Source organism: Budorcas taxicolor, chromosome 7 (genome assembly GCF_023091745.1).
Source record: "Budorcas taxicolor isolate Tak-1 chromosome 7, Takin1.1, whole genome shotgun sequence".
Classification (NCBI taxonomy): Eukaryota; Metazoa; Chordata; class Mammalia; order Artiodactyla; family Bovidae; genus Budorcas; species Budorcas taxicolor.
This window is the reverse complement of record NC_068916.1, coordinates 60,648,822-60,879,970: the sequence shown is the minus strand read 5'-3', so window position 1 is coordinate 60,879,970 and position 231,149 is coordinate 60,648,822. Positions and strand designations below refer to the sequence as shown.

Below are 231,149 nucleotides of genomic sequence, written 5' to 3'. Positions count from 1 at the left end.
GACCCAGCAGTTCCACTCCTGTATATATACCTAAGAACCAAAAACACTTGTCCACACAAAGACTTGCATAGCTAAAAAGTGAGAACAACCTACATGTCCACCAACTAATAAATGGGAAAATGAAATGTGGTATCTCTATCCATCATAATAGAACATTATTCAGTCAGAAAAAAGAATGAAGCTCTGTTACATGCTGCAGTATGGATGAACCTTGAAAATATGCTAAATGAGAATGGTCACGTTGCAGGAAGGGGGACCCCTTCCAGGGCCCGAAACTGGGCTCTTGTCTAACACTCGGAAATGAATTGTCAGAGGAGACGTGCTGACAAAGCAAGAGACTTTATTGGGAAAGGGCACCCGGGTGGAGAGCAGTAGGGTAAGGGAACCCAGGAGAACAGCTCTGCCGCGTGGCTCGAAGTCTCGGGTTTTATGGTGATGGGATTAGTTTCTGGGTGGTCTTTGGCCAGTCATTCTAATTCAGTCTTTCCTGGTGGTGCACGCATCGCTCAGCCAAGATGGATGCTAGCAAGAGGGATTCTGGGAAGTGGACGGACACACAATGTCTCCTTTCGACCTTTCCTGAACTCTTCTGGTTGGTGGTGGCTTATTAGTTCCGTATTCCTTATCAGGATCTCCTGTCATAAAACAACGCATGCAAATGGTTACTATGGTGCCTGGCCAGGGTGGGCGGTTTCAATCACTGTGCTTCCCCTAACAGTCAGACACAAAGGCCACACACATATCGTAGAATTCTATTTATATGAAATGTCCAGAATAGATAAATCCATAGAGAAAGTAGATTAGTAGTTACCAGAGGATGAGAAAATAGATTAATGGGGGCACAACATATGAAATACACTAAAAACCACAGAATTATACCCTTTAAAAAGATGTTTTTATGTAATGTGAATTTTATCTCAATAAACACAAATTTTAAAATCACCTATGATTTGAGTCACCTAAATTTTCAAAGCTTTTCAATTTTCTTTTCAGTGAAATATAGATCTTGGGGTAGAGATTATGTTAAACAAATAGTTCCAGCTTTTCTTCCAGGAGGATCCTTTGGCAAGGCTTGTGGTCAGAAACAGACAGGTCAACCATCTGGTCAGTCTTCCCTCACTCCAGCCCGTTCGGAGTCCTGGAACCAGGAGTGCTAGAGATGATGTTATTCAACTCTTCTGTTTTGTTCTTAGGAAAATCAACAGAGCCTTGAGGGAAGACAGAACCTTTCCAAGGTCATAGAATGAGTCAGTGGCATTGCTGGGCCTACAGTCCTGTTTTCTCCTTTCAAGTAGAACATGTTCGTGTTTAGACTGGACAGAAAACATTCTCTCCTATGCGTACTGGTAGCCCCTGTTTCCAATGAAAGAAGCTTCAAATTTCCTTCACTGACATCTGAAATCAGGCCCATTGAACAGGCTTATAGGAGGTGACCTAATACAAATACTAGCTTATCCCTACCTAGCCAACAATTAGCACTGAAGTTTGTTAGCAGATTTGACTGTCTCATTCTGGCATATTGAAAAATAAGGTAAAAATAGATTTCTTGCAAAAGAGTTGCTTATATTCCCAACCAGAACTAAGCCCGGTGGGCATATGATAGGAAAGGACCTGGGCTGGGCTGTTTTAGAGACTTTTTAAAATGGGTAAAGCTTTACTTCTATCCTCAAAGGCTTTGAGTTTGATGAGAGTACAAATGTATAGAAATAACACAGACTAGATTGTAGAAACTCCTATTGACATGGAAGCAAACCAATAGTTTGGAGTTCAAAGTAGAAAAAGTCTAACTGCAGCATAAAGAATCCATGGTGGGAACAGCATTTGGACTGGGTGGTATGGGACAGGTCAAGGGCTCAGCAAGAATCAAGAGGCAAAGTCAGAGAGAATGAAAAACACTAGGGTGGAGCTTAGAGGATGTGCAGAGAAACTGTGCAAAATAAAATAAGAAGGAATATTGGGGTCAAATTTCGGAGTGCTATTTATGTCAGGATTAAGAAAGATTGCTCAATTTTTTGAGGGGCTCAGTAGGGGTAAGAACAGCCTCACACACTCTGATAGAGCCTCTTAGAGCAAATTTTGCATTATGTATTCAAACCCTTAGATAGCTGCAAGCTCTTTGGGCCTGGGGTTTCACTTCTAGATATTTCCACTAAGAAATGTAAGTGTTCATTACAGCATAATTTATACTACTAGAAAATTAGAAACAGCAGAGCAGTGGAGCAGTTGTTCTCAATAGGAATAATTTGATCTCAGGGGACGTTTGGAAATGTCTGGAAATGTTTTTTATTTCCACAACTTAAAGGGGAGGGAGTGCTACTGGCATCTAGTGGGTAGAGGCCAGGAATGTTGCTAAACATCTTTATAGTATACAAGACAGCTTCCCACAACAAAGAATTACTGAGCCCAAAATGTCAAGGTTGACAATATATATATAGATATAGATAGGTATGGAAAGGTTTAAAAATATACAGAGAATATTGGCGATGATAATATCTGGGATTATGTTTTATTTCAATTTTTTCCTCTGTGACTTCCTGAACTTTCTAAATTTTAATCAAGAATATATAGGACTTTGTGGGACTTCCCTGGTGGTCCAGTAGTTAGTTAGGAATCTGTCTTTCAATGCAGGGGATAAGGGTTCAATCCCTGATTGGGGAACTAAGATTCCAAATGCTGCAGGACAACTAAGCCCACATGCCACTACTAGAGAGAAGACCATAAACCTCAGGGAAGACCCGGTGCAGCCAAAAAAAGAAATACAGGACTTTGTGTTAGTCAAGAGTAATATAATTCAGTTTGAGTCCAGGGGTCGAAGGTTTATGTCCTGGTCTGAGTCCAGGAATCAGGAGTGCCAACATCTACGGGCAGGAGAAGATATATGTCCCCGCTCAAGCAGAGGGCCAATTCACCCTCCCCTCACCTTTTTTTTTTTTTTTTTTTTCCTATTCAATCTCCTGATGTATTGGGGAATGCTCACCTGTGCTGGGGAGGGTAAAATTTTTGTCTACTGACTAAACTAATCTCTTCTGAAACACCCTTAATGACAAACCCAGAAGTAATGTTTTACTAGCTACCTCGGCTTCCTTTAGCCCAACTAACACATAAAATGAACCACCACGAACATCATTTAAAAACAACATTACTGAGCATCAAGGATTATGCAAAGCCTCAGGAATCAGTCCTGACAGGTGCCTGCCCTCACTGGAGCGAGCTCACAGTAAAAAGAAGAAGACACAGAGTAGACAAACATAAAACAAGGAAACACGTTTTATTAGTAATAAAGGAAATAAATGGATGATATGACAGGCAGGAATTGGGGAGAGAGTGACTGGGGCTCCTTGAGATAAGACAATTAAGGGTGACTAGCATGAGCTGAGACCTTGAGGCTGAGGAGCTGGCGAGCCAGGGATTCACATTCTAGACAGAGGGCTCACGTTAGTTATGGAAAAGTTATTGCGAGGTCCACCAGACCAAGGGTCATCTGTATACACAGTATTGAATAGGCACAGTATCCTGGGAATTAATTACACTCTGCAATAAAGGGAGTGATCTATTAATACTTTCCATTAAAGTTCACTACACAGTTCAAAGTGCCAACCACAGTCTATGATCCTACATTCCACAGTATTTACAACACAGGTGTGCCAGGCTCTCATATATATATATCCATAGTCACTGCAGTATATTTCATCCAGAAAGAATGCTCTCCTCTCTTCCTGCCCTGGTGGGTTCAGAGACACAACCTAATGAGGATTCTGGTATTTTGAGCCTCACTGGAGCTGATAAAATCCACACTATTGTGTGCGTTTCTGACTGACAACCCAAGAAGATACTGACTGAAGCCAGCAAAAGCACCCTAAAATGCCAAAACAAAGATCAGGGACTGAAGGACAATAGAAAGTTAAGCCTCTACGGAAAGGGCAGAAACAAAAATGTTAACTAAAGGTTACCTCTGAATGGCAGGATTATGGGTGATTTTAAGGGTCTTCTGTGTGTATTCTCTGCAGTAAACATGTGTATTGTAATAGAAAAAAAACTCTGAAAGGTGTTGTTTTTATAAAGTGAAAAGTGAAAGTCCCTCAGTCGTGTCCGACTCTTTGCGACCCCATGGACTATACAGTCCATGGAATTCTCCAGGCGAGAATACTGGAGTGGGTAGCCTTTCCCTTCTCCAGGGGATCTTCCCAACCCAGGGATCTTCCCAACCCAGGGATCAAACCCAGGTCCCCCTCATTGCAGGTGGATTCTTTCCCAGCTGAGCCACCAGGGAAGCCCTGTTTTTATAAAGGTCCTTCAAATTCAGAGATGTAATGTGGAGATTTGGCCCATAATGTACACAAGGGAAGCAGGTTCAGTGGTGAGCATGCAGAGGGAAACCGTGTGCTAGGGAGATCCTGGGGATGGGGTGAAGAAGAGTGGGGTGAGGGGCCAGGGGCAGGAGGTGAATGCCCAGTTCCTCTCGGCTCTAGCCATTTCTGCCACAGAGAAACTGGATATAGAGTTGTTAGATCTTCTGATTCTCTGAGAGAAGCTAAACGAACCTGTTAAACAGTAAACATGGGCTTTCATGTCAAATGTAGAAGAGAAATACCATAGAGGGCAAAGAAAGCATCTTTATAACAGTATATGTCATGTGTTACCAGTTTGCAGCCTCTGTTTTCGGTGTTTTCTTTTACTTCATCTCAGTGCCAGCTCTGTGCCAAATTTTCTTCTCCTATTAGCAGACCAAGGTGAAAAGAGAACTCTCACCTCTCCCATCTGGGGCCCAGGAGCATCCGGAACACCCTGATCCTCATAATCCTTGTTCTGGGGAAATATTAATGATTTAATCTCCCAAGCTCACTCATTCTGCTCTGCAGCCACACCAACGAGGTTCACAGACAAGACTCAGAGAAGTCTAGGCCAGCCTCAGCCCCATCCACAGAAATAGACAGTGCAATTCCCAGCCATGGGCGAGGTGACGGCAGAGGAAGTAGAGAAGTTTCTGGACTCGAATGTCAGCTTTGCCAAACAGTACTACAACCTGCGCTACCGGGCCAAGGTCATCTCAGACCTCCTGGGACCCAGGGAGGCGGCCGTGGACTTCAGCAACTACCACCCTCTGAGCAGCGTGGAAGAGAGTGAAATTATCTTCGACCTCCTGCGGGACTTTCAGGACAACCTGCAGGCCGAGAAGTGCATCTTCAACGTCATGAAGAAGCTGTGCTTCCTGCTGCAGGCCGACCGCATGAGCCTATTCATGTACAGGGCCCGGAACGGCATCGCGGAGCTGGCCACCCGGCTCTTCAACGTCCACAAGGATGCTGTGCTCGAGGAGTGCCTGGTGGCGCCTGACTCGGAGATCGTCTTCCCCCTGGACATGGGAGTGGTGGGCCATGTTGCGCTCTCTAAAAAGATCGTCAACGTCCCCAACACAGAGGAGGTATCCTCTTCCCCATGGGAGTCAGGGACAGGGAGGCATTATTCCATGGGGTTTGGAGGGGAGGGTATATGGGACGAGGAGCTGTCAGCCACCAAGACTGGGCTGGTGACCACTTGGCACTTTTCTTTCTTTTTTTACTTGTCTATTTTTTTTTATTAATTTATTTTTCGCTGTTCTGGGTCTTCGTTGCTCTGTGAGGGCTTTCTCTAGTTGCCGTGAGCGAGGGGCTACTCTTCCTTGTGGCGTGTGGTGGCTTCTCTTGTTGGCAGAGCTTGAGCTCTAGGTCCTCGGGCTCAGTAGTTGTGGCGCACAGGCTTAGTTACCCTGTGGCATGTGGGATCCTCTTGGACCAGGGATGGAACCTGTGTCCCCTGCATTGCCAGGTACATTCTTGACCACTAGATCACCAGGGAAGTCTCTCTATTTGTTTATTGATAACTTTTTATTTTGAAAAAAAAAATCAGAAGAGTTTAAAATACAGTACCAAGAACTGTATATTGTTCATTCCAGTTCATCAACTGTTTACCCCTTATCCGGCTTCCCTAGTGGCTCAGCTGGGAAACAATCCACCTGCAACATGAGAGACCTGGGTTCGATCCCTGGGTTGGGAAGATCCCCTGGAGAAGGGAATGACTACCCACGCCAGTATTCTGGCCTGGAGAATTCCATGGACTGTATAGTCCATGGGGTCTCAAAGAGTTGGACACGACTGAGCAACTTTCACTTACACCTTACCACATTTGCTTTATGTCTCTATTTTTTCTGAGCCATTTGGGAGACAAACACAGACAACACATCCTTTTAACCCCAGGAATTTTTCTGTGTGTTTTCAGAACAAGGACATTTCTTACATAGCCAAAGTACAATGATCAAACTCAGGAAAAGTGACAGTGATTACAATACTATTATCTAATGAACAGTCCATATTCAGTCCATATTTGCAAATCGTCTCAATGATGCCCATTTAGCACTGTCTCTTTAGTTTCCAATCTGAAACAGTTTCTCAATCTATCTTTGTCTTCCATGACGCTGATGTTTTTGAAGCGTACAGGCCAACTTGTTCTGCAGAAATATCCCTCCATTTGGGCTTGTCTGATGTGTCTTCACATTTAGATTCAGGCTATGCATTTCTGGCAGGACTATCACAGAAGTGATGTTATTTGTACTTTGTGCCTTGCGTCAGGAGACATAGGCTGGCAGTCATTACGGAAATGCTAAGTTGACCACTTGGTTAAGCACTTGGCCCTGTCTTCTAAGAGGTTAGGGTTCTGTGGGATTCTCCTGGCAGCTCTGACAAAGACTTCTTTGATCACCTACAGCAAATCATTTAATGCAGTTCTCCCCATAACCATCTGCCAGAGTCCACTCCTACTCATCCTTCAGATCTTAGCTTAAAGTTCACTTCCTCAGGGAGACCCTCTCAGATCCTCTGTAAGTTTCCTCCCTAAAACCATTTACCACAGTAAGCCCTGGAGGCCAGGGACCATGCCTGCCTTATTGTCCAGTTTATACCAAATGTTTGTCCACTTTATAGCAAACGTTTGGCACAAAGCAGATGCTCAACAAACACTTAGAGAAAAGACTCACACTCCGGTAATTTTGCAATGATCCCTTTAACACCTGTCTCACCCCAATATTTGCCCTATGCTGTCAAGGCCAATGTGGGTCTCATTTATTGCTGCACTGGCCTAACCAGGAGCCTGTGTTCAGTCATTCCCAAGATCCAGCCTGGACATTTTGTGACTTTGTGTTCCCCTTACCTCTGACCTAATTTCAGATTAAAGGTCTTAAAATTAAAAGTTGGGGAGGTATGGGGCTTCAGAGATCGTCTCATCCAGCTGACTTGTTTAATGGATGAGAAGTCTGGAGTCAGATCTTGAGAAGGGGCTTGCCCAAAGTCACCAAGGCATCGGAGCAGAGCTTCCTGAACTTCACATGCACAGATGTGAGAATTCCAATGGATCATCTTTTTCACTTGGGTTCCTTTTTTGAAAAAAGTTAATTAATTCATTATTTGGCTTCACCAGGTCTTAGTGATGGCACGAAGGATCCTCTAGCTATGGCATGGGAAAATCGTTAGTTGGGGCTGGCAAACTCTTAGCTGCAGCACATGGGATTTAGTTTCCTGACCAGGGATCGCACCCTGGCCCCTTGCACTGGGAGGGCAGAGTCTTAGCTACTAGACCACTAGAAAGTCCCTTGAGTTACTTGGCAAGATGAAAGGCGCAGACTTGGGCCTTTGTAGAACCTGGTTTTCTTTGAAGTATGCTGGGCTAGATCTCCTATGGGGTTCCTCTCTCCTTGGCCCTCCTAGGGTAAGGGTAATTCTGCACCCAGGGAAATTTCCTGAAGACTCATTCAACTGGATTAGAATCTCTTCTCCCTTCAACTCTCTCTAGACTTCAACTGTAGCCAACATGGGTTGTCACAGTCTTATAACTGAGTATCCCTGTTTTACAGATGATGAAATTAAAATCTTTTCTCAGTCGCACAGAAAGTGGCAGAGCAGGGATTTGAATTCTGGCACTCTGACTGGTGCCACACCCTTCACTGCTCTGCTGTCCTCTACTTCCTCCTGGCCTATAAAATGAGTGCATTAAACTAAGTGCAGTCTTTTCAAATTACATGGCAGAAAATTGAGAAGTTAAGCTTTGAGGTCAGATCTGGGTGTGAATCAACACTCCCTTTCTAATAACATGGCCTTGGCAAACTCTTTAGCTTGTTTGGGCTCACTTCCTAATTTGTAAAATGGAGAAAACCTAGCTTCTCTATGTGTTGTTGTAGGATAAAATGAGATACTTCTTTCTCCTCTAGCAAAGTTCTTGGCGCATAGTTTAGGCTCTTACTGACAGCTTCTCCTCCTTGTTAATATCACTGCTACTTTGTTGTTGCTGTTAAGGAATTTATTCTATGGAATAGATGCTGGACCAGGGCTGTGTGGGGCTTGGAGAGGAATCCAGTCTTGCCTTTCTGGAGCTTTCAGTTTAGATTCTGTTTGTGGGAAAGACAGAACAGAGGTGCTGAAAGCTTCTGTGGACCCTGGTGTTAAGCGACTGAGGATTTAAGTAGACTCTCTGATCCTAAAATATCCCTAAGAGTTTGCTGAGCCCCTGCACTAAAGGACAGCCTGCTGTTTCTTTGTCAGCCCCAAAGTTCACCCTGGACAGGATGGCTGTGTTCCCAGGAAGCTTTCGGGCCAGGCAGCCCCCTTGGTGTGTGCCTCAGGCCTGGAGTGATGTCAGTTCAGGTCAGCAAGCCGGGTCCTTCAGTTGTACATATCTTCCTCCTTGAGATATCATACTTTATTGGGGTCTGTGGACAGACACTGGGAGCTGGATGGAGAAGAAGCAGGGATATGGCGTAGATTGGGGGGTGGGTGGTCCCTGGACCACTAATAAGTGATACTCTTACCCTTTAGCACACTTCCCACCAGCCCCCACCAAAACCTGAAAGTGGTTGTAATTACTGCATTGAAAAATGTGAAACCATGAATGGGGTTTCCCATGGTTGTAATGTGGCTCCCATGCTCTGACACATTCTTACTTATCCTTGGGACCCTCGCGGGGGCAACTTGTCATTAGGGCTGCCAGATATAATGTAAGCTGCCCAGTTGAATTTGAATCTTAGATAAACAAAGAGTACTTTTTTTTTTTTGGCTGAGCTGCATGGCATGTGGGATCTTAGTTCCCCAAGCAGGGATTGAATCCATGCCTCCTGTGATGGAAGTGTGAGTATTAAGCACTGGACCACCATGGAAGCCCCAGAGAACTAGTTTAGTATGTGTTTTGTGCTAATAACTGTTAAACTGTCAGTAATCAATGCTGTGACTGGACAAGCCCATGTGGTTCTTACGATGAATGCAAGATACCCTTTAGCACTAGTGATCAGGAAACTTTGAAAAAACAAAGGCTTATTACTTATAAGACCTAGAAATTACATTGCATACCTGGGGCCGCACAAGGAGGTCTCAGGTTAGAGAGGGAGAGAGTGGGCTCTGGCCTAGGACTTTCAGTGAGGGTTGAGGGTTTCACAGGTTTACTCTTTATTAGCAAATTTAAAACCTAAGAACAGAAATTGAAATCTTGGTAAGAGAAAATAGAAAGCAAAAAGTGGCTCCAAATGATCAGGTATCAAAATCAACCGAGATCTTTAAAACAAAGGAGCCTCAGTGTGAGGAGGTGGCATGGCTCTTTATCTAGTGTGTGGCTGACAGTGTGTCTGTTTGAGATGGCCAGACAGACATCTTTGAGATGGATGTCAGCAACCCAAGCCCAAGTCATACACTTACATTGCAAAAATGAAAGCAACTGCCAAGAGTGCCCAGCTCACACGATAGTATACCCTATGTAGTACATGACATACTAAGAAATCGTTTCCCTGGAATTCAAATCTAATTAATCCTGTGTTCATTTGCTAAATCTGGCAACCCTACTTGACAGTCAGTGTATGTCTGTGTATTTATTCTTTACCCTTTCTCCTTGGGAAAGCCCACAAAGCTTGTCTGTTCCTGCATATCTTATTCACCACTACTGGTCACCAGACCTAGCCCAGGGCCTGGGACAGAGTGGTTTCTCATTACAGTTTATTGAGTGAATTAATAAGTGATGGCCCTTTCCCAGTGGGCTGTGATATTGTGATTTATAAGAAGAAATATTTATTTGATCTTTGTCCTGGTTCCTGACACAGAACTGACCCTTGTAATTTCCTGAGTGATAGAACCATCTGACACAGAGCTCCTAAATCCCTTGGAGTTTCCTGGGTGGTAGGTGGTCTTTTGTTCTAATGAGAGGACTCTTGGTGGACTCTTGGATGGGGACCAGAAAGATCAAGCCTTGATTAGACACTTGAAACCTTCAGCCCATCCCCTATTCTCTTAAGGGGGTTTCCCAGGTGGCCCTAGTAGTAAAGAACTCGCCTGCCAATGCAGGAGGACATAAGAGATGCAGGTTCAATCTCCTGGAGGAGGGCATGGCAATCCACCCCAGTACCGTTGCCTGGAGAATCCCATGGACAGAGGAGCCTGGCACGCTATGGTCCATAGGGTTGCAAAGAGTCGGACATGACTGAAGAGACTTAGCATACACGCACCAGTGCGAGAGACTCAGGTTCGATCCCTGGGTCGGCAACTTCCCCTGGAGAAGGAAATGGCAACCTACTCCAGTATTCTTGCCTGGGAAATCCCATGGATAGAGGAGCCTGGAAGGCTACAGTCCAGGGGGTTGCAAAAGAGTTGGACACGACTTAGCAACTAAACAACATTCTCGTAAGAGGGGAGAGGGGCTGGAAATGGGGTTAATAATTGATTATGCCTTTGTGATTAAACTGTCATAAAAAACCTCAAAAGTACAGGGTTCAGAGAGCTTCTGGGCTGGTGAATACATGCATGTGCTGGGAGGGTAGTGTACACCCCAACTCCAGGGGACAGAATCTTTGGCACACAGGACCTTTCTGAATCTCACCTTATATATCTCTTTATCTGACAGTTCATCGGTACACTTATTCTAAGACTGTAAATGTAAACACTTTCCTGAGTTCTATGAGCTTTTCTGGCAAGTAATCAAACCCAAGGAGTGAGTCACTGGAACCTCGATTTACAGTCAGTTAGCAGAAGTACAGATGGCAACCTATGACTTGACATTGGCATCGGAGGCAGGGGCAGTCTTCAGGGACTGAACCCTTCAGTTGTACGTTCCTGTTCTCCAGGTAAACAGTGTCAAAACTGAACTGAATTGTTGGATACCCAGCTAGTGTCAGAGAACAGGTCAGTGTGGGGAAAAAAACATCTACATATCTGGTTTGCAAAGTGTTGTGAATATGGTAGTTATGTGAGAGTAAAGGAAAACAGTGAGTTTCTTCCAGACAGTGACAATCCCATTTCTGAAGACTGAAGCTGAAGCACTGTCATCTCCAGAGGCTCTTACACTGGTTGTCCTGCTCTCCTTCCCGCCCTATGACACCTGGAACCCAGCATGCCAGGCCAGAAAGAAACCTCAGAAAGGACCTGGTCTGACATGGTGATTTTACCAAAGAGGAAACTGAGGCTTGGAGAGGTTTCAACTACTGACAGGCTCATGAAGCCACTCGGAGAACAAGTCACTACCTCCTGGGGCCCCAGGATACCATCAATTCTCTGGGGGCTTTCTTCACGTTATGGCTTGAATTGTGAATTCATGCTTTACATGATGTCCCCACTGTACAGTGATAACCCACTGAGGACAATCTCACCTTTCTTACTGGTCTTGGCAGACCCAGTGCCTCTCACAGAGCCAGTGCTCAGTAAATATAAGTGGATGAATGAATCAATCCATCAATGAGCTGATCAGTGTATCAGTGAATGAATGAATGAATACAGAGGCTGTGCCATTTATGAGCAGGAGAATTGTCTATAAAACAGGGAAGGAGAGAGTTCTACGTGATAGGGAAGATGTGAGAGTTAATGAATTGTCTGGCTCTGGGCCCAGTACATCACTGAAAGTGAAAGTCGTTCAATAAATAGATTTCATCATGGGATACACTGGAGCTTGGCACAGAGGATATTTGAAAAGAGAAACTGGGTTTCCATGAATGAGAAGCAGTCTTGAATTACACTGGAATAAAATCAAAGCTCTTCCAGTGGCCTCCAAGGCCCTGTCACATAAGGCCTCTGCCCACCTTTCTGAGGGGCTTCCCTGGTGGCTCAGATGGTAAAGAATCTGCCTTCAATGTGGGAGACCTGAGTTTGATCCCTGAGTTGAGAAGATCCCCTGGAGAAGGAAATGGTTACCCACTCCAGTATTCTTGCCTGGAGAATCCCTTGGACAAAGGAGCCTGGCTGGCTATAGCCCATAGAATCACAAAGAGTCAGACACGCCTGAAGCAGCTTAGCATGCACATAGGCACGCATGCCACCTCTCTGACTTCCTTGCCCTCCAGTCTCCCTCACTAAGCAGGCCTTCTTCCTGTTTTTCAGATCAGTCAGTCCATTGCCCCCTGCTCCTTGGCGTCCTCCATGCCCTCTGCTTGGAATACACTACTGTCTGGCTGGCTCTTCTGAGCCTTCACTCTCCACATTACCTCTTAGAGAAGCCTCCCTACCTGCCAGGACTGACCAGAGCAGCATCAACCTACCCCCGCTTCCATCACTTTCTATTGCGTCATCCAGTTTCTCTTCTTCAAAGCAGCTGTTTACTTGCCTTTTGTCTGTCCACCCCATTTGAGTGGAAGCTTTACTAGGGAAAGATATTCACCTGTCTTGTTCACTGCCTAAACTGCCTCAGTTCATTTCAGTTCAGTTCAGTCGCGTCCGACTCTTTGTGACCCCATGAATCGCAGCACGCCAGGCCTCCCTGTCCATCACCAACTCCCAGAGTTCACTCAGACTCACATCCATCGAGTCAGTGATGCCAACCAGCCATCTCATCCTCTGTCGTCCCCTTCTCCTCCTGCCCCCAATCCCTCCCAGCATCAGAGTCTTTTCCAATGAGTCAACTCTTTGCATGAGGTGGCCAAAGTACTAGCATACATTAAAGGCTTTCTGTTAATGCCAACTGAATGAATGAATGACTTGGGCTTTCTTCCGCTCAACTTCTGATTCCTAGGCTTTAAAACAGATAGGTTAGCGACTTCCCTGGTGGTCTAACGGTTAAGACTGTGTTCCCAATGCAGGGGGCCCACATTCAGTCCTTGATCAGGGAACTAGATCCAACATGCTGCAACTAAGAGTTCAAATGCCACCACTAAAGAAAAAGATCCCTCATGCAGCAACTAAGACCAGGCACAGCCAAATAAAAAATAAATAAACAAAATAGTTTTAGCAGTTGGCCTTTAAGGTCCCTCTGCCACTGATAAGTTGAGGTTCTATGACACAGCTGAGAACACTGTATATGCTGAATATATAAGGATGCCAATGATTATACAGACACCAGTCAATTGGCAGCTGTGCTATTTGTGAGAAAGTTCTAGGGCTGAGAACTCAGTGGGATAGAAGGTACTTGTGGCTTTAGTAACATTTGCCTCAGATGCAGGTAAGGCCCAAGTACTGCTTTCCTTGACAGAAGTGAATACTGAAAGACTGAACTGACTTGGTGAAATGAATCTGGGCATGTCTCACTCAGGCTTGTATTCATCAGTTGTCCTTAGAGAGTGACATGGAAAACCCTTACAGTTAATACCTCTTTAGAGATTTTGCTTAATCCTCCAACACTAATTCAAGTTGAGCACTACAGTCTTCTCTTAATTCCTTTACCCTTCACCTGGTTTGAGACAGCTTCATCGACACCAGCGCCTGTTTATTTAATCCCATTCCAACTGGAAGAATCCACAGATGCACAACTTCTGCATTGTGGGAAAGTCCTAGTTCTAGCACAGCTCTGTGAACTGGCTCTGCAAAATACATTTCCTTCTCAGAACGTCATGAACTGTACACAACTCGGCTGGCTTGTGTTCCCAGCAACGCTGACTGTTGGGAAGCCTCACAGTGTGACCAAGAAACCAAAAGGTGGATTCTTTTGGATTTAAGACAACAATTCAGGCTCTGTCCCCACTTTCTGACCACCCAGACTGTACCGCCCTATACCGGCCTCCAAGTTTGCCTTCGGGGTGGGGTGTAGGAGGTGTGTGCTCTTCTGCACTCCGACTGCTTTGAGCCAACCTGTGTTAATTCTGTTAATTCTGTGTGATTCATCTGTGTGCTGGCCTGAATTTTAGTCTTCCCTCTGTCCCCAGTGTTTAGCATAAGGCCTGACACAGAGTGGGGCTTCCATTGAGATTTGTGGAATGGGGATAGCCATTGGATTGGCTGTGTGGTGCTAGAACTCAATCGCAAAAAAAGCTGAAAGTGGACTTCCCTGGTGGTGCAGCGGATAAAAACCTGCCTGCGAATGCAGGGGGTACAGGTTCAGGGCTGCTCTGTAAAGAGTCCACATTTCTCAGAGCAATTAAGCCTGTGAGCCAGAGCCACTGAGCCCAGACTCTAAAGCTCATGAACCACAACTCCCGAGACCATGTACTGTAACTGTTGAAGCCTGAATGCTTACAGCCTGCGCTTCATAAGAGAGACCACCACAATGAGGAGCCCATGAACCACAATGAAGAGTAACCCTGACTCGCCCCAACTAGAGAAAGCCTGCACGCAGCAACTGAGACCCATTGCAGCCAATAAATGAATAAATAAAAGCTGGAAGTAACAAATTCTTTGGTTCAAAGACCCAGAACCAGGTCTACCCTTATCCAGGCTTCCCTGAAATAAAGCTTCCCTGGATGAAGCAGCAGAGCTGAGGGCAGTTTCTCAAATCACATACACACACAAGTAATAAGTAATGTTAATCTTGAGGTTCAGTTTCCCCCTTTGTAAGATGAACTGCTAATGGTCCCATTTCTGGGGTTATTGGGAAGAATACAGTGAGCTGATGCAGGCAAAGCGCCACACACAACACCTGCTAGCAAATGCGACGATGATACTCATTAAGGTCTCTTCCTCACTCAAGTTTCTGATTTACACTTAACTGTCATCAAAGGAAGAGAGCCTTCTCAAAATCTTCCTCCACAGACAAAGCCAACCCTCCACCTCCATCCTTGGGTCCCTCCAGTGCTTTGCTCATGTCTCCATAACCCTTTGTAAGCTATATTTCAGAGTTTCTTCTACTGGATTTTGGAGACTTCCAGGGCAGAAATTATCTCTAATTGCCTTGTCCCTGATGAAGGGGAGTAGATGGAACTGGCTTCATTCTTTTGTCAACAAGAGAATGGGGAGCTTCTTTACCCCACCTCTGCAGCAAACTGTGGAAAATTCTTAAAGAGATGGGAATACCAGACCACCTTACCTGTCTCTCGGGAAACCTCTAGCAGGTCAAAAAGCAACAGTTAGAACTGGAAATGGAACAACAGACTCGTTCCAAATTGGGAAAGGAGTACATCAAGGCTGTATATTGTCATCCTGCTTATTCAACTTCTATGCAGAGTACGTCATGAGAAACGCTGGGCTGAATGAAGCACAAGCTGGAATCAAGATTGCCAGGAGAAATATCAGTAACCTCAGATATGCACATGACACCACCCTTATGGCAGAAAGCAAAGAGGAACTAAAGAGCCTCTTGATGAAAGTGAAAGAGGAGAGTGAAAAAGCTGGCTTAAAACTCAACATTCAAAAAATGATAATCATGGAATCTGGTCCCACAACATCATGGCAAATAGATGGGGAAACAATGGAAACAGTGAGACTTTATTTTCTTGGGCTCCAAAATCACTGCAAATGGAGACTGTAGCCATGAGATTAAAACATGCTTGCTCCTTGGAAGAAAAGCTAAGACCAACTTAGATAGCATATTAAAAAGCAGAGACATTACTTTGCTGACAAAGGTCCATCTAGTCAAATCTATGGTTTTTCCAGTAGTCATGTATGGATGGAGAAGGCAATGGAACCCCACTCCAGTACTCTTGCCTGGAAAATCCCATGGATGGAGGAGCCTGGAAGGCTGCAGTCCATGGGGTCGCTGAGGGTCGGACATGACTGAGCGACTTCACTTTCATGCATTGGAGAAGGAGATGGCAACCCACTCCAGTGTTCTTGCCTGGAGAATCCCAGGGATGGGGGAGACTGATGGGCTTTCATCTATGGGGTCGCACAGAGTCAGACACGACTGAAGTGACTTAGCAGCAGTAGCAGCAGCAGCATGTATGGATGTGAGAGTTGGACCATAAAGAAGGCTGAGTGCTGAAAAATTGATGCTTTTGAACTGTGGTGTGGGAGAAGACTCTTGAGAGTCCCTTGGCAAGGAGATCCAACCAGTCCATCCTAAAGGAAATCAACCCTCAATATTCATTGGAAGGACTGATGCTGCAGCTGAAACTCCAATATTTTGGCCACCTGATGTGAAGAGCCAGCTCATTAGAAAAGACCCTGATGCTGGGAAGGATTGAAAGGAGGAGGAGAAGAGCACAACAGAGGACAAGATGGTTGGATGGCATCACTGACTCAATGGACGTGAATTTGAGCAAGCTCCAGAAGACAGTGAAGGCCAGGGTTGCCTGGTGTGCTGCAGTCCATGGGGTTGCAAAGAGTCAGACATGACTGAGTGACTGGACAACAACAGCAACCATGGGCACCTGGGGCTCTGGGCTGTTTTCCTGTCTTTGCTCTTCCTCTGCCCACTCATGCTCTTCTTTGTCTACCTTCAGGATGAGCATTTCTGTGACTTCGTGGACACCCTCACAGAGTACCAGACTAAGAACATCTTGGCTTCTCCCATAATGAATGGGAAGGACGTGGTGGCCATAATCATGGCTGTGAATAAAGTGGATGGGCCCCACTTCACCAAGAATGATGAAGAGGTAAGAGTGCTGAGAAATTGCTGGGCTGGCCACGCCAGCACATTCTCCCAGCTCACAAATCCTCTGACCCTTGCTATTTGTCCTGATCTTGGCTTTCCGCTCTGTAAGATAAGGAAGTTAGCGGTCTGATGATCTGTGAGGGAGGCAGGACAGGATAATCATTAAGATGTTGGGCTTTGGAGATAAGAATGTAAGGATAATGATTCTGGTTCTGCTAATATCTGTTTGACTTGGGCACATTTTTCTGAACCTCAGATTACTTATTTGTAAAATGGGGATAATAGAGTATCTATAGTATCTCTTGAGGTCATTTGTGGCCATCAGGATAACATATATACATGACTTATCACGGGGCCTGCAAAGTCAATGAACACTAGCAACTTCTCATGAATACACTTCTAATAACATTGACGTTCTACATTCTGTGAGTTTTACCCTCACAGAATGCAACATTTTATGAGTCAGCTTTCCATGATCCATCTGCTCAAACTGTCTCAGATGAAGCTTTGAAAATGTTCAAACTTATTGGCTGATGGTAGAAATGGCCAGAAGAGGGATTTCTCCTTCTCATCTGTTTCTCCTCATGCTGTTTGATTTTCAGATTCTTCTCAAGTACCTCAACTTTGCAAATCTAATCATGAAGGTGTTCCACCTGAGTTACCTGCACAACTGTGAGACTCGGCGTGGCCAGGTAAAGGGCTTGACTTGAGGGAATGGACTGGACTGAAGGTGTCCTCTTCCTGAAGCACTGATGTGCTCAACTAGAAGGCAGTAGTGACAGAAGTGCCTGGGAAGTATCGAACAGTCTCTCCCAGCATCCCTGGGGTGCATGAGTCATGGATGTCTGTAAAGCTGTAACCCAGGGTGACTGCACGTATAAGCTTTCATGTCAGCCAGCTTGTATTTGAATCCCTGCTAAGCCGTTTACCAGTTCTAAGACCTTGAGCAAATCATTTAACCTCTCCCAGCTTCAGCCTCCTCTTTTGAAAAATGGGGCTAATTATGGGACAAAGTACATAGGATACTTGGGCTCTGTCAATGTTTGTTGTTATCATTGTTATTAACAACCTAGGAAATAAAAGAATTGGAAAGAGTTGGACCCAATAGAAGCTGCCCCATTATTCACCTCACGTCATTTTCTCCATCTACAAAACGGGGACAGTTATTCTTGGTTATTGTGAGCTGCTGTTCTGCGCCTCAGGAACACTAACTATGTTTTTGTATTTCTTCAGATACTGCTGTGGTCTGGGAGCAAAGTCTTTGAAGAGCTTACAGACATTGAGAGGCAGTTCCACAAAGCCCTGTACACAGTCCGCGCCTTCCTCAACTGTGACAGATACTCTGTGGGGCTCTTAGACATGACCAAACAGAAGGTGAGAACACTTAAGAGCAGACATTTCCAAGAACAGGTTAAATATATAGCAGCTATATACCAGGTGGGACCCAGCCTTGTGTCATGAATTCGGTTGCACAGGGAAATGGCTGGCAGGAGGAAGATGGTATGAAAGGTTTTTCATAGGTCTTTTACACTGAGGAGAGGAGTACCAGCCTTTACAGAGGACAAGGCATTCCAGGGCACAGGGGAGGAAAAATAACCTGTATCTTCCCTAGTCCTTAGGGAAAAAATGAGCATGTGAGAAGAAGGCATGATGAGGTGGTAAAGGTAAGTGATAAAGAAGTTTCCATGTAAGGTGAAAGTGCAGCAAGAAGAAAGCTGCCAACTTGAGAAACTGTCAGAAAATACACTCAAAGGTGGGCAGAAGCCTCTCCTATGGTGTGTGGAGACCAGAGCTCATCCAGGCCGTGAAAGTGGGGGTACATACTTAGATCTGGCCCCTCAGAATGCTCTGAGGCCATGTTGGCTAAGGAGGCAGAGAGACTCAAATGGCCTCCAGCCAGTTTCTTCAGCCAGGTTTCACCAAACTGACTCTCCCATTGTTCTTTCTCTGCCTGTCTTTGCAGCTAATCATTTTCTGCCTTGGCACAGAGTTCCAGAGTTACCTACATACATTTCCTCTCCAAAGTCCTAAGACTAAACTGTCGGTTTCATTTTGTGCCCTTTGTCATGTTGCATGCAGTACACAGCCCAGTAGAGATCCTCCAAATATTTGGTTGAATGAATAAATGAATTACAGAATCTGGGGTTGGAAAAGACCTTAGGTCTAGTCCAGAGGCTCCCAAATGTGACAGTAAATTAGAATCTTCTGAGGAACAGTTTCAAAATTGCCGAGCTAATCATCAAAAAGTCTACAAATTATAAATGCTGGAGAGGGTGTAGAGAAAAGAGAACCCTCCTACCCGGTTGGTGAGAATGTAAACTGGTACAGGCATTATGGAGAATAGTATAGAGGTTCCTCAGAAAACTAAAAATAGAATTATCATATGATCCAGTAATCTCATCCCTGGATATATATCCAGACAAAACGGTAATTCAAAAAGATACATGTATCCCTATGTTCATAGCAGCACTATTCACAATAGCCAAGACATGGAAAGAAGATGTCATGGAAAAACTCAAATGAACTTTTTGGCCAACCCAATATATATAGTGGAATATTATTCAGCTGGAAAAAGAATACAATAATGCCATTTGTGGCAACATGGAGGGACCTAAAGATTATCATCCTAAGTAAAGTAACTCAGACAGACAAAAGCAAATATCATATGATATCACTTATACATGGAATCTACAAAATTGATAAACTTGTACACAAAACAGAAACAGACTCACAGATTTTGAAAACAAACTTATGGTTACTCGAGGGGAAATGCAAAAGGGAGGGATAAATTAGGAGTTTGGGATTAACAGATACACACGAATAAATATATGAAATAATCTACAAGGACCTACTGTATAACAGAGAAATCTACTCAGGAAAAAGAATCTAAAAAAAGAATGGATAATGTATTTATATAACTGAATCACTTAGCCATATACCTGAAAATATTGTAACATTGTAAATCAACTATACTCCATTAGGAAATAAAATTTAGGACTTCCCTGGTTTTCCAGTGGTTAAGACTCTGTTCTTCTACTACAGGGGGCATGCGTTCAATCCCTGGTTGGGAAACTAAGAGCCCACGTGCTGCATGGTGCAGCCAAAGTAATAATTATTGTGAAAAAAGAAAAAATAAAATAAAAATTAAATTTAAAAGAGTAAATAGAAAATCTGACTAGACCTATAACAAATAAAGAGATAGAGCTAGTAATTAAAAAAAAAACTTCCTCCAAAGAAAAGCCCACAGTCAGATATTTTCACTGATAAATTCCACCAAGTGTTTAAAGAAAAAATAATACAAATACTTCACAAACTCTTACAAAAATAGAAGAAGATGGAACATTTCTCTACTCATTCTATGAGGCCAATATTACCCTGATACCAAACATATTACAAGAAAAAATCATACCGATCAATATATTATCTGAATACAGAGGCAAAATATCTTCAACAAAATACTAGCAAACCGCATATAAAAAATTGTGGTCACATATAAAAACCATGGTCAGTTGATTTTCAACTAGGGTGCCAAGACCATTCAAAGGCAAAAGAATAGTCCTTTTAACACATGGTGCTGAAACAACTGGATAGCCACACACAAAAGAATGAATTTGGGGCCCTACTTCACATCATATACAAAAATTAACTCAAAATGGACCACAGACCTTAAACTATAAAAACTCTTAAAAGAAAATATAGATGTAAAACAAGTGGGACCTAATTAAACTTAAAAGCTTTTGCATAGCAAAGGAAACTATAAACAAAGTGAAAAGACAACCCTCAGAATGGGAGAAAATTATAGCAAATGAAACAACTGACAAAGGATTAACTTCCAAAATATACAAGCTGCTCATATAAGTCAATACGAGAAAAACAAACAACACAATCAAAAAGTTGGGAAAAGACCTAAACAGACATTTCTCCAAAGAAGACATACAGATGGCTAACAAAAACATGAAAAGATGCTCAACATCGCTCATTATTATAGAAATACAAATCAAAACTCCAATGAGATACCACCTCACACTGATCAGAATGGCCATCATCAAGAGGTCTACAAACAATAAATGCTGGAGAGGGTGTGGAGAAATGGGAAGCCTCTTGCACTGTTGGTGGGAATGTAAATTGATACAACCACTATGGAAGATGGTATGAAGACTTCTTAAAAAGACTAGAAATAAAACCACCATATGACCCAGCAATCCCATTCCTAGGCATATACCCTGAGGAAACCCAAAATTGAAAAAGACACGTGTACCCCAATGTTCATTGCAACACTATTTGCAATAGCTAGAACATGGAAGCAACCTAGATGTCCACTGGCAGATGAGTGGATAAAGAAGCTGTGGTATATATATATATATATATATATATAAAATGTAATATAACTCAGCCATTAAAAGGAACACATTTGAGTCAGTTCTAATGAGGTGGACAAACTTAGAGCCTATTATACAGAGTGAAGTAAGTCAGAAAAAGAAAGATAAATATTGTGTACTATTGTAATATTGTCTATCCCTGGTGGTCCATTGGGTAGGACTTAACGCTTTCATTGCCCAGGGCCTAGGTTCAATCCCTGGTTGGGGAACTAAGAGCCTGAAAGCCATGTGATTCAGCCAAACAAATAAACAAGGAATCTAGAAATATGGTACCTGTGAATTTATCTGCAGGGCAGCAATGGAGAGGACACAGGGTGGGGCACGGGGAAGAGAGGGTGAGATGTATGGAGAGAGTAACATGGAAACTTATATTACTTTATGTAATATAGACAGCCAATGGGAATTTGCTCTATGACTCAGGGAACTCAAACAGGGGCTCTGTATCAACCTAGAGGGGTGGGGTGGAGAGGGAGATGGGAAGGAGGTTCACGACTGGGGAGACATAGGTATACCTATGGCTGATTCATGTTGATGCTTGACAGAAAACAAAATTCTGTAAAGCAATTATCCTTCAATTAAAAAATAAATTACTTTTAAAAAAAGAAAATATCGATGCAAATCTTTGTGGCCCTGGATAAGGCAATGGTTTCTCGGATATGACATCAAAAGCACAAGTAACAAAGGAAAAACAGATAAACTGAGCTTCATAAAAATTTAAAACTTTTGTGCTTGAAAGGACAGTAATGAAGAAAGCTTTTGAAAAGACAAGTATGTAAAATATGAAAAGAACTCTTAAAATTAGGAGTATAGGATTAACAGATACAAACTATTATATATAAAATAGACAGGCAACAAGAATTTACAGTATAGCACAGGGAATTATACTCAGTATCTTGTAATAACCTACAACAGAAGGTGGTCCACTGGCTAAGACTCTGTGGTCCCAATGCAGGGGGCCCAGGTTTGATCCTTGGTCGAGAACTAGATCCTATATACTGCAACTAAAAGTTTGCATACCACAGCAAAAGATCAAAGATCCTGTGAACTGCATTGAAGACCAGGTGCAGTCAAATAAATATTAAAAAATAAATGAATAAAATAGTCATGATACATTTGTTAGTTTAAAAAATAATGGAAAAAATATACAATAATCACTTTGCTGAAACTGTCACAATACTTTAAATCAACTATACTTCCATCTTTTTTTCAAGTTTGATGTTTGCTCATGAAGGGGAAAACAAAAATCTCTTAGTACTCAACAATAAAAAGATAACCCAATTTAAAAAATAAATTGCTGGGCAACACGATAATCTGCCTTTTTTTACATAATGCTCTACAAACATAATTCCATAGTAGTACATGTGGATTTTTAAATAATATATGTATATAAAACAAACACAGAGAGAAAAGCGCTATTACAGGAAAATAGTTCAGTGAATTATCACAAAGTGAACATTCCACATAACTACCACCAAGATTAAGGAATAGAACATTACTGGCCCCTCAGAAACCCCTTTCTTACCTCTCTCTAGTAACTCCCATTCCTTCCTCCCAAAAGGTAACCACTCTCTGACCTTTAAAGCCATGTTAGCTTTTCCTAATTTTGAAATTCATATATATGGAATTATACTCTTCTGTGTCTGACTTCTTTTGATCAAAATTTGGGTTGTAAGATTCATTCTTATTACTCATCATAGTCATCAATTTTCATTAATTAGTTCATTAATGTTCATTCTTGTAGAATATTCCATTATATGAGTAATCCACAAAGTATTTATTTATTCTACCACTGATAGACATTTGAATTTTCCAGTTTGGGCTTTTATGAATATTGCTATCATAAACACTCTAGTACATATTTTTTCGGTACACATATATATTCTATGGTTCCTCTTTCTATAATCTGCTTTATTTCTTGATTTTTCAGTTAATCCCTATTTTGTACATGCCCATTTATTTTTGTTTGAACACTAGAAATCTGTATAAAATGTTTTAGAGATGATTTGAAACTCTTGGCAATGCTGTATTCCTCCAAAGGCGATTTATGTTACTTCTGGTTATAAGTTGAGACAAAGGCAGAGTATCTGAATCTAATCGAGGACTGAGCCAATTTGAAGCTCAACTGAAAGCTCAACTGAAGCTGGTCTTCAGTTTTTGTGAGGGTTATTCTGTTTCTGATTCACTTTTACTCTTAGAGTATAAATCTTTAGGAAGGACCAGCTAAAAACCTGGGTTGTTTTCAAGGATGCCTCCTTTTTGGCAGGTCCCGAATTTCAACCTAGTCCTACTAGCCAAGTAGGTCTACTGAAAGCTTTGCACACCTTTCCAGTTGCTCCACAACATCTTTGGTGTCAGTAAGAGGAAAAGTTGAATCAGGCATCAGGCTCATATCTCTGGGCTTCCCTTCTCTGTGAGATCTTGGCCCATCAACTTATTGCTGCCTTGCTAGCGCTATGATTCCTTCACGTAAATGTTTATATACACATACACACATACATATACACAGTCCAGATTTCATGATAATTCTCAGTTGGAGGATTGGTTTGAAACAGACTGGCTACCACTGGTAGTAGTAGAAGTCCTCTTTCTTTGTTCTTTAGTCCACATAGATTTACCTCATTTTTAAAAATAGTATGGGTATACCATAATTGATTTATCCTTTCCCCTATTTCTGGGCATTTAAATCATTTCTGGATAGTCTTGCAATTAAAGGCAATGCTGTAATGAACAACCTTGGAGTTAAATTCCTGCCCACTTGACAGAGACTATCTATAGAACAAAGGTGTGGAAGTAGATTACTAAGAAAAAATTTTTATTTCGCTTTCCCCAAATTTTCCCTCTAAAGGCTAAATCATTTAATACTCCTACTTGCACTGCATGAGAGTTCCCTTTCTCCAAACTCCTGCCCCCAATTCTGTGTATCATAAATCTTTTCTATTTTTCCTACTTAAACCAGCAAAAAATGTTATTATTCTTTTTTTCTAATTGTTTTTTTCCCACTGATTATCATAGAAGGGTAAATACATTTTATATATTTATTTGTAATTAACTTTTCTTTTTACATATATTGCCCAAGTTTTTCTGTGCAATATAATGCCCATTTCTCCACCTTTAAAATTGAATTCTTTGTCTATTTCTTATTAAAACATATGAGTGCTTTATATTATATCTGGAGAAGGAAATGGCAATCCACTCCAGTACTCTTGCCTGGAAAATCCCATGGACAGAGGAGCTTGGTAGGCTACAGTCCATGGGGTCGCAAGAGTCAGACATGACTGAGCGACTTCACTTTCACTTATATGGCTTATGTATCTGTCACCTGTGGATTATATTTTAACTTTGTCTATGGCATCTTTCATCATACAGAAGATTTAAATTTTGTGGCTTCTGTGTTTTGAATTTTGTTTAAGAAAGACTTCCTCAACCTTAATATTATAGTCTGAAATAACCTGATGTGCTTTGATTAATACATTTTCATCTTTTACTCATCTTGAAATTATTAATACGTTATAAGGTAGGGGTAAATTTTGTGATGTCCTCATAATTTCCCATTTAAAGAATAGTCTACCCTTTCTCTACTGTTTTGAAATGCCACCATTTTGATATGCCATTTTACAATATATCAGATTTTCATATATTCGTGGGTTTATTATTCTGATTTTTGACTTTAAAATAGCTCCCTAAGTGACTCTGGCGCAGTTGAGTCATATACTGATTTCAGGGAACTTCTGGTTTTAGTGCAGCCGTCCCTTTGATTTTGTTAAATTCCTGAATCAAATATTTTGCCAAACATGGCTAAATCCAGCAATAACACTGATACTCCTTCAGAAAGCACTAAATGAATTCATAAAAATGAATGGTTCTTTTTTTTAATTAATTTATCTTTCATTGAAGGATAATTGCTTTACAGAATTTTGTTGTTTTCTGTCAAATCAGCCATAGGTACACATATATTCCCTCCCTTTTGAACCTCCCTCCCATCTCCTGTCCCATCCCACCCCTCTAGATTGATACAGAGCCCCTGTTTGAGTTTCCTGAGCCATACAGCAAATTCCCTTTGGCCATCTATTTTACACATGGTAATGTGAGTTCCGTGTTACTCCTTCCATACATCTCACCCTCCCCTCCCCTCTCCCCATGTCCATATGTCTCTTCTCTATGTCTGTTTCTCCACTTCTGCCCTGTAAATAAATTCTTCAGTACCATTTTTCCAGATTCCATATATATGTGTTAGAAAACGATATTTATCTTTCTCCTTCTGACTCACTTCACCCTGTATAATAGGTTCTAGGTTCATCCACTTCATCATAACTGACTCAAATGCATTCTTTTTATGGCTGAGTAATATTCCATCGTGTATATATACCACCAATTCTTTATCCATTCGTCTGTCGATGCACATCTAGGTTGCTTCCATGTTTTAGCTATGTAAATAGTGCTGCAGTGAACAATGGGATACATGTGTCTTTTTAAATTTTGGTTTCCTCAGGGTATATGCCTAGGAGTGGGATTGCTGGGTCATATGGTGGTTTTCTTCCTAGTTTTTTAAGGAATCTCCCTATATCTTCCATAGTGGGAATGGTTCTTTTCTAATCAGAAGAATTTCTGAGTAGTTGAATTCAAGAGTCCATTTTAAGGTGCTCAGTTTTTATTTTAAAAGATCAAAACACAGCTCTGAGCTGCAGCATTCTGCCCTCTGTTTCTTTTGAACTCTCCCTCAAAAGGGAAAGTCACATTTAAGTGAGAATATCCTGATTTAGTCATCCCCAATAGATGGAACAATCTAGCAATTAGAAGTGGGTTGGGTTGCCTATAATCACTCTAAGAACTGGTTCTCTTCCCCTCCCCTGCCACCTTGCCCTACCCTAGAGAGCTAAATTCTTAACTGAAGTATTGACTTTATGAAAAATGTCAATAAAGGCCATTGAATTGTACACTTAAGCTGGGCGAGTCACATGGTGTATGAATTATATCTCAGGAAGGCTGTTTAGAAATGAAAGAGAGACAGAGACAGAGGAAGGCAGGCACAAACATGCCCCACATTCCAGCCCACACTTTGTTGACATCTGCTTCTCCTCAGGACAGTCTTCAAAACCATGCAGTGTTTGACCTTGACAGTGTCAGCCTGATATCCTTCTTCTGGTCTCCTCTAACATTTGTGTTCTCTTTTTATTACTGTTTTGATTCTTACCCTGGCTACCTTACTAAAGTCACTCCAAGGCTTAGTTGTCTCCCCCATGAGATAGTAGTTTCCTCTGGGCATGAACCCTACCTTGTCTCTATCCAGCACGAAGCATGCTGTGGAGCTTAGGCAGGTCCCCAGCTCTCATTTTCACCCAGAACTGAATTGCTTCCTGTTGTCGATAGTCAAGAGGAAGAGTCCACCTGGGCAGAAGGGTGAGGATGTGAAATGTGAATTTCATGTGGACTTCATTTCCCATCTGCTTGCCCTCTGGATGGTATAAGAGCAGGCAAACCACCACAACAAGTATTTTCAAATGAGACAGAGAGAGTCCAAGAAGCAGAGCGGCTTGACATCCTGCCCATGGTAACCCAGAGTGAGTGGATCACTGTCTCTAAACACAGCAGGTAAGCGAACAGAGAGGCACTGGAGGACAGAGACCTCCTCCTCAGGCCCAGATCTGGCCCAACCCAAGTGTGCAGGAGCATGTGTTGTAGAAAAGCCAGAGGAGAAGCAGCAAAGAAGCCTGTGTGGCGTCCTGGTCAGTTTCTTCTCCTGGGGCTGCGTGACCATGCAGAGCCTTTGCTGACCCTTTTCTCTCCTCTCTCTGCCCCTGTCTTTGCCAGTTATCTTACATGTATCATCCTTTCCTGTTGAAGCTCAGATAAAGGTCTATCTGTCCATATTTGGCACCATTGTTTCTCTTTCCTTATTTGGAAAAAAAATTTTTTTATTATGAAAGCCATACATTTTATTAAGGAAGAATTGCTAAATAATCTCATTCCAATCCCCTCAAGGAAATCAATTGTTAATGCTTTGTTGTGAATTCTTTGAGAGCATTTTCTATATAGGGTTAAACCATTGGGGATCACATGATCTATGTATCTTTGTCACTTTACATTTTTTACTCATTGATGTATCATGGACATCTTTTTAATCAATACATACACATCTGTAATATGCTTGTTACTAGATGTCCCAAAATTGATTTAATAAGTCTCCTCCTTTCGAATACTTTGTCCTCAGTCACTAAGTCATATCCAACTCTTTGTGAACCTATGGAGTGTAGCCCTCCAGGCTCCTCTGTCCATGAGGCTCTCCAGGCAAGAATACTGGAGTGGGTTGCCATTTCCTGTCCCATGGGACTCTTCCTGACCTAGGGATCAAACCCATGTCTCCTGCATTGTAGGCAGATTCTTTACCATTGTGCCATCGTAGGTTTTTTCTAATTTTTCACCACTATAAATGATACTGTAAGCTATTGTTCTAGCTAAACATTTGATCACATGTTTAGCAGGTATGTAAGGTAAATTTCTTGGCCATAGAGTCCCCTTTCTCCTTCTCATGTCCCACAGCAGAGGAAGTATGCGGTTGCTCTTGCTCACCTCCCAATTCTTGGTTATTGATTAGACAGATCCAGTTCTGATGATACTGATATATTTCAAAGCACAGACATAATTGACTTTTTCCAAGTCTAGGGAATCTTGCAGCCCTGCCAAGCTTAGGTTCCACTGAGTTCTTCCCATCTTCCAAATTTCAGTGATAGATGACTCATCCAGGTGAGTCTGCTTTTCTTAATCTCCTTTTTTGATCTGCTTTCAAGACGCATAATTATTGTTTTTCTCAATCCTAGGAATTTTTTGACGTGTGGCCAGTCCTGATGGGTGAGGCTCCACCCTACGCTGGTCCCAGGACTCCGGATGGAAGGGTAGGTCTCCCTCTGGCCTGTTCAGTATGAACAAATGTTTAATGAAATATAATGTAAGACACTGTAGGCCCTGCTGAAGTTTCTCTACCGCTTAGGTATTTATCTCTTCTGGGTTGGGTCGTCACCTTTGAAATTATGGTAATTCCTCATGATTGCTCAAGCTCTGTATTTTGCAAGGTGTTTTAATATCTCCCTGGAGTTTCACAACAACCTGGTGGGACTGACAGAAGAGGAAAACTATTCTTATTCCATAGATGGGGAAAGAAGTCCAGAAAGATCAAGCAACCTGCTTAAGGATTCACTCAGCAGAACTGTAGACTATTAAAGCTATATGTAAATAATTCAGTGTATGTGAATAATCTCAAAATCTAATCTACATGTACACGTTGATAGCTGGAAGTTCATTTCCAGTCAATAGATAAATATGTTTAGCTATGAAAGTTTTTTAATTCTTTATTTCCAACAAATGTCTAGATTCTCAGATTCTTTTGAAAAGGTGGCAGATCATTCAAAACTGCACAGCTCCCCCACCCCCATCCCACAGGTTAAATTTGACTGGAGCTGAGTAGCAGCTGCCTCCTTGCAACCCGGGCTGAGCTCCCTAGTTTGCCACAGTCCCCCTGACTCCCTCTTGTGGACCCCTGGCTGCCTCCTCTCGTTTTGTTTCCATTAGGTCTCCCTTGGCATTTCAGTGTATGACCTCTGGCCTCCTACTATTGCTACATTTTAAAGATGAGACATAAACACTTTGGAGAAGCTGTAATGAAATATGTGGGGATGCAAAGATGAAGCAGGGTAAACAGACCTGGCACTCCAACGGCCTAGAGAACCTGTGGAATGACTTTAGCGGAGGCCACAGAGAATAAGTAAGCAGCATAGCTATATCCTGAACTGAGCTTTAGTCCAGTCATCTTCTCACAGAACCTTCCAGGCTGTCCGACATGGTACACCATTTCTGCTAGGAGGCCTGATTCCCCCTAGCCAACACTAACACTACCCAAAATAAAAGACAGTCTGCGTGTGTGTGTGTGTGAGACAGACTTTATTCAACCTTAATTCAAACTCTAGGTATTCAGAATTAACACCCTGCCTGTGAGCTTCATATACACACCAAAAAATATTTCAGCCTTGGAATAGACAATGTCTGCTGTGCTCTATCCAAAATGACCTTTATAATCTGCCGCTGTCCAGTTTCAGACTACTATTTTGCCCATACAGTTTCATGTTTTTATTTTGGAGGACTAAGTCTGCAAGTCTAACATCATGTGCTACTATCAGAAAACTGTTTGGGGACATTTTTCCTTTTTAAATACAGCTTGCTGTATTGGCATAGGTGAGATGTTACTACTGAGTTTTCATCAGATTCACATATGAGCTGGTTTTGTTTCTTCCAGAAATTTAGAATTTTAGGAACTAGGGTAGAGACCATTCTAGCTTTCAGACTCCACCAACCTCAATTAATTTCAGTTTCCTGGGCTGCTTTATGAGCTGAGCCCTGTGGTCAGAGGTCATCTCCAACTCCAGAAGGCCTAGAAAAATATCAGGCCCTATCTAACTTATCTGGTTCTTCACTCTTGAGGATCCCTATCTTCAAGATTGAACTGAAGATGGGGGAGAATACATATGTATATGTTTGACTGAGGCCATTTGCTGTCCAGTTGAAACTATCACATTGTTAATCGGCTATGCTGCTACTGCTGCTAAGTCGCTTCAGTCGTTTCCGACTCTGTGAGACCCCATAGATGGCAGCCCACCAGGCTCCCCCGTCCCTGGGATTCTCCAGGCAAGAACACTGGAGTGGGTTGCCATTTCCTTCTCCAATGCAGGAAAGTGAAAAGTGAAAGTGAAGTCGCTCAGTCATGTCCGACTCTTAGCGACCCCATGGACTGCAGCGCACCAGGCTCCTCCGTCCATGGGATTTTCCAGGCAAGAGTACTGGAGTGGGTAAATAAAAGGTTTTTGTGTTGTTGTTTTTTTTTTTAAAAAGATTGAACTGAAGAGGACATTTTCTCACTAAGCTCCAGCCTAAAAGGGATGCTCATCATCTGATCACTTCAGAAGCTTTAGTTTCACTGAGGTGACCAGCACATTCATGGGCAAAACTTTTCTTCCCCAAACCCTCCTCCACCTCATGCAGCAATGACTTAGTCCTTGCAAGAGTGTGAGATGTTAGGTTGCAATGGAAAAGGCCAGAAGACAAAGAACTTTGGTCTTAGTGGGTTGCTAGCCTGTAGGGTGAGCTTTGTCAAATAACCCCTTAGGGTCTCCACTTTCTCTTCTATGGAATGCTATCACCAAATTTATCTCCAAAGGCAGTCTGATGTTTAGGACACAGCTGGTGAGGAAAACACACAGAGGCCTGAGCCAGGGCCCAGACGCAGCAGGACAGGACTGGACAAAAGCAGATCTTCTGGAAAGAGCATAGGGTGAAGGGAAAAAGACTAAATTCAGGTCTCTGCTCCAGCAGCTGCCCGTGTAGCCTTGGGTACCTCTCTCAGCCTCCCCTTCCTCATCTGGAACACCCAGGTAATCAAGCTGACCTAATCAAGCTGACCTAGGCAGGCCATCGGAGAAGGCAATGGCACCCCACTCCAGTACTCTTGGCTGGAAACTCCCACGGACAGAGGAGCCTGGTAGGCCGCAGTCCATGGGGTCGCGAAGAGTCGGACACGACTGAGCGACTTTATTTTCACTTTTCACCTTCATGCACTGGAGAAGGAAATGGCAACCCACTCCAGTGTTCTTGCCTGAAGAATCCCAGGGACGGGGGACCCTGGTGGGCTGCCGTCTATGGGGTCACACAGAGTCGGACACGACTGAAGCGACTTAGCAGCTTAGCAGCAGGCAGGCCATGGTAGCTAAAGTGAATCACACTGACTTGGTAGGCATGGTAGGCACTCCGACAACCACAGCAATGTAAGTCTCACTCTCTGCCGGGCACTTCACCTGGAGTCTGTCATATACTCTTCTCATCAGCTTATGGAGGAGGTATCCAGGTAGCTCAGCGGTAAAGAGTCTGCCTGACAAGCAGGAGACATGAGTTCAATCCCTGGGTCAGGAAGATCCCCTGGAGAAGAAAATGGCAACCTACTCCAGTATTCTTGCCTGGGAAATCCCTTGGACAGAGGAGCCTGGCAGGCTACAGTCCGTGGGGCAAGAGTTGTATACGATTGAGCGACCAAACAACAACAACATTCTCTTTATGTCTATTGGATAGCAGAGGACATTAAAGGCTTAAAGGGGAAAAACCATTTACACAGTTTCAAACCCTGGATACTTTCATTTCAGGTAACTATCATTGCAATCATGCTCCTTAACATCCCCTGTTGCCTTCTAACATCACTCTCACAATTGATCTGCCATGTTCACGCTGGAAACACAGTTTCTGTCTGGATTTTGACCAAGTAACCTCCCTGAATCTTGGGTCTGAAGCTCTGCCGAAGCAGCTATACCTCACTTCATCTCCTTTTAAAAATAAAGCATTGTATGTGTGTGTGCTTTCATTATGAAAAACAGCTACATAGGCTTCATGAAAAAAACAAAAATGGCACTTCTTCTAAAACTGGTATATTTCCATGCATGATGATCTGGCTCTGGCTATATCTGGCTCTCTCAACGACCCTGTGTTACAGTGTCAGCTGCTTAGGTGCAAGGTGACAAAGGCCCTCATTGATGGCTTGGTTTTGATTTTCCAAAAGCGGGTGGACTCCTACATGAATATGGCCTTGAAAGTAACTTGGCTGAGCTACAGCGTGTGGAAAAAGTTTTATTTATCTAGAGAACACTGATTTTTCTGTTGCTGTCTGTGAAGGTAAAACTGAGTCTTACGTAAGTTTAAAAGAAAAAAGTCCGTCTCTCATCTTTCTGAAGGAACCTGGTAGAGACCTCTGGGTAGGGCAGTCTACCAGGCCCAGAGAGCCAGCAGGTTACCTGAGGAGCAGTGAACAGCCCAGGTCCAAGGACAGATGACCCTGAAGCAAGAAAGCCATCTCCCCAGCCAGAGGAAACAGCTCTGCCAAAGGCCCAACAGATTTCTAGAACTGCCCGTAGGATATGACTTCATAGTTTTAAAATGTTCTTAGCACAATTTGTTTATATTTACTGAAAAAGTAATACATGAGAACAGAGAAGAGCTCACACCGTACAAAAGGGCACAGTACAGAAATCTAGCCTGCCTTGAAGCAGCTAGGCAGCCACTATGAGTGGTCTATCTTTCTCAAATGTCTATGGATATTTCTGTATGCACATATACAAGCTGGGTTTGGAAAAGGCAGAGGAACCAGAGATCAAATTGCCAGCATTCATTGGATAATAGGGATTCCCAGGTGGCACTAGTGATAAAGAATCTGCTTGCCAATGCAGGAGACATAAGAGACAAGGGTTTGATCCCTGTATCGGGAAGATCCCCTGAGGGAGGGCATGGCAACCCACTCCAGTTATTCTTGCCTGGAGAATCCCATGGACAGACGAGCCTGAAGGGCTATAGTCCATAGGACTGCAAAGAGTTGGACATGACTGAGGCAACTTAGCACTGGATCATAGAGAAAGCAAGGGAATTCCAAAAAAAATCTACTTCTGCTTCATTGACTACACTTAAGCCTTTTTCTATATGGATCACAACAAACTGTGGAAAATTCTTAAAGAGATGGGAATACCAGACCACTTTACCTGCCTCCTAAGAAACCTGTATGCAGGTCAAGAAGCAACAGTTAGAAGTGGACATGGAACAATGGACTGGTTCAAAATTGGGAAAGGAGTACATCAAGGCTGTATACTGTTACCCTGCTTATTTAACTTTTAGGCAGAGTAATCCTGGGCTCAATGAATCACAAGCTGGAATCAAGACTGCCAGGAGAAATATCAACAACCTTAAATATGCAGATGATACCACTCTAATGGCAGAAAGTGATGAGGAACTGAAGAGCCTCTTGATAAGGGTAATAGAGAAGAGTGAAAAAGCTGGCTTAAAACTCAACATACAAAAAACTAAGATCATGGCATCCAGTCGCATCATTTCATGGTGAGTAGAAGGGGAAAAAGTAGAAGCAGTGACAAATTTTATTTTCTTGGGCTCCAAAATCACTTCAGATGGTGACTGCAGCCATGAAATTAAAAGATGCTTGCTCCTTGGAAAAAAAGCTATGACAAACCTAGACAGCATATTAAAAAGCAGAGGCATTACTTTGCTGACAAAGGTTCATATAGTCAAAGCTATGGTTTTTCTAGTAGTCAGGTATGGATGTGAGAGTTGGACCATAAAGAAAGTTGAACGCCAAAGAACTGACGCTTTCAAATTGTGGTGCTGGAGAAGACTTTTGACCGTCTCTTGGACTGCAAGATCATTCCAGTCAATCCTAAAGGAAATCAACCTTGAATATTCATTGTAAGGACTGATGCTAAAGCTGAAGCCCCAGTACTCTGGCCACCTGATACAAAAAGCCAACTCATTGGAAAGACCCTGATGCCTAGAAAGATTGAAGACAAAAAGAGAAGAGGGCAACAGTGGATGAGATGGTTAGATAGCATCACCGACTCAATGGTCATGAATGTGAGCAAAATCCAGGAGATAGTGAAGGACAGGAAAGCCTGGTGTGCTGCAGTCTGTGGGGTCTCAAAGAGCTGGACATAACTTAGTGACCGAACAACAACAAATGTATGTATTCCACCACCACCCCCCTTGACGAATGTGATGATTCTATTTTGTGCCTTACTTTTCCACCTGAGAATATTTGGCACCTTTCCCTATCAGCACAGATACAACTCTGGAGACAAGCACCCACTACGCACAGGCACTGTTTTTTAATCATCTCCAAGGGCTGGACATCAGCTATCTCTAGGCTTTTTAAAGCAGTCTGGCTGAGAGCCCTAGGTGGGGAAAACAATGCTTTTACCTACATTTGGGTATATATCTATAGGGTTTATTAGCATATGTAGAATTACTGAGTCAAAGAATATGTGCATTTTAATCTATAAGAGGCTATGCATGCTTACTATCCACCTACAGTCTCAGACTCAAAGCTGGAATGGGCTTTATGGATTCCCCAGTGCAGTGTTTTAAATTACCGGATTATCTTTAGAATTCTAGGTTTCCACAGTGGCTGCCTCAGCGAGGAGGGGTGAATGGGGCAATAGAGGACAGGCAGCGAGGGAGAACCCAGAGATGCAGGAGCTCGAGGTACCGGACTCTGCGCCCATCAGGGTGGCATTGCTTTCCTCTGCTTTCTAGGAGTAGGGCCTATGCTTTGTGAGGAGAAAGAGTTCTGCTACTTGATACCGACAATAAACAAGTACTACCCATCTTACAGCTGGGCCCAGAGAGGACATCAAGTGGAACCAAGACCAGAGCCTGAGTCTTTGCACTATAGATCTATTTCTGACTCCATTTCATCGTGCTGCAGGGGGCACCTGGCCTCCCCCTGCATGCTTCCCGCTGAAGGGAGTTCCTACCTACCCTGGAGCAGCCATGGGTGCCCTGAAAGGGCACAGTCACTGTAACTGCTTCCAATGCTGAGCATTGAGGGGCAGAGTGTCTCCTTCTCCCTCATGATCCTGCAGGTCACAATTGCCTATCAACTAGGTACCTTGACTAGATGAGGAATTTCTATTTGTGGAGGTTCTAGGTCAGGTGGCCTGAGTGGGCTCAGATATCTACATTTTAAATTCTAGGGCGATACTTCTCAAAATGCCTGGATTAAGGAATAATTTTTTAAAATTTCTAATTCATTTTGGACTAATACTTTTCAAGATATGATAAAGGTCTATATTTGAAAAAATTGTCTTCTAAAAATTTTAGAAGACATACAAAATGTTGTCTTTTAAAAAATTATTAGTTTCAGCAGACATAACATAACTCAGTCAAATTGCTGTAAAACTTTCTAAACGCTGACTGCCAATTTCTGCTTTTATCTCATCATGGAATAGTAATAAATAGTGTAGACACTGGTACCAATCCAGAGACCACACTTTGAGTAACCTTGTTCTAGGTGAGGGTGATATGGAGAGGAACACACTATTTAAGCCGATGACCCTTAAGTGACACAGCAGAAAGAGCTCTCGGCCTGGAGTCAAGGGCCTAGGTTCTAATCCTAGTTCACTGTCTTATAATAAATGTGTCCTCTCCCCTCTCTGGGTCTCAGCTTTTGAATTTGTAAAATGCTAACATGCCTACCACATGTAGGTGTTTAGACATTTTAATAAGGTAATGGATTTTTCCCCAATTACATTTTTCATGTAATTGAGCAGATCTACTGTAAGAGAATGGGGGTTTTAATGGTGCAAGGAGGCAGGAAGGAGGGAGGAGGTGGAAAGTGAGTGGGACGCATAGGGCATGATTGGGAAGGCAAGTCTGAAACAGCTGACGAAGTAGAGAGGAGCTGAGTGAAGGAGGAAGGGGCTGTGACCGTGAAGCTGACTCCGCATGGAGGATAGCGGGGTTAATGATGATGCTAATGGGATAGGAGCCCCCTTCCATCTTCTCTCACTAGACTCCAGCAGTAATCTTTTCTCCTTGTACTGAACCCCCAGGCCCCCTCGGAACACTTCCTACTCCTTTTTGAAGCCCCAGATCCCAGCCCCTGCCTGGCCACTGTGAGCTGGCTCCAGGGAAGAGCAGGATGAATCTTGAGACTCAGCTGACAGTGAACTCCAGGGGCACTGGGACACGGCCTCAGAGGGCCAGGCCAGTGCTTCTGGAAAACCACAGGGCACAGGGGAAAGAACAAAGCCTTTCTCAAGGACATACTCCTGCTGGAGTTCTGTCTCAGACTCTGAAAGTATATATTTCTCTCTCTTCTGCCTAGGAAATCAACTTTTACAAGGTAATTGACTACATCCTGCATGGCAAAGAAGACATCAAAGTCATCCCGTAAGTCTCTTCTCCAAACGTGCAGAATTGCAGGCGCATTAGTGTCCATAACACACTCATTCAAAAATCAACGCTAACCAAACCCAAGAAGGCCACACACTCAGGCAGAGCAACAAAGAGACAATGCGGAAGGGTGGGAAAGATCATGCAGGCTGGAAAATGAGGCTGGATTCTTAGTCAGCTGCTGTGAGTTCAAATCCCAAGTCCAGTTTAGTAAGTGGCCTCTCTGTGGAATGAGACCATGGATCTGATCAGTGCTTTTCAATGGTTTTCTGTGGAGGCACATCTGGGGCCTAAGGCAGAGGGTGAGGGAAAGGCAGGAAGTTAGCAAAGGAAGTGATTCAACCCCCAGGGAAGGCTTACTCTCTAGTGTCTGTTTTTTTTTTTTCTGGTTGTACCATGTGGGGTCTTAGTTCTCCAGAGACTGAATCTGCTCCCTCATCAGGGACAGCTCAGAGTCCTAACCACTAGACAACCAGCGAATTCCCCTCTAATGTCTTATGTGATCAAGGAGGATAATGAAAAGGCTGAAATCCCAGAGGGTGAGGCCTACCTACAGGTGGTGGGGCCTCAAAGTCCATTTTAAGATTCCAACAGTCAAGAAAGTTTTGCATGTAAGCTTGAACTTTTTGGCCAGGAGAGCACGCCCCAAAACTCAGTTGGCTTTTTACCTATTCGAATCCTCTGTGAGTGCCAGGAGCCATGCCCACAGTTCTATCTGAGGCTTGGCACTTTCCCAAGTGAACTTCAGACTCCTTGAGGCCAGAATCAGCCTCGGTGGAGAGCCTCACCTTTCCTCCCATTTCTGGTTCAAATGAAGAGATTTATTGCAAGTCACCTCAATCCTTAAACAGTGGGTGTGAGAGGTCTCAACTGTTGTCAAAGAATTTTGATAACGCTGTCACTCAGATAACCCAGTTCTCTGGTTTATCTTTTCCTGATGAGGGATGAGAGATTGCTTTAAGTTCCGGAGTTTCTGAGTTTTCTCTGTTCAGTCCTATTTACACAACAACTAAGTCTTTTCTAAATTCATTTCTTTTTGTTTTTTTTTTTTCTTGTCAACGGCATACTCTGCCCCCATCCTGTTTTCTGACCCCTTCTCTAGAGGTGCCGGTTTATCAGACTCATTGTCTGTGTTCAGAGTTATCACAGGTCCCAGCATTCCCCATCTCACCACTTCTCACCAAGCATCACATCCTCTAGTCTCTGATAACATCCACCTCGCTGCCTTCTACAGTGGGGCTGTATCCACACTGAATTTAATACAAATTCCCAGAAGTAACTTCAAGAGATTATACTATGATGCAACACCAAAACAAAAAGCAGCTTTGAATGGCACAAAGAGACAGGGGAAAGATGTGAGGTGTGATAAACCCTGAATCTAGATGCCAGGAGAGCTCTGTCGATATTCATGCAGAATTTCAAGTTCATAAAGCTTTGTATCACAGATTGACTGGCAGAATATTATCTTTCTCAGGTGCGTATAAGAAACGGTTCTTGGGAATTTCCTGGAAATCCAGGGGTTAGGACTCTGCACTTGCACTGCAGGGCTCAGGCAGTTTAGATCCCACAGGCTGGGTTCTTCTAAGAACGGATGAGTTCCAAGATATATTGATATATGAAGAAGTACCATATATCCTCTTTACAAGAGACCTATCTAAAAGATCATACAGAGAAAATGAAAGAATGAACAAAAGATATGCCTCGAAAATGATAATCAAAAGAAAACTGATGTAACTATGTTACTATCAGATTAAAATAGGTGTCAAGGTACACATTAGTGAAGATAGTCACTTCTTAATGATAAAGGGGTCAATTCAACTTGACTTTCTGGGAAGAATTTACAAATGTGTATATGCTTAATAACGTGGCCTCAAAAAGAAAGAAAAAACTGACAGAAACTTAAGAATTTATGGACAAATTCATGTTTGCTAATTGATACAGCAGACTAAAATAAACAGAATAGAGAATATTTAAATAATTACCAAACAATCTCATGGATATATACATTAATAAAACATGACATCTCACACCCGAACTATAGAACACTCAGTCTTTTCAAGAATACTTGTTTCTTTATGATAACTGGTGATATAACAGACCATAAAACAAACCTCAAATGATTGAAATCATACAGAAATGTCCTCTAGTCACAATGAAAATATGCTAGAAACTAATAACAAAGAGCTAATTAGGAAAAAAAATCTTCATATGCTTGGAAACTAGAAACTACTTTTATTAAAAAAAAAAAGGAATACACTTCCATATGATCCATGGGTAAAAGAAGAACTCAATGGAAATTATTATATTTTCTGAACTGAAAAGAACAACAATATCACATGATATGTTATAAAACCAATGTGATGCAGTGAAATCATACCTAAGGTGAAATTTACAGTATTACACTTTCATACTAGAAAATAAAAAATAAAGTAATAAACTGTGTACCAAAATTATATCAGCCAGGGTCCCAACAGATACTAGGTGTCACGTTTAAATCAGGGTATTTCGGGACTTCCCTGGTGGTCCAGTGGCTCAGACTCTACGCTCCCAATGCAGGGGGCCTGTGTTCGATCCTGGTCAGGGGACTAGATCCCACATGCCGCAACTAAAAGTTTGAATGCTGCAACTAAAGATTCTGTGTACCACCACTACGACCAAGCACAGTCAAAAAAATTTTTTAATCAGGGTAAATCAAGGAGGGTTTATTTACAAAGGGATGAATTACAGAGGTGTGTGTGTGTGGAATGAAGGAAACCAACCACTAGAGAATATTTTAGTAGTAAAGTTGTAAGCACTTCTGGGCCCCAAGGAAATTTCTAGAATGTGGTGAGGGGAAACCGTCATGTAGAGCAGGCCATCATTAGAGAAGTGCAGACAAAACAAACTCAGAGCAACGCTGTCGGGGGAACCCAAGGAAATAAATAGCCTGATCTTCCTGTTCTACCGCCCTGTAGTTTTGGCCAGGTCTCCCCTTCAGTTTAAACTCAGTCAGAAGCTAGAAGGCCAGACACCCTGTTGATGAAATCCACACAGACTGGCCTCCCGTGACAGGGAGGAGCAGGTTGGAAGTGGCTCTGGAAGGGCAGATAGGAGCTATCCATCACATGATCTCAAGAAACTAACAACAAACAAGCATACCCTTCCAAAATAATAAAGATAAGCTCAGAAATTAATTAAATGTTAACAAAATATTGAACAAATGCCAAAAGTTTTTTTCTTGGACAGATTAATAAAATTGGTGAATTTCTGGCAAGACTGAGCAAGAAAAATAGGAACTCGAATGAACTGTATTAGAAAGGAAAAGGGGAATAACCACAATCGTACAGACACTAACAGGATACCATAAAAGGATATTATGCCCAGAATATTTTAAATCTAGATGAAAGAGGCAAATTCCTATAAAAATAAAACCTACTAAATATAAATCACAAAAAAATAGAAAATCACAATAGTCTTATAACAGTAATTAAAACCCTTCCACAAAGACATTTCAGGCTCACATGCCTTCAGAGATGAGTTTTACTAAATATTTAAGGAAGAAATAACACAATTCTCATACAAATTATCCAAGAGAATAGAGAAAAAAGAAGTGACTAGTATAAACTTGACAACAAAACTCAACAAAGTCTGTATGAAAGAGGAAAATTCATACCAAGCTTACTTGTGAACCTAGATGCAAAGATCCTAAAAAAATTTTAGCAGATAATAACTAAAAAGGGTTATACATCATGACCCAATTGAGTTTATTCCAGGAATGCAAGGCTAACATTAGAACAATTAATCTATAAAATCTGTCACATTAACAGAAACATGTTATAATTATTTCCATAGAGAACTTTATTAACCTTAAAAAGTATATTTTTTTAATGTCTGAAAATACTAAAGCATTGACAGAGACATGGAGCAAAGGCAACTCTAATATACCACCAATGGTAGTGCAGATTGGATTTTAGAAAACAATTTGGCTTTCTCAAGTAAAGTTGAGATATGCACATCTTATGACCCAGTATTTCTACTCCAGAAATACCACGTGGAACTGAGAGCACGCATATACCAGAGAGTTGGAAGCAGCAATATTCATATTAGACTCACACTAAGGGGAATGTCCATCAACAGTTGAATGCATAAATTATATACAAGCTTACAAGGAAAAATCGTTTAAGTCTATCAAACAAATGAATTATAGCAACATGAAAAAGAAGTCCAACAAAATAATGCATGTACATTGCATGAGTCTACCTGAATGAAGTTGAAAAATATGTGAAACAGGGCACAGGAAACCAGGTGGTAAAGCTCCACAGAAAGCAAGAATCCTAAAGCTGGGACAACCATTCCCTTTGGGGTTCAGGAGAAGGTTGTGAGTGGGAGGGGCAGGTTAGGGATTTCCAAGATGCCGGCAGGTTGTTTGAGTTTCATAGGTATAGTTCCATAGGTGTTCACTTCCAAACAACTGAAGTTCTTAATACATTTTTCTATGTATTTTTAGCAATAAACAAGTAAAAATATGCCATATAAAATAAATATATAAGTCTAAATTGTGATATTGCTGTGTATGTTAGTCACTCAGTCGTGTCTGACTCTTTGCAATCCCATGGACTGTAGCCTGCCAGATTCCTCTGTCCATGGAATTTTCCAGGCAAGAATACTGGAATGGGTTGCCATTCCCTTCTTCATGGGATCTTTCTGATCCAGGAATCAAACCTGGGTCTCCTGCAATGCAGGCAGGAGAGTCACTGGGAATCTGAGTCACTTGGGAATGAGGGATAAATAAGTATGTAAAGCTCCTAGCTTAGTGCTTGGCATGTGGTAGCAGCTCATCGTAGGTGGGTTTCCCTCACTCTATACAGTATTGAGCAACTCACTCTACATAAGGACTGGTTGAGGGAAATGATGGCATCCGGTTTTTCTCAGCAGCCAATAACCATCTGTTGGATCAATTTGTCTCTTAGAGAGCATGAAATCCATAAAACTGATTTATGACTTTTTTTCAGTGTCTACATTTGGACATTAAGACGCTTAGCCAAGATTTGGGGCTTGATCTTGGTGGGGGTGGTACTTGGAGCCACCAGAGGGAAGAGGGAGGGTAAGATCCAGTTTCAAGTTTTTAGTCCATCTGTCCCCACCTCAAAAGTCACCACTGTCTTTGGTCTTGACAGGAATCCACCTCCAGACCACTGGGCTTTAGTGAGCGGTCTCCCCACTTATGTTGCCCAAAATGGCCTGGTAAGTAATATAATGTTGAAGGGGGAGGGTTTTGAATCAGTTTTTGAATCATTCTTCTTAATGTTGAAGAGTGAAGGGATTTCAGATCAAGAGAGTGGGAAAAACTATGGGAAGTATGGATCTCTCAAAGCCTGATTCTCTTGTTTCTCAACTCACCTAATGGCTGGGCCAAGGGGATGTGCAGAGAATTGACATTTAAAGAAACATGAGACACAGAAGTGTAAGTCTCCCTGACAACCAAAGATACTTATGCTAATATCAGGGATAATGTCATGACTGGCTGGTCCACGAGGCTCACCACAGAGCAAGACCCAGCCTCTTATCCCAGAGACCTGGTTGCCCCTCCCAAGGCCCCATTCCTGCCACATTTCTAACCACACAGCGGAGCTCAAATGCTCTGTCTCCCACATGCCCTACCCACAGGGTCCAGGGGAGAGTGACAGCATCCCCTGCCCTCGAGAGAAGGGCCATGGGTGTTAGCAGCACATCACCCCCAAATTTGAGGCTGCTCATCTCTGTATCCTTTCCCAGGCACACACTACACAGTGCTGTTCATGTATCAGGGTGTTTATTTATTGGGCATTCCTGTGTGCCAGGTGCTGCAGTTGGCTGTGGGGATACAAAGATAGATGAATCAAATAATTTCTGTCCTGAAGATCACCATCAAATGAGAGATATCTTTATGAACAGATGTTTATATTATAATGCAATAGGGTCACAATAGAGATATACATGATATATTCTAGGAACACAAAGGCGGGGGGCGGAGCATCTAAACCAGCCTTTACTTTCCAGGGTGTTTCGGTATGAGTTGAGTTTTAAAATAAATAGGGGTAAGGCAGGTAGGGACCAGGAAGCAACATAGTGGAGAAAACAACAAGGGCCAACAACTCTAGCTTGGAGATTGGGAGAAACATGGTGTGTGCAGTTTGGAGTAGCTGGAGTGTTAGGTTTGAGACAGGAAGATGGCAAGAGATGAGGCTTGAGAGGGACAAAGGGAGGGGCCAGATGACAGCAGCTTTGGATGCTAGATCAAGAGGGTGGAACTTTAATCCACAGGTGACAGGTTTTTAAGTAAGAGGTTGACACAATAAATTTCATTTTAGAAAGAAAATTCTGAAAGCTCCCTGGAAAATAGATCTGGAGAGACTTAAGATTGGAAGCAGAGAGAAAAGAATGTCGTCACAAACAAGAGCTGATGAACATCTCAACAAAGGCAGAGGCAGTAAAGAACAGTAAACAGCCACAGCGTGCTGATGATAAGCCAGGCAGTAAATACATTTGGTCATTTAATACTCACAACTCAAACAAAGATGAGGTGGAGAGAGGAAGATCAGAACTCAGATCTAACAGTGGAGGGCTTTGTGACTGATTGTGAGCAGAGAGACAGGGAGAGGAGAGTCAAAGCCAGCTTCAGATTTCTAGACTGGATGGATAATGCTGCCACCAGGTTGGGATGTTACCTGCTGAGATCAGTTTCAGGTAAGGTGTGACAGAGACTTTTTTCAAGAGTAGGTGTCCAGCAAGTAGCTAGAGAGATGACTCTGCTGCTGTGGAGCTAGATAAGGGATGAAGATGGAGATTTGTGTCAACAAAAGGTAGAGATTCATACTGACTACAATCCAGAAGATAATATGGTAGAGAAAATATTATAATCCTTGACCATTTTGCACCCAGTAGCAGATGGTACTTGAAACCATGAGTGTGGATAAAGTTACCAGGGAGAGTGAGAGGAACTCAATTCGGATATTGGAGGATGCCAACATTTAAAGACTGGGTGGCGGAAGAAGAGTGTGTGAAGGAAAATTGGTAGAAGGGTTCAGAAGTGTCTGGAGACCCAGGAGTGGGTACTGTCATGGAAACCAAGGGAGTGGAAAATTTCAATAGAGAGAGTACCAAATGCAACTAAAGTGATCCAGTGAGATAAGAGCTGAAAATCCCCATTGGGTTTGGCAATTAGGAGGTCATTGACATCCCTAATAAGAACAGGCTTGGTGGTAAGGTGGCGGGATAGGGGGGTGGGGACAGAAACCAGCAGGTGGTCTTCTGAGGTGTGGGTGGGTAATGAGAAAGTAGAGAATGCAAGAGAAGAAAGAGAAAACCTGGACGGTTACTACTGGATAGGCCAAAAAGTTCATTTAGGTTTTCTGCAACATCTTATGGAAAAATCTGAACAGTGGCCCCATGGGCAGGGCTCTGGAGGGATCAGATAAGTATCACTGGCGCAGTAGAGTAAACTGGCCTAGCTGTCAGGAGAGAAATTTTGCAACATGCAACCAGAGCTACAGCACTTTTTATTTCTTCATCTGCTGTGACATTTATACCACAAGGAAAAACTCTTGCCCAGCAAAACAAATATAATCATTTCAAAGATGTTTACAGTAGCATTATTTTCATTAATTAAAAACTGGACATAATCCAATCTGAACAAAAGGGGGAAAGAAAATGGGACACCTTACTATAAAGCTACAGTAACCAGAACAGTATGGTGTCAGTACAAAGACAGACTTATAGATCAATGGAACAGGATAAAAAGTCCAGAAATACACCCACAAGCTATGGCCAATTAATCTACAACAAAGAAGGCAAAAATATACAATGGAGAAAAGACAGCCTCTTCAGTAAGTGGTGCTGGGAAACTGGACAGCTATGTGTAAAAGAGTGAAATTAGAACATTCTCTGACACCATGTACAAAAATAAACTCAAAATGAATTAAAGACCTAAATGTAGGACCAGACTCTATAAAACTCCTAGAGGAAAACAGAGGCAGACCACTCTCTGACATAAATCACACCAATATCTTTTTAGATCCACCTCACAAAGAAAAGCAAATAGAAGCAAAAATAAATAAATGAGACCTAATTAAACTTAAAAGCTTTTGTGTAGCTAAGGTAACCACAAACAGAACAAAAAGAAAACTCACAGAATAGAGAAAATATTTGCAAAGTAACCAACAAAGGATTAATCTCCAAAACTTACAGAAAGTTCATACAGATCTATATCCAAAAGAAAGGACGACGCAATCAAAAACTCAGCAGAAGATTCTAAACAGGTATTTCTCCAAAGAAAGTATACAGATGGCCAAAAACATATGCTCAGCATGATTAATTATTAGATAAATGCAAATCAAAACTACAATGAGGTTATCACCTCACACTAGTCAATACGGCCATCATCAAAAAGTCTACAAACAATAAATTAGATTCCACATATAAGTGATTATATGTGATACTACAAAGCACATGCTATCAGGTATGTATGGAATCTAAAGAAAGAGACACAAATGAACTTATACACAAAGCAGAAACAGACTCATAGACTTAGAAAACAGACTTATTGTTACGTAAAGGGGAAAGGTAGTGGGCGGGGGGAGGGATAAATTCAGAGGTTCAGATTAATATATATACTCTACTATATATAAAATAGATAATCAACAGTGATTTACTGTATAGCAGAGGGAACTCTACACATACTCCGTAATAACCTATATGGGAAGAACATCTGAAAAAGAATAGGTCTATGGATATATAACTTAAAAATGAAATATGAAAAAAAAGCTAATGTAAAAAAAGAAAATGGGACACTATACAGCTTTTAAAAATGACAAACTGTAGCCTTAACTTTCTCAAAGCTTAGAAATGACTCAGAAGTAAGGCAAATGGTAAGAAGTCATGTTTATAAGGCAGCTTTCCTGTTCAGGAACCTCAGTTAATAATTCAAAACCATCATGAGAATGTCTACCTAATGAAAAGAATGTGAGTGCCGTGGGGCAGGGATGTGGTATTTTTGAAAATAGCATGCCCAGTGCCCTCGATGTGTACTCTATCAAGTCTAAGCAAAACTTCATTATTCCTCTTCACGGCTTTCAGATTTGCAACATCATGAACGCACCTGCAGAGGACTTTTTTGCATTCCAGGTAAGTCATTTTTCATTTGCTCTCTTAGTTATATGGTATTTTTCCCTGCAAGGAGGATTAGAATACATTAAAATCCATCTACTTTATTGGGAAGCAATCTCAATAAAGTGAAAATGTGAGTGGAAAAAAGTCATGTGACAATGGAAGTGGGGAGAGAATTAATTTGGTGAATGCCAAGGTTCCATTTGGTTTTAAGGTTTATAGCCTTTGCTTTCTGGCCTCGGGACCTTTGCTTATGCAGTTCTCTCTCTCACTACCATCTCTTGCCCAGATGCCCTCTGCCCTTCAATGACAGACTCAATGCTATGAAACTTTTATGAAGTTTTATTCTGCTTCCCCTGGCTGAGTATCATTTCTGTCTCCTTAAGATGATCACAGAATATTGTTTAGTATTCCATTTGATGTCATCTGTGTGTCTTTTTAAAAAACTGTTTGTGGAGGGCACGGTCTGGGCCAGGCATTGGCACAGTGCCACACTGGCTACAGAGGTGGACCAGACAGGTATGGTCTACGTTTGCCAGGAGCTCATGATCGCATGGGGAGAGAGACATGTGGCGTGCTGGCCAGGAGGAGGGTAGAGGGGGAATCTCAGGGGGGCCTGAGTTCATCCAGAAGGAATCAAGGAAAGCGTCCTTGAGAAAGCACATTTGGACAGTAAAAAATGAAGAGAGGACTGCAGGAAAGAGAAGGCTTGTGGAAGGAAGAGTAGACCGTGAGCCTGAGGGGAGAGTGGCAAGAGGAAATTCTAGAGAGGGAGACAGAGGCCAGGCCACCCAGGGCCCGGAAGGCCATGCCAAGGAGTTTGTCGTCGTCACTCCATTTCCCTTACCTCATATTTTATGCTCCTTCCTTGCCTTTTAGACTAATTCTTCTTGGCAAAATATTGGCTTCCTTAGGTCAAAGGTTGTGGCTTATCTTTCTTAACATCTTCAGCTGCAGGTGCCCCGTCAATATTTTGAGTTTAGCATGCTAGATACACAGAAAACAAATCATGAGCGGTCAGAAAATAATGAAGAAGGAAATAAAAGTGACTCAGATAAAAATTAGTGGCTTACGTGTTTACTCCTTAAAGAAGATTATGAAAAACCTTGGAGAGAATATCCCTCCAAGGTTAAAACTCTATGTCTTGTGTTGTGATGTTGACCATATCAGTATGACAAGGCTGATTGTTGCTGAGAGTTGCTACCATGATTATAACCAAAAGAGAACTTGGTCTTTACCCAAGTCACCTGATTACAGTTTACTCATATTCATAAATCAAATCTGATCCTGTTTTTAGATCATAGTCTTCTATCTCCACAAAGTAGCCCAAGTGATGTTTTTAAAAAACATAGGTTGTCTCAAATAACTTCTCTCCTTAAAAATCTTTAATGCTTTCCCATTTCACTCTTGATAAAATCTGCCTCCTTATCAGGGCCTTCAGAGGGAAAGGACTCCCCCAAGGTGAGGAAGAGAGTGGGGAGGAAGGCAGGCCTTAAACTCGTTTCCTGACTGACAGCCCTGCGCCCTTTGGACTCTGTTCTTCATCCCTCTGGAGTCACTCTCCTACCAGGTGCTAAGTGCCAGTGTTACAGAAATAATAACAACCGTCATCTTTCCACCTTCAAAACCTGTGAACACCTGAGCTGGAAGACCCTCCGACTCCAGGAAACCTTTCTTGACTTCCTTCCCTTCCCTGGCTCCCACAGTACCTGAGAGAACTTCCTGCGTGCCATCTGATGGCCTCCTTACCTTCCAGATGATGGGCAACTTGAGAACAACACCTGTGCCTTACTTGCCTTGGTCTCCTCAGATTCTAGCTCTTGCACGTTGTAAAACACTTGATAAATCTTTAATGAATCAGTGGGAAAAGAGCCTAGAAAGTATCTGGTCTAGTTATTTCCATTTCTATAGATGATGGCAGTGGGGGTGAAATAGGAAATGACTCACAAAGAGCACCTTCTAATTGACCAAGAAATTTCACCTCTATTTTCTCATTTGTCCCATGAGGCACATGCTCTTACTACTATCCCCATGTATAGATGAGAAAATTGAGGCCCATGGAGATAAAATGACATGCCAAAAGGAACACAGACAGGCAGATCGGCAGTCAAAAGGTGCAGGTTATATCTACTTGATGAGTTCAAAGTTACAAGTATCACCAGGGCCCCTGCTAAGCCAGTCCTCCACAGTCAGCTCCTGTATCTGAAAGGGAAACACTGCCTCCCTGTACTGGTTGTGGGCAACCTTAGAGCCAGCAACACACAACTCACTGCCTGGCACATAACAGCCCTGATATCTTAGGAATGAAAATGGTATTGCTATTTGGCTTATGGAACTCCCAACAGATGGGCAAAACTGCTCGTGGCGTTTGGTGACTAAAACCAGGCGTAATCCAATAAGGTCAAACCTCCTGCCACACCCTTGGCCAAGCAGGGTCACAACACGGCATGAAATCCGTCATGGATGTCTCTGTAGCCTGGTACCCGGGCAACTTATTCTGGCTCTTCTCTTGCAGAAAGAGCCTCTGGATGAGTCTGGATGGATGATTAAAAATGTTCTTTCTATGCCAATTGTGAACAAGAAGGAAGAAATTGTTGGGGTGGCCACGTTTTACAATCGCAAAGACGGGAAACCCTTTGATGAAATGGATGAGACCCTCATGGAGGTATGGTTTTTAAGGAGGCTTTTGGATGTGGGATTCTCAGAGGTGACTCTGGACGTGGGACTTCCAGAGCCACGTGGTGGGGACCTAGCATGCTGCCGTCCCAGCCCAGGATGGATGGGGGCTCACCTTGTAGATCCTTTCCTGATCCAGTGTTTTTGTTTGGCTGTCCTCCTGCATTTCCTTCTTTAAAAATTAGCAAACTTTACCTTTTAGAGAAGCTTTAAGTTCACAGTAAAGTTGGGCAGAAAGCACAGAGTTCATTTACATGCTCTGTCCCCACATAGGGACAACGCATTCCCTTTTTGTGAAGATGTTATGCATGAGGATGACACTTTGTACTAGAGCTTTACTCAAAGTGTATTCTCACCCATCATTTCATCTTATCCTCACAGCATCCCTTTGAGGAGGCCAGCGCACAGCTAACCACACCTGTTTTACAGCTGAGAAGACCGAGACTTAGAGAGTCTTGCCCCAAGTTACAGAGAAAGGGCCAGACCAGAGCGTTCTCCCTCTGACTCTTCCTTTCTCTCCTTTCAGTCTTTGGCTCAGTTCCTGGGCTGGTCTGTCTTAAATCCTGACACTTACGAGTCGATGAACAAACTTGAAAACAGGAAGGATATTTTCCAAGACATGGTGAAATACCACGTGAAGTGTGACAATGAAGAAATCCAGACAATCTTGGTGGGTAGTGGTTTTTCCCTGTTTCTCCTCAAGAAAAGGCTGTTCTGGGAACAGCTGTCCCTCCCAGGGTTCAGTTCAGTTCAGTCGCTCAGTCGTGTCTGACTCTTTGCAACCCCATGAACCGCAGCACGCCAGGCCTCCATGTCCATCACCAACTCCCGGAGTCCACCCAAACCCATGTCTGTTGAGTCAGTGATGCCATCCAACCATCTTATGCTCTGTTGTCCCCTTCTCCTCCTGCCCTCAATCTTTCCCAGCATCAGGGTCTTTTCAAATGAGTCAGCTCTTCACATCAGGTGGCCCAAGTATTGGAGTTTCAGCTTCAACATCAGTCCTTCCAATGAACACCCAGGACTGATCTCCTTTAGGATGGACTGGTTGGATCTCCTTGCAGACCAAAGGACTCTCAAGTTCAGTTCAGTTCAGTTCAGTTCAGTCACTCAGTCGTGTCCGACTCTTTGCGATCCCATGAATTGCAGCATGCCAGGCCTCCCTATCCATCACTAACTCCCGGCGTTCACTCAGACTCATGTCCATCGAGTCGGTGATGCCATCCAGCCATCTCATCCTCAGTCGTCCCCTTCTCCTCCTGCCCCCAATCCCTCCCAGCATCAGAGTCTTTTCCAATGAGTCAACTCTTCGCATGAGGTGACAAAAGTACTGGAGCTTCAGCTTTAGCATCATTCCTTCCAAAGAAATCCCAGAGCTGATCTCCTTCAGAATGGACTGGTTGGATCTCCTTGCAGTCCAAGGGACTCTCAAGAGTCTTCTCCAACACCACAGTTCAAAAGCATCAATTCTTCAGTGCTCAGCTTTCTTCATTACCTCAGTCTTAAAACCATGCCTTGGCTTAACAGCTCTAGAAACCCATTTTCCTCTGTGCTCAGGGCTGACATGGTTGGTACTAGAGATGGAGTCACCAACCACAATTCCCACTCTGAGAGGAAGCTCTATCTGACAGACCAATGGACAATGGTCAGTCACTCAGAGCCTCCCTCCATGAGGTCAGCTAACCACACCTATTTTATAGTTGAGAAGGTGGAGGCTCAGAGAGTCTTGCTCTAAATTACAGAGACAGGATCAGACCTGCCTTAGGAGGTCAAACTTTCTGAGCAAAGAAATAGTTGAGAGGGTAGGGTCAGATGTTGGCAGGAAGCCATCACATAGTTTCATCGCTATAGAGTATATCTGGTATTTCATACCTGTGATGCTTACAATAGCCCAGTAAGATGGGCACAGTAAGGATTTTCACCCTATTGTAGACATGAAGAAATTGAGGCCTAGAAGGGGGAAGGAAATTATCCCCAAATCACACAGCTCACTAAATAGTTCCCATTTAACATTTATCAGGATAATGAGCAAATTATCACTGTTATGAAAGGGCTTCCTTGGAAGGTAGCGAGCACCCTGTCATGGGAAATATTGCACCACAGGCTGGATGATCACATATCAAGGATGCTATAGAGGAGAATCCCATGTGGGTGGGAAATGGGATGACAGGCTTTCCAAGATATGTGAGAATCACTGATCCACCATTCCTGGAATTTGGGACTCAAAAAGATCAAGATTTTAGAAGCAAACTGAATTAACCAAAGAGCATTAGATATGATGCCCAGCTGAGTTCCAAGACTTGTTGGGTTTATGCACTGCACAAGTTGAAAAATATAAGCCAGTGTGTTCAGAGGGCATTTCTTCAGCTGGAAAGATATCACAACAAATTGGATCATTTTGATCCCAATAACAGAAATCCAGAGAAGAAAATATCTAGTGTGGATAAACTGGTTAATGGTTTGCTTGTCTCAGTCCACAATTTTAAGCCGCATGATGTATATGTAGACCCTATGGAGGCATAGTGAACACTTCAGTAGACTCTGCTCTAGATCAAGAAATCTGGAACAAGTTATTGGGTCCAGGTTCCTCTCCCACTGTAACACACGGGAAATAGGACCAGAGGGGAAGGAACTTGGCTCAAGTTACATAGTAAGAGGAAAAGCCAGGGCCATGAGCAAGAAGACCTCCAGGCTCCCAGTTAGTAATAGAAACAGTAAGAATATCACAGCATTCTTTAATCCTAGCACTCACTATATACTGAGCACTGCTCTCAGCGATTTACATGCATTATTTTAATTTCATATACATTTTTTAAATGACTTTGGATAACATAATTTTAATCTGCCAGTTAAGTACTTTTAGTATCCCCATTTTGCAGATGAGGAATGGGGGATCCAATTGGTAGAGTCTGAATTTGCACGCAGGACTCCATGACTCCAGATCCCATGACCTTGAATTTACTTGTCAGTAAACGCTGAATGGGAGACTCTCTGAGTTGGTAGCTCTGTTGCAAGAACTTTGGAGGAAGAAGAAAAAGGGAAATGGAAAAGTAAAGACATACTTTGACCTCAGATGTAGTAAACTAATGTTTTTCTCTGCTCTTTCGGGCCCTGGCAGAAAACCAGAGAGGTGTATGGGAAGGAGCCGTGGGAATGTGAGGAAGAAGAATTGGCTGAGATCCTGGTGAGCTGGGCAGCCGTGCCGTCCTGACCTGTTGCAAGCACAGGGCATGCATGCCCCAAGCATGTGTGGGGAGCATCTCTGCCAAGTGTGGCCCTTGCCACTCTGCTCTGATCCTTCCAGCAGATTCAGATCAGGGACAGGGCAGGTCGGGGGTGGGGTGACGGAGGGACCAAGGAATTCCTCATGTGCCCCAGTCACTTGACTCCACGTTTCATACAGCAAGGAGAGCTGCCAGATGCAGACAAATATGAAATCAATAAATTCCACTTCAGCGACCTGCCCCTGACGGAACTGGAGCTGGTGAAATGTGGAATACAGATGTACTATGAGCTCAAAGTGGTGGATAAATTTCACATTCCTCAAGAGGTGAGGTTGAAACAAACCTTTGGTTTCCCTTTTTTTCCTTTCCTTTCTTGCTTGCTTAAAACACACACACACACACACCTCAATCTGTAAACTACCTTAGAAAGAGGGTACTCTCAGTTTTTAAGATTTAAAGCATTAGTCACAACACACAGATGAGTCATTTACCAGAAAAGAGACACATGGTTCCTCTGAACTGTGATGTTTCTCAAGGTGGGTTCTGAGGCACTGAGTTCTGAAGGTTGTGGATAAAAGCAAGGCAAAAAAAAAAAAGTTCCTACAGTTCAACAGGGTGGGAACTGTGTGTTAAATTCCTTTAGACAGGGCTTTTCCCCTGCAGGATTCCTTAGGTGTGCTGTGCATCTAGAGGCATGGGGATGGACAGAAAGGTGGAGCTGAGGGTGTATTGTGTGCAGAATTTCCCAGACTTTTTTGATTAAAGCAGCAGTCCTAACTGTGCTTTGAACCACATCAGTATCACCTGAAAATGGATCAGTGCCAGCCCGGGTCCACCAGCACCCACACATACACTCTCTTTCTCCCCCTCCTCTCTACCCTGGCTGTGAGGAATCAGAAATTGTTTTAACAAGACCTTCCCACACCCCGTAGCGATGCAGACACGCACTCAAGTTTGAGAACCACTGATTTCGTCTCGCTTTTGCTTTTCTCTCCTACACTTCCTGCAAGCTTCTCCCAGGGCCTGGTTTCATAACCACGTCCATTGTCATAGTATCCAGCCGTTTCAAAGTGCTCTCACAGTCTTAGCACATCTATTGCGAGCTCCCACTTGTAGTCCAGTGCGGGGACTGGAACACTGAGAGGCTCAGCCCTGCAGGGCCCCCGCCTGCCCCAGTGCGGTGCTGCTGCCTGACAGTGTGCTGTGTGTTGGTTTGCAGGCCCTGGTGCGGTTCATGTACTCCCTGAGTAAGGGCTACCGCAGGATCACCTACCACAACTGGCGGCACGGCTTCAACGTGGGGCAGACCATGTTCTCGCTGCTGGTGGTACGAGAACAGGGGGACCCGGCGGCGTGGCGGGAGGGACCTCGGGCTGCTAGGGGCTCCCGCTACCCTGGACTTCTCAATGCAGCACCCCAGGCAGCAGCGGCATCATTCTTCTGTTTATTGCCTTTTTAAAAAATAGACAACAAGAGTACATGCTTAGCATAAATGAATTCCAAGAAGCAAGAAGTATGTAAAATAAAAAGTGAAAGAAAGGCAGCATTCTACTCCCACCCCGAAGCCAGTATTTGGAGAAAACCATGGCACAGCTCCTTCCAGATTTCCTTCTAGAAGCATTGAGATAGATTTGTTCACACACACATACACAAAATTTATTTTATTTATAACCAATTAAACAATATGATTCTATAATATGCTTTTTTATTTGAAAATATATAAATATATCAATCACATTTTTCTATGTATATAATTTATTGTGGTAAAACATATATAACCTAAAATTTACCATTTAAGCCATTTTTAGGTGCATAATTCAGTGGCATCAAGTACATTCACAGTATTGCACAACCACCACTACTCTCCATCTCTAGAACTTTTCCAACTTCCCAGACACCCTGTCTCCATTAAACAACAACATTAACACAACTCCCCACTTTCTCAGTCTCCAGCCCCTGGGGACCAGCATTCTGCTCTTTCAGACTCTATGAATTCCCTTTCTTATAGGTACCTCACCTAAGTATTTGTCCTTTTGTGTCTGATTAATTTCACTTAGCATAATGTCTTCAAGGCTTATCCATGATCTAATTTTATGACTTCATAGTATTTTGCATTGTTTAAGTAGACAACAATTTCTTTACCTAGCTCCTCTATTCGGAGAAGGCAATGGTACCCCACTCCAGTACTCTTGCCTGGACAACCCCATGGACAGAGGAGCCTGGTAGGCTGCGGTCCATGGGGTCGCTAAGAGTTGAACACGACTGAGCATCTTCACTTTCACTTTTTACTTTCATGCATTGGAGAAGGAAATGGCAACCCACTCCAGTGTTCTTGCCTGGAGAATCCCAGGGATGGGGGAGCCTGGTGGGCTGCCGTCTATGTGGTCGCACAGAGTCGGACACAACTGAAGCGACTTAGCAGCAGCAGCAGCAGCAGCTCCCCTATTGTTGACATGAGGATTGCTTTTGATCTTTCACTATTACAAACGACGCTATTATGTCCTTGGATGGACATACCAATATGTATATGTATGAGTCATTTTGTCTCAGAAGGTTTGGAGTTTTTATATTTCATTTAAAAGTGCTTTCCCATCCAGGTTATGAAACAAATCTCTGCCCTTGCCCAGTGTCCCCATCCTCATTCCTTTCCCTCGTGTCTGGAATGGTCAGGCCAGAGAAAGCACTGGGGCCTGGGGGCAGGAATTCTAGCCAGGCTGCCTCTGAAGGTGAAAAACATACCACTTATAAGTGATTTATTTCTTAGAGTCACAAGTCAGCAGCACCTCCTCAGGGCTCTTTCCACCCTTGACTCCAACACCCAGCACAAAGAGTTAAGTGAGGACACCCAGGGAAAAATTCTTCTGAGCTGTGTTTTAACCAGTAGACCAGGTTTGGAAGGTTTGTTTTACCAGTCTGGACATGTTCCAACACCCTCTAAATCCTCAAAGTCCAGGGTCGTCTGTTTCTCAGCAATCATCCAGTCTGACGCCCTCCACCTTAAGGCCCAGAGGGAGGTGGGACCAGCTAACGTGACTCGAAAGTAAAATGACCCACCATCACCTTTGCCTGGACTGTCCCAGTTCTAGCACTGTTGCTGCTGCTGCCGAGTCGCTTCAGTCGTGTCCAACTCTGTGCGACCCCATAGACGGCAGCCCACCAGGCTCCCCCGTCCCTGGGATTCTCCAGGCAAGAACACTGGAGTGGGTTGCCATTTCCTTCTCCAATACATGAAAGTGAAAAGTGAAAGTGAAGTCGCTTAGTCGTGTCTGACTCCTAGTGACCCCATGGACTGCAGCCCACCAGGCGCTTCCGTCCATGGGATTTTCCAGGCACAGAAAGTACCATATCCCACATCTCAGTCCTGGCAAATGTCTGGTCATCCTGTGGCACCAGGGGTCAAGCCAAGATCAGACCTGTGTTTCCAAGCGCCAGGCCCTCCTCCTTACTCCTGCTCTCTCAGTCCTGCTTCCAAGCCCCCCACAAAAGGAGTGAGCAGCATCTCTGACTGCCCTTCCAGACCGGAAAGCTGAAGCGATACTTCACAGACCTGGAGGCCTTGGCCATGGTTACTGCTGCCTTCTGCCACGACATTGACCACAGAGGCACTAACAATCTCTACCAGATGAAGTGAGTCAGCCCTTCCTGGCCCTGCTCTCTACCTCCTGCCTCTGGGATTGATTACCTAGATCTGAATGGGTCTTAGACAGACTCACTTGCCATGGGGAATTCCCACGGTCCACAGCTTCCCACTTCCTCCTACCCTTTGGTTCTGGGTAAACTCCTGTGATAGAATAATGAAGCTCAAATATGTCCTTACCCCAGTGCCTGGGGCCTGGGGATATGTTGCCTTACATTCAAAAGAAACTTCATAAACATGATTAAGGATGTTGAAATATAGGAATTATCTTGGGTTATCCAAGTGGGCCCCAAATAGTTAGAAGAGTCCTTGTAAGAAGGAGGTAGGAACTCAGGGAGGACAGAAGATGCTACACTGTTGGCTTTGAGGATGAAGGATGGGTCACAAGCCAAGGAATTAGGGGCCTCTAGAAGCTAGAAAAGGCAAGGAAACATTCTCCTCTAGAACCTCCAGAAGGAAAGCAGCTCTTCAGACCATTTTAGACTTCTAAACTCCAGAGCTGGAAGACACTAAATTTTTATTGTTTTAAGCCATTAAAGTTTGTGGTGATTTTTTTAGAGCAGCAACAGGAAACTAATATATTAAACTTTCTCACTCTGCTCCTTCCTCTCTTACCTGCTGAACTAATTTAAGCCAAGATGTTAGTAACTGCTAATGATTCATTTATTCACCTTGGGTTTATAATGTGCAAAAGGCCAGTGTGGTAGGCCCTATGTTAGGCAAAGGAGGTTCCACGGTGAACAAACCAGACCCAGTCCCTGACCTCACAGAGCTTATATTCTAGATAGTCTCTGAAGTAGGGGCCATGACCCATGATCTTGGGGGGCCCTCATGACCACCATGTGGACTGGCAGAGCAGGGACTAGTGTCATACCCAGGCTCTACCCAGGGCCCACAGACTGTGAGTCATGCTTCTGTGAGTTTTCTCGGTTTTTGCCTGCTGCTCCAAGGTTAGAGATTATGTTTACACTTTACCTTGTAGAAGGTGAAGTACTGATCTCAGTGCCTGGCACACAACAAGCGCTCAGCGAAAATTTATTAAATAAAGACGTGAATAGATACGTTGCTTGTGGGAATCCAGTGACTTCTCAGAATCAGGCTTGGAAGATCTGGGGCTTGGCGATCTTTAAAGTACTGGCCAGTGTCCGTGGACGGCTATGGGGTGGGTTTGTACAACTGCATGTGGTATTGTGTTTGTGTCTTTTTCTGGGGATAAGGGTCCACACTTCTAGGGAGGCCATGTCCCCAAAGAGGCCCAGAGTTAGTTATGGAGAAAGTTAGAGTATGAGAGCCAGGACACCTGCTATCTAGTCCTATTTCTCACCGTCGTACTGTGTGACGAGTCCCTTCTCATTCTTGCACTTCAACCTCTCTGCCTGCAGAATTAGGAGGTGACAGGAATGGATGACGTCTTTAACCTTCATCTCAGCCAGTCCATGTTAATCCTCTCTCTGTGTGTGTCTTCCTCTCCCATTCAGATCCCAGAACCCACTGGCCAAGCTCCATGGGTCCTCCATCCTGGAAAGACACCACTTGGAGTTTGGTAAAACACTGTTGAGAGATGAGGTAGGATGAGGGCCCTCTGCACTGGCTTTGGGGCCTGAGAAGGAGTCCCCATCTCACAAGAAGCCTGAGCGTAGCCAGGCGTTGATCTGGACCGTCTGTCTGGTCACCTGGGGCAGCCATTGGGAATTGAATGACTTTACCTCCAGCGTCACTTCTCCCTTCTCACATCACTTCTATCCCTCCATTTTCTCTTTAGAGCCTAAATATCTTTCAGAACCTCAATCGCAGGCAGCATGAGCATGCAATCCACATGATGGACATCGCAATCATTGCTACAGACCTTGCTTTGTATTTCAAGTTGGTATTTCTTCTCATTTTAAGAATAAAAATGATTAGGGAATTCCCTGCCAGTCCAGTGGTTAAGACTTGGGGGTTTTACTGCCATGGGCCCAGGTTCTGTCCCTAGCAGGGGAAATAAGATCCTGCAAGCTGCAAGGCATGGACAAACAAAAAAGAATACTGATTATTATAAAAATAATGAACACCACAGTTCTAACTGACTTAGTGAGTATTCTGTGCCAGGTACCACACTTGCACCATGGACGCATCCATTCCCACTACAGCTCTGACTCAAATAGTCTTACCCTGTTATACAGATGGGGAAACTGAGATCGGGGGAAGATTAGCTAAGATCAGATAATAAACCCATGGTAGAGTCTGAGTTAGAACCTAGGTCTTCACTCCCAGGCATTGGTTCTTTTCACCTCTCTTTTTAAAAATTACACTGCCATAATTAGCCTCTGAAACACCCAACATTAGAAGGCCAGGGGTTGCCGTATTCTAATATGAGCTCCTTTAACAAACTGCTGTTTTTTTGTAGGAAAAGGACGATGTTCCAAAAGATCGTGGATCAGTCTAAGACATACGAGACTCAACAGGAGTGGACGCAGTACATGATGCTGGATCAGACACGGAAGGAAATCGTTATGTGAGTTGAGACAAGACTTAAACCCTGATTCCCTTAAGCCCAGGGTCAAAAGGCAAGATGCTATACTGACAGGACTCTCTGTCTTCAAGAGAGCCCTGCAAAACTTTTCATTCTGGGGGCCTCTGACACACAAAACAAAGAAGTCATGCCAAAACAGCACTGCAGAAATGATATGTTTACTCTTCATTCTAGCACAAAAATACAAGACAGTACCTATGGCTCAGTAAGTAAAGAATCTGCCTCCAATACAGGAGACCACCTGTAATGCAGGAGACATGAGTTCAATCCCTGGGTGGGGAAGATACCTTTGAGAAGAAAACGGCAACCCACTCCAGTATTCTTGCCTGGAGAGTCCCATGGACAGGGGAGCCTGGTGGGCTACAGTCCATGGGGTTGCAAATGGTCAGACACGAGTGAGCGACTAAGAATGCATGCATGCATGCATATCTCTCTGTACACAAAAAGTACAAGATTTGAAGTACTTCTGTGCTAAAATGCAGAATTTTGGTGGTAAAGTGATACAAATTTTGGTGATAAAGTTTTTGATAAAACACAGAGCATTAAACCAATTATGGTTTGAGTGATAGCTAAGTGTTCCTCAGAATACATGGGCTTAATCTCTTTAGTGTTCCTTTATACATGGCAAAAGCAGGCATGCAATTCACAAGTTAGTTCCCTGGTTTGTGTGACATTCACAGGGCTTGGTTGGCACGAGGTCTGGTAATGCGACTCAAAGTTTGCTGGTTTAGTTTTTTTAGGTTCTCAGTATGCTTCCTTGATTCACCTCAGTTGATGACGGGGTGAGAAATGCAAATTTGAGTTCTTTCATGACTATGTGGCCCAAGCCAATGGGTCTCCTGGCTTCCCTGTGACAGGTCCTGGGTGATACTAAAGGAGACAATGCCCGAACCAGGACCCAGAGAACTGTTGTTTGTTTATCCCTAGATGCTTCTGCAGAGGTGAGGTTTAATCAAGTCATGAATTTTGCAAGTCCAGAGAAGAGAGAGCTGCTGGGACAGGCTCAGGGAAGATGGGGCCAGTTGTCTTTCTCTCAGCTGTGAAGTTGTCCAACCAAGCCCCCCCAAAGGTCCTCCCACCCTGGGGAGCAATGTGACCTGAGGCCACTGAACAATGAGGCATGCTCTAGCGATAGCTGCTCCCAGGCAGACCAGGAGCTGCTGCACGACATTTCAAAATGGTGCTGCAGAAGGACTGAACGAGTGGGAAGAACCCTAAGCTCTTGGACAGGGGCACTTATTATTACAAAGTTGTCTGTTCTCCCTATTTAGTTATTTATTTAAAGTGATTCCAAAGAAAATATCAACTTTATTTTGTGGAGAATTAGGAAGGCAATTCCAAAATCCTTATGAGAGTTAAGTATGCAAAAAGAGCCAGAAAATTCTGAGGAAAAAAGGAAATAATAGGGGCCAGCAGAACTGAAGATAGCTCGGTCCTAGGTATGAGCAGGAGAGGTCAGTAGACAGACTCAAAAGACAATGCCTGTGCTAAAAGTAGATTTTCTGCCAGTGGAGAAGGATAATTTCATAAATGGTGTTGGGACCATGAGGTGATCTGATGGATTTTTTTTTGCCCTCAAGACCACCAAGCTGTTCTCCAGTGCTCAGTGAACACTGACAGGCTGTCCTACAAATTTAACTCAAATCTCACACTATCTACCTGGAGATAGCAGCAGACCCCACAGACTAAGGGCTCAGCCTCACAAGACTGGCTTCCTTTCAGATGAAGCCAGTCCGGGTTGCCTGTGCTTCTGATTGCCCAGCTATAAACTGGAAGTTGCTGTGAACTTCTCCTTGGGTTTGATTAATTTGTTAGCATGGCCCACAGAGCTCAGAGAAGCATTTACTTACATTACTAGTTTAGTATAAGGATTGTTACAAAGAATACAGAAGAAGGGCCAAAGAGGTACATAAGGTAAGGCCAGAAGGGTGCTGAATGCAGGGGCTTCCATTACTGCAGAACTGGGGTGTGTTCATCCATGCTGATGCTTATTAAATCTTTGTTCAATAGTTTTTACAAAGCTTAATCTGCAGTTCCCCCCTACCCCATCCCTTTCCCAGAGGCCAGCAGGAAAGGGCTGAAAGTCCATCTCTCTATTCCCTTGGTCTTTCAGGTAGGCCTGACCCCATCTAAGGACCCTACCCTCAGTCACTCTAAGACACTTCATTAGCGTAAACCCAAAGGGGGCTTCTTGGGAAGGACAAGACACTGTATCACTAGGGAAATCCCAAGGGTTTTAGGAGCTCTGTGTGAGGAACCAGGGACAAAGAAGAAATATATTTCAGATTCTGCCATAGGTGGTCACAGAGGCAGACCCCTATTTCACTCCTATAACAAATAAATTCAAGATGAATCAAGGATTTTAAAATAACGCGAACATAAACTAATAATATGGAGAGAGGAAAAAAGCTTGGGAGAATTGAAAAGAGTAAGCTTTTCTAAGTGTGACATAAAATTCAAAAGTCACAAAGAGATTGATAAATTTGACTACATGAAACTTTAGAGATTTCTGGACAACACCCACAAGAACTTAGAGCTAAAGTCAGAATTTAAGTGATACACGGTGGGGAAATATGTGTAATGCTTCTGACAGAAAAAGAGCTAGTTTCCTCAGTAGTGTTAATATAATTCAAGAAAAAGACTAATCCCACAGGAAAATGAGCAAAAGGCGTGAGCAAACATTTCCCAGTAAAGGAATTACAGTGGGGTGTAAACATATGAAAAGATGATGACTTTAGCCATAGAGAGACAAATGAAAAATAAAACTACTTTGGGATATAACTATTCATCCCTCCTATTGGCTAAGGTGAAATGTTTGCTAACACGTGGTGTTGGGCAGAGAAGGGGGCAGCAGGCGATCCTGTTCACTGTGGTGGGAATGTAAATAGGTGCAGTTTTTGTTTCTTCGTTTTTCAATGTTGGCTTAACTTTTTTTGGCCGCAAGATCTCAGTACCCTGACCACCCAGGGCCATTGCAGTGAAAGCGCCAAGTCCTAACCCCCAGACAGCCAGGTAACTCTCCAATAGGTGCAGTTTTACGAAGGGCAATGCCTATCAAAATTGAAACCAGCCATACTCTTTGACCCAGGGAATCCCAGATCCAGGATTTACCCTACAGAATTTCTCCCACCTGTGCTACAAGAAGTATACATAGAGTTATTCATTGCAACATTACTTGTAATCATAAAAAATATTGAAAAAAACTTAAAAGACCATCATGGGGGACCAGGTTAAATACATTGTATTATTTTCACACAGTGCAGTATCATGCAATTTACAAAGATATGACATGAAAGGTTTCAAAAAAAAAATAAAGCCAGAAGCAAGACTTCTCGAATCATTGTAAAAGCCAACGTAGTCTTAAGCAGATGTCTTCAGACTGCACACATAGCCCTTGCAAAGCCTTCCAAGACAAACACAGGCTTGGATGGTCTCAAGGGAATCCGTATTTTCTCTCTTTACATTATCTTCCAGAGAAAGCACAGTAGGTGAGGCATGGTCAGTTCCTCACTCTTATCCCATGCGACAAAATAAAGACAAACTTGCCCTTTCTTGAAGTCTATAGTGTAAAGACCCCTGGGGCATCAAACAGAGGGACAATAAATATTGGTGTTTTCAAAGCTCCTTTTAATCACGGCGTTATAAACCCAAGGGAGGGCTTTGGACCTTCCCTGTCTTATATATTTATTTTGTTAGGGCGTTAGAAGCAGAGAGCTTTGTCCTTTGTACAGTGGGGCAGCAGGAGCTGAGCATCTCTTATTTAGCACTCTACTTCCTTCAGAGAATGAACCACGTTCTTTGCTGTTAGGGGTGTGGGATGGCCCCCTGCTATCAGGGCCATCAAAAAGGGAGCAGTACCTGATTTCATCCATGCTTCTGTCTGTCTATCCATCAATCTATCTAGTCTACCTACATACCTGTCCATCTATCTATTAGTACCTCTGCCTTTCTTAGAATTAAGAATAAAAAATAAGGTGGGGCTCAGCAGAATGTATTCTAATAACATGCTTATATGAAATGAAAAATAAAGTTCAGATTCTTTCTGAAACAAGTCTTCTTTGCAGGCTTTAGTTGACAATAAAAGACTGGCATTTCCAATTATGTTACATGGCAGACATTTCCAGAAATAAATGAGTCAAACTTGAAGGTTCAAAGTTTTGATGAAAATGTTGCTAAATGTTGTGATAAAATAAAAGCACTTTATAAAAAATACAGCACTGGGAGGGGGAGGGATAAATTGGGAGTTTGGGATGACATATATACACTACTATATTTAAACAAGGACATACTGCACAGCACAGGGAACTCTGCTCACTATTCTGTAATAACCTAAATGGGAAAAGAGTTTGAAAGGAGAATAGATACGTGTATAACTGAATCACTTGCTGTCCACTTGAAGCTAATGCAACATTGGTAATCAAATTGCTCCAATATAAAAAAAAGTCAAAGACATAAAACTGGAAGATATATTAAAATAAATAGTATTTTAATTGACCTAACATGTTCTGAGTATCTTGGGTTAACCAAAGTGCCACACAGAAAGTGTCTGGGGTACAAGTAATAGTCATATGAGGAATCCTAGTCAAATCTTTATGGCATATTTCCCAGAAACTAAAGAAGTAAATGACTCTAATGTTTGCTTTCGACAAACTTAAAGGAGAATCTGATTAAACTGTCAACTGATAATGTGGAAGAATTTAAAGAATGGAATGATGTTGTAACAAAACTTTTTCCATTCCCAGGGTTTCTAATTGTTCCATCTGATTAGTCTTGCAGTATGACATATTCACGAACTCATTTTTGGCCATGTCACATGGCTTATGGGATCTTAGGTCCCCAACTAGGGATTGAACGCTTGCCTTGGCAGTGAAAGCTCAGAGTTCTAACCACTGGACTGCCAGGGAATTCCCCATGCATTAACTGATTAAAAAAAAAAAATAGTCTCATCCTCTCTATCAATAGATGAACTTCTAAAAATATTTGAGCTTTTAATAATTTCTAAAAAATAGGTAATATATTTTATTGTATTGGTTAATCATGTAATAATAGTAATTCAATCCAGAAGGAAAGTTTTCTATACTTGGAGATCTATGATCAAAGACAACAATATTTAGTTACATATTTCAGTTAGTGGACATATTTGGCTAAAAATCAGTATGAAAAAGTGATCAACACATTTCATATATATATTTGAATATCTGTAATATATATACAGTTATACACATATATAGATACACATACACACACACACACAAATATAAAACCTTAGGATAAACTCTGTAGGGGAAGTTAACTGGAAATACATGTTTATGCAGAAAAAAAGAATGCAAAGTTCCAGACTTTTTAAAATTGAAGAATAGTTGATGTACAATATTATGTAACTTTTAGGTGTATAATATGGTGAGTCACAATTTTTAGAGGTTATACTCCATTTATAGTTATAAAATATTGGCTATATTCTGTGCTGTACAATACATCCATGTAGCTTATTTTATACATAGTAGTTTGTATCTCTTAATTTCTTCTACTGTTATTGCCCTCTTCCCTCTCCCTACTGGTAACCACTGCATCTCCAGTTTGTCCTTCATATCTGTGAGTCTGCTGCTGCTTCTTTCATCGTGTTCACTAGTTTGTTGTATTTTTTAGATTCCACGTTTAAAAGACATCATATAGTATTTGCCTTGCTCTGACTGATTTCTCTTAGCATAGTACCATCCAAGTCAATCTATGTTGCTGCAAATACAAAATTTCATTACTCCACTGGATGTATGTATGTGTGTGTGTATATATGTGTGCACATACATATACGTATATGTGTATGTACACACACATATACACATACACACCACATCTTTATCCCTTCATCTGTTGACAGACACTGAGGTTGCTTCAATATCTTGACAATTGTAAACAGTGCTGCCAAGAACATTGGGATGCATGTATCTTTTTGAATTAGTGGTTTTTTCCCAGATATATAACCAGGAGTGGAGTTTCTAGGTCATATGGTAGTTCTGTTTTTAGTTTTATGAGAAACCGTCATACTGTTTTCCACAATGGCTAAACCAATTTACATTCCCACCAACAGTGTATAAGAGTTCCCTTTTCTCCACACTCTCATCAGTATTTTTTTTTTTATGATGATGGTCTTTCTGACAAGTGTGAGGTGATCTCTCATTGTGATTTTGATTTGCATTTCCCTGATGATTAGCAATGTTAAACATCTTTCCATGTTCCTGTTGGTAATCTGCATTTCCTCTTTGGAAAAATGTCTATTCAGTTCTGCTCATTTTTTAATCAAATTGTTCGCTTTTTTGTTTTTTAGGCTGTTTTTTTGATATTGTAGCAATAGTTCATATTTTTGGATATTAAACTTATTAGACATATCAATTGCAAATATTTTTTCTCATTCTATGGGTTGAATCTTTGGTTTGTCAATGGTTTCCTTTGCTGTGAAAAAGCTTTTCAGTTTAATTAGGTCCCATTTGTTTACTTTTGCTTTTCCTTCCTTTGCTTCAGAAGACAGATTCAAAAAAATATCAGGACAATTTATGTCAAAGAGTGTTCTGCCCACCTTTTCCTCCAGGAGATTTATGGTTTCTGGTCTTAGGTTTGCGTGTGCATGCTAAGTCCCTTCAGTAGTGTCTGACTCTTTCTGACCCTGTGGATTGTAGCCCACCAGGCTCCCTTGTCCATGGGATTCTCTAGGCAAAGCCTTTTATCTCCTGCATTGGCAGGCAGGTTCTTTACCACTAGCACCACCTGGGAAGACTTTAAAACTCTAGAATCTTAAAGAAATGCTGGTTCATTTGTTTTTAAATGGATGGTACACTGATGGTTGATATAAAAATGCTATGCTATCTGGTTTCTTTATATTTAAAGAATAATGCAACCATTTGAACAGTCAAGATGTCAACTTAAAAATGTACAAGAAGGTAAACATTTTTCAGAATTCTTCTGGTAGGCACTCAGTGAAAAATGTTCAAAGATCTATAAAGTAGGGTTCTCAATCTTAACACTATTGACATTTGGGAGCAATAACTGTAATAGGGGCTGTCCTGTGCATTTAAAGATGTTTAACATAATCCCTTTCTACTCAGTAGACCCCAGTAGCAGCCCCTCCTCCCCAGCTGTGCCAAGAACTATATCCAGACATGGCCAAATATCCCCTGGAAGCAAAAGTGGCACCTGGTAGGAAAGCACTGTTGTGAAGCAGTCTTGGGGCTGGTCCATCTATTAGGCGATTCGACACACAATTAGAGCTACTACACACCTGGGTATAGTGTACCTGTTACACACTTAGGGCTTCACTCCAGAAGGTCTGGTCTCATCTCTCTCACGTATTGGTGATTGACCTTGAGCAGGTGACTTCACTTCTCTGTGCCTGTTTCCTCATCTGCTCAGAGAGTAACAGTAGTGTCTATCTTATGGATTATCACAGGGGCTGAGCCGGGGCACGTAGAGTGCTGTGTTGCATTGCTCGTGACAGGCACAGTGCCAGGCTTTCCCTGTGATATAAAGAGACCTATGTATTTTGGCCTTTGTCCCCATTTCCCAACACAGATTCTAAAACCCTTGATAGTGATGAATCACAGACTTGATTGGAGTGTCTTTGGTTCTAAGGGTTTCCCTGGTGGCTCAGCTGGTAAAGAATCTGCCTGTAATGCAGGAGACCTGGGTTCAATCCCTGGGTTGGGAAGATCACCTGGAGCAGGGAAAGGCTACCCACTCCAGTATTCTTGGGCTACCCTGGTGGCTCAGCTGGTAAAGAATCTGCCTGTAATGCGGGAGACCTGGGTTCAATCCCTGGGTTGGGAAGATCGCCTGGAGAAGGGAAAGGCTACCCACTCGAGTATTCTAGCCTGGAGAATTCCATGGACTATAAAGTCCATGGAGTCGCAAAGAGTCGGACACAACTGGGCCACTTTCACTTTCTTTTGGCTCTAATGAGGCAACTCTTGGTGGAACCCTAGAGGGCTTCGGGGTGGGTGCTGATCACTAGAAAGACAAAGATTAGAAGCTTGGAACTTTCAGCCCCAGCCCAACCTCTGGGGAGGGGAAGACGACTGAAGACTGAATCAGTCAGTGGCCAGTGATTTAATAAACCATGTTTATGGGGCAAAATCTCCATAAAAACCTATGAAAAACAGTTCGAAGAGCCACTAGGTCAGTGAACACATCGACATGCTGGAAAAGAGCATGGGAGCTCTGCAGGCACCCATGACCCCACACCTTGTCCTGTGCATCTCTTCCATTTGGCTATTCCTAAGTTATATCCTATACAGTAAACTGGCAAACAGAAGAGTTTTCCGAAGTTTTGTGGGCTGTCCTAACAAGCTTTTGAACCTGGGGTTCATGAGAACCCCTTGCCTCTGTAGTCAAGACAGAGGTGTTGTAGCCTGGGGCTCTGATACTTGCAACTGATTTCCAAGGTGAGGGAAGTCTTTTTGGACGGAGCCCTCCAACATGCAAAGTCTGACGCTAGTCAAGGGTTAAAAGTGAATTGTATTGAAATGAATTGAGTTGAATCAGAGGACACCCAGTTGGTGACAGCATTGGTTGTTTTGAGGGAAAAAACCCGACACTTGTCTCCTCCACTCTGATTACCTTGGAGCGCTCGGGTCAGTAAGCTTCATCTTATCTGAGGTCCACACCTCAATCCTTGAGGTATCTTTTTTTTTTTTTTTTTCTCCTCATCCTGAGGTATGTGGGATCTTAGTTCCCTGACCAGGGATCAAACCCATGCCCTCTGCAGTGGAAGTTCCTGCGGAGTCCTAGGCACTGGACCACTAGGGAAGTCCCAACCACATCTGTGAGTCTCCTGCTTTGCTATCTCTTGGGTCAGCCTAATTCACTGTGCTTACTGTAGGACCAGGATGTTACAGTACCTTCAGAATCAGGGCATGACTTCCACTTGTCATTAAATCCTTTCAGTCTACACCGAATTGAAGGTTTCAAACCTGGTAATATGACAGACGATGCCCTGGATGGCTTAGAGATCCTCCATGGCTAGAGCGTGAGGCCTGCCACCTGCCATGAGCTATGAATGGCAATTATCTTTTTAATGGTTGGGGGCGGGGAATAAAAAGAATAATCAGTTCAGTTCAGTCTCTCAGTCCTGTCCTACTCTTTGCGACCCCATGGACTGCAGCATGCCAGGCCTCCCTGTCCATCACCAACTCCTGGAGTTTACTTAGACTCATATCCATTGAGTCGGTGATGCCATCCAACCATCTCATCCTATGTCATCCCCTTCTCCTCCCATCTTCAATCTTTCCCAGCATCAGGGTCTTTTCAAATGAGTCAGCTCTCTGCACCAGGTGGCCAAAGTATTGGAGTTTCAGCTTCAGCATCAGTCCTTCCAATGAACACCCAGGACTGATCTCCTTTAGGATGGACTGGATGGATCTCCTTGCAGTCCAAGGGACTCTCAAGAGTCTTCTCAAACACCACAGTTCAAAAGCATCAATTCTTCAGAGCTCAGTTTTCTTTATAGTCCAACACTCACATCCATATATGACAAGTGGAAAAACAATAGCCTTAACTAGACAGAATTTTGTTGGCAAAGTAATGTTTCTGCTTTTTAATATGCTGTCTAGTTTTGTCATAACTTTCCTTCCAAGGAGTAAGCATCTTTTTATTTCATGGCTGCAATCACCATCGGCACTGATTTTGCAGCCCCCCAAAATAAACTCTGTCACTGTTTCCACTGTTTCCCCATCTGTTTGCCATGAAGTGATGGGACCAGATGCCATGATCTTAGTTTTCTGGATGTTGAGCTTTAAGCCAACTTTTTCACTCTCCTCTTTCACTTTCATCAAGAGACTCTTAAGTTCTTCACTTTCTGCCATAAGGGTGGTGTCATCTGCATATCTGAGATTATTCATATTTCTCCTGGCAATCTTGATTCCAGCTTGTGCTTCATCCAGCCCAGCATTTCTTATGATGTACTCTTTAAATAAGCAGGGTGAAAATATACAGCCTTGATGTACTCCTTTCCCGATCTGGAACCAGTCTCTTGTTCCATGTCCAGTTCTAACTATTGCTTCCTGACCTGCATACAGATTTCTCAGGAGGCAGGTCAGGTGGTCTGGTATTCCCTTCTCTTGAAGAATTTTCCACAATTTGTGATGATCCACACAAAGGCTTTGGCATAGTCAATAAAGCAGAAATAGATGTTTCTCTGGAACTCTCTTGCTTTTTCAATGATCCAGCGGACGTTGGTAATTTGATATCTGGTTCCTCTGCCTTTTCTAAAACAAGCTTGAACATCTGGAAGTTCATGGTTCACATACTGTTGAAGCTTGGCTTGGAGAATTTTGAGCGTTACTTTACTAGTGTGTGAGATGAGTGCAATTGTGTGGTAGTTTGAGCATTCTTTGGCATTGCCTTTCCTTGGGATTGGAATGAAAACTGACCTTTTCCAGTCCTGTGGCCACTGCTGAGTTTTCCAAATTTGCTGGCATATTGAGTGCAGCACTTTCACAGCATCATCTTTCAGGATTTGAAATAGCTCCACTGGAATTCCATCACCTCCACTAGCTTTGTTTGTAGTGATGCTTCCTAAGGCCCACTTGACTTCACATTCCAGGATGTCTGGCTCTAGGTGAGTGATCATACCATCGTGATTATCTGGGTCATGAAGATCTTTTTTGTACAGTTCTTCTGTGCATTCTTGCCACCTCTTCTTAATATCTTCTGCTTCTATTATACCATTTATGTCTTTTATCAAGCCCATCTTTGCATGAAATGTTCCCTTGGTATCTCTAATTTTCTTGAGATCTCTAGTCTTTCCCATTCTATTGTTTTCCTCTATTTCTTTGCACTGATCACTGAGGAAGGCTTTCTTATCTCTTCTTGTTATTCTTTGGAACTCTGCATTCAAATGGGTATATCTTTCCTTTCCTCTTTTGCTTTTCACTTTTCTTCTTTTACAGCTATTTGTAAGGCCTCCTCAGACAGCCATTTTGCCTATTTGCATTTCTTTTTCTTGGGGATGGTCTTTATCCCTGTCTCCTGTACAATGTCACAAACCTCCATCCATAGTTCATCAGGCACTCTATCAGATCCCTTGAATCTATTTCTCACTTCCACTGTATAATCATAAGGGATTTGATTTAGGTCATACCTGAATGGTCTAGTGGTTTTCCCTACCTTCTTCAATTTCAGTCTGAATTTGGCAATAAGGAGTTCATGATCTGAGCCACAGTCAGCTCCTGGTCTAGTTTTTGCTGACTGTATAGGGTTCCTCAATCTTTGGCTGCAAAGAATATAATCAATCTGATTTCGGTATTGACCATCTGGTGATGTCCATGTGTAGAGTCTTCTCTTGTGTTTTTGGAAGAGGGTGTTTGCTATGACCAGTGCGTTCTCTTGGCAAAACTCTTAGCCTTTGCCCTGCTTCATTCTGTACTCCAAGGCCAAATTTGCCTGTTACTCCAAGTGTTTCTTGACTTCCTACTTTGGCATCCAGTCCCCTATAATGAAAAGGACATCTTTTTGAGGTGTTAGTTCTAGAAGGTCTTGTAGGTCTTCATAGAACCATTCAACTTCAGCTTCTTCAGCATTACTGGTCGGGGCATAGACTTGGATTACCATGATAGTGAATGGTTTGCCTTGGAAATGAACAGAGATCATTCTGTCATTTTTGAGATGGCATCCAAGTACTGCATTTCACACTCTTTTGTTGACTATGACGGCTACTCCATTTCTTCTAAGGGATTCTTGCCCACAGTATAGATATAATGGTCATTCAAGTTAAATTCACCCGTTCCAGTCCATTTTAGTTCGCTCATTCCTAAAATGTCAATGTTCACTCTTGCCATCTCCTGTTTCAGTTCAGTTCAGTTGCTCAGCCGTGTCCGACTCTTTGCGACCCCATGAATCGCTGCACACCAGGCCTCCCTGTCCATCACCATCTCCCGGAGTTCACTCAGATTCACGTCCGTGGAGTCAGTGATGCCATCCAGGCATCTCCTCCTCGGTTGTCCCCTTCTCCTCCTGCCCCCAATCCCTCCCAGCATCTGAGTCTTTTCCAATGAGTCAACTCTTTGCATGAGGTGGCCAAAGTACTGGAGCTTCAGCTTTAGCATCATTCCTTCCAAAGAAATCCCAGGGTTGATCTCCTTCAGAATGGACTGGTTGGATCTCCTTGCAGTCCAAGGGACTCTCAAGAGTCTTCTCCAACACCACAGTTCAAAAGCATCAATTCTTCGGCGCACAGCCTTCTTAACAGTCCAACTCTCACATCCATACACGACCACTGGAAAAACCATAGCCTTGACTAGACGGACCTTAGTCGGCAAAGTAATGTCTCTGCTTTTGAATATACTATCTAGATTGGTCATAACTTTTCTTCCAAGGAGTAAGCGTCTTTTAATTTCATGGCTGCAGTCACCATCTGCAGTGGTTTTTTGGAGCCCCCCAGAATAAAGTCTGACACTGTTTCCACTGTTTCCCCATCTATTTCCCATGAAGTGATGGGACCAGATGCCATGATCTTTGTTCTCTGAATGTTGAGCTTGAAGCCAACTTTTTCACTCTCCTCTTTCACTTCCATCAAGAGGCTTTTTAGCTCCTCTTCACTTTCTCCCATAAGGGTGGTGTCATCTGCATGTCACGTTATTGATATTTCTCCTGGCAATCTTGATTCCAGCTTGTGTTTCTTCCAACCCAGTGTTTCTAATGATGTACTCTGCATATAAGTTAAATAAGCCGGGTGACAATATACAGCCTTGACGCACTCCTTTTCCTATTTGGAACCAGACCAGTTCCAATTTGCCTTGATTCATGGACCTAACATTCCATGTTCCTATGCAATATTGCTCTTTATAGCATCGGACCTTGCTTCCATCACCAGTCACATCTACAACTAGGTGTTGTTTTTGCTTTGGCCCTGTCTCTTCTTTCTTTGTAGAGTTATTTCTCCAATGATCTCCAGTAGCATATTGGGCACCTAACGACCTGAGGAGTTCATCTTTCATTGTCCTATCTTTTTGCCTTTTCATACTGTTCATGGAGTTCTCAAGGCAAGAATAATAAAGTGGTTTGCCATTCCTGTGTCCAGTGGACCACATTTTGTCATAACTCTCCACCATGACCTGTCCGTCTTGGGTGGCCCTATACGGCATGGCTCATAGTTTGACTGAGTTAGACAAGGCTGTGGTCCATGTGATCAGATTGGTTAGTTTTCTGTGATTATGGTTTTCATGCTGTCTGCCCTCTGATAGAGAAGGATAAGAGGCTTATGGAAGCTTCCTGATGGGAGAGACTGACAGGGGGAAACTGGGTCTTGTTCTGATGGGCGTGGCCATGCTCAGTAAATCTTTAATCCAATTTTCTGTTGATGGGTGGAGTTGTGTTCCCTCCCTGCTATTTACCTGGGTCCAAACTATGGTGGAATCAGGGCTTCGCTGGTGGCTCAGATGGTAAAGTGTCTGCATGCAGTGCGGGAGACCCAGGTTTGATCTCTGGGTTGGGAATATCCTCTGGAGAAGGAAATGGCAACCCACTCCAGTACTCTTGCCTGGAAAATTCCATGGAGTGAGGAGCCTGGTGGGCTACAGTCCATGGGGTTGCAAAGAGTCAGACACGACTGAACGACTTCACCTTCAAACTATGGTGGAGGGAATAAAGATAATAGCGAATAATATTTCCTGATAAATAGAAATTATAAAGGAGAAGGCAATGGCAACCCACTCCAGTACCCTTGCCTGGAGAATCCCATGGATGAAGGAGCATGGTAGGCTGCAGTTCATGGGGTCGCTAAGAGTCGGACATGACTGAGCAACTTTACTTTCACTTTTCACTTTCATGCATTGGAGAAGGAAATGGCAACCCACTCTAGTGTTATTGCCTGGAGAATCCTAGGGACAGAGGAGCCTGTTGGGTGCCGTCTATGGGGTCGCACAGAGTCGGACACGACTGATGTGACTTAGCAGCAGCAGCAGCAGATGATCTCTGACCCAGCTGCTATACCTGAAAATATAAATTGCATTTATTTTAATAAAGTTTGTAATTTTGTCCTTGAGCTATTAAAAAAAAAAAAACTACTACAAAACAAAAAAGAAATTATAAGAATTCCAATTTTAGTACCCATAGATTGATATCCTTTAATAGAGGGCCACATTATGACATTTGTGGATGGGTCATAGGTACTTTTGCCTTAATGGCGTCTTTCTCCATTTAAATAAATAAAAATCATATTTCATGACTGTTAATAGAAACGCGAATATAATCCAGGCTTAACTCATTATTCATATATTCAGTATTACTATGTTGTTGTTGTTTTTTTTTAAAGAAACTAAAATTTAAATATTTTCACAAGTGCCTAAAAGTAACCTGAACCTACTTAGGCACTGACTTAGAAATAAGTGACCCTGTCATTTTCTTTCTTTTTTTTTTTTACTCTGCAGCTCATCCTCCCCTTCCCCATCCATCCAACCATCTAGAAATGAATGTTAAGAATTTAGAATCTGCCCACACTCTGTCTGTGGAGTGTTTTTCTCCCAGGGCCACTCTTGCCTTTTGAGACAGACCACATTCTGTCAATGGAATGTGTACCTCTCTAAATAAATCCACTTCTTACCTATCACCTTGTCTCTCACCAAATTCTTTCTCCATGAGACATAAAGAAATTGAACTTCAGTAAGTCCTGCCACCGGGAACTAAGGCCCCCACCCAGGTAAGGGATGGAATGATAATGTGGACCCTCCTGACTTCAATCAAGTGAAACTTGGACTCAGTCTTTGCTCCAATTCTGTGCTGAATTCTCTACTCAAGCCCCCTCAGAAATACACATGTACCCATAGTTTCAAATGTCCCCAATTTTGCTAGTTCAGGGAGACACGGCTTTGGGAAAAGATGCCCTGGTGTTCCCCTTATTTGCTGCAAGTAATAAGTCCTTCCTTCTCCACCCTTTCCCCTACCCCATAAAAGAATTTAAAAACAGTATTTGCATTTGAATCCAAAGGCAACCACTGTGCTAAACATGTTCTTCTAATATACATCCTGCAAATAATGGAATAGTGGCCAAGACTTTGTATATAGCTGTTGTCAAGCAGCAATTAAGAGCCACTTAAAACCCAGTGAGCTCATCACCTCGGCTCCAGTGTCACCTGGTACCTGGTATAAGGTGCTCACTGTGTTCAAGAGAGTGGAACTTTGGGAAGGACCAGAGGAAAAGTATGAAAACCAGAAAGACACCAAAAACACCACAAACTGCACAATTCATGAACCCCAATGGTGTGGGGCCAGTCGATTAAGAGCTATTTTAATGGTAAATGCCTCCAGGGCTGCTCTCAGTCCTAAGTCCTCAGCAATCTCTCCAGGGCCTGGCATACAGTGAGCACTCAGCAAAGGTGTGCTGGGTGAGTTAACAACCTCCAACCCCCCTCAAGCCCCAGGCCACGAAGCCCAGGCCTCAGCAGCACCTTTCTGGTGGCCAAGCACCAACTGATCTTATCTGTGGCTGCTTTCCCATTGCGATGATGAAACTGAGTAATGCGATCGAGTGCACATGCTCTGCAAAACCTAAAATATTTGCTATCTGGCCCTTTACAGAAAAAGTTGGTGCCTCCTGGTCTCATGTTTTACAGATGAAAAAAATGAGGCTCAGAGAGACAAAGTGACTTACCTAGTGTCACATGGGCATTCGTGGAACATCAACCAGGTCACCCTATCCCCCTCCCATACACCCACAGCTTTCCTTGGCTCCCTTCAAACTTCCCCCACAGGCTATCCACTTCAGACCAAGGGTAATTCCAGGAAGAGTCTGAATGCCTCGCAAGGGTCCCTGGGATGCTTCCAGGGTCACGCTTCGAGCTAAGGGTCAAGGAGAAGCACTGCTGAGCCTCTCAGCTGAGCAGAAGTAATGTTTGCTTTGGGCCTGGTGCGCAGGAGCCCATCCTGGTGATTAATATGATGCAGGTGATAGTGATGAAGATAAGGACCATGGTAGCACTTATAAAATCATCTTATGTATTGGTCACAGTAACCCCTAGGACAGATATATTGCATTGAGCCCATGAAATTGCTGACTTTCAACTGTTTTATTTTTTTTTTAACTTTTTTATATATAGCTGACAAACAATGTTGTGATAATTTCAGGTGAACTACAAAGGGACTCAGCCATACATATCCATGTATCCACTCTCCCTCAAACTCCCATCCAGGCTGCCACATAACATTGAGCACGGTTTCATGTGGTATATATTAACAGTAGGTCCTTGTTGGTTATCCATTTTAAATTCAGCAGGATGTACATATCCACCGCAAACTCCTTCATCACCCTGTTCCCCATCCTTCCCCCTGGCAACCGTAAGTTCGCTAAGTCTACTAGTCTCTGGTTCGTAAGTACATTTGTATCATTCTTTAGATTACACATTTAAAATGCCATACGATATTTCTCCTTCTCTGACTTACTCCCCTCAGTATGACGATCTCTAGGTCATCCATGTTGCTGCAATCGACTGTTTGTGACCCACAAAATCAGAGTTTTGTACGACCCAACCTAATGTGATTATCTTGTTTCACCAAAGATCAGAGAGAGCCTCAAAGATATAAGTCACTTGTCCTGGATATGACAACTAAGGACAAGAGTGAGGATCTAATTGCTCGGTCTGACTCCAAAGCCTTGCACTCAATTTTATGCTGTTCAACTTCATCCGCCCCCACAATTGATGACTCTCACCCACCTTGAGGATGAGGTTCAAATTCCTCCACGTCTTCAAGACTTACTCTAGCTCTTTTCTGCATAATAACCGCGGTGTCCTCTTTCATCCTGACACTGCCGTCTGCCTCACTCTGCATGTCTAATCTATCCCCAAGTCATGCTGAGTTTACTTTTAAATGCCTTGTCTGTCTGGATGCTTCATTTTATTGCCACATCCATCTCTTGTCTGGACCCTTCAATGGCTTCCTAACTAGGCTCCTGGGACCTTACTACTGAAGCCATTGTGTTGTTCTCTGCAAAATGCAAATATGACCCCTCCCCCACTCTTCAGTGACTCTTCCTGTTGCTCTTAGTATGAAAATGTCCCCTCACCTGGGCTCTGGGTCTACCCTGTTCATCTCAGGTCCCCTCTCAACCCCTCTTCCATCTGCTCCCTGAGCCCCTCCTTGCTTCCAGGCTTTCTTCCAAGGCCTTTGCACTAGATGTTCTCTCTCTGCCTAGAATGTGTTTCCCCTCTGCTCCGTACGTGACTCCCCACAGGCCTCTCTGGGTCCCTAATGCCTAACATAGCATCTTGGTCAAAGAACACCTAAGGCCACAGTGCTGAAGGGAATATAATGCCTTGTCTTTAGGGCATGAAGCTTGGGACTGACTTTTCTGGTGTCCAAGTGTCCCCCACCCCCAGCCCCCATCCCATGCACATATCAAATATCTATCTATAAAACATTTAGGTGTTTCCCTAACTCCTGGGAGTAATTGTCACATGCTTTCTTCACCCAGGGAAAGTAGACATCCAGAGCTCTCCTGTGTCCACTCACAATGTGGACACTGACAGGTAACAAGGAACCAGTGACTCCTGGATGTGCAACCAAACATTCATTTGCTTAATGTGTTTGACAGTAAGTGTAGCAAGTTGACAACACTTAACAGTAAGCAACAGGCATGTGTTCTGATGCTATTACAAGGAATAATGTTTTCCTATGGGACGTCTCTGTGGCTCATATGGAAAGAATCTGCCTGTAATGCAGGAGACCCAGGTTCGATCACTGGGTCAGGAAGATCCCCTGGAGAACGGAACGGCAACCCACTCCAGCATTCTTGCCTGGAGAATCCCATGGACAGAGGAGCCTGGTGGGCTACAGTCCATGGGGTTGCAAAGAGTCGGATACGACTGCACGACTAACACTACTACTGAATGTGTTCCTAAGAAGATGTATGCATTCCTGGAAGCTTATTTACTTAAGGAATTTTTTGAGTTTTTGAGGTTAAAGATAGTTAAACTTGTTAACATTTCATAACTCTTAAGGCCTCCCAGACCAGCTTATGTAACCTATGCCAGATATATCTGGTTAATTATAAAATCATCCAAGTCCTAGTTAGGTTCAGAGCCCCAGGCTTCTCCAACTATCCCCCACAGTCTCTGCCCATCCTCTCACCAAGCGGGGTTGACTCTACCACATGGGGTTGATCCCATGCTCTCCCAGCCAGGGAGTTCAGGCCCTCTGCTGTCCTTCCTGAGCTGCTGCAGCATCTCCCCTTCCTTCCTCCCTGCCTCCCTCCCTCTCGCTGCTCTATCCCACAGGTGCCGCCAAGCAGCTCTGATGAGTCATGATCCAACCCTGAAACGTCAATGCGCTCCCTGCTTATTGGATACACCTGCACCCCCCAGCATGAGACTGACACCCACAGCACATGACCCTGGATTCCCATCCCAGACTTCATACCACTGTGCCCCATCTCTGAAATACCTTATCAAATTCCCTCCTCTTGCTCCAATTCTTTTCACATGGTCCTTCCCTTTCTGTCTTATGTCATACCTAACTATGTAACAATACCTGTCTTACCTTCCTATTACTGTGAAAGTCTTTTTAAGAGTATATCTTTTAATCCTTTCTTTCCTCAGTCCATTCCTCTACTTCTTAACATAAGGCTTCCTCACAATGACCAGGGTTGTCCTTCTCCTTTCATCATGCATTACCTGATGAGGCAAAAAGTAGTTCTCAGGAGAGGAGCAAAAAAAAAATCTTAGATAATACAGTGATCTGTGGCCCTCCAGAGGTACAGTATGTCTGTGTTATTAAAATTTCATGGTGAAGTGGTTATAGGAAAGATGTATAAAAAGGTTCTTTGACAATAGATCAGGGAGGATGAAGAGAAAAAGGTTGAGAAATACTGTTCCATTCTAGTCAGAAGGAACTCTGAGGATGTGATGAGATTTAAATGAAATTGATATTTATAAAATGCCTAGAACAGTGTGGGGCACCTAATGTATGGAAATCCAACATGTGTTCCTGATAATTGCCAGTTTACTGTGCACATGGGCTTCCCCGGTGCCTCAGACAGTAAAGAATCTGCCTGCACTGCAGGAGACCCCAGTTTGATCCCTGGATTGGGAAGACATCCTGGAGAAGGGAATGTCAACCCACTCCAGTATTCTTGCCTGGAAAATTCCATGGACAGAGGAGCCTGGCAGGCTACAGTCCATGGGGTCACAAACAGACATGACTGGCTAACACACACACACATTGTGCACATAGATTTTTACACACATTATCTCATTGAATCTTGCACTCACTCCGTGAAGAAAGTAGCAGTATTATTACAGACAAGAAAACTGCAGCACGGAGAATTTCATTTAATTGCCTAATGCCAAACTCCTAATAACTGACAAAGGCAGGATTTAAATCTGTTTGACTTCAAAACCTGACCTTCAGATGCAGTTGGGCATTGACACCTCTGTTCACAATGGGATGAGGCCACCTACCAGTAGGGGCAGAAAAAGAAGAGATAGATGGACTCAACCAGATATACAGCACTGCCTCCGGACTGATGGATGGTGTCCTTGTGTGCAGGGCCATGATGATGACCGCCTGTGATCTCTCAGCCATCACCAAGCCTTGGGAGGTGCAGAGCAAGGTATGCGCTCCTCCTGTCCTGAGAGGAGGAGAATCCCAGTCCTGGTGACAGCAGCTAATGCAGCTTGGATTCTCTAGCTGCTGAGGCAGCCCACTGCTCCATTATCCTCTGGCAAGACATGGGAATCCCTTGTGATGACATAGCGTGGGGTGGTAGGGCAGGAGTGGGGTGTTTTTTGCTGAGCTGGAAGCCCAAGTGGGATGGGAGCAGGGGTAGGACCGGGGCTGGGACCTGACTCTGTGGAGGGCGTCTGCCTGTTGCAGGTGGCTCTGCTGGTTGCTGCTGAATTCTGGGAACAAGGTGACCTGGAGCGCACGGTGCTGCAACAGAATCCCATTGTGAGTAGAAAAGGGACCTCAGCCTGATACTGGGCGTGTGATCTTGTTCTGGTGGAGAGCAGTGACCTGGCCATGATGGAGAGATGTGCCCCTTCATCCTTGACACACAGATGTGTGACCTTACCACAGAGATGACCTTCCCCTAATGCAGTGGTTCTCGAAGTGTGTTCCCTGGAGACCACCATCAACCTTGTTACCTGGGTACACATTAGAGATGCAAGTCCACAGACCACTCCACCTCCTCCCCCGCCATGCACACCCTGGACCTACCTGGACAGAAACTCTGGGGGTGGGCCCAGCAACATACTCCCTCCCAAAGTTTGGAGACCCTGCTCTAAGGTGTATCCTTGGCTCAGTCAGCTCAGTCGAGATAGACAAGTGGCCAAAACTTAGATTTCCCTTTCAGTTCCGACAGTCTAGGAGTCTACCTCCCATGGCTCTGTGCTAACAGCACAGACTATGCAAGGGGAAGACCTGTCCAGCTGTGAATCTATCGATGTTGAAAGTAAACTTGGCTGGAATGGTCCACTGGCTCCCCACCAGACTCAGGGAGACCAGTGAGAGGGTTTTTGTTTTGGAAGAATGCTTCACTTTATAGGTAGGATGGGTTCCCTGCTGCATCAGCCCAACAGGGGCCCAGTGCAATTAACTCTCTCTCCCCGACAGCCCATGATGGACAGAAACAAGGCAGATGAACTCCCTAAGCTTCAGGTCGGCTTCATCGACTTTGTTTGCACCTTTGTCTACAAGGTAGGTCCTTCGCTTTCTCAGGCCCAACAAAATGTCTCTGATGAGCCTGGGATTCCCAAATGATATCAGGAATAAAAAACCCTGGCAAGTGACCTGTGAGTGCTACTTTACAAAATGCATCTCACCTCCAGTGGCATTTGGTTGTCAGGACAGCCCCATAAGAGCTTCTGTGACTTTTCACCCAGGCCAGAGCCTGGAGCTTCATACATCCTAAGTAAAGGTTGCTCAGTCGTGTCCGACCCTTTGCGACCCCATGGACTGTATAGTCCATGAATTCTCCAGGCCAGAATATGCGAGTGGGTAGCCTTTCCCTTCTCCAGGGGATCTTACCAACCCAGGGATCTAACCTAGGTCTCCCACATTGCAGGCGGATTCTTTACCAGATGAGCCACAAGGGAAACCCAAGAATGCTGGAGTGGGTAGTCTATCCCTTCTCCCGGGGATCTTCCTGACCCAGGAATCAAACCGGGGTCTGCTGCATTGCAGGTGGATTCTTTACCAACTGAGCTATCAAGGAAGCCCAGAGTTGTTCAGTAAATAGTTGTGGGTCAAATGATGTATCATCTTTTCAGGCAGAGACATGGGGAGCATAGCAGATACATGTCCAGTTAACTTCCCCAGCTGGCGGGAATATGACAGGTCACAGTTACTCAACTGTCGAAAGATACTCTGAATTTTCTCTTTGAGCTTTGGCTCAACGTTAAAGTCTCCCTCTTGAGAACCCCGCCATGCCCCTATCCATATTATCTGTGCCACCATCCACCTCCCATTGGTTATTTTTATTTTGGCTACGTTACACGAGGAGACAGATGTCAGAGAGGAGAAATGACAGGGCCAGGACACAGCATCAGAGGGGGAGCCTGACCCTGTATTTGAGGGCTCTTTCTGCTGCGTGGGCGCTTTCCTGATAAACTCATTGTTAAGGAATCCACCTGCAATGCAGGAGACTCCAGTTCGGTTTCTGGGTCAGGAAGATCCACTGGAGAAGGGATAGGCTACCCACTCCAGTGTTCTTGGGCTTCCCTTGTGGCTCAGCAGGTAAAGAATCCGCCTGCAGTGCTCGAGACCTGGGTCTGATCTCTGGGTTGGGAAGATCCCCTGGAGAAGGGAAAGGCCACCCACTCGAGTATGCTAGCCTGGAGAATTCCATGGACTACATAGTCCATGTGGTCACAAAGAGTCAGACACGACTAAGCAACTTTCACTTTCACTTGAGCTGCAGCCCTTCTGCCCGCAGGGGGCGCACGAGTGCATCTCTGATACAACACAGACTAACCGGGATCCTCCAAGCAACAGGGCAGGGTAGCTGATGCTCTCTGTGATCATCAGTAATATACAAAACAACGGGGCCTGGGCTAAGAGCTTTACGTGCATTATCACAGCAACTCCATGAGGTACCGTCCCAATTTCATGGGGACCTGCCCAAGGTCACACGGCTGGTGGCAGAATTGATCTGAGCACAGCTAGCTCTGGCTGAACTCTGAAGTGAACCCTGGATGTGCCTTTCTCACCTTATGCAAATCTCTGCCAATCTGCATCTCCATTTCTTCACCCAAAAATCTAGAAGTGAGGAGTATCATTGTCCCACCTGGCAGGAGTTTTCTGAGGACCAAAGGAGACACAGAGCATCATAAACTGTCTCATGCTGTGCTTAAAGGCATTATTTTTATTCTAGGGCTAAGAGACCGTTAGAATCCTTGTCGCATCTTTGTGCCCCAGACCTTGTATTGGGCCAGGGTCACCCCAGTGAACAAGCAGAGATGTGCCTGCCTCCCCAGCGCACAGCTCCGGAGGCAGACTAGCAGAGGGGGTCACTGCAGTGAAATGTGAAGTGGGAATGTAAGGTTTGGGGAGCTGCTAATAGAGGATTCGACTTACCTTGGGGATCAGAAGAGGCTTCCCTGGGGAAGTGATGTCTGAGTAGAGCCCTCAAGGGAAAAGAGGGGGAAGTTAGAGAGTTCCAGCAAAGCGACGAGCTGGTCTGAGGCCCAGACAGAGATCTGGAATGTCTGGAGGGTTCCAGCTGGTGATGAGGAAGACCACCGGGTCTGGGAGCCTTGTGGAGTTTGTGATCCATCCTGAAAGCCAGGTGGTGCCCCAGGAGGGTATTACGCAAGCGAGGTATGGGACCTTGTGACGGAGGGCCCTGCAGCATCGTCTCCAACACCACTGGGTGATGGAAGCTGCCGCCCCCCTGGGGAAGCTCACTCCAGTGAGGACATAACACACTGTGCTCTGCCTGGAGCCGGATTCCAGGGCTCTGTGCCTGTGCCAGAGGCTCTGTCTCTTGCAGGAATTCTCCCGTTTCCACGAGGAGATCACTCCCATGCTGGATGGGATCACCAACAACCGCAAGGAGTGGAAAGCGCTCGCCGATGAGTACGAGACCAAGATGAAGGAGCTGGAGGGGGAGAAGCAGAAACAGCAGGCAGCCAACCAAGGTTTGCGGAAGCGGGAGGATGGGGGGCCCAACCCCACACACACTGGGCGCTCACGACCACAGAGCCTTACACACGTAGGCCCATTCAGGCCCCTCCACAACCCAATTGCCCCCATTCTACATAAGAGAGCACAGAGGCTCGCAGAGGTGAAGTGTCATGGTCAAATCACACCTCAGCAGTGGCACAGCTTGGTTCCCAAGACTGAGGCTCCCAGCAAAGGAGCCTCCCCTCTACTCCTCCCCAACTGCCCCTGACCAGAGTAGGACAAACTCCAATAGTGGTGGATGTAGGACCTCCAAAGCCCTTGAGTTTGCAACTCTTGGTCCAAACAAGGTCATAGGGAAAGCCCGCGGCAGCCTCCTCTCACCTGGTGTGTCGTCTTTCCTGATTGCAGCAGCCGCAGGAAGTCAGCCCGGCGGAAAGCAACCTGGGGGCGGGCCTGCATCCAAGTCTTGCTGTGTCCAATAGCAGAGCGAGGACCCAGGGCCCAGGCCGGCCCCACCCTTCATGAACGAGAGGACCCAGGCCGGTGGGAAACTACACTTCACCTGCTCGAGAAGTCAGAGTTGTGGGGCTTGAAAACTGAAAGAGAATTTAGTTTACATCTTTCCTAGTGGCTTTCAAGCCTCTTTTTCAGCTGTGAGAACTTTTTATTGAGTGACAACCGACGTTTTAGCTTTCACAGACCCAAACATTAGTGCGGGACTCACCTACTTACCTAGAATCTTTTGTGTTCTTATACTTTCATTTTATGGTACACAAATATGCAACCATTCACAGAAGTAGAGAATTACACAATGAATTGACTCCTACCCGTCAAGCAGACTCGAACAGCAGGATTTTTGCCGCATTCGCTTCATCTGTCCTTTTAGAGTTTTCTTTTTTTTTTTCCTTAGCTGAAATATTTAAAAGCAAATTCCAGGCATATCATTGACTCCTGCATTACGCATCTTTAAAGATGAATGGGTGTTTTCAAACATAATCACACCATGACCACACGCCACACCTGAACCCCTAATATCCAGGTGTGGCAGATACTGTGATGAGCTGCCCAGGCCCTTTACACAGTCTTTACTGAAGACTGTGGTCTCAGCAGTGATGAGCGCTGTCAACAAGCAGCCCTCAGACTCAGTCCCTTCGGGATCACCTCATCCCCAGGGAGACAGTTTGCCTGAGGGGGGTGGCCTGCAGCCAATGACAGATCCGTGCCAGGTGTTAAGGCCTAGCCGTATTGGCTCAACCCAGGGCAGCTTCGCAGCAACAACACACACATCCAAGATGAAAGGTCCTGGGAGACGCCACTCTTCACTGCTCTCACTGGGAGTAAGTAAGCAAAGGAAAATGTTTCAAGTTCACCCAAATATGGTACATAATTCAAGTCTCTTTTCCATAGTCTCTGTCCAGAGACTGTTTCACAGTTGTCAACTGGCAAGTGTCTGCCTGAAACCATAATGTCAAAATATCTCTTTTAGCACATATATGTAGTATGTGTGTGTGGAAAAGCAGATATACCAAAACAAGGGAGTCCTCGTTCAGAAGGTGGTATAGCTTTATAAGTCATACTGGCAATAAGTTGGTAATGGAACAATGTTATGGGAAGCAAGTCTGAATGGTTCCTTGTGATCCATGAAAAGTGCTATGAAGAAAGGACAAGCAAACTTGGAAAGTTTTGGAGAGGCACCCTGGGCTGAGGTCTTCTCTGAGAGATGACCCTGAAACTAGAAGCCTTTTCCTAGTTAGTAGCCGGAGCAACCCTCAACAAGCACATAGGACCCAATAAAGAAAGACACACCTGGGCAGAGCTGTGGGTGGTATTTTCTTTTTAATCTCCATAGTGTATTTGTTAAGTTTATTTATAAGCAGATCACTTCACTATTTACAGTACATGAGCATAGAGATTCTACAGTTTTTGTGATGTAAACAATAACTCCACAGTGGAGTTTGAGAAAAGAAGCCAGTTCTGAAGTATTTACAGACATTAAAATAGAACTTTATACTCACAGAATAATAATACATAGAGCAATTTGGTTAAATTATCTATGAAACTATAGAATCTGACAATGTACAAATACAGGAAAACATTTTCTCATTTAGAAGGTAAGACAGATAAATCACACCAGAAATAAAATAGGGACAATGACAACCACAATAATTAAAAGCAAAGAAGTTTTCTTCCTTGCCTCTCACAGATAAAGTATTTATATAAATAAGGACACAACCCAACAAAATGGAAAAAATATATAAAAAATCCTCTACCAATTAAAAAAAATAGCAAAACTAAAAACTCGATTCTCAATCATTAGCAGTGTCCTTTAAAAAATTAAAATTTAGCTTTCTATTATAAATAACAAAGCAGATGTGTCCCTCTGTGTAGGTGAAATTCTTGCACCTTTCTCAAGAAATGCATCAATGTAATTCCACACACACACACACACACACACATAAGCGTGCACACGTGCAGACACACACACACACACACACACAGCCTTGCACTCACGCACCCCAGGCTGTAGTTACCTTGTTGAGCTTCCTAATAAATAATGCCCCCTACGGTAGTACCCCTGGGGATACCCAAACCTCACAAGGTGAGCCATTCCCTGGTTTGACCCTGTTACAGAGCCGAGGAAAGCCCTGGCTTCCTATTGCTCAGAATTCTCTAGGCTCATGATCACACCAAGAGAAAAGGATTTGAGTCCAAGATTTGGAAATGCTGGAAGGGACCATAGGGACCACCTTGCCCAGTCAATTAAGGCTAGCTACAGACACCATCTCTTTAGAAACCTGGGGTGGGTGGGGTGAGAAATCTTGGGGTGGTTTCAACATTAGCAGCCAGCTCTGGAAGAAGTAGATGCTCCAAGCCAATGCTAATGCTAATATCGCAGCACAAGGAGGTGAAGGGGGTGGGTGGGTGTGAATTTCCGGAGCAGACTGCCCCACATCGCACTTCTGGATGGTCATCTTCCACTGAAACCATTTGGAAATCCAAGCAGTCCACTTCCCTGGTCCACTGACCACCCTGACCACACACCCCTTGAGATTTCCAACCTCTTTCTGTTGGAATCAGAACATTCCTCAAGAAACAAAGTTGGGAGTAGTTTATGACTTTTTATTCCTAACACAAAAACATTTGACAAGATTTTTAAATACAAAATACAAAACAAGCAAACAAAAGCTGTTTGGCTATTCAGTAGACCATATCAAAGGCCACGGCCAGGCTCCCCCCAAAATCCTCATGCACAACCTCTCTGCTTGTCCTGAGGGTCCAGTGGGGGCCACCTGGCAGAGGTTCACTTATAAGGTCAGCAGCTGGGCTGCCAGTATTGCAGTTACAGTAAACCCCTCCTGGGCACTTGGGCCGGGTCCACTCATGTTTCCGCTGCCCTCAGGAGAGCTAGTGTATTTTTCAGTCTGAGTGGTTGCTTCTGGGGCTTCTGACTGGTGTTACACTGGGCTCTAAACACACAGACAGTTCACTCATGTCCTTGCATTTCATTCCCAACATTGGTGTTGGACTGCAAGGTGGTCGAAAGGCTTTATTTGCCTTCTATCTGGGTAGCTGGTGGATACAGTCTTTGGCCACTAGATGGCGACTAGACATTGATAAGGCAAAGTGCTGAGGTGGAAGCTGACCAATCCCTTCAAAAGTCACCCATGAGCAAGGCCGGCAAAGTGGAGACCTGGAGGATCCTTTGACAAAACATACAGCACAGAGGGGGTCCTAGCTATAAAACACCTTTTGGAGGCGTTATTGAATAGCCCAGGGACTGACCACCTGCAAAACCCTATTCTTCGAGCCCCCAGTTTGGGCAGTTGGATTTCTGTGCTGCTTCTGAATGTGAAAGGCATTCTGATCAAACAGAGTTTTCTGAAAATCTGCCCCACAAAATCTCAGAGCCTCAGCTACCACTGCTATACCATTAAAGGAACAAAAAACAAAAGCTGCCCTAAACATATGCAGTGTGATCCATGCCTCCTGTTGCCCCGTATGTTTTACAATCATTTGAAACAAATGTGTGAAAAGTACCTAAGTTAAGCTGTTTTGCAAAAACAAGTGTATTGCTAGTATTGTCTGACAGCAAGAGAGAAACAGCCAAGAGGTCACAACATTCAGATTGAAAGCTGTTTGGTGGGGAGGAAGACAAAGCTAATATGAGATTTGACATCGCCACCCAGCCAAGCTGGGGTTTAACCTCTACCCATCCCCACCAGAAACTATGGCTTAGATCTGTCCTGGGGAGCTGGCCTCCTCATATAAGGTTACTCGGCCAGGACCATGTGGATTTGAATTCCCTGCTAGTTGGTAACCTTGCAGAGAACTCTCACCCTGAACATGAGTTGGGCGCAGCCAGAGAATGGAATTGGTTTCATGAGTTAATGATGGCTTCCTGGTGCTCCAGGATGGGAATCTTAGCCCATCAGAGGTGAAAGAGACTTCAGCGCTCAGCCCATCCAATACTCATTCCCATCTGTAAATGAGGAAACAGAGGCCCAAGATCACATAGCAAGTAAGAAACATTGGGTTTCTCACTTTAAGATGGCTTATAGGTAAGTGACTTGCTCTGCAAACCCATTTCAATTGGCTGCGCTGTCTTCATTTTTTTTTTTAACAAAAATAGGTACCAGATCAAAAAGCACTGCTCCATTTCTTTTAGGACTGGCCCTAGGATGGGCTCTCCCTCGGCTGATGTCTATGAAGGCATCTCTGCCTTCCTCCCTCACCGGCCCCTTTCCTGGCGCCCTGTCCCAGTGCCTAGGAGAGGACCTCACATCGCCCAGGGAGATCCATGTTTGCCAGTGGAGAAACATGGAGCCAGGCTTAGTGTCATGGGTTTCTCAAAGTGCTTTTATTGGTTTAATGCAAAGTCAGCCTCTGCCTGCTTCCTGGGCATTCCACAGCCGGCTCCCAGGGGCCCTCCACTCTATGTCTGTTTCGAGCCAAGGGCATCTCTATGCACGAAGGTTTCCCAGCTCCCGAGCTCTCCCTCCATTTACCCTGTACCCCTGGACTCAGCAGACAGTCCTGGAGCCCATCTATGTGTGCAAACGTCTCAGGGACTTGGGGCCCAGCTTAAACATATTGCACATAAGCACTAGCCAGGTTCCTTCTGCCCCAATGGGAAGGACCCCTCTTCTTTGGCCATTGAAACCGTTAGGTTCACTTTATTTGCTACTATACATTCAACTTCTTTCCTTGGTCATGTCTGAGGACAATTGCTAAATCACAAACGGTTTAAGAAAAGACTGCAGTTTCGACATGAGTGAGTCAGATCAACAAATCCTTTGGGGTTGATTCTGCGTCACAGCTGGGTCATCCCATTGCTCTAGCTGGGGGCTCGGCTGTCATTGCAACTGAACCCGAGGCCTGAGAGAGGGTTTCAAGCTGTCCATGCAGAAGGGCTGCACTGTCATGCCGTCCCTGTCCCCTCAGCGTGCATACTGCATACGCCTAGAAGAAATCGCTCTCCAAACATCAACACAGGCTTTCGGCGAGACAGATTTCTTATTGCATCTCTTCCCACATAAAGACCTGAGTACCGAGTCTTTGCAGTTCAGAGCATCCCCCACCCCTCCCTCTTCCCACCCTGGAGCTCCCAAAGCCCCGCCTCTCTCCTGAGCACATTCCACACACAGGGCTATGAGAGCTCACAGCAGCTGCAAACACCTGACTGGTGCTTTGTATTGATACCTCAAAGCAGTGTTCTGATTGGGGGTCAAGGTGTGATGGGGAGAAGAGGGTCAGGGCCTTAGCTGCACTCCATCCACTCATATTCTTTACCTCTTTGATGCATTTTCCTTCATTAACCAGAGCCCCCGAGAGTGAGGATTCTGATTCAGCCTTGTACCGACTGAGGAAGGAGATGGAAGAATTCCACTTAGCATTTAGATGGAACATATTTGGAAAACACCAGCACGGCACAGAGATGGACAGTACAACCTGCCTTGTGTGGGTGGCTACTAACACAGTCTACTGTAAGCGTGTATGGCAATCACATGTAAACATGACAGAGAGCAAACACGAGGACAGAGCTACAGTGAGATGCTTGCCAATGGCAGCTGCTCCCTCTGGGTGACTCCTTAATTTGGTGGGAAAGAGACCAAGGCTGACTGGTTTTCCTGGAGAGGCCTTGGAGTCTCCTTGGTAAATAGTACACAGCACCGAATGAGTCTTCGGATGGAGGTTGTCTGCAGGGTTGGTCAATTTTAGAACTTGTATCCTTTTACGTATGGGATGGTAAGAAGAAACTGCTTGATGCCCTCGGCAGGCACCCTCTCCCATCCACAGGCCCCAGCCCCCAACCTTAAGCATATCACGTCCCAGGACTAAACTCAAATCTCTGCTCAAGGGCTACTGTCTGACCACCTTCAAGTGCCTTGTATTAATCGGAAGTGAAAGGGCGGCTTCAGCTGACCCAGTAGAGGGAAGAAACTTGTCCTTCACTAAAAATCTGCATTTCTTCACCCTAAGGTACCACCTGCCCATGGTAGAACCCCTGGTCTAGTGCAATCAGGGAAGAAGCAAACAGGAGAGGCTCAGAGATCTTCTAGTCCAACCCCTCCTAGCACACTGAGACTGAGGGAGAGGAAGGGACTCTGACTTATTTAAGTCACAGAGTTAGTTCTTGGCAAAGCCAGTACTCAACGCAGCTCTCTCCACTCTGAATGCATAGTTCCTTTCTATTTTTTCCACAGGATGAAATTTCAGTTTACTCGTTGGTGCAAATCAGGAGTTAGGGGAGACATCAGGTGGATTTAAATTCTATTCCATTCCATTCTATCCCATAATGATTTACTGTGTGCCTACTGTGTGCTAGGCAGTGAACAGCTATAAAGGGAATTTATAACGTACAGACTCGTGCCATGGAAATTCTCCTTTTTGGTCTATCCTTATCAACCCTGCCTTCTTCAAACATATTCCTGTCCACTATTCCTCTTGGCCCCCACCTCCAAGCAGGATCGTGTCAGAGTGGTACTGGGAGTCCTGTGCCAAGGGACGGCTTAAGGGCAATCTTCTCTCATAGATCAGGACATGACGGACAGGGATGGGCCAGCATGAAACCTGGCCACCACAGGGTTCTGTATGACAGAAAACTTTCAAAGATTAGACCAGAATGTCAGATGGGTTAAACTCTGATCAACTAGTCATGACTGCTCAGAGCACTGTGATGAGGATTGTTGAGCATGATCAAGTTCAAAGAACATGAGTGCAGTGGTCAACTAGTCATGTCTGCAACTGCCCAAGGATGTGGGAATAGTGGCCCATGTGCCATGTACTTGCTAGATACCACCTTAGAAGCCACAGCTATCAGCTGGCAGGGACCTTAGAGATCAGCCTGACTAATTCTCCTCCTTGGTCCATTTCACATAAAAAGAAAACTGGGGTCTAGAGAGGTGAAGTGACTTGATACACAGGAACTCAGAGATTCCCTGTTTCTTCCAGTGCCATTGCTCTCCAACCATCTCTGTGGTCTTGAAGTATGCTCACCTTTCAGGAGAGGTTTACTGGCCCAGTTAACCTACTGAGGTATTTTATAATCTTAAGAACATAAATAGAAAACCCAAACCCCATAACTACCAATTGCCAAAGAACAAAGCTTGGCTTTAGTAATAGATTATATCACTTTGTTTAGTTACATGAGCCAAGTTCAAACTTTTTTAAGCAGCAGGATCTTTTTCTTTCAAATACAAAAACTCCCCAAGGAACTCTGATGTGTGAAAAAGACCAAGTTGGAGCCACTCTGTCTAAAGCTGTAGCAGTGCGCTCTCACCCTGCCTGGCCATGCTCCCCCTCACAAATGGCCCCAAAGGCACCTCCTGAACATCCAAGGTGGACATGGCTTTGATACCACTCAAGAACACAAACTTTAAAATAAAACCCAATGAGAATGTTTTCTAAGTTGGAAAGGAGCTTGGAGATTGTCTTATTTATCCCCATGCCTCACATCCCCTCCTGCTCCCTGTTACCCCTGCCACCTAAACAACTTCACAGGTGAAGAAAAAGGAAGTCAAGCTGAAGGAGGATGAGGTGGTAGCTGGCCCCAAAAGGGTGACTGCTCCCAGATCGTCTCTCCGCATCACTCCAGGTGTGTCCCTGAAGCTCTGATGGCATGTCCACAGGTGTAAGCACACCTCAGGACCCCTTGGATCAAGACTGGTGCCAAAGCCTGAACTTGCCCAATATTGACGAGAGAGCTGCCAACTTGCCCCCCAAAATGAGCCTGGAGGCGCCTAGCCTGTTGTACTTTTCAGTTGAACCCACTTCTACCAGTCCTTGCAACTTTGCCTCTTTACCCTAGCTAAGGCAGGAGGAGGGGCCTGGGCTGGGCCACTAAAGTCTCACAGGCTGTGAAATCCTGGGCAAGTCATTTTGCCTCCTGGGGCGCTGCTGGCCTCACCTGGAAAACAGGAATAATGCAGCTCACCCCACCTTCTTTCCAAGGTCCGCGGGGATCTGGGCACTCATGTCCAGGCACAAACTCTAAGTGTGAGCTGGGCACCGACTGTAAATGGACCCCAGCTTGCTCAATGAGAGACAAGGCAGCGCTCGGCAGAACAGGCCCAGAAACAGGCCCTCTCTCCATCGCTCCTGACGGTGGCTGCATGCCACTCCTCCCTGGTAACCAGGCTTCCGGCCGCCAGCACTTCTGGGGCCTTCCGGTAAAGGGAGCAGTGCAGGTCAGTGGCAAACACCTCGTGACAGTGCACAGTTAACAAAACCAAGGAAGCAATATAAGAATCCCAGGCACAGGACATCTGAGCCATAAATACATTATTTTAAGGATATACTTTTTTTTCTTCAATTAGAAATGAGTTTATAATCCTGATTCTATTCACGAGTAACAATTTCATCATCACACACTACAGACGAGAAATGGTATGGTGAACACAGCTGCACGTCTACGAGGGGACGTCGGTCGGGGAGGAAGGGGAGGTGGGTGCCAGACCAAGCATCTGGCGTGCACCCAGGACACCCGTCGGAAGCGAGGACACTAATGTGGCAGTGGAACATCAACACCATGGAAACTCACAGACAGAAGCAGCTTTGTTCAATGTAAACATTGATCTTTTTTTTGTTTTAAAAGGACAGCAGTTCTGAGTTTCTCTCTCTCTCTCACGCGCTCGCTCTCTCTCCTTCTCATATACTTAATTTCTTTGAAAACGTAAACATTTTGGAAGGGCCTTGTCTGAGGTATTGAGGTATTCCTCGAAGGTTAAGGCTGTTATCAGTGCAGGCTCTGCTGGGCCTCCTTCAGTAAGCTGTCAAAATCCATGGCTTCGTACTTGGTTTTCACTGACGCAGGCAGGGCCTCTTCTGAATTAGAATCTGGGCGGGGGTGGAGGAGTCAGTGAGAGGGGAAGGCAGAGCGATTCAGAAAGCCTGCCAATCAGAAAATCTGCCACCAGGGTCAGCCCCACGGAGCGGAGGTGGCCTGAGGTTTCAGACAGCAGTGGGCAGTGGCTCTGCGCTCCTCCGGGCCACCTCTGCCATGTGGGTGGTGTCTTGGGGGCTCGGCTGCCCTGGTTGCAGGCTGGGGATGCCTGAACCAGAGCCCTCCCTCCAGGGCTCCTTTCCCGCTCCAACAGCCTCTAATTCTCCTTCCCCTAATGGTTTCTTGCCCTTTAGGAAACCAGTGCAGAAGTCACATAAGGCAGACAACTACGATGTCCTCAGTGTGTGGCTGGGGAACAAGTCAGGAGCACTGCCTGGCCAGCTGCCTCCGGGGTCTCCTGACGCTCAGATCTGCACTGTGGAGGCTGCAGCAGACTCTGGCCTACCACGAACTCTCTCCCAAATTGTACTTGTCCTTCTTTACCAACTTGTCCCCAGATGCTAAGGGCATGGTGACAATATCGTTTCGCTGTGGCCCAGTAATGGTCAAGGCTGCTGCCTGTCAGGGCCACCATGGATGGCAGGGCGGCTACCGGCCCTGTGAGGTCACAGACACGGCAGCCGTAGTTCTGCCCCCTGGCTGCGAACACGAGGCTGGACCTTCCAAGGGACCATGAGAGGCTTCATCTCTTTGGTACCAGTCCTGGCATAGGGCAAGATGGGCCAGAGGCCAGAAGCAAAGCAAGAGGACAGCCTCCAGGCTGAGTGGCTGCCAAGTTATTCCCACCAGCATGGGGGAGCCTGGTCTTCCCCCATGGCTCAGGGGTAAAGAATCTGCCTGCCAATGCAGGAGACATGGGTTCAATCCCTGGGTCAGGACAATCCCCCGGAGAAGGAAACGGCAACCCACTCCAGGATTCCTGCCTGGGAAACCTCATGGACAGAGAGCCTGATGGGCTGTACTCCCTGGGGTCACAAAGCGTTGGACACGACTCAGCGACTAAGCAACAATCACAGGGCAGCCTGGGCATGGGAGCCATGTCCAGAGGGGGCTTTCGGTTCAATAAAGGAGGCCACTGCCCCCAGAGCTTTGGGTATGAGCGGGAGGCACAGGGCCTGCATACTCACCGTAGTCAGTATAGCGGGGCCAGCAGAAGTGCCGGAGCCCCCCGTAGCTCAGCTGGAAGGAGGGCTCGCTGCGCTTCCTCAGGGCGGCGCCATTCCTCAGGGACAGGGCTGCGTGCTCAGAACACCGGTAGGTGATGAGGCCATGCTTCTCACCTCTGGAAGGAGAGGAAACGGGCAGCGTGTCACTGGGCCAGCCTGGTGGGCACTGTCAGACCAGCTGCTACCAGGTGAGGAGCGGGAAACCACGAGTCATGAGTCAATGGCTCATGACTGTGCCGCATGGCTCCCCGAAAGACATGATGACGGTCACTGGGTTGGCAATAAAGCACTAGTAAGTGCTGGCCGCCACCCATCGCCTCACATGCTCTTCACACCCGTGACCAGGAACTCTGGGATGAGGAACAGGCTCTGAGTTCAGGATCTGCCCAAAGACAGGGGGCAGAGCAGGGACTCACACCCAGGCTTCCTGCCGTGAAATCTGAGGCTCTTCGTGGTCCTCTCTATTTCCTTCATGATCCCCATTTTTCAGGATCGGCCACACCTACGCTCCATCCTACCACCCCCGCACGCTTCAAAGTCAGCCTCAGCTGCCACTTCCTTTTCTTAATTAAACGTTCGTTCATTTCTTTGGCTGTGCTTGCAGCGCGTGGGCTTTCTCTAGCTGCGGCACTCGGGCTGCTCTTCTTGGAGCTCACGGGCTCCAGAGCACATGGGCTCAGTAGTTGTGGCAAGCGGATTCTCTAGCTGCACACAGGGTCTCTAGCGGTGGCACAAAGACTTAGCTGCCCCATGGCATATGGGATCTTAGTTCCCCGACCAGGGACTGAATGCACGTCCTCTGCCTTGGAGGTGGATTCTTAACCAGCGGACTACTGCGGAAGTCCCTCAGCCGCCACTTCTTTGGCTGTTAACCTGTCCTTCGCCTTCCCTAAGATCGCTGATTTTGCACATACGTCTCCTCCTTCACGCCTGCCTATTCAGCTTTCTCTCCCTGCCCTCTGACACCACCACCTGGTGCTCAGCTGGGCTCAGGGCACCAGGGAAAGGCACAAGACAGTGACCCTCCTTGGCTGTAGTGATTGTTCAAGCATGAACCTGTCACCCAAAACAGAACCCCGAAGATTCCATGCCATATCTTTGCTGGAACTCCTGCTTCCCTGGGTAGGAGATATGCATACTGCTGGAGATAACCACATTGCAAGCATGAGGGAAGCCTGCCTGAGAGAATGCCAACGTGAGGGGGACCTAAAGTCAGATCTACACTCATCAGTTCCACAATCAAATGAATCCTGATCTATTGGTCTGCTACTCAGACTCCTCAAGGACAGCACCATCCTACCACTCAGCACAGGCCTACAGACCTCGAGTGCCTCACAAACACTCGACTGAACTGCGTTTCCTGACACCTCTCTGAACCAGGCCAAGGCTGGAACCCTCTGACTCTAAATATCTGAGACTCCTGAGTACTCTTTAAATCTTAACAAACTGAACCGTCTCCTTAGAGATTAATTTGCTTGCTTTGTTTTTACATGGGATACCTTCATGGGATATCCTGAAGACTGCACAGAATGTACATAGTTTAATTTGCGTCATGACTTTTTAAAGCAAATTATGACAAAAATGCATATCATAAAATTTACCGCCTTTATTATTTTTCAGTGTATGGTTCAGTTGTGTTAAGTACATGCGTGCATGCTAAGTGGCTTCAGTCGTGTCCGGCTCTTAGTGACGCTATGGACTGGAGCCCACCAGGCTCCTCCACTCATGGGATTTTCCAGGCAAGAACACTGGACTGGGTTGTCATTCCCTACTCCAGGAGATCTTCCCAACCCAGGGTTTGAACCCATGTCTCTTACATCTCCTGCACTGGCAGGTGGATTCTTTACCACTAGAGCCACATTGTGTTAACTTACACTGTTGTAAGATGGATCTCTAGAAATTTTTCATCTCGCAAAACCGAAACTTTGAACCCATTAAACAGCAACGCCTTATATCCTCTTCTCCCAGCCCCTGGCCACCACCATTCTACTTTCCATGTCTGTGCGTTTAACTCCTTTAGATCCCTCATGTAAGCGGAATCACACAGTATGTGTCCTTTTGTGACTGGCTTATTTCACCCAGCATAATGTCCTCAAAGTTCACGCATGCTGTAGCACGTGACAGGATTGACTCTCATCCTTCTTAAGACTAATATTCCACGGCATGCATATACATCTTGCTTATCCATTCTTCTTGAGTTGTTGCCAACTCTTGGATATTGTGAATAATAGTGCTATGAACATGTATGTGCAAATACCTCTTCAAGATCTTGCTTTCAATTCTTCTGATTATATACCCAGAAGAGGAATGGCTGGGTCAAATGGTGATTTTATGTTTAATTTTATGAGGAATCCCCATACTATTTTCCATAGTGGTTGCACCTTTTATTGGCTTGTTTGGGTTTCCATAACATCGGTTGGAAAAACCCAAATGAACTTTTTGGCCAACCCACTACATTCCAACTCACAGCGCACGAGGATTCCAGTCTCTCCACATCCTCACTTGTTACTTTTCCATAGCCATCGTAAGGGTTGTGAGATGTGTAATGATTCTTATGTAGAAACTATTTTCTCACTGAAGTTTTTAAAAGTCATTATTAAATTAGAATTTTAAAACCTTAATAATTCAGTTTGCGAGTAGTAACAGGAGATACTTCAGAATTATTTCAAATCTGATGAAGTTTTGACACGTAAGTTGTGCATTTATATGCAGCCTATTCTTACAGATCTCCCGAGAGATGAAACACTGCTTCCCTGGGTGAGTGTGACACAGGGCTGCAGCTGCAGAGGAATGAGGGATGGAATAACATGGGGTTTGCAGCCAAGAGTGCAATGCAAGTGTGCCTTCAGCCACCACGGGCTTTTGGCAGCCCCATACCAGCTCTAGGATGGATAACCAGAAGCTGACACATGGGCTGCAGATCCTGCTCTGCCACTAACTAGCTACTCAGCTGACTTATCTGCGCCACCCAGAAAAGAAAGCAATGGAAAGAGTAAGGCTGCACGTGTCACACGCAAGTTGGAAAACTGAAGTAAGACAATGCGTCAAAGTTGCCTCGCACTTTAGCAGACATCAGTACATGTTTGCGGCGATTCCTGGGCTGCAGAGTTGTTACTGGTCCTCCCTTCTCCTGTACCTAATGGTAGGTTTGTCCTAGAAGTCTTCTTGGGCACCTTCAGGGTGGTGAGCCCTGAATTGGGACCTCTGCACACCCCTACTCCCCTCCTCTGTGAGAGCCTGACTCACCTCTTGCTTCTCGTGAGCACCTGGCACTCCACAATCTCGCCAAACACTTCAAAGCGCCTCTTCAGCTCACGTGAGCTCATGTCACTGGAGAGATTTCGGATGTACACCACGCGGCCTTCGCCCTGCCCAAGGAGGACACAGAGGGACCTGTCATTCGGGTTGCTTCCTAGAGCCCCCTAGATGGCGGGCTCCCACAGAGTCCTCATCCCCAGTCCATGCCACCCGGCTGAGCAAGCGACACCAGCTGGGACTGGAGTCAGAGACAGGATAATGACAGGCGCTATCGCAGACGACCTGCCTTATGGGAGGAGGGGGCTGTTAGGCATCGGATGGGAGGTGGCCCGGAAGGAAGCGATTGCGTACTTGAAGGGAATGAACAGAGACTGGGCGGAGACAGGAGAGGGAGTCACCGCTACTAATGTAGCTTCTGTATCTGTTTGGAGCCTGACTTCTTCTGGCACTGGGGGAGGTGCTGAGAATGCTAGAGGGCGAGCACTGGCGGCCGGGTCGCTACAGGGCAGAGGGGGTGGGGAGGACAACAGTGGGACCGGGGCCTAAGGATGTGGAGACATCGATAGCTTTGGTTTTGCCAGGATACTATGTAGACACTGGTCACCTTTAGGAGTCAGGCCCCTAGACCGGCCCAGCAGAGGCGGGGTGCATCAGGGAAGCCTGGTTGGGACCTCCCCGCACCCCCCACCATCATCTAGTGACTGGATCCAGTTAAAGGCATGGCCATCGGAAGAGTGGCTTTGATTTGCTGGAGAAACTCCAGCTGTGCTCCTGGTGGGCAAGACCACCAGGGTCTGGTCTAGACAGGCTTTCTCCGGAACAGGTTAAGGACAGCGATCCTCCAGCCATGCACCTCAGAGGGCAGCGGTCCAGAGAGAGCACTGCTGTACAGTCACAGGCGCTAGGTATGTTCCCCAGGGTGGCCCAGGTCAGCTCCGTGTAAGAGGGCAACCGCCCCCTGCCCACCCCCTCTCTCCTCCCCCCACCCGCCTCCTCCAGGACCTTGAACTCACAAGGCTCTCTCCAGCCTTTGCCCACTCTGTCCTCTTGAACCTTTGCTTGGATGGCTTCTTCCATCCCTAGGGGCCTAGCTCTCTGAAGATGCCCCTCCCAGACAACCATGGAAATAAATCCTCCCCACAAGTCATAACATGATTTGTTTCAGACATCTTAGTCGTGGCGTGATTAATTTCACAGTGCACCTCCCAATCTGTAATTACAGTGTTTACTGCTTTGCTTATGAGTCTGTCGTCTCTCTCTCCCTTCTGGCCCAACCATAGGAGTGGAGACCTTGTTTGTCTCATTCACTGTTGCCATCCAGCATCTAGAACAGGGCCAGGCATGCCACAACTACTGAATGGTCACACAAGGATCCCAAGAAGTTGCTCCATGTGGTTTTAAGTACCTGCTTGCAGACAGCTGCGAGGACACCTCTGGGGTATGCATACCTCGAGCGTGCCCTGCCCTGAAGTACCACGTTGTCAGGGGAGGGGGGGCACATGGGGGCAGGGTGTGGGGGTGGTGGGGTGGGGTATATGGAAATCCAGTGAGAGTCTTTCTGTGCTTCTGTCTTGCTTTCCCTTCCCTCCTTGCTAATGATATGAGGGCACTGACTCCAGCTTCCTAATGACTTTTCCCTGCATGGTGCTCTGCAACAGGTCCACCAGGCACAGCCTGGGCCTCTGGACTAACTCTGGGGGAGGACTAGAGAGTCAAGCAGGGAGGAAGAGACAGGATTTCTTGGTCCTTTAGCCCAGATCACACCAGGGGACCCTATATACAGATGAGTAAACTGAGGCTCAAGGAAGTTGCTCAAGGTCACACAGAAGTGGAAGCAGGGCTGGCTCTGCTCCCTCATCAGTGCTCACCCCCTGGGCCCTGTCGAGCCTCTGATACTGAGCCCTAAATCCTCACCAACAGCACACCACCCCACCCCACTCCCAGACAGTCCCTTGGCTGCATTTTGCACGCGCCACCTTTGATGCCCTTTGGTGACCCTTGTGCTTTTGTAAATGAGAGAAATACAACTATCTCCTGTAGTCCAGATGACCTCAGAGCACTTCATGTCTCTGAAGCCCCCACACTTCCTGACGCCCCTGCTTGTCCCCATTCACTCTGGGCTCTGGGGCCCCAAGTAACTTACAATGGCCTTTTCCCGCCGCTTCCTGGCATGCCGGACGCTTGGCGTTCCGTCTGAACACGACCCTCTGCTCTCACATCTGTCAGTGAACAAGCAAAGCAGACTCACTCACTCTTAGCAGGGACCACAGTGGGGCGGGAGGAGGACTTGCTCCAGGAGGCGAGCGATGTTTCTTCTGCTTTGTTAGGACTCATTCATTAGTGAAGGTAGGACTAGGGGAGGGAGCCCAGCTCTCCGCCTCAGCGGTGACCACCCAGGGCCGCATGTGGGTCTGAACATGTGACTGACACATGCCTTCTACATTGCTAACCATAAGCCCTGTGAACCTTTCTATGCTGTTGGGGGTGGGAAAGGCCCTTTCGCTTCATTATGGTATTTGACCTGATGAAGAAATATCCTCTGAGGTCTCATGCTTCCCCATTTTTAAGATGAAAATCTTAAGGCTCAGGTTCAAGATGAAATTTTCCCCAAAGCTAAGAAGTGGGGAAGCCAGAGCTAGTCGGAGGTCTGCTGATTCTAGACCCATGGCTCCCCCTCCATTTGTGCTGTCTGGCCAGGCAGCAACCTCGGCCATCACAGCCCCCACACCCCAGGCAGCCAGTGGGCTACTCAGCTGGAGAAGCTCCTGGGTGCTGCAGGCCTGCGCCCTCCCAGGCACCTGTCTGCACAATGCTCTCTCTTCCCAGTGGCCCAGCTGCTGGAGGGGAAGGAGCTCCGCATGTAAGGGGGGTCGAGTGCTGACTCTGCCACACACCGTCTGCATCCTTGGGAACACAGCAGAGAATGAGAGCAGGGGCTCCAGAGTCAGCTAGTATTCCGATGCTGATTCTACTACCTCTCTGCTTGTGACCCAGGACTGGCTACTTAAGCCAGTTCTTCATCTGTAAACTAAGAAGAATCAATTATATTTGCCTCCTCAGCCATTTGGGAGGATCAAATCAGAACATACCTGTACATGCTTAGCCCAGGAATGGCTCAGTACTTGCTGGCTATATTTTCCTATTGAACCTTTTTGAGCCTCAGTTTCCTCATCTATAAAATGGGGGTGAAAAGCACTTGAGATTCCCTCAAGTAACTCTGTGAAGCTCAAAGAGGGTAATAGAAAGGGATGTGACTTGCAAACTTTAAAGCGCTATATAATGAGAGTACCGTTATCTACTTGCAGCAGCATTAAGTCTTCCCCCATGAAGAGCTGAGAGGGACTTGAAGGTGCTGCAAAGTGAAGTAAGTGAAGTTGCTCAGTCATGTCCGACTCTTTGTGATCCCATGCACTATAGCCTACCAGGCTCTGAGGAGCTTCTCAGTCCACTGAATTTTCCAGGCGAGAGTACTGGAGTGGGCTGCCATTTCCTTCTCCAGGGGATCTTCCCAACCCAGGGATCGAACCTGGGTCTCCCGCACTGCAGGCAGACGCTTTACCGTCTGAGCCGCCAGGGAAGCCCTGAAGGTGCTGTAGGGCTTGTTAAACCAGCTCAAAGCCTTCCTGTTGATTGATGTTTGGTAGCAGAAGCAAAAGTAGAGAAATGCTGGTCTGGAGAAGGCTGATGACTAGTTTATCCAACTGACTAGCTAGCCATCAAGCTCTGCTAGGCAGCTGAGTAGGAACCAAGTTAACAATTAACTTTCTCCAGCGAAAGCCAGCCTGAACTTAGCCCAAAAGTGAGAAAGAGGAAAAGGAGAATCCATGGTGATTGAGAGAGGCCCCTGACTCTTGTGCCAAGCCCATGGGTAAAGGGCCGAACAGGCCAGGAGGGGAAGGAAGCCAAGAAGCTCCAGCTCTGGCCTTGGGGGATGTGCTTCAACAGGAGAAGAACCTTAGTAGCTCCTGAACAGACGCTGCAGAAGAAACCAGCTAACATGAACACAGACAGACTAGCTCAAAGCAACCCGCTGGGGAAAGGAGAACAGAGCTGAAAGGGGGGCTCAGAGAGGTCTGACAGAAGATGGCTCTGACTAACTGTTCTGGCTTATTACATAGACAGGCTTTTACAGAAATTGCTCAAAACGAGTTTATTTTAAATAACAGATAGTCCAGGGCTTCAGCATATTAGTGTCTGGGGTTGGGGGGTGAGGGTGGTGTCCAGAAGTCCCCTAAAATCCAATGCCCAATTAGTTGTCTGCGTACATTTTAATGGGGAAAGGAAGCTTTGTTTTCATCAGATTTTCAATTAAGAGCCACCAGTGTGTGTGTGTGTGTTAGTTGCTCAGTCATGTCCGACTCTCTGCAACCCCATAGACCATAGCCCACCAGGCCCCTCCGCCCATGGGACTCTCCAGGCAAGAACACGAGTCGGTTGCCATTTCCTTCTCCAAAAGGAACTATAGCTAGAAAGAAAGTGAAGTCGCTCAGTAGTGTCTGACTCTTTGCAATCCCATGGACTGTATGTAGCCTACCAGGCTCCTCCATCCATGGAATTCTCCAGGCAAGAGTACTGGAGTGGGTTGCCATTTCCTTCTCCAAGAGCCACCAGTAGAGATAAGAAAATATAAACAGGAATTTTTCTAAGGTTATCTTTCTACTACCTGAATTCTGTTTCTCAGAGTCTAGCGCTCTAGCAATGTCATCATTACCCCGGAACTTGTTAGAAATTCTCCACCCCACACCGGACCTACAAAACCTGAGGCTCAGGGGGCGGGGCCCAGCCAACAGCTTGGCAAGGAGGCCTGCCGGGGATCCTGCTTGCTGCACTGCTCTGAACCCAGGAGCGCCATCTGGTGGTCACTCAGGTGCATCCCGAGCAGAGGGTTTGGGACCTGCACCCACGCTTCTAAAGCCTCCCCATCCAAAGAGCCGGATCCTGCTGTCATCAGGGAAGAGAAGCAACCTGTCTCCACCAAAAGACGCCAGACTTCCATTCTTTCTGCCCAGCTGCCCACAGAATTCTGGAACGGCTCCTTCTACAGTCCGGTTCAGTGAGCCAAGATGGGATAAGCAAATGCTTATGACACGTCATCCTGGTGCGAAGGAAAAAGAGCTCTCCCACTGGGTGGCTGACTGCTGGAAGACTGCACAACTCCGCAGCACCAAGAAATGAGAATAAACCTTACCACTGCTTTAAAGACGGGTTTTTGCTGTTTTTTTAGAACACAAGTTAGAATTCTGCTAATCTTTGTTTTACAAGTAAATGTCACATAGGTATTACACTGTATAGATGTGTTGACCCCTGAACAACACAGGTTTGAACTCTGAGGGTCCACCAACACGGGTTTTTTTTCAGTAGTAAATACCACACCGTCAGAAGTTGCTGAATCTGCAGATACGGAGTTACCTTGGATGAGGAGAGTAGACTATAAGTTATACACAATTTTTGACTGTGTGGAGGATTGGGGTCCCTAATCCTTACATTATTCAAAGGTCAAGTGTATATGTTTACACAAAAACCTACCTATTTTACAAATATAAAAGCAGAAACAGATGAGTAAGGTCACAAAAGGCCAGAAAGTACGTTTTCTTCCTCCCCTGAGGCCAGGCTATCCGGACCACTCCTCACTGAACCACTGGACTACACCGCAGGCTTTGCTTGGCTTCAGGACTTGCCCATAACTCCCCAAGGAGTCCACCTCCAGGGCCTCTGACCAGGACACAGGCCACACAGGAAGCTGGGGTCCTGGTCTCACGGCTCCTCTCTCTCCTGACACCTCAGAACTGGGGGTCCTCAGCTGCCCACCATCCATCCTGAGGCCACCCACCCATCCATACCTGAAGGTCCTCCGTGTGGCTGGTGACCGGGAGCGGCAGGATGAGGAGCCAGAGCTGGAGCGGCTGCGGGGACAGAGCCGCCGACTAACCTTGCTGGGTGGGCTCTGGTAGGGGCAGTGGTCAGAGCGAGGGGGGCTGACCCCCGAGTCTTCTTCTTCATCGTCGTCCTCCTCCTCGTCCTCCTCCTCCAGGAGGAAGGTGCTCTCGCCACTGCTGCTGCTGCTGTCTTCAAAGACAGTGTCATACTCGGGGCTCTTGCAGGAGGCCAGGTCTTCATCCTCCAAGGCTGTCTCTAGGAGCCCAAAGTGCTTAGTGAGGCTGGCACGGATCTCGTGGTCTCTCAGCAGCATGCTGTCCTTGGTGGGGGCACCAACATCACAGCTTCCGTCTTCTTCCCTGCCAGCGGCCTGGCCCTCAGCCCGTGGGGGCCCTGGCTGGGGCCAGTCCTTCAGGTGGGCCCCAGACGGCTCCCAGGACCTCAGCACCTTCCTCTGCAGGGCACCATCTGGCTTCAGCACCTGGCAGTAGTCATGGTCGCCGAAGGAACAGGAGAAGGGTCGCTTCTGGCCAGCCTGGGAGGCTGGCTGGGCTGGGGCATGCCGCAGGTGGGACAGGAGCTCGCTCCGCTCTGGGCACTTCTTTGGCAGCTTGTGGGCAGCCTCGGCGGTGGCCCCGAGCTGGGGACCCTCTGGGGTGGGAGCTCTGTCTTTGCCAGGGCTGTGCTTGATGTCTGGCTTGAAGGGGTCTTCCTCTGTGGGCTTATACGGAGGCGTGGTAGGCGGAGTGAGTCCTACCCAGGCAAGAGGAAAAATGTGAGACAGATCATTTCTCCAAGGAGCACTGAAACCCTCCTTTGGGAGGGCAGAGAAATAGCATGCGTCTCACCACTCTCCAGACCCAGTGGATGGCAGGCATCGCTAATCGATCACTGCGCTGCTGACTGAGCTGGGACGTGGCCTGGGACTCCATCTCATACAGTCCGTCAACAGTTTTTTGGAGCTGGCATGTGATGAAATCCATTTGCCATCCCTTCTGTAGCCTTGCAGAAGCCTCCAGGTTATCTGAGATCTCTCTTCCTGCTCCACATTGCATCATTCCACAAGCCCTCCCAAATGGTCATCCCAAATACCTCTGAAGTCTCCCAGGGTACAGAGGTGGCAGATACCACAGGCCAAAACCTCCCATCTGGATTTGACCACCACAGTGACCTTAGGTGGTCCTGCAACTGACCTGAGCCTTCATCCTCCCCCAGGTACCAGAAGGAACTTGCCAAAATGCCAGCGATCTCTTCCTTTCTGGGGCTCCTTGGAGCCTTGAGGATCTACGTGAACCCCTTCAGCCCGACATTCCTCTCAGCCTTTGATGTTTGCTCTTGCCTGGTCCCCTAGCACTACCATGGCCGGTCTCCTCCGATGCACCTGTACCTCTGCTTTTCTGTGCCTTTTTGCTCATGCCAATTCTGCTGCCAAGAACACCCTTCTGTTGTGTTTTTGTCTCCTCCACCTCTACCACCCTGCAAACGCAGCTAAAATGCCTGCTGTTCTGGGTACACTTGCATCTTCTCAGGCCACACCCTGCCCCTCCCCATGCTGTCCCTTCCCCTATGCTCCCAGAGCTCTTGCAAGGTCTTTGGAACAAGCCCATATCAAACAATACTTGTCATGGTGCGAGTCTGTTTCCCACATAGGACTGCGGGCTGCTTCAGGGGAAGACACAGGTCTCATGCATCTCTCTCCTTTTTTTTTTTTTTTTTTTACATCAGGTCATGTGCTAACTGTTGGCAGCCAAACAGCTGAGCCTCGGTCCTGACTCTCCTTATAACTCTCTCAATGGGAATCTCAAGATCCAACGTAGCCTGTGCAGTGGTGGCAAGGAGGGCTTGTTGGGGTACCCCCTTACTCCCTGAGGTGCTTCTTCCCCAAGGGCACCTCCCCGTTGAGCCCCTAGCTTACCTGCCGTGCCACAGAGCTCTACCGTCAAGGTCTGCTCGAAGCTCTTCTTGCCAAAAGGAGGGTCACCAGTGGGGCTGGAGGACGGGAAGGAAAGACGCCAGTCAGTAGCAGGTTCCACCTCCCCGAGCACGCCAGGAGGGCAAGGGCACACTGTGACAGATCCTGCTTCTGTAGCCCACAAAAATGAGGCCTGGGGAGAATTTGCAGGAGAATCCCCATCTTGGCTGTCAGGGGAATTAAAAGCTATACAGCTTTTAGGAGACACGGGAGATATCTGAGGGAGGTGGAGACAGGACAATCATTGTCAGCCTTATTTTACAATGGAACAGCTGAGGCCCAGAGAGGAGGCACTTGCCCAAAGCCACAGCACTGTCAGCTTCTCCCCATGAAATTCTCCATCTCCTTGGCCTGCAGAGACCAGCTTCTAAAACCAAACTGCCTATCAAGGAAACCCAGCTCCTGAGAACCCCACATGGTAATGAGGGCAGGGGTATGTGGGGACAGGATCAGGCTCAGGGGCCAATGAGCCACCCTACACCCAACCAGAAAAGGTCTCATGGAATAATAAGTCAGCAATTTCCAGAAATCTACCTTTGCGACAAGGCCAGCATGAGGCACCTGGGAGAATCTGAAAAGAAGAGGAAACAGAAATATTCTTCAACATGGCATTTCTAGAGAGGATGTTTCCCTCTGAACTGCATCGGTACCAAGCACAGCTTCTTTCAGGCATGTGACCCAAAATCCTCTGCCATTTTTAGGGACAAGCAGGAACAGCTCAAAACGTTCATTCCCCCAGACACAGCAGACATTCACAGTGGGCGGGGCTACTGCTTTTGCAGCGTTGATGGGTACTAGGGCGACCCCTTATGGCCAATCAGTATAGCGCGCGTGGTGAAGCATTCCAGCTTCCAAGGCCAGTATCTGTGGGCTCAGCCCCAAAGAGATGCAGGACTAACTAGTTGACTAACCATTAGACACCTCTGTGCCTTTGTTCCATGTCTTAAAACAGGAATTACAACAGCACCCACCACACAGTTTTCCTATGAGGATCAATGGGGATAATCTGTATTAAATCACAGACCAAGCCTGGCAGAGCAAGTGTAAAATAGATGACTGCTGTATTATTATCCTCACTCTTGTTACAATTTAAAATTCACCCTCATTGTGGAGCTGAATTTAGAGACTCACACCGTCCATCACATTGTTACCCAGGAAGTCTTCTTTAGAGGATTTATCACAATTTGTAATTAGTTTCCTTTCTTGCTCACTTTATGACTGCCCATCTTCCCCACTGATACACAAGCCCCAAGAACGCGGGCATCTTGCTCCTTGTTCATTAAGGACGCCTGGCCCACGCATGATGAAAAACTCAGAGATGCTCAGGTAACTCCTGAAGGTCTGCCCAGCTAAGCCCATTATACAGGAAGGAAAGCTGAGAGCCAGAGAGGGAGAGGGGTTTGCCCAACCCGGGGCTCCTGGCTCCAGTGCAGTGGGGTCAGCCACACCTCAGCCCCGCCCCCTCTCTTGGACCACCGACTCCAACTACCTCTGGAAGAGAGCCGAGGGCAACTGGGGTCCTCGTCTGTGTCCCCACACCCGCTCTCACAGGGGCTCTCCAGAGCTGGGATCTGGGGTCCCCGCAGGAGCAGCTGGTCTTGGCCACTGTCCTCATCCGTGGGACTGCCAGGCTCCCCCTCCACGTCATAGGCTTCGGGGGCCAAGCGCGAGGGCAGAGGCCCCTGGGGCTCTGCAGGGACCATGGGCTCATCGGTGAACGTCAACCAGGGGCCGAGCTCGGGGTTTAGTCTCCTGGAACGCCGCACAGGGCACACGGAGCTCTCCGGCTTCCTCCCCAGCTTGGTCCACGGCAGGCCACGCCCTGGCCTTTTCCGGCCCCATTCCTCCTCATCCTCTTCCTCTTTTTCTTCCTCCTCCTCCTCTTCTTCCTCCTCTTTCTCCTCCGGCTGCAGCCTGGCCGACCGGCTGACATGCCCTTTCACTTGCAGCCGCAGCGGGCGCAGGCTGGGTCTGGGCCCTGAACTCTTGGGTGAAGGTGAGACCCTCACCTCCTCCACAGGGCCCGGGTGGCCAGCGGAGGCCTGGCTGTCCTTGGGCCGGGGCCGGGGAGTGAGGGAGGCATAGACAGGTGTGGCCAGGCGGTAGGGTTTGCTGACATCGCAGAGGACATCTTGAGCCAGAAGTTCCCTCAGGATGGAGAACTCGGTCCAGGCGGCTTTGGCAGGGAGCTGGGACCGAGGCCGGGGTCTGACCTGCTTGGCGGGGCTGCTGCTGGGCTGGAGAGCTGGCTCTGGGGCCTGTGCAGGCAGCTTCCTCTGTGGGAGGCAGTAGGTGTGCATGTAGCGGATGAGTTGCACCATGGCCTGCAGGTCCTCCTGGGAAGCCTGGGCGCTGGGGTCTGTCCTGCCCAGCGCTGGTGAGTCCCCGGGAGAGGCTGGAGCCAGCTGGGGGCTTGGGCAGTCCTCGCCCACCTCCTCATCCTCCTTGGTGGGGAGCCGGGGACTCAAGGATGGTGGTGGCTGCAGGCCTCTATCCGGGGAGAGGGCTTTAGCCCGGGGGCAGGATGGTGCCGAGGTGAGGTGTTTGTGTAGCTCCGTGCAGCTCCGGCTCTGAGAGTGCGGCGTGGGGGCCTTCCTGTCTTGGGGGCCATCCATCTGGAGAGGGAAAGAGGCCAGAATGAGGAGGGATACCCGCACGGCTTCTCCCTGCAGCCCACAACTGCACCACTGGCCAGGCCCAGCCTGTCTCTCCAGGATGATCACGCCGGGTTTCATTGCTCCATCCCCAGCTTCCAGCACAGAACCCAGCACTTGGCAGCGCTCAGGGGATGAGAATGAAGGAACGGGCAGCCTCCTAACAGGGACCCCAGCTATGGATCCCGCCCTTTCCAGGTTTACCGCCAAAGCCCTGTTCTGACTACCCTGCTCCCCTGTGTGGAGCCCTCGGTGAGAGCACCAAGAAGTACATTAGTGGCTGCTAGGGGCAGAGTGTGGGAACAAGGACTGACTGTAAATAGAGACACTGGGGATCTTCCTAGGAGGATGGAAATGTTCTAAAACTGGATTGTGGTCATGGCTGCACAACTCTGTAAGTTTATTAAAAATCACTGAATCATACTTTTAAAACAGGTGCCTTTTATGGTATGTAAGTGGCACCTTCATAAAGCTCTTTAAAAGAGAAAAAAAAATTCAGTAGCTTTCCAGTGCCTGTGTAGCAAAGAGGAAGCCCCTGGCCAGGGGTGCTCTGCAACGTGGCCCCAGCCAACTGCCCTCTCCAGACTTATCTGCCTTCACTTGTCTACATAGGGGCTCCACCCCCAGAGCAACCGTCTCTCTGCTGAGGCCAGGCCGGCTGTCCTGCTGTCTCTCATGCCCCCTCCCGCAGCAATGCTTCCGAACCTCTCAGAGGGCAGGCTGGCTCACAGAGGGGCTTAGCTGCCTCCTCTTTGACAAAATGGAACATGAGGGATGGCCCTCTCTTTTGGGAGGCCAGCCAGGACAAGTAGGGAGGGAGTACAGGGAGAGGGTCCTCCCTCCTCCCCTACCTTCGGGGAGACCAGGAGGGGACAGGCTCCTACACTGAACCACAACCTGAGAAAGATGCTATCCTGAGCCTGCCTGGAGGGGTGGGACTGTCCGCAGCAGTCCGTGGCAACAGCGTCTGGGAACAAGAGGAAGGGCCAGGTGCAGGCTCTGAGTAACAAGAGCACTGGGAAGTCACCTTGGAAACCCCTCCTTGGAGGTCTCAGAAGATGGAGCCCAAGAAGGGAAAAGGATTTGCTTCCTTCCTGGGTGTTCACGACGGCGCTTTCAGCTCTCTGATGCGCCCCACTCCCAGGAGAAATTCAAACTCCTCCTTGTGGTCTCCATGGTACCAGCAAAGATATTATGCTGGCTTCTGTCACCTCATTAGAATAAGCTTCCTGAGGGCAGGCCACAGCCTCCTTGTCCCTGCTATAACTCAACATCTAAGACTGCCTGGAACACTGAGGTTGAGTTGGCTTTTTCTTTAATATTTATTTATTTGGCTGCGCTGGGTTTTAGTTGAGGCATATGGGATCTAGTTCCTTGACCAGATTGAATCTGGCCCCCCTGCACTGGGAGCATGGACTCTTAGCCACTGGACCACCAGGGAAGTCCCTACAGTTGAAAATTTCCACACAGTGGAAAATTCACATGTGACTGATAGTCACTCGTCAGTACCCACGGTTCCTCTGCGTCTATGGATTCAATGAACTCAGATCCTGCAGTACTGTAATGTTTACTACTGACAAAAATCCACGAAGAAGTGGCCCTGTGCGGTTCAGACCCATGTACTTCAAGGTCAACTGGACATGAAAAAGTCCAGGGCTCTTTCTAGAACCCCAGACCAGCCTAGGTTTCAAGTAGTGTCCAGCACATCAGCAACAAGGGTTGTGTGAGGAACCAAGAGCGGACTGTGAATGTATTGAGCTTGATGGCCTCCAACAAGAGTGGAAGGGTACATCCCCTGCCCAGAGACCCTCCTGGAGGAGTCCTGGGTGGGTTTGGGGGCATGTGTAGACATACCTTGACACAAGGCCGCTGATTTCTGGACCTGAGGCCTGCCTGGCGCCATGCGGTCCCTTCCTTCTGGCCATCGGAGGTCGAGGTTGGGTAGGACGTGGCAAGAAGGAGTTTCTGCAGCTGTGGGAGGAGCAGATGGGAGAAGCCAGGGCTGAGCTACAGCCAGAGACACAGGGAAGCACATCTTAGGGAGAAGCCCGGCCTGGAGCCAACCCCCCCAGGACTGACCACACTCTGACCCCATCATCATGGGAGCATGGAAGAACACAGGGAGGGCACTTATTGGCCTAGAATACATTAAGTACAGAAAGCAGGTTGTGTAGCAATGCCAAACAGACACAAGTATCCCAGTAAAATGTAAAGTCCTTTGCAGAGTGAATAACCCAAGAGAAATATCTATGATTTTCAGAAACCCAAACAGATCTCGAGTGATGTCTATCCATGCTACCATTGAAATGTGATGCACACACGTGATTGGGACACTCTACGTACACTTGTAGTACACACACACACACACACACACACACACACACACACACACAGTCTGGATAGTGAGGTCCCACAATGTTTCTTTGGTGTAGGATTTTAGCTGATTTTCCTTTGTTCTTTTTGTTTAATCATATTGTTTAGAAAATGGAGTCCTTACCTTAAACAGGTAGTACCTGGAAATGGTGAAAAATACACATACCACAAATACTAATGGGCAGACAGTGGGGAGCTAGTCTCCCTCTTGTCCAAGGTCCCAGAGGCAACTGCTATTAACCACCTTCTTGAGACCCTTTCCTGAGGTGGGACTCAGAACTATACACACACACAATACAGGAATGTATATATGCACACATCACCTCCAACCAAGCCAGCTGTTTTCACACAAGTGGAAGCATCCTAAGCTGATGCTTGTCTGGCTTTTCTAATTTTTCTATAAAAGTTGATAAGCTTTTCACACTTCTACACCCAGAGGAAAGGTGCTCAGTGTATTCCAGCCAACAAAGCAGGGAGCTGAGCACACCTGGGGGTTTCGCCAGTGATCCGACCACAGCCAAAGTTGAGAACAAGTCAGGAAGCATGAGCGGTTTTTATTGTAGCCCTGAGTGTTTCCTCAGGAGACGTGACCCCCCAGGGGGATTGCCAAGGGCCCGGGAACCACAGAAAAGGCCACTCCCACTGCCCTAGGAGCTGGAGGAGCCACACGACCCTACCGAGACCCCAAACCAGCATGTGCATGTCCGTGATTCTGACGCGCACGGTAAAAGATGGTCATACCAGAGCAAGGGACCTGGTTCTAACCCAGTTCAACCCAACTCACTGTGAGACCTTGGGTGAGTCCTTTTCTTTTCCTGGCCTTGCTTTCTCCAAGGTTGTGAGTGTGCATGGGTGTGTGTGCATGTGTGTGTGTAAAACAGGAGCAGGCAGACTACATAATTGGGTCTTTTTTGGTTCAGAGGTCCCTGTAAGAATACGAGAGAAGCTGCTAGCCTCAGAAAACACACACGTATGCAGAGGGCCATGGGTTCTGCAGGCGGACTCTCTGGGGCCCAGGACTCCAGGTTAGGGATTAGCATAGATTCTCAGGGCCTTTCTGGAGCCATGTTGGAATGCGGGGAGTCTAGATGGCAAGTCTGTTTCCTGTGTGCCTAGCATAGTGCCTGAAAGAGGAGTACAGCAGGCATGAGAGGGAACAACCAACTGGTGACCAGCAGGGGTCGCTCTCTACCTCTCTACTCAGGTGTGGTCCCTCTGCAGAGCCCCAGACAGAATTCCTCGTTACTACCACAACTATTACTACTGGGCTTCCCAGGTGGCGCAGTAGGAAAGAATCCACCTGGCATGCAGAAGACGCAAGAGATGTAGGTTTGATCCCTGGGTCGGGATGATCCCCTGGAGAAGGAAATGGCAACCCACTCCAGTATTCCTGCCTGGAAATTCCGTGGACAGAGGTGCCTGGTGGGCTATATAGTCCATGGGGTCACAAAGAGTCAGATGTGACTGAGCGACTGAGCAGACACGTGCTCACACACACCAAGTATTACTACCACTAATACTGGCTTCCCTGGTAAAGAACCCGCCTGAAGTGCAGGAGACCTGGGTTTGATCTCTGGGTTGGGAAGATCTCCTGGAAAAGGGAACGGTTACCCACTCCAGTGTTCTGGCCTGGAAAATTCCATGGACTGTATAGTCCACGGGGTAGAAAAGAGTCGGGCATGACCAAGTGTCTTTCACTTTCACTTTTCACCTTTCACTACTATAACTACTACTAACACCATGGTCGATGGTTGTGACTATCACTTAGATAGCATTTATTGAGTTTCTTTGTACCAAGCAGTGTTCTAAGTGCTTTACGTGTACATATTATCTGCTGTACTCCTCCCAACCGCCTTTGAGATAAGCACTACTATTAACCCCACCTTATAGACCAGGAAGCTGAGTCAGAGACAAGCACAAGAGCATTCACTGGTGGGGTTGAGATTCAAACCCAAGAGGTCTGATTAAGGACGCTGACCCTCATCAGCAGAAGCCAAAATGTGGGGCTGAACACGCTCTTGAGTCTGGCATGCATAGGTGCTTATTAAATGTCCCACACTGCTTTGGGGAACATGAAGTCAGCAGGAGAGAGGGAAAGCAGTCCTGGAGTAGGAATCAGAAGACCTGGGCTCTAGCCCTTGCTGGCACACCAACTTGTGTGATCCTGTGATCCTGGGAGAGGCCCTCGCCTCACTGGGCCTCAGTTTCCCCAGAGGTGCACTTTATGATCACCAAGGGCCTGTCCAGCTCTAACTCTCCCCGACCGAAGATCCCTGCCACCTCCAACAGGCCCTGACTTTCCAGCTAAGTCTTGCCAGCCCTAGGAGTGCCAGTGATGAGGTAAGGAGCCCCAGACAGATGAGCTGGATTTCTCAAGCCAGTACATCTGGGGTTCTGGCACCTTTAGCCTGAGAAAAGAGCAACTGCTTTTGGCAACTTCTGGAATCCCTTTGGAATCTGAAAAGGCTGAGACCTTCTCCCCAGAAACCTGCAATACCACGTGTACATTTCCACATTCCACGTTGATTCATGTAGCATTTAACCTCTGCTGGTCAGAGTATGAACTGGTCCAACCTCTTTGGAGGTCGGGCTGGAAGTACTTATCTAAACTGAAAAACCACATACATTAAGACCCAGGAATTTCTTTTCTAGGAATGGATCCTCTTCCTCCTGGTGAAGGACACAGTCTAAAGCAATGGAACAATAAAGGAGTTGAAACAATGCATATATCCACCAACCAGAGGATTAGTTAAAGAAGTTATGGTGCCTTCTTATGAGGGAACACTATGCAGCTGAAAAAAAGGACAAAACAGAGCTACCTCTGTTCATCTGAAAGTTTCCATGCCACACAATTCACTGAGAAAAGCAAGGTTTAGGCTGTGTGTAATGGAGGCTCCTTTTTGTCGTTAAAAAAAAAAGTAGAAGAGGAAAGTCACACAACAGATCAGTAACCATGGTTACATCTGGGGAAAGAAAAAGCCATTATGAGATGGGTAAGGAGGTTATGCTTTTAACTCTCCATACTTCCTGCTTGCATTTTTCACTGTGTGTATATGTGTGAAAAAGTGAAAGTGAAAGACAGTCGTTCAGTCATGTCCAACTCTTTGCAACCCCATGGGCTGTAGCCTGCCAGGCTCCTCTGTCTATGGGGATTCTCCAGGCAAGAATACTGGAGTGGGCTGCCATTCCCTTCCCTTCTCCAGGGGATCTTCTCGACCTAGGGATCGAACCCAGGCCTCCCATATTGCAGGCAGATTCTTTACCGTCTGAACCACCAAGGGTGTGTGGAAAATATCTGTACTAAATTTCAAGGTTTAACACACACTTAGGGTAAATCCATGAAATCCCAAAGGGCCTACAGAGTCGCAGGTTAAGCCCAGGGAGGCTGCCCACCACCAGTCCAGGCTGTCTGCCCTGAACCCTTGCCGGTGATGCACAGAGATCCCTGCTGGACCTAGAGCTGGTTTCCCTGCACCCACCACCCCTACAACCACACACCCCATCTCAGGCCACCACCATCACTTCAGTTGGAAACAGATTCTCACCAGCGAGAGCTCGTCCACCTCAGGGGCCGAGGCAGGGGGCCCCTCCGGAGAGGGGCTGGGGGGCGCAGAGGAGGGGACGGGCGATGCAGAAGCACAGGAGGGTGTGTCTCCATCATCCAGGGCTGGCAAGGCAGCCAGACTCACATCCTCAGGCATGTCATCCAGGGTTTTGGTGAGCGCTGCCAGGAGGGCCTCATTCTCATTGTCGATTATCTGCAGTGAGCAGAGAGGCAGAGAGGGGACACGGTTAGCTAATGCCTTGGGCTCAGCGACTTTGGGTAGAAGTCTTCTCTGTACCTGCAGCTGCACCACCTCCGCCATCAGCCTTCCGCCAAACCTGCTCAGATCTTCCCAGTTTCCTTGGAAAGCAGATGCCCAAGAAATGTGCTATGGACTCTAAGAATCAGAGATTTTTGAGCAGGTAGCAGGTGGTAACAGAAAGGGCCTTGGCTTGGGGTCACATGCTAATCAGGGGACACCCATCCCTTCCTCCAAGGACAGTCACTTCATACCGCAGCCTCCTGTGTCCAAACTCCTGGACAGAGTACTGAGGCTGGTCTATGCCACTGGCAGCCCCAGGTCAGCCTCTCTGACCCTGGGGCCCAGACAGCTGGTGGAAAGACTGGAAGCTTCAAGGTTCGTCCGTGACAGTGACGAGCAGAGCAACAGGACAGCTGCCATGCCCCGGTGGGCTCCCAGGGCCTGCAGCCTCATTCACTCATGGACGGGCAGGGTGGTTAGTGTGGTGGCTAGGAGCTTGGGATCTGGAGCTGGGGTGGATCCCAGATCTCACATTTACCAACTATAACAACAGGACCTACTTCATAAGGCTATCGTCAAGGACTGAGTAAATATATGTAAGATGCTTGGAAAACCGTGCCTGGCACAGAACAAGCAGTCCTCACTACCACCACCACCACCACCACCACCGCCACCACCACCACCACCACCACCACGGTCGCTGCTGCGATGACTCTTGCTACAAGGACGGTGATGGTGGCAGCGAAGGCGACGACAGTGGTGGGGGTGATGGCGATGATGATGGCTGTGGCGGGGGCAATTCCTCCCCCCGCCCCCCCCCCCCCCCCCCCCCCCCCCCGTCTCCTAACACACACGTACTACAGCTCTGTGCCTGGCGATGACTGGAGACGGGTGATACAGACTGGTAGCTCATGGAGTTTATCTCTCCAGTGGAGAAAAGAGTTAAACAAGGAAACAAAACTAGATCATTTCAGAGAGTGAGAAAGCCTGGGGAAAAAAAATAAAAGGAAGCTGGGATGCAGAATAAGAATGCGGTAAAGATTTATAGGCTATTTACAGCAGTCAAAGAAGGCTGCTCTGAGCAGCTAATACTGAAACTCAGGCTTGAAAGATGAGAAGGTACCAGCCAGGCAAAGAGCTGAGGAAAGACGATTCCAGGCAGAGTGAAAGCCTAGTGCCAAGACCTGGGACAAAGAGTTTGGCTGATGAAAGAACTAGAAAGGCTTTGTAAACAGTGCCTCAGGTAAACGCCACAATAACCCTTGTGGGGGTGGGGTCGTTGTTCAGTCGCTCAGTCATTTCCAACTCTTTGTGACCCCATGGACTGCAGCACACCAGGCTTCCCTGGTTTTCACCATCTCCCGGAGCTTGCTCAAACTTATGTCCATTGAGTCGGTGATGCCATCCAACCATCTCATCCTCTGTCGTTCCCTTCTCCTCCTGCCCTCAATCTTTCCCAGCATCACGGTCTTTTCGCATCACGTGGCCAAAGTACTGGAGCTTCAGCTTCAGCATCTGTCCTTCCAGTGAATATTCAGGATTGATTTCCTTTAGGATGGACTGGTTTGATCTCCTTGCAGTCCAACAGACTCTCAAGAATCTTCTTCAACACCACAGTTCAAAAGCATCAAGTCTTTGGTGCTCAGCCTTCCTTATGATCCAATTCACACATCCATACATGACTACTGGAAAAACCACAGCTTTGACTATGGACCTTTGTCAGCAAAAAGTCCACTATCATATTAGATGGTGACTGCAGCCATGAAATTAAAAGATGCTTGCTCCTTGGAAGAAAAGCTATGAAAAACCTAGATAGCATAAAAAAGGGGGATTGGGGTACTATTCTAATTGCCATTTTGCATTTGAGGAAACTGAGCCCATGGAGGTTGACCAACATGCCCTGGGTACATTTAATTCATCCACACAGCAAATCCAGGGCAGAGACGGGCCTGACACAGAGCACAGCACACACAGATGAACTAACAGGCTTCCTTCCCTGATGTCTCAGATCTCTGACACGAGGGTCAGCACGCACACTCCCAGCTCACCAGCCCTGCACGGAGATCACCCTGCCTCCAGGTGAGGCACTGAGCGTTCCACTCAGTAAAGCCCAGCTACTGGGCTTGTTCTGGCAAGAGGCCTGTCTGTCACATGATGTCTTAACCAGCGCTCTTTCCCATCCCAGGTCAAGTTGTTTATCCTTTCTTCAGGAAGTTCATCTGAAATACACATCCCGTGACGGCCTTTTGGCTGCACTAAATCTGTTTCAGGCCTTGCAGCCAGAGAAGCAGCTGAGTAATTCAAAGGGGGACATGCAGAGAAGAGAACAAATGTGGTTGTGACTTTGCAAGACAGCTAAGAATAAAAGAAAGGTCAAAGGAAGGTTTCAGGTTAGCCTGACCCGGGCCCCCAGGATGGAGGTTCAGGGGCAGGTCCAGGAATTCTGGTTCAGGAATGCAACAGAGCTCAAGCGGCAGCCCCAATCCCCATCCACAGGCTGGCCCCAAAACCTGTGTTTCCAGAGCAATCTGTCCAGCCTGATGGGGAGTTAAGATCTTGGACATGGGGCTCAAGGACCACTCTTGGGGTTGACTGGGGGGCACTCTATCACTGACAGGGTGACCTTGGGTAAGTCATTTCCCGTTTCTAAGCCTTGAAGCTTTGGGGGAAGACCTGGTCCCCAGTCAGTTTCCCTCCAAGGGTTACTAGGGAGGCCGGTCTGGAGGCAGCCACACAAGGGCTCAGTGAATTGTTCCTCAGCCTAGCTCAGTGCCTGGGGCGTGGGAGGCTCCAGGCAGATTTGATGAATGGAAGAATGAGTGAACCAAAAACGAACTCTGACCACTGGGGAGATTAGAGTCTTAAAGAACCCGTTCCAGAGGGAAGTGATTCACAAGTCATTCAGTGTCATCGGCACTGGAAGGAAGGAGGGGTCCGGCTTTCACAGCCAGAGGAAAAAGGCCCGGAGATATTCTGAATTATCACAAGTATCAGAGCTGGAAGGGCCCGTGGGGGTCACACAGTGACCAGGAAAGTCAACCATGCAGCTTGCGTGCTCCTGGGTCCCATCCCTCATGCCCCCACCCAGTGTTCCTTCCATGCCCTTTCTTAACACAACCCTCCAGGCAACACTGTGGATCATCTGGGTTGGAACTCACATGGAAGCCTATTTGCCATTCTTTTTTGGGGTGGGGGGAATGAAGGTCCGGGAGAGACTTGTCAAGATCACACAGCAAGTTGGGAGGGGGGCAGGGAGGATGGTCAAGGACTTACTAGGTACTCGGCATGGTGCTGAAATGAATACCAGATGGTAGAGACCGCCAAGGAGCCCCAGCAGGTTAGGCAAAAACAAAATGACTAACAGAAGGGCTTCCCATTCTGTCCTCAGCCCTCCCTTAGCAGGTCCAGCTTGGAACAGCCAGGCGGGGTTGGGGGTCCTGACCCCAGCTGGGAAGAGAGTCCGACCCTGCCCTCAGCATGGTCCCCCCAGCACCCCAGGATAATACATCACAGGGAGCCGGGCCACCCCTCTCTTCTTCCCAGGCCCATTAGCTCAGCTCTCCCAGCTCTGCTTAGAAACGGAGTGCAAATTAATGGAGAGTTAATCAGCTGAGGAAGGGATATTAATAGGCTTGGCCCCACCCCCAATCTTCCTGAGCGCTCTGAGGCTGGAGAAGAAGGAACCTGCAAGAAACCAGAGGGAGCACCCTCATGCTGAGCACCTGGAGGGCCCCGAGGGAAAGACAACAGAACAGAGTTCAGGCTCCCAGGGCCAGAAGAACACTCAGGGATTGCCCCCATTCACTGGGGTGCAGGAAACCCAGGAAGTCAGTTTCCCTTCCTTTTTTCTGGGGGTCTAAAAGGACCCAGTGGCTCTCTCTCTATAACAGATTAAGGACCGCTGATCTAATCTGTGCTCTTTCCTCATTTCTCACCCAGGGAAACTGAGGCCCAACAAGGAGGAGCTACTAGCCCAAGGCCACACAGCACATGGTGACAAAACCAAACGACTGCCTCTGCCAGAAATATTCACTAAGTTTAGCCTACTGTGGCCCTGGCCCCAGCACTCTGGGCACACAAACAGAAGGCACTGTCCCTGCCTCCAGGGCAGTTGTCAGCTCTTGTAAGGATAGCTCTTCTCCACTCTCCCGGTCTGTTTCCATAGCAATGGTGCCACCTGACTTGTGAGAACACGGCTCTGACTCAAGGCAGCATGCCTACACGACTGCCACTGGTCAAATGAGGACTCTGTCCCAGTCAGTGGCGGGGGCGTGTTAGAACCTCTGGGCTCTGAATTCCAGCTCAAGGACTCTGGAATGGGTCATGTCTGGTCCTTGGCAAGAAAGAAAACATTGCAATCAGTTTCTTCATTCAACACCTATGACCAGCTCTTTTCAATTCAATGTGCAAGGGCCTCACAGAAGAAAAAAATACTGCTTGCCCTCAAGAAGCTTGAATTCTGAAGGTCACATGCATGCACAGGATGGGAGCCCAGAGAGGAAGTGACTGACCACCTGCCTTAGGGAGAGCTAACATGAGAGCTGGGTGTTGAAGGATGTGTTTCATAGAAACGTTTTTTAAGCCCAAAGAAAGTGCTGGTCTCTGTGCACAGCCTGGGAGCATGACAATTTACAGTGCTGTATCAGCCCCCAAACTCCAGGGTGGGGAGGGGACCAGGGAGGAATCAGGCACTGATCATGTAAGCACCCTGGCAGAGAGGCACCGGGGTGTGATGGGTGGCGCAGGTTATTGAATGCAGGGCATGAAGGGGAGAGAGGCAGGGTATGCAGAGTTCCACCACAGTCCTGACCATCTCCGAAGATTCTTCTGCCTTCCTTGCAGTGCAAAGAGCCCAAAGGCCACACCAGGCTGACTTGTGTCTGAGGCCATTTCATGCACATAGTAGGCTCCTGGCAGGAGCTTACTGGTGGGTGTGGCCAGTCTGAGTAGGTGGGGCCTGTACAGTTTAGGTGGGGATGGTCTTTAAGTTGCTAAGCGAAAGTCACTGAGTTGTGTCCAACTCTTTGTGACCCCATGGACCATAACAGTCCATGAATTCTCCAGGCCAGAATAATTGCATGGGTAGCCTTTCCTTTCTCCAGGGGATCTTCCCAACTGAGGGATCCAACCCAGGTCTCTCACGTTGCAGGTCTATTCTTTACCAGCTGAGCCACAAGGTAAGCCCAAGAACACTGGAGTGGGTAGCCTATCCCTTCTCCCAAGAAGAGGATCTTCCCGACCCAGGAATTGAACCAGGGTCTTCTGCATTGCAGGTGGATTCTTTACCAACTGAGCTATCAAGGATGGTCTTTAGGCAGCATCCAAATCCCTCTTGCTCATCAGTTCTCTATAACCTGAAAGTGTTTCCTGGAAGTTGGCCCCACTCTGAGGGAGGGAATAGCAGAGCACAGTTTACCCCACTGTTGTGAGAAAGAATAGAGGCCCCGGAAGGAGCCAGAACCAGATCCCAGTCCTGCTGATCCTCAAACAACAGCGAGGGGGTTGGGTTCCTGAATTAGAGTAAACACACTGACCCTTCCTAACTGTGTGGCCTTAGGCAAGTTACTTAACCTCTCTAAGCATCACTTTTCTCATCTGTAAAATGGGTTACTTATAATTTTTTTACTGATAGGTTAGAATAATCTTGGGGAAAATCTAACTCCTTCCCTGGTGGCTCAGATGGTAAAGAATTTGCTTACAATGCAAGAGTCCCAGATTCTATTCCTGGGTCAGGAAGTTCCCATGGAGAAGGGTATGGCAACCCACTCTAGTATTCTTGCCTGGAGAATTCGATGGACAGAGGTGGGTTACAGACCACGGGGTTGCAAAGAGTCAGACACAGCTGAGCGGCTATCACTTTCACTAATATGACCCAGAAGAGCATGCATAATCTGGCCCCTGCCTGGCCCATCCCCATGCCCCATTTCCTGACACTTTCCCTTTAGCTACTGCCCTCCAGCTCTTCGGTTCCCCAACACAGCAAGCCTTCCTGCTTCCTGGCTCTGGGATCATCATGAGGCTCCTTTGTCCTCCTGCAGCGGAAGCATCTCCTCTTAGAAAGCACCTTCCTGACCACTCAGTTTCTTCAGACGCTCCTCATTCCAGGTTTATTCTTCCTGTGCCATGTCCCTAGTGACCACTGTTTGTCTATGTATTACCTGATCTAGGGTCAGTCTTCCCTCTAGACCGTAGAGTCCACTGTTGAATGCAGTGTCTGACACACATAGGGAGCTCCATAAACATTTCTAGAAGGAATGATACAATTTGTCAGGAGAATTATTTGAGATGATGCTCTTGGCACACTGACTTGGCACATGGTATGTTATTATTGTTGTTATTGTTATCGCCATTAGTATTATTATATTGTCAGACAGGCACAGGGAGATACGCATTCTTCCTTCAGTGTTTTTAGAGGAGCGTATTTCAAGGGAAGAATAATAACTCCGAATGTGCTCATCACCCAGTTTCAACTTGGTCAGTCTTATTTCGCCTATTACTCTCCCTGCTGCACACTCACACATGCAAATGCAGGCAGGGATCGCTTTATTCTGAAGCAAATCCCAGACATCACATTATCCCACTTTGGAGGCCTTCTTAAAGGAAACATGCCTCCAAGACTGTGGGGCTCACAGGGGACGAGGCATAGATATGAACTGCAGGTCCGGGCATTGCTTCTTCTTAAAGACCCTCTCTGGGAAGGGGGGAGGGAGGCTCAAGAAGGAGAGTATATATATAATTATGACTGATTTGCATTGTTGTACAGCAGAAATCAATACAACACGGTAAAGCAATTATCCTCCAATTAAAAAAAATTTTTTTAATAAAAATAAAGAAAAAATAAATAAAGAACCTCTAGGTACCAACGCAAATATGGAGATAAATACACTCCTGTCTGAGAGTTGTTAATAAAATTAAGTGAGCGAATATACACACACAGGGACAGTCCTGCCACAGAGAATGGGAGTCAGTCCCATTATGGTGTCAGCCATTATGGCGTCAGCATGGTTATAAAGCTCTGGCTTAGGAGGCAGGCAAACTGGGTTTCAATCTAGTTCAGCTACTGACAAGCTAAATCACCCTAGGCATGTAGCTAATCTTCTCCAAGCCTCAGTTTCCTCATCTGTAAAATGGCGAGATAATCTCACTTACTCACAGAGTGGGAATGAGAGTTCAGTGCAATCATTCAAGGAAGGGAGGAACTCGCTCTGGCTCACAGAGAGACTCAGTTCTGACTGGGGGCATGGAGAAAGTAGCTATTCCCAGTCCCCACTTCCCAGAGGCGATAACACTGCCTCTGAGAGGGCGAGAGCTGCCCAAGACCAAGTGCAGACCCAGGACAACAGACAGGGTCTCAGTAGCTGCAGAGGGTGAAGAGACTTCTTTGCATGTGCAAGTGGAGAAGAAGGTGACTCAGGGCAGAGCCAGGCTTTCAGGGGCAGAGAGAGGCACGGCGAGGCAGACGGTGGTGAGGCTCGGAGGGCGTACCTGGAAGAGCTCCAAGTCGTCAGGGCTGTAGTCGCTGGGGTCGGCTTCGGAGTTCTCTGGGCACCACTGCAGCTCCTCAAAGCAGGTGGCTGAGTCAAAGTCGTTGGCATCCAGCTGGGAGAGGTCGAGCTCGGGAAAGTCAGCGCAGAGTGGTTCCTCCCCAGATCCCCCACCCTGAGGAGACAGGTAGAAAAGAGTGGGTCAGAGCTGAGCCTGGCTAGACCCAAGAAGGGACCCTCCTACTTAGGATGCTGCCAGTCTGAACCCTTGGCTACCTTTGTCTAGGGCCTGATTTTGCCAAGCGACCAAGAAAGGAAAAGATCTACCTCGTCCTCTTGCAGCTGTTGAACCTACCAGGAAGTAGGTCAGGCTGTAGCATTACAAATGCCCCTGGCTGCTATATCTTCCCTTCTCCTCCACACTCCTATACACCCCTCAAAGCCCTGCCCACATAGGACCTCTTTTCTCTTCCCAGAAATGTTTGGTTGAAAACTTGATTACAACCTGTAAATAGAGATCTACTCCTTTCTATAACTGTTCCCATTTGAAAGGGGATTTCTAGAAGGCAACAATCCTTCTATATGAATAATGAAACAACAAAAAGCAAGAACCGACATCATTGAGTGATTGCTGCATTCTAGAAAAACACTCACCCAGGTTCCCAGAAATAATTGTCATGTCTAAAAGGGTAGAAGATCACCCATCAGCAGACAACAGGTAAGTAAAACTATAACCATCTATATCATGGAATATTACAGTGCCGTTGAAAAGAATGAGGGCATTATGTATGTTATCATATCATATATACATATCATGTTAAATCTAAACTGCAGAACATCGGCAGGTAGAATACTATCCCACATGTGTAAAAAGAATGAGACAGACTCAAGCCACACACTGTTCATGATAATATATATGAGACTACAGCGCCAATACATAGGAGGTCTAGAAGGCCATAAGGGGTGGGTGGGATAGAAGAGAGTCAGGAAGGACCCAGTGCCAGCACTGACTAACCCGGTGCTTCTCCGAGTGTGGTCCCAGGACACCTGGGAACCTGATGGAAACAGTGCAGATTCTCAGCCTAACCCAGAAGACAGACCCAGAAAGCCATCACTTTCTCACTCTGGCCTCCCAGGTTTAATAGTTACCAAGGGACTTCCCTGGGGATCCAGTGGGTAAGACTCCAAGCTTCCAATGCAAGGAATTAAGATCCTGCATGCCACTGGGAGCAACCAAGAAATTTAAAAATTAAATTAAAAAAAAAGTTACCAATAGAAGGGTGCCTTGCAGATTCAGAAACAGCCTGAGTTGGGGGAGGCTGACACAGAAACAGGATACCTCAGACACTGGGGTCCAGCATCTATGAATCACAATCCCCATGTATCAGCTGTGATACCTTGGGCAAGTCCCTTCACCTCTTTGAAGCTCAACTATCTCATCTGTAAAATGGGACAATAACACCTGCCTCATACAGTTAATATTAAATGAGGCAATGCTATAACTTGGCTTGGTAAGTGCTCAATAAACGGCAGCAGACAGGAATGGTGACAAATTTTAAAAAAATAATATAAAACAGCAGAGTTTCATGGCAGACAGAAATGGGTGGAACTTCCTTTGAGAACAGAAAGAGGCCTGCGTGACACTGAAGAGAAATAGGTTTTATCCAGGCCTTTTCCTTAATTGTTACCACTTACTAGGCCTCATAAATTATGAATAAATGTATATTATTAGCTCAACTTGACACAGGAAAAAGGCTTTTATCTGAATTTGGGTCAAATGTCTTAATTGGCATTTTGCAAGAATCTTGTACACCCAGGCAGCAGCAAGTCTGGTTCTCGCAAGCAGCCAGTCCCTGCTTTCAGGCCAGGTAGCACATGCCCAGAGAGAGCAACTCCAGGGGCACTCCCAACCGTGCCTGCCTTCTATCTGCCCGGTCTTCCTCCAAGCCACATGTGTTCAGCACTCAGGGGAACTAAGCCCTGTGTCACTCAGTGAGGATTCTCAGCCGCCCCCTGGGGCTGCCTCCTCCTCCCCTACTGAGTTGGCTCACGGGGGTACAGTGGTCTTGCCTGTTCTAAACAGACGTTTGGTTTGTTTCCAGTTTTTGGCTGTGATGAATAAGCCTACAGTACTTGTGTACAAGGCTTTGCGTGATAAAGACTCACATATCATACGATTTTCTCTCTCTTGGGTGAATATCTAGGAGTGGAACTGCTTGCTCATATGTTAAGTGTCTGTGCATTCCTGCTCAGTTGTGTATGACTCTTTGCAACCATATGGACTACAGCCCGCCAGGTTCCTCATCCGTGGAATTCTCCAGGCAAGAGTACTGGAGTGGGTTGCTATTCCCTTCTCCAAAGCATCGGTGAACTTTGATAAAAGCTACCTGAAAAACTGCTTTGGCAGTGCACATTCCCATAGGCTGTATGGAAGTTCCTATTGTTCCAGGCCCTCACTAGCACTTGGTTTTGTCAGTATTTAAATGAGCCATGCATGATAGCGGGGCCTGCAAACATTATATTAAATGCTACTATGAGACAGGCCCTGTGATGTTTAAGACTCCATGCGTTCCTTTATGATTTGCCATCTCAGTGGGAAAAGAAAACGCATACATATTTCATTACAGATTGTGTTAGTGCCACAACGGAAACAAACCAGGTGCAAGGATGGAGGACAAGAGAGGGAGGGGAATCTACTTAGATGGGGTTGACCAAAGGCTTCCTGGAGAAGCCAACGTCTGGTTTGAGACGTGAAGGAGGAGCCAGGCAGTTGAAGATGTGGAGAAGGTTTCAGGCAGAGATCCAGGTGGGGACCAAGCCTAGAGTGTCGGGCCTTGCCCACAGGCCAGTGAGGCTGCAGCTCAGCCCTGGAGTAGGGGGAGGGAGAGGATGCCTTCAGAGAGGCAGAGGAGGCCAGCTCAGGTAGGAACTCGATGGACTGGGGTCTGATGCCAAGTGTGATGAGGGTGGAGGCACTAGTGGTAAAGAACCCGCCTGCCGATGCAGGTGACATGAGAGATGCGGGGGTTCGATCCCAGGGTTGGGAAGACATCCTGGAGGAGGGCATGGAAACCCACTCCAGTATTCTTGCCTGGAGAATCCCCACGGACAGAGGAGCCTGGGGGGCTACAGTCCATAGGGTTGTAAAGAGTCGGACACAACTGAGGCGACTTAGCACACAAGCATGCAAATGGTGGGGGTGGGGCCAGTGTAGAAGCAAGCAGATGGGCTAGGCTGACTAGCATCCAGTAGAGACTCAGGCTGGGAGGGCTGGGAGGACCGAGGCCCTCCACTGAGGGCCTGTGGAGGAGGAGGAAAGGCCAAAAGCAGAGACACAAAGATGCTGGGCAACTGACAGCTCGCTGGCCAGCAAAGCCCCCACCTGTAAGCTCTCTGGGGAGCTCTTTCTTTATATATTCCAGAATCAGCCCATCCTAGTAACTCAGAGCAGCCACCTCTGTAAGACTTGCCTCTTGAATCTTATAAACAACTTTTAAATCAGAGTTCCAGAATTCCAGATCAGCAAGGAACAGCTGCCCCAAGATGTTGTCCATGCAGGTCTTTGTGGACAATTCAGGAGATCCCTTTCAGAACCAGATATGGTATGTGTGCACAATGCATGTGTGTGCAAGGAATTCAGACTGAACCTCTGAACCTCTTGGCCTTTCGTAGACACAGCTAAGAACTTCTGACTTGCCTTCACTTGGCACAGATGGAAACTGAGGTCCAAGGAGCATAATGGATTAGCTCAGGGCCATCCAGTGAGTATCCTTCCTATGAAAGCCATGCCACTGCCTTTACAAAATGCCATCAAGTGGCCATGACCACTGCACTTATTGATTTACAGAGCAGCTCGACACACTCAAAGTGTACCTAGAACATAAAATAAAGAAATCTCAGCTTCGCGACCTTGTCGATTAGGGCTGAGGCCACTCTCTGGCTAAAAACCATTAAGCGTTGCATTAATAGTGATTTCTCTGGCCCTCTCCATATTTAGAGAGGCTTTTGGAGGGGTGCCTCAGGTGACTAAAGGGCCTCTAAATCGGCTGGCTCCTGTAGGCCCCACTCACAGAATGGTGGGGGCAGGGGCGTCAGGGCACAGGCTAGGCCACTATGAATGAGCGCTTTCTATACACCGTGGGTCAGGCCAAGTGCTTCATCTGCATTCTCTCACTGGATTCCTCTAACAACACTGCAGGGCAGGCGTCACTGACCCCTTGTTACCACTAACCGGGAAACTCGGAGATCCCGTCCCCTGTATTGGCCTGCCAGGGCTGCCGTAAGAGAGCATCACAAACTGCATGGCTCAAACAACAGAAATATTTTGCCTCCGCGTTCTGGAGGCCGGAAGCCTGAGATCAACATGCTGGCAGGGGTGGTGCCTTCCGAGGCCTCTCTTGTTGGCAAGTGGATTGCGTCTTCTCCCTGTGTCTCTCTTCCCATCATCTTCCTCCTACACATGCCAGGCTCTGTGTCCAAATTTCCCTAGATTGGGCCCACCCTGATGACCTCATTTTAACTCGATGACCTCTGTACTAGAGACCCTATCTCCAGATAAGGTCACATTTTGAGGTAATGGGGATTAGGAGGCCAACATATCTTCGAATGGAAGATGCAGTTCAACCCTTAGCACCCAGGGTCCCAGAAACGTAAAGCTGAGATTCCAACCCTGGGTCTCCTGGCTCCCTACACAGCCTGTGCCATGGTCTGACAGCCTGCTTCTGAGGGTGAGAAGGAACTTTTAAAACCATTTCCTCCCATTTATGGGCTTTCCTGGTGGCACAGTGGTAAAGAATCCTCCTATCAATGCAGGAGCCACAGGAGACGCAGGTTCGATCCCTGGCTCAGGAAGATCCCCTGGAGGAGGAAATGGCAATCCACTCCAGTACTCTTGCCTGGAGAATCCCATGGACAGAGGAGTCTGGCAGGCTACAGTCCTTAGGGTTGCAAAGAGTCGGACACGACTTAGCAGCTAAGCACACATGCATGCATTCCCATTTATGGATGGGGAGACAGAGATTTGGGAAGTCTGAGAAAGACCCAAGTCACAGGGTGAGTTTGCAGCTGAGCAGGGACAGGCCTGGGGCCACACATGCTGCGTTGTGCGCTGGCCCCAGGCACACAGCCTCCTGTGGTCCCCACCGCAAGTCTGCCTACACCACTGCGGCAGGAACACCTCTGGCTGCCGCATCATCTGCACCCATTCCTCCAGCAACATCACACCCCGTATCTAAGCAGGCTATGGCTGCCTGGGAGATAAACACCCCTGGCAATGGATTAATTGTGCTTCGTCCAGGTTCACATAAGTGCCTTCACTGGAAGCTTGTGCATCTTGTTGGAAATCGATTCCCTGTTTAAGAAAGAATGCCTCTGCAGGAAAAATTGGTGGCTCCACTTTCCAGACTACAATCAGCAAATCGCCTAGCTTAGCACGCCTGGCCCAGAGCACATTCTCAGTTATACCTGGTGGAAGGAAGCAGGAGAGGGGGAGGGGCAGGTGCCCTGACAGAACCTGGGTGCTGGGCCTGCCCGCAGTCACCATGCATCCTTCAGTGGGTCGCCTCCTCTCTTGGGTTCTCACTGCCTCCTCTGGAAAAGAGAATATCAAACACACAGACCCTATGGACCCATCATGCTCAAGCGGTTGATACAATTTAGTACTTATCTAGTTTCTGTGATCCACATAGACTTTGAGATGAAGGCAGAATAAATAAACGAAATTTACAGAGGGGGAAACAAAGGTACAAGGAAGGTCTGTATTAACATGGAAAGAGGCCCAGACGAGAAGGACAAAGGGCTAAGCCTGGCTTGGTTGCTAACACTCATCCTTTGAGGTCAGGACCTAAATTTTGTAGCCTCAGTTTCTATCAACAATATGGGGATAATAAAAAAATTCTACTTCACAATGTCCTTACAAAGATAAAACAACACAGGTCAGACTCAGGTCTGCCATGTGTCAGATACCCAGTGAAAGGCGGTCACAGACATAGCACTTACAGTTGACATTCAAGTGACATCCACAGCTATAACCTCATCGATACCTTCCCAAGAGGCAGGAAGGTAGGCAGTAGTCAACGTTCCCACTGCACTGATGGGGAGAGCAGGGCCTCTCAGAGGGTCAGTGCTTCAAGAACTTGTCTCCTGACCCATCCCCTCAGTCCTAAACCTGCTGACGCCCTCAACCCTATCTTCCTTCAGCTTGCACCAGCCCCCACTCCAGTGTTACCACGGCTCGTGGTTTCCCTTGGAGGATGGTCTTGCCCTAACAGACAGACCACACTGGCTCTCTCTGGGCCTCACACACTTCTTGACCACCATCCTGGACGCACTAAGCACTGCCCTACTGCCCGCTTGGCGCCTCCTTCACTGACAAAGTTGTATTTGATGGTCTCAGGCTTTAAATGATTAGGTATGAGATGTATTAGGGGTGCAGGTATCTAGCACTGGGCTCACCTTTCCTGCCTCCCTAACCATGGCAGACACCACCAATCAAACACGGCTCTACTTCCCAATGAACCCCAAGCATTTGCAACGAGGAGCCTTCATGGCCACCGCTAACCCATTAGACCCAGCCTGGTCTAGACCTATGAGCCTACGCCTCTATTTGCCTTCTAGGAAGGGAGGGAAGTAAGTATGCATGAAGTCCCCACAGAGTCATTTCACTTTAAAGATGTTTTCTTTTTTCTCCTCCCACCTCTGCTATTTGGCTGGCCTCCCACCCATTCCCCTTCCTAATGTGGCAGCCCACTGATATTCCTTGGGGACATCATCCCTCCTCCCAACCCAGTCGGTCCAGGTGAGTATAGTCTGGCCAATTTAAAGTGTTTCATCCAGTGATGACGGCAACTGGTTCACAGCAGTGGTTCAGGGTGACTACCAGGAATGTGCTGGAGCATTTGAACAAGGGTGCCCAGCTGCTTGAATGTATTTCTGGAGACATTGAGAGACATTTTTGCTTCTGCCTGAGAATGAAGCCAGCACAAGGAATGCAGAGTCAAGAAGCAAAGAGAGATGTATTCCTGAGAAAACAGTGTAAACACTTGGATCCAGCTGTGCCTGAAGCCAGTCTAGTCCCTGTTTTTCACAAATATGTGAGTAAATAAGTTTCCTCTCCAGATTAGGTGCCAGCTGGAGTTTATCATCTATCAATGAAAAAGTTATAATTGATTCATCTCTCTTATAACCAAAAGAAAAAAATCTAATCTTCCCACTGTCTTCCAAATTAGTACAAAACTCCTAAAGATGCTTCCAGGAGAATAGTAGGAAAAGTAATTGATTTTTGGACCACAAAGAAATACTACCAGCCTCCTCTGAAATAAGACTCAGGAGTCATAGACACAAAATTAAGCTCCAGGAAGAATAAGTAGAAAATGCAGGAGCTCTGAGCCAGCCTAAAAGAAAAAAATATTCTGAGCTTAAAGATAAATCAGACCATTGAAAGGATCTTTTACCTAGGCACTCAAGGCTAAGTGTCTCAAAACTTCATGGAGGCCCTTTCCACGCAAAAGCGTCAGTCCCAGGCCTGCCAAGTGCAAACTCAGCGATGTTCAGCCCTTTTCAACCAGGTCCCAGCCCCCAGCCACACAGCTGCTCACTCAAGGCTTAGTGTAAGGTGATTTGATGGAAGATCACCAGATCTGGTGGGAGTGGGTCCTCCAACACAGAGAGCAAAACAGGTCCAGGGCTCAGAACTGGCTACAAGGTCAGGCCAGACCCAGACAACCAGAGAGGATGACAACTTAGTTACCAGTGACCTTGAGAAAGCAGCTCTGATTGGTAGACAGGTGAACAGGATGGAGGAGGTGGGGTCCCTGATATTTCGAAGCACCAATCGGCCCTGGGTCAGTCACCTTAGGACATGAGGGAGCAGTCAGCTTGGAGCTCCTCAAAGTTTTCATCATTTTGGGCAGTCTTCTGTTACTTGCCATCAAACCTAATCCTAATCAGGCCTTGTCAGGCCTCTGGTACAACAGACGCTTCCCTAAGCAACAGGCCAGGTTAATCCACACTCTTCATCCCCTCCTGTAACAACACACATTACTAAGGCCCACAGTGCCCCAGTGTCTCAGAGACAACCCTCCAGGTCATCTACACACCTGCCTCCAGTGGCTGGGTTGTTTGTTCAATGTCGGTTGTGTTTTCTCCCAAACACAACTATAATTACAGACTTTTTTGTTTTTGCTGTGCCATGGGGCATGTGGGATCCTAGTTCCCAGACCAGGGATCAAACTCGTGCCCTCTGCAGTGGAAGTGCAGAGTCCTAACCACTGGACCACCAGGGAATTCCAATCATTGCTGCTGCTAAGTCGCTTCAGTCGTGTCCGACTCTGTGCAACCCCATAGACGGCAGCCCACCAGGCTCCCCTGTCCCTGGGATTCTCCAGGCAAGAGTGGGTTGTCATTTCCTTCTCCAATGCATGAAAGTGAAAAGTGAAAGTGAAGTCGCCCAGCCGTGTCCAACTCTTCGAGACCCCATGGACTGCAGCCCACCATTGTAATGATTCCAATCATTACAAATTTTATTTTATTTTTTAATGTTTGTTTATTTGGCCACACTGCACAGCTTGCAGTTCCCCAACTGAGGGGTCAAACTCAGTCCCACAGCAGCGGCAATTTGCAGTCCTAATCACTGGACCACCAAGGAATTCTGATAATTACAAACTTTAATGAAATGGTTCATTAAGAGAAAATATGAGGATAAGAGAAGAGACTGTAATGGAAACTAAGTTGAAGGCTATGGAAGGAGTCAATAAAGTTGAGCTGTTTTTGTGGGGTTTTTTTTACCTTAAAAAAACACACACACACACACACACACAAAAACCCTGCTGTCAAATTATGTGTGGGTGAATTAATAGTAGAAGATTAGGAAGACATTGGCAAGAATCTGAAGAACTCTGCACTTAGATTGCTTGACGGGAGTCTAAATTCTTAATCCAGTTGAGTGCATCCCCAGTCTGGAAATAGGAGCCCTGGCAGTGTGGGTGTGGACTAGGCAGGAGAGAGCTTGGGATTGCAGTGCCAGCAGCACCAGAAGTCCCAGAGCAAAGACTGGCAATAATGAACACGCGTACCATATGGCTTCATTGAACAATCATGGTAGGCATTAGGTTTTATGGTTTTGTGCTTCCACTGACTTTGTCTGAGGAATTCCCCTCTCTGGCCCTCCACCTACCCCTCCAACCCCCAGCTGTAGTTCCCACTCTTTATCACATAAGGCGACTATTATACATGGATTGCAGCCTCCATAGCACAGAAAATTAATCCCTACAATGGATTCCCAGATCTGGGGCTTTAGGCGCTGGAGGAACCTAGGGAAACACTTCCAGAGACAGAAGACTCTTCTTTTGCAGATAGGGACACTGAGGCAGAAAGTCTCCTGGGACAGGTGTTATCTTAGTCATATCCTTTCTTCCTCCCTGTTGCCTTCCAGCAGCCCCTTTGCCAACTGAGATCCCTAATATCTCTGAGAGCTGTGCCTGAGCGAGGTGACCTGGGGTGGAGCGCCTCCTGGATGTCCTGGCAGGTGGCTGGCACTGAGGTCTTAGGGGATGCCATCAGTGCCCCCACCACCCATTCTGGCACCTGCCAGCCGGCATAGGCTGCCCATGGCTTGGAAAGGTGGTGTTTTGTTTATTTGAAAAGCGTAAAGTGTGCTTTGTGACACGAGTGGACGAGTGAGTGAGGCTGTTCCGGGGCAGTGCCATTCACACACTGTGTTCCCCTACAATTGCTATCAATTTTCTGCACTTGAATTCAAGGGCCTCTTGAACTCAAGGGAGAGCGGCAGGAAAAGCGCTTTGTAAACTGCGAACTGCGCGCAGGTATCCACCTGTCGTTAAGACTGCTTGAAGTGCAGCAGGCCCTGGCTGATCACCTGCTAGCTGCAGGGCGTGCCCTAGCCTCTTTCCATCTCCAGGGACCGGCCTGCAACACAGAACGGTTGTGTGCCTTGAGTTTCCACCCTGGGGCCTCTGTGCCAGCAGCTCCCTCGGCCTGGGAAGCCTTCTCTTGCTTTCATCTGTGCACAGCTGGTCCTTTCTTATCAGCCCCAGCCCAGATTAAGTGTCCCTCTGAGACGAGCCTTGCTGACCACTGTATCCTGAAGTGGCTGCCAACCTCTCTCCCATCACCTGCTCCAAGTTCCTCAATTAGCACTTTTCTCTCTGATATCCCCCCACCGCCTTTCCCAGTATTTTTTTTTAATTGTAGTAAAATATACATAACATTTTAACCATTCTTAACTGGGCAAGGGGGTGGCATTAAGTATATTCACACTGTTGTGTAACCACCAGCAGCACCCCTCTCTAGAATTCGTCCCCATTTTTCATATCGCTACTTGTATATGTCACCTCCCCCATCTAGGAGTTCCATCCGAGTAGAAGCTTGTTCCCCGCTGTTTCCCCAGCACCTAGCAGAATGCATAGAACGTAGTGGCTGCTCAATAAACAAAGTGACAGACACGTGGAAGTGCCCTGTAAACTGTAAAGGGTGGTGCACAAGAGCAAGAGAATGTAACCTGGACATTTTTTCCATGAAGTCTCGAGACGAGGCCTAACTGCCCGGCAGCCTCACTTACCGATAATGATTTTTGTCCTACTTGGTGAGGGCAAAAGCGCCAGGAGCTCCTTTTCTTCCCTGGCTCCAGGCCCCTTTGAGAGGTCAAGAATGAAGATACATGATCACATAAGCCACCTGACATTGACACTCACCATTTCAACACGGCAGCTCTACCCAGAGCAACATGTTATCAGTCACCGAAGGGCAGGCACAAAAATAGATGGCAAGGATCAAATGCCACCCTCGGCGGTGGCTGCAAGGCCCTGGCATACGAGGACTTGAGGCCTGGGGACCTGGGAGGCAGGGGGGGTCCTCTGTCATAGGAGGGCACAGACACTGGAAGGTGGAATCAGGGCTGGGATTAGCCTGAGGTGCAGGAGGTACCAACCTCAGGCACCAAACATCCAGCAATCAAGACAGATCATATTTCATGTAATATTGTGAAAACAATCAAAATTAATGCCTGTCCCTCAATCCAGGATGAGCAAAATATCAAGACTCTAAATAAAGACAAGGTCAGTAGTACTGACTTTTCCTTTTGCTTCAGACTATTTGGCTCTGCATGGCAGTTTTCCTACCTTTAAAGATGTGGTATTATTACATTCAAAATGGATATTTTGGCATTGACTATTAACAAATTAACTAACACATTAACTATTGCAACATATTTAAAGTGTTGCATTAAAATATAACTTATCTTGATTACTGAACTTTCTGTCATCTCAACTTTTGTGCCTGAGCCACGTGTCTCCTTTGCTTCACTGTGCTGCTGCTGCTGCTGCTAAGTCGCTTCAGTCGTGTCCGATTCTGTGCAGCCCCATAGACAGCAGCCCACCAGGCTCCCCAGTCCCTGGGATTCTCCAGGCAAGAACACTGGAGTGGGTTGCCATTTCCTTCTCCAATGCATGAAAGTGAAAAGTGAAAGTGAAGTCGCTCAGTCGTGTCTGACTCTTCGTGACCCCATGGACTGCAGCCTACCAGGCTCCACCGTCCATGGGATTTTCCAGGCAAGAGTACTGGAGTGAGAATGAGTTCTGTATATTCTGGTGACTGAAATGAGATCGGATCCTGCCCTAGATCCCTTCAGTCTGGGGTCTTGGTTTCCACATCTCTACAATGGAGCCCATAACCCTAGGTGTTCCAGTCCTGTCCAGAGAGGCATTTGGGACTCTAAAGTGCTATCTATAGGTGAGGAACTGTTACTACATTTTTATCAAAGGTCATAAATGGTCCATGACAATGGTGAGCAGCATTCAGCTTTGAGGTGAGTTGCAACAAACTTGCCTGATTCATAAAGAAAGGAGTGAAGTTTGCTAAATGAATAGGTTTTGCTTAAGAAAAGCGATTAGAGCAGATTCATGGTTCTCCCAGCAAGCAGGACCTCCTCTCCCATTCTGATTCCTTTACTGGATGCAAAGGAAGGCAGAGGGCTACAGGGAGCCCTGGGAAAGCACCCACTCCTTGCAGCTGAAACGGACAACCCCTCAACTCCCTGATCACACTGCAGGATTGCTGTCCTTCACTATCACATTCTCTGGGGTTCCCTCAAAATCAGAATATGCTCAAGAGCAGGGGAGGAGGGACCAGCATGTGTCAGCTATTCTCAGGTATGAGAAGGATGAAGAAATGCCTGGAAATGGATAGCGGTGCTGTCGGTACAAAATCGTGAATGTATTTAATGCCACTGAATTGTACACTTAAAAATGGCCAATATTATCTTATGCATATTTTACCACAATAAAATTAAAATTAATGCTAAAAGTCCCAGAGACCTAAAATAAAGTGCCTGGCCCACTCCTTCTGGAGGAGTTCTCTGGGGTCCTACGGTGTCCACGTTCTTTGCTTCTATTTATGTGTTCCTTGCCGTGGCTGGCAGAGGAGACTCGGGGGGAGCTGGGCCAGAGCTCAGCTGAGAAGCCCTTCTGCCTGTTCACACTGTTATAAATAACCCAGAAAGAGTGAAGGTCAGGCAGCCCCTTCGTGGCATTTGAGGAAATGTCACGCCCTTCGGGCCAGCGGTGCCGGCTCACATCTCCAGCCCCCACACTGCCCAGGGCTGACTGTGGCCATGCTGTTGTGCCAGGGAGCATCACTCCTACTCTGGAAGGGCAGCCCCAAGGTGGCTGGCTCCTGGAGGTTCAAGCAGAGAGGAGACCGTGGGGTGAGTTGGAGGAGCAGAGAATAGCTGAGGATCCCCCAGCCTAACAGGCAGCGGGTGAAGTCAACTTCCCAAGAACCCAGGCCAGGGCTCAGCCACCAACACAGCAGCCTTGGCTTGTCAGCCAATACACACAGCCCGCGGAGGGAGAGATGACTCAGCAACGTGCAGCCCACAACTGCCCCTGCTGGGGCTGCTGCACAGCGTGGGAGCCGGGAAGGGCCTCACAGCCCATCTGGTCCTGTGGTTCCCACGCTGGGCTCCCTGGGGAAGCCCCTGTGTCCTCTCCACCCCCACAGCCCGCCAGCGCCCTGGGCTTGGAAGTGGGAGGGATGATGAGGGAGCTAATTAATTAGGTTTTCCATTTTTATTAACTAAAAACTACACAGTGGCAACGCATCATACTCCTATTTAACCTGAGTGAATTCAACATTATGAGCTTGCCAAAAACCAAATACACAGGAAGCCAAATTTCTGTTTCTTTCTTCCATGTTAGAAATACGACGACATTATGTTTTGCACATGAATTTTATACCTCCCCATACCCACACACTCATACCTATTATTCACATATGCTATTTTGTTGGCAATTTAAAAGCTTTACTGGGTTCATTTGAAATTTCAGACTAAGAAGACACTTTCCAAGTAGGTGGTATGTACCATCAGCAAAGTGGGTATTTCCACGTGGTACAGATGAAGAAGCTAAGACTCAGGGAGGTAACATGACTTTGCAAAGCAGAATGTAAATGTTGGAGAGTCTTTATGGGCTCAGGAAGCCCAGGTAAGAAGGTGCTGTGTAGACCACAGAAGAAACCGCTAAAGCTGGGGCTCGCCCACCATCCCCAGGGAGCTGGAGGCACAGCTGAGACTAGGGGCCGTTGCTCACCCTCCTGCATTTGTATGAGCCTTCCTTGACTTGTCACCGCCCCTGACAAAAACCCAAAGTCCTCACCAGCCTATGAGGCCTGGCACGGCCTGGGCCTGCCTCCTCTTGCACCAATTCCTGGGCCCTCTTGCCCTTCCCATGCTGCGGACACAGCGGCCTTCTTCTTCTCCTGGAGTGAAACTCTCTCAGCTTGGGCTATCCACCTACGACACATCTGTCCTGCCTGGTCCCAGGTTACTTATCCAGCATTGGGTCTCAGTGAGAGGCCTTCCCCAACCTCTAACCCACTATGGATCATGTCCCCGTGTGTTATGCACAGCATAAACACCAGGGACAGTCCCCTCCAGAATACCAGCCGCAGGAGAACAGAGGTCCAGGCTTGTCCTCTGTTGAATCCTGGTGCCTGGGACAGTGTCAGGCACAGAGTAGGTGCTCACTAGATCTTTGTGGGATGGGTGGAGGTGGGCCTGGGGAGCAGAGCTCCAGTTTCCCAGGTCAGTTCAGGCAGCTCTGCCTCACAATGCTGTGAGTCCTGCAAGGCCTCCCTCTCATGCACCCTCCTTTCCTGGTGGTGGTGGGGGGAGGGGGTGCCTTCTCCATCTATTTATTCCTTTAAGGAAATACATTTCACAGAGGTCAGATGATGAGAAACCCAGACCCATGGCTCCCAGATAAAGCTGGTGGGAAACAGACTCTCTGGCCTCAGCAGGCCCTCCCTGGTCATGTGGTCAGTGAGGGCCCACTTACTCACATCCCCCAGGCCCAAGGCACTGGCTCTCTCCAGCCATAGGTGAACCTGTCTCATGTGGAAGTGTGTTCACCGGGTGTGTAAAGTGAATTTTTGTCAACTAAATCATACCTTTCCATTCCCTTCTTCTCAAGTAACAAGGAGGTGGTCCACAGGGTGAAATTACCACCTGTTTCCCAACCAGAGCCAGGGCCCTCACGGTGGAATAACAGGCACCAGAGCTAGGAAAGGGGCACCATCTGACAATGCCTGGTTACCACCCAGCCTGCAGGGAAGCAGGCTGGAAGCGGGGATTCTCCAAGACAGAACAGCTAGGTCTTTCAGGGAGTGAAGTTCCTGCCATGGGAGCCCACTTCTCTGACCCACCGGGCTCCTCCCACCCTGCCAGGATTAGGGGTCTCGGGGCTCATAAAAACCCTTTACACCTGTAAACTAGACATTCTCCCATCTGACCCTTACAATAGGGCAGAGGTTAAGCCATTTTTTCTGATGGGGAAGCTGAGGTTCAGAGAGGGGAAGTAACTTGCCTAAAGTCACAGAGTAAGTTAAAGAGAGGAACAGGACTAGAACGCCCAGACCTCTGACTCAGTTGAAGCAAAAATATCCCTGATTAGGAGCAGCAATCTTGAACTCTCTGCTCGAGTGGGATGGGACCTTGGACAAGTCCCTCCACTTCGCTGAGCCTCAGTTTCCCTATATTCCAAAACTGGTTAGGCTTGGAGACCACGGTCAGTCAGCTGGGCTTTGGGACATGCAGGGTCAGCCTATGATGTCCTGGGCCTAGTAGGAAAGCCTTAGCTGCCCCATTGGCAATTCCCAACAAGGGGAGAGGTGCAGGAGATGGAGGTGATGACCACTGCAGGAGGCATCATATGGGGCATGTCTGCAGTGGCGTTGTGAGAGGGCACGTGGAAGACCTGCTAGCTCCTCACTCTGCTAACCCAAAGTGCGGTCACGGACCAGCAGCATTGCCCAGGCCTGGAGGTTGTTCAATTGTGCAGAATCTCATGCTGAAGCCTAACACCTCCTGAATCAAAACCTGCATTTTAATAAGTTCCCTAGGTTGATTCACAGGCACATTAAAGTGTGGGGAACAAAAAAATTTTTAATCGGAAGACCAATTGTAACATGTGACCTTCAGTTCAGCACCTAAATCCTCCGAGCCCGAGCGTCTGCATCTGTGGAGTAGAGATAACAATGTGTACACCTCAGGGGACTGCTCTGAGCGTTATGTTAGATCACGCATGCCAACAGTCTAGCCCAGTGCCCAGCAGGTAACAGCTGCACACACTGCTAGTTCCCTTCCTTCCTGAAAGGCCGGAAGGAAGAGAGCCTCTGCTTCCATTCCAAGTCCTGCCTGCAACATCTGGGAGGCGAGGAAAAGACCCCCGTGGGGCAGCAACAGATGGGGACAGGGTGGGAGCAAAGGGAGAAAGGAGGAGGGCGAAGGAAATGAAGAAGCAAAATAAAAACAAGCAGCAGAGACCATCTGAATCCCCAAGAGGAAGGCGACATGTGAAACCCAGAGACACAGCCATTTCAGCTCACATCAGAGGATAAAAGGCTGAGGATGGAGGGGCAAGGGCCATGGGGCTGTGTCCTCTCAGGTCACACACGGCCCCTCCAGCCTAGCTCTGAACCAGTTCTTGTAGCCAGGGTGGGCACAATGCCAAGGGTCACTGGAGCAACAGAAAGAAGCCGGGGGACTCAGGCTAAGCCCTGAGAAGGGTTAAACTTGGCTGGAGGACACTGATCCAAGGGTCAGTCAGCCCAGAGGAACTGGACAACAGGGGGCTGAGCTGTGTGATTTTTGGCTGAATGATTTAAACTCTCTGGGCCTCAGTAAAACAGGGGGTGGTAATAATAGCCATAGGGATCTTAGGATTTAATGAGAAGGGCTTGCATCGTGTCAGGTGCACGGTAAGTGCTAAAAAGATGACGGTCATTCCTGAGATTATTACACAGGAGACCTGAAGCAACTGCTGGAACAGATGCAGCCCTTTGGGATTCCAGCACTTCCTCTGTACCCCATCACTGTGCTAACCCTTCCAGCTCAGACTGACCCAGTCCAACCACTCTCAACTCACAACTTAGTGGCAGCCATGGCTTCCCGCTTCTACTCCAGCCCCCTCCAGGTTGCTGGGCAGGGGGCAGCCATAGCCAAGTGCTTTCAAGTCACAGATCCGACTGTACTGGACCCTGTTTAAAACCTTGCTTGTTCCCAATTCCTCCGAATAAAGAACTCAAACTCTTTAAGAGGCCTTTACCATTCTGCATGATCTGGCTTCTCTATACCTGTCGAAAATCATTTCCTGGCATTAACCCACCGTCCACCCAACTTTCAGCCCCACTGACCTTCTCTCCAACACTAGCGCTTGCCAGGACCTCTCTCCCATAACACCTTCACATGTGCTCTTCCCTCTGCCTGGAACATAATCCCACACACAGATGCTTTGTCTAGTTATCGCGTATGTACCCTCCACTCTTTACCTCCTGAAGAAGCTTTCCTTGAGCCACGCAGACTACCGAAGGAGCCTGGCCTTCTGGAGGTCCTGAGCCTTCAGAGCTTATCACAGTTGGTAATTAAACATTTACTTGCATGGGCATGTTATTATTGCTCACCAAGTTATCCTTGTGCTTCCCTGGTGGCTGAGTTGGTAAAGAATCCACCTGCAATGCAGGAGACCTGGGTGTGATCCCCGAGTTGGGAAGATCCCCTGGAGAAGGGAATGGCAACCCACTGCCTTATTCTTGCCTGGGAAGTCCCACGGACAGAGGAGCCTGATGGGCTACGGTCCATAGCATTGAAAGAGTTGGACACGACTTATTGACTAAACCACCACCACAATGTATCCCTGGCACCCGGCACATAATAAGTGTTTAATAAACACAGAGAATAAATGAACAACTCCATTCTCTGGCAACCATCTGGCCGCCCTCCCCAGTCCTAAGAAGTCCCACCTTACCCCTTACGTCTTTCCCTAGGCTTTAATTAATTCTTTATACACACATGGGACAAACCCCAAGGCTGCCTGGTCCTCAGCCTCCACCCCTGACCTGCAGGACCAGTGCCAGAGATCCTAACGTTTCTAGATCTGATTTTCTTGAAAGCAGTGTTGGGCTATGGCCAGGGGAGGTGTGCGCCGCCGGCCTCGGCAGTAAATGCTGATGAAGCTGTCTGGACCAGCTGAGCTGAGATCAGGAAATGCCAAGATTTAAAAGCATCCGGAACCCATTTATTTATTGTTGTTCTTGCACTTCCAGGCTATTTTAAGCTTCAGATCGATCAGATCCTCTCTCCAAATATCGCTCCAGAAACACCCACCATGCACCTGGCCCTACCTGTCAGGGCTCAGCTGCCCCCTGCCCCATCTGACACACCACCCTGATGACAGCAAAAACAAGCAGCTAGTCTTGTTGATTGGGTACCTCTGTGAGCTGTAAGTGAAAGTCCCCAAACATCTCAAAGGTAGGTTGTATTATCTCCATTGGGAAGATAGGGAAACTGAAACTCAGAGAGGTAAAGAAACTGGCCCAGGGTCACACAGCTAGAAAGTGCTGGAGCTGGGATTCATCCCCAGATCATCCAAATTCAAAGGTCAGCCTGGGCTCCTAACCACTCAGATTATTGCTTCCCTCATTCCCCTGCCACAGCTTTTCATACACAGTGTGGGGTTTCTCATCTTCCCCATGCCCTTCCAGCCACCTGCAAGGACCAGCAGAGTTCTCATGCTATGAGTCAGAGCCACCAACCCCCATGAGCACTGCTATGGGCAGGGTGCCAAGCTGGGCTGTTAAGAGAAAAGGGGAAGTTAACGTTATATGACCATGTTTATTTTTTTAAATGATGCATGGGTGGGAAGACAGACAGATGGTTCATAGATTACCAGCTGAGCCACCAGGGAAGATCAGATTATTGCCAGAAGGACACAAAAGAAACACCAGGAGTTGGGGGGTGGGTTTCGGGAATAAGGAATGAGGAGTTGACTGGGGATAAGGGATGTCAGACAATATCTGCTTTCTATGTTACGTCTTTCTTTACTCTTTGAAGGTTTTTATTTTCATTGATCATATACAGGCTTCAACCCATCCTTGAAAGGCCAATTCTGACTTCCCTGGTGGTCCAGTGATTAAGAATCCACCTGACAATGCAGGGGACACAGGTTCCATCCCTGGTCTGGGAAGATTCCACATGTCTCGGAGCAACTAAGCCCATGAGCCACAAACACTGAGCACGTGCTCGGCAATAACAGACGCCACCACTGTTCACCGCAGCTAGAGAAAGGGTGTGGGCAACAACAAAGACCCAGTGCAGCCAAAAATAAAATAATAAATAAATAAATGGTCAATCCACATACCACCTCCCCCACAGAGCCTGCCCTGATTGCCCCTACTTGTCTCTCCTCTGCATCCCTACCACATTCTGCCTGCCTCTCTCAGGGCAGTTAGGCCACTGAGCCTGCATCCTCAACGTGCAAACACCCTCGGGAGTCCCCAGCCAGGCAGGGGCCTGGGTCATTGTCCTGAGCCTGAGCCTGAGCCTCTGCTGAGGCAGGGGTGCAGAGAGGCCTGCCAAACGAACAACTATGTTGCTTTCTAACTTGGTCCATGACCTCCTGAAAGCAAGGAAGTTGGAAACTCTAAAATGGAGCTGGGGGATGGGGAGGAGAGAAGAGGAAAGCAGAGAATCAGAGGGTAAATTCAGCTCCTGGAAACCTGCCCGGTGCGCATCCCTGGGAAATGACTCAAGCATGGCTGATGCCAGCAGACAGTCCATTTGGGCCCTGAGGTCACCAAACTTCATCACAGCCCTGCTTATTAAATATAGAGGCGCATGAAATAAAGCCACCAATCTAGTGTGGGGCACAGAGGAAGGCGCAGAGACAGGGATGAGAGGCAGGGAGTCTGGTCCCCACTCCCCACCCCTGACTAATCACCCAGGAAGCTCTGGGCTGTGGCTGAGACTGGATCCTTCGGTCAGGCTTGGCTCCTGGCCTTGGCGAGAACTTGGTGACGGTCCCACTTCACATCCTGTGCAGCAAGGGGGTTCCCGTCCCCCTCAGCACCCACCCCTGCCTGAGGACCAAGGAGAACTCGGTAACCTGTGGCCCATGATAATCACAACCTTTGGTGAGCCTCTCTTTTATGCTGTGCACTCTACAGCCATTTCATTGATCCTGCTCAACCAAATAAAGAAAGGCAGACACCATCCAGTCCATTTTACAGATGAGGAAACTGAGTCCCAGTAATGCAAGTAATGTGCTTGAGATCACACAGCCAAATTAAGTGATGTTGGAATTAGACCAAGGCTGCACAGGGGAAAAGCCAGAACCAGAACCCCATTGGCTGGAGCTAGGGGACCATAGCCACCGGGTGACCAGAGGCCTCAGCTTTCTCGTTATCTCGGGGCTACTGGCCTACAAGGCAGCCTAAGAAGCACTGAGTCGAGGCCATGCCTCTCTGTCTCTGATCGCATACCCACTGGGGGCGCACTGGTGGGCGAGACGTACTCCAAAGGCACAGACTAGGTGAGGTGCCTCTTTTCAGAATTTCCCTCCCAAGACCTGGCATAAAAGAAAGTTAAATTATTTCGCTAGTAAGAAAAACTTTCTTCTACTATAAAAAACAAGAGTATGCTAGGGACTAGGATGTAAAAGCCATAATAATATTTTTTGGATAAAATAACAGTGTTTGTGCTGTGGGTTCTGTTTAAATCGGTTGTAGGTTTAGCTGACAGAACTACATTGGAGGCCGTGGCGGGACTGTTAAGAACTGTGGGATCAGATAGATCCGCATTAATTTGGGCTCAGCCACTCAATCAGCTGTGTGACCCTGGCCTGATCTCAACCTCTCTGAGACTTAGCTTCTAAATTGGGAATGATAAAATCATGCTTGCAAAGTAGGAGTCTTTAACCTTTTTTGAGTCATGAATCTCACTGACAGTCTAGTAAAGGCTATAAACTTCTCAGAATGTTTATGAATGCATAAGATAAAATAAGTGAAATATTTTTAAATACATAAAAGAGGATTATTTAGGAAATCAACACTATCAAAATACATTTATAAAATATTAAAAAGACTAAGTTTATGTTACAGTACTATAGCAGGCTTTCTTATTACTATACTAAATAAGATGTAGTAGCAAGTGTAATAATCACCAGTAATTTCAGAGTAGCAATGAGTATAAGTATTTTTAGGTATCCGAAAAAACTGTAATGTGATATGAAAATTATCTGATTTCCATTGGTGACAAAGTCAAAGTGTACCACTAATACTTCTACAGTTTGTCACCTACATTCTCAATGGGAGGAAATGCTAAATTTCACTTGGAGGCTGGCAAAAATAAAGATGTGACTTTTTTTTTCCATCCAAGTTCACAGACCTCTGAATTCTATCCCCTGGGGTTAAGCAACTCAGTTGTAAAGCACTCTGCACAGGGCCTGGCATACCCTGTGAATGTTCTTCAGGGTAGCTGGTTCAAGCTATGCTAGACTCTGCCCCTAGGCAGGACAGGGTTGGTTCCACCTGCATGCCATTAGGAGTCCTCTAGGGGAGGGGTTTGAGCAGCCCTGCACCCATCAGAGGCTCAGGGAGGGATGTGGGTCATGCAAAGCTGTTAGGTGACTAAGGAAAGCTCTTAAAGTTAATCCAGAAGCTTAGGGCTGGCAGAGGGTTAAGCCCCAGCTAGATAAGCACTCAGGCTGTCTCAGCTCAAAACAAGCTGCGTCCTTCCATGCATTAGCACGTCCTCAACCACTCTGCAAAGCAGCCCTTTCACATCTTACCTTCTGACAACTCCACTTGGGTGGCTTATTGGCATCTCAACCTTATGTCCAAATGGAATTCTATTTGCACCCAAGCCAGTTTCTCTTCAGTTTTCCCAATGTCAATAAATGGCAAACCCTTCACCCCGCTACTCAGAAGGAAACCCAGGACCCTCTTTCCCTCCCTGCCAGATTCAATCCGTCAGTCCTGTCCACTCCCTCTCCATCTCTGCTGCCACCACACAAGCCCATAACGTCACCACCTCCTACCTAGGCTTTTACAGCGCTGCCCAACAGGACTCCACTTCCCTCCTTGTCCATCCCACCCCAAGCTCGCCCTCACACAATAGCTCAAATTATCTTAAAAAAAATGTAAACTAGATCATGTCACCCACTTCCCACGCAAAATTCTCCAAAGACTCTCCTATTGCACATGTAAATCCAAACATCTGTGGCCTAGAGTGCCTTTGCCCAGGCTGCCAGCATCCTCCCTGGCTGCTTACCGCCTTGATCACCTGCCCCAGGCACCCCAGCATGCTTTACATCAGAGGGCAAAGTAGTCACTGCCCCAGGGCCTTCGCATAAGTGATTTTTGCATGGCTGGTTCCTTCCTGACATTGAAACCGAATGTGACCTCTTCAGAGAGGCTTTCCCTGACCATCCACGATAAAGTGGTTACTCCTCCCCACACCCTGGCAAACTCTCCATCACATGGCTGCATCTCATTTCTTCATGACCCACGTCACTGTCTGAAATAAACTTGTCCATTCTATTGATGTGTTTGTTATCTGTCTCAGTTCAGTTCAGTTCAGTCGCTCAGTCGTGTCCGACTCTTTGCAACCCCATGAATTGCAGCATGCCAGCCCTCCCTGTCCATCACCATCTCCCGGAGTTCACTCAGACTCATGTCCATGGAGTCAGTGATGCCATCCAGCCATCTCATCCTCGGTCGTCCCCTTCTCCTCCTGCCCCCAAATCCCTCCCAGCATCAGAGTCTTTTCCAATGAGTCAACTCTTCGCATGAGGTGGCCAAAGTACTGGAGTTTCAGCTTCAGCATCATTCCTTCCAGAGAAATCCCAGGGCTGATGTCCTTCAGAATGGACTGGTTGGATCTCCTTGCAGTCCAAGGGACTCTCAAGAGTCTTCTCCAACACCACAGTTCAAAAGCATCAATTCTTCAGTGCTCAGCCTTCTTCACAGTCCAACTCTCACATCCATACATGACCACTGGAAAAACCATAGCCTTGGCTAGACGGACTTTAGTCGGCAAAGTAATGTCTCTGCTTTTGAATATGCTATCTAGGTTGGTCATAACTTTTCTTCCAAAGAGTAAGCGTCTTTTAATTTTATGGCTGCAGTCACCATCTGTAGTGATTTCAGAGCCCCCCAAAATAAAGTCTGACCCTGTTCCCACTGTTTCCCCATCTATTTCCCATGAAGTGATGGGACCAGATGCCATGATCTTCGTTTTCTGAATGTTGAGCTTGAAGCCAACTTTTTCACTCTCCTCTTTCACTTTCATCAAGAGGCTTTTTAGTTCCTCTTCACTTTCTGCCATAAGGGTGGTGTCATCTGCATATCTGAGGTTATTGATATTTCTCCCGGCAATCTTGATTCCAGCTTGTGTTTCTTCCAGTCCAGCGTTTCTCATGATGTACTCTGCATATAAGTTAAATAAGCAGGGTGACAATATACAGCCTTGAGGCACTCCTTTTCCTATTTGGAATCAGTCTGTTGTTCCATGTCCAGTTCTGTTACTTCCTGACCTGCATACAGATTTCTCAAGAGGCAGGTCAGGTGGTCTGGTATTCCCATCTGTCTCAGAATTTTCCACAGTTTATTATGATCCACATGTTATCTGTCTACCTGCACTCAAATAGAAGCTCCTGATTGCTGAAGACTAGTCTGTCTGTCTTGCTTCCTACTATGTTAGCACACAGTAAGCACTCTTCAGATTTTACTGAATGAGCTTTTTACTGTGTAGGGGAAATGGGCTGAGTTCTGGGCAAGCACTATGTCATGCAGTCCTTACAGCTGCTATTCTTTCCCTTATACAGAGGCGGAAACTGAGGAGACCCAAGGAGGTTCCCCAACTGGTTGAGGGCTGTCTGATCCCAAAGCTGGATTCTTTATCACTTCATCGTACTCTTAAAAAAAAATAAAAATAAAAATTACCCCTTCCCACTCCTCCATCTTCTCCAAAAGTCATCCCCAAAGAGAAGACCAGGGATGGATGCTTCTACAGAAAGACGCAGAAGTGCAGGGCTGAACTGATGGCATCCCAGAACTCATGATGCTGCGACCTCATCCTGCTCACAGGCTGTTCCCCTGCTGGACCACTCAACCCACGGAAACTGGCTGGTAGGGATGTGGCACCCACACCTGGACTCACATTTGGCTGCAGCACCTTGGAAACTCCCCATGGCTCCTTTCTCCTCAGCTGCTTTCTCGAGGCCTCTAATCTCCAGATCAGGTTTCCAGAGCTGGGGGTGTTGTCTGCGTAGGAAATTCCCCAGGCAACACAGGGGCAGGAGGGAGACTTACCTGAGAGGCTAGAGATCTCAAAATCAGAGCCACAGAACCCCAAGCAGGAAAACAGCCTGCCTACCAATCAGTCCGACCGCTCTCCTTATGCTTAACCAAACAATAGGTGCAGGTGCCTCATGGGATAGGTTCCCTTATAGCTCCATTTCACAGATGAGGAAACTTGAGACCCAGAGAGGTTTGCTAATTTCCCTTGGAGACACCCAGCTAAGTAAGTCGTTACGCTGGGATGGGAACCCAGGAAATCTGACTCCCTAAGCTGTGACGTTTAACCTCCATGCTAGAATAAGAACAAAACCCTTTTTGTTTCAGAGCCTCACCAAGGGAGGCACAAGTGCCAGAATTAGCAGAGTGAAAGGGGCCCTCAGACAGACCTGGCTCTAGCTCTCCTATCTTACAGTGGAGGAAACTGAGGTTCTGAGCAGGAGAGTCTGACTGCCCCTCTAACTGCATCAAGCTGCCTCTGATGAACTCCACCCAGCCCCGACGCAGGCACCATGCATCGGTGGGCAGTGACCCCCACGAAGGACCAGCTCCAAGAGCACTCGCCCCTGGAGTCCGCATTCCAATCGGGTTACAGCAGGAAGGGCAGGTGCTGGGCAGACAATGCTCCATCCGCAGCAGGCAGGAGGCAGCTGTTGTGCAGGAGCTCGCCTTAAACAGAACTCCCTGTTTCCATTTTAGCCCTGTTGCCATGGGATGGGTCTGGCTGGGACAACGGCCTCCTTATATAGGGCAAAGCAGAAATCCTCGCCCCCCTTCTCCTAATGCAAAGGCAACTAACACAGAAAAAGACAAAATAAGCAACAGCTCTTTAGAGGCAAACACATCTCTTTGCCATGTTACTGCTTAGAGGATTTTGCTCGTGTGTGTGTGTGCACGTGCACGTGAGAACACACATGGGTGCAAGCACACACACACGCCACTGAACAGCAAATCAGAACAAAGTGCTCTGGTCTGGATTTGACAGTGAGGGCTGCCACCACCATATGCACCCAACAAAGACCCCTTGCCTCCCCAGGCCTCAGTTTCTCAGTTTCTCCATATGGATAGGCAAGAGTCAGATGAGACGCCGGTAACATCCTTCTTGGCCTTAATATTTTACAATTCTATGAAATGCAGACGATCTGAAACCTTTTCCATTCATTAAAGAATCAACATGTGAGGAACAACACCATCAGCCAGTCTGTCTGGAAGTTCTTCCCCAAGAGATTTCACTCCTCCACTCCTCCTGGTCTTGTTCTAACACAGGCTGAACTTATTTTTATTTTGGTGGGGAGAAGGGAATGCTGCATGGCATGTGGGATCCTCGTTCCCTAATCAGGGATCAAACCCACACCCCGTGCAATAGAAGTACAGAGTCTTAACCACCGGACCGCCAGGGAAAAAGGCTGAATTTTAACCCTTCCTTGGTAGCTCAATCATCAGGGGTTGGCAACCTTTTTTTGTAAAGGGTCAAATGGTAAATGTTTTAGGCTTTTGAGCCATACAGTGAACCACTCGGTCCTGGAGTTTTAGTGTAAAAGCAGCCAGACATGTGAACAAATAGGCATGGTGGCTTCCAATAAAACCTTATTTATAAAAACAGGCAGTGATTGGATGTGGCCCTTAGGGCCTCACTTTGTTGACCTCTGGGACCATTATCTTAACCACCACCCCCTCCAAGTGGTCCTCTGCTCTGACACAGTACTGCCCCTCCCCTCGGGACTCTGAGATCTTCAGAGCTGCTGGTCTCTGCCCTTAGCAAAATCATCTGCCCTGGACAGTTGGGTGCTTGGCTGACACATCTTCCTGCTGTGAGTCTGCTGTCTTCAAGAAGCTCCACCCTTCTCTGCTTAGGTACCAGTTCTAATCAACAGCAGACTGGTCAACCAGATCTCAAAGCTGAAGGCTCCATCTAAAACAAGAATCAAGGACTTCCCTGGTGGTCCCGTGGTCAAGAATCCACTTGCCAATGCAGGGGATGTCCATGCACCAGGAAGAGTCCATGCACTGAGGAGCAACCACTAAGGCCTGTGCACCTAGAGCCTGCGCTCTGCAACGAGAGAAGCCACTGCAATGAGAAGCCAGCACACTGCAACTAGAGAGTAGCTCCCGTGCGCTGCAACTAGAGAAGACCTGTGCACAGCCGCAGACTGAGTGTAGCCAAAAATGAACAAAGAGACAACAGCAAACAAAGGACAACAACAGGAACCTGTGGGCTCTGAAGGAGACTCATTCGGGGGACTTCAGGGCCTGGTCCCTGTGGTAATGCTCTTGGCTACTACAGGCTCGGCTCTAGACTCCAGAAGGCGTAGGCTGCTGGATGAGATGTTTCTGAAGGCATGAGGAAACCAGGGTGTGATCTGTCCTCCCCACAAACATTTGTTGCTTGAGTGTTGAGTGAGGCAGCACAAGAACGTTCTTCTAAACAATGGGCTACTTACACTATCAGTGACAGCATAAGGGGATTTGGGGAAGACAGAGGATGCTCAAATGAACCAGCTTCTTTCTATCCTTCCCTGGACGTGTTGATAGAACCACTTTTCCCTCTTGACAGGAAAACATCTCCTGTGACTCAGGGGCTCCTCCTGGCAGGCAGAAACCACTCCCTTGTCCAGGAAGCACTTGCCCACCTCCACCCAGTTCTTAGGCAGGCCAAGAGGAAAGAGTAGGCAACAGCAGCTGCCCCCACAGGCCTCTTTGTGGGGTGAGGGAGTCACTGGACCAGCAACCCCAACTGCAAGGGCAGGGAGCCCAGAGGGGTGAAGGACACACCCACCACCAAACCCAGTGACCCGGGCTCTGATGGCATGTCCTGCCCCAAGGCTGTGGTCACTGCGATTTTATCTGCCCATCTCTGAAGGTCAAGGAGAAGACACATGAAGTTCTTTCAGGGGCCCCAAGGGCAGATCCAAGAACCAGTGGGTGAAAGCCACATTTTTTCCCATACAAGGAAGAATGAAGGCAGTGATGTCCTCTTTGTTGGGATTTATACAGCGGCCGGCAGTGCAAACTGCAAAGGGAACTCAAGCACCCAAGAATGAGGATGCTATAACTGATCAGTATGACTAGGTACCAAATCTGTTTTCCATTCGAGTTCTTATCCTTCATCAGCATATTCTTTTAGCCTCACATCAATCCTCAGGGTAGAAACGAATGATCTACTTTTCAGATGGGAAAAGCTCAGTGAACAAGGGCTGTAACAGAGCGGCAGAAGCAGCGTAGCTTGCCAGGATCCAACCCCAGCTTTCTTGTGTCAGTGTTTCCATAAAATCACATTCTCTGGTGCTTCCCTGATGGTCCAATGCCTAAGACTCTGTGCTCCCAATGCAGGGGGCCTGGGTTCGATCCCTGGTTGGGGCACTAGATCCCACAAGCTGCAACTAAGAGTTCCCATGCCACAACTAAAGATCCTGCATGCCAGCAAGATGGAGGATCCCAAGTGCTGCAACTAAGCCTCAGTGCAGCCAAACAAAAATATATATTTTTAACCGTTTTTTTTTTTTAAATCACATTCCTTTAATGACACTCAGACTCCTAGTCCCATCCCTACTCCATCCTCAAAGTGGGATGAATCATTCTGGGAGGTGGTCTCAGCCTTTCTTTGACTCTTGCCTCTGGGGAGCTCCTGTGAAGAGCAAAGAGGTGGAGACCCCACATCTTGAAGGCCCCAAGGCAGAACACTGTTTCCCTCTGCCCCCATCATCCCTGAAGGATCAGAACCTCCCTCAGGAGGACTGGAAGGGCTCTCCATGCCAGGCCTGCTTGCTAATGCCTATTTTACAAAGTCTGCCCCACCCCACCCCACCCTCTACTCCAAACAACTGATGGCTCCACCTCAGCACCTTTGGACGTGGCATTCTACCTTCCAGCACTCCACCTGCTCCCCTCCCCAGGACAGTGACTCTGTCCTCTTCTAAACCCTGCCCTCCCAATTCTTGCCCCAGGACACCATCTGCCCAGCTTATATCTCTGTGTGTGGTTAGCATCATTCCCCCAAGGAGAGGCTTCGAATCCTGTGTGTCCCAGGGTCCCCTGGGCCCAGCAGGTGCTCATTCATCCCATGTGTGTTGAATGAGTGAAGCTTTTATAGACATATCCTTTTATATTTAAACAGGAAAACCACAAGGCACTGGGATATGGTCCCTCATCTTAATCTGTAAAAGGCTGTAAAAACAGGAAGGGAGCTGCTAGACACCAGGCCAATGACGGCAGCTCTCCTGTCTCCTTAGCTCATTGGGTCTTCAGTTAAGAGTGTCTGCAGAAGGGGAAAATGTCCTGGGTGAGAAAATAAAACTTCCTTCAGGCTCTAATATTCCCTAATTACCACTCATTCTGCAGAAATTGACTTTTGCTATAAAAGACTAGCCTCTCCAGGCAATGAAATCACAGAATCGATCTCAGCACCAGCATCTGCACGTAGTCAGCCCACAGCCCCAGTCCAAGCAGGCAGGCTCCAAGCCGCTTGTACATCAACAGGGATGGGGAGCCAATGAAGAAGTAGAGAGTCAACTCTAGAAACTTCCAATCAGGAGTTCTGGGGGTCCTGCAGGGCCTTTCACCCCCAAGAGTTGAAGTTGGAATGGCTGAGAAAGCGGAGTTAAGGAGAAACATAATAGTGAACGACAACAACAACAGAATCAAAGGATATTCTTAAGGACTCTATTTCTCAAGGATTGGTTCCCTGACCACCCGCTGCAGAATCTCCTGGGGGAACCTTGTAAACATGCAAGTTTCCTGGGCCCTACCTCAGAGGCCCTGAATCCATCACTGGGGGAGACCCAGGAATCTGCATTTTAAACAAGCTTCCCAGTGATGAAGCAACCATTACTGTCCTCTGCCCAGATTCCTGCCCCAGCCCAGGAATCTGTACCTGTCACACACTGCCCATGGACTGCCAGGCCCTCCCTGCAGATGGGAATGTCTCCAGAGTGACTGGCGGGAAAGCAAAGCCCCAGTAAGCTCTCTCACTCGTTTCTTTACTTCATCAGATCCAAAAACAAGAGCACTTGTTTCCAGATGTCTCATCCTAGAATCAGGATCTCTTCCGGCTGTGCTAGCTCCTTTTATTATAATTCTGAAGCCTCAAAGGCCCCTAGGAAATGCAGGCTACAAACCAGCTCACTCTAGATCTGGCCAGACTGGGGCTGCAGCAGGGTAGACACAGAGTGGACAGGGAATACAGCTGGAGGCTGAGCGAACGCAGCGGGAAGAACTGGCAGCAACACGCAGGGGTGAGGAAACAGGCATGCCCAGGGTGCCTGAGTCCTACGTGTGGGGGCTGAGGGCGGGGGTGGTGGCTTTCACTTGGGAGGGGAGAATTTCCTCATAATAAATGATGCTGCAGGAAGAAGGGTCCCGGTCCTCTGCCCAGTCCTGAGAGAGGCGACTCATGCCCACCATTTCAGGTCCCTTTAGCTTCTGCACCCCTCCTCCCATCACCTACACTGAGTATTTATTGTGTTACCAGGCACTTCCCTTACATTGTCTCATTTACTCCCTATAATAATCCTACACAGAAGGTAGGATTTTCACCTCTATGTACAGGTGAGGAAACTGAGGCTCAGAGAGATTAGAGAACTTGCTCAAGGTCACCCACCTAGAGCCAGGAGATGAACCCAGGCAGCATGACTGGAAATCAGGGGCAGACCCTTAGATTTACCCTGCTTCCCCTTCTTAACCCCACACGGTCTTAGAAAGATGTCACTGAGCTGTGAAGGGTTGGCACACAGACCACAGCAACCTTCATGGGTCTTAATGAGAGGGTAGACAAGTGAGGCATTTCTTGAGCAAGAAAAGAAATTAGAGGTACTGCTTTAGGTAATCCCTTTCAGGTGCACTGCACTGTACAGTTTCCGTGGGAAGCATCACAATGCCGAATAAAGGGATCCAAAGCAGTGACACCAGAACCAGGCTGCCTGGGCCTGAACCCTGCTCCCAGTTTCATGATCTTGAGAATGTGACAACATCGGCACCTAAGTACCATTTCCTATAAAATGAGGATAACAACAGTAACTACTCCAGAGTTATTCTGAGGATTTAATGAGGATATAAGGAAAGCACTTAGAACGGTGTCGGGCCCATAAAAAGTGTCATTTAACTGCTCGCTGTTATAAGTATGATAAAATGATCTCATATTTAGTACTTTATTTTATCCTCATAACAGCCCTGCGTGGTCCACAGGACTGGATTATTTGTCCCAATTTTCAGATGAGAAAAGCAAGCTTCAGCAGGGAAAATGAATTCCACAAGGAAACAGACAGCAGCATGAGTCTCTGAATTCTCAAAGTACCTCCCAGGCAAGCCCCCATTTTGCATTTGTTTTCCTTTTGAGCCCTGAGGTTGCCTCCATTTGTTCTGTTGACTCATATCTAAAGTGAGAGAGCTGAAAAAAGTACAAGAATGGTCTACTACACAACAAACAGGCCACCACTTTCAATGCCTATGTACATGGCAGACACCACTAATCAATCATGGGCCTTGCTCCTCCTGAGCTTGAGCATAGATTTGGACTCTCCAACACAGTATTCTTGACAGTCATTACCAACTGATCACAGATGGTAGATGATCAAACCTTCCACTGTGTAGACAGAACCTTCTATTCAAACTTGGACTATTTCCAAGTTTAGTTCTGATTGGGAGACAGGGGTACCCATAGCCTAGTCCCATTACTACACGTCAACCTCCCTGCAGATACTTCTCATAGATTATAGTGTCCCTGTGAGTAGAACGTGGTCACAGCAGCATCCATCTTTCCCTACACCCAAGAAACTGCTCAACATAGATGCCTTGCTTAGCTGGTCCCACATCCTGACTAGCAGTCATGTCAGCTCTTGCGGGAAGCACTGGACACCAGCAAGTCTTCTCTGATAATGGATACTGGTGGTAGGTATGGGAGGTAATTAGTTACTAATCTATTTTAAATACCCAACCTGAAGAATGATTTGGTTTTTAATTAATGTAAAATGGAGCAATTCAATGGGCACAGGGGTTTTTACCTCTCCACCATCCTTCATTAGAAGGAGAACAATACCTTCTAATCCTGGATTTCATGGGTCAATGATGCTGAACCTACATGCATACTCTTGCTCCAGAGGTAGACCCACGGTCCAGTCCTGGGCAATCAGAGAGCCATACTCCCAGACATCATGACTGGCTTGAAGTTGAAAAATGTACTCTGTAATCCAAACAATGAGAGTCAGTCCCAGGATGTTAGCTGGTGCTATTGGGAAAGAATGTTCTCATCCTATTGCAGTTGCTAATCTGATCCATGAGAGGCCTTGCAGTCCTTTTTTTCATTGACTGGGAAGAACCTGTGTGAGAATGGAGCCCCAGTAAAAGAAAGCTAACTGAAAGATAGTGCTCCTGGATCAAACTGAACCTGAACCCCACATTTTTCAGTTATGGAAACCAATAAATTCCTTTTTCGGAGGTGACTTTGAGTCCGTTCTCTTTCACTCACAGCAATCCTAACAGTTAAACACATAGATTCTGATGTGGTTAGAAAAGATCTCCAGCAGGAACATGGGCCCTGCAGCTTCTCTCACCCAATTTACAGCTGATAAACTGGGCACACACAGAGGAGTGAGCCTGTATTCTCTAACATGTATGTTGGGGTAAATTTTTTTAAAAAGTCCGAGAATCATTGAGCTTGACCCTGTGGTCTTCTACTGATGTCTCTTTTCTACTCTGGGCACCTAATAAAATTGACAACACTTCGGCCAAGGGAGTTAATGCTCTGCTTCTGAGGCCTGCGAAACAGTTTTGCTTCTATTGGCAGAGGACCTTTATTCATTTGTTGGTTCATTCATTCCTTGGTTTATTTCACTGACATTTAGTGCTTTTTGATGGTCTTCACTTCAACCCTCTGAATTCTTCTCCATATTTTCTACTACCTGAGACATTCCTCCCCTGACTGTCTCAAATTCCAGTTTCTACAGTCTGTAGCATGGATGCAGCTGGGTTACACATAAGGCTACCCTACGACAGGGTGTCCAGGTCTGCACAGATACTTGGATCTTGGATCTTGGCTGCTGCCTCCGGGGCATCCTCCCATCAAGAATGGATGTCAGGCTTGGTCCTTGGCTTGCCTTCGCTCTAAGCCCAGCCCAGCCCATTGGGGAGCTAATCTAGTACATGTGAGGGGAGGGGTCAGCCAACGATCTCATATTCTGGCCTCATTTAGTGCCTGGGATGGGGTGCCACAAGCCCTCAACAGTCACAGCACCAACCACAGCAGGCTCCACAGTCTCATCCAAACCACTCGTGTGAACCACCACAGGAGACCATGAGGTCTTCACTCTGTATGAGAGATGGGGACTGGGATCTCAGGAGAAGCAGAGGGCAGGACCAAATACACAGGGGAGAATCCCAGGGATGGGGTAGCTTGGTGGGCTGCTGTCTATGGGGTTGCACAGAGTCAGACATGACTGCAGTGACTTAGCAGCAGCAGCATTCTATAAATGCTTGGCACTAAAAGAGGAGAAAAAAGAACTTTCCTTAATGATAACAATTGATGAGTCATTTGAACTGCCACATTTCATCATCAGATTGTGAACTAAAAAGGAAGGGGTCCCCGTTTCCAGCGTGCTTACTGTCAGGCACTATGCTGTCTCACTGGAGATGGCAGAAATGAGTACCTCCACCTCCTTCACAGATGAAGAAACCAAGGTTCAGAAAGGCCCCAGGTCACCTGCCCAGCTAGTGATATAAGCCACAATTCATATCTGGGTCTACCTGGCTGCAAAGTCCATGCTGTTAGCCCATCGTTTTTTCTGCCCTACCCTTAGAACGGGAACAGCCCTAAGACAAAGGTGCCAGGTCCAATCCTCAGAAAGGAGATTGAGGCCCCAAAGGAAGAGGCCTGCCTGGGACCCAAGGTTGTTGCTGCCTTGGGTGGGGCTTCTTTCTAGGATCCGGAACCCTGAACACAGTATGGAGAAAACCTGTCATCCCAAGGGTACATGCACTTCCCTCTTTCCTGAACTGTCACTTCAATGCGAACCTGAGCCGTGCTTCCAAGGATACAACAGGGATAGAAAGAAGGCGCCCCCATCATCCAATCAGGTGGTGCCCAGGCTAATGCCCAGGTGATTAGAACACAAAGAGAAGGAATTGAGAAAAGTTCAACCGGCTGGAGTGAGGGCCAGGGATGAGGATCAGGGGGAAGCAACCTGAAGGACTTCTAGGCCTCGATGGGGAGGTTGCCCTTTGCCCCAAGATCATGGGGCTTCATTGACAGCGTTTCTGCAGCACAGTGACCTGATAGCGCTGTGCTCTAGCTGCCATGTGGAGATGTAGACGAAAATGGCAGCAGGAGGCCCAACTGGGTGCCGTCCCACTGGCCAGAGTGACACAGTCGCTGCTAAGTGGAAGGAAGTAAAATGAACAGGAATGAATGGACTGGACTGATTGCCGACAGGGCAAGATGAGGCAGATGAGCTGATTGGTCAAGACAAACTCCCTAATCCCACTGGGGGGCTGTGCATCTCAGTGGAAGTTAATTAATGGGCTTCTGGGGTATTGAATGTGGCAGGAGGGAAACAGATGTGTCCCAGGGGTGAGGAAGGCCTGAGTGGGCCACCAGTCTCTCTCTGCAATTCCAGTGTGACACTGAGACAGTGACCCAGGAGTTCCAATGCTCATTCCATAACCTCTGCCCTAAGGACCCTGCAAGTGCAGAACCACTGGCTAGGACAGCCCTACCAGCTGCCTCCACTCAGGCCTTTCTTCCCTTCCTCTTTTCTCTCCCCTGCCACCCCTGCCACCCCAGTACCAGCCAGTACTTGGCAGCCCCCCAGAGGCCTGCTGGGGCTCAGGAGGGAATGTTGAGCATCTGGCCAGAGCCCAGGCCAGCCCTGTGGGTTCACATTAGGGCACCTGCTAACGTGCAGGACCCTGGGACACGCCACCCTGTGACTGGTTGGCAAGACCAGGCATCGGGGCCATTCCAGCACCCAGGGCCGCATGACCCCGAATCCTGGCTATAAATAGATGAGAACCTGTCAGCTCCCCGCCCCCCGGCCCATACCCAGCCTCCCCTCCCTCTTGGCGAAGAATGAAAAGGCGCCTTGAAATGGTGCAGAGGCCCAGATACCCAGCTCAGTTGCTCTGGACCCAAACCTTCTGCTGATCTCAGGAAAAACACTCCATCGTCTAGAAATCCAGGGATCCATCAAGCTCAGGCCCCACTCAGCCCACATCTCACTTCTATCCCCAGTAACTCTCCTGCTGTGGTTATTGCTTCCAGCCCCAGATTTCTGAGTCATTCGGGTCACATATACTGCTACCAGCAAGGCATTCATTAGGTAGTCACTGCTGGAGGAGAAGGGTGCATGTGTGCACTGGTCTTTGCAGAAATATTTGTCTTTTAACACTTCTTCACAGTTTTGAGGATATGAGACCAATCCTCGCCCCTTACCTTACACAAAACGTATGGGCCTTGAACTTATTTACAAACTAGAAACAGATTCACAGACTTAGCAAGTAAGCTTATGGCCCGGGGGGTGGGCGGAGGATGAGGGGAAGGGATAGTTACGGAGTTTGGGACGGACATGTACACACTGCTATATTTAAAACGAATAACCAACAAGGTCCTACTGTATAGCACAGGGAACTCTGCTCAGTGTTATGTGGCAGCCTGGAGAGGAGGGGAGTGTGAGGAAGAATGGATACATGTATACAGATGGCTGGGTCCCTTTTCTGTCCACTTCAAAGTATCACTACATTGTTAATCAGCTATACTCCAATATAAAATAAAAACTTAATAATAAAATAAACTGCATAAATTTAAAAAAAAAAAAAACAAGGAATGAGCATTCCCCGAGGTCACATAGTAAGTGGGTAGTAGAACAGGGACCAGACTCCTAGGCCAGAGCTCACTACAGCCCCTAGTGGGATCAGGAACCCCGCTCCCAGCCCAATATCACTTGGGTCTTTGTTTTGTTGTGTTCTGTGCTGACAGTTACTCAGTCATTTCTGACTCTTTGCAACCCCACGTACTAGACTGCCAGGCTCCTCTATCCACAGGATTTCCCAGGCAAGAATACTGGAGTGGCTAGCCATTCCCTTCTCCAGGTGACCTTCCTGACCCAGGAATCAAACTGGGTCTCCTGCGTTACCGGCAGATTCTTTACCATCTGAGCCACCAGGGGGGTCTTTGCTTATGCCATGCCAGTGGCCTGGAGTGCCCTTCCCACTTCTTTCTTCTCTCCCCTCTGTCTTGGACTCAGCCTATTACCACCTCCACCAAGAGGCTTTCGCAATCATTTAATTACTACACAGCTGTCCTGATCCCCATGCCCCACCAATGCAAACACTTCCCTTAATGCATTTACTGAGTCACTTGCTTGGCACCGACCAAGAATGGCATTAGTATTTATTTCCCTTTATTTAGGAGTAGCTAATAGTCTGTCTCACAAGCTAAATATAAGTTGGCAGTAGCTGCCATCGTGTGGGTAAGGATTCTGCAGGAAAAGGTATGGTGATTGATTAGTGATGTCTGCTCCGGCCAGACAAATTGTCAGTACTCATGTCAGCTTTTGTCATATCTGCTTTAGCATCTACTCTTCATTCTTCTCCCCCAAAGATTAAATTCCTTAGGGCAGAAGCTCACCATATAGATCAGTCAGCGTGAGGTTTGAATGCAGGGATTCTCCACTCCCTATGCATGCGTGCTCAGTCATGCGCGACTCGCGTCCGCAACCCCATGGACTGTAGCTTGCCAGGCTCCTCTGTCCATGGGATTTTTCAGGCATAAATACTGGAGTGGGTTGGCATTTCATCCTTCAGGGGATCTCCCTGACCCAGGGAAGATCAGCTGAGCCATCAGGGAAGCCACTCCCTGTCCACCACCAGACGTCAGCATGGCAGCAAGTAGACACCGCAGAGGAGGGAAAAAACCGATAATTATCTCTTGCTTGCACCTGTAGCTGCACCACACAAATGGCTCCACAGTTGTCACCTCGGCTAACCTGGACAGCAAGGCTGAGAAGCAGACAGGTATTCTCTCCCCTTTTCACATAAGGAAATTGAGGCACATGGACACTAAGTGACTGTCCCTGGATCAAGTGGCAGGTGTCAGGCCTGAACTCAGGTCACAGGAGGGCAGCCATGCAGAACCAGCAAGTTTCGTCACAGCCAACAGGTGACCACCCACCTACCCTCTCATACCTCCCATGACAGGAAGTGCCCTGCCACCCAAGGCAGCCCAGTTCGTTCCATCTGGGTCAGTTCTGGACATCGGGGAAGCTCCTTACTTGCCTGAGTTGGAAACTTTCCTCATTAAGGGGTGGCACCCCCTCCAGTGCCACCCCTCGCCCATGTCAAATATTCACAGGCAGTTCGTGCCCTCCCTAAACCTTCTTCTTTCTTTGGTTGCACACTTTACAGCTCCTGCCATTTGGAAGAACATGTGGTTTAGAGCTACTCTCTTGTGGTTCCTCTTTCTCTGACAGCACATCTGTTTGCCTACTTTGTTGAGGACCACCTCCTCCCTAGTTCTAGAGGCCAGACTTCTATTAATACAACCAAGCATTCAGAAGCACCCATAACTTTCTGAGATTCAGCATGCTTCACACTATACACCTACTTCCCCCAAATATCCCCGTTCTGCAAAACTAGGAAAAAACTAGAATAACAGACTATCAGAGCAAGAAGGGCCTCAGAGATCCTGAGGTCAGACTTCTTACTGCATGGCTAAGGGAGAAGGGCCCTGTTTCAGGTTCAACGGTGAGATGGTGGAAAGCCAGACCAGAACCCAGATGTCATCCTCTACCTCTTGAACTCTGCCCACTAACCACTAAGTAATGTTTGACTTGAAATCCTACGCCCGACTCAAGGTCAGGCGAGCCAACTTGGGCCTTACTGAGGACTGTTGAGAGGTCAGGATGGGAGTCTGAACCCAACAGGTCTGGGGTCACACTTGGCTCTTGCTGCTCTGCACACGGGCTGCTCTCCGTGTTAGAACCCATGCTGGTGACTTTGCCTCCCCGGGTGTGTGGGCTGACCCCCCTTCAACCCCACGCAGCTCTGCACCCCACTCCTGCCCGCCTCCAAACTCTGCAGCAGGAATAGGCCTGCGAGTCATCACAGGCTCTGTTCCCTCCACCCCACCCAGGAGGAGACCCTTTCACCTAGATCTCCTTTCAGCTTTGGGTACAGGGATCACATGCTGCCAGCCAGAGGGTGTTTGCAAACGCCAAGTGAAACAGGAGAGCTCCCACGCAGAAGGACTGGGAGCGGGCTCTGGGTACCCCTCTATCAAACATCACCTGCCCTGAGCAGCCCTGGAGCCAAGACACCAGGACAGCACAGCGGGGTTCTGTGCACACCTGACCTCATCACATCTGGGACCTGCTCCTGTCTCCCTCCCCTGTACACCCATGTTTCCGCCACACCACCCTCCTCTTCTCTTAAAAGCCCACCCTGCCCGGGCTTTCAAATGCTCTTTCTTGCCTGGCAGTCTCAATAGTCAATCCCAGAACACGCCTTCCCCGATGCCCACCCTCCCCTACATTATTTCCTCCTTCTGCACTACCACCATCCTGATGGTGAATGTCCCCTGATTTGTTTCCTTGTTTCTGTGTTTTTAGAGAGCTCCACAGGTGCAGCGACTGGCCAGCCCTTACACTGTTGTATCCTCACTCTCTGGTATATAGCAGATGCTCAATAAAATCCTGAAGGCACGAGTGCTGTGTGCCTGAGGTGGTCTACCCACACTCTGGGGACAGAAGAGGCAGCTGCTCCTCAGGCTCGGGGGTGCCTACTATCTGCTGTTTACCAGTTACTGCACACTTATGATGCACCAGGAACGAACACGCAGCCTACAGAATCCCTACAACACTCACCCTACCTAAAAGATGGGGAGACGCAAGTTCAGAAAGGCTTAGTGTCTGGGACACGCACTGAAGACACAGCAGAGACAGGATTCAAAATTCAGGACTCTTCTGTGGACTGTGCTCAGAATTGAGGCCTGGCTGGGATCAGATAATGCCAGGACCTTGCCTGGATTTTATCTCACAGTTAAGAGAAATCTGAGGAAACCCTTCTGAGGAAAGGCTGGCGTGGGCCCTTCAATCTGGGACACTCAAAAACTAGATCTTGGACTTTCCTGGTGGTCCGGTGGTTAAGAATCCACCTGCCAATGCAAGGGACATTGGTTCACTCCGTGGTCTGGGAAGAGCCTGTATGTCTCCGGGCAACTAAGCTGATGTGCCACAATTACTGAGCCCATGTGCTGCAACTGCTGAAGTCTGCTCAGCTAGAGCTGGTGCTTCCCAACAAGAGAATTCACTGCAATGAGAGAAGTCCTCACATCGCAAGGAAGAGTAGGCCCCACTCACCACAACTAGAGAAAGCCTGTATGTATTAATGAAGACCCAGTGCAGTCATAAATATAATACTGCTGCTGCTGCTGCTAAGTCGCTTCAGTCGTGTCTGACTCTGTGCGACCCCATAGACGGCAGCCCACCAGGCTCCCCTGTCCCTGGGATTCTCCAGGCAAGAACACTGGAGTGGGTTGCCATTTCCTTCTCCAATGCGTGAAAGTGAAGTCGCTCAGTCGTGTCCAACCCTCAGCAACCCCATGGACTGCAGCCTACCAGGCTCCTCCATCCATGGAATTTTCCAGGCAAGAGTACTGGAGTAGGGTGCCATTGCCTTCTCTGGTATCTTTAAATTAAAAATAAAATAAAAAAATACTGGATCTTATAAATTATTTCTTGGGTACCTGCTCCCCGAAAGACTGGTCTGCAAGCAAACTCCTTGTCAGACGCAGACAGTGGGCACAGGCTGTCTCCCCTGTGAGATGTTTCTAGAACCTTCTGGATAATCTCTTTCCATGGAATTCTGGAAACTTGGAGACAGTTCTGAGGTCACACAGTCACTCACACTTCCCTTTTGACTAACAAAGAAATTGAGTGCCAGTTCTTGCCTGAGACCCCCCAGCCACAGCCAGGTGGTTACAGATCCTGGATGGTTGGCCTGGGGTGTTGTGAGGGAACCTGGTGGGAAGAGGGGATGAGGGGCTGTGACTGGCAGGAGGAGAGAGCTTCCTTCTGAGAGGTCCCATGAAGCTGAGCCAGGGCAAGGGTGAGAGCTGAAACTGCAGCTCATTCATCCTAAGGAAGCGCCTGCGACAATCCAAGCTGCCCAAAGATGGTCACAGGCAGCCCTGTGAGACAGTGAGGGCTCTGTGACCCATGAGTGCAAACACAGTCTGCCTGGTGGATGGCAAGGCGTGCAAGCAGGAGATGGTGGGGGCGGGCTCAACGAGATAGCCTTGTGGTTCTCCCAACCCAGAGAATCTGGGAGCTCTGCTCTGAGCCTTTTCTCGCAGCGTCCGGGGTCTCTCTGGCCCCTGGAGGCCCAGGAGGAGTCAGGAAGCCTCACAGACCTCTTGCCCTCCCCAACCCCTCACCGAGATGCAGGCTGAGGCTGAGAGACAGACTAAAGTCTTCTTGCTGGGAACGTGGGCCTCTTCCCCACTCATGGTTCAGGGGCTGCCTCTCTTCTGCCATGCACCTATAAAATGCACCAGTACCCGCAGACACCCGGGTGACGCTGGTCCATGCATGTGAGCAGCTGGACAGGGTGTGTGTGTGATTTCAGAAGAGAGTTTCAAATCCCTCCTTCTAAGAGTTCCTCTCTTGGGGAGCTAGAGCTCTAGGAGGAGGATGGGGTGGTGCGGCCCTCAAGGGGAGAGAGGACCAAAGAAGGCAAGATGTTAGGATGCAGGGGGAGGGGCTGCTTCCGGAGGAGGCCCAGGCTGTAAAAGGAGTGAGGCCTCTGTGATCCACGAGGGACAAGGCAGACACTTAACTCTTCCCTCCCGGCATGGGAGGGCAGCGGAATTTCCCGACACATTCCCAGGCACCAGGCCCAGCGAGCCCCCTCTCACTCCTGGCTGTGGGCGCAGCTCTGGCCAGTCCTCACTACTGAGCAGGGCTGGCAACGGCCCCAGGGTGGTGGGCTTTTGGAAGGAGATGGGAGAATTTGGGGGTGAGGGAAACAGGCCCTGGAGACAAAGAATGGCCTCAGATCCTGGCTGTGCCATCCTGGGCGGTCTTGGCCTGCGCTTTGGAACTTTGCTCAGAAGTTTCCACATCTGTGAAGTGGGCAGACAATGCGTGAGAGATGGATGATTGAGAAAATTGCTCCAAAGCCCTGGCACACACTTGCTTGACTAATAGTAGATAAAGCAAACCACAAAACTACGGCGGCAATCATGACAACAGCAAGAGAGCATCCACACAGAGCCCAGCCCGGGCGCTGCTGCTCAACTGAGATGAGCTCTGTCACCGCCTCTGAGCCTTGGGCCCTCCATCTGCTGAGTGGGAAATGATAGCAGACTAAATCGTGCAGTACACCAGGACATGGTCATCCCTAGTGTGGAAGAGCTGGCTGGAGGGGAGGGTAAGGACTCGGGGGCAGGCACGAGGCAGGAGCACGAGAGAGTGAGCACGTCTGTGCATGCGTGTCGAGCACAAACAGCCTGAAGAGCCCCACCCTGTCCGCTGCCAAAGGGAAAAGGTTACTGGGCTATTTCCCTCATCCCCTGAGAACTGTGCTCAGTCCTGTTCAAACCTGTCTAAAGCCTCAGAGGCAGTAAGTGGCCAAGCAGAGCTATGCACTCAGGTCTTATTGCTGCGGCCTCAGTCCCTCTGTTACTCTACAGTGCTGGCCTCTGGGTGGGGTCACTTCCAGGGCCTTGGATGAATTCACGGCAGCTCAGTTGCAGTTGGTACAAGAAGCCTGTCCAGGTCTCTGCAGGCCAGCATTCACCTCATCCATGATCTGAAGACCCCTTGGTCTATGGATGCCAACCACAGGAGGAACCACTGCCACAGGCATTTGGGAGTTCCAGGTTGGCACAATGATCTGACTCAGGGGCCTGGTGGCTATATTTCCTGCACGAAGAAAGCTGTCCAGCCTAAGAAACTTCTGGTACCCCTTTAGGGAAACACACAGGCAAACTTTCCAAAGCACAGATGGGGAAACCACTGCCCACAGAGGAAAAGGAATGTGCCCATGGTCACACAATTAGCTTGCAATGAAAACGCGGCGGTGGTTCAGCTCTTTCTGCTCCCGGTGCAGTAGCTCTTGGATCGTCTTTATCACCTACACTCTGCTGTCTTTTCTAGGATATCTGTTGGAATTAGAACAGAAGGGGTCCAAAGGAAATATCCTTGGATGAGGATGCTGGTAACAATCACTGTTGAGGAGGCCTGGGCAGTCAGTGCTCTCTTGATGCCAACCACTAGGGGGCAATGTTGGCTTCACACAGCTTGGTTGTGTCGGGAGACTGTTAAGAGGCCATCAGAGAGAGGAAATTAGGAGAACTCCATTAACTTACTTCTATCTCACCCGATTTTCTTCCCTTATAGACTGTTCAGTGTGCCTAATGCCACGATTCCCTTCAGGGCCACCTGTGGAGGGAGGGAAGAGGGACATGGAAGGAGGCCCAGAGGCAGATGCAGGTCAGGTAAGCCACAGAGACTCGGAGGACCTCCTAGCTCCCATCCAAAGCCAAAGGGAGAGGAGTGGGTATCTCTAGCTGAAGCCTTCAACGCAAGACAGGCCCAGCTGCAGACTCGGCATCCCTTTCTAGATCTCTGAGAATGTTTATCTCAGATGCCAGCTCCAACTGACTGGTTGTTCTGCAGAGGGTGCTGAGGCCGGTCCAGGCTCATGGGGAGAGCACGGTGACCGATCAGTTCTGTCCACCATGGGCAAGTCACAGACTCCTGTGAGCTTCAGCTACTGTACCATCTCAGGCATGACCCTTCTTCTTTCCAGGAAGCCTCATTCTACTGCAACCTTCAAGTGTCCTGGGCAGTGGGCAAGGCAGAAGCAAGTGAGCCCCTTTGAAGGGACGGGAACTGAAGACTCACAGAGCCAGCAGATTGTCCCAGGGATGCGATGTCACTGACAATAACAGGCTAGAGAACCTGGGTAGGGGGCTCCATCCCCCCTCTTACTACTGCGATGCATCCACAGAAGTGTGTTCTCTGTTGCCTCTGCCCTCACGGGGCGGCAGTTAGGGCTTCTTCAGTGAAACTGAAAGGGGTGAGAGTTCAGTCATGTGAGGCTATGAGAGGCTGTTGCGGTCTCCACGGCAGGGAGCTGCCCTAACCCACCCCTACACACCCTTCACACACCCCTCAGTTGCCCATGAACACACCCCACCAGAGAGGAAAGGGGAGCTCAGTCCAGGTGAGGTTGTGCAACCAGCTCCATCCATCTGCACCTGCCTGACAGCTGCCAGCATGGGCTGCAGCTCCCCCTGCTCTAATGGAGGAGTGCGTTGCTCAGAGGGTCCCAGCCTGAGACTCAGATGAGGCCACCTCGACCCTAGAAGACCCTGGTGTGCAGTCACCCCCCTCCCCTCAAAGGCCATGCTGCACAATGGGAGGAACACTGGACTCAGAGTCCAAAGTCTCAGACTGAGGCTTCAGCTCAGCCACTCACCCACTCTGAGTCCTTGGCCAAGTCCCCACCCAGCCCTGGGCTTCCGTTTCCTCTCTGTTCCATGACGGTTAGTGGCCTCCGAACGCCATGAACTGTGGCCAGCAGCATCAGAGCCACCCAGGCACAGGGCCAAACCCCAACCCCAGACCCAAGTGAAGACCTGAGCATGAGGCCTGGAAGCTATGCTGCGAAGCAGTTTCCCACAGGACTCTGAGATCTCGAGATGGAACTCAATCCCTCAGCAAAAGGCCGTCAGCTCCCAAACCAGCAGCCTCATCTCAATGACTTCCTTGAGCGGGTCCTAAGCAATCTCAGCCATTTTCTGAGCTGGCCAATGGATGCAAGAGGTGAAGGGAGGCTCAGAGCCTGCCCAGCAGCAGCATCAAATGTAGGGGGTGGGGGAATGACCCAGCCAGCTCATCTCTGAACACTGGCTCACCCTGAAAAGAACCTGGCTCACTCGGGGTGCAGTCTCCTTGCTGAGTGAACAAACAAATGTCAAAGCTGGAGTCTGAGGAATCACGCCAACCTCTTCTCAATGCTCAGACGTGACGACTGTGGTCAGGCCAGTCACCATGGGACCAACCCCAGAAAGACGAGCGTGGCAGCAAGTCTTCACGAAGTCCTCGCTCAGTGCCAGGCCGACAGGCAACTGCATCACCTGTGAACTGCTCAACCCCAGGGAGCATGCGATAGACTTAGCTCCATTTCACAGGTGAGGAATAGGGGGCCAGCGTACCCAGCCAGGAAGCAGCAGCGCTGTGGGGCCCTCTCATCAGAGGGGGACAGGGGGCTCCCCCAGGCTCCCGGCTTCACAGATGCTATGAGATGTCAACCCCAGGCTTCCCAATGGGGCTCAGATGCCCATACCATCCTGGCCTCTGCCAGAAGGGCGTTCAAGTCAGAGCTGAAAGGGGGACCCAGGACAAGTGGCTCACTTGCTCTCCTAACTGGTGCTAAAATGACTCTGAGGCACCCCTGCAGGCACCTCCTTTCTGACTGATGGGGTGTGCAGGTGCCAGCGGGGCCCACGAAGGGCTAGATGGGACCCTGGGGACAGAATAAGCTGGGACCTGTCCATAGTCATCCAGGCCAAGAGTCACCACCAAGCCAGGCAGCTGGATCTCTTCCTTCAGAACTTCATAATCGGCTTACTTCCCTAAAATTCTGCCCTCCTCTCCCATCTACTTCCACCTCACTCCAGTCTCCAGCTTACGGCCACCCTGCCGGCCCTACCTCAGTCCACCTCCCTGGTTGTTGAGCCTCCAGGCACGAAATCTGTGAGCTTCATAACACCCTCCCAGTGTGTAATTACACGTTGAGGTAGATACTTAATTAGTGTCTGTCTCCCCCCACAAAGGCAGGGACACTGTCTTATTATTGTCTGTTTGCCCAGTGCTGGAAAATGGTGGGCCCTCAATAAATGCTTATCAAGAAACAAGCAAATCCAGTAGGAGGCAAAATGCAAGGTTGAGAGTGAATGGTCGCAGTAGCAAAGACTGACAGAACCCCAAATGGGCAGAAATTGATCAGGGCTGGGGCAGATGGAAGAAAATGAGTCAGTCATGGAAGGCTTCCTGGAAGAGAAGTTAGGCTTCAAAAGGGGAGTAGGAGTTCAGTGGTCATTTCAAGAGGGTGGACCCTCACAGGGCAGAGGTGGGGCTGTCCTTGGTGGGAGGGGTCCAGGAGAGGGTCAGACTGAGACTCCACCTCTGAGAGAAGAGGCTCCCTCACACCACACTGCCCACCTGACAGAGAAGGAACAGAGGGTCGGCCCTCCTGTGGGCAGCAATGGCTGAGAAAGTTCAATGCCAGGTTCATTCAAACACTCAGCATCCGTGCCCATAGGATATGAGGGTACACGGGGCTGCCCCAGTTAAGCTTTGGGGGGCACTGTTGTGTTTCCTCTGGAGGCTGTTTTCATTAATAAAAGGTGTGGAGGCCTGCATGGGCCACCACCTCAGCCATCCCTGTCCCCCAACGCCATCGCAGCCTGTGTGGTCCCCCGTCCCCATCCCCAAACATCAAGAAGGTAGAGACAAAGCATCAGTTTTGCCAGCACACAGCCAAAAACACCAGCATTGCACCCACAAGAAAACACTATCCTGGAACCCTGCTGGAGCTGGGGCCAAAACCTTCAACTCCAGGCACAGTCACGCTATGTCGGCACATCGTTCTCGTTGTTCAGTCACTAAGTCGTGCACGACTCTCTGCAACCCCATGGACTGCAGCATGCCAGGCTCCCTGTCCTTCACCATCTCTCAGAGTTTGCTCCAACTCATGTCCACTGAATCAGTGATGCCATCCAACCATCTCATCCTCTGTTGCCCCCTTCTCCTCCTGCCCTCAATTTGTCCCAGCATCAGGGTATTTTCCAGTAAGTTGGTTCTTCACATCAGGTGACCAAAGTATTGGAGCTTCAGCTTCAACATCAGTCCTTCCAATAAATATTCAGGGTTGATTTCCTTCAGGAAACATTGACACGTCGTACCAAACCTTAATTGCACCTTCACCTAGTCACAAGCCCTGGCGCACCCAATCTGACCACAATGCCACCACCCCTGTCACTAAGCAGTTACAGCAAACACCACGAACACCACAGCAATACCACGCAGCCCCACAGCCAAATCCATCACCCCAGGCACCTTAAAGATGCATCATTAACACAAATCCCACATCCCATGACAGTCATCAGGACACAAATACCATCATCACACCCCAACCCATGAGCGACATGTTACAACCATGCCCCTACGGAACACATGCGCAGTCACACATCACAGTTGCCAGCCCAAAAAGCTCACAGCAAAGGCCTTACCTGCCAGAGCTTATAAAACACACTCGGACCTAACATCCAGTACTGCCCTTGTGCCCACTTATCCAAGGGTCCTGGGGCTACCTGGAGGGGGCTTTCGGAGGGGCCTCACACTGACCGGGTGTGCAGCCCACCAGATCTGGCTCTGGATCCCACTGTGCCTGCCCCCACACAGTACAATGTCCCCCGCACACACCCAGAACACAGCAGACCAGCAGCCGCACAACAGTGGGCCACCCTCTCAGTGCTCCGCTCAGTCCCTGTGGGACCTGCCTTCTCCACCCCACCCCACCCACCCCAATAAGCCAGTCACGCTCTCCAGATAAATGCCCCATCAGAGGCCCTGCCTGAATTCTCAGAGGAAGTCGTAGGAGACTAGAAGGGCTTTTTAAAAAGCTCCCAGAGGCTCTGACACGGAATCCAACCCCCGGGGAATCCCTGTGGTAAAGCCTGACACGAGGACCAGAGAGAAAGAAACCCTCCTTGCCTTTGGGGTGATATCCAGCCCTCAAGAGTCCACAGCGGCAGCCCCCCTCACCAGAAGGAGATCTTGGGGGTGATCTCAGTCTCCCTGTCTGCAGAATGGGGACCTCCATCCTGTCAAGATCACCCCAGTGGGCCCCTGCCGAGCAGACACTCCTCAATACCTCTTGCAGGGCCAAGCCTCGCGCAAAAAAGCTGGCAGTATATATACTGCTATAACGCTGGGGCCTTAGCATATTATTAGAATGTACTGTTCAGCTAGGGCTGCCATAACAAAATACCACTGGGTGGCTTAAACAACAGAACTCATCTTCTCACAGTTCTAGAGGCTAAACGTCTGCCAGCAGGGTTGGTGCATGGTGAAACCTCTCCTCAAGGCTTACAGGGCAAGTCTGCCTTCTTGTTGTCTTTACATGGCCTTGTCTCTGAGGGTGAAGAGAGATCTCTGCTGTCGCTTCATCTTCTGATAAGGATGCCAGTCCTACTGGACGAGGGCCCACGTTTATGACCTCATTATAGGCCCTATCTCCAAAACAGTTGCACTGGGGTTTAGGGCTTCGAAACATGAATTTTGGGAGGGAAGCAATTTAGTCCATAAAAGGGGGAAAGGCTTGTAGGTTTGGCAGTCTGACAGGCCTGGGTTAGGAAACGTCATCTTCTGAGCTTGCTTCTTATCTGTAAGTAGGAAATAAGTGTTCACAGTGTTGTTTGAGGATTAAAATAAAAAGGTAAAGGGACTTCCTTGCTGGTCCTGTGGCTAAGAATCCATGCTCTCAAAGCAGGGGGCCTAAATTCCATCCCTGGTCAGGGAACTAGATCCCACATGCTGCAACTGAGTCTGCATGCGGCAACTAAAGATCCTGCATGCGGCTATGAAGACCCAAGGTCCCCCATGCTGCAACAAAGAGTGGGCACGGCCTAACTAATTAAATAAAATGAAATAAATATTTTTTGTTTTTAAATGAACATCTGCTTATTTAACTTATATGCAGAGTACATCATGAGAAACGCTGGGCTGGAAGAAACACAAGCTGGAATCAAGATTGCCGGGAGAAATATCAATAACCTCAGATATGCAGATGACACCACCCTTATGGCAGAAAGTGAAGAGGATCTAAAAAGCCTCTTGATGAAAGTGAAAGAGGAGAGTGAAAAAGTTGGCTTAAAGCTCAACATTCAGAAAACAAAGATCATGGCATCTGATCCCATCACTTCATGGCAAATAGATGGGGAAACAGTGGGAACAGGGTCAGACTTCATTTTGGGGGCTCCAAAATCACTGCAGATGGTGATTGCAGCCATGAAATTAAAAGATGCTTACTCCTTGGAAGGAAAGTTACGACCAATCTAGACAGCATATTCAAAAGCAGAGACATTACTTTGCCAACAAAGGTCCGTCTAGCCAAGGCCATGGTTTTTCCAGTGGTCATGTATGGATGTGAGAGTTGGACTGTGAAGAAAGCTGAGTGCTGAAGAATTGATGCTTTTGAACTGTGGTGTTGGAGAAGACTCTTGAGAGTCCCTTGGACTGCAAGGAGATCCAACCAGTTCATCCTAAAGGAGATCAGTCCTGGGTGTTCTTTGGAAGGAATGATGCTAAAGCTGAAACTCCAGTACTCTGGCCACCTCATGCAAAGAGTTGACTCATTGGAAAAGACTCTGATGCTGGGAGGGATTGGGGGCAGGAGGAGAAAGGGACGACAGAGGATGAGATGGCTGGATGGCATCACTGACTCGATGGACGTGAATCTGAGTGAACTTCGGGAGTTGGTGATGGACAGGGAGGCCTGGCGTGCTGAAATTCATGGGGTCGCAAAGAGTCGGACACGACTGAGCGACTGAACTGAATTGAACTGATAGAGCAGATGAAAGCTGGAGCCAGCTTGGAGAGATCGCTCAGTAACATTCTGTTGGTAATATGAAATCAGCTGTAGGTGGGCAATTTACATCATGGAAACTGGTCAACCCTAAAAATGATGGCTCCCACCCCATCCCTGAGCCCACTGTTACACATTCACCAGGACACCACTGAACACAATACTGTAAGTATAGAACTTTCTACTCAGTGCTGCCAGACAGGCAAACAGAAAGAACAAGGAGAAAGGAATACCACTCACAGTATCTTTCTATGCAAAACTAACAGAGCAAAGGAAAACAGTTTCCTTGCTATAATTTACGTGCAACATAATAGGTGTTTCCCGTTATGCTGTGCTTTTGTTCGGATTCTCTCCACTCCCCAGGTCTGACCTCACAGATCTATGGCCACACCCAGCTGCTCCCACCCTCATGCCTTTGCCTACACACTGCCTGCAGCACCCCACTAGTGTCCCCAGCAGCCTGACAGACCTGGACCACCAGGGCCCCTGCACTGGGCTTTGTTTGCATCTTAGAGGGCCTGGCGCTGGCCCTCCTCCAGCAACCCCCTCTGGACCCACATATGCCTGCCTAAATGGCCCTGGGCCTGCTTTCAGGGCCCATGCTGGCCTCTCCCCTGGATCTATCATCCGCAGGATGACTGCATGGTGTGTGTGCACTCTGAGGCCCAGGGGTGACCCAGGGTGGCTGTCTGCAGTTCCCTGGTACATACATGGAGCTTAGACGTTCTGCCGGGGGCACCACTTATACTCTGTCCTAGCTTCAATAAACCTGCCATCCAATTTCTTCAAGGTTCTAGAATAAGAAATTTGTCAGTGTCAATGATGGAGGTCCTTCAAAGCCTAAGGTCTTCATCTCCTCCATAAGCCATAAACCATAGTCAGCACTGCCCCTAGAACAGCTTTGTATCACGTTTAGCCATTTAAGTCTTTACGACTGCTTTGATGTGCCCACTCAAGGTTATTTCAAGTTATTCCAATAAACCTTTGTATTTCTATAATAAAATCTGTTTTTATTCTTAACATAACTCCTGGGGGGAAAGGAGCATGCTATTATTTCCACCTAACATGCAGAAGACTTAGAGCTATTAAGTCACTTGCCCAAAGTCAAAAGTCTGCATGGGTGCTTATGTATGTCTCCCTCTAATCAGATGATCCACTTCTTTGAGGGTGGGGATAATGTCTTATACTTATCTGGACTTTGAGGGGCTACTAGGCAACAAAAATACGGTTCCTAGAAGTGTGAATGGGGCTTCCCAGGTGGCTCAGTGGTAAAGAATCCACCTGCCAAGGCAGGAGCCACCAGAGACACGGGTTCGATTCCTGGGTTCAGAAGATCCCCTGGAGGAGAAAATGGCAACCCACTCCAGCACTCTTGCCAGGAGAATCCCATGGACAGAGGAGCCTGGCGGGCTATAGTCCACGGGGTCGCAAAGAGTCGGACACGACTGAGTGAGCACTCATGCATGAGATGTAAACATTAGGTCCCTTTTTTTGTCTTTGAACTTCACTCATGAGAAACTGAGCACAATGAGACAGCTGGAGAAGGCGACTTCAGGACTTCAGAGCTCCTCCCCGTCATGGAGCCAGACCCGGCGAGAAAGCAGGGGGCTCCCTCAACTCTGAGGAGGCGTAGGTGCAGCTGAGGGGGACGCCGAGCTGTCACAGAGCTGAGGGGGCTCTGGAGATGGAATACTGTCCCCCGCAGATGCCCGTGTCCTAAACCCCCAAACCTGGGACTAGGCTAAGTTATAACGGGTTTTGCAGATGTAATGATGTCAAAGATCTTGAGATGGGGAAATTACTTTGGGTTATCTGGTTGGGTTCCATGTAATTACAGGGTTTTTATAAGGAGGCAAGAGAGTCAAAAATGGAGATGTGACGATAGAAGTTGAGGTCAGAGCAACATAACCACAACCAAGGAATGTGTACAGCCTCTAGAAGTCTTCAAAGGCAAGAAGACAGATTTTGCCCTGACTCTCCAGTAAGAAATGAAGCCCTGCTATTGGTGCAAGTCCAGTGAGACCCATCTTGGCCGTCTGACCTCCAGAACTGTAAGATAATAACTTTGTTTGTAGTGATTTGTTACAGCAGCAATAGGAAGCTAAGACAACTCCTGTTGAATGTATAAGAAATTGAAGCCCAGAGAGAAAGCAGTGGCCCTCGACTGTGAGGACAGACCCAAGAAGAAGCAGCGTTCATGGTGCCGTTGATGGGCTTCTGGCCCCAGTGAGAACCACTTCTCCTGCAGTTTGCTATTTAGCCATCTTGGTTATCATTTGTAAGGAAAAAACGTAAGAAGTCATGTGGAAGAATACATACAAATGCTAAAAAGTTCCAGGGGAGCAGAGTTCATCTCAACAAAAGAAATACATAAGCTGTCAGATGTACCTACAGTGAGAACGAATGCCTTATCCCTGGAGGTGACAGCTGATTGGGTACAGCATTTTCGGGGATGCTAACAGAAGCTTTCTTACTTTGGAAAGTTAGACCAAAGGGTACCCACGAATTCACGATCTGAGAGGATCCTAGATTTCTAGAACTCCTCTACGCTGAGAATGAGTCTCCATTTCCCTGCAGTTTCGACATCTCCACTCGACCCTTCAATAAAGCCTGAGACCCCATGCTCGTAAGATGTCTTTACGTCACCTCTCCGCACATCCTCAAAGCTTCCTGGTGTCTCTGTGGAGTCAGAGGAAAAACCAGGAAGAACACTTCCCCTGGGAGCCCTGAATTTCTAAACAATTATTTTATTACCAAGAAATCATTCCAGCCAGCCTCACTCAGACCACACCTCCTGGATCTAGGAGAAAGGCTGGGGGCACAAGAATGCATTTGTGGGCTCCTGCACGAACACCCCCTCAGGTTGCCAGAGCCCACCTCTGTGAAATTTACACCCCAGCCCACACCCTTCCCTCCCAGCCAAGCCAGCGTGGGAAATAGGCCGAGATGTCGAACTCTGCAGAAAGAAGACTGTTGTTTCCTAGCACAGGCAGACTTCCTCCCCTGGCGCAGGGGATGTCCTCACAGGGTGGGTTGTGGGTAGCCAGGCCAGGGAGTTGCCAGGACAGCTTTCCACTCACTCCATGCAGGGACCCTGTCCTCATCTCCAAGCTAGCCACACTAGCCACTCCAGGCTGATACCACCGGCCAAACTAACTGGGAAAGGAACCTACTGGTTTTGCTTACCCCTCACACCCCTGCCCGCCCCGCCCCGCCACCCCCCAACCAGGCTGGTTCCATGCTCAGGTTCTCAAAGTACAAGCAAGTACCTGCTTCACTCTGAGCCATTCAGAGAACATCCACCTTTCCCAGAGAGGACAGCCACCTGACTCTGTAAGGGGAGGGAAACAGGAAGCGGGAGGAGAGAATTCCATCATCTCACTTTTGCCTTCAGTTGGATGCAATGAAATTATGATGGTGCTACCATGCTCTGTAAAGGACATAGGCAGGACTCAAGGCATAAACCCAGGCCCTAGGGTGATGCAATGCTTCTTCAGGCCAGCTGCAGGCAGAAACCAAGAGCTCAGCCTAGTAAACCCTCTGGGATCCAGAAACAGTATGGATATTTGGCCTGGCCTTGGTTGAGGGGCAACAAATGGGTTAATATTTCTGGGTATTTATCTGAGGAAAGCAAAGGCACTAATTGGAAAAGATCATCTGCACGGCCATGTTCACTGCAGCACCGCTTACGACCGCCAGGACACGGGAACAGCCTGCGTCCATTGACAGATGAATGGATAAAGAATTTGGGATGAATATTTCATATATATAATTTTAGGCGCTTCCCAGGTGGCTCAGGGGTAAACGATCCACCTGCCAAGGCAGGAGACCTGGGTTCAATCCCTGGGTCAGGAAGATCTCCTAGAGAAAGAAATAGCAACCCACTTTAGTATTCTTACCTGGGAAATCCCATGAACAGAGGAGTCTGGCGGGCTACACTCCATGGAATCACAAAAGAATCAGACATGGCTTAGCGACTAAACATTAGTAGTAGTAGTTACTTTATATATGTATAAGTAACTGTATACATAGTTACTCAGTCATGTCCCACTCTTTGCGACCCCATGGGCTGTAGCCTGCCAGGCTCCTCTGCCCATGGAATTAATGAGCTACTATTTCCTACTCCAGGGGATCTTCCTGACCCAGGAATAGAACCCACGTCTCTTGTGTCTCCTACATTGACAGGAGGATTCTTTACCACTGTGCCACCTGGGAAGCCATATATATATATATATATATATATATATATATATATATATATGTACACACAAACACACACATAAAATTCAGTCATAAAAGCAGGAAATCTTGCTATTTGCAATAACATGAATGGACCTTGAGGGCATTATGCTAAGTGAAATAAGTCAGAGAAAGACAAATACCATATGATCTCACTTATACACAGAATGTTAGAAACACACACACACACACACACACACACAAACTCAATGATACAGAGAACAGACTGGCAAATTGGTGGTTGACAGAAGCTGAGGGCTATGGAATCAGTGAAGATGGTCAAAGGGAAGAGCTTCCAGTTATAATTCCTAGGGATATAATGTACAGTGTGGTAACTATAGTTAATAATACTGTACTGCACATTTGAAATTTTAAGAATAATTTTTTGAAGAAAGGGCTAAGATCACACACAAGCTTTGGAATGATACTGCATGTTAACCCCCAGCTCTGCTGTGTGAGGTGAGGTGCATGTTGTCAGGCAAGTTAGTTACTTCTGAGCCTGTTTCCCCTTTTGATATATGGCACTAGTAAGTAATATTGATCTTGCTATGAGGAACAGACTACAGAGGAGGTATGCAAACGGTTAATCAAGTTGCCTGGCCTATTAAGAAAGAGCTTATTTAGTAGTACCTTTAAATATATAGATTTCTGGATCATTAAGGCCCTACCAGGTCTGGTATTCTGTAGTTAACCTGGTAAAGATACTTTAGCTTGCCTTTCCCAGTTATCCTGTAACCACATGACTTAGATTTTCTGATCTATCTCCTTTCAGACCACCCCATTGAAGACAAAAATAAAATATGACGATAAAAAATAAAACCAAAAGTCCTGAACCTGCAATTTGGGTGATCTGCCACACAGTGGCAGACTTCTCGATGACAAAGTCTCATAAGGTCCAAGCCTTGCCAGAGGAGTCAGAGGTAACACCAGTGACAGATTAGTAATCAATCAATTTTTACATGTATTCATTTTTATAAATCTCTCTATTAAAATAGCAGCTTTAAATAAATCGAACAATATCTTCTAGGTACTGTCAAACGCTTAGCCTCATCTAACCCTAAAAACAATCCCATAGAAGCTGGCGTTATTATCCTAATTCCGAGGAAACGAGAACTGAAGGCTCATAGCAGTGCTGTGGCACGCCCAAGGCCACACCGCCCGCATCTCTTAAAGGCAAGAGAACCGCAGGTAAGAATGACCACCTCCCTCCCCTTTCCACCCTGAAGTTTCGCCCTCAGCTCCAAGTGGCTCCAGTCACAAGAGCTCCAGGCAGGCAGTAAGGTCTTACCAACAAGGCACCAGCTGACTGCCCCTGGGCCTCCCACAGGGAACCAGCGCCCGCCAGGCTGGCCTCCACTGTGTCCCTCCCCCAGCTAAAGGAGGTATTCTCTTCATTTCATAAAGAAAAGGTGACGAAGAGGGTCTAACCCTCCTTTCCTTCCATAGGATTAGTCTGCCTTAAAAAGAAAATTCTGAGTTATCTCGGAAAGGGAAAGTGTTAGTCGCTCAGTCATGTCCAGCTCTTTGCAACCCCATGGACTGTAACCCACCAGGCTCCTGAATTCTCCAGGCAAGGATACTGGAGTGGATTGCCATTTCCTTCTCCAGGGGATATTCCAGACCCAGGGATCGAACCCAGGTCTCCTGCATTGCAGCCAGATTCTTTACTGTCTGAGCCACCAGGGAAGCCCCCTGTTATCTCGGGGTACCCCCTTAACACTTCCCTACCTGTCAAACATCAGTTGGTTTCCTTCCAGCAAATCCTAGGGGGAAATGCCCGTTCTTGCATTTTGGCCATCAATAACTCTTTGTCGTTGCTGTTTAGTCGCTCTGTCATATCCAGCTCTTTGCGACCCCACGGACTATAGGCTGCCAGGCTTCTCTGTCCGTGGGATTTTCCAGGCAAGAACACTGGAGCGGGCTGCCATTTCCTCCTCCAGGGGATCTTCCCGACTCAGGAACTGAACCTGCGTCTCCTGCTTGGCAGGTGGATTCTTAACCACCAGCACCCCTGGGGAAGCGCTGGTGGCACTGGTGGTAAGCAACTCTAGTCCCATTCATTAATAAGCACCTTCCACTCGCATTTTCACATTCCTTCCTCCCCCAGCACCCCTCCTATCCAATGACAGGAGGGGTAGTAAGCAGTACACAGATAAGTGAATCAGACACCATCCTGATGGGCACCAGACTTGCTCTAACCAGCAGACCCTCCTAGGGAGGGGCACCTCCATCACTTCCTGCCATTTGTCTACTGGCAGCCCCAGTCACAGTCCTGACTGAGCCTGCACCCTCCCTGCCCTGAGACAGCCAAGGCCCAACCGAGCCCATCACTGCACAGGCCCAAGGCAGCTCTCCCAGCCTCCCTATCTCACAGACCAGCAGGACGTATGGCACTGTTCCTTTAGTTTCCTGAGTCACAGAGCTAGGAGCAACCTAGGCTAGAGCCCAGCCCCATGTCTTTGGGCTTCAGCTCCCAGCCGGTTCTGCTCCATCAGCCTGGAAGAGGTCGAAGCTCAGGTCCTGGAGAAAAGCCCTAAGTAGCTCCAGGCCCCCTGGGTCCCTCCTTTGCTGCGCCATTCTTGGGAGAAAGCCTGTCCTAAGAGGGAAGTAGGAGGCACGAGTGTTTGGGGCCTATGCTTTGCCCTAAGTGGATCCCAACCTTAGGGCAAAGGACTCAGGATTCAGGACTCAGCCCGGGTCAATCAATGGTCACTAGAGTGCTATGCTTCCCATGCCAGCTGCCTGAGTCTTACCATATCTTTGTAACCCCTCCAGTGATTTTTTTACCCAAAATTTTTCTTTAAATCCTTTCCTTTTTTCTCCTTAGATTCATCCTTGTAAGATACATACACACACACACATAATAGCTACATTTCCTCAAATGCATCTAAATAAATACTTAAATGAAATACCCTGATTTGCTTGCTGCCCTAAATCAACAAGCAGACCACACTTCCCTTGGAACTCTGAAGTCTCTCATTCACATGCACTAACTTTATCCTAGCTGCCTGCCCTTGCGGGCTCAGGTCTTCCCCTGGAAAATTCTGAAACAGTGGCAGCTGAGGTCTTTTCAACCCAGCACCTGGCCTCCCTCGGTCTGGCACCTTCACTGGCCAAGGATCACGTCATCCTTGTACTGGAGCCTGTCTTGATGACACGAATTCACAGATTCCATATCTCTCACCAATTCCCACTCCCGCTCTCCAGTCCCCATGTTGGATCCAGCCCCCTCAGCGGGGCTGGAGGACATCGCATCCTGAGCCTCTGTCCCTCAGGGTCCTTCTCACCTACCTCCCTCCCCATCCTGGCACACCCCACCAGCCCCGCTCCAGGCTGAGCCACCTGACCACTTGGGCTTGCTCTGAGCGCTTCTTTCCTCCCCAGCCTCCCTGCCCTCCCACCATTCACTGTGAAGTGTGAGGGTACTTCTCTGGACCTCAGTTTCTCTGTCTGTACAATGAAGGAGGAAAGATTGAGATAGAAGTTCTTAGGTGGGGCCTGTACCTGGCTTTCAGAGTCGATGAAATCACATGCACACTTTTCTGTTTCAACATTCTTACGTAAAACAAGTCCACTCTATCTTCAGAGTTCCACATGAGGGCTCTGCCCCTGTGTTAGTCGGCCCCAGGAGCACAGGCTCTCTGAAGGCCTTGGGGCTCTCACGCTCACACCCTGAATCCCCGAGATGTACACACTCCCCACACCACACCCACGACCCAGCGTACAATGGACCTCAATAAAGACCTAAAACATCTTCTCTTCTCCCCAAAATCCATGCTTCATGACCAACAGCCCCTGACAACAAAATAAAAAGAGAGAGAGAAACACACCAAGCGCTTGATGCCTTTTATTCAACTTGAGAACCAAAGCAAGTTAACAACTTTTATAACAAAAAAAGAGAAAAGTTCAAGAGTCACCCCAGGACCTGGGGCCATGTCAAAGCTCTCACTCCACCTGGGCTCCCCCAGGAATCCAGACTGAGAACTGGAGGACCAGGGACAAGGATCAGAGGGAGGGAGGCTACAGGGCCAGGGAAGGGGAGAAGAGGGGAGCAGGGGCCAGCCAGTTCACCTCTCCAAAGGGACCAAGGGGGCTCCCGGGAGAGCCAAAGGATAGAATTCACAGATTCAGCTCAACACCCATATGTCCCCAAAACTGTCCCCCCAACAAAACAGAGAGCCTCCATAAATAGCAAGCACCCTGTCCTGCGTGCACAAGCAGCAACTGGGAAATCTAAGTCCTGTCCATCCGGGAGGACGTTGGCTGGGATGGCCTCTAAAATCTCTTCTATTCTTGAGAGTCTTGGAATTCTTCCTCAGGACAGAAGAGAAGGCTGGGGCCTGGGAAAGCTCAAGAGCCATCCAGAGAGAGGCCTTAGTGGGTGAGTCAGGCCAGGATCAGCAGAGAGGCCCGCGGAGGCCACCACGAGGGCCTCCTGACCAAAGTCACCCCATGTGCCCCTCTGCTTGTCGCTGCCCTTGCACTTTACACCATCACTCACACCAGTCTTCACGGGAACCCAGGGAGGATGAGGGTCTGACCAGAGAACAGAATGGGGAGTAGACAGAGCTAAGGAGGGAACAGCGAGGCAGGGGCAGACACTCTAGCTGGGAGAGCAAGCAGCAGCGCTCACAGCAACGGGCACCGTGCACTAAGCTCTTTAAACGTGTGTTATCCTGTTCCCCATCCCCAGCCCCCATGATGAGGCCGTGCTGCCAGTGTCCATGGGCCCAGAGAGAACATGCACTCCCTCGTTCTGGACAAGGAGACTGAGGACAGCAGGGACCCGCAGCCTGTCAAACTAATAAGCCGCAGAAGCAGGATTGGACTCCAAGCAACCCCTCCAGGGCCCACAAAACCAAAACAGTATTGTGAGTGTGTGAGAAGGGGCGGGACATGGAGCTAGCATCAGTCACTGAACAAAATAACTAGAACAGCAGGAAATATGCCCAGATTCCAGAAGGAATTCACCCTGCTCCCCTCCACCCTGACCTGCAGCTCAGGGCAGGAGTCTTTTCTTTTATCTTTACTTCAGGGAGGGCAGGTTCTCCCAGAAGGCTCACTGGAACACCGGGTGCTGAGGGACCAGGTCAGATGGGATTTTGCCACACCTCAGGGCAAATTCCAGAAATGATTCGGCCTCTACCAGGGGCAGCCAGACACAGCAGGCCACGGGGGCTTTCTTATTTGCGTGGCAGGTGCTTAGATCATTGGTAGGGCAGTGTCTGTCATATTTGCATAGCATTTGGGCTCCACTTACATTTCACTCCACAGCAAACAAGCAATGCCAATCCCAACATGTCCCAGACTTCTACATACCTGCTGCTGTGAGGGACAGTGGCAAAGAAGTTAGTGAGGATAACCCTATGATTGCTGGAGACACATGATGTCTGTTTATTATCATTTTATTCTTCAGTTCAGTTCAGTCACTTAGTTGTGTCCGACTCTTTGAGACCCCATGGACTGCAACACTCCGGGCTTCCCTGTCTATCACCAACTCCTGAAGCGTGCTCAAACTCATGTCCATCAAGTTGGTAATGCTATCCAACCATCTCATCCTTTGTCGTCCCCTTCTCCTCCCGCCTTCAATCCTTCTCAACATCAGAGTCTTTTCCAATGAGTCAGTTCTTCACATCAGGTGGCCAAAGTACTGGAGCTTCAGCATCAGTCCTTCCAATGAATATTCAGGACTGATCTCCTTTAGAATTGACTGGCTGGATCTCCTTGCAGTCCAGGGGACTCTCAAGAGTCTTCTCCAACACCACAGTTCAAAAGCATGACTCCTTTGCCGCTCAGCTTTCTTTATAGTGCAACTCTCACAATCATACATGACTCCTGGAAAAACCATAGCCTTGACTAGATGCACCTTTGTCAGCAAAGTAATGTCTCTGCTTTTTAATATGCTGTCTAGGTTTGTCATAGCTTTTCTTCCAAGGAACAAGCATCTTTTAATTGCGTGGCTGCAGTCACCATCTGCAGTGATATCGGAGCCCAAGAAAATAAAGTCTGTCACTGTTTCCATTGTTTCCCCATCTATTTGCCATGAAGTGATGGGCCAGGATGCCATGATCTTAGTTTCTTGAACTTGCATTTTAAACCAGCTTTTTCATTTTATTTTCATTTTAAAAGGGTGCATTTTATTCTTGCACCCTTTTAAAACAGGGTAGGAGGCTCAGAAAAGCCAAGCAACTTGCCCAAGGTCACAAAGACTGATAAATGGCAGAGTCCTCAGACCCAGCACTCAAGTAGATCTGACTCAAAAGCCCTACCTTGAGCTATCTTCCATGCCAAGGCCCTGCTCCTGCGTTCAGGGGCACTGCAGCTGGGGCAGCCCAATCTCAAGTCTCAACCCCCAGCAGTTTTTCCCAGCAACTGCCACCCACGATGTGATGTCCCTCACTGGGCTGACTCAACAGCCTCGACCTTCTGACAGCTTGCTGTCTGCTGGTTGATGTGGTCTGCCTGCTCACAGCTGTGTGCACAGTGCAGACCATGGGTGTGTGCTGAACAACTGAATCAGTGGATGGCCCTGCTGCGTCCTTGGCCCTTGCTACATCTCCTACATATACGTACAAAGACTGCAGCCCTTCTTTGTACCCCCACAGCTCCTTGCACATAACAGATGCTCCATCACACTGGGTGAAAGAATCTAACATGGAAAATGTGGTAGGAACTCTCTGGATCCAAATCTCAGCTCTGCCACTAACACACTGCCTGACGTGTGGGTCACTAGCTCAGTCCCTCTGGGCTTCCACACTCAGGACAGGTGTTGGGAGCCCCCAGCTTGGGAGGCTCTTGGAGGCCAGACCCTTCACCAGCTCCCAAGGAGCAGCCCTGCAGCTGGCCATCGTTGCTGCTAGAAGCAGGCCTGGTGCTGGATGTGGGTCATTCTTAACCAAATGCACTTCCTCTGGTTTGTGAGGACAAGGGGAGGGGCGAGAGCTCCATCTCCACATTCTATGCCTACCCAGAGAGCAGCCCAGCACCACAACTTTTTCATTTATATGCTGCTCAAGTTCAACTCTGGTCAGCTGTGTAAGGCAGGTGACTTGAGTCTCCAGCTCCTGGCCACTGAATCAGGAATGGTGGTACCCCTTCCCTCACCTCCTGCTTCATGGTGGCAGAGCTATTGGTACAGCATTCTCTAGGCACCAGGCCCATCTGTTCATTCAACCTGCACATTCACTTCAAGAGGCAGGTACAGTAATTTCTCCCTTTTACAAATAAATAAAGAGGCAAACAGGAGTCAACTACTTGCCTGAGGTCATGAGTAAAACATAACTGAACAAACCACAAAACAGAATCTCTAGCTACAGCCATGAGAAGTATTATCTTGCTGGCATCAAAACAGTGAATTAAAAAAGGCCAGGGAAGGCCAGGGAAGGCCAGGGAAAAGACCTTCTATAAACCTTAATGAAGATTAATGAGATCTTAATAAGGATATATTATCCAGCATAATGCTAAGTGAAAAGTCACAAAAACAATATGATCTGATCTCTTTTTTAAGGAAAACTGTTTATGGGAAGAAAGAAGAAACATTCATGGTGGCCACGCCTAGATACTGAAATTATGGGTGGTCTTTATTTCCTTTTGGAGGACGTACCTATATCTTTAACTTTTTTCAAAAAATATTTAATTCTTTGGTAATTAAAATTTTAATAAATGTTTGTTTTATACTTCAAAGGGACTTCCCTAGTGGTTGAGGGGCTAGGACTCTGGGCTCCCAATGCAGGGGCCCGGGGTTCAATCCCTGGTTGGGGAACTAGATCCCACATGCTGCAACTAAAGATTCTGGGTGTTGTAACTAAGACCCAGTACAGCCAAATAAACATAAATAAATAAAAAAAAACTTAAAAAGAAAAAAAGGAAAACAAAGCAGAAGTAACTCTTCTGTGAACCAGAGGAATTGTGAATGTATAAAATTACTGTCCAATTCTTTAATTATATCTGCTTTAAAACTGGAAGTAAAAATGTGAAAAATGTATAAGTATAAACATTTGTGGTTATTCAAATATTTGTTGAATTAAAATAAAAAGCAAGATATGACCCCACAACAGAGACAGAGGACACCTTGGAGCCTGGAAGCAGGCTCAAGCCCATGGGCAGAACCGGCCTGCAGGCATCTGTGAATCCCCAAGGCGGGGAGCCCCCAGACAGGACCCCTGCTCCCACAAGGCAGCACCTGGCCCAGCACACGACCACACAGGAGATCCCGCCTGAATCCAAAACCCCCAGCCAACTCCCAGTGCTTATCTTTTGAGGTCCGTCTCACAACAGTAACTGCCGGCTTCAGTGATGAGTATAACCATAATAATGACGCATTCAGTGCTCGGATCCACTCTGTCCTCTTCCCAGAGCACTGAAGACAGTGGGGACAGGCTGTTCTGCTGCGCCTCTAGCTCCCAACAGAGTTGGGATGGATGATGGATGAGGTGAAAGGGAATGGACGAATAAGTGAACGCTGACCTAAGAACAAGGTGGAGGCTGGATTTGTCCCAAAGGCAGGGTTACCTAGCCAGACTCCACCCCACAGTAGGTCACGAATTGGCTGAGTATACAACCTTACCACCGTTGAGCTCACATGGCCACTACGTGGTAGACCTGTCCCCACGATCAGCTGGCTTTGCCCACAGACACTACCATGTGTGGGATGGGGGATAAGGGCATAAGGGAGATGGAAGGAGAAAAAGATTCCATTATCTAGGCTGTTGCTAGGAGAGATTAATCACCAGTGGTCCAGTGGCTAAGACTCCACACTCCCAATGCAGGGGGTCCAGTTTCGATCCCTGGTCAGGGAGCGTGATCCCACATGCTGCATCTAATATAGATCCCACATGCAACAAAGAGGACTGAGGACCCCGCCCCCAAGCCACATCTAAGACCCGGCCTAGCCAAATAAATAAATACATATATTTTTCTAGAAAAAGACCAAAAAATGTCCCAAGCTGCCCACCGGGTCTCTTTCTAAACTTCTGGGGCAACAAGACTCCCTCCCAGGGCAGCGGAGTCTATGGGAGCCCAAGGCCTCCACATTCACCTTCGTCAGCTCTGTCATCAGCGCTTCCCTCTGGCTGGGCCTTCCTTTCTCCTCCTGGCCTCGCCTCCTCCTCTAGCCCTGTGGTTTCTCCACTCTGTGACCCTGCCCTGGGCCCAGTTATTCCAATTCTAAGAATCTCCTTCTTATTAAGCAACCCAATTAGCCGCGCTGACCTCGACTCTCTGTAGCTCTCCGAGCAGCCGGGCGTTAAATCGCAGATATAAGTGGAAATTGACTTTGCATCGAGGGTGCCTTAGGATGCTGACACGACTAGATGGAGAGCCAGTGAGGAAGCCTTCATCTGTTAGGACAGCCTGCTGGAGCCCCTCTGAATTAGCAAAGGCCTCCATTCTGCAACTTGGAAAGGCCTTGTGCATTCTATTCATTTCAAAGAAATATTGTAGCCTAAGCGATGGGCTAAAATACAGATGTATTCACTCAACTCTCCCAAGCAGATCCGCTCAGGCAGGGCCTACTCTGATTTATAACTAGCACATCACCTGCTCTGCAAAGATGCTCAAACTCCAGGTCTCTCTGCAGCCTCCCCTGGGATCCTGGCTGCACAAGTAGTGGGTGTTTCTTGTGAAAACTGACAGACCCAGCTGCTCCAGGCTTTTGCCCATGCTGCTCCCCACTACCTAGAACAGCTTTTCCCCAAGAGGTTGCTTCCTTTTTTATTTCTCAGGCCTCTACACAAATGGCTTCCCTGACGGCTCAGCAAGTAAAGAATTTACCTGCAATGCAGGAGACACAGGAAATGTGAGTTCCATCCCTGGGTCAGGAAGATCCCCTGGAGGAGGAAATGGCAACCCACTCTAGTATTCTTCCCTGGAGAATCCCATGGACTGAGGAGCCTGGCAGGCTATAGTCCAAAGGGTCACAAACAGTCCATGTCTTATTTGTTCTTAAAGTTGATTACTAGCTGAAATCATGTTCCTTTTCTGTTTCCCTGTGCCAGTTTCCCACAGTCAGGACCGAGTCTATCACTTTGCCCCCTTGTCCAACCACAGGAAATGGGCATTAAATACAGGTGGAGTGAGATGGAAACTCTCTGCAGCCAAAAGAACAATGAACCAGGCAGGGTGATCCAGGCCCAGGGGTCAGGAAGCCAGATCCTATCTCCATGGAAAGTCAGACAAGGCACTGGATCTTAGAACTGCAGCTGCAGTCAAGAAAGCTCTGGTCCCCTCCACGCACAGGTCATCAGATGAGCCCCGCCCCAACTCCTATCCCCATTTGGGGAAGGGGAAGGCAGGTTGAGTCATATTTTCTGGGATTACGGAAAAAGAACATTTCACAGGAAGTGATCTGCAGAGTCTACAGGAGCAGGAAAAATCCCCAAATGACCTCAGAGTGTGTGTCCTCGGGGTTCTAGGTCAAGCAGAATCCACATCAGGACTTAACTATGGCCAGACTCTGCAGCCCTTACTATGACCAAGAACAACAATAAACTAGGATGTAGGCTTCCCAAGGCCAGGGACCCTGCTTCTTTTTGCTAGATCCTCAGTCTGGACCAGTATCAGCACATAATAAACAATTCATTAAGTATTTTTTAAATAACTTATTTTTTTTATTTGATGCCTCCTACATGGTTAGCATTTTATATACAAAGTTCACTGCTTCTTCAAATCCATTCTGTATAGCCAGGACTGCTAACACTTCCTCAGAGAGGTGAAGTAAGATGGCCAACCAGCAAGGGGAGGACAGTGCAAGGCCTTGAACCCAAGGTGTCAGACAAACAGTAATAATGACACCACCTACCAAGCCAGACAGGCAAGGCTCTACCTTTGTGGTCTCAGTAATCCTTTCAACAGCCCTCTCTGCTCCTCAGAGAAGGCAATCATGGCCCCAGAGGGTGAAGTCACCTAGCGTAGAGTCTGCAGTTAACACTGGGCAGAACTGGGATTCCAACCTAGATATTTCTCAGCTCTGAGCCACGGGCTCTTGGGGTTCAGCCACAAGGCATTCCACTGAAACAGAGACACTGTAGAAGTTAGAATAATTAACCATATGAATCACAATGCTCTCAAAGAAACTGCACATAACTACGACTCACTGTAGTAAGACAGCTTGGGACCCTATTCTGGGCCAGACCAATATCTGACTTGGGGCTCTGGCAGGTCTACTCTCTGGGCCTCACTTTCCCCACCTATTTGATCGCTATTTACCCAGATGACATGGCTCTCAAGCTTTAAGAATCTAAAATTTTTTTTCAGTCATCTGAAACTAAGTAAATATTCATGCAATTTTATGTTTTTACAGCTTTCTACAGTTTATAAACACTTTTTAGATGGATTATCTAATCTATCCAACAACACTGCTCTTGAACTAACAGCCTCACTTTACAGAGTGGGAAAAAGTGACTCAGAAAGCTTAAGTGACTAGTCAAGTCACACTGCAGGTAGGTGTCAGGACCAAGATCTAGATTCCAGCTCTAGTCCACTGGGCTTTCCTCTTCACCTGAGGTGCTAGAGAGGAGGGTGGTGCCCAAGAAGGTGCCAGGGTATTGTAAGGGAAAGTAGAGGGAAAGCAAGCACATCCATATAAATCAGGAAGAGTCAACAACACAATAGGCAGTTAACTGGAAAGGAAACACAAGTGAATCTTAACCATGAGAGAAAGTCTGCAAATTAAAACTTCAAAGAAACACCAGATTAACAAAGATTTAAAAAATTTAATACCATGCTGTGTTCCTGAACAAGCATTTCCTATTCATTTCTGTGGGAATGCAAAACTGATGTAATCTCATGAAGGGGATGTGGTAACATTCATCAAAATTTTAAATGCATACACCTAGGACTTCCTCGGCAGTTCAGTGATTAAGACTCTGAACTCCCACTGCAGGGGGCACTGGTTCGACCCCTAGTCAGGGAACTAAGATCCCACAGGCTGCAAGGTGCGGCCTTGCAAAATAAATAACAGAGTTAAAAATAATAATAATAAATGCATACACCCTTTAACTGGGCAATTCCATTTGGCAGTATTTATCCTAACATATCCATTCACAAGTGTAAAATGACGCTCATACAAAAATATTCACTACAGACTAGTAGGAGCGCTAAATTAGGAATAACCAAAATGTCCAATCGAAAACTGGTTAAGCAAACTACAGTCAACATAAAAAGTGAAGTAGACCTTTCTTTATACACTGATAAGAAATTATCTTTTAAGATATAATATTAAGTGGAAAAAAAGCAACCCACAGGCAATAATCTTAGCTTGCTACCATTTGTGCAAAAAATGGAGGCAGAAGTTTGACCGTATATATGCTACACAGTTTTTCTCTGGAAGAACATTTTAGAAATTGGTAGCAGGGTTGCTGCGGGGACAGGAGCACGAGAATGGGAGAGGACTTCCCTTTGTAACTTCTACAATTTTTTTCAAGGAGGATCACATATTAAGTTTTCAAAATAAATACAAAAGCAAGTCTATTGTTTCTTTCCCATTGAACGATGCTCTATGTTGAAACCAGTATGAAAATTAACTTGCTAGGTGGCTGGATCTTCCCAGGACCTGCTCCACATGACCCCCACCCAATTTCTTCCCCTTGGGTCAGCTCCAATTGCAGCCTCAATCACAAGGTGGATCAGTGAACACTTTAAATGGTCTGGCTGAGTCAAGAATTCTAAATCGGGAAATCTGAGTTTAAATACCTTCTCTACCAGCACGGGTGCTTAACTTGCTCTGTACATACTAACAAATATATATAAAAAGATTTGATATAATATGTGTGTGGGGGAAAAAAATGTGTGTGTGGAATAAAAGCCAAATCTCTGGGATGATTAAATTCTGGGAGATAATGGTGATGGGTCATGTGAAACACTTGGAGGTGATCAGATACTGTCCAAACTTGATATGGTCTGAGTTAAAACAATAGCATAACTGTGGTGGGTGCAGGCTGGTGAAGTAATAACACTGCCTTACATCTGTTTATGATACAATGTGCAATTAGCTTTGAAATCCATGATAGGTGCATTCTCAAGGCAATGCAGGGGTTGATCCCGTGTTATGAAGAAGGACAGAGGTCACACGGTGGGCAACATTTAAACCAGGACTTCAGTCAAAGTTATCTGTTTCTCAAGGCCATGGGCAGAAATCAGTCCATAAAGGACTGGAAGGCGGAAGTGTGCCCAAGGAGGGAAGTTTGGCTGGTGGTAGAACAAGCCAAGATATAAAAAAGGACTGCCTTTGACTGGTTGTTCCTGGGTGTGAGATTCTTTGTTTCCTTTTGGCCTATTTGTACTCTCTTAAATTTCAATAATAAATTAAGAGTTGATACTTTTACAACAAGAAAATACAATGTACATAAAAATAAAACAGAGAGTGACATATTCAGTTAAAAGGCATTTAAACACAATCAAGATGCTAAGAGTGGTTGTTTCTTGAGGGTAAGAGATTACAGGATGGGGGTGGCCTCTCACTTTCTCTGGCAAGTTAGCTCCTAACACTGGAATTTTTTTTTTAATGTTTTTAATTTTTTATTAAAAACATTTTAATATTTTGAATATTAATTTAAAAACATATATATTTGTTGAAAAAAACAACAAAGATATTTAAAAAAAACTTAGGGCAATAAGTTATTTCTCCAAAACACTTGGGGATCAATGGTGAATTATGGAAAAAAATGCTGATTCTGGGAAAGGTTGAGGACAAGAAAAGGGGGCGACAGAAGATGAGATGGTTGGATGGCATCACCAACTCAATGGGTTTGAGCAAACTCAGGGAGATAGTGAAGGACAAGAAAGCCTGGTGTGCTGTAGTCCACGGGGTCTCACAGAGGCAGACACAACTTAGTAACTGAACAGCAACAAAATGGACCAAGTAGACAAATGTCTGAGTTACAGTGATATCAGATGTTTGTCTCAAATTCCATTATTGTTAGCTTCCTTTATCACCCAACAAACCTGATTTTTAACTAACTTGCTCTGGAAGGCTCAGAGCAGAGCTTCCCCTGGATGCAGGCGAATGCTGTCTCCCGGGCTAAAGTGGGGCCAGGCTGCCTCCATGCACCCACTGGGCGCACGTGGACCTGCCCATCAGTCCCTCTGTCACCTAATCTCCCTGCTGCAAGATCTGGCAGCTGGTGTGGGCCAGAGGGAGTTGGGTAGCTCTGGTGTTGAATTGCCTGTTGGCCACATGGTACGGTAAGTGCGGTCGCTCTTTTTCCACTTGCTGTGAGCTTTCTTTAAATAATTGCAGACCTCGTGGCTGAGCCAGCAGGAGCTGCATGTGAAAGACTCCATGGGCCAGGGCCCACGAGTGGCCTCAGAGAGCACCCACAGCCAAGTCTGCAGTACCCTCGGGGTATCTCAGAGTTCACTAACACCTTCCCTCCCTTCTTAAAAAAGTTTTTTTTTTAACTAAAACAGAGAGGAAAGCTGAAAGGCAGTTTTACAGATAAAAGAATGATTCCAGATAGATAACATAGCGCTGTGGGGGAGGGGGGGAGGAAGAAATCGATTTTAGATATAATCTATCAATAGGATTCTGAATAATTTGCTCCTTTAAAAAAATCTGGCCCGAAGTTCCTGATTTTCACCTCATCTTTCCACCCTCATGAGTGTCTTATCCAAGTGTTCCATGATTCACCGGGGAGATTGGAAATCAGGGACTCTCTTGCCTGGAGTTCCTCCTCCGCCTTCTTCTCTTTACAAACCCACACATTTAAGGCACATGATCCCATGACAAACTTCTTCCAACTTGCAGTTCAAAGACAAGTCAGCACCCGTCACCAGCAAAGGAACCACAACCTGGGGAGCTGAGGGCCTGACCCTGGCTTTGCCCCCTGGATGGAAGGAAATCACATGCCCATCTGAGATGTGATGGTCCCCCAGCTCCGTCTGCCTCTGGTATCCAAACTTCTCCCTCTATCTAGCACCCGGCAGTTCTGCCCCAAACAAAACTTACAAAAGCAAGAGAGCCTCCATGACAGAAAAAGGATAAGTCACAGCATGGTAGAGGTGGGGAAACTCAAGCCCAGAGAGGAGGTGAGACTTGTCCAGGATTACCCAGTGGAAAGGGATGGGCAGGACCCAAATCCAGGCCTTCCTCCAGACCCTAAGAACTATGTTCTCACCATGGCACTCTTAGCTCTCTCATCTCCAGGACAGCTACAGAATCCTCTAAACAAGATTTTTCTCTTCCCTAACTCAAAGAAGAGTTGCTGGAAATTATACTTTTCTGGGAGAGTTGCAACTATTGCAAAATCACACAGTGGATTTTGGAGTTGCTGTTGCAGCTCCACAAAGACTGAGGATCATTGCCCCAAGGAGAATTCAAGATAATCTTGGGAATTCAGTCTAGACAAGGCACAGACGTGAATGGCTGAGGGCCCCTTTCCAAAGCCATGCCTTCTTGACCAGGCAGAACTTGGGGGCCACAAATGCCATATTCTTCTCAAATTAAGAGGTAAGACATTGACCTTATTGGGTAAGACATTTCAATATCCCTGGATCTCAGGTTCTTCATCTGTAAAATGAAAATGGAAATTGTCATGAGGTTATAAAATACTATGAGAACTTCCCAGTAATATGCTAAAAGGGATAATAGTAGAAGTGAGATGAGTAATAGTAATAATAATTATGGCAATAATTATCATTCTCATCATTAAATTTATTAACGGCTTCTTCTGTAAAGCTACTAGCCTCCTCCCTGTCCATCAAGTAGTCGGTGGCTGTGTGGGGCTGGCCCCACCGTGATGGAGATTACTGCCTCATTGGGCAAAAGGACCTTGGTCAGTTCTGCAGGTGAGAAGCTGTGCTCCAGCCTTGTGCCTCCACTCACACCTAGGGCTGCATAGACCACAGGGTGATAGCACTCATTCCATCCTGCCTGTGAGGCTGGGGGGAGATCGAGTCAACCCCCACTCCCAAAACCTCCCCACTCCTTCAGAGCAGCCTCCTGCTAGTTCCTACGGGTGGAAATCTTGGTGCTCTTACTTGTGATTCTTCTAGACACTTAGCTCATCCTGCATGTTCTTCCCCCTCACAGGAGTCATCCAGCCAGCTCAAAGCCTCCACCGATGGGGAAGGAGTCCATGTCCCCCTGCAGTCACTCACTGCTCATTCACCAGCCACAGGACATGCTGCGCCTTATGACACGATGGCCTCTCTCTAGGATGCCCTCCCCCACTGGTCAGCTAGCTCTCTCCTCAGTCCTCTTTCTGCTACATGAGCTGCCTGGATACTCCCTCTGTAATGGCCACCCTCCACAGCCATCTGTGGATCTGTTCTTCCCCGGATGGGAAGCAGGGCTTGTTCAAACCTGCAATTGTAGCTTCCTACACAGAGGAAGTGAATGCCACAGAGACAGGGAAAGGAAAAGGTACCAACTGATAATCAACGGTTCTGTAACTCATGGGGTCTACCGGTTTTTGCCATCCATCTGTCATCAAACCAACCAGTCACTGATTGCCACTGTTACAGAGAAGAACCACCTCCACACACCGCACTAAATTCTTCAGACACTATATCATTGCAACCACTCATCGATATACTTACCATCATCCCATTTCACAGCTGAGGAAACTGAGGCCTGGGCAGATTAAGTAACATGCCCTAAGCCACTCAGCTGCTATGACAGATTCTGGACTCAGACCCCGATTAGAGCTCCAGTCTTAACCACTGTTCTACTCTGCCTTCCACTGCCCCTCACAATCCAGACCCCAGGCTGAGTCCATTACTGGAACCAACTGACACCTTTCCTCCTCTGGTTGTCCCACAACTAGATCCTTGAAAATTTACTGTGAGGTCACCTGAGAAAATAAGAGATGTGGGTTTGATCCCCAAGTCAGGAAGATCCCCTGGAAGAGGGCATGGCAACCCACTCCAGTATTCTTGCCTGGATTATCCCTTGACAGAGGAGCCTGGCAGGCTACAGTCCATGGGGCTGCAAAGAGTTGGACATGACTGACGTGACTTAGTATGCATGAACTTGAGCAAAAGAGGACTTCTCATTCTGGTGTAGATTCTACATTCCCCTCCTTCTTCTCATGCTTTTGACCTAATTCTCTAGCCCAGGGGTCCCCAACCTCCAAGATCTAATGCCTGATGATCTGAGGTGGAACCAATGTAATAATAATAGAAATAAAGTACACAATAAACGTAATGTGCTTGAATCATCCTGATACCATTATCCCCCTTCCCACTGGTCCATGGAAAAACTGTCTTTCATGAAACTAGTCCCTGGTGCCAGAAAGTTTGGGGACCACTGCTCTCGCCCACTCTGCTCTCCCCACACTCCAATCCTCTAAACTGGGCCCATTTTGTCTCTAGGGAAACAAGCTTCTAGGAAAGTGGCGCTAGGGCTAAAGAACCCATCTACCAGTGCAGGAGATGTAAGTGAGGCAGTTTTCATCCCTTGGTTGGGAAGATCCCCTGGAGGAGGGCATGGCAACCCACTCTGGTATTCTTGCCTGGAGAATCTCATGCACAGAGGAGCCTGGCGGGCTACAGTCTATAGGGCCACAGAGTCAGACACCACTAAAGCAACTTAGCACACACACACAAGATACCATCATTGTCCTCTAGGCTCACCTGCTGCACTGACTGGTCTGAGACCACCTCCAGAGGAGGGAGACAGCCACCTTCCTGCAGGGGCTGGTCTACAAAGTACACGCCAGGCAGCCACTCCCTTGGCCACCAGGACAAAGGGCAAGTGCTGGAGGCCTGGGTGTTGCTGGACAGGTGCCCGTGGTGAGAGGGTGGTGCTGTTGCCCAACCCAAGGAAGAAAGTGGCATGAGGTCACCGGAGCATGACTCGTCGGGGGCAGGGTGCTATTGGAACCCCAGGTGCCTGTGTGTGTCTTGGGCAGCAGAGAAGCTAGTCCCCCGGCCCACACTCACCCTCTGAGCCCCAGGCCCCTCATCTGAAGTTTGGGGCTGTATGTCCTGGGGTTGTTGGGAGAGTTAAGTGAACTCAGCACTATAGCCAGTACAGAGTAAGGGCTCAACACAATTCATTCATTCAGGAAACATTCAATGAACAACAACCATGGATCAGGCCCTAGGCTAGCTTCTGGGCATGCAGTGGGAACCAGATGGGCAATATCGAGTCCTGATAGGGCAACAGGCACTCAATGGGGTGAAAAGTAATAAACAAGAAAGTACCTGGGATGGTTAAAGACCTTAAAGAAAAGAGGGCATGGCACTGCAACAGAAAGTGGACAGAACAGGAAGACCAGGGAAGGCTTCTCTGAGGAGGTGATGTCTCGGCAGATCTGCAGGAGGCGAGGGAGCCTGGGAAGAGTGTTCCTGACAGAGGCACAGCATGTGCAAAGGCCTCACCACATAGCTGGAAGATTACTCCTATTATCACTGGAGCCAAACCCTGTCTTCTCCATAGAAGCAGCGCATAGAGCTGGGAGGACAACTAACGGCATCAGGAGAACTGGCTTCCAGCTCTACACCATCAGAGAGCCTGGTAGGACAACCTGCACCAGCCTGTAGATGGGTCTTTAAGGGTCTGTAAGCAGCCTAGCTTCCCTCGAGCTCCCTCCTTTCTCGTTCTTCCAACCCACGCCCTTTGTAGTCATCATGATCCCCACCTCCTGAGTTGCCCCAGAAATGTGTGTGTGTGTGTGTGTGTGTGGCCGAGGCTCTAGTGGGACAGACAGAGAGATAAAGACAAATATCTGATTCACTGCAGGATCATATCAGATCACCCTCTGTGGCTTCACCTGCCCCTCTGTAAAATGGGAAAGCTGCTCAGGTGGTGCTAGCAGTGAAAGAACCTGTTTGCCAGTGCAGGAGACACAAGAGACGTGGGTTCGATCCCTGAGTAGGGAATATCCCTGGAGGAGAATGGCAACCCACTCCAGTGTTCTTGCCTGGAGAATCCCCAAGGACAGAGGAGCCTAGTGGGCTACAGTTCACAAGGTCGAAGAGAGTGGGACACAACTGAAGTGAATTAGCATGCACATAGGCTCTCCTCTTGCTATAACATGAGATTAATGTGAAGGTCAAGCAGAAATGCCAGATAAGGGAGCCACCCTGCTTTACACAGGCATCATAAAGGGGCCTTCTATCTGCTTCTGGGTCATCTGTATCCTGTGCTCTGGACTAACGCTAGAAGGACAGAGAAGGGAGGAGACAAGAGAGTTCATTCCAGACACTCTACAAATAGTATCTGCTTGTTTAGGACCAAAGAAGGGTGTCTATGACAGGGAGCTTTCGAAAAAACACAGACACTTAAGGGGTTGCTCTCAAAGATCCTCATTCAATAAGTCTGGGATGGCCTCAGACGTATAATTATTATTTTTTTTTAAACTACACTGATGATTCTGATATGCAGTCATGGCTGAGAACTACTGATTAGTTCTACCAACTCTGGCAGGTAGGAGCTATTATTATTCCCATTTGGGAGCTGGCAAACAGGAGCAGAGTGGCTAACTCCTTGGGTCATACAGCTAATAGCCATAAAGCTAAGATTTAAAACAGACAGTCAGCTTTCTTTCATCACGAGGCTACAGTTTCTTGAAGCCAGTCAGTATGTGACACGGGCCCTTTCTATTATTCCCTGCAGCCTTGGAAATCCAAAAGACAACCTCTCACGTGACAAGACTGCATCAGCTTTCAAAGAAACTTTTACAGCTAGACCAACTCCTTCTTCAGCAGCCATTATTAAGAAATAATGTGTGCTCACAATAAGCTTCATTTATAGACAACTTTGGAATTTTTCCTCCTCTTGATAGACCTCCTGTTTTAGATAGTGACACCAAAATACATTTCACTTTCTTGCTTTCTTGAACAGAGACCACTGACCAGAATATACCTTTCCTTGGGGATGATACACTGTCTCTATGAGGCATTAGCTTTGTACTTTTGCACAGTAATGTTTTCAGAATAAGGGGGCTGCTTGCTCAGGCCCCAGTGGCTTTCAGTGCTGAATCCACGTGTTTCTGCCACGCACCCTGCACCCCACGCTTGTGTGGACACACTAACAGAACTGACTTGCTGCTTCTAATGTCCTGAGGCTGGGACAGGACTGCCAAGCCTGTAAGAACTGTGTGTAAACAAGGAGTGAATTGGCCCTAGGTGGGAAGGGTGAGGGGTGATCTTCTATGGAAGAGACTGAGTCTCCAGGCGATTCTGAGCAAGGAATGATGGATCTGGCTTGGAGCTAATCCTCTTGGGCTAGAGAGTACAGTCCTGGGTTCCTGAATGATCCTTTTACCTCTCTGAATTCCCTCTCTACTTTCTTCCTCCAGAGTGGAGGCCAGACCCAATGGAATAAGCAGCTGGGCAATGGACATGAGGCCTGGTGTAAGGTGTTGCTTTTGGTCTCCCTGGAAGACATAGCGACATTTGACCAAATCCCTCCCTGTAGATTCTGGAAGCTCTGAGCCCCTCCCCAGTCGGGCCAGAGCAACAGACTGGATTCCTAATCCCGTGTTTTAACATTCCACAAAGACCTGCCCGCTAGAGGTGTGTTCTGATAGGGGGTTCTGGAGGCTCCAAAAGATATTTGTCCTTTGATTACTTTGTGTGCAAGGCTTATCTTGGAGACAAGGGCAGTGGGTTCCTTGTGGGAACTAGCACAATCCTCCTAAACTCCCCTCACCCACACATCCTAGCTCCACACACAGAGAAGGGGCTTCTGTGGCCAGGCAAATGGCTGGTGACATTCCTGAAAGATCAAATGGCATTTGTTCATTCATTTAGTAATTCAACAAATACTTATTGGGGGCCTACAGTATACCAGCCGCTGTCAAGGCATTGGGAGATCTGATGTTGAACCAGCTTGACAAGATCCCTTTCCTTAGGGAGCTCTGGTCCTGACTGGTCAGAGAAGAGAGAACATAAAGAATAAACACATAAAAGTTATCACAGGCTGGGACCAGAGTTCTGCATTTAACAAGGCTCCAGGGAAGGTGCAGAATAAATAGAGGTCTCCTCCCCATACAAATCTTCCCCCAAAGCAAACTCTCCTCTGCGCCCCACCATACCCACATCTCTGCTATAGGGATGCCACTCTGAGGCCCCTGCACTCTGTCTCCTCCACATCCACTCACTTCCAGTGAGCACCCCCCAGCTGAGGCCAAGTTTAGACGCCCCCATCCCGCTGTCCATCACCCCCATTCCAGTCCTTGCTATATGCTCAGCCAGACTGGTCACACTGCAGTGGGCAAGACCATGAGCTCTGAAGCCAGGCAAACCTAGGCTCAAATCCCAGCCTTTCCACTGTCTGTCTGGGTGACAGGGGGCAAGTCACTGAACATCTGGTAGCTTTAGTTTTCTGGTTTGTCATAGCACCGACCTCTCCAAGTAGCTGAGAATCCTTTACCTGACAATGTACCTGAAGGTCCTATCTTAGTACCTGGCACATATTAAGTGATCATGAAATGTTAGCTACTTTCTATGCTTACTGTTATTAATAACAATACTAACAAAATCCTTTGCTGATGCCTCACCAGGACATTCAAAACCATAGCCAGTTTCCCCATGTGCTTTGTTTTGGAGGGGCTAAAGGGCAGCTATAAACTAATCAGGGTGACAGAATACAAAATGAAGATAGAAGATGCAAATTCTGTCATAGACTATAGGATCACAGAGCAAAGGGGGAGCAATTCTCAGAGGGGGATTTAGGGGAGGCAGCCCTTGAGGCCTTGAAGGATGCTGCTGGAGTTGGGGAGGGGCAACAGATACCTCATGGTAGGGGTCCTAGGGGTTGCCAGGCATAGGGAAGGAACTGCAAAACAATATTAGCACCATAAACTGGAAGTCAGCCTCACTTTACCCAATTGCAAAGTTGGGTAAACCCCACTTCATGGGGTTCCTCTGAAATTAAATGCTCTTCTTGAAAGGGTTAGCAGTTTTTAACTGTTCTCATCGTCATCACTGTTCAAAGATATGTTGAAGAGGAGGGCAGTCTAGGAACACCAGGATTCATGTTAAAAATAATATATTGTTCTGCTCTGTGGCAATGGGTACAGTGCTGCATGGTCAACAGTAGTGGAATAATAGATGGACAAATAGATGGATAAATGGGTAAGCATTTGAGGTCTTGGATGCTGTACTAAGGACCTTGCTTCTGCAGGTCACTGAGGATGAGCCTGCAGATGTTTTGAGCAGGGGTTCCTGGGCTCTGGGGTCATTAGCAGCATGGAGGCTGGGTCATCCTCAGTGCCAAAGAACCAGGGCAGGGCCCTCCCCAATGTCCTGGGTACCACACTTCTCTGAGAAGAGCCTGAGACCAGAAATAAGGTTCAAGCAGCCACGTTGCCAAGGCTGTTTGCCATGGCAACATCAGGGAGCCACTCGTGGGCCGGCTGCTGCAACTGCTCAGGGCCTGGTTTCTAACGTCTCCTCACTCTCCCTCTGCTAAATGACTCTGTTCTGCCAGGCAAGCACAAGGAAAGAACACAGCAGCAGAGCTGCTGGGGAGCATCCATCTCAGCCGAGCAGGGCTCACCCGGCTGAGTTCCCAGACAGTGGGGCCCAGACAGTTGAGTCCCTGCTATGCAGAGCCAGCTCTGGCCAAGCAGACAGCAGCCAGGCTGGGTGATATGAAGGCATTCCCTAGTCTGCTCCCTGTCTGCTTCTTCACCTCAAGGTAAGGGCATTGAGGAACATGGTCTCTAAGGCACTCCCAACTCCCTGAAAGCTCAAGTCTACCTTGGTGTATTTACATAATTACCACTGTCATCTTCACAGTGGCTTACTATATGTCAGGTGGGTGCTTACTATATGTCAGGCAATGTGGCAGGCACATTTCTCTCCTGCAGTTATCTTAAGAACATACTATAATTATCCCCAGTTTTGCATGAGGTAACTGGAGTCAGAGAGGTTAAGACCCTTGGTGAAGGTCACACAGCTAGTAAATGGTAGAATACAAATTTAAACCCTTGGCAGTTAAACTCTAAAGCCCAGAGCTCTTAATCACAGATATTTCTTCTCCTCTCTTTAAGTAGCGTCTAACTGGATTTGCTTTTCGAAAAGTCAGCATGGGAACACTTGGCTAAGGCTGGAGGGGATTCCTCTCTAGTCCCCCCAGAAAGACAGGGTGAAGGAAATCATAATACTAGGAACCTCAGGGCTAAGACAGGATCAAGGACCAAGAGTTCAGTGGGAAGATAAATAGCAAGGTCTGAATTATATTTGTCTGTTTTTTTAACAATGGCTCCTATATACTAAGCATTTCTAAACACTTTACAGGCATCATCTCAAACAGCCTTTTGTACAACCCCTTGAAAAAGTAAAAGTGTTAGTTGCTCAGTCCTGTCCATCTCTTTGTAACCCCATGGACTAGCCCGTCAGGCTCCTTTGTCCATGGGATTCTCCAAGCAAAGAATACTGAAGTGGGTAGCCATTTCCTTCTTTAGGCGATCTTCCCAACACAGCGACCAAACCCGGGTCTCCTGAATTGCAGGCGGATTCTTTACCATCTGAGCCACCAGGGAAGCCCGAGTGCAAATGTTAGTCACTCAGTCATGTGTGCGACCCCATGGACTGCAGCCCGTCAGGCTCCTCTGTCCAAGGAATTCTTCAGGCAAGAATACTGGAGTGGCTTGCCATTCCCTTCCCCAGAAAACCCCTTAAGTATGTGCTACTATCAGTCCTATTTCCTAGATACACACACACACAAAAAACTCTTGTGCCAAAGGCCACAGGGCTCACCCCAAACAGGGTACAATCTTAGGATTCAAAGCCCTCTCAGCCACTGAAACAAATAATTAGAGCAAACCTTTGTTTTCTTCCCTAAAAGAGCAGTAATTACAGGCCTTTGGGGATAATTAGTGAAAGACTTTGCCCTTGACTTGTAAAAGTCTCTCTGGTCCCCTACTCTAGACCTGGGGCCCAGGTGGCAACTCAGGCTCTGCCTTAAAGGAAGGGCAGGGCAGGAGCCTAGCTAGCTATGTGCCTTCAGGCCAGCTTCCTCCTCTCAGCTCTGTCTCCCAACCCTGTCTCCCTCAAGGGATGGTCCTGAGCGCCTAATGAGAAAACCCAAGGTCAACTGCATGTTAAAAAGCAGAAACATTACTCTGCCAACAAAGATCTGTAGAGCCAAAGCTATGGTGTTTCCCATAGTCACGTATGGATGTGAGAGTTGGACCATAAAGAGGGCTGAGTGCTGAAGAACTGATGCTTTTGAACTGTAGTGTTGGAGGAGACTCTTGAGAATCCCCTGGACTACAAGGAGATCAAACCAGTCAACCCTAAAGGAAATCAATCCTTAATATTCATTGGAAGGACTGATGCTGGAGTTCCGATACTTTGGCCACCTGATGCGAAAAGCCGACTCATTGGAAAAGACCCTGATGCTGGGAAAGATTGAACACAGGAGAAGGGGATGACAGAGGATGAGATGGTTGGATGGCATCACTGACTCAGCGGACATGATTTGAGCAAGCTCTGGGAGTTGGTGACAGACAGGGAAGCCTGGCATGCTGCAGTCCATGGGGGTCGCAGAGTCAGACACGATTGAGCGACTGAAAAACAAAGGTCAACTGCAAGAGGAATGGGTGAACTCACTGGGGTTTAGGCACAGTGAAGGCTGGAAGAACTTGCAGCCTGTTCCAGGAGTTGGTGATATGCACCCCAGGACTCTACAGCCACCACAAAGCCTGGCCACCTCGGGCAGCAGAGTCTCTCCTCGAACCATCACCCTGTCCCTCCCCCAGAGCCAAGACCCACCCTCCCCTCAAGTTCTGATACCAGAAAAGAACTAGTCAGGGAATAGGAGACCTGGGCATCATCCAACAAGGTGGCTTCTCCTTCTCTGCCCAGGGTCCCTTCTCCTGGGATGGTAGGGGTCGATCTGATGTGCTCCAAGGTCCCTCCCAAGCTGAGGAGAGTGAGTTGCTCAAGAAAGTAAAGTCGTTTAGTCATATCCAACTCTTTTGCAACCCCATGGACTGTAGCCTACCAGGCTCCTCTGTCTGTGGGATTTTCCAGGCAATAGTACTGGAGTGGATTGCCATTTCCTTCTCCAGGGGATCTTCCCAACCCAGGGATCAATCCCGGGTCTCCCGCATTGTAGACAGAGGCTTTACCGTCTGAGCCACCAGCAACTGCTCAAGAACCCATGTTCAAATCCCAGGTTAGACACTCACTAGCTCCAAGACCCTGCATGACTGCTTTAACCTCTCTGTGCTTCAAGTTCATCACTTACAAAATGGGGAAAACAGAAGCAATCTCACACTGGAAGAAACCATTGCAACAGTATTCAAAAGTCTCTTCACAGATGCACACTGAACAGCCACAGATGACATGTGGTCTGTGAGTGGACAAACAAGAGTGGCCTCTTGTCAAAAATGGCCAAAGCCGGGTGACAGTGGCATGGATAGTCTCGATTCCCTTCCTGCCACTGGCTTTGGCTGTGTATGTTCGCTATTTTCCATCATAAAATGTTTAAAATACAAAGTTCTTTGCAGAGAACCTAACACCTAGTCATATAAAACATTGTTCTGCTCAAAAATTTGCCTACCTAATGGGTAAACACAAAACCAGACCAGGAGAAAAATATTTTTTCTTGCCCTTTCTAAGCTGTCATTTTATTTATAGGGATAAAAGCACACAGGCACAGCTTTCTCGGGCTGTCCAGTGGTTCAGACTTCGCACTTCCATTGCAGGGGACATGAGTTTGATCCCTGGTCAGGGAATTGAGATCCTGCATGCTGCATGGAAAATAAAACGAAGTACTAGCAGATAGTAAGTGGCACGTGTGAGGAGCGGCACATCCCTCCATGTCAGCAGAACAGTGTGCTTCACAGGCTTTCCAGAGTGGTCAAGTGTGAGCAGGCGCTTGAAACACAGGTAGCCTATGAATATATTAAAATGCTGGAGATGAATGTCTGGAGAGGAACTTTCAGGTCATTCCAAAAGATTTTTTAATCTGCCTCGTCTGATGAACCCGTGCTCTGAAAAGGTTCATAGTCTAGCTCATTTATTCACCCAGAGAGGATTCTGAATGGCTACTGTGTTCCAGGCACTTGTCTATTCATTGTGGGAAAAAAATGTTTAACAAAGTGAAGAAAAATCCTTGCCCTCATGGAGCTTAACAATCTGGAGTGATTTCCTAAACACTTAATGAGACATATGTTACAAGAGATGCATCTATCATCGAGTGCTTCTATGCCATGCATTCTGTTAGGTGCTTTAAATCCATACGTCCTTTGATTTTCATTGACTCCATAGTGAAACAGCTTTATCAGGGAGGTACTATTATCATTATCTGTACACCTGAGGAAACGGAAATTCGGAGAAGTCACGTGACATACTAAAGGTCTCACTGCTGGTAAATCACAGAACCAGGACTCAAACCCAGGCAGGCTGACTTCAGAATGCTCTCTGCTACACATGGGATGGAGCAGTGGTACCTGGATGTGAGAGGTCACTAAAATGATAGCATGGGAGCTGAGTTTTGTGCAGGATGAATAATGCAAATAGTAGAAATTCCAACAGAAGACAGAAAATAGCTGCATGAGCCAATACCTCCTGGAAGATTCATGACATAGCCTGGGGCAGGCCAGGATCCCAAAGAGAAAGCAGACAGCTTAGGATAAAGTCAGGGGCCTAACTCTTCAACCTCAAGTATCTGAAGGCCCTTGCGCATGAAGTTAAACTTTAGGTTTGCATTTAAGAGTACTTGGTGGCTCAGACAGTGAAGAATTACCTGCAATGCAGGAGACCTGGGTTCAGCCCCTGAGTTGGGAAGATCCCTTGGAGGAGGGCATGGCCACCCACTCCAGTATTCTTGCCTGAAGAATCCCCACAGACAGAGGAGCCTGGCGGGCTACAGTCCATGGGGTCGCAAAGAGTCGGAGACGACTGAGCAACTAAGCACAGCAAGCAGCCATGCATGATGTGTGAGCAACGGGGTGGCATCAGACATGTGCTCTAGGAGGACTGGTCTGCCGCCGGGGCTGAGGACAAAGTCTGGTGTGATAGTAAATACAGGAACCCAGTTGTGAATGGACAAGGACCCAGACTGGAAGTCAGGGAGAGTAACAGGAAGGTCAATCCAGTTCAATTGATTCCTCATCAGCTGAGTGTCCACAGGATGTAACTGAGGCATTCACCTATGTTGGAGAGGGAGAGACAGTAAACAACCCTGCTCATTCTCTTCTAAATGACTTTATTTGGGTTCCCTCCATCCTTATCACAAGAATTGTGCTTCCCTTTCTTACAGAGAAAAGTTTGCATGGGCAGGAGTTAATTCTATCCTTCTATCCTTGATCTTGCCCTTCTAAAGTGTTTCAGAGACAGAAGGATTCCAAGTTTTGTGCACAAAAGATGCTCATTTTACGTACATTCTATTATTTTCCAATCCTGAGAGTTAGGGCCTAGTACCCCCATTTCATAGATTGAGGAACAGAGACCTAGAGAAGTAGTTCTGCCCTCTCTCTTGACAATTTGCCTTCATTTGCTCAAGATGCTGGAAGACGATGAAGAGAAAGAGAGTAGTCCCTGTCTTCATGGAACTTGGAATCAAGAGGTCTGGGGACCTTGCCCACTGATCCTGCCATTTCCACTTATTCCAAGGTAATGCAGGTAGATCATCTTCAGCAAGTCAATGAGTTTTCTGAAACTGTAAATGCCTCAGCTGTAAAATGGGAATAATGACATAATTGTCGGGAGAAATATCAATAACCTCAGATATGCAGATGACACCACCCTTATGGCAGAAAGTGAAGAGGAACTAAAAAGCCTCTTGATGAAAGTGAAAGAGGAGAGTGAAAAAGTTGGCTTCAAGCTCAACATTCAGAAAACGAAGATCATGGCATCCAGTCCCATCACTTCATGGCAAATAGATGGGGAAACAGTGGAAATAGTGACAGACTTTATTTTTGGGGGCTCCAAAATCACTGCAGATGGTGATTGCAGCCATGAAATTAAAAGATGCTTACTCCTTGGAAGAAAAGTGATGACCAACCTAGATAGCATATTCAAAAGCAAAGACATTACTTTGCCGACTAAGCTCCGTCTAGTCAAGGCTATGGTTTCCCAGTGGTCATGTATGGATGTGAGAGTTGGACTGTGAAGAAGGCTGAGCACTGAAGAATTGATGCTTTTGAACTGTGGTGTTGGAGAAGACTCTTGAGAGTCCCTTGGAATGCAAGGAGATCCAACCAGTCCATTCTGAAGGAGATCAGCCCTGGGATTTCCTTGGAAGGAATGATGCTAAAGCTGAAACTCCAGTACTTTGGCCACCTCATGCGAAGAGTTGACTCATTGGAAAAGACTCTGATGCTGGGAGGGATTTGGGGGCAGGGGGAGAAGGGGACGACAGAAGATGAGATGGCTGGATGGCATCACTGACTCGATGGACATGAGTCTGAGTGAACTCTGGGAGTTGGTGATGGACAGGGAGGCCTGGCGTGCTGTGACTCATGGGGTCACAAAGAGTCGGACACAACTGAGCGACTGAACTGAACTGATACTTTGTAGAATCTTTATGAGAATGAAATGTAATAATGCAAACAGAAGGCTCAGCAGAGCACACAGCACATAGAGGATGCTCAATAAATGGCATTGATGATGATGATAATGCAGGAGGAGATAGCTATTAATACTGCAATGCTCATGTTAGGGACTCGCTTCCCAGCATAAGCCCCCATTTGCAAGGCTTCTTCTGACTCAAACCAGTATTCCTTCTATTGTTCCAGAGAGAGAAGGAAAAGGGTGACTCACATCCTGGCAATGATGAAGCTTCTGGCTAGCCTGCAGCAGCTGGGGAGAGGAAGGCCCTAGGGTGAAGGGGAAACATAAACCCCCAGGGCCCAGTTGCTGGGCCATTGCCTTTGCTGGGTTCCATAAGCATCCTGATCATTAGCACCAGCCAGGAAGCCCCAGTGAAAGTGAACCCTGGGTCTCTGGTGAACAGGGCCAGCAATGTGTCCCCTTCTGCGCTCAGGTGAAAAAGTTTGTTAAGTCTCCTGGGTCTCACACAGGTGAAGAGTGGGTAAAGGCACCCAGCAAAGGTTACACTTCAACCTGCCCCATAGATGGCCAGAACTTTGACTTGGAAAAGAAGTTAGCCCTGGTTTCAGGGGCTGTGGAGGCAACAGCATTCCAGACCAAGCAAGTCAACAGTAGTCAAGCCATTTTTTCCAGTTCTCCGTGTGGCAGGTACTCCTTCGGGTGTTCAGATCCAGTTTTAGAACAACGAGGAAACAGCATACCAACTGAAAAATGGGCCAATTTCGCTAACACGACATTTCACAGAACAGACCATAAATGGCCCATAATCATTTGGGGAAAAGTTTCAGCAGCACAAGTCATCAAAGAAATGCACATTAAACCAATAAGGTGACAAAATTTATTGATGAATAGACTGGTAAAAATGAAAAACAATTAAAATGCCAAGAGTTTTCTGAGTATGGGGAACTGGGCATTCCCATACAATGCTAGTGTGCAAATTAGCACAATCTTTCTAGAAGGCAATCCAGAAATGTGTTTACCAGATGCCTGCATAGTTCTTTTGACAGAGTAATTCATTTCTAGGAATTTAAATGAAGAAAAGAAGACATACGCAGAGATATTCATTTCAGCATGGCTTACAAGAGCAATATATATATATATATATATATATATATAAACTACTTACATGACTAACAACAAAGGATTGATTAAATACCTTTTGGTTCAACCCTCAATATTACATAACCATTAAGATATTAAGATACTAGGTAGAATACTTGCTGATGTGGAAAGTATATTGTTTGGAGGACAAAAAAAGCATGTTGGAATGGTGTGATTCCAAGTTACAATTACTATACAAAGAATGATTCCATTTTTGTACAAAAATATAATCCATAGGAATCAATAGGAAAGAATAAGTCAGAAAACACATATAAAAATTAATGGTGGTTATGTTTGGGTAAGATTTCATATTTTCTTTTTTTTTTCTTTATGCTTGCCAGTATTTCCTAACAATTCTATTATTAAATATTTTTAAATGATAAGGGGTTGGACTTGATGATTTATAAAGATCCTGCCATCTCTGACAGTTTGCACATCTATGATTGATGTCCCAAGTGTCTTCAAACAACCCATATTTAGTATGGGCTTACTATGTGGTCTCTGGAGCCTAAGTCACTGCCCACAGCTGCAGCCCTCTGCATTCCTCTCTCCCCATACTCGGCCCAGCTGTTCCCCCAACCAGCCTGAGAGTGTCCCTTGTCTGTTTTCTGTGCCTAGCCAAGAGCTAAGCAAAGGAGCTCAGCACAGTGACAGGAGACCAGGGGCACAAAGACATGAAAGGCACAACTCCAGTTCCAGAATCGTACTGGGCCACAGGACTCTCACACAAAATGCTTGGTTGTATAACACAGACTAAGACAACCAGAGGCTGGAGAAAGCAGGGCAAGCTGGGCTAGAGAGGCCTGCTAGAGGAGAGGGCCACGCAGGGATGGTGGGCGAGGGCACTACAGGCAGGGCCCGGAACAAGGAGAAGCCCACACAGAGTCCTTTGCAACACATGCCCCAAACCTTTCCAAGAAACTTTCACAAGCCTTAATCTGTTGAATTTCTGAACTTTGACCTGAATGGGTATAAGTTAAGTCTCCACAACAGAAATCCTCCCTCTATCTAACCCTGGATTAGCTGCCAAAGACAAGTCTTTGGGATAAAGCCGATAAATTACCTTTCTACTCACTCTCCTCACCCCTTCCAAAGGGGGAGACAGTGAAGGGGAGGGCCACGGAGGGTCTGGGGGGAGGAGAGGAAGTTACAGGAAGGACCAGACATTTCACATGCAAATAGTGCTCACCCCCAACCACCGGGCCTTGGGCTTCTCTTGCCGGCACCACCAGCCCCATTTGACAGATGGGAGAAAGGAGGCTGAAGGGTTAAAATGGCTTGCTCCGGGGTCACCCAGCCAGAGAGTGGGGAAGGCGACTCCACTCAGGCCTTCTGACTCCAAGTCCAGTGCTATTTCGAGGTAACACACAGGACCTGGAGTCAGGAGCCCTGGGTGGCTCTGTCACCCACTGGCTGCGTGGTCCTGTACCAGCCGTCCAGCCCTCTCAGCCTCGATCCCCAACTGTAAAATGAGGAGGCCCGCGAAGACCCGCCCAGGTCCTCTTCCGGCTGGCTCTCGGAGCCTTCTAGGGGCGGCGGCAAAGCTCCCCCTATCAATTACACTTCCCAAGTTGGGACGACAGAGATCACCCGAAGGGCCTCAGCCCATCACGTGGTTACATAAAAAAAGCAAAACGTCCCAGATTAACTTCCACTGCACTGCTTCTGCTGATACACGATTACCCAAATTTCTAGTTTCCTTAGGTGAAATTTGCCTGCTGGGTAGGCACTCTGGACGGCTAAAAGAGCAAATGTGAGCCGAAGAACACAGAAGACGGTGTTGAAACCTTGGGTCGGGTCCAAAGTGGACGAGTTCTTCCTATGGGTCTCTGGACGAGCCTCTGGCTATTTCAGGCCTCTTACGCCCGCGTCTTAGTAGAGCGGTTTGGAGACACCCCCGGACAAGCGAGAGGGCCGAGGGCAGAACTTTCCTAGCAGCAACTCTGCCCGCTCTGTATCCAGTCCCCCCGGCCCCATACTGTCGGCTAGAGGGCTGGGGGCGCGGTGGTGGTGCCGAGGCTGGGATCGGCCTTCGGAGCAGACAGGGCCCGGGGCGAGTGCCGGCGCCCCGCGATTGCCGCTGGAGCTCCGCTGCAGTTTCGTCAGAGGTAAAGGTACGCGCCCGGTGCGCGCGGCGTGTGCACACCAATACACACTACCGCGCACAGACCACTCATCACACTTTTCCCCGGGCCTGGAGAAGCGCGATCATACGCCACTAGCCCCTGCGGCCCCTGCCCGGAACCCACCCAAACGATCCCGCCACCGACCACGAGGCCCCGCGGCTCCCTGACGCATGGACGTCCGCAGCGATCAGGGACCGGCCTTCTTCTACGCGTGGCGGGCTTCCTCTCGGCGACACCCCGCCACGCCGCGCGGTTCCAGCAGCCAGCGGGACTCGCCACCCAGAGTCCCCCAGAGCTGAACGTCTCGGCTGTTGCGTCCCCTCCAAGTCGCATCTCACGGAAAGGAGTCAGCTAGCAAGCCTCTCCCCGCCCACCCGGTCCCATGACAGCTGCTGCCGCCCAAAGACAGGCAGATATAACAAGAAGCAAAGTTTCCCTCTCTCCCCTCCCACATCCCGCCCCCCTCCCCCTCCCTTCCAGTGTTATGCAAAACAAGCCGGCACCGGCGCTCAGACTCCAGGTACCAAACCAGACCTAGCAAGCCGCGCCCGGTAGAGCCCAGCAGCCCCTCTGCCTCCCGCGTGCATCCACATCCGGGGTCTCATTCGCGGCTCGGCTTCACCCTCAGCCTCCCCGCTACCCGTGCCGGGGTGGCCATAGAAAAAACCCTAACTATGGGGCCAAACTTTATGCTTGCAACAGGCAAGGGGTGGGGAAAACTGGGGAACGGGTAGGGGGCGCGCACTCCCTGTGCGGGCATTTTCCCGGCTGTTTATCCCAGCAGCAACCCCCCTCCGCCCCCGTTTCCAAGTAACCAGCTTCCTCGCCCCTCCCGGCCCAACGGAGCACCCTCTCCTGTCACGCGCGTGTCGCCAGTGGGTCTCCCAGGCGCAGCCTGAGCCGGGTTCGCCGCCTCGCCTGCCCTTCCCCCAGCATCGCCGAGCGCGCACCAGGGGCCGCGCGCTGCATGGGGACCCAGGCGCCCCCAGACAGTCCTCCGGCCCCATCCTGCCGGGCTTTCGCCCCCGGGGGCTCCACCGGGTAGCGAAACCAGGAAGGTGCTATCCCCGCCCGCATGTCCACGTGCCCTGCAGACCCCTATGCCTTCAGCGGGCAATTGGCAGAAAACTCCGCGCTGCGGGAGCTTTTGGAGAGCCTCGGGGGGGCTAGCTGTAGAAGACCGGGTACCCAGGACCGGAGGATCAGGGGACTCCGGGGACCGGGACAGGCGCCTGCGCCGGGGCCACAAGTCCACGTGAAAGTACGGCAGCAAGTGCCGGGAGCCTGAGGGCGCACCTTCTGCACCCAGACTCAGCATGAGGGTCCCCAACACCTGACGCGGCTCAGCCTCTTCAAGGAAGCACCGAACCCCCCAGCTCAGAGGGCGGGGTGGGGGGGTGGGGGTGGGCCGGACTCCAAGCAACCAAAGCTAGACCCTCCCCAGCGGCCGTAGCGACCGCAACGGTCCGGCATGCGTGGTGGGGGGACCTCCAGCTACCTGTCCCCAGAAAGAAGTGCATCGCAGGGTGCATGGAAGGGGGCTCTGCAGTCTGGAACCCCCGATCCCCTCAATGCGCCCACCGCTGTCTCCCGGCCTCCGCAGCTGCGGCGGCAGCCCCCGCAGCTCAGCGGCCCTGGCTCCCCGGCCGTGGCCCCTGCTGAGCTTACCTGCGTGTCCGCGAGATAGTTGAGGAAGAAGGAGGAGAGCTCCTCGTCCAGCAGCGAGCCGCAGTCGTTCCCCGCCATCTTCCAGCCGCGGCTGCAGCGTGCGGCGGAGTCAGCGCCGAGCCGGCCGGGGGGAGGGAGGGAGCGAGCGAGTGAGGGAGGCGGGAGGAGGGAGGGCGGCCGGCGGGAGGAGGGAGGGCGGAGCTCAGGCCCCCGCTGCCGCAGGGCCGCTGGCTGCGGGGGCGGGGCCGCAGGGCGCCAGCGCAAGCCGGGGGTCGCACCCCCACTTTCCTGCGCAATGTGTGGCGCCGGGATCCTCGCCCGCGGCCCCCGGCCCGGGAGGAGAGCGCCCGCAGCCGGGTGACGGTACTCAGCCAGCAGCCCGATGCCTGCGCAGCAATGCAGGCAGCCCACTGCTCCTGCCGACCGAATCACGTTGCGTTAGCGCTGGGCGGGTCCTTACGAGACAACCTGCTTCGGCACAGCTGGGGAAACTGAGGCCTCAGAAGGCAGAGGACCTCGTTTGAAGCCACGATGTAGTTTAATACAGAAAAACAAAGCCCAGGTCTGACTGCCCTGGAGGCTTGAGTGTCTCGCTGGGCTGCAGCCAGAGAGGGAGGGATACCATAGGTCAAAGGTGGAGAAATCAAGGAAGGCTCCTCGGAGGGGGAAGCTTTTTTTAAAAAAATCTTTTCTTTGGAAGATGCGTTGACCCATATTCTTAGCCATCTCTCTCTCTGGCTTCCTTCACTATGTACTTCGCCCCCGAAAACTTTAACTCCTTTTCTGACCATGGCCACAGTGCCTTGAAGTGGCCAGCTGCCTGCTGGGCCCCTGGCCTCCCCATTTCTTGGGTAAGCCATCCAACTACTGAATACTGTTCCCTGCCCACGGACATTCACCGAGTAAACCACATCTTTACTGTATCCTTCCCTGCTGCGCCTCGGACTGTCAACTCCCTCTCCTGCCACTTCCATCATTCCCTGCTGCCTTAGCTCTGCAGACCTTTAAAACACTGGTAACAGTTGCCATTTTACCGTAGTTACAGTGAAGATTTGATCTTCAGACCTCTTCCTTCTAGACTTTAAAGACCCATGAAAGCAGGGCCTGAGTTTACTTTTGCACATACTGTCTCCAGTGCCAGGCACATAGTCGGATCTTAGTAATGTGTTAACTAAAAATCCCAGAGGATTTAGATCTCCCATTACCATCACCACACATTTCATAGATAAGAAAACGGCCTAGGGTCAAGGATATGCATGGAGTGAGTGCCAGGGGCAGATCCAGAGCCCCCAGGCCTCCTGACGCCAGCCTTGAACTTTCATCATCATGCCCTGCTGTTTGCCAGCCGGGAGGTGAGGGCACGGCCTGGGTAAAGGCAGAAAGGCGGGAAGATTTCAACCAATTGTATTGGGCACTCCTGCCGCCTGCTCTCCTCCCACCCCAAGTTAGCAAGGCCTGCCCCACCCTGCCCACCCTACTTGGCTCCCTCCCAGCTGGAGGAGGAAAGGAGAGTACAGGGAGAGTCCCCAGCACACCTGCTCAGACTTGAACACCAGCGCAGGAGCTTCCTTCTCCAGTCTGAGGTTCCCAGAACCAGAGGGCGTGATTTCACTCTCCGGGCTTTAGTTCAGGGCACTTTTAAGGAACAATGGATCCCAAGAGAAAGCCTACATGGAGCTTTGGAGCTCTAGGCTGGGAGTCAGCAGTCCCAGGCTCTGGTCCAGCCCATCACATCTCACTCCAATATTGGGCAACGCAGGGAGTTAAGAGCATGGGCCCTCTAGTCAGAGTGCCTGGTTTCAAGCACCTGCAAGTCATTTATTCTCAGGCTTTGGTTTTCTCATCTACACAAACGGGGACCATAGAGTTACTTACTTAAGAGGGGTGTTATGATGATCAAGAAGCTAACATATGCAAAGTGTTTGGTACAGTCCCTGACTTCATGGGAGAAGTGCTAACCTCTCTAGTCCTTTGTTTCCTCATCTGTAAAAATGGGGGTGAAATATATGTCCCCCGAAGCCCTGGCCAATGTTATTTTCCTCTCTTCCAGAGCTTATATGCTGCTGGCTACCTTGAACTCCAATAGGTCTGAATTTGAATTTAGTTTACTTAACCTCTCTAAGCCTGTTTCCACCAGGTAGGGATCTTAAGAAGACTGAACGGAACAATGCATGTAAAATTAATTGCTTGGTTTTGTAGCCTGCAAAGAGGAAGTGCTGATTCTCACACTCATCATCATCACCACGGTCACCGGTGTCATCACCTTCAGCACTAAAGATGTGCTCTCCTGAGGCCACGCTTTTTTGCTGCTGCCTGTAGACATCAGAGCCAGAGCCTCCCAGGACGCTGTTTCCAAGAAGTGTCCCTCCCAGATCCAGTCTCACCTCTGATTGGTGTTATGCCCCTTATCCCCCAGAGGCCATTCTTTGAGGGTCCTCAAGACTAGCCATCTCCAGCCTTGGCCTGGCAGAGCTGCAGTGCCAGACAGGGCCTCCCAGGGAAGCCCTCAACAGCACCACCCAAAAGCTTTTGTCTTTAATTGCCCAGCTACAGGGCCTTTCTCACTAATCCCTGTGTCCTCAGAATGGGCTACTCGTTGGCAAGAGACTCAGATAAGAAGGCACCTGACCTGAGATATCTAACTTCTTTTACAAAAACATCTTATCCCAAGGATTCCTTTATTAAAGGCCACTCAGTAGATCCTCAACCTCTTCACATTCTCTGATCCATAAAAGCCCTCAAGAAACCTAAAGGGCTATATAATCTGCAATCACCGTCCCCTCTCTGAGGCTGTTTCCATCCCTGTAGAAAACAAAAGAGTTGAGCTAAATCAACCTCTACTGAACCCTGTAGCCCAGATATTATGGGTGTTTATAGGTACCAGCCCAAACTTAACAGTTTCTTCTGCACATGTGCCAGACAACTGAGCTTATTATCATCTCAGATTGACTTCAACACCTTGAGTATTCGGCAGTGTGATATTCATTTTATGACTGAGGAAACAAATGCTTAAAAGGGGTTGAAATGATTAGTCCAAGACCAAGCAGTTAGAGACACAGCTGAGATCTGAAGCCAGATCTGTGCACGGTGTAAACCCCAGACCCTAGTCATGACAGATACCTGGTCCCTGTCACCAGAGATTAAAATTCAATAGGTCGACAGTGGGCCCAGGAATCTGCATTTAATAGGCTCCCCTAAATGACTGTGCTGCAGGAAACTACCCATCAGTCAATAGATATTTGATGAGCACCCACTATGTGCCAGCTGGGATTATGTGAACCATGGATAAATCAGTGAACACAACAGCTGCCACCCCTGCCCACATTCTATTCAGAACGATTGCTTAGTAAATTTTTGCTAGTGAACGGGGGAGGGGACATGAGTCTTAATCATCACTGAAGTTTCCTGCCAGCCACCCACAACTCAGTGATTCTCTGACCCAGGCCAGGGAGTCTGACACACCTATTTCCCACCTATTTCTCCAGTCCCAGGAGGCAGGGATTCAAGCCAAGAGGAACTAAGAAGTCACACAGTTTGTATTGTTAATTTAGAGAGCTGGCTCCGTCTCCTATTGAATTGTAGAACTTGAGAATTGTGGAGTGTATGTTACCCATAGGCTTCACTGCACACGTAGCAGAACGTGGCCGAAGCCACACACCCCTTCGGGACAGAGCTGGGACAGAAGCCGGGGCTCCAGGTTGGACGCATCGTGATCAGGTATCTTCACAGGACAGACTTCTCCTCATGGTTGCGCCTGTGGAAGAAACCACCCAGCTGTGTCAGCTGAGGGTCTCAGAACTGGGGACTAAAGCTTTCAGTGCTTGAAATTCTATCATGGGACTTCCCTGGTCATCCAGCAGTTATGACTCCATGCTTCCACTGCAGGGGGCGCAGGTTTGGGGAGGTTCCATATGCCACACAGTGGAGTCAGAATAAAAAAAGAAAGTCCAGCATAAGCAAAGCATTTCTTTATGTTGCCCTCTTCTCCCTGTAGGGCCAACTTATAAACTCACCAGGACATTTAGGGGATACTTAGCAGATCACAGTCTCTTTTACACACTACAGATGATGAAAAGGGTTCCCAAGTCAGTGGGTGGGGGGCACCAAACAGCTGTGGAGTCATCTATGACCACTTCCCAGTTTTGCAAGTACAGGTTTTCACCCACTCGCCTCTGGCTTGTTAATGACTGTGCACAAAGCATGGGGATAATAAAGCGGGGTAGGAATGGAAACACCTGCTTTTTCTTCATCTGTCCACAGAGCAAAATGATCCTAGACAGGTGGGACAGGTATAATGGTCCCTCATTATACCCATTTGATAGATGGAGAAACAAAGGTCCAGTGATATGAATTATCCTGTTTTTTTACAGAGATGTAAATTCTACCAGGTTATTTTATATGTATATATATAACATAATTAGATGTATAAAATACATATATATGTGTATTATGTATATAATACAGCAACATTTAAAGAGTTACCTGAATTAAAGGGCAACATTTAAATTTAGTTTCTCTAGCAAATAAGGCAAGCAGATGGTAAGAATGCCTGAGTACCTATTGTTTGTGAATATCTTTATACTCTATCACTTTGGGACCTTTTTAAGGATCAACCTGTCTGTCCTACCTGACCTAGAATTTTGTGTGGATCAAGTTAACTTACAAAGGACTTTTAACTTCACATTCATTATCCTGCTGCTGCTGCTAAGTCGCTTCAGTCGTGTCCAACTCTGTGCGACCCCATAGACGGCAGCCCACCAGGCTCCCCCATCCCTGGGATTCTCCAGGCAAGAACAGTGGAGTGGGTTGCCATTTCCTTCTCCAATGCATAAAAATGAAAAGTGAAAGTGAAGTCGTTCAGTTGTGTCTGACTCTTCACGACCCCATGGACTACAGCCTACCAGGCTCCTCCATCCATGGGATTTTCCTAAATCATCAATAATGCTCCTTTGGAAACGTATCCTAAGGATCTGATTCAAAAACTGGGACTGCTACAGCATAATGTTTATGTAGAGAAGGGAACGACGACAGAGGATTAGATGGTTGGATGGCATCACCAACTCAATGGACATGGGCTTGGGTGAATTCCAGGAGTTGGTGATGGACAGGGAGGCCTGGCATGCTGCGGTTCATGGGGTCGCAAAGAGTAGGACACGACTGAGTGACTGAACTGAACTGAGATAGATAAATAGATAGATTCAATAAATATTTTTAGAACCTGCCAGATGCTAGGCACTGTGCTACAGGCCCACAAATGGTAACCATAATATAGTCTTGGCTCTCTTGTAACTCACAGCTCTGATCTCCACAATATGCAGGGGAGAGACCAGTCAACATGCAGTTTGCTAGGATGTAATAAGTCCTTTTTGAAAAAAGGTCATTTACTTCTGAGTGCACCAGGTCTCGTCGCTGAACTCGGGCTTCCTCGTTGCAGTTCGAGCGGGGGCTGCTCTCCGGTTGTGCTGCTCGGGCTTCTCACTGCAGTGGCTGGCTTCTTTTGTTGAGGAGCACAGGCTCTAGGCACATGGGCTTCAGTAGTTGTGGCATGTGGACTCAGTAGTTGCCGTTTGTGGGCTCTAGAGCACAGGCTTAATAGCTGTGGGGCATGGGCTTAGTTGCCCCATAGCACGTGGAATCTTCCTGGAGCACGATCGAACCCATGTCCTCTGCACTGGCAGGCAGATTCCTAACCACTGGACCACCAGGAAAGCCCTGTAATAAGTGTTTTCATGGAGGAAGCTGGAGGGCTGAAAGCCGGGTGGGGCTGGGAGAAGAGCCCATGGGAGAGGTGGACTCCTGAGCCGAGACAATGAAAGTAGTAGGAGGGATCTGAAGAGTGAATGGGTGGAGGCCACATTTTAGAGTGGGATCACTAGGCTTTGGTCATAGATAAGAAAGGATGGGCTGATTACAGGGAAAAGTCAGGACATCCATGCTCTGGCTTCAGTGGATGATGAGTCTTAGAGAAGAGGCAGCTCATAAGGGTTCTCCTGAGTATTTTCAGATGACTATGGGACAAGAGGAGACATACAGGGGGAGCACACTGATATCAAGCAAAAAATTGGAAAGAACCTTAGCATCTAGTAAGACAGAGCAGTTCAATTCCACACCTAGTTATAGACAGTAGACAAAAGCTCACACATGTGTACAGAGAACTGTGTTCAAGGGAGTTCGTTGCAGTATTATTAATTATGGTTAAAAAAATACAGGTTACAGGAAAAAATGAACTGTGTGGTGAGATCACACAATGGAATATTAGACAACTGTGAAAATCAATAACAGCTGCATGAATCCACAAAGATGAATTACAAAAGCAATGAGTGAGATAAATAGGCACCCTAAGGATACATGCAGTATTATACTATGCATGTAATATTTTTAAATATGCAAAATAATACTCCATTGCATTGGCCAGTACCCATATATGAAGTAAAAGCACAAACATGGAACAGCAAAGGCACAGCTCATTTCAGGAAATTGAGAGGAGAGCGGGGACCCAGGACTGGCTTTATGGGTGAGCCACCTCACTCTTGAAGTCACACTGGCCTTGCACGTGGTTAATTACTCTGCTGCTGCCGACTTGAAATTCATGATGATTTTAAATAAGGGTTCCTGCATTTCATTTTGCACCAGACCCTGCAAGTTATGTAGCTTCTCCTGGTTGGATTAGAGTACATTGTATGTAAGAGAGATCCAGTTGTACCTGTGATCTTGTTTTTAATCTCAAAAATATTTTTAAAGTATCAGTGTTTGATATATATGGAATTTAGAAAGATGGTAACAATAACCCTGTATGCGAAACAGCAAAAGAGACACAGATGTATAGAACAGTCTTTTTGGACTCTGTGGGAGAGAGAGAGGGTGGGATGATTTGGGAGAATGGCATTGAAACATGTATATCATATAAGAAATGAATCGCCAGTCTAGGTTTGATGCAGGATAGAGGATGCTTGGGGCTGGTGCACTGGGATGACCCAGAGAGATGGTATGGGGAGGGAGGTGGAAGGGAGGTTCAGGATTGGGAACACGTGTACACCTGTGGTGGAATCATGTTGATGTACGGCAAAACCAATACAGTATTATAAAGTAAAATAAAGTTTAAAAATAAATAAATTAAAATTAAAAACAAACAAAAGTATCAGTATTTGTTAAATCTCTGTAGCGTATTGTTCCTCGTGCTTTTCTGTGTTTGAAATATTTTATAATTCAAAAACAATGAAGATACTCTGCAGAAGGTAGAAAGCTATATGGAAAATGTACAGGAAAATATATATAACACTAAGTGAAATAGGGTTATAAAAATGTTTATAAAGTGATTGTAGTTGTATGCGTAAATGTACATGTAAAGTATATGTGTTAGAGTGACAGAAGTGTGAACAAACAAAACATGATGAGGATGGTGGAAATCATTTCTTTTCATATTTTCATCTGTGTTTTGTTTCAATTTTGTTTTTATAATAAATAAAATGTAACTTGCCATCTATGTTATTTAAGTAGCCCATTTGCATTGTAGCAGGGACATTTCAGAGACTTAAGATCTCAACATAAAGGAGTAGCTATGATGGAACTGGTAGGAACCCTCCCTAAAATGAGCTTTGAACTGGATGTCAGTTTGGAGTCCCACTTGGGCACCGAACTCACGTTTGGACAAGCCTCTTCTCCGTGCTGAGACTCAGATTCCCCGTCTGCACAACAATGTGTTGGACTGGGTGGGCCATCCCAAACGTGCCTTGAATGGGTGTCTCCCCACCGAGACCAGAGCCCTGACTGTGAGATGCTCTGATTCCATCTCCCCTTTGCAGGGGAAATCATTCGGGCCACATGTAGTTTGGCAGCAGAGACGGTTGGAGTCAGGATCCTGAGCGGAGAATCCAGGTCAGTAGGCCACCCTAGGAGCGTTTTATATGGGGTGGAAGCTCTTTGGCTCCTGGAGCAGCCAGACCTTCAGAGTCCCAGGGAAAGGGGCATGGCTTCACAGGCAGGGCAAGGTATAGAGGACACAGTGTGGCATCGTGGGTGCAGCGGAGCATCCTGGGTACAGTATGGCGGGCGCAGCCCTGTGCTCTTCAGCTTCCCTGAAGAATGCTGGCAGACAACTCCAAAGATGAAAGATCAGTTGAAAGGGAATAGTCCACCTTCTGTCAGAGTTATTATTTTTCATTGTAATTTTTTTTTTTACTTTTTGGCCTTGCCCTCTGACATGTAAGGATCTCAGTGCCCCAACCAGGGATCGAACCCACACCCTCTGCATTGAAAGTGCAGAGTCTTAACTACAGACCACCAGGCAAGTCCTCCACTACAAATTATTTTAAATTACGTGTGATACAATTATTTTTATCCTTGTATAAAAAACGCAAACAAGAGACTTCCCTGGTGATCCAATAGCTAAGACTCCATGCTCCCAGTGCGGGGGGCCCAATTTCAATCCCTGGTCAGGGAACTAGATCCCATATGCTCCAGCTAAGAGTTCACATGCTGCAACTAAAGACCCAGGGCAGCAAAATAAACACGTTAAATGAATATTTTTAAGAAACAAAAATAATGTAAACAATACAAAGAAAGGACAAGCTTCTATGATCACCTTCACCCAATATCACTCCTTCCCCATAGGTGCCCACTGTTACTGTTTCATGAATTGCCTTACAGAAAAGGGGAAAAAAAGAGATTTTTTCTTTGCTTTTTATACCTATAAAACCTAGAAACCTTCAAAGTTTCAATTGAGACTTTTAAACAAAAATGGAATCCTACTATAATCACTATTTTGTAATTCCTTTCTTAATATGTCTTAGAGGTCTTTCCATATCAGTACATGCTGCTGCTGCTGCTGCTAAGTCGCTTCAGTCATGTCCGACTCTGTGCGACCCCATAGACGGCAGCCCACCAGGCTCTCCCATCCCTGGGATTCTCCAGGCAAGAAAACTGGAGTGGGTTGCCATTTCCTTCTCCAATGCGTGAAAGTGAAAAGTGAAAGTGAAGTTGCTCAGTCGTGTCCAACTCTTAGCGACCCCATGGACTGCAGCCCACCAGGCTCCTCTGTCCATGGGATTTTCCAGGCAAGAGTACTGGAGTGGGGTGCCATCGCCTTCTCCAATCAGTACATGCAGATCTACATATTTCTTCAAACTGTTGTTCAGTCACTAAGTCATGTCCAATTCTTTGCAATCCCATGAAGTGCAGCACTTCATGCCAGACTTCCTGTCCTTCTCATGTCCATTGAGTTGGTGATGCCATCCAACCATCTCATCCTCTGTTGCCCTCCTCCTCCTCCTGCCCTCAATCTGTCCCAGCAGCAGGGTCTTTTCCAATGAGTCGGCCCTTTGCATCAGGTGGCCAAAATATTGGAGCTTCAGCTTCAGCATCAGTCCTTCCAATGAATATTCAGAGTTGATTTCTTTAGGATTGACTGGTTTGATCTCCCTGCTGTCCTCTTAAGAATCATCTCCAGCACCACAATTCGAAAACATCGATTCTTCAACAATCAGCCTTCATTATGGTCCCACTTTCACATCCATACACGACTACTGGAAACACCATGATTTTGACTATATGGATCTTTGTCAGCAAAGTGATGTCTCTGCTTTTTAATATGCTATCTAGGTCTGTCATAGCTTTTCTTCCAAGGAGCAAGTGTCTCTTAATTCTTTCAAATTGCTGCATGGCTCTCCCCAGGGTGAATGTGCCATGGACTTGATTTGTAACTGCTGGCGCATCGTGTTTCTAGACTTACATTCTTCAGGTGGTTATATGGTCCTAGTTATATCACTAAAGACTATACAAAGCTGGGGATAGAAAATAATGACAATGGATGCACTGTTTTATTCATTCAATCAACAAAAGCCTGTGGAATGCTTATTTTGAGTATAGACTTCATCTTTTAATACACAATCAAGCCAGACCTGCATGTATGAGTTTAGTGAATAATATCAATCATGTTACTACATTGTTTGAAACTCATTCATCATTCCTTCATGACCCATCTACTTTGTGCCAGGCATTCTGCTAAGCTTTGGGACTATAGAGCATTAGTTGTGGCTGCTTTGGTTGCAATTAATAAAAAACCCTACTTAACCTGGCTTTAACAGATAATATATTGGCTTCCACTAATTAACACATTTAAAGGAGGAATATCACCAGGAAGATGTGGATGTTCATTTCTCAGCTCTGTTTTCCTCTGAAAGCTTCATTCTGGGACAGGTTCTGTCCTGGTGATGGCAAGGTGGTATGCTCCAGGCCTAAACCCAATCCTCTTAGCAAGCCCAGCAAAGGAGCTGTGCCAGTTGCCTAGCAAAAGACTGGGATTCACTCTGATTATATCAATTTGGCTCAAATGCCTGTCACTAGGCCAATCCCTGCTCCGATTGGTCAGTACTGGGTTACATGCCCACCTCTGAGTCTAGAGTCAAGCTGTTTCATTCAACACCCCTGCTTTGCCCAAACCAAGGTTCTTAAAAAGAGACCATTAATTTGAATGTGAAATAATTATATCTCTTTCTATTAACTTCTAAGTGAAATTTAGCATTTCCTTCTATTATGAATGTAGCAAATATTTCACAGCAGTATTAAAAGTTCCTATAACTTTGGCACCAATAGAAATCACAGATATTTCATATGTCGTCACAAAATGTCATTTACATTCATCACTGTTTTGAAACTTGGGGTAACTATCATACCAATTAGATCTTGCTGTTCATGTGTTAATGAAGAAATATATATATATTACTTTATCAAAATTTCTTATCTTGTGATAACTGTTTCAATATAATTGAGTTTTAAAAAATTGTTTGTAGCTGATATTAAGCATTTAAAAACATCAACATGAGGAGGGGTCCATAGCCCACGAAAAAGGTCTAGATATAATATAGGAGAGATATATAATATTAGATATAATATGATTTCCTCTCCAAAAGGACATCAGGTGCCTTTGCCAGAGGTGCCTCTGCCCCACAGGGAACACTAATCTACACAGCTCAGGAGCAGCTGATCCTCACGACTCTGCTGACTTTATTGTCCCCGAGAAGCCCCGAAGAGGTTCTCCATACCAGGAGCCAAGATTTCCTCTGTCATAGGAGGTGCAGAAACAGAAGGAATAAAATGAAACCTGGATCTCCTTTGTGAAGAGGAGGAGGAGACTTAAGCAAGATGCTTAAGGAGAAGTTCATGAGATCACTTTGCTCTGCAGATGCTGACTTGTCTCAGCATAGAGCCCAGCAATAGGCCTGCCTTTTGACCAGGATTCCCTCTTCCTGGGAGTTCACCTTAGAAATCAGCAGAAGGAAGAGAACAAGCTAGCCAGGCAAAAATATTCACTAAGGTGGGCTGGGGCTAGGGAGGCTGGGTCTGGAGCCTGGAGTCAGGCAGGCCTGTGTTTGAAGCCTTGCTCTAAAGGGTAACCAACAGTGCCTCCCACACACATGAACACTGCTCCTCTGACATCGGGGGTAGCATCTAGTTCTTCCCCTGGATTTCAGACTAGCTTTCTGACTTGATTTAACCAAGAGAACTCAGCAGAAAGGATGTTATCCCTGTACCCGCCCTAGGAGTCAGGACAATGGGAGCTTCTACTTTCACTCTCTGGGAAGCCAGTCACTGCATAAAGAAACCCTGCTAACATGCCAAATAGACCACGTAGAGAGACAGAGGCCCTGAAGGATGAGGGGCCACAGAAACAGAAACCAGCCGACTTGTAGCCATTTTAGCCTCCGCTGCTGCAACACCAGTTCAGTTCAGTTCAGTTGCTCAGTCATGTCCGACTCTTTGCGACCCCATGAATCGCAGCACGCCAGGCCTCCCTGTCCATCACCAACTCCCGGAATGCAACACCAGACATCTGAATAAACCCATCTTGGAGCCCCCAGCCCTAGTGAAGCTGCCTCGGTTAGTACTGTGTACAGCAGAGATGACTCAACTCCATCAAGCTCTGACCACACTGCAGAACCATGAACACATAAATAGTTGTCATCCCTTAAGCTACCACATTTTCATTTTCTAAGTGAGTGAGTCTTGGTTTTGTAAGTTCATTTGTATCTTTCTTTCTTTTTAGATTCCACATATAAGGGATGTCATATGATATTTCTCCTTCTCTGACTTCTTTCACTCAGTATGACACTCTCTAGGTACACCCATGTTAATGCAGTGGCATTATTTCATTTTTGGTTTTGTTTTGTAATGGCTGAGTACTTACTATTCCACTGTATGTATGGGCATAACCTTTAAAAGAATAACATAGCCCGAGGACACGGCATAAACTGATTAGAACCAAATAGGTCCAAGATGGTGGACAAGTCAACTTCCACTAGACTGTGAGTCTCAGTATACACTCATGTAACATATCAGCAAGCTGATTGACAAACCCACAGGTGCCACGACAGTTCCAAGGCCAACTATAAAGGTCAAAAAGTGAAAGGTGGCCCAATCCCTGGAAATCCCTGTCCCTTCCCCCAAATAGCTGGAGTATTCCTTCTACTCATTAGCCTGTGAAATTACCCACCTCTATAAAAACTGACAACTCCATACCCTGGGGCCACTCTCACCTCCTGAGATGCCCTACACTCTGTCCGTGGAGTGTTTCTCTCAAAATAAACCCACTTCTTACCTACGACTGAATTCTTTCTGTGATGAGTCATCAAGAACCTGAGCTTCACCAAGTCCTGAGACCAGGTGTGTGATCTCAGTCCTGGCCCATAGGTTCAAGTCCCATTCTGGGTTTTTGCTGGGTTTGAGTCCCAGCCTGATTAACACAGTTTTAATAATACGTTATAATTTCCTGCAGGGGCTGAGTTTCAGTTATTGGAATGACTCTACTGGATAGAATAGCATGGAACCATTAGAAATCATAAGCACAAAGTTCATGAACTTTATTTATTGTATAATTTGAAGTAGAGAGAGACTTTCTGATTCCAATGAAGAAAAAAAATTTCTGAATAAAAGTTGTAAGGCAATAGGAGAAATAAAAACTGGTAGTGTACTTGGGTGGTGGGTTTTATTTATAAACATACTTTCAGGATTTCTGTAGTGTTATTTTCAACTTCTTAATAATAAATCATTTTAATGCAATTTCCAAATGGGATTAAGTTTTGGAGAAAACATGGAGAAATGAAGACTATGTATTTGAGTTTTGATTTTAGTGAAAATGTTCTCTACTCAAATTTTCTTTAATTTGATCTTCATAAAAAATAATTTTAGTGCAATTATTAAATAGAAAACTGATCATTGTGTAATTTATCCAGTGCTATTATGAGCCCAGCAGGGAACTAAGTGCTTGTGTTCCTTCATTTATTCAACAAATAGTGAAATCCAGAGTTCAAGAGGAGGGATTTCCATGCTTTGTTCTTTGATGCCTCCCAGCAAATCTATCATGTTGGTGGTGTTATTATCCCCATTACACAGATGAGGAAACTGAGACTCAAGAGAGGCTACATTTCTTGTCAAAGTCATTCAGCTTGGAAGTGGCAGGACTAAGATTTGAGCTCAGGTCTCTTGAGACTGTCTTCTCATTATCATTCACCTCTTAGCCCAGAGCAGTACAGACTGCTCCCATTAAACAGACTCAGCAAGTCTGTAAGCACTAAGAAGCAGCATGCTTTTGTCATAAAATAACAGCATGGAGTCAGGAGACCTGGACTTGGATCCTGGGTCACTGTGTGGCTATTCCCTCTGTACCTTCATGGCCTCACAGGCTAAATGAGGGATTTGGATAAATACTTGGAAAATTCTGGAAAATAACCCAAACCATAATGCTTTGGACCTTAACTTTAACTGATTAGAGTAGGTTATCCTTAAAATTGTGGTTCAAATGTCCCAATTGTGCTCAGATACTATTCTAAGCAGTATTTGGACTTAAAGTTCCAAGATTTGGGTTCAAAGATTGGCTGTGCTTTTGAGTGATTTGGGGTCAGTTTTCTAGCTCTCTGACTTTCAGTTTCAAGGGCAATAGCAATCCTAACCTCTCTCGTTGATTGTACGCACCCAGTGTTGACCCAACCCAAGTGGAAGAACTGAATAGTCAATAAATAAATATATGTATGTATATATATAGATCTTAAATGAAAGACACTTTAATGAAACCTCACAGTAAAAGTATATAATATATACAATTAGTATAAATCTGCTTTGATGTTTTATAATCACTTAGGAATTCTTTGATAGGTAGATATATATAATTTGAATATGTATATACTATATATGTGATACAGATGATACATAATATTCAAAAATATATTTTAATATGATAAATGAAAGGTAACATGCCTGCATCTCTGTGATGATAGAATTTCAGTGGAAGCTCCCCTCAGCTCCTTGCCCTACCCCACCTCAAATCTTCCACCCAACATCACACCTGGCTGGAGAGTGGGCTTCCCTGTATCCTGGACTTACCACGACTGATGCACTAACAACTTGAGTGAAAACATTTTCTCACTTAAGTCTCCATTTCCCCCTACAAGACTATGAACAAATCAAGGCCAGGAATTGAGTCTTATTCTTAGATACAACAACCCTCACTGTAAATGACACAGAGTAAGTAAATAAATATTTGTTAGCTGAAGAAAGTAGGGAAAACCACCAGACCATTTAGGTATGACCTAAATCAAATTCCTTATGATTATACAGTGGAAGTGAGAAATAGATTTAAGGGACTAGATCTGATAGATAGAGTGCCTGATGAACTATGGACGGAGGTTTGTGACATTGTACAGGAGACAGGGATCAAGAGCATCCCCATGAAAAAGAAATGCAAAAAAGCAAAATGGCTGTCTGAGGAGGCCTTACAAATAGCTGTGAAAAGAAGAGAAGCGAAAAGCAAAGGAGAAAAGGAAAGATATAAGCATCTGAAGGCAGAGTTCCAAAGAATAGCAAGGAGAGATAAGAAAGCCTTCCTCAGCGAACAGTGCAAAGAAATAGAGGAAAAGAACAGAATGGGAAAGACTAGAGATCTCTTGAAGAAAATTAGAGATACCAAGGGAACATTTCATGCAAAGATGGGTTCGATAAAGGACAGAAATGGTATGGACCTAACAGAAGCAGAAGATATTAAGAAGAGGTGGCAAGAATACACAGGAGAACTGTACAAAAAAGATCTTCATGACCCAGATAATCACAATGGTGTGATCACTCACCTAGAGCCAGACATTCTGGAATGTGAAGTCCAGTGGGCCTTGGAAAGCATCACTATGAACAAAGCTAGTGGAGGTGATGGATTTCCAGTTGAGCTATTTCAAATCCTGAAAGATGATGCTGTGAAAGTGCTGCACTCAATATGCCAGCAAATTTGGAAAACTCAGCAGTGGCCACAGGACTGGAAAAGGTCAGTTTTCATTAGAATCCCCAAGAAAGGCAACGCCAAAGAATGCTCAAACTACCGCACAATTGCATTTATCTCACACGCTAGTAAAGTAATGCTCAAAATTCTCCAAGCCAGGCTTCAGCAATATGTGAACCATGAACTTCCAGACGTTCAAGCTGGTTTTAGAAAAGGCAGAGGAACCAGACATCAAATTGCCAACATCTGCTGGATCATTGAAAAAGCAAGAGAGTTCCAGAAAAATATCTATTTCTGCTTTATTGACTATGCCAAAGCCTTTGACTGTGTGAAAGTGAAAGTGAAGTCGCTCAGTTGTATCCGACTCTTGCGACCCCATGGACTGTAGCCTACCAGGCTCCTCCCTCCATGGGATTCTCCAGGCAAGAATACTGGAGTGGGTTGCCATTTCCGACTCCAGGGGATCTTCCCGACCCAGGGATCGAACCCTGGTCTCCTGCATTCCAGGCAGATGCTTTAACCTCTGAGCCACCAGGGAAGTCCAGACATGACTGTATACATCACAATAAACTGTGGAAAATTCTGAAAGATGGGAATATCAGACCACCTGACTTGCCTCTTGAGAAAGTTATATACAGGTCAGGAAGCAACACTTAGAACTGGACATGGAACAACAGACTGGTTCCAAATAGGAAAAGGAGTACGTCAAGGCTGTATATTGTCACCCTGCTTGTTTAACTTATATGCAGAGTACATCATGAGAAATGCTGGACTGGAAGAAACACAAGCTGGAATCAAGATTGCTGGGAGAAATATCAATCACCTCAGATATGCAGATGACACCACCCTTATGGCAGAAAGTGAAGAGGAGCTAAAAAACCTCTTGATGAAAGTGAAAGAGGAGAGTGAAAAAGCTGGCTTAAAGCTCAATGTTCAGAAAACTAAGATCATGGCATCCGGTCCCATCACTCCATGGCAAATAGATGGGGAAACAGTGGAAACAGTGTCAGACTTTATTTTGGGGGGCTCCAAAATCACTGCAGATGGTGATTGCAGCCATGAAATTAAAAGATGCTTACTCCTTGGAAGGAAAGTTATGACCAACCTAGATAGCATATTCAAAAGCAGAGACATTACTTTGCCAACAAAGGTCCGTCTAGTCAAGGCTATGGCTTTTCCAGTAATCATGTATGGATGTGAGAGTTGGACTATGAAGAAAGCTGAGCACCGAAGAATTGATGCTTTTGAACTGTGGTGTTGGAGAAGACTCTTGAGAGTCCCTTGGACTGCAAGATCCAACCAGTCCATCCTAAAGGAGATCAGTCCTGGGTGTTCTTTGGAAGGACTGGTGCTGAAGCTGAAACTCCAATACTTTGGCCACCTCATGTGAAGAGTTGACTCGTTGGAAAAGACTCTGATGCTGGGAGGGATTGGGGGCAGGAGGAGAAGGGGACGACAGAGGATGAGATGGCTGGATGGCATCACTGACTCGATGGACATGAGTCTGAGTGAACTCCAGGAGTTGGTGATGGACAGGGAGGCCTGGCGTGCTGAAATTCATGGGGTCGCAAAGAGTCGGACACGACTGAGCGACTGAACTGAACTGAAGCTGAATTGACAAGCTGTAGAGCTTGGAGATTCTTAAAAAGCAGAAAGTATTTTTAAAATTTGATCTATTTTATATGAATAGCAAATAGGCACATGGAAAGATGCTCTATATCATTACCAGTCATTGCTACTGCTAAGTCACTTCAGTCGTGTCTGACTCTGCGACCCCATAGACGGCAGCCCACCAGGCTACCCCGTCCCTGGGATTCTCCAGGCAAGAACATTGGAGTGGGTTGCCATTTCCTTCTCCAATGCAGGAAAGTGAAAAGTGAAAGTGAAGTCGCTCAGTTGTGTCTGACCCTTAGCAACCTCATGGACTGCAGCCTTCCAGGCTCCTCTGTCCATGGGATTTTCCAGGCAAGAGTACTGGAGTGGGGTGCCATTGCCTTCTCTGTACCAGTCATTAGGGCAACATAAATGACCATCACAATGCAATACCACTACCCCTTCTCTGTGATGACTGAAATTTCAAAATCTTGCCATATTCAGCAATTGTAACAATGTGGAGCAACTGGAACTCTCATACAATATCAACAGGAATGAAAAATAATTCAAAGACAAAATGACACCACTTTGGAAAATAGTTTGCCAGTTTTTTAAAAAGTTAAACATATACCTTCCAAGTGATCAAGAAATCTCACTCTACGTATTTATACAAAAGAAATTGTTTTTAAAAGTTTACATAAAGATGCATAGGTGAATCATCATAGTAGATTAACAATAGCCAAAAACTAGAAAAACTCCAAATGGCAGACCGACTAAACAAATCGAATGAATAAACAGATCGTGGTAATCGTTATTCAATGAATACTGTTCAGCAATAAAAAAGAACAAACTCTTGACATATGCAACAACAGAGAAGAATCTCAAATTCATTATGTTAGGTGAAATAATGCCAGACTCAAAAGATTGAATACTGCATCATTCCATTTAAATGAAATTCTAGAAAAGGCACAATTATAGTAAGAGGAAGTAGAGTGCAGAGATTGGGAAAAACAATAGATTACAGAGCAAAGTTTGGGGCCTCGTGGTGGTGGTTACATAACTATATTTGTTTTTCAAATTAAACGTTATACTTAAATTGGTGTATTTTATTGTATGTAATGTATATTTCAATAAAGCTGATTTTTAAACCGTATATCTATTTTCATGTTTTTCATTTTTAAACATGGGTTGCTTTTTAGAGTAGTGAGTGTCCTGTCCCCAGAGAATTCCAAAGACCAGCCAAATGGATATGTGTCAGGCATGTTGTAGAAGGGATTCCTGAGTTGGGTGCAAGCCCAGACGAGATGGCCTTTAGCATCGTTACGGTTATGGAATTTAGGCTTAAGTGAGTATTGCCTAATGTGTAGTAGAAAAAACAATGGTCTAGGAGTCAAGAGCCATTCATTCATTCATTCATCATTTACTGAACATCTAACACAAGCCTGGCAATGTTCAACAGTGTTGAGCTTAAGTTAGTTTGAGTTGGGTTTCTACATAGTCACACCTAAAATATCCTAACAAATATAATCCCATTGAGAGTGCTCACTTGCTCAGTCATGTCTGATATTTTGCGGCCCCATGGACTGTAGCCCACCAGGCGCCTCGTCCATGGGATTTCCTAGGCAAGAACACTGGAGTGGGTTGCCATTTCGTTCTCCAAGGATCTTCCTGTCCCAGGGATGCAACTTGCTTCTCCTACCTTGCAGACGGATTTTCTACCACTGAGCCCCTAGGGACGTGGGATAATCCCATCACTAGGTATTAAATTGGATGATACTCCTTTGACCCTCTTCCTAAGTGCCTCGTGAGATCAGTGAGGGCCTGAGGAGGCAGGGAGACTACCCAGTTTTCTCCCTCTCCATCACCACAGCCTTAGTCCAGATTGCCATTGCCTCTGACTCTGAATGGTTACAGCAGCCCCCTCCTGGGTCTCCCTGAGTCTGCTTGAACTTCCTTGGGTTCATCTTATACACAGCATTCAGAAATCCACCACCTGAAATCCAGATCTAACTCTAAAAATTCTTCCACGCTGTCTCCTTCCCCCAAATTAAAGTCTCAGTTCCTCAACATGGTTCCAGGGCCCCCTGTGACAGAACCCTGAATTGAAGGAAGATCACCTAGGGAGATGTGTGGCAGCAGCTATGGGCTGGTGTGGGGAGAAAGAGCAGGAAAAGATGGACTGGAGAGATGGTTTGGAAGCAAAAACTGCCTGAGTTCAGGCACTGGCTGTGCTGTTGCCCTGTGTAAACTGAGCCTCAGTTTCCAGCTCATCCAGAGATGAGACGGGTGATCACGAAGGACTATTTCAGTTCCAGAGTTGTAGGTTTACGCTCCTAGGTATGTTTCCTAGCTGTCCCTCCAGCTCTGTCTCTCTGTGTGTGCCTCTCACTCAGCAGACACCTTTACAGAAAATTGTTATCTGCGGATATGAGTCACAGATTATAACTGGCTCAATCTGCAGGAGGCTTCACAGCCCATCCTGCTGACATGATTCTCTGCCCAGAGGAGCTTGAGGGTCATGTTACTGACCTGAAGTGCAAAAGAAAACCTGGTGAGTGTCCTTTGAAATGGGAGAAGAAGGAATGCACTTACAGCCACTGACACTCTCCTGGACAATAATTGTCCCCCGGACAGCAAAAGGGAGTAAGTGGGAGAGGGGAAGGTCCAGCCTTTCAGAGCTTTCAGATGCTGTGTGTCCAAGGTGCTCAAAACACTACCCTGGAGGTGCTTCCTTCCAGTCGAATGGAAAGGTCACTGAATTGGCCATGAATCAATGGGCTACTCAGTCGCTCAGTCTTGGCTTGACCTTGACAATGTCACTTCACTTCTAGCTCAATTTCTCTACCAACCAGTCAGACACAGTAAGGACAGCTTCAATTCATCCAGCAGTTCCCATTATTTTCAATTTCACAAGCAGTACATGTTCCTTAAAGAAAATGTAAAGCATGAATAATCAGAAAGGAAAAATAAATTCCTTAATCTCACCATTCTGACACAAACAGATGTTTTTCTATTTTAATCAAAATGGGACTGCAATTGCACATTCCCTCCTGCACCCAATTATTTTCTTCAACAATACATTGCAAACATCTTTCCACGTCATTACACTTTCCTCCACGTTAGGATACTCAGATGTGACTGGATACCCACGGGTATTCTCCAACTGAGGCCAGTCTCGGTATTTCATTTCACCCTTCAAAAATACATCCAATCCCAAAAGAACCAGCAGGCACTGCATATTTCACTGAAGACTTTGTGGGCCATGGAAAAGAGAGTTGCATTGCTCACCATCCAGCAAGCACTCTCAAACGCCCCATTTGGTAGCTCCATTCTCTCTGTAGTCTGACTTTGCTATTCCCCCAACACAGTCTCTCAAAAACCACCACTAGCCCTTCTGGTCTACTTGTATATGCCACGTAGCAAAACAATAGTAAAGGGGCATTCCTCAAGGATGGCCTTGGGAAATTAATTTGACAGTATTATTTATTCATTCATACCAAACACCTTTATATGATGGACAATGTTTTGGGTGCTGAGGGAATTTTCATTCAAGAAGAGGAAAAAAATCTTGTTTCTCATGGGACCTATTATTTTTCAACATTTACACTGCTAAAGAAGAGAGTCTCATAATATATTTCAAAAGTCAACTCTTTTTGGACTTCAGTGTTATTTCCCGTTCTCCACCTCCTGGTGGTAAACGGTGCCAAAGCGAACATTGCTGAGGCATAGACTCCTGTTTTTCAATTTTTAAAGATCTTTATCTTGTTTTAGTTATAAGAATCTACAGAGGCTTTACTGAAAAGGAAGGTAAGGGCCAAGAGAAAACAAGTCATTTCCCCAGGGTTACATATTTGGTTATTTGGTGGCAGATTAAACAAACAAACATGAATTCACAACAGTATGAGTCAGATCACAGTGAGTCCTCTCCCCTTGAGCAGCTGGGAGAGGTAGCTGATGTTTACAGAGCACCTACCATAAGCATGACCCCATCACATGTGTGCCAAGTCATTTCAGTCATGTCTGACTCTTTGTGACTCTATGGACTATAGCCCACTAGGTCCCTCTGTCCATGGAATTCTCCAGGCAAGAATACTGGAATGGGCTGCCATGCCCTCCTACAGGGGATCTTCCCAACCCAGGGATCAAACCCATATCTCTTACATCTCCTGCACTGACAGTTGGGTTCTTTACCACTAGCACCACCTGGGAAACCCCAACCTCAATATATACATCTCATTTAATCTTCCTTAAGCTATCAGCCCCATTCCACAGAAGGGCGATGGACAACAAGTGACAGCCAAGTCTTGGATCCAAGCAGGTCTGATACCAAAGCCTACACTCTGAAGTACTCCTCACTTGGCCTCGCTGCTATGTGTGTCCAATTCCAATCCCAGTAAACTTGTCTTTGAATCTTAAAAATTGCATAGGAATCTGCTAGTGCTTCTGGCAGATGCCTTTTATAGGCAGGCCAGTCGCCACTAGTCTACATGCTGTTTAGCATCATAATATCTTAATGATTTTATACATTTTTTTCATTTTTTTTTTACTTTATTTTACTTTACAATACTGTATTGATTTTGCCATACATTGACACGAATCCACCACGGGTGTATACAAGCTCCCAATCCTGAATCCCCCTCCCAGCTCCCACCCCATATCATCTCTCTGGATCATCCCCATGCACCAGCCCCAAGCATCCTGTATCCTGTATCAAACATAGACTGGCACTTCGTTTCCTACATGATAGTATACATGTTTCAATGCCATTCTCCCAAATCATCCCACCCTCTCCCTCTCCCTCAGTATACATTATTTTCATTTCCCTGGCAGTTCAATGGTTAAGACTCTGCACGTCCAAGGCGGGGGGCACGGGATCAAGCCTTGACTGGGGAACTAAGATCACACATGCCACATGGCCAAAAAATAAAAAGTAAAAATAAACACATAAAATAATACATTTTAAAAATCACTCTGTAACAATTTTACATTTTACAGTCTCACATGCCACCGTCTCAATTGATCCTTACAACAAATGCTCATTCTCCAAGGCCCAACCAGGCATCTACTTCTCCAGGAAACACTTTTTAATTGCCTCTAGTTGAGAAGTCTCCCCTCTTCAGCCTTACAGGGCACCAGACTGTGATTCTTTTAGGCTGTGTTGTTATTCTCTGTCCCTGAGAATGGTGACCAAGGCTTTTTCACCCCCAATGTCAGGCAATATGCCTGGTTCACTCTGTAAAAAGTTTGTGAGCACCACTGCTTACACTTGGTTCCTGGGAAGAAAATGAGGATTAGAAATCAGGGTTCTTCACTCCAATTCCTCACTGTAAGATTTTTCCTACTACATTTGCTTTAAGCTTAGACAGTTCAAGTCACTAGAGCCCTGTCTGGTGTTAATGATGCTAAAAATGAGCAGATGAGTGGATAGATGGGAGGAAGGAAGAAAGAAAGGATGGATGGATGGATGGATAGACGGACAGACAGTAGGATGAATGGTTGAATGAAAGAAGAAAGAAAGGATAACTGGATGGATAGATTAAATGAAGGAAAGAAAAAATACAGATACATGATTGGATAGAAAAATGATAATGCAAGTTTGCAACAGTTAGAACTGGACGTGGAACAACAGACTGGTTCCAAATAGGAAAAGGAGTACGTCAAGGCTGTATATTGTCACCTTGCTTATTTAACTTATATGCAGAGTACATCATGAGAAACGCTGGGCTGGAAGAAACACAAGCTGGAATCAAGATTGCCGGGAGAAATATCAATAACCTCAGATACGCAGATGACACCACCCTTATGGCAGAAAGTGAAGAGGAGCTAAAAAGCCTCTTGATGAAAGTGAAAGAGGAGAGTGAAAAAGTTGGCTTAAAGCTCAACATTCAGAAAACAAAGATCATGGCATCCGGTCCCATCACTTCATGGGAAATAGATGGGGAAACAGTGGAAACAGTGTCAGACTTTATTTTGGGGGGGCTCCAAAATCACTGCAGATGGTGATTGCAGCCATGAAATTAAAAGACGCTTACTCCTTGGAAGAAAAGTGATGACCAACCTATATAGTATATTCAAAAGCAGAGACATTACTTTGCTGACTAAGGTCCGTCTAGTCAAGGCTATGGTTTTTCCAGTAGTCCTGCATGGATGTGAGCGTTGGACTGTGAAGAAGGCTGAGTGCTGAAGAATCGATGCTTTTGAACTGTGGTGTTGGAGAAGACTCTTGAGAGTCCCTTGGACTGCAAGGAGATCCAACCAGTCCATTCTGAAGGAGATCAGCCCTGGGATTTCTTTGGAAGGAATGATGCTAAAGCTGAAACTCCAGTACTTTGGCCACCTCATGCGAAGAGTTGTCTCATTGGAAAAGACTCTGATGCTGGGAGGGATTGGGGGCAGGAGGAGAAGGGGACGACCGAGGATGAGATGGCTGGATGGCATCACTGACTCGATGGACGTGAGTCTGAGTGAACTCCAGGAGATGATGATGAACAGGGAGGCCTGGCGTGCTGCAATTCCTGGGGTCGCAAAGACTCGGACATGACTGAGCGACTGAACTGAACTGAACTGAACAGAAGTTTGGGAAGAGAAAGAAGGGGAGAAAGAAAAATGGCAGGATGAAGAAAGAGGAAAGAGGGGAAAATAGGGATGGAAGAATAGAAGGTGGGAAGGAGAGAGGAGGAAGGGAACTGTGACTTGGTTGAATAGGAGATTCAGGACTGATTTATTTAGAACCTTGCTCGAAATCACACACCCCTCAGATGATCAAGCATAGAAGACCTTCTCCACTGAGATTTTGCATTCCAGCCAGTAACCAATATTTCACATGCTGGATTAACCAAGAGCTCAGAGAAGTGAAAAGTTTATTCTTACAATCAAGAATTAAGTTCATCTAGACAGTCAAACAGGATACTCAGGACTCCAAGGCTAAACCTCTAAAGGACAATAAAATCAATCTTTAAAGAAGCATTTGCTTTCTAATCTATAGAAGAGACAAAGTTATAGGAGGCACAGAAGGTCAGTAAGGAAACAGAAGTCTTTCAATAAGCCAGGTAGACCTAATAAATACCTTTGTTATAAACCAACTAGACCTAATAAACACCCATTTGAGTTAAGCAAACAGGATCAATTTTTGTTAAACTTATGTGCTTGGCCTTGGGGACTTTCCCTCCCTGATGCTCTTGAAATGCCTGTACTAGGGCTTCTGAGACTCTTTCCGAGAGAGGAAAACACACTGGGGTGATCACGGTCCAGCCTAGAGCTGCTGCTCAGACCTGGACCATCTGTTTCCTGAATCCCTCTGGGTCTCCCCACCCCTGGGACACAACCTTGGTTGCAAAAGCCCAGAACTGATCAGGCAGTAAGTTCAAATGGAGACTGACTGTCACCAATTTGCAGCTACTGCCTCAGAGGGATGGTTGGGGTGGGGTGGGGCAAAGAAGAGGTCCCCACTATCCTGGAGACTGTGCAGATGGTAGGGGCCCAGCTCCAGCTCCTGGGCCAGAGGGCCCCCACTGCCCCGAAACAAGCCTTAAGACACAGGAAGCCCTGCCCTGGGTTCTGGGGACACAGAGATGAACCAGATGTGGGACTGCCTTTTCAGAGCTTCTAGACTATTTGGGGAGATGAAGCCAACAAACACTACAGAGTAGTGTGAAAAGTGGTCAGAGCCATGTGAGGGTGTGATGGGGAGGGTCTGTGGGATCTCCAAGGAAAAGGAATTCTTTCTAGCTGGGACTGGGAAAGGGAGTGTCCTAGAGATGGAGACTTGGAGCTAGAACTGGGCCTTAAATGTTTGGAAGGATTTTACCAAGCTAACAGAATAGCAAGAGCAAGGGCACCTGGTCCACAGGCCCATAGCAGAGAATGGATACATGTATATGTATGGCTGAGCACCTTTGCTTGTCCACCTGAAACTATCACAACATTGTTAATCGGCTATACTCCAATATAAAATTTAAAAGCTTTTTTAAAAGGTCCATAGCAAATTTGGGTGCCAGGAACTTTCCAGAAGGGCTGCAGTGGATGGTGAGTGAGGTGGGAGGAGGGAGATGGGGCTGGCAGGGCAGGAGAATGGAAGTCCAGCATGCCTTACTCAAGAGCTTGGCTTAGGGTGAAGTGTGGGAAGACTTTGCAAGCTTTTGAGCAGATATCATCTGCATATATATAATCCCTGTGTTTCCTTTACACACTGGCTTGATGACCAAACTCCTCTGGAGGGCTTGGTAAAATGCAGATCCCCAGACCCAAATGCAGGCAATTTTGATCTAGTCTTTCTGGGACGTGGGGCTATGGAGAAGGACAAGCATGGTTTTGATTAGTGTCTCAGATCAGAGCTCAGCCTCATGTCTTTCCAAGTCCTCTGTTTATGTCGTGTTAAAAACCTCTAGCCTTCGGTTGTGTCAGGAATTGGGGCGGTAGATAAGCAAAGCATGGGGATATTTGCTATGGTGTGATGTGTGGGAGGATCAACGGAGCAATGTCTCCTATCCCAGTGACATCGACCCCAATGAACCTGGCCCAACACTCAGAGCTGTGATCAACCCCTCTACCCCCACACAGCCTCATGGGTGTTGGAGGCAGGCAGCCTGGCCAAACGGCATGAACTTTGGCCTAGTGTTGTTATCACTTTTCCTGAGAAACTCAAAAGTGGCCAAGCAATTCAAAGGTCTGTTATGACCAAGAGGACAAAAGTCAGCTCCAACCATTAGCCATTAATTACTCCTCACCACACCTTGGATGAGATCCTTGTCTCAGTTTTACAGACAGCCTTAGGGTTATTCTAACAGATAGGATGCCAAGATGTCTTACCATACTCCCAGGTAGGCTTGTTCAGAGAGAGAAGGCTTCTAAACTCACAACCACTGAAGTTGTGAGTGCTCAGGTTGGAAGGGGTGCTCAAGGTCTCAACCAGCAAAGGAAAGATTTACACTTAAAACCAGGATCTCCATAACAACAAAATAGTAATTATGTGAGGTGAAGGATATGTTAATTGTGGTATTGTGGTGACATTTCACAATAATTACATGTATCAAGTCATCACATTGTACATGTTAAATTTATACAATGTTATGTGTCAATCCTGTGTCAATAAAGCTGGTAATCAATAATAAATCAAACCAAGATTCTTCCTCTTCTGGCTATAACAATCAATATCAAAAAATTTTTAAAAGCTCTAGATTCTTTGTTTCAGCTATTCCATTTCAGGAGTCTCTCTCAAGGAGTTAATCTTCAGCACAGACAAGCCTTCAGACACAGAGGTGTTCATTGTAGAACTGTTCAGGAGAGCCAAAAAACCAGATCAACCATGTCTATGCTAGCTGTAGGTGAATTGTTAACATTTATTGCACTGAGCTGTTGGCAAAGCATTTCACTAGCATTACCTTGCTGGATCCTAGCAGGAACCCTGTAAGGTAAATACTGATATTTAGCCCATTTTGTAGATAAGGAAACTGGGGCACAGAGAGGGTAAGTAACGTACCCAAGGTAACATAGCTAATACCACAGCAGAGCCAGGATATACAGTAACATGAAAAAAATACTTCTTTTGAAATGGGTTTTATTAAACAGGGTCAAAATTGATATATGGAATGATTACAGCTATATAAAACAATAATAATGACTCAGACAGTTATTCCTAAAGACTTCAAAGAAATACTCCAAAATGTCACAGTGATTGCCTTTAAGTATTGGGTGTGCGGATGTTTTGTGGCTTTAGCAGGGGTTGGGGGGTGTCTACTTTTTCTTATTTGACACAGTTGTTTATTTTTATAGTGCAGGGGAGAAAATGAATTTCTCGTTTGTTTTGAAATAGAAATTTAGAAGTGATAATGCAAAGAGGATAGTCCCAAATTGAGCGATTTTAGGCAATGGGGGGTTATCCAGGAGTAGTAAGGACCTTGCTGCATCAACTGCCAGAGGACCTTAGAAGTTTCTGACCAGTTCACTTTGATCTGACCTAGCATCACCTCAGAGGTGTGCACAGAACAACAGAGCAGAAAAGTCACGACCAGGAAAGACTCAGAAAACAAATCTCAGAACAAAATTTCTCAATTGTCAGTCCCAGGCTTTGGCGCAGACCAGGGAGGTTTTCCAACAAGTCTGGAGACAGGGAGTCTGGAGGCGTCTTTGTTTTCTTTTCCCCTCTGCAGGGTGGGGACTGGCAGCCAAACACCGAGTTCTCCCCACTATCACCATACAGGGGGACAGGGAGGGTGGTCCCAGAGCTGGCTCACTCCTTCATCTCCATCGGTTTCCCCCAATACCTGCGTATTGCCTTCTTTAAAATGGACAGTTTAAAAATGGACAATTAATGTTTGCTCAACCTAACAAAGCATGAATAAAAAATTCTTTGGAAAACATTGTTTTTATTTGACTATAGCATACTATTTGTTCTTTAGTCACTAAGTCATGTTTGAGCCTTTGTGACCTCATGGACATGGGATTTCCCAGGCAAGAACACTGGAGTGGGTTGCCATTTCCTTCTCCAGAGGTCTTTCTGACCCAGGGATCTAACCCACCTCTCCTGCATTGCAGGCGGATTCTTTACCACTGAGCCACCAGGGAAGCCCATAGCATACTCTCAAAGTAAAAATCTTGTGCTTATTGGACAAACATACCTTCCGAAGAACCCCCACGTTCCTCCTAGAGAGGAATCTGGAAGCACCTTGCTCTCTGCTGTGCCCTAATTCCACCAGTGAGTGCCAAGGGTTAAGGAGACCTAAGATGGAGACTGGTGAACAGTTTGCCAGGCAGGAAAGGCCATCTGAGGGCAGCGGGAAAGGTCAGGCCCAGGGTCTGAGCCAAGGAGGCTGCAGAGAGTGGGGCCAGAGGGAAGTGTCCAAGGGCTGCTCGGAGGTCAAGGTCAGGTCAGCACTGCTTCATCAGCCGCTTGAAACTGGCAGCTTTATGTTGAAAAACTCAGTTAGTTACAGACATTTTCCAACATGGAGTAATAGATATCATTCTAGAAAGTTCACAGGAAAAAAAAGGAAAAGGGATGTTAAAAAACAAATGACCCTTTCTCTGATGCCTTTGTTTTACTGAACAATATTTTATTGAAAGTGTATTTTCCCTTTGAAAGTAAGCTAGGAGTAGTCTGTGTATACTTTAAAGATCTCTGTGTTGTTTGAAAATTTTTTTAAATATCTGTCTAATTTATGTCAAGTAATATCTGTTAATTTAGTAAATATAAAATAGGGCAGAAACTAACGAGTGTTTTTTAACCTAAATATTTTTTTTATTCTATGTTTCAGAAACTTTGTTTTTATGACACAAAGCAGGTATGCAGGAAAAAACATATATATCTTTGAAAGTCCAGCTACCACATTCAAAAAGTACAGAGAGCAATTGTTATTGC

The 231,149-nt window shown here is 46.9% G+C and overlaps 2 protein-coding genes across 3 annotated transcripts; one reads left to right on the top strand and one right to left on the bottom strand.

The window, feature by feature from the left end:
• The first annotated feature begins 4,948 nt into the window (after positions 1 to 4,948).
• On the top strand, positions 4,949 to 80,618 carry PDE6A (phosphodiesterase 6A). The gene is made up of 22 exons (XM_052643183.1): positions 4,949 to 5,422; positions 16,577 to 16,729; positions 17,331 to 17,420; positions 17,962 to 18,102; positions 27,923 to 27,997; positions 35,797 to 35,861; positions 41,021 to 41,087; positions 44,958 to 45,005; positions 47,503 to 47,652; positions 48,190 to 48,333; positions 50,782 to 50,847; positions 51,067 to 51,213; positions 52,107 to 52,214; positions 54,405 to 54,514; positions 56,003 to 56,090; positions 56,287 to 56,387; positions 56,911 to 57,018; positions 76,558 to 76,621; positions 76,885 to 76,959; positions 77,626 to 77,709; positions 80,003 to 80,150; positions 80,545 to 80,618. Exons 1-22 carry the CDS (start codon positions 4,949 to 4,951, stop codon positions 80,616 to 80,618), a joined length of 2,580 nt encoding a protein of 859 aa, XP_052499143.1.
• Positions 80,619 to 89,032: 8,414 nt separating this feature from the next.
• On the bottom strand, positions 89,033 to 203,023 carry PPARGC1B (PPARG coactivator 1 beta). 2 transcript variants are annotated; one of them, XM_052643076.1, is made up of 13 exons: positions 202,945 to 203,023; positions 118,071 to 118,244; positions 116,744 to 116,830; positions 110,325 to 110,537; positions 106,261 to 106,377; positions 103,242 to 104,367; positions 102,287 to 102,323; positions 101,696 to 101,769; positions 99,744 to 100,533; positions 96,047 to 96,122; positions 93,892 to 94,013; positions 90,607 to 90,761; positions 89,033 to 89,472 (listed from the first exon to the last, which is right to left on the bottom strand). In XM_052643076.1, exons 1-13 carry the CDS (start codon positions 203,020 to 203,022, stop codon positions 89,372 to 89,374), a joined length of 3,150 nt encoding a protein of 1,049 aa, XP_052499036.1. In that variant the 5' UTR covers position 203,023; the 3' UTR covers positions 89,033 to 89,371. The 2 variants fall into 2 exon arrangements, 1 of the variants encoding a protein (XP_052499036.1); XR_008199689.1 differs by lacking the exons at positions 89,033 to 89,472; positions 96,047 to 96,122 and having other exon boundaries at positions 90,634 to 90,761.
• Positions 203,024 to 231,149: the final 28,126 nt, after the last annotated feature.

Bases quoted from the DNA above. Each gene is read 5' to 3' on its own strand.
- PPARGC1B (XM_052643076.1), bottom strand. From the start codon at position 203,022: ATGGCGGGGAACGACTGCGGCTCGCTGCTGGACGAGGAGCTCTCCTCC. The intron at 104,368-106,260 runs GTATGTCTACAC...TTCCCTCTCCAG, and splicing joins ATCAGCGGCCTTGTGTCAAG to ATGGATGGCCCCCAAGACAG. The intron at 101,770-102,286 runs GTAGATTTCTGG...CCCGTCCTCCAG, and splicing joins ATGCTGGCCTTGTCGCAAAG to CCCCACTGGTGACCCTCCTT.
- PDE6A (XM_052643183.1), top strand. From the start codon at position 4,949: ATGGGCGAGGTGACGGCAGAGGAAGTAGAGAAGTTTCTGGACTCGAAT. The intron at 52,215-54,404 runs GTACGAGAACAG...CTGCCCTTCCAG, and splicing joins CCATGTTCTCGCTGCTGGTG to ACCGGAAAGCTGAAGCGATA. The intron at 56,388-56,910 runs GTTGGTATTTCT...GTTTTTTTGTAG, and splicing joins GACCTTGCTTTGTATTTCAA to GAAAAGGACGATGTTCCAAA.